Source organism: Pieris rapae, chromosome 2 (genome assembly GCF_905147795.1).
Source record: "Pieris rapae chromosome 2, ilPieRapa1.1, whole genome shotgun sequence".
NCBI lineage: Eukaryota > Metazoa > Arthropoda > Insecta > Lepidoptera > Pieridae > Pieris > Pieris rapae.
Genome location: NC_059510.1, coordinates 9021196 through 9264988, shown reverse-complemented (window position 1 = coordinate 9264988; position 243793 = coordinate 9021196). Strand labels below are relative to the sequence as shown.

Here is a 243793-nt window from a genome sequence, read left to right as displayed (position 1 = left end):
TCCCTTGTCGTTTCATCTTAACTAAAAAACATTGCCACTGCATTAGGGAGCGTCCAAGTATTACGTAACACAAACCCCCCCCCCCCCCCTCCAAACCAAGTTTCGTTGCCATGAGTCATTAAACCTAATAGTTGCCATTTATGTTGTGTAAAGTATCGGAAAGTCGAAAATAATATCACAAAAACGCATAATTCCATCCCCACCCCGCATCGTAACATTTCACCCCAAAAGACCCCCCCCCATATTAGTTACGTAATACCTGAATGCTCCCTTAAAAGGATTGAAAACACGCCTTTATCGTGAATAGGCCAGTTGACGTTTTAGTATAGTAGTAGTACTAAATGTACATCTGTAATGTGAACGACGAAATAAAATAAATTTATGTGTAAAATATTTTAATAATAATAATAATAATAATTTATTTATTGCACGAATATGGTATAAAATGTCAAGGTGGTACAATTGTCAGTTGCATATGTAGTCATCGAATTTTATGCCAAATATAACGCCTTTAAAAATAATCATAATAAAAGATAATACTAAAATATATCTCCATTCCTATAGCAATTCAATATAGTCAACTCGCCCATTTTAGATTAAACGTGAAAATAATGTTTTTAGAATATCGACAATATTAAGGTTGGGTGCCGATCACAATATTGGCAGGTCCTTCTTATACCATATTATAAAACGTTCAGTAAATGATTCGTTACCATGGTTACGGCGAAAGGCATGGTTACCATGGCAACACAATCTTTACTCCACGCATAATAGTTATTGGCAAATAATACAATTGTCTCTCAAAAAAGCAGTCGATTAAACCCAGCACTCATACGCTTTCAACTATCTCTGTTTTTATTAGGGAAAATAATAGAGACAGCAAGCTCTCCCGTCTTTGCGTCAATAGATTGCGGCAAGTCTCGTACACTAACACTTACAAAGCGTTGCAAAAATATTTGTTATAGTTCACAAAGTCCCAGGACTCAAGCGAAATGAACACTAAGCGTCGAATCTTTCGTCAGGTATCAAGTGTCAGGTTTGCATTGCGCGCGCAGAGTCGCACTTTCACACCGTTGGCTACCTGACACAACATTTAATTTTATAATTGTGTACGAAAAATAGATAAAGATGTGTGTATGTGTGTATGTGTGTTTGTGTGTCGTGTTGTGTGTGTTGAAGTATAAGTTAGAAACAATTTCTAGGTTATATGAACTATCTACTGGAACCACACATTTCAAAATGGTTTAAAAATTTAATAGTAATTTACAAGTAAAATATCATATTATATATTTCTGAATAATGTTTCAAGGCTTCAAGAAATAAATAAATTATCGCCTGCATTTGATTTTGGCTTGCAATAGGAAAATGTCGTTAAGCATTTTTTTTATCAATCAATCAATCAAAAAAGTTTAGATGCGACTTAAGGCATGCTTATGAATGTCAAAAACGTTTACAAAATTCGCGAAAGAGCAAAACTACGCCATCCTAAAATAAAACAACTCGAAAGCTCGCCTGATGTTAATTGATCCGCCGCCCATAGACTCTCACAATGCAATTGCGTTGCTGGTCTTATAAGTATTGCTATGATCTTTTCTTCAAGGACCCTAAATCAAATTGGTATGAAAATAGAGTCAAGTGTATCTGATCACCTGTGGTCCCTCGGGTGTGGTCTGGGATGGGGGTGTAACACAACACGTTGGTAATCTCGTCTCGCAAGTTGTCTTGCACGCTGCCTCGAACCAAGTTCCGCCGTTCCTTCCGGGGTTATGAACAGTTGGAGACCGGAAGCTGAAACGTCAAATTATACGTCTAAAATAAAAAGAAATAAAAGGCATAATTTTCAACAAATTTGCAGAGGGGGTAATTATTTACTAATTATTATAAATCACGACATGAATTTAAGCGATGGTGAAACATAATTGGTTTTTTTTCTGTCCTGTGTAGGCAGCATCGATCTACAATATAAAAATTATATTTTATGTAATAAAGAATTAAATTATTTACCATAAGATTTAAAATAAATACATTCTTAAAAACACATACCACTCTACCAAATAAAAAAATATGTTGATTGATTTTTCCCTTTTCTTCGGCTATATCTTTAGTATATTTGATTTTTTTTATAATATGTATTGGTTTTTTCAGATATTATAAAAAAAACATAACAGATCAATATAATATACATACTCTCGGCCGGATCCTCTACAGCCTGTTTGAGATCGGTAGCGGAGATGATCTCCTCGATCAGCGACTTAGGGTTCACACGGGTGTTCTCCACGCGACACGATACCGCATGCTGTAATTCACAATTTCATAGAAGTAAATTAAAGGTGATTTTTATTCCATTGCAATTTATAAAAAATAAATATAAAATTAATTATATTGTAAACTACTGAGTACTTAAGTAAAGAGTTTCAAATAATGTAGTATTTAATAAAATGAGAGAAAGCTTATTAATCCGTAAAGTATATCAATACAATAGACACATATATATATGATGTGTTTAAATTTATATAAATCTTCCGGCAACTACGGACACATTTCGTTTATTTTGTTTCTTCTTTCAATCTCATTAATAATAATGAGTAAATTTACATGAATTTTACACCTTATCGCCTTCATACAAAAACATAGATGCTGGGGAATTAATTGTATAATATATGGAAAGAAACTTAATGTTAACCTATATTTTTTTTTATTTCTAAAATTACCTGTGTATCGTCTTGTACGGGCGGCACGGCGACTCTTTTCCGTCTCTCGAGTGCGGCACGCGCCCTCTCTAACGAACCCGACTCAGACGCAGATGCGGTCAATGACCCCGAAGATGGATTTCTGCAATCCATCATTTTATTAGTTTCACTCAGTTGTATGCTTTACACGATATTTGGTCAACTATACATATATACATATTGTTATTCATATAACCAACGTTTATATAAAATAAGTTAAAATTCATTAAAATTGCAAATTACTTTTTTTTTACTTTATATACAATATAAAACAAATTTTCAAGTAGTATAAACTGAATTTTAGATTTGTATCTATTTGATATTTAGTTCTGAATAGTCAAACCGAGTTATATATCAACTCTCGCTAGAAATTACCGACTCCAACTTAAACACACAAAAATCGTAAATGATTAACTTTGACTGAGACTTGTACATATGTTATATATAGGATATAACAATTTGAAATTACGTAAAAACGATAAATTAGTAATCGTTAGTTTGTTTAAAAGCTTCTTAGTCCGTTCAACATCAATAAAAATAATTTATGCCTATCTTGCATTACTTTTAAAATTATAAAGTGCAATAAACTAAAACGACAAACAAAATTTTAATAAAGCATGACCACAGACTATCAAATAGTCTGTTAATCTATAGATCTATATATTTTCACAGATCAAAATAAATCAAATTAACCACTTGACGTATTTCAACTAATTTGACTTTTATGTTATTTAATTATAATGTCAATGGAATCTGATACCAGCGCCATTTCTCCGACATAGGAGAACAAAATATCGATAATAAATTATTAGATAAAAAATTATAAAATATATATTTAAATTAAATCGATGTTACATTTAAAGAACATTAAACTGAAAACATGCATCTAAAGCTCCAAAGGTGCACCGCTTAAGCAAAACACATGCAATTCCTTACAAAAATAACAGAATGTAAAACATATATGACCAATATAGAAAAATGTAAAAAGCACCTGAAATTAAAACGCAATATAGTGCAACATAATCACGAGACAACATCTATGAATACTGCGCTTCAACACTTTAATTTGTTTAAACAAATATAATCATAAGAGATTTAAGATTTTTTTATATCAAAACAAAAGAAAATCTATAAGTAAACGTAGAATCTTAGGGTTGGCTTAGATTAGAAACTAGCGCTATCCATTTGTATTTGACATACAGAGGTCATATGGCACTCCTATATGTGTCAGTCTTGATTCTGAATCTTACCTTAGTGAAATATCACATAAACTTATCGGGCACATCCCTAATAATCGCGTACAGACTGTGATCTCTACCCATAGTTATTGAATTTTTTTTTATTTTATCAAAACATGGACTAACATTTACAACAATATCAAAAAACCGCCCACAATCCAATCCAATTAATTAATAAATTAAGTATGCTAATTATAAATAATGTATTCAAGTTTATGTATTAAAGTGAAGAGCTAGTACTGAAGCGCAGTGTATATGTGTACTGACAATGTGGCAGATGGCCTGTGCTGCAGTGTGCAGGCACCGCACGACGCACACGCACGTCCCGCTTCCGCGCCGCACTCGCGTCTGCGTCCGCATTGGATACATACGTTAATAAATAATATGCACAACTAAATTTATATTACATTACTCTTATTTCTAAATTAAAGTCAGTACAGTTTCAATGTTATCATAATTCTGCAGCCTGCAATAAACAAATGTCACGTGTTATTTCATCCACTAATGAGTACTCCACTTAAATTACACAATCACAAATGAATTTGAAGACCATGAGAACATTCCTTGCATCCACGCGCGTCCAAACCCGAAGCGGTTAAGTGAAAGGGAAATATTAGAGAGAGATAGTAATATCCACAACCGTTTTGGGGGAAAGGGAGGGAGACGGGAGAGGAGAGGCAAGCACGCGGAACTCACCTTGCGCATACGGCGACACTGTGCCTTAGAAGTTCCACCTCTGACTTTGGGGTAGACGTCATCTGCTCATTTAGCGCCCGGTTGGAGACGCTCCTAAACCTATGCCTCACGTCTATCTTCTCCGTCAGATCCTCGGGCTCAGATGGAATGCAATAGAACTCATCTTCTATGCAACCGGAGAGCCTGTTTGCGACCAGAGAGTTCTTTCTATGCGCGAGAGGCGTTAGGAAGGGAAAGTTCGTGAACAGCTCCTCATTCTTTTTGTTCTTCTCTATTAAAGCTGGAATCGTGTTGAGCGACTTCTGTTTGAGAACTTGGAAGTTGGTGAGCGGTTCTACTACTGACGATATTATCGATGCAGCACGCCTCTTCTGATCGAAGTACGTGGGCATCGTGAATGAATCGTCGTGGATTGTGCTGTCTGGGGTTTTGTACTCTTCGCTAGGGGGGGAATGGATGACATGCCTCGGTATGACGTCAGGCTGTGCCGTGAGAGTCGCGTTGGGGGTGAGATAGGGATCGGAGATGTCAGAGGGAGGGGAGAGGTACAGGTCAGAGGTGTCAGTGAGGGTCCGTTCTATGACCAGCTTGGCGAGGCCCGCGTGCTTGCACCGCGGCACGTATACGGTGGTCGTCGTCCTCGTAGTTCGTTCCACGCGCACGCTGGGACGGGGGAGGGGGGACAAAATAAACATAATTTAAAAAAAAAGCTAATAAACAGGCTCGGATTAGTATCGTGCTCACTCTGTTAAACGAAGCTCGGACTGTACAGCGGAACTGTATACGTGTATACGTATATACGTATATACCACGACGACATTTCCACGCCCCTCGACCGTGAAACATCTCCAATCTCACAATCATGCTCTCTTAACCATTATACCTTTCAAATTTATCGAGTCATTAACAATATGACTAATAAGGTTTATCATTAAAAATTGAACCTTAAAATTGCAACCTAAAACCTGCTATTACCTATTGTGATGTGGTCTGTCAGGTGCGGAATCACCTTCGGAGCTTTGCCTCGAGTGAGCAGACGCAGCCGACACGGAACTCCCATACCCTGATGCCTGAAAAATTTAAGTAGCAAATTAAAAAAAAGGATATGAAATTTAAAAAGCTTTTTATATACAGTCAAAATCGTTTACGACGACATCGTTTAGAACAACATACCGGTTATATTGACCAAATGTAAACGTCCCGGCTGAATTCTATTGTATCAGGTTCTTAATAACGTCATCGGTTGTTATGACTATCGGTTTTTACGACCAGATATGAGGAGTCCCTTCGATGTCGTTATAACAGATTTTGACTGTATTTGTAATTACTTTTTAATAAAGTACTAATTAGTAGTCATAAAAAGGATTAAACTATTGGTATATCATTAGCACATTGTACACGATTACTAACATAAATTATTGCCTTTAAAAACATATCACTTTTATTATAAATTATGTAAATATATATAAATAAATAAATAGGATCCGTTTACCAGCATTACCTTGCTGCTCATGTCTCCCGAAGTGTTGGACGAGTTGCGAGAGTGTGTGTGCGGCTGTTGATGACATTCGGCGCATGATCCCGATACTACGGTTAAACCTGTAAAATATTGTTTCTTAATAAAAATAAAAACAGATATAAACGTAAATTAATAACACGAGAACTAAACACGACGTTTTGAGTGTTTTACTTGTATTAATTTGCGTAATTAAAAGTTTTTACATTTGAAATATACCAAATACACGTGATTAAATTTTTTTTTTCTTCTTTCGTATAAATATACGAAAGAAGAAAAAAAAACAATTCAACTGAATGAAAATTTTCAAATTACATATTTATATAGAATTTAAAATAATAAAACGTTTTTAAAATTTTTAAGGTAAATTGGTATAAACACATTCATATGGGGTTTTTATTACATACACATTTTACAAGCTATCAAGTCTATATCCCATTCAACTATTTTCAAAATAATAACAAAACAAAACAAACAAACAGTTTAAAAAAATGATTATAAAAGTAATTTTTAAATATCTGTAAATAAATAATTATATTTATTAGATAAGATTGTTTAGATTATTAATTTATATATTATGTGTCAACTGACGTTTAATTTAATTTGTTTTGTTAATCTGTGGAAAAGACGCTTGTTTTGTCTAGTGATAGTCATTACATTTTCTATTAATTTTGGGGATTAAAGTAATTTACTTCAATTAAAATAACAAATTCTAAATGTTGTTTCAAGAAATATATATTTCAGCAACACATATTATTTTAATATATTATTAAATAAATTATATTAATTAAATTACCAGGACAATCTGGAAGTGTTGTGGGCGGTTCCTCGTTATCAGGCGAAGGTAGATCGCACGATGGAAGGGATGATAACGGCTGATTGTGGCTACCCTCTGTAAGATAAAATTTAAATCAATTAAATTATACTCTTTGTTTTTTAACTTTTACCTATTTAGTTTTTTCTTATAAAAAATATAAAAACAGTCCTATCTATGGTTCATTTCAATCCAGATTGGTTATGCTGCTGTTTTCTAATAATAATAATAATTTATTTATTTTTCTCCCTTAAACATTAACAATAATAATTAATAATACAGTGACAGAATTGGGAGACTGGTGTCCAGACTAGGTAAGAACCTGTGATATGGATAACCAGGCTTCCATTCCATAGCAAGTCATATACATCAAATGGAAGTTTGTAAGGGAATGTGTATGTGAGTGTGTGTGTATTTGTGTGTGATAGTGGGGAAGGGTACGCATGCGTGTGTTAGTGAGTGTTAAAGGGTGTGTGTGGACATGACTAAGAACATATTATGTGAAAATTATTTTATTACATCTAGTAGAACTTCTGTTTGATCATAGTACAAAGTAAGTAAACATTTATGAACTGTTTGCTTTACACATTTTTTTGTTTTAGGATATTAATAAGTCTAAGATTTTTATTATTACTGTAAAAGACCTTAACAATTTAAAAATTAGGCCGAACAAAATCATCTAGATCATCTTTATCGCCCAATTTATATCCTGAAGAGTCGGTATACCTACCATAATTGTGCTTCTTAGTCAATGATCCGAAGCCCGAGCTGGCAGTTGACGAGGCGCAGTCATCGTCTGCCGTTGGCGCTGTATCCGCTCCGCTGTCCGGAGTCCCCGCCGATCTGCCTTCTGACACTTCTTGTTTGCTTTCAGGTCTAAAAAAATAAATAATAAATGTATAATAATAAAAATCATAGAGTGAGAGTCATCAAACCCTTTGTTCAATTTTGTAAGGCACATAATACCTAGAGATATAATTAAGAATTTATAACTAACAAAAGCCGTTTAACATTCTCGAGCTTATCACGTTAATTACTTCGTGAATTAAATAACAATACTATACTCATTCAGATAATTAGTTTTTTCATTAGATTAAATTCTAGAGGAAACTGTAATTGTTTTGGATGAAAAGCACATAGAGTGTAATCTGTACGATCTAGTGCAGTGATTCCCAAAGTGGTCTATATCGACACCTAGGGATCAAAGGAAAAAAAATTGAGGGTCCATGAAATGAAAATAGGGGTCCACGATAGTGGATCTTAACACATACACTGATAGTAGTTACATATTTACTTACATCATACTATCTTATAATATCGAAACATATAGGTACAGTATTTATAAAAGTGCCTTTGAAATAAAAATTTATTGTATATGTTTATAAAATTATGTAAGTTGTAGGATGTTGGTATTCGTTCTGTGGTCGCAATACATTTTGAACTAGTAAAAACAAGAAAAAAATTAATTCAATTAATAAATGTATAAATTAACATGCTTTTCCTTTAAGTTTTTAACACTAAACTTCACTACAGTGAGAAATTTACAGGAAATCAATATCAGGTATGTAGGGGGTCAACCCAACACGGAAAAACATGGCAAGGGGTACCTACAAAAATGTTTGGGGAACTCTGATCTCGTGACTTCATACGCTAGTTTAATATTAGTACTTACACTTTAAACAGAGGGTCTCCCGAAATCATATTCATCTTGATGCGTATCCTAAGAACAGAGTTATCCTGCCGCTGCCGGGACTTATTGTCGTAACCTTCTAGTAGACACCGCCGTGTCGTTTCTCCAGAACCCGCCAACTCTGCGAGGTTCATGTCGCAGAAGCCCAGCTTCTGGTATGAACGACCGCCTGAAACGAGAGGTGAACTAACGTTTACATTGTACTTGGCGACAGTAAAGATTTAATTTAAATTAAACATTAAATATAAATAAAAAACTTTTCAAATGTTAACGCACAATTAAAAGTATAAAAATTTTTTATAAGTAGTTTTTGGGTTAAAAAAATACCAAACCACTATTTTCTCTTTACATATGTTATACTTTTCGCATTTACAGGCTATAAACAGGCTTAAAAACTGGTGTAATTTTCATAGTTAACAACTTGTTACATAAAACTGACTTAACAAGAACAGTTAAAAACTTCGGGAAGCAAACTGCTTAACTTTTCTATAATACGCGAGAAACGAGTTCGCCTAGATTTTTAAACTCTCAATCTGAGCTTACTTTTATGTAACTTTTATCAAAAATCATTTAACACGATCTATTATAAGGCGCGCACTACCTTTATGATTTCCTATACATTCTTATTGAATTGAATTTAAAATAAATAACGTAATAGATAAATCCAGTCAAAGTCTGTACGTATCAAATATCTGTTTTGCCAGAGACTACAAATAGCTTTCAAATACGTAAACCTATAATGATATGAATTATTATATTTCTTCTGATGATTATTACTAAAGGCCGGCAATGCACTTGCAAGCATTCTGGCAATGTGTCCATGGGCGGCGGTATCACTTAATCACATCAGCCTTCTGCTGTTAAAAAAATTCGCCTATTACAAAAACTAAGTCGATCCTAATTATTTTAAAACTTTATATGGTTTTTAGTATGTTGTACTTTTAAACAAATATAATTTGGTTCCAAATTGACATAGATTACATATCGTAACTTTAATACCTTTACACTCTTTCCGTACAGAGACTCGTAGTTTAGCCGGCTCCAACACACCCGTGTTCGCATTTGCGTACATCTTGCATACGAACGAGAACGTTGAATTCCACCGAACTGCGTGCTCTCGGACCTCCTCTCTGAAAAGGGGCATAAAGCTTAATTAAAGTGTAATAGACACCTTTAAACAGCAAAAAATCCTAATAAAATTGTATTGCATACTGTGAATTTTAATAATAGATACCTAATATTTGGAGCATCATACCATAATTAGTTAAATTTTAAGGTGCTAATCGACTTTCACCAATACAAACATAAAACAAATGGTATTTTGATAATCGTCAGGTGGAAGGATCCTAGATAATGTTCAAACAAAAATCATAATAATTTCTTCCAGAAGTCTGAAGTAGCAACATCATTTATACAATAACAATTGATCGAGGTTATAACGGGAAACATAGCCTCGTGCGAATTGTACTATTTTGAGGGTACTTTACGAGGTAAACTAAGAGTGCAACAACCCAATGCATTCCGCAAAATGTATACATTTCATCTTTACTATCAATAAATGTTATTAACGGCGTATAAATTCGTACAGTTTATTTATAAAGTCTCTACCTACATACATGAGTAAATGATATATAACACAAATATACAAATAATGATTGGCTTTCTTTCGACACTTAATAACGTCGATAAATTCTTTACAAGCCTTTTGGTGTTTTGTGTCAATTGTAAAATAAACAATCGATATTTATAAAGAAATTCTATATTTATAGCATAATAAAAAAATAAGCCTGGTAATTTCAAACTTTATTTCTTCTCTTACATATGATAAAGCCCAGAAGTATGAAGATAGGAAACCCGCTATTATGCGATCTATGGCAAAGTTAATTTGACACTCGGCTTTGACTATATGCCACTTAAGTAGTAGTGCAGTAAGTAGAGATGCAGTTTATTTTTATAGTTCATTGTGCATTGTAGGTCAAGTGGCGTCGACATTTACTTGTCACTCGCGAAATGTCACTCATCTTTAAAAACGTCACGTGCTATATGATTATGTAGAGTTATTACACGTCAGTGCTTCTGTTACTTAGTCGGTGATGCCCGAGATCTTGGTTTTAATATGCAAAAGAGTAGTTGTTCCAAGTACAGAAGCATATGTATCAATTGCTTTCGAAATATGAATAATCGGAATAAGGTAGAATATGTCGTCCAGGGGGGCAATGGAAATAAAATTTTATGTGATGTTGAAACAAATAACAATTCGAAATGTTCCCTTAGTCAACGTCGTATCTATTTCCCTACTAAATAACATTTCTATTCTCTTCCCATATTTCCTTGATTGAGTAATATGAGAACGTCCGTAAAATACAATTGTATATTATGTATTTATTTCGTTATTTAAGTAAAAATAACTTGACTCTAACAAATCGTCATATTATTTCTTAACGATAAATGTGACTAATTCGAATTTCATTCTATTGTATTTTCAAAACATAAAAATAAAAACCGTTGTAAGAAAAACTTCGCTAATTTACTTTACTGTGGAGATATCTTTAAAGTAGGTTTTCAAGTCTAGTTCGTCTAGTCGTTAGTTTTGTTGGATATTAGATATTGTTAGTTAGCAAACTTATTAAGTTTCAGGAAGCCATAATCACGTACCAAGGAAAATTCAATCCGACCACTTCCGGTGTATAAATTGATTTTGCGTGCTAAAAATTACTATTGGTCAATTCCGATTAGATAAAACTAACATGACCTAAATAATTAGAATTATCAAGGCCTACATTATTGCATATCTTAGTTTCAACTGATTAAATATAAAACCCTAATAAAATATAAATCATAAAAAATCAAAATCATTTATAAAAGGTAACACAATGTATACGTATGAACGTCAATAAATAAATACAGATGAAACGCTAAATGCTTCTAATTTTACATTTACTATTTATATTATATATAATAACATACTTATACATTAATTTAATTTAAAACTGTTTTTCGTTTATAAATTAAGGTCAGTGAACACAGGCCTATGATATTAAAAATAAATGTATTTATCAAATACATACGAGATCAAATATCTTGCAATGTTATGTAAGTATTCGATTTGTTAACGAGTTATAATAATACAATTTTGTATGAAATCGATCTTTATTTTCTCAGCGGAAAGGGAAGCTAAGTAGCTAACGTTTCCAATGTCATTTGTTACGATTAACTTATATTACAGTATTACTACACATACGTTTATGAACATTCTAGAACCGCAGTTTCACTCGCGTAGACACCGATCTCGTGGTAGTAGAATATCTACTCAGTCGTATATAGATATTTTTGTTAACACAAGAGTTTTTACATATTTTGTCTAATGGTGAAACAATAATTGAAATCGGTCTCAAAGATTTTGTGTAAAAACACTACAAACATACAAATGTTTGCCCTTTATAATATTAGTATAGATGTATATATATACTTTAGCCTACCAAACTAACCTACCAAATAAATGTTTATATTTTTATCGACTGTCGTAACATGCGACTAAATGAGTCATTGGTTCTGTTTAAACAAAATACAAATCATTAATTCGCATTCGTACACCTTGCAACCACCATCACCGATGATAGTTACGCTTCCTTGCTCACCCTAAAGTCAAAAGCACGATATTAACTAAGGTGCCACGAGCCTGGTACTATTGTGTACCCTTCACGGATAAAATAATATTTCCCTCATAAAAAATATATTGTTTTGTTCAGCTGGGTTTGACTTCGATTTAACAAATATTCCAAGACATGCTAACTACATTCAACACCGTACGATAAAACATTTTATTACGGTTTTTATTGTCTATTTAATTTTAGTACTAGTATGTTCTTTTCTGATATTTAGTTTAAGATGCGTACATACACTGAAAGTCCATGTGTGCACAGCTGGGGATCGATCTGCCACTAGGCCAACAATGCGTGAAACATAAAAATTCACCCGCACATCTCCTCCATAATCTGTCCAAAACGCAAGAAAATAGTATTTAAAAAAGGCGTTTGCGTAAACGTGATTGAAACCGCGACAGCACGCGACCTCCCACGTGTCTCCAATCACAGCGATTACCGAGCCATTGTTTCTTTTATTAGGTTTTTAAATAAGTACATTTTTCTCATTAAATTTTGGCTTCTCTTTTAATTTTCCTTTAAAAGGCCCGAAATACAAACAATGTTTTTTTTTTAAGTATGAACCGCGGACTAACAACCTAATTTGTTTTCGTAATTACGAAGTTACTCCAGCTAAACAGTAAACATTATAAAAAATACAGTACTAAGGTTCACGTGTTATATTCCATATTGGAAGTTATCAGTTACCGTAAATATATAAGCATATAGCGGAGCTATTCAACATATTAAATTGAGCAAAAATTTTAATATCTCCACATAATAATAAACAAAGTTCTTCATACGTCTGCCGAGACATCTTTACCATTTGTACAGAATAAATGGCTGGATGCACTGAATTTAACAAAGGCTTTTCAAGCTCAGTTGGTCGTTGAAGAAAATATTATATCGCTGCATTGCTTCTATTCATACAACGCGACATTACTTTTCTATCCATTAAATTCTTCCGCAACCGTAATCAATGCGGCGTAATCAGTTCTTTTAAATTTAAAGGGCATTTTGTCTAGAACGAGCCCTTAAAAAAACACTTGTGGTTCGGGGTTCGACATTATGCAAACCCCGCTCTAATATATATTCCCTACAGTTTGCATGTAACTTGTCTGCGCATTAAAATGTTAGTAATTTTAGTTTTCCTTTTAACCACCAGGTGTCGCAAGACATACAAATATTGGACGAAGATGTTGTTCATTAGCTTTGTAATGGTACACCCACTAAACCTGTATTAGGTTAAATCCAATATGTTTTTGACAACGGAATCATATTTCGCGCTTAGTCTCGACACTGATTCTAAAACAAGCATGTGTGTGTCAGAAGCTTTATTGTTTTATCTAACAAAGCAAACGAGCAGGTGAACCTGATGTTAAGTATACTATAATATACGGCCGCCTCTGGCAATGTAGTCTACATTTCCAGAGGGCTTGCAAATGCGTTTCCGGCCTCTTAAGAATTAGTACGCTCTTTTCTTAAAGGACCCTAAGTCGAATTGGATCGGAAATGTTTAAAGCATTATGTGAATAAACAGTCAAATTTCTAGCGAAACAATAATTGTCTTTAGTTCAAATTTAGGTATAAACCCCAAACCGACGTTATAATGGGTTTGGTACTCCATGATCCAACAAAAGTTTCACAATTCAGACAAATCACATCGAAGAACGAAAGATCATTTTAAATTAGAATAGATAAACGAATAAACACACATCAAAGATCACAGATGTCGAAATGACGCTGCGAGACGGCGCGGCGCAAAAGATTCGGAAGCCTCGACACAATTTCTCGTTTATCGACGCACAACGCGATTTGTAACTTATTTATTTATCCATGTCCGTGGGTACACTGCGTCAATAGAATATATGATATAGGTTACTGTGAGAAAAATCAATATTACTCTTATTTATTTAGGAAGGAAGGTTGGTTAAAGGACGTTGGGAACTATACATATACTATATATACTACACGAGCTTTATAACGATTACAAACAATCAATATATTTTAAATTAATGTATGCCTATTATTATATGTATTCGTCGATATTTACGAGCCGAGTTTAACGTTAAATAAATTTAGTTAACTAAAAGGAATTTTTTGAATATAGTCAAAGATTAAGTAAGTAAGATACGGCGTATTTTGCAAAAATACAAAAATGTTCTCCTGGCTACATGTACAAGACATTAGGATTATTTTCTGCTGATTCAGAGAAAAAGGTCACAGTTGTAATTTATTATCGCTTAATCCATTGAAAGACATAAATAAAGAGATCTTTGAACATATACGTACAGAAGAGAAATACAAACACAATCGCTTTAATCAAAAATGGATTTAAGTTTTAAGTTGCACGAGCAGCACTGATTTTCAGTGGACTTCATTTTGTAGAAGTAGTCATTATAAAACTCTACATGTACGCAATTGCTTTTTGAAATTAAAATAACATGGTAACCCCAGTTAGCAACAATTCCAATATTAGAGATGTGAAGAGGCGTATGACCTAGACAATAAACCAGTACAATCCGGGACACGTCTGTTATAGTAAAAACCTAATAAATCACACCTGTCTCATATATCAGGTAATGGCCATAGCGATTTCTCAACCAATTTGTCAACGGATTCAATGTTTAGGACGACTCAATTTATGCACTTGAATGAAAATAACACTAAGTATTTTTATATTGTATTATTAGGAATTTAAAATTGAAATTTTAATTTTATAGCACAAGGGGCAAAATGACGGCTAACTGAGGCTAATGTAATGACACCGCCGCCCATGGACACTCTCAATGCCAGAGAGCCCCCTGTTCTATAAAAAAAAACTACCATACAGTTTTTAAGACTTATATAACATTTTATATTCTTTAAGAACAACGTAATAGTATATAATCATCCACAGCACAGGGATGTCCGCAGGATGAAGACTAGTGTCTATATGATTAGCTACTATTTTTTAAATAATATAAAAACTTATAAATTCGTAAATATAGCGATATGAATATGTTATTCAGGAACTTAATACTACAAGTAAATAAAAGATTATATTATAAAGCTGCCTTGATGAATGGAAGGCCCAGCTAATCAGGGCAAGGACAGTGGCTTGGGTGTCGGATGTCAGCAGATGGTACGCCATAAGGACAATTGTACGGGTTCTTTGGATTTTATGTATCTAGACGAGATTATTATATTCTAACTATACGAAATATACCATCTAAAATAAAGGAACTGATAATATATCCGTTTCAACATTGAGTTGATCAGTCCATTAATAAATTATCCAAAAGAGAAGCTATCGCGACTTCTTTCACATAAATATATATTTCATGAAATAACGAACGACAAATTAACATTTTATTCAGGTTTACATATTTTTTTAGTCAGGTGTGTTTACGTAAACACAATTATTGCATACGCAAGCTGTAGCTTTTCCAAAGAAAAGTAATTTTGTGGAACATTATAAATGTTTTCTTTTAGCCTATCTCCGTCCGGCTATATTATATTTAATTCTCCGTATTGTGATATTGTGTGAAATTAAAAAAATAACATTCTTTATCAACTACATTAAAATTATTAGAGATAATAAATTAATCTAATGTCCAGTCTTTTTATTGGTATCATTTAACATCAGGTGAGCTTCCTAACCGTTTGCCCCCTGTTATTAAAAAAAATATTCACTTGCCTAACAACCGCAATATACTATTCATTTCAACCAAAATAATGTTCAATATCACTTCGACCGCTGCCGTTTCCTTTCTTTTCAACATATCTTCTTTTTAACTTTAGTATACATATATGTAGATAACATATATCTTCAGTGCCTAAGTATATCGGAAGCAACTCGCTAACGCGCTCGGGATGCACTTTCGCTCCGTTGCATAACTTGCGTTACATACGATCATTTGTTAATAACAAATAAAGCAAATTATCATTAATTAACCACGTAAAGAATTTGTTGAATCTTCATATTAAACTATTGCATTAACAAGGACGGCCGCAAAGCATATAATTTTGCTTAAAATTAGTTGTAAACCTGAGTTAAACTGTAACTCAAAAATGTATCTTTATTCATATAGGTAAACAAGTACATTTATGCGAGTAAAGAGAAATTCAAATTATAAATTTACTTTTACGTTTATAAAACCTTTTTAGGCCTCACATTTATGTGTATTTTGTGCTCATTTCTTTTTTCTAATAGCCAAGTAGATGATCACCCTAACACATGACGTATGTATACCTTTTTACTAAGGCATGCCAGATTCCTGGCGTTGTTTTTGTTTACAGTGAGTGTTAAATGCGCATAAAGACAGAAAGTAAATTCGTGCATAGCCGGTATACCTACGTACCTACGTAATTCTCACACGCAGTGCCATTTTTAATAATGTATGTATAAAGCGATATTGCGAACTTTTTACGCGTCGAATAATCCGATTTTAATCATGTACTTAGTATGTCTAGGTTATCTGGAAACTGCTAGTACTACTAGAAATAAGTCGTTTAGTTCCATTTTTTGTCTTCAATATTTTATATTACATTTCTTCTACTTTGTGTTACTGTGATGTAAATAAATTGTGATTGTTATATTTTCTTACGTTGCGATAATAAAAGGAATGTATGTACCACTTCATCGTAATATACAAATATAGAATATACTACAATCTATACAAAATCGAAGATTCTTTGAGGCTATTTAAAATGCATATTCTATTTAAAGCATGTATTAAAGGTTAACTGTAGGCAAAAATAGCTCACCTTCGACATTAATTAGAGAGCATTAAGACTCAATTAAACCTACATTCAATCTTTAGCGGTAATGACGCGAAATTTGATCATCACACAGGGCTGCCGTTAGGCTTTTGAAAACATCATAGCAAATAAAATTTATTGCATCATATTTCTAGAAAATTATTATTTCTTGTTCCTGACTACCAGACTCCTACTCGTGCTTTTGTTTCATGTTCCTCACATCAACACTAACTATGCAAAAAACTCGGTTTTGTATCGACCACTATTTAAGCCTTGACTTGTTTAAGCTATGGCGGAATATAGTTAAAAGCAGTATTAAGAATATCCATAGCATCATGAGCATACCTTTTATGTAAATAGGAATATATTTAGGTAAATATGTATTCAATCTCTGGCTATATATCAGTGTAATTGTTTGTTATTATATGTAAGTTTTGTAAGCTGTAGGATTAAGAAATAAATACATAAATATTTTACTATTTTTTTAAATGGTCTCTCTACTGAGACATTATCTATCATAACGATCTAGCCAACTTAAAACTTAAGGGTAGTTAAGTCTAACCTGATTTAATAAAAAGGATATTTAACATGAGAAAGTGTAACCCTACTTACAGACTTTATTAAGGAGAAAACACATCTTGCGAAAGTTTGAACGCATTTAGTGAATAATGAGGCAAATTATGGGTACGAATTGTAGTTAGGATATGTTTGTTTTTTTAAATAATAATAAATAGAAAACCACCACTAAATTCTATAAGGTATGCTGAGCCATTCAGCTCAACTCAATGGTTCAAATGCTTAGATGAAGTTTTCCAAAAAGCCTTTCTTTGTATATACTAACTTTAATGGCAGTGTACTTCTGCAGTGCACAGAGAGCAAGTATATATGTAAGTTTATGTTTTAGTGAGTATGATAAAAATGGGTTGGTAACAATTGATATCTTGTATATAAATTAACAATATGCATATATTTTAATAGTCAGCCCTACAAAAATACCACCTTTAACATCTGCACATGTTTGCCAAATATGTACGGAGGCATCCCTTTCCCGTGGGCAGTGTGAGTCACTAGCATAAAGCCCATGTCCTCCCACAGAAGACATTTATCGATTGAATACAATAGATTTCTATTGTATAGATGTTTGGTTACACATAGACCTTTTTGTTTTACGTAAGGTCAAGGAATATAGGTCACGAATGTGACAACGCCATCGGCTTAATAACACACGTTACTCAAAATACGAGACAAAAGTTGTCAGTTAAAAGAAATACTAAAAATTAGTCTTTGGTAGAAATCGGCAGACCCTTGCAATCCCTTAGTCTTTAATGCAATGCTTAATTAACTTTCCCCCCTGTGGGGCATTGGTCCCACGTTGGCATATAATGCTTTAACGTATTTATAAGACTGTTTGTTTATGGACTTTAGTTGATTAACAATATTAGCATAAGCCCTAATATCAAATATATCGGATACATGTTGCTATAGTGCAGTTTTATTGTAGAGACATCCACGCACAGGCTCCTTTTATTTCAAGAAAAAATTACCCTAATCCTATGATTATCATATCACCTATGATTGTTAAAATTAATTTATTCCCAATAACACTGATAAATTATTACAAATTTTACCCTAAAAATATTTTTTTAAATTATTTTGTAAATTTCTCTTTTTAACGGTTTTTCTTTCTATAACGTATCGAATAATTAACGTTACAATATATATTTTAAATTGGATGTAAATCGCGCTTTATACCTATCATTCGTAGTAAAATATACAATATGTACATATATAATTGATTATTTTGGTAATTACAAGTACTTAACCGAACTATCGATATATGCGCTAAAAAACCAATCTAAAAAGATATCAAGGTTCAGCACGTGTACTTTTTCATTGATTCGCAATAAAAAGCTAAGCCATTATCGTTCACAACACGTAGTGATTACGGTCTGAAGGTCGCACTTCACACGATACATAAAGATGAGTTTAAATCAGGCTTTTGTTTAAACGATTCAGCTCTTGTATTTCTTCATTAAACACCGCTTACATAAATATATTTTACATAGTACTAGGCGTCATATGTTGGACGTTTGCTGTTTTAGCGGATACGACCGACCCAACACAGAGTTTGTGTTAGTAGTAGGTTGAGTCTTACAACCATTCAAAGCTCTCGAAATAAATAAATTTAATTTCTTCATTTAACTAAATTTATAATACCTTTATGTACTTTAACTAACCAGCTGTAAATAACTTATATAGGTTTTTGGTAATGCTATCAGTATTACAATAGTTTAGTATTGGTAGCAACTCATGACAGGACAGATGTATTTAGCAAGAAGAAAAACTATTTATAATTAGTTATAAAATAGTTTAAGTTTTAAGTTTTTTATTGGTATGTTTATATTATGTTTTTAGTTTATATTTCTATTGTATTAGTATTAAGTCACTGTTACAGTAAGGAAATAAATATTTAAAACCCTATAATTTAAAGATACACCCTTCTATTTAAACCCTATGTTAAAGTCATATAAAGATTCTAAAATACTACTACTAATTTGGTAGGAAGGTTTTCTTGACATATCATATTGACCTAAGTAGGAATAATTAGATTATGTATAATCCGTCAGTAATCGCATCGATAGTTGTCTATTTACATTACTTCCGTCTTGCTACCGCGGTAAGCGTACTAAGCTAACATTGGAGATTTCTTAGTGCGTAAAGGCTTTGATAAACTTAACTAGTACTTAGGTGTTCGTTCTTAAACAACGTGATGCGAAAATTGTTTTGACGCTAATCCCGACACTAAGAAACTCCAGTGTTGTGAGTGATTAGACTTGTTCTTTCGTGGTACATGTTAAAACGTTAAAAAAGTAATATTAAGGAATACACTTTTGCTTATATTTCTATAGTTTGATAATTGTATTGAAAAACTAATATTATATTAAAAGACTGACTTAAAACGATACTCTAAAACCTCCGTCTACATTGTTTATTTTATGCTTTTTCGTCTAAAGCCTTCTTCGTTCACATAAGTAACTAAAACAGATCTGTTTAAATAAATGACATATAGATTTTAAACATATTATATAAGGAATATAAGGTACAAGTTCTGGCATTTCTATTAAATATAGCATAACGAACCAATAAAAGAAAATTATACCTTCGCTGTCACGACAATCCGATCGTTACGATATCCTCGTCTCGCATATCCGGACTCCTCGATTGATGGCATTATAAGGTTATAGCCGAGCAATCAGCTTAACTATTGCAAAAAAATCTGCAACCAATACCCACAAGGTTGGAAAGCACGTTTTTTTTTTTGGTAACCCAAGTCAAATGCGCTATTATATGTAACTCTTGTTTTGATACTAAAATAACAGTTAAAAAATTTCAAAATTAGATCAATTTACCTTTTAGTAGAAACCGCACGATCAATTAACATAGTCATACATCACATTCCACATATGCGGAATGCAATAAGACGTTTCTTACTCTGGTATTTGACATGTTCCGGTGTCTCACAAAGGAAACACGCGCCCCCGGAAACGTATGTACCTTATACGTAATAAGGCCTGTTTAAAGCTATGATTACATGTACAAGCATTTCTTGATATAGTTAGAACTTCAAATCTACAGAGCTTCTTCTTGACGACGTCGGTTTTTCCACAACTTAGCGTTATTAAGGCAGTTCTTGCCGCGAACTACCACTATATGGAACCAACTACCAATTCGACCGAACCAATTCGACTTAGAATCCTTTACGAAAAGAGCGGATCAATTCTTAAAAGGCCGTCAATGCACTTGCGAGCCCTCTGGATTTAGATCCTCCGATTTCTATCTGATCAAATTATGCCAATCTGATAGGCAAGTAGGTGAAAAGCCTCCCGTGCCTGACGCATGTGAGGCATGGGAGGTCCTGGTTTCCTCGCGATAGTTTCCTTCACCGATCGAGAGAAATTACATTAAATGCGCACATAGAAAGAAAATCCATTGGTACACAGCCAGGGATGAATTCTTCGGGGATGAGAATCTGAAGACTGCAGCCATTACGCCAACACTCCTCCGTAATCACTCGACTCCATTTTTGTGTTTTAGTAGGTTTAAAAACAGGTCGTAAACTATTTTTTTGTTTTTAATACATATAATCGTTTAATATTTACCCTCTTACAACGGACCTTCTATTTTTTTAGCTTTCGATTCAGCTACTTTTAGCCAATAACACTGATAAATAATTACAAATTTTACCATAAAAAATACCATATTTGTTTTGATATTATTCTTAAAGTAAATATATTATTAAGGTTTATATAGAATAATTATCGTTACAATAGATTAAAAATATTTTATTAAGATGTAAATTGCGCTTTATACCTATCATTCGTAGTAAAATATACAAAATGTACATACTTATAATTATAATTGATTTATTGGTATTACTAACACGTTATAATATACAAATACTAAACTGAAGTTATATTAAATGTATATTAAAAACGTTAGTAGTAAACCTCCATAGACTTTAACGCCGAAGAAGCTTTTACTCATATATGCATTGAGACTACGGTAGAACAATCAGGAAATACCCGACGTAACGCTGGCACGACGCCGATGTGATCTCAACATTCAGTGACTTCACCCCACGTCACAGTCTTGCCAATGTCATTAACATATATACAAACGAACTTGCAATCTTTATTTATATCTCGAAGTCCAACGATGACACATATGGCATCATCGGTAAATTGGATATTACTGATACAAGGAAAACATGATTGCTATTAAATTTCTGGATCGGTTAAATACAACATATATATTACACCCTCCCTCTACGTAAATATTACATACTTTTGTTTGAAAAGTGAGTCGATTATTTTGCTATAAAACGTAACAGTTCGACATTCTCCTCTTTTATATTGACTTTTAAACTTACTTTTATAATATTGTTATTTTTATGGAACAGGGCAAACGGGCAGGAGAAATCTCCTGCCCGTTTGCCCTGTTAAGTGATTCCGATGTTCATTAACGTTCACGCTGCAAGAAGCAATGCGTAATGTTTGCAAATTTATTAAAAAAAGAATTTTTAAGCCTGAAGAAGAAACTACACTGTTCTCTAAAAAATTTACTATGAGTCTTATAGAAACCAATAACTTGTTGGCAGTGATGGCCAGTTTGACAGTGCAACTCTCACTTTGAGGTCAATGGATTTTCTTTCTATGCTATTACCGCTTGCTCGTACGATGAAGGCACCGTCAGGAAAACTTTAGGGCTTAGACAAAAAAACGATAACGATCGAGACGACGAACCCATACAGCAATGACGACTTTAGAAGCGTCAGCGATCATGCCACGTAGTGTGTGACGTCATCGTCGATAATCCGGTTTCTCGTCCTTGCATACGCCGTATCCTCATGTCAATGTGTTTAAAAATACACCTTGCCATGTGACTTGTTTGCAAATTGCCAGTATTTAATCTTTTTGAACAAGAACATTATTTAAAAGTTACATATTCCTTTATGGCCATATTTTTCTTGGCTTTTACATGTCTAATATAAAAATAATGTTTCAATATTTAAATTATTTTTATTTCAAATATTTTTATTAATAATAATTTGAATGCTCTCCATTTACAATAGTTAAAATGCATTATTGCAATTGCGGGTAAAATTATATTATCATACCAATTTTAATACTTAATGAAAAATCTAAAGAAAGGTGGTAAACGGACACACTTTTTAAGAATTGGTACACTCTTTTATTGAAGGACCCTAAGTCGAATTGGTTTGGAAATACTTCAGTAGGACTCTGGTTCCACATAGTGGTCGCGCCCAACAAAAACTGCCTCAAATAACGCTGATTTGTGGAACTACGGACGTAAATGTGATTCTGGTGGAATTTCGTATTCTGCTCCGACGTCCGATGATGAAACTCGTGGGTTATTTACAATTTAATGTTAACTCATTCTGCAATAACTATTTCCTCAGTTAACTTTATTAGCCTTACACCAAAATCGTTCGCTAATTAGAGCGAGCAATAAGGAAGCTTTGGCGTTTGCCATAACTATTAAACTGTGCACTTCTACATCCGTTATGTGTTCCTGGTAATCGTGAAACCAAAAATTGCAATATAATTTATTGTAAAATCAAACAAAACTGTTTATCATAATTAAGACCCGCGACGAGTACATAAACATAGGTAAACAAATATATACATAATATATTACAAACAACACTACTACTACTATTCTAACAAAATTATTAAATAAATTAGAAAATATCAATAAAAGTTGGTAGGTACATAATATATGTAGTCTGTCAATCTTCAATCTGCTTTGTTTTCATTTTTGTTGTTTAATATAACATAAACAAACTCGCAAAATAAAGTGCCTTAGGAGAAACTCGGGAATGTCGTTTTGACATTGATAAAAGTCAGTATGATAAAAATAAACTCGCCACACAACTGCGAGCTGTAAATAAAGTACCATAATATCTAAATTGTATCACAAGGACGTTTTATTTAAGAAACTTTGGAATGTTCTAGAGTTAAATTAATTCATTGACACGATACGAACGTGCCCAATCATCAAAATAGGCCTAATTCCGGAAATATATTATCAGAGTGATTTTAATTACAATACATCCGGTGGTTATTTTTACTTATCTATTTTTAAATTAAAACTCTGTGTATCTTTTGTATATTTAAAGAGTTTCGAAGAAACAGGCTGAAATATTATTGTGTACTTAGTGTTGCCTTGTAGTATATTAATCAAAGTAAAAATATTTAAATATTATTCAAATTCAAAATAATTTATTCATGTAGATAACATAATGTACACTTATGAACGTCAAAAAACAAATATACATTAAATGCTTCTCATTTTACATATACTGCCAGTTTTTAAATCAAGGGCGTAGAACGGAAGAGAAGAACTGGCAATAAACTCTCCGCCATTCTTTTTAATCGGCAAGTTTTTAACACAACGTTTGTAAGGAGCTGCAACCATTACACCATGTTCCTGGGAGATCTTGAGATCTTGAGTAATAAAGAGTTATAAGAATAATAAATTATTTATCCAAGTTTGTATTCCAAGTCACAAACATGTCTAAAATTTGAAAAAAATGTTTATTCTATTCAGACATGTCGGTTTATTTAATCCCATTTTAGGCGAATAAATACACGGCTTCAGCAGGTTATCAAAATATTTGCTTTAAACCTATCTAAAAGCATTCCAGTCTGGAATGTGAGCGTATATTTATGAGTATGAAATATAAATGCTATTTTTTAGTAATTCCTAACAACATAGGAACAGACGCGTGGGCGTCATGAATTTAAAAAGTCAAATGATCTGACCTCTAATATTCACGGACTCAATTTTGTTTCTAGAATTAATTACTAAAAAACTTAATAGAATATTATAGTTAAATTTAGGTATAAAATGAGAAAGCTTAAAATATAATAAAGACTTTTTTAGCAGAGAGAAAACATATTTACGCATTCGCTTGTTATGGGGCTAAGTTATGATCATTACGATATATATATATATATATCTGTTGTGCCTGTGTACACAAAATTGGTATAAAAAACCGCCATAGTTAGTATATTTTAACGACACGAAAACCTGAGATTTTGCGACACATTTACAACAGAAAGGCATATTCCTTCATTTTTATTTCTGATCTGCAAGTCGCCGTCTGTAAATTGATTTGAGCCTGCGACGTCTGGCCATTCACCTTACCCCTCCCCCTTAATAGAGATAGTACAATATTCTCATCACTTTCAATTACACAAATATAATTTTAAAATAATGCTATCAACGGAGGTAAGAGAAAACAAGGTACAACAATTTACAATAGATAGTCAATCAGATTATCCTAACCAATTTTAAAACGAAACTATAATGTTTTAATAATACCTAGAATTTTTTTCAGCTCAGCTGATTTTAAGTGATACCGCCCTACACTCAATGACAGAGCTCGCGAGTGCGTTGCCAGTTTCTGAAAATTCAATGGACGAAGTCCTGGAATTCAAAGAGGCGGCAATTAATAAAAACTGACTACAAAGTCTTGCCTGTCCTTTGTAAAAACAATTCTATTATTGTTATAAATTGATACGATTCTGAGAAAAAATTCTCAGCCAATTCAATAGTAACCGAGGACTTATTACTGAGAAAAATCATTTGTTTCAACTTACAAGACATTTCTGTAATCTTAACGAATGATCATAGTTATTAGTATTTTTATGCTTTCAAGACGACTTATTCAAACGTAAACTGAACTCGGTTTAACACTTTTTTCTATTAATTAACCTATAAAGAACTTGCTTATTAGTCTAAAATTCCTTAAATATAAATTCTATAAAAACCAAATGATTTCTAAATGGTAAACGTACTAACATAGCAGTGAACAAAGGGATTTTTTTATATTGGTAAACCTTCGGTACTATGTAGTGGTGTGGGACCATGTACATGTATTGTTGCTGAATTAAGAATATTTTCCGTTAGTAGAAAAAACAACTGCGAATCAACATTGACCACTAATTTGTAGGCTTTATATTTAATTATATTAAAAATATAACGGAATACATTAACCCAAGACTTCAACTGGGTTAGAATTAAACATTCTAAAACTAATTTACCTCAACACATAATGGTTATTACGAAAAGCGATTCGTTTATTTACAAACATTAAACCTGTTTCAATGTTTACCGGCCGATCACCGATTACGCTGGCGAAATAGTAATAATAGATATGCGCGAATACAACCAAACATTTGAATTACAGTATAAGATTTACAAATCTTAAGCATTTATTTAAGAACGGAGAAAGAGATTATTATCTACGAAGGTTTTAAGGATTGGTTATCCTGAACACTGATTCGTACCTCTAGAAGGTTTTTTAAGGCAGTCATAGCAGTCTATGGAGACCCATAATATTGGGTGCGTTACCGGCCTTTGTTTGAGATGGTATTTAATATGCCGCATTTACGTTCAACCGTAGTGAGCAGGGAAGTGGGCAGGACGAGTGTGTAAACGCGATACTTCGTCGTAAGTATCGCGTTTCCCTGCTCACTACGAATGTAAATGCGGCAATAAACACGATATAGTCACTGGTGCCTTAAAAGCTCTCACATATTTCAAAATATAAAATAACTACGCAGTGACGTATTAATAAATAACATACATAAAACGCAAATATTTTCTTAAATCACGATGGCAAAAAAAAGCGATAGGGTTCATAAGTTAGTTGTGATCGTGGGTTTGACTCCCAACAACGACAATGCTCAAACAGAAGACAACCAACCGAAAAAATATTGTTGAAATAATAATGTACCACAAATTTTATTAATACGTACAACTATAATTTTTTATACTACAAAATCTTGTAGTCCATAACCAGCCTTAAATGAAAATAGGACAGATAAACAGACATTTCGTCTGACGGGAAGCAATAGTTTACCTTTCTTACTATACATTCTTGGAAACTAAAAATCGCACGCGCACGTTTCATCACCTTTTGATATTTACGGGAACTGTTGAGTGAAATTCCGTAGCGAATCAATTACCTGAAACAAATAAGAAATATTAGAATTATTACCTGTTAATACAGTAGAGGATTATATTCAAGATAAGAATGCAAGAAAAGCTGGACCATAGGGCAATCATAGAACCATGACATAATCAATTGGTTGCTGATCTAATTTTACATATTTTTGTAATTTTTTGTTTTCTAATACTTACTACAAACTGTAATTATTTTATCTCACATATTGTTTTATTGGTTTTTTATTACTCTTCACTATAATATTCTATGATTTCGATATTTGTAAATATGTGAGGAACATGAATACTAACAATATTAAACCTATATAGTAGTTTTATTCTAGGAATACATTGTCTTGACATATAATTATTAAAATAATTTATACAAATATTGTAAATTCTATTTTTAAAGAGTAAGTGTGGAGGTTTCTTACCCATTTATCTTTCGGAAGGTGCAACTAGAATATTTTTTATATTACATTTTATAAAAGGTGTTCAAAGGTGCCATTTAAGGTGGTCTAAATTGGAAAAAATGATTTGATTTGAGTATTTTGAGTTAGTTTTTCTTTAGATTGTCTTGTAAAGATTTGTTTTTCTAAAATTCTTTTAAAATCTAAATGACTTAACAACTATGATTTACAGGTCTGTTTACTGAGGATTAATAAGGAGTTTAATATAACAGTTTTCGTTTAAATTTAGGCTTTTAATTAATAAATAAGTCTCTAAGTACTATACGCTAAAATGCCCACTTTAACTGTGCCCCTAACCTAAATAATGTTGTATAATAAACTATTAACATACTCTATCTATATGTGTTTAGCACGTGCCTGCTATACGTGCTCGAATTAACAATTACTTAGCCTTTGTGTTACGGGCCAATGGCACTGAATTACCTAGTAGTCCCAAAAGACTTTATTCATTTGTTTATTAAAATTCACACGTAACGTAATCCTATAAATATATAAAATTCTATGTATAAGTGCTACAGATACATACATACTTTTCGTAAACACATTTTATTAGTACAAGAATAATAATGCTATACTCAACGGCCCAGAAGGGATCGATTGAAATATTCTCGGTTCGTCCACGACCGTCTATGAGGGAAGTCTTAGTAGATAGACAATTTCAACTTATAGTTGATTTGTAAAATATTAATATTTCGTATACAAAATTGCAACATGACGTATATTTCTTTAAAACAGTAGAAATAGTATTACCATTAAGTACTTAAGTAGGTACTATAGGTGTGAATTACACAATTAGTACAAAGCTAGCGGTATAGCAAATGGTCTGCTCTCACGTCACAGCGGAAGGCATTGCATTCCGGCTCCAATGCGGAAATGGATCGTAGAGTCGCCGTGTGCACAACTAGTTACTAATACGTTGTACAAACATTACTATTAGGCCGACCGAAGCTTGCTGGCTTTATTATGGGCTACTTTCTTTGTATTTTTTTATTTTATAATATGGGGCTCGTTTGCGCCTGTGGGACGCCCAAAAAGGGCAGTCATTGCAGCACACAGACACCCAATTTTAGTGGGTGCATTGCCGGCCTTTTACGTTTTCTTACACTGTAAGGGTGAGTATTAAATGTGCACTTTATATTTAGGCTCAAACTTATAATCTGAGGCATGAGTCACTTAAGCCAACATCCATATATTGAAAAACCCCAGCTTAAATGTATCCCTCGTAAGTCAAAGATAAATTCGTAAACAAGTCCCGAAACGAAATTTAACGGAAATGCTTAAGCACACAAACGATGTGGCTTTTGATGTTAGCTAAGTATCTATATTTCATCATTATTAATGTTGTTTGAAAGAACGCGAACATAACGTGATTGAAGCGAACACTACAAAGAGCCTTCCGGTGATTTTGAATACAATGACTGTTAGGCTAAAAATTTATTATATTGAAAACAAACATAATACAATACAAATCTTTAATTGCGTTTTGCTTCTCATTTAAATAAGTTAGTCTACTCTTTATATATAAGAAATTACGAGACATTTTTTTTGTCTTCCTCTGCCCTACTTTAAAAATTCATTCCCTATAAAAAAGAGTACTGAAGGCCTATTGGCTACACTGCTACAGCATGCGACGCTCAACCATCAGGTCGTAGGCTCGATCCCCGTCTGTACACCAATGGACTTTCTTTCTATATTCTACGCATTCAACATTCGCTCGAACGGTGAAGGACAACATCGTGAGAAAACCGGCTTGCCTTAGACCCAAAAAGAGGAGGACATGCGTCAGACACAGAAGGCTGATCACCCACTTGCCTATTAGATAACACATGATCATGACACAGATATGATCGGAGGTTGTGACACCATTGATTTCATTTTTCCCCTAATAATAATAAGTGGTTCAAAACTCAAGATAGTTGACGTATCTATGGTCAAGCGCAGACATAAAAATAAAAGTTTATATGGAATTATTAAGCATACTTTGGAACACGGTTAACACAGAATTGCAATCCATTTTCAAATGTCGGCCTCATTTGCCTCACGTCGTTAAATTAAATATTTATGAAATTGTTATTTAAACATTGCAAAGTTTTCTTTCAAATACTTATTTAAATTTAATCGAACGAAAACCATTTAATCTAAAGTAACGAAGCTTATCGAAGTCATTAAGTTCTTTAATTTAGGCACATCCCGTTGATAATATCGAATAAATGTCATTCACCTCCACTATCTTTTAAATGTAACCCATAAGGTTTTTAGTCTCTTCCGATTCCAGTTCACGCCAGTAGATACCAGTGTCGCTTCACAAATCTTCAGTATAAGAGCCGCATATGTACCCGCAAATGCGACTATGACACTGAATTAAAAATACCATTTCAAAAATTTAGGCTTAGGTTTCCTACCTAGAATTCCTACCGAATTATAGGTCCATTACTTTACTGAGACAATCATGGCTAAGGAACATAATACTACAAAAGTAATAAAAAATTCGTTTGATACACAGATGTTGCAGCTTATTAATAACGTCTTAACATAATACAAAGTAATTATTTAAGTACAAAAGCAAGATTCAACCATTTCCCTAAACCCAGATAAGTCATTAAACTAGGTCAAGTTTACGCTCCTGCTGCACAGGAATTAATGAGTGCACTTTAACGTCTTGCATTGCGAATGTATTTTCATTTTCATACAATTTAAATCGCTGTATACACATACAGTTTGTAACGTCGCGTAATTAGCATTAAATTATTAGGTAAAAACATTTTAACAGGCTAAATAGCAATTACTCTGAATTATTATTTCGATATTCGAACCCAGGGCTTTTGCGTTTATAACCATGTGTGTTTTCAAGCGTACAATTAGCTCTCGAAGGTATTTTGAATAAAGTAAATGTTCTTTCTAATTGAATACAATAATTATAAACATTCAATTTTATTTATACATATTAAGCGGTTAGTAGGTTATACTAGGCACCTGTGGATGATGAAGTTGTTTTGGGTAGGCCTTGGCGTATATGCTAGGACCAAATCCAGGAGGTACTAGAGAAGGGAAAAGTTTAAAGTACTCGTAACCGACGAGCATACATGGTGAATGTCATTAAAGTGGATGAAGACGAGACAGGTTTTGTCAGGACCGTTGCAAGTGGAGATTTGTGGTGGTACGTCCGTCTTTGTCTATCCCTTCGGGAAAAAGCCTTTTAGGCAATCATCTTGAACAAATATCCTTGCCTGCGGAGAAGCGATTTTTAGGTATCGCTTGGAGAGCGACGTGTTGATCGCGTGGTTGGTAAATCATTTGACGTTTGTGTCCCGTGCTGCGATACGATGCGCAAAATTTTCCCCCACTCCTTTTTTAAATGCTTAACAAGTTTGCCGGTATCTGTACGAGAGGCAAACGGGCAGGAAATTCACCTGATGTTAACCGGCGCCCATTAACACTCGATGCACAGGGCTCGCGAGTGCGGTGCCAGCCTTTAAAGAATTAGTACTCTATTTCCTTGAAGGATACTGATTACAGATGCTGGTTCGACAGGTGAGGCGCGGCAAAAACTGCCTTAAAAAGCCGTGTTGCTATAAATATTTTTTAACTATAACGAACACGAGCCAAAAGTATTGGCGTAGTTCTTTGAAAAACAGAATTCCTCATTTCAATACCGTCAAATGCAGTAAACTATTGTTACTTATATAATCACACCGTAACCGGAGACACATTGTATATTTCAAACATTGTTTCATAAAATTAAAAATAAGAGCGTCACGAAAGACGTAAATATTATTATAATTTCTTTCTTTGTTGATCTATTATTAATTGCGATATAATGAAAGTTAATTGTCATGTTTACGTCAGTTTAATGATAGGTTAATTAATATATAATTAACACATGTTCTAACCTTGTAGTTACATCATAAATTCCATCGACAATTAGGCAAATTTAATAGTAGGAGTAAAACTTGGCAAAAAATTTAAAAAATTTGGCAATCATAAAGTACAATAATTCTTCTTTTCTATAGCGGAAAATATCATATTAGCATTATTATTATAAGCTACAGCGATAAAGGGATTCTATAGCCTCACAAATTCCTTAATATTTTTGAAACAGATAACGATTTGCCGGGGAATGTCGTTCGGAGGGCCGAGGGAGTGACGATAACCTAATGACTATGATAAACTTTGGCACCTGGAAGTGCTTACGTCAGGTAACTTTCATAGCTTAGTAAATGTGATACCATTGCCATTTACTGTATTAAAAATCGCAGAGTATACAAAATGCAATAGAAAAGATTTGAATAATAGATAAAAGATTTCATTTGATTTGAAGCCACCTAGATCACAGCAAATACCTAGAACCTCTTTTGAGGTCAATAAAACGTGTTTATGTTAGGTTTTTAACCGAACGCACTTAACAACACAATGGATCTGTTACGTTAAAGGAGACAGCGTGTCTCAAGACCACAGTGCATTAACCTCATTATCAGCAGTTACTCAATTACACACCTAATTGGGGCAACGTGTCATCGGGTGATGAATGCCCTTCCTCATTCTTTACTGTATATACTGTAATGATTTCAGATTTCAAAACTTTATAGGTTGACTATTGACATTATTTATTGATAACTTGTGTCAATCGCGAAGCTTCGATTCAAGTAAAATTAATTACGCTTTATAAAATTATCTATGACTTCCTTCAGTAAAATGAACAGTGTTGGCCTAGAGGCTTCAGTGTGCGGCTCTCATGCCTGAGGTCGTAGGTTCAACCCCCGGCTGTGCACCAATGGACTTCATTTCTATGTGCGTGCGTAACATTAGCTAGAACGGTGAAGGAAAACTTCGCGAGGAAACCGGCATACCTTAGACCCAAAAAGTCGACAGTATTGCGACTTGCCTAATAGATTGACAAATGATGATGAAACAGTTGCATACATGTGAGGCCCAGATTTAAACAGGGTGTATGTAGCGCCACTGATTTATTTTTTATTCATAGTATTTTTCTCGGAGTAATCAAATCTCAGCCACCAAACAAAACACGAAAATGACCATGCATGCAGGCATGACCATGGTGCCGAGGAAAAACTATTCAATTAATAATTAAAGTTTTTTTATACATTACAAATATTACATAAATGACTGTGGTGGAAATGATTGTCTTTGGTTATTACGATCTATATATAATAATAACCATAGATCGACATAAAAGTGTATTGTCTTATATTAAAGAGGTATCAAGCGCGATGCGGAAGACGTTACACAATCACACCGAGACCCAAGTGTCTAGACTCGATTCAGACTAGATTAAACTCTATTAAGATGGACAGCAATTGTATATTTATCTTACAACAATACATACATTATATCACAATTGCAATCTTTTGAATTACAAACAGTTATTCTTATTATTCATACAATCTTTTTGCCTACTTTATTTCAAATAAATTGAAATAGAGTAGATTTTAAAGAGTAGTTGTAAGTATAAGAACTCCAGAAACTGGTAGTTGCCCGAGTGCAACTGCAAAAAAATAAAAATAAAATCTGTGGCACTACAAATTCTTTAGGTATGAGCCTCAGACCGATGATCATCTTTCAATCCATTAGGATGGAACCTACCTACCTAAGGTAGGAACCTCCTCTGACTGACACACGCCGTCGACATTTTTGGCTTTTACTTTTCCTCACGATGTTTTTCCTACACCATTGGAGTATGTATATATTGGAATGTAAAATGTGCACATGGAAAAAAGTCTATTGGTGCACAGCCGGGGATCAAACCTGTGAACTCGGAGTTGAGATTTACACGCCGAAGCCACCATTCATTTATATTTATTTACCATTACCGCATTTGGTTATGGAAAACACATTATTATTTTTCTCATTAACAACTTCGCTAATTACATAATAAAATTGTGTGGTATTTCTATGTATTAAATTCCAAACTTAAAGTTTTTAACTTATTATACAGTCACCGTTAATACTAAAATAACTCCAACTCCAGAAAGAGTTCAAAACTACTATAATTTCGAAAATTGCAAGTTTTATAAAACTAATAATTTCACACGTAATCTTGAAGTTGTAAAATTTTGACTTCGGTATGTTTTTTTGAAGTTTCATATATTAATTGTACAATTCCGTGTTTTGTAAGACCGAAGTAATTTGATTAAACGTGACTAAAAGCGAAACCGTACCAGGAAGGTGAAGGACAAACCTTGGTGCTGTGCCAAGTGCACTTGATACTCGAAGCTAAACGATTTATTGTCTTCAATAAATATGAAACGATCACAATTATTTTTTATTTTTAGTTATTTAACTGGCGATCTTGAGAATGTTACTATTATTAAAACAATAAAAACTTCATAGTTTACAAAAGTACTTTTCATTGGGTTCAGACATAAACTAAAACATTGCCTCTTGGCAACTACTTGTCTACAGATCACGCAAAACATTGACGACTCAAAGCATCGTATCATGATATGTTGTGATTAACTTGGTTAAGCGACAAAAATGACTGTTTATTAAATTATATGTCCGTTCTTCAAAACAGGCTAATAAATCTTCAAACCGAGCACTTCCGGTAGGCTTTCAAGGGCAAAAGTCTAAAACATCAACATTGACGGAAAACCGTTGTTTACAATGGATAAAAAATAAACTAAGCTTATAATTTATCATTATGGTTTATTAGTACCCAGTTGGTTAGTACCCAAGTCAATTTACTAATACATCATTTATTGGTTAAGGCGGGTGTGTGTATTGTGTGAGTGTGTGTGAGGGTGTGTGTAATCTAGGGTGGGTATAATAATTTTTAATTTTCAATCTCCTCCACCCAGATCTTTATTGATATTAACAATTCATACATGCAAAATTACTTTAAAATCAATGATGTCCTATAGATAGATGCAAAAACAACAATATTGTTTATCGTTCTAGGAAGTGAAGGCCGGTGTGTGCGTTGCTCTGTCGTCAGCTTATTGTTTTTGTCTGTCTTCAATACTCGACTGCGTATTGACATTTGAATGCTAGTGAAGAAATATAAAATCTACAACTCGCTGTGCAAAAGCTAGAATCTCATTCCATATATCAACGTGGGCCACATGTGTCAGCAAGACAAGATAGTATTATAAAGTTGCATACGTTTCTTTCTACTCGGGTTTTAGTATCTAACGTAATCCAGTTATCCCACGTATACGTTACATCCTGGTAAGTGTAATTTGCGATAGAGCACGGTGCAATGGGAAGTGAGCAGTTATCCTCCCCCTGGGAATGCGGATACTTACTAGGGCTGGCATGTGCTTCTTTTAGTCAACACAGCGTTAAAGGGTAAATAGATAACCCAAGGTAAGTAAATAAAAGTTACCACTCCGGGATTTAATTAATAAATATTGTAATATTTATCTTCTATGTCAAAATATATATATTCACCTATTAAATGTAGGGTAAGATTTAGACAGGAGACTTATCACTAAATCGAATCAAAAGTAAAAATCTACTGGATTTGAAACATCGAATTGCGTTAACAATGCACATATTTACTAGTTTTATGCTATGTATAATTGTAATACATACTCGCTTAAAAACAAAACCGGGACGTGGGATATCCCATAAATTTCATTAAAAAACATGTTGTCAATCATATTAAGTATATTGCGTTATATTAAATTTAGATATCTGTCCACCCAATTTAGCCTCACAACAAAAATCCTCGGCAGTCAGGTGCGCATGAGCCCGTCTGGTCGTCATCTGCCAGCGGCCCGTTTCGCAGACACTTGATACGCAACATGTGGTTTACGTGAAACTGCGATAAACTAATGTATACAGATAAGTCTACATCGTTAGGTATTTTAATAGATTCCACAAGCGTTCGGTGATTTATGGAAAAAATTAAACGTTCTTTATGCTTTTGCGATTATGATTTAGCAAGATAATTTATTATTACGAGTAAGTTTTTTTTATACAACAGGGCAAGAGGCTCACCTGATGGTAAGTGATACCGCCGCCCACGGACACTCTCAATGCCAGAGGAAAAACAAAACGGGAACTTGTATAAAAACCATGATAGGAATTGAATCGGATGACGGCGATGACAATGGATCGTTGTATCACTGACGAGACAAGAAGCTTTAAGTTATTTTTTTCAAATATATTTTCTAATATACCTAAAATTAGAGTTTAAAGGGCAACCGCTCGCCCATGGACACAAACGCTGCCGCTGAAAGAATGCTCCCAAATTAAATATTAATATTAAAGCAATATTGGGTTTTAAATTGGTCCACATTTTAATAAATACACATGTCCATTCAACTATTCTATTAAATAAAAAAATAAGTATTAGAAATTCGATGGCAATATAAGAAGAATGCAGTCACACCGGTATCATTCAATTTACATATTGTTTGATTAGTAATCAGTTATTTAGCCTTACTATGAGACTCGATCAAGGTTCCAAAATTATGAACAATTTCCACTTGATATAGAAAACCTTGTAATGGTGGCACTGTAGGAATAAAACATTGAAATAAGTGAATACGAAGAAGAAAAAAATACGTGATCGAATCTCTTTTAATTATTACAATTCGGTTGAATAACCTTAAATTCACTTGTTTCGTGCTAGCAGTCTTAATTGAAACGTGATTATTTAATCACATATTAATTGAGTTAGGCGTTGCAGACAGTCAAAGTATTGATGTCACTTAGAAATTGTCGAAGTAAGAAGTGTTCTATGGATTTTGTGACTACTAGTTTGGTTTTTAATTACACAAAAATAAACTTAATCGTCTGTGTAACGTTCCCATACATTAGATAAACTTCATAATCTTAGAGAGTGAACAATGGAAATAAAATTTCACTTTTCGCGAGACCGCGTCCGTTCTTACTCAATACCTATAATTAATATAATTAATGCGCAAACGCTCGCGTGCTCATTACATGTAATATATATTTAAACATTTCTAATTTGTATAACTTTGTAAACGTCAGTACTGACAGATATTTAACGCAAGAATCGCTAAATGTCCAGTAAATGCTTACAGTTATAATAAACTGTATTACCACGTAAATTACTTCGGTCCCGATTTCTATACAAAATAAAGATTAGCTCGGCTGAAAACTGGCTGTATTTGCTATTGCTTACAAAATTGTTTTAAAATCATAAATAAGGTAAAGAAATTAGTAAAAGTGATGACACGGGTGATATCGAATCCCTATAATAGTGTCACAACTTAATACACACTATTAAAACAGACCAAAATTATCAGACATCTACATTCTACATATTACATCTTTGAAAACACACGTTTCTGAAAGCATCTATGAATATATGACAACTAAGTGACCATTTTTTTTTCTAAAAAAAGCCAACATATATCAAATATTTCCAATTGAAGAACTGTTTTCTTGGAAATTTAGTTGTCGTTTTAGTATTTTTCATTACTTATTATTTATGTTTCCTACCGGCTACCGTTAAAACCATTTCTGAACTTCCACAAATAGTGACTATCGAGACAAACGAAACAGCAATTCATGAATATATAACATAGAGTTGTGAATTTTTCTAAAAAGAGCGCTGTCATAAAAGCTTCTTAAATATAGGCTTATCAAAAACAGGCAATCACTATCTATAAGCCATGTTACCGGGATCTTTATGTAAGCCAAAGGCGGTATTTTAGTAAGTTGAGTTAAGTAAATTTCACCTAGACTCAAAGCACATAGTAATCAGAGCCGGCTCATTGGTCCGTGATGTTCGATGTCACTTTGATTTCTACGACTCACTACGGCACGGGCGACAGTTTCACGCCAATACTCCTTAATGTATTTTTAAATTTTATCTGTAGTATGTGAAAAACCTATGAAAAGTAAGTACTTACATAAACGAACATAATATCTATAAGCATATACTTACTTAAATTATATGTAACGTTAACAATAAAAAAATACTAACATATGTTTTTGTAACTGCAGTATAAATGATATATCGACAAGAGAATGAATATATATAGATATAAAGAGATTTTATATCTACCGCGAATTAAAAATGTGTTTACATTTTATTTACACAGATGTAAACTTACCAACGATTTGTAATTTCGAAGAGAATTTGACGTTAAATCGAGTGGAGGACGATATCGAGGAAATGTTATTAAATTAGTTAACATTCAAAAAAATATGTTCAAACTCCGAGAGTCTGTATCTCTCCTGTATTGTGTGGATTCACTTAAATAATTTATATTACAAACGTTACCCAAATTAAAACTGACACTTCGAAAAATAAACATTTTGAGAGCGAATAAAAAAAATTAAAGAACCGATAATAACAACGATCTAAATTAAAATATGCCTATAAAAACAATTGAAGGCGATGATAGAATTATCATAATGTTACTCACATATTGTAGCATTAAAATATTCACGATATGTGTTGTTATAAATAGCTCGGAAGTATCGTTGAGTCACGAATTACTTACGATAAATATGTTAAAAACAGCACAATACACAATCTTAAATATTTGGACATTTCCGAAAACGTATTTAAGTATGTATATGTAATTGTTATAGTAGTTTATTTAAAAAAGTTAAATACTTTTATTAGTACTATCCACGTTATGAAAGCTGAATTATTAAACATTTTGAAAAGTGAAACAGACTTACGATTACAAATCCGTAACGAAAGAAATCTTTAAAATTTATAGTTTATCTTTACATTATTACGTATAAATTTCTAAGTAGACAGACGTAAACTATAAATTAAAACTTATAAGAAAATTGTAATATTGTTCAAGTCAATAATTATTGTAAACGTTCAATCTCAATCGCGATCTTCGTACGTACGTGGGAACCAGGCGCGGGCGCATAGTTGCGTGTTTTTGCAGCGAAGCGAGAATCTATTCAATAATTAATTGTTCCCGGAAAGTGTGAAAGTCGTGCTGTCGGTAAACAAACACAACATCACCTCATTTGTAACAAAGTTAAGCTAATTATTTTTATACATGCGAGAAATTGTTGAACATTTATCGATGAAGACATGTTCCCCTAAGTAGCCTACGAATTAAAACTAACTTTAGTTTTGTAGAGCGACCCTATAATGCTGATTCGAATCCACTTAGAAATACTTAAAGTAAAGCACGCAGGCATTAAACGTCATTAATAAAATAAGTATATAATCAACTCATACAAATATATTGTTATTAAAATTTGTGTTTTCATACATGCAGCATGATGTCTGATAGCTTTGGTCTGTTTAAATAATATGTAAATTTTGACACAAATATATGTCGGAGATTCGATATCCCCCGTGTCATAACTTCTTTTCCTTATTTATGATTTAAAAGCACTGTTGCAAATATTTGTAAGCAATAGCAAATACAGCCAGTTTTAACCCGAGAGTTATCTTTATTTAGTATTGAAATCGGGACCAAAGTAATTTACCTGGTAATACAGTTTATTATAGCTGTAAGCATGTACTGGACATTAACGATCCTTACGTTAAATACGTGTCAGTACTGACGTGTAGAACTCATAGAACAATGATCAAAACAGAGAGCGGAAATGCTCATACATTTCCCTCATCCGCGGTCGTGTGATATTAGCTCTTGGGAATCCGATCTATTGTTTATTTGTTCGTACATATTTTTTATCGACGCGGAGGAATGACGGTACCGAGAACTCATAGGAAAATCGCAACCCTGAGTTTGTTACGTAGACAAAAAATATTGCTGACGAATAAGCCTCAGATTTCTGTATTATGATCATTTGGTTTCCCTAATAGGCAAGATCTTCTGTGTCTGACACACGCAGTTGATTTTTGTAGTCTATGGTATGCATGTGTTCTCACGATGTTTTCCTGCGCCATACGAGTGAAAATTCATTGGTACAGAACCAGGATGAACCTACGACCTCAGGGATGAAGATCGCACGCTGTAGATACCAGTTACCAGTGATTATCATATAATAATAATAATAATAATAATTTCCTAATAAAAATTTGCCTTTATTTCCAAAAAACTTTAAAATTTAGGGATGATAAAACGTCATTCAGTTAAGTTTTGGATTGTCCACTGTTGGACATAGGCCTCCTCCTTCCGGTTCCACTCGCGTCTATCGCGGGCCAGGCGCGGCATATTCATTTAACATATCTCTTATTTTTTTCAGTTATAATATTGTTATTCCTCTTTATCCCTGGTAGTGTTGGTATCTTTTCGACACTGGTTTTAATTCGATGTATAATATTATTATATTGTTCTTGGATATTCTTAGATATTTCAGTGTGTTGAACCGAAAAAATATTCTTAAGTGTTTCTTGTTCTAGTGGGTTCAGTCCTGATTGTCTGCCTTTAAATTGTTTTCTACTTTTAATTTTTGCTGAAATTTTCACTGTTGCCCGAACCATACGGTTGTCTGTTGGGTGGGTGGTATTAATTATATCTATATTTTCGACGGTATGATGATAGGGTCTTTTAATAATAAAAAAAGTCTATTTTTTTTTGTTTTTCTAAACAAAAGTCAATAAGTCGTTTGCATCGCTCGCTTCTCTTACCGTGTCCCCATAAACCCATAACCAACTTTCCATCTGGAGTAGCTCGGCCTATTTGTGCGTTAAAATCTCCAAGTACAATTGTGTATGACAGAGAACCTCTAAATCTACAATATTTGATTTCAACACCATTTTAACCATAAATCCTACACCATTTCTTCCACTTTCTTTTCGGTGTATAAAAAGATGTAGTCTTCGTATTCAATAATGTGTGTTCCCTCTTTTCTAATATCAGAGAGGCCAAGAATATACCACTTTTTGTTTTGCACACCATGTTCTAATTCCTCTTGACGGCCGTTGCCTATGAGCGACCTTACATTCATTGTACAAATTCATGTGCCTTGAATATGGCGAGAGTGTTTTTCTATTTTTTGGGTGGAGGGTGGTGGTCTACTGCCCCCACGGGGACCAGCCGTATTGGGGAAGATTGTTCTTATTATTTTATTTGTTTTCTGGGTACCAACACATGGTTGCTATGATCTTTTATCAGAGGAAGTAGGTTTAGAAAGAGAGTTCGATCTGGCCCTCATCACGTCAAAAGCACTTGTTCGATTAGTTTTAGACGAAAGAAGTGCCTGTTGTTTTTTTGGTTGAGCCATATGTTCAGCTTGTGGAGAAGCTGATAATTCTCTCTTCCTTTTGTCTGTGTTGGAAACATTTTCCTTGACTATAAGTTGGTCGTATTTTAAATATGCAATCTTGCCATTCTTTAGTTCTTCTATTAATTTTAGTTTCAATAATTTTCTTTTTTTTAACACTTCTTTGGAAAAGTCTTCAGAGATAAACAATTGCTTGAACTTTCTCTTATTTTTTAAGATTTCCTGTTTCTTCCAACTATTAACGAAGGATATTAAAATCGGCCTTGGTTTTCCTTCCTGTTTTGTCGGTTTTCCGATACGGTATATTTTATTTACCTCTGTTTTTTCGAGTGTTATATTTAAATCCGCCAGACATTGCCTTTGGACAGTCTGCAATAACTCGGTACTACTACATTCCTCCTCTTTCAAGTTAAAAATGACTAAATTGTTTTCCTTTTTTTCTCTTCTTAAATGTTCGACTTCGTTTTCTAAGGTTGCGACTTTTAATTTTAGGTTTTCATTTTCTGCTAAGATAGGTTTTAATTTCTCATCAATTCTATTTATTATTTTGTTAGTTAACGATTCTTCCAATTTTGTATTCTGTTCCTTCATTTCAATTCTCATTTTCTCAAACAACATTTGAAATTGGTCTTCCATTGTTGTTTAGTGGTAAAAAAATAAAAAAGTAAACTTCGCTTCGTAGGTATGAAAGCGACAGGATTCGATCCGGAAGCCTCAATGTGTACGATGTTCTCAACGACTCGTCGCAAGTGCCAACCGACTAATTACTTAGCTCGCAAATAAATCGTATATAACACATATGATATTGTGATTTATTTAAAACAGTGCTTAGGATTTTAGATTAAAGTACTGGATTTGCACAAAACACTTTTAAAAGTCACTTCACTACACTTCGTCAGTTTTTTGCAGCAATTGTCATTTTTAACCATGTAACTGAACGAGAAATATCCAACGCGGTATGGCGGATAGCAAATTGTTTGATCACGGCTAACTAACTACTGTTTAATGCACTGTATTTATTGTTCACATTTGCTGTGTAAATATGTTGCTTAAAATATCATAGTTCTCGTTTTTTAACCTTTTTTACGCACCGATTCTATTTTAATTTTAAATAATTATACAGAGCTAATGTTAACTGTGCCGCGGTACCCTCGCGGTATCATATACGGTAACTAAACATTATAATGTTTATACCAATGAAAATCAATGTCGGATTTACCAATTACGATAACGTAATCCCTTGTTATTATATATGTATAGTGAAATTATTTTTATCCCTCCCCTTATCAGGTCGTATCTCAATTACTTATATAAATATCAAGATAAATTTTCCTTGTTCATACATTATTATAAAACCTACTATTAACCGGGAAAATAGAAAGCGAAATTAGTTGTTTAGATATAGCAGTTGATTTGACCATCATTTTGATTAATTATCTTATATATAAAATTCTCGTGTCGCGGTGTTTGTGTTTAAACTCCTCCGAAACGGCTGTCCTGATTCTCATGAAATTATGTATGCATATTGGGTAGGTCTGAGAAACGGACAACATGTATTTTTCAACCCCCTAAATGTTACGGGTAATCCACCCCTATTTTTTTTTTCAATTTTAGATTTTTTTTTTAATTTCTTTATGATGATACAGCATTAAAAAATACATATAACCCTGAATTTTCAACCCTTTACAATCAACCTCTATTTTACCATCGCGTTTTTTATTTTTAATATTTTTTTTCTCAATTTAAAAAAAATATATAAAAAAGGTCTTGAAATTCAATTCAAATGTAGTCGCTTTTATTGTTCCGAACACTTATAGTAGATAATTATTTTTATTGACCTAAAAAAAATGTTTCCTACAAATAATATACATGGCAAAACAACGATTGCCGAGTCAGCTAAGTAGTTTATGTTTATAAATTCACAAATTACATATTGTTTTTATAAACAATATTATAACTTAAACATTTGTATTTTGTCGGAGATACCTCTCTTTTAACATTTCAGAAGCTGTAAATGTAACTCGGCTGTTAACGCTAAAATAACATTATCGCGACAGTAGAAGCGCGTGAGAACGACGAATGAACCTGTCTGAGTTCATAACTCAATTGCTTATGAAATTTCCCGTCTAAAGCTACGAATTCGGCAGTTCCATAGTCTTACTTGCAGAAACATCAGCTGTTTATTTGTACTGCATTTAATGAAATCTCATCGTTATTTATATAGCATTAAGATTCAAATTTAGAGTTTCTGTTCCGAGTTATGCAACACAACTCTTAATGACGTGTAATGTGAAATTGCACATTCGAGATAATTTACATACAAATTATCAATCAAGTACTTTTGCGTTACGGTATTATAGAAGCGGACAGGTGATGCATCTCTGACGTCAGTAGCTTATGCTAATCGCATGTTTGATACCAGATCAAAAATACACCTGCCTGCTTAGTTTGTCACGTTTGGTCAGCTCAAAATAGTTCTTTGATAAACGAAATTAATAAGAACCTCAGATTACCTGTTAAATTAAACTGTTGAACAAATTACATTTGTGTGATTAATAATAGGCCGGGTGAACAGTACAATTATTTGTATGTGTGAGGTTAGTACAAATTATTAATAAATACAACTTAAGAATCATATAAGTATTTATATATACTTTATACATGGAATTGTATTCGTTCCAAGTTATCATGATGGCAGCTTCGCCCACCGTAGCAATCTTGCCAATAAACTATATTAAGAAAATAATATTTATTATTTGATTATAATATATATATATAAGTATATATATAAGGTATAAAATTAATGTTTTAAAACACTGTGAATTCTCGTCTATTATCGACAGTAAATTATACATTAATTCAAGTTCTACTATCGATGAATCCATAATAGAACTTGAATTTATTTACTTTGTGGATATTTTTTTTGATAAACAATATTGTTTTATTTTTAACAAAATATTTTTCTATAATTATATGGCCACTAGTCTACACAAGCTACTTGCTATTTTTTTTTGATGTCGATTATAAGTATTCCTTAATATACCTTGGATTTTGCTACAAATATGGACCCTTTCCGCACTCCTCTACTGGTTTATTTAAGAAAGTCAAAACTATTAATGTCCTAAGCCTTGTATCTCTCTTCTTTATTATAGCAACCAGTTTATTTGTCGTTCTCTAAATTTAAAAATTTTGTGCTGTCATGTTTTGTTATATGTATAATATTTTTAGTAGTGAAACTTTTTGAGGATATGTCCAATATATTTATTTTATGTTTTACTTTCATTTAAGTATTATTTTAACTGTATATGTTTAGTTTCCTTACTAAAAAAATATTAAAAGTATGAAAGAATCTTACATGAAGCGTCTGAATTCCCAGTTGACTAAATCGATACATTTGCTCTTGTAAGAATCCTTCTTCTAAATCCTTTCACATACCCCATGTATGTGATACTGTCATCCAAGATTGTAATTCTGCGAGTAAATAACCTGCTATCTAGATGCGACCGAGTTCAATCAGGTTTGTTACAGAGGTCACGATTTTTCAACTTATAATCTTATGTAACAATTTTTATACCGCTTTCATAGCTTAGACGTTAAATCGCTTACTGGAAGGACTAAAACCTGTTTTGTTGTGGAAGTATCAAACGTCAAATCAAAATCAAAATGACTAGGTATGTGACGAATCATTTCAGCTAAAGATATTTATCATACGATAAATCGTTTTGAAAAAGCTCTGTAATTTAATAAGCTCAGTGGGCGAGTAATAATCTGTAATATTTGTAAAGCTTTTTTTAAAATTTAAAGTGACCCGAGAGGGATAAGGACAGAATATTGCTTGCTATTTAAATGTTATATAGTTGATGTTATATATAATGAATTCACTAATACAGATAAAAAAACAAAATCTACTGAGTCGAGTACGTAGTATAAGTAAAAAAACTCCAAGAAACGTCACCCGATTCAACGTCTAACTTTGAAAACCGTCGAATTCGATGCTTAGTTGACAACGCCATAAAATGTGCGGTACTTCATCGCTACAGAGTTTCCACTTTTAAACGTGAAATGTTGGTTTAAATTCAAGAAACGTCTCCCAAATTTAGTCTAAAATTCAGGTTACGTGATTCCCTCGGCATACCGGAGATTTGCATCGCTTTGTACGCAAGTTGATGTTTGATTATGATTCGTATAAAACGATAAGAACGTTATTTTTATGTATATAACTGTTGTAGGTAAGGATAAAATATACAACATATCGTCACTTTCCATACACAATATAAAAGGTCATAAAACTGGTTTTTTTTATAGAACAGGGGGCAAACGGGCCGCCCATGGACACTCTTGATGTTAGAGGGCTCTAGAGTGCGTTATCCGCTTTTAAGAATTTGTACCCTCTTTTCTTGAAGGACCCTAAGTCGAATTGGTTTTTGTTGTCATTGTCCTTTATAATCAATTTAATGTAAAATAAAATATTAAATCCTCATTAAATTATTTATTAAGTTCGTGTTTCAAGATATTATTAATATCGTTAACTGAAAGCGGGATAATTACCTACTTATTAAAGTTTACTCACTCCGTATTAAATACAAAAAAACACAATCCCGTATGATTTTAATGATACGGGAAAGAACACGTTTTCATTTACATTTGCCAAACAAGTTAAAATAATACATTTTTTGCAGTTCATACGTAAATTTTACATGTTTTGCCAACAATGTTAATAAATAAATACATAGCCAACTATGATGAAACAAAGATGGTGTACTTTTAAACCATAGACAGAGAGGTATTACTATTCTGATAGATACCGTATTCATAAATATACCTAATGATACATAAGGCTTACATTGTATTTTATGAATCTTCCCAGCTCACAAATCATTCTTCACTCTATAGCTCTTTGATAACATCCTTAAGATGAGGCAATGGTAATAAAATATTGGAAGGACAATCTGCCATTTTATTTTTAACCTGTATTTTCAAATGGTCGATTAATTTTATGGATTTTAATTATTTAAACTTTAAAATGGACTGAAGGGTAACATTAGATGAAGAAGAAAAAAGAATTCTTATATTGAAAATAAATAATCGAAAGCCATTTGTTGCGGTTGGCTTTGGAGCGCAGAACCAGTACTAACCTGCTTGAATAATCCACGAAATTTCCACCGTCGAGTCGCACCTTGGCGAACAGCACAGCAGACACAAACGGAACCTCCGTTAGTTCCTCGAGACAAATTTGGACACCAAACTTGTACCGCTTCTTCTTATTCAGGTAGGCCATGACGCCAACATCGGGCTTCACGAACCCGGCACTAACACTAAACACTATCACTACACACTATCACTTCACAAGCAAAGTGTCGGAGCGACTGAATGTTGCCAGCGCCCCTCCCAGACGCATCGCGGAGTCGTTAGCCTGCAAACGAGAAAAATCGTTATAAGATAACATTGGTTAATTGCTTATTGATTAGAGAATAGGGTTTTTAAATTTAAGGTTGCCAAACATTGAGGAAAACTAATTTCGTTTTATTAGCTAGCCTCCGCCTCTTCTCCTATCTCCTGTTACTGAGTAGGTTTTTATTATTTTACTAGTTATGTGTAAATTTTTGATAACAAAATCTAAATCTTTTTGCACGTGTTTGTATAATTTTCTTTCAGTTAAAGTGCATGTTGTTAATATGTATGTACAGAATATTAGTACATACATACTGCGCAAGATAAGATGCTTTTTACTATTTCTATGCATTAGTCATTATAAGTAAAACAAATACGAGTCGATTTAGTTGCGCAATGCGCGGGGGCACGCGAAGGCCGATCCCAATCACATAATGCCTGCAATTACAGATTTTACTCTCCCCACATCGCTTAATTGCATCCTTTTTGGCAGCCTTGTGCTCACTAAGCCCGTATTCTAGGACGTGAATCAAACAACCAGTTTCAAGATCTTGCTATCAATTATAATGAATTTTTTTGAACGCATTACTACAAGATTTCTTCGCTAAATTAGTAATATATTTTCCATGGATGCCATCCATCCATTTCCCAGGATGTTTGATATATCAGACCCATACCATATCAACATATATGGAACAAATCGCATTTTGGGGTAATATTTCATTGGGAAAAGTTTCTCGTATATTTGAATGTTGTTAACGAAAGGTTCACATTCTTAACATGGTTGTTTTAATTTCAATTCATTGTAGGCACAAAACGGGATTTTTTTTAATTTTAAAGACACAAAACCCTAAAAAGACACTATTTATTATTTAGTTAATATTTTTATGAATGTGCCGTATTGCACGAGTCACACAAAATCAAAAATTTCTTATACTTTTAAGACTTGCAAATTAATACCAAAAACATGATATCACATGGATTATTAAAAAATAAACATGAAAACGACAAATGTCGCGGTCAATTGACTTTTATGACTAATTTAAGAGATCTATAAACTCTAAGCACACCAATAATAAAACTTTATTGGAGATGTCATAACATTCTGCGTCACTTTCTGAATAATACTGATTCCAAATAGACAATATATCGTGTACTAGATAATATGTCTGTTACAATTTTCTTTAAAAAAATCCTAATTATGTTCAATATAGTATTTAAAAAAACTTTTATGAGCCAATATATATTATATATTTAATTACTGCAGTTTTTGCCAAGTGGCTTCAGCGTGCGGCACTGATGGACTTTTTATGTGCGAATTTAACACTCGCTTGTAACATGATGGACACATCCGGAATGCCTTATACCCAAAATGTCGACGGCGTGTGTCAGGCACAGAAGGCCTATTTGCTATTAGAATGAAAAAACAAATCTCTGTACAATCCTAGTGAGGAAAAAGAAAAACAACTAATACTCAGGCTTCAGTGCAACCAAATTTAAGTATCAAAATACCAAATCAAAATATTATTATACGTTCAGTTTAATGTTCAAGATTAAAATAATTTTATACCAGCTATTTTGCGTAATCTTCATACAGTATCATGTTTACATCAAATTATACAGATCTTAGGAGACTGATTGACCATGCCAAATTCGTCCGTGACCTGATCTCACAATAAGTAATTCGTTGTTTGAACTAAGTTCGTTGAAATCTTTAGGTCTATTATTAATGGAGCGTTGTATATAATTTTTACCAATCACTATTGCAACCAAAAAGAGGGTTTCTGAAGGCTGTTATAGCCGCGCACCACAATTATGTGGAATCAGCTGCTCTCTGAAGTATTTCCGAACCATTCGACTTAGAGCCCTTCAAGAAAAGCATCACCTCTTAAATGTGTGAGCCTCCTATCAGTTTGCCTCCCTAGGGTAAAAAATCGGCCTTCACCGGGGAAGGACCTTTACTTCGTACTTCACTCACTCCAGTGAGCTTCCGTCCTGCCACCCTTTCAGGCTGAGCTAAGCTTGCCAAAACAGCCCGCGCCCTCAAGGCCAACAGCGAGATTCCATTAAAAAAAAAAACAGTTTGCCTCCTGATTTTTTTATATTATATCTGTCATTAAATTCAAAATGAACCTGTCAGTATAAAATATTTTTCAGACGTTTCCGATTAAGCCACAAGCATCTTATTAATTTGTAATATTATGTAGGTACTATTAAATTCAGCCTGTTTAATTTCACTATAAACTCGACGTTCATTGCTACTATTTCTCAGGTAAGACCAAACATTGTCTGATAAAAAGCAGCCATCAGCGTAATATTTTACAGTTCGAGTTGGCTCGGGGCCAGGTGGCTTTAGGCAACGAGCTCGTTACTGAAACATGTTTCGCAAACTCCCTACTTAATTGTCAATTAATTAGGCTCTTGTAGTTAGAAAATCAACACGTATCACGTGTGAGACGTGGTCCGAAATAAGTTTAATATCTGTATTATATAAATCGTTTTTAACAAACAAACAAACAAAAATCATTTATTCATGTAGGTAACATAATATACACTTATGAACATAAATAAAAGAAAGATTTTCATAATTTAAAACACACATTTATTATAGAACTGTCTAACGAGTATCTTATCTATTAACAATTTTCCACTCGAAGTAACTCGATTGGCTTTTACATGAAAAACATAGGTTTTACGATATTCGTTGCGGTTAAAGACATTGAATATTAATTAAATGCACGTGTCAACTCTCGTGTTGCTTTTATTCCTTATCTTACCTTAGTAACCGTACATTAACAAGTTGATGCAAACATTGGAGAACCGTGAGACGGTAAAAAGAAATATTTTTTAACATCTACTTATATTAGATCGACGTCATTGATATACAGGAATCGTACTTGGCGCTAAGTCTCGACTCTGAGAGTAAGATTACGAGACGAAACCAGGGCCAGTCCTGTTAAAAATAGATTTTGAAATACGGAATAGTTAAAAAGTCTCCCATTATATGTATAATTCTCACCCTTATAACCAGTAAGTACTTTACTACTTGACTTGGATTTGAGAACATAATGAATTAATATATATATTAGATGCCCACAGATAACAATTAAAAATGGTTGTGGTTATGAGATACTAATTTTACGTATGTCTTTGTGTTTTATTAGCATTGGTACACATACTTATTATTAATCCTATCGCGATTTTACATAGTCATAATGAATTTTGATGTATACATGAAACTAAAACAACTAAGTTTAATAAGATTTAGACCTATAAACGATATTACATATAATTGAGTATGTTATTTCTACTTGCCGTATTGTGATGGCAGTGTTATTGACGAACAAGTATAAGATAATGATTAAGGTAAATTCTCAAGTGGTTAAATATAGAACACTTATAAAACATTATTGTTACGTTCGTATTCCGGGAAACCCGAACGAAGGAACTAACGTTTATTGGCAGCGTCATAGAGGGTAGAAATTAGAGCCAAATTTTGAAACTATATTACCACATGAATGACACACATTCACACTTTTAAAGAACAAAGAACCATCTACACTAACATTTAAGACCACTAACAAAGGCAAAGAAAGATATGTTCTAAGTTCTAAGTTTACTTAAAACTACGATACTCAAATATAACTCAAACTAAAATCATGGATTGTTAGTTCCAAAAATTGGCAGTCTCATTATTGTTAAAATCATTAAAACAAGCAAGGCAAGTGTAGCGATCGGCCTCGCATCACGTTTCGGCGATCATTGCATCACCTCAAGTACTCTAGTAAAACATACTTATGTTTTGCGCGTAGAACGAAATCAGCATAGACACCCAAATATCTTTCTTTAGCGCTGTATCCATCCCTAAACTTACAAATTAATCTCAATATGAATTAGAACCTAGAACTAGCATGTACCTTGTGCCTACTAAAAGCGTTATGTTTATTTTGACAATTAAGTCTATATTATATACACCATAAAATGTACGTTTAAGAATTATAAAACTGGCTTAAACAGAATTTTCGTAATGCTACATTCTCCGTATCGAAACAAACCAAATCAATCGTAGCAAGAACAATCAGTTTTACGGATGTTATGTGAAACTTGTTTTATCGGCAACCGCATAGTTATTCTTTTCATACAAATAATTTTACGATGTTTTCAGAACGTTTTATTCTTCTTAGTACACGCGGGTAGTAACTGAGATAAATTCAAATGTTTCAATCAATTCAGCAATCCACCACGATATAAATCAGTCCAATTACACTCTTTCGTCTATGTCTGTCAAATTGTAAAAGAGACAACGGGGTACATTAGGTAAGTGTTAGGGACTGATAAGTTTTAAACTATTGCATAGATTTTATCGCGGGCTTTAAGCGTAAATTTCGTAACGAAAATAAATCTAACACACGATGACGTAATATAGATGTGGCCAATAAGCATTAGAGCGGGACAGGTATGTGGACTCTGTTTCCACACTTAGACCCTCAATAGGTCTGTTGTACGTATAGTGCGGTACTGTGTCTTACATAGGTCTGGCGTGATCGGTGACGTACAGCAGGTGCGTTAGAGTAGGACAGAACGCATACTGCCTATTCACATCTCTCTAAAGAAGCGTAAGCGCGGCCGGTGCAGCCGGTACGCGTTGGAGTGAGACAGACTATATAGGCGTATTAGTGTGGTAGAGTGGTAAATGGAATTAATATCAAAGAAAAAAAAATACATTGATAAAAAATGCTATGCAAAAGCTTTACCGCAGCAGTCCCCGAGGTTTGGGGGTTCCTAATACTGTAGTAAACTATCGTCTATATCCCTTATAAAAGTATATTTGGACGTTTCATTGATTATACCATACATATATTAATGATAATACATATCACTAAAAGCCTCTTATTGTAATTATATTATATCTAGCATTAGCCCCTCATAAGCTTGGCAATTGACAAAGGCCTCCAACATTCGTCTATTTTCATTCCGTGCGGCGCGCCGCTATACATATCCCATCGTGTTTATGAATATGTCACTCCTTTACTTATGTGGTCTACCACGCTTTCAGTAACATGGTCATCATTTTGTCAGTTCTATTTCTCCTTACTGCCCAATACGCTTCAATTTCAGCTTCTCATCACTACGTGTGACCTATGCCCATTATTCTAAACTGTAAACAACTCTGAATATACTTCACGACCTTCAATTACCTAAACTACTAAATTTAACATAAAGATTCACAAAGGCTACACACAATCATCAAAACGCTTTTTCCCATTCCCAAAATGATTTAAAGCGTGACAAACAAAAACGCGATTTATCAAGCGACGGTCACGCCGCAACGGTTGATGACCGTGTTGCGTTTTAACAGACAAAAAATTGCGGTGAGATACGCTCGGTTGTTTCGTTATTAATGAGCCATTGCTTAAAAGGTTCCTTTGGTTTACGGAAATAATTAACGCGTTTAGAGATTTAATTAAAATTTAAACATAAAGCTGAGTGTATCGCTATTGCTCCGTGTGTGATTTAAAAATTTATAACTAAACAGATGAAATAAACAACACGATAGACCAAGCTTGATTATAGATCAGTGTACGTAGATGGAGCTTAGTATTTCGTTCCGGGTAACTCAATACGACAAACCATAGAGAGGTTTAGTCGAGTCTCTAATTAGGAGAACGAGCTTACTGGAGTCCTTAATACCTTTAACAGCTTCAGGAACGCATATTACCATATAAAGAGGTACATTCTAAGAGCTGATTTGTAGTGTAGGATACCAATCATTTCATTACATACTCAAGGTCAACCACGCTCGCTAGTTTTGGTAAAAACTTGCCTTAATTACCGTTTCCTCTATAAAGTCAAAATAGTTATTACATCGTTCGTTACTTTAAGTTTCAAGGTAACATAAAAATCTTATAATCAAAAAACAGAACACATTTTTATAGATATTATTAAAAAGCATTTCAGTGTTCGTAGAATATAATCTATTTGTTACTGAAAATCTCTCGGACGATTGTACGGACATCGGCCAATTATGGCAAATAATTATTTAATGTGAGCTTGACGCGGAGACAGTGAAGCTGGATAGAACCTACCTACTACGACCCTACAAACTAAGACCATCTGAGCCCCCCCCCCACACACCCTTAAGACGAGCCCTCGGGGTTCGCCAAGGCATTCGTCCCAAGGTCACGATAGAACCATTTTCTTTTAATTTACATACATTAAATATTGATTATCCGCAAGGCGATGGCATTTGTCAAGATTATTTTATTAATATTAAATATAGTATGAAATACTGAATAAAAAATTTATTAACAATATGCATAGTCTACAACAATATCACATTTCAGAAACACGTGCAAAGGAAAATAGGTATTAAAATATCGTTTTACTTAACTATTTTATTGTAATTTTATAGCTCTGTTAGTTGTTATGTTGATTGTAAGCTAGAATTACTTTATTTTGCACTGAACTCAACAAAATGTGTATAATATAACAAATATGTGTTTATTCATTATATGTATGTATCGAGGTAGACCTAATTATTTGTACACTGGTTCAGTTCACAAGAGTTGCTTACTACATAGTTAGTTATAAGATTAGGTATATCAATATTTTAATGTTTTTATGTAGGATAATCGGTGTAGGTACGTTTCTATCGCATTAGTAGTACCTATCTGTTAAGGTATAAAAATTATGTGGAAAAAAATAAGTAATAATGTGAAAATTCTGGAACCTTTAACTAAACAGTATCGGTTAGACAGTGTCCCACATAAATTAATATATAAATATACACGAATTGATATTTGTATATGTTACTATTTCAATTATTTGTGATATGCTAGAATTTATGCCACGATGGGGATAAAATAATATACCAATCGTTATTGTTACGTGTCGTTTCGACGGAAATGTAAAATGGTGGTCTGACTGCTAATAGCAATTCTTTCTTCACACCTCCGGGGTGGCTTAACATATAATATACATTTTATTTATTAAAATATCTTGACAGGTCAATCTGTCCAACGTCTATGAGAATCGAGTTTCCCACGAGATTCGTGAGTGTATCGGGGCCAGCTGCCCGATGTTTGTAACACATGTTGCCTCGACTGAGTGCAATGGTCTAATTCAGCCATGAAACTAGGCTTGAAATACGGGACACAGTAAATAACTAATTTGACGCTTCAACTATTATATATAAATATATAAATTATTCAGGGGCATATTGCTGTTACTGTGGAACACTACCCAAATCATATAAACCATCAATAAATATTTAATCAATTCCGAGGACATATTATTGTTTCTCTGGAACACTAAGAGAGTGAGAATTAACATTTGGACGAAAGAAACATGTGTCAACAAAAAAATCTAATATTTTCCCTAGTTTTTCAACTTGAGCAGTGTTGGCCTAGTGGCTCCAGCGTGCGACTCTCATACCTGAGGTCGTAGGTTCGATCCCCGGCTATGCACCAATGGACTTTCTTTCTATGTGCGCATTTATCATTTGCTCGAACGGTGAAGGAAAACATCGTGTATAGGCTTGCCTTAGACCCAAAAAGTCGACAGCGTGTGTCAAGAACAAGAGGCTGATCACCTACTTGCCTATTAGATTGACAAATTATCATATAAGAGGTTTATTTTATTTGTAATTTGGTATAGAATAGTATACATATAGTTATAGTATGCTGTAGGCAGCGGGTATTTGGATTAACTTTTAAGCTTGATAAATAAAAATGGCAAACCTATACAAACTATGAAATAACCGTCTTTCTTGTATCGAAACAAAACAAATTTATTTCTATCGAGTACCTAGGCATTGATAATTAGACCCAATCAATTTGACAAAACATTCAATTATAAAGTGTTTAATGAGTGATAATAAACCGTCCATTATCAGTCTATCGGTGCCATAAAACACTAGACGCTATCATAAGTGGCTTTTATGACGTCATTCGTGATATGCATAAGTGACAATCTTAATCAAACAGCGGAGATACTGGAAAATGCTTTTCCGCTATCTTTCTATTGCAATAAAATTAATATGCCCCTATTATGTTAATTGAAATGTGTAATTGAAATCTTTTTTTTAAATAGAACCCGGAAGTTAAGTAAATTTTTAAAGGCCGGATACACACTCGGGAACCCATCGAGTGCACATGGGCGACTGTATCACTTCACATCAGATTGTCGTCCTGTCCTTTTGCCTGTTGATCTATAAAAATAAAACAACACCACCGCCCATGGCCACCGCCCAGGAGGGTCGCCACTCGCAAGTGCATTGCCAGCCTTTCAAGAATCTTTACGCCCTGTTCTTGATTGATCGTCCAATTAATTCTGAAATACTTCGATAGACAGTATTCACATTGTGGTGATGTTTAGTAAAGTGTCTTAAAAACGTTAAATCTTTAACGTTTTATTATTTATGTTTCTATTAACTATTCATCTAGGCTTGCACTATACTATGACATGCAAACTTTACGCGAAAAGTTAAAAGTTAAAACCATCAACTTCGTCAGCTCATAGACTATAGAGGAAGATATGCAGTTTCATAATTGTAAATATTTTTTGTATATTCATTAGGCCGAGAATAACTTGTAAGTTACAAGTAATTCTCTAACCCAAAACAAATTGCTATTCTTTTAAATTTCGCATAATAATCCCTCAATCACCTTTCTAGCACCAACCCTTATTTTTAATAGCTACATCAGTACTGTTATAGTACTTATTTATATGGGAAAGCATTCACCGAGTTTTTTAGTAATAAAATGGTTAGAATAAAGCAGTTTTATTTCACCTCCACTTTATATATTTAGACCTAAACGTCTCAACAATTTTGTATTTTTAAGAGTACAAAAAACAATGAATGAACTAATCGTTGACCCGGACATACGTAATCTAGATCTTGCTTCTAAAGTCCATTTATCATATAAGCTTAACCGACCGTAATGATAAATTACTTAAATGGTATCTTTAAGATTTTAATTACAAAACAAATATTTTAAACAAAAGGTGCAAATAAATGCATGCACACATCGAGAATATCTGTTTGACGTAAGAGCACAGAGTACCGGAAATCCCCGCCGATTCTGAACCATAGGTAAGTAATCATTCCTAAAATTAATAATAATAATTTAGCCACGGACGAAGACGGTCGTAAAGCTACGAGTATATAGATAAAATAATATATACGTACATATATATATTTCAAATAGACCAAAACAATCAATATTGTTCGCTTCCTAGTGCCGACAGTGACGTCAGCTAATTCGCGTGTTGGGTCGACGACCGACAACTTGCTGACCAGTCCTCACAATTAATTGCTATAAACCATTCAAAGTTTTCTGATTATTCAGTAGATAAAATGGGACATCAATAAAATGCCTACTAAGCGGCATTAAAATTAAATAAGTAGTATTTTCTTTCCATTTCCATGCATTCTTCAATAATCCAAACAAATAGTTTATAATCGAAATAATCATTAAAAAACTTGATAATAGCTGAATTTGATCTTGAAACAAACCTATATACGATCCAATATAATCACCACATTAAATAAGAATAAAAATAATAAATACATCAGTAGATACATATTAAATTTTCGTTTGACATCTAGTTGTCCAGAGACGAGTTGACGATGAGTAGGGATGCCTACAGGTTCAAATTTAATGACGCGGATAAGTGATACCTGTCTATCTTATGTTCCATAATAAACGTATTTTATCCGCATCATGCATCACCGGCAGTTTGAGCAGTAGCGTAATTTAAATACAGAAGACAATCCAGGACAAGCTAGCTAGGATAGTTCATATTTTAGCTATCATGGTTTTTGATCGTGCTTTGTTACAAGACCCAGCTATAGGAATGTTGGAAATCGATATCATCTTAATATCGAGGTCATGCACGGCGCCTCACAGTTCAAACCGCATCCGAACTAGTTTCATCGACAACACTTGTATAACGGTCATACGATCAATTCACATGGTCGACGGCTTAGGTTTCGACTTTCGACACAGACATTTGTACTGTGTCTACTTTCGAAATATTGCTGCTTGGTCAAGTATTAAAAAGTAGAGGTTTTACTTAAATTTAGGCTGTACAATATTACCACGATGTATATATAAAACAACAAAATATTAAAACGGTATTGGTAACAGTTAGCTCTCACTATTACGGTTTTTACCCTAAAAGCGGTCATACAAAAATTAGACCATTAAAAAATAAATCTTACTTAAATTTTGTTTAAAACTTATACAAACTTAACTAAAACCAATATTAAGGAATGTATACTACTAACCAATTGTTATATGAATTAATAAACCTTTGATAATATAAAAAAACTCTCACTATAAGGGAAAGGTAATTTCCAGTATACAAATTCAATCTAACAAAAAACAGAATAGAGTAGAAATTCTATTTAAAGACACGCGAGGGACGATGTCCTCGCAATGCGTGTCAAGTCGCATTCGGACCAAGGACACGTGCCCTCCACTCCTGGGCAATAAAAACAGGTCCGTGGCGGTTCACATCGGTCGACCACTTGATCCAATGTCCTATAAATCTACTGTAATGGGCTTATTTGACGTATTTGTGGGCTATCCATTACTTGTCTTATTTGGGCCGTTTATAGGCCCGCACCGAAGTTTATATATATACATATATATGTATTATAGAAATTGCATTTGAAAATTTTTCTATAGTAAGTTGTTTCTATGTTCATTGTTCAGTAGTTTAAAATATTCGCAAAATGAGGGCTTTGCGTGAACAAATACGAGGGTTTAATTAAATGCGATTTGAATAACATTAAGATATCAAGAATACATAATTAAGAAGAATAATTAAGGTGGCAGATGTCACAATAAAAATAAATTAAGTGGAAATGGGCGTGGCTCATTGCTTGCAGAAAACTGGAATAAGAAAGAATTAAACTGGTGCCCAAGGTACAATAAACGCAAAAGAGGAAGACACTGTAGAAGGTGGATTAAGGAAACAGCAGGTGGTAGGTACATGGCATAGCGTGCCACACTGCAATCAGAAATGTCGGGATTTGAAGGAGGCCTTTACCAAGAAAAGGGAATATCTAGAAAGAAAGATATGATAGAAATTTAAATGGAGTATCAAATAAAAGGCAATTTTTTAAAGAATTAAGCTATCAAGTAATGCTTCTTATAATAACAAGTGTCATTGTATCTGTCACTGACATATAAAATCAATTTGTCAAATCAAGCAAAAGATATCAATGTAGTTTCGCTTGGCAAATTTGTTTTCAAGGAGTATTAGATACGTATAACCTCGTTTTAAGGATCACTTTACATTCGGAAAACATAAAATGTATCGCTGGCAGTGACTTTGACCATCCTGCATCTGAGCAAGGTCATATGCAAGGAGACTTCCTATACGATCACCTTCGACGTTCTTGGAAATTCAATACGATAGTGAACTAAGTTAATTGAGAAGACTGAATACAATCTTCAGTATCCAAAAATACATACAATTAGTTTATTAGTTCAGTTAATGTTTAAAGGTATCGCTTTAAATCACATAGTTTTTAAAATTATATTTATTACACAACAATCTTCCAGAAATACAAATAGCTATATCATCTAAAGCCTACACGTCCACTTTTCCTCTTTCCACTGTTCCACTTTGTGGAACCAGCTGCCCACTGAAGTATTTACGTAACAATTCGACTTATTCGATTCTTAAAAGGCCGGCAGCGTACTCGCGAGCCTTCTGGCATTGAGAGTGTCCATGAGCGGCGGTATCACTTTACATCAGGTGACCCTCCTGCCCGTGTGCCCCCTGTTCTATAAAAAAAACCCCAGTTGAAACTGTTCGCTTATTTACGAGAAAACATTTCAAATAATTGCAATGTTTTAACATCGAGTTCGTGCAAAGGATAATTAGTAGGAATTATAAAATTTCGATTTTTACAACTTAAGGAAAAGAACTTCATACACCTTAAGAAACCAGTACATGTCATTCATCGATTCAAAGAATTTAGTCCAAGGACTTTTTCATTTAATACGCAAATACTCTTACAATACGTATTTATTCGCGCCCTTCTTCGAATTACGCTATTATTGGCAGCGTTAACCTTAATAAGTTTTCATAGGTATTGTTAATTCAATAAAAAAAACTGGAAGTGCTATACGAATGCAAACGTAACACTGTTAGAATATCACAAAGCTATAACATTTATTCATAATAAGACCAATTTTAGTGTGACTTTCCACTGTAATAATAATAATAATAATTGTAATAAAAATATAAAAACAGGTGTGATGTTAAATCTGGGTCCGCGGGGTCTCACCGGACGAGTGCTGCTGGTGCCGTAAGGTTTTAGAGTATGTAGTATGGACAGACGATGAACCGGAACGAATGCATAGACCATTTTTCACTATAAAATGATAACTGACTGTTTTTTATTTGTTTGAAACTGTTTTAAAAATTAATCCGCCTAAACTTGCACAGAGCTGTGAGTACTTAATGGTAAAAAAACTACCACGAACTACTTTAAATTAAAACGACTCTCAAGTGTATTAAGTTTTTGACCCCTATATCGTCACGCTCGATGAAATCGCAAATTATTTTATATAATTAGCGATTTCATCCGCTCCAAATCCGATCATATTGCAAAGAACTTGACAAGTTTCGACCAAATTGCTTGCCATTACTGAGGACTATAAAAAATGGCACGAATATGCTTTTACCAATGATAATTGTATACTAATAAACGCGCCAAGATAATATTTTGCGTATTTTTTAGTTCTAGTTGTTTGTGATCCACACACCGAACTACGGAACTATTATATTTGTAATATTGAAATTAGTGTAAACTCCATATAACATCAGCAGATTTAACGACAAACTCTCTAAAGCGACGAAGTCAATTGACTTGAACACGTCTGAAATATACTTTTTCTTTTTCTAATTCTGAGTTTTCTTCTCTCCATTTAACGACACCTCTCTATAATGCCATAAAATGCACATTTCCTTCAATGTCGTGATATAGAGTTTACACTGTATTTCAATATGCATTTATTAGAATTCACACTTATCAGTTATGTGCATTAATTTATAACCAAACCTTGTTCAGAATGATTATAAAAAATACGAAGATAAGTTTAAACAAACAAGATTATCCAAGTATTGTGTGAACAGGAAACTTGAGCTAACCATGCCAAGTGCCAACAATCGATAAAATTGAAACATTGCAAACATGAACAATAAGAACATAAAGCCGCGAAACCCAAACATTAATAGTTTTTGAAAGTCGTCATCTTGTCAACAAGCTAGAACAATACCGTTAATGTTTGCGCGTAACATTTGCACAAGAGTACATAAACATGGCGATTGATACACTCCCTATTTGTCCACTATATGCAAGTTTCAGCGTGAAAGATTGCGCTATATACATCTGTGTATATTAGTATACTTTAGACATTTAGATCAGGTTACAACTGAGAGCTGTACAAGGAAATCAGTCTAAATTACGTAATATTGGAAGTTTTCTTATTGTGTTCCTCGCACAATTCGCTAAGAACAGCGTTAGAGAATTTCGAGAAAGCAATGGCCAATGAACTACCTCTAAATAACTTACAAACGTTTGGGTTCATTACACTTTGTTACAACATTGACACGTTGATTAAAAAGGGCAAATGAGAGTCGAAATAATATCAGCCATGAGAGAATAACAAGGACATTTTAATTATGCGCAAACTCTAAAGAAGTAGCAGAATCAAGACCTCTCAATGATGTCATACGATAGGATATTAAACGTGACAACTTTCACTAGAAGTAAAACGTTGAACACTTGACAAAAAAGAAATATAAAGGCCGGCAATGCATTTGGGAGCGTTTTGGCAATGTGGGGGCCCCGTTTGCCACCGTTACATAAAAAGGAAGTCAAATTTAATTAATAAACTCAATTGTAAAACCCAAAGGATAATGTATCAACAGGTAATGAAGACTGTAACATAAATCGTGATTTCAAGATGGTTAACCCTCATTATAAACATGGTGTATGTTACAAAAAGTGCCTTAAATTGAACCGTAAGCGAAATTCACTTTTCGCTTAACGCAGTCAGAATTTCTCAAATATATATCCAGACAAGTATTATTGTCACACAACTGGAGGTTATCAGTCGATAACAATGCAACAGTGAAGTGGATGAACTGATAAAAGATTGCACGACCCTGACCAGTTATGTACATTTATGTCAAGTTTCAACTTCAGGTTGTGACACTTTCAAAGTTATAGCTTCGTCTATATGCAAAATTTCTAACACGAAAACGGCAATTTTTAAGCGAATTAACATAATGTAAAGAAACGAAGAGGAAAAACAAATGCATGGTAATAAAAAACTACCATATTGAGCGGGACTTCCCTATATTGAGGCTGCCTGTAAATGTAACAGGCAAAGAAATATTCACATTTTATGTCAAATGAACTCATCCTTGTATAACAAAGAGATAACGAAGCATTCACGCCGCTTACGTCAGGTTCGTTAACGCTACCATTATGTGAATTTTTCACCAATTACAACTTATTAACTATGAATTCAACAATTGTCATTGTCAATGTGCTTCAAGGATTTATGTAATTTTTATTAATTTTTATCTTAGTCTAGACTTACGCAATACCAACGTAAATTTGTATCATACGAAATAGAAATGTTATTTAATTTGTTAATTGATAAAGAGATGTAGTACGTATTATTGTGGCGTAAATTTAGGATGACGTAAAGGCCTTGCGTGAATAATTGTAATACAGCTATACCTAAAATCAGTCATACTAACTACTAAATACGTAATTTAAACTAAAACTGAAATATGTATTAAAGAAAATATTTATAATAAACCAAATCGACCTGATAACATAAACCTATTAATACTGATGTAATAATAACTTTTCTATATGAAAAAAATTACAATATAAAGACATTTTAAGTCGATAATTGAAGTTATATCATGAAAAGTTTCCCTTGAACGTCAGTTTCGAAAACTTTGAAGATTTAAAGAATTTTGAATATACAAAAAATAATGCAACAGCACGAACAAACATTTTGTTGTAGTAAAATAAGTTCTTTTCAAATACATATACCATATAATATAGAAATTCCAAAACACAGCAATGCCTACTTTTCGCAATGAAATGTCGCATCACCTGCTTGTTTGTTAGAGATACCAGACACGAACTAAAATACGTAAAAAGTTAATACGTATCTATTTTTACAGTGTCTCTCTCGGCAACTAATAAATTAATTCGTCAATAACATTTTGAGAAAAACACTTTTTTACGGATTAAAGTTACTTATGTATTTAAACTTATAATTATTTAAACAATTTTTAATTTAAAATTATGTTTAAATTATCTAATCTAATCTTGAAATGTGTAATAGTTATGATAATAAAAGACAATACTAATAACATTTTAATTCAAACTTTACTTCGATAAAAATCGATCACTAGGTATCCTCACACAAAATTTTATCACAAAAGAGCATCTGCCATTACAACAGCTACAATAAACCAGTTGAACATGGTCAAGCAATCGATTAACATTATGTCAACGTAGGGCTCACCCTTGATGGTCGACCTTTAATTCCCCAATCAACCATTGACCTTGTGTACATTCTGAATACATAGGAGCCGTTACTAAAAGGTATTGCGATGTCAATTCATCTAACAAATTTATATGTTTGACCTAACAAACGTAGCTTACGAAATACTAGTAAACTAGTAAGTTTTGTTTCTTGTGTCTACAGAAAAAAAAAACACCTATTTTTTTATTAGTAAGTACCTATAATCATTGTTTAATATAACTCTTTAGATATAGGCAAATATTTTATTATAAACTTCGTATAAGATATCTGATAAATCTTATAAGTATATAAAATTCTCGTGTCGCGGTGTTTGTGGTTAAACTCCTCCGAAACGGCTTTTTCCGATTCTCATGAAATTTTGTGTGCATATTGGGTAGGTCTGAGAATCGGACAACATCTATTTTTCATCCCCCTAAATGTTAAGGGTAATCCACCCCTATATTTTTTTTTAATTTTAGTTAAAATTAAAAAAAAATATGATACAGCATTAGTAAATACATATAACCCTGAATTTTCAATCCTTTACAATTAAACCCTATTGTTTATTTGATATGATACTAGGGTAGCGTAGCAAAATGTTCCATGTTGGTGTGTACTAAAAGCTAGGCATTAAGGAGAAATGAAGTTCGCAGGGGCAGCTGGTAAATATATATGTACTTATAAGATTTCATCAAAATAATTTCCTCAAGCCCAATTTACAGCTGAAAACATGAACAATAAATACTAAGCCATGAAAAATAATTGCATAATACTTATGGTAATTACTATATTTTAAGTGAACATCATATGTTCATCGTAGTATTCTTCATTATAAGTAAAAGAATATTCTTTTATGCAAATATTTGTATATGTACTTATATTTGAAATGATAGTGTACTAAGATTAGTGACAATACAACAGCAATTAGTTGTTAGAAAACAATTTTTATTTATTATTATACATAATTTGAACAAGTACAAATCATGTATATGTATATATACATATATATATAAGTAAGAAAACCATAATAAAGTAACTTACTTCAACATTAAAATTAATTCTATACAAATAATAACAGTCGTGATGTTTTTGCAATACCCAGAAATTTTTTGGCTATCCAACTTTTCAAAAAGAAAATTAGATAGCACATCATAAAATCAGTATGAACTTTTTGTAATATATTATGCATAAATTATTATATCCTATCTGTATCCATTATTTTAACATCACAACTGACTCATTTATTTTATATAAAAGCTTTTCTCTCAATAAAAAGTAATTGTACTGGCAAAACATTCTAAAAAATTTCATTAAAATATTATTTCTTTTCATATAATTGTTTAAATGTGGGTTGGGTTTACAATTCAATACCTTGAATTTGATTATACTGAGTATGTACGAATCTAAGCGTCCAAAAAACTAATAATTATCTAGTTCGTAATAGTAATATATAATATATGATAGAGTTGACCATTAACAGTCTTAGAAAAACCTTGTCTTTTACCTATATTTTTCTTAACACATACAGAAACATACATTTGCCTTATGAAGTATAAACTCAAATTTAACTAGTTAGTTCAAATATTCTTGTGGTAAAACTTTAAACCACTTATTTACTGTATTGGTATAATTGTAATAATAAAGACTGATATAATCCTTTAAGTAAATGGAAAATAATTTCTGATACATTTTTGGTACAAACATAAATAACAACACGATTATTAAAAATTCGTTTCAAAAATTAGCACAGGATGCCTGACTGACATCTAAGTATATTAAAATGAAAATAATTCGACAAGGATGGTGTAAATTGATGAAGTTGATGGTAATACTTATTATTAATTCTATATCTGTTTCAAGCACCAAAAAATAACAATAACATGTATAAGTATTGTTCAAACATAGGTTTTTAAGCAATTTTACTTACCAAAAAACATTTTAATTAATTAAACGAATTCACAAACTGTTCTGTCCATAAATCGTCAACATTCACTATCCAGATTAGAAACCAATAATCACAAAACTACTACGAAAGTCACTAAGCAACAATTTGTCGTTGGTCAGGAAGAACGTTACTAAATAAGAACTAATTTTTAATAAATTTATTCTAGCCAACGACATAGCCTAACGTTCGGCCATTATTTGACGCCGAAAACTAGCGAAAGCTAACGTCAATTCTATCTTCGTCATGACAGTGACAACAGACCTCGTATCGTGTATTTTTTTTTTTATTTAGCCAGATACAAAGACAATTGGTACAATCTTGTAACCTAAATAGGGAATGTTGCTATTATTTAAAGTTGTGATTTAAAATAATAATTCAGAAGACAAATTAATATTTTAATAAGAAAGCTATGAAATAAATAATATATCGAGAATCTGATATATTATATTTTATTTGATATATACCACAGGTTTTATTAAATAAAGATTTGTTATAAGCGTCTTGTGAGCTTTTAAAATTCCTTTCCTAATTTTTGACGACATACATAATTTGTATTATTCATCCATGTTAAATACAGTAATAACATTTGTAACAATGAAGAATGTTTTTAATTTTCCTTGGAGCATCCGAAAAGTGATTATAGGCCTATCAGGATCTGATGACAAAAAGGGAAATAATAAATTAATGCTAGCAATACTGGGGAAATTGGAGTAAAACAATTTAATACTTTTTTTCTTTACAGTGCTTATTCTGTTTATGATAATATAAAATATAAAAAATTATCAAATTATAAGTTTTTAAAATATTACAGTGGCGAACGTGGGGTTCAAAATTTAGATGAAAACTCTAATTACTCGGTTTATGAGTTTATTAATTAATTATAGACTATTGGAACTTGAAATTAGTTCCAAATACTGAAGAGGAAGACGAGAAAGACGCAGTATTTTTGATAAACCTTTTCTCCTGCATCTGAATTTATCAATTTTGTTTTATGAACTGATTTTCAATTTTTATTACATGTTCACAAGATTTTTGCCGATATGATTGTGTATGTTTTGCACCTTGTTCATCAAGTATACTTTGATAAACATTGAAAACAATATTTCTGCCTTGCGATCGAAGAGCTTCGACGTTTTCACTACTTTTTAAAGGAAATTTGAAGCCAAACCAAAAACAATTTCTCGAAATTTGAGTCGACAAATGCAATTTTTTTTGTTGCCATATGAAAATCGCTAATTTTTTTACTGTTTTTTGACATCAGATTCTGATAAATCTGTGGGTAATATGTATACAGTTTTTTTTTAAATTTCGACATTAACAATCAACTATCAAGTTAAAATAATATAAACTCAGTTATTTTTTTAAGTGACTATTATTTATAATTTATAGATTTAAACTAGAATAATGGTTAAGATTAGCGATGCAGCTTCAGCTTTTAAAACTTTAAATGGCATTATTTGTGTTTACAAACCGCCTTGTGTCCCTGTGCGACAAATTAAACACGTTATTGTAACAAATTTATGTAAAGGTTAGTGTTTATCGAATCTATATATACTTCAAACAAAGTATATAAAGTAATTTCAAGTAAAACGATAAGCCATCTGAAATGGGTCTACAAGTGGTTTGTTAAACTTAATTCCATCTGTTTGATTTTATGGATGCCCTATATTTTAATGTAATGGATAATGGGTAGGGTTTTCTTTTAACATAATTTAGTTATATACAATTTAATTACTATTACTAAAAATCTAGATTAAACTACTGATGTTTGAATTCAATGATATGTTTAACTTAATAGTGTCTGGTGTCCTTATTATTAATCTTTCTTTATTTAATTGTAAATTATATTATAAATTCTAATCTGGCTTATTGCACTATTTTAACTAAAGTTCAATTGTGTTCATGTGTGTTGTGATGAAAATGGATAGATGAGTAGTTTAGTTTTCTTACAGTAGTATTAAACTCTTTTAGTTTTCAACAATAAAGGGATTAATGTCTATCTACAGTAAATACAAAATACTATTGTAGTTTGTGCATGTAGAACTTCTAATGAAATATTAGCAATTTTCTTATGTTTTTGTATAACCAGTTAGGTTTGAAAGGTTTTCATGGTGCTGCTATAACACAACATTTTACAGATCTAAATAAGCTTCCTGATCGACCACTGGAACAGCGTGTTGAAATCTTGGGGGAAACTAATAAATCCATGGAAGTAAGAATAGTACCAAACTATGCAGATGACCCTCTAGTTTGTGGACCGAGATATATACATGACGATTTTCGATGCAACTGGGCCACACATTTGGGTCTGTTTAGCAGTGGTATTCTCTGTAAGTTATTATAATGTGTACAAAGTTGATTATAGCTGTATTAAGATATTCATATTTAGTGACACAATTTTAGTTCTAGGATTAAATGAAGGTACAAAACTTTCATATCATATAAATATTGGACGTCCAACAAGAGCATATAAGATACATGGCCAGCTTGGCAAAGCTACAGATACTTACTTCTGGAATGGCAGAACAATGGAGCGAACAACATATTCTAATGTAACAAGAGAAAAGATGGATAAAGTTATTGCCCATATGCAGGCAGCCCACCAGAAAACAATGTATCAGTAAGGAAACAAAAATTCCTATTGCTTTTCTTAGCTTTATTATTAATGAATAAACTATTAGGTTTCATTCATGATAATTAATATAGAATTAAAAGTCAAACAAACAAACAAAAATCATTTATTGATATAGGTAACATAATGTACACTTATGAACGTCAAAAAAAAGAAATATTCATTAAATGATTCTAATTTTACATTTACTGTTAGTTCCTAGATCAAGGGCGTAGAACGGAAGAGAAGAACTGGCAATAAACTCTCCAAAGTGTATGCACTTATTAAATTAAAAATAATCTTTTTCTTACAGATTGTCGGGGTTACATATGGAATCACAGACAACTTATGACTTAGCAGCAAAAGGATTAATTCGTCCTGTTAATAGTAAGCTGCCAGTTATATATGGCTTAAAATGTGTCCATTTTGCACCGCCTGATTTTACATTAGGTAATGATCACAAGTTATGATTAATAAATCACTCTGGCAATAGTTTGTGTTTAAACAAGTTATTTATAACTAATTTTACTCAAATGATATACATATATATGACCAATGTATATATAGTGATTACCTGTGTCACATAACTAAAATATATGTATTTATTTGAAATTTTTGTTTTAGAAATACAATCAGTTAATGAGTATGAAAAGTATTTATGGACTATAATACATGATGTGGGAGTACAACTGAAATCATCAGCCTACTGTACGGGGGTTCAATGTATTAGACAGGGCAAGTTTAATTTGGAACATGCATTGTTAAGAAAACACTGGAAGCTACAGCACATTATAGACAATATGGATTTATGTCGGCGAATATTAGAGGAAAATGAACAAATGCTGTTACAAAGATCAACACACCTAATGTAGTTAAATAAGGACAAATACAAGAGACTGAAGATTAATTACACAAAAAATATCCTATATTCTGTATATTTATTTATAACACAGTGAGCCTTTAACTATAAAACTTATATTACCACTTAATTAATTTTAATTAGAAGAACTTGTCGGTGTATTAGCTTGTTTTTCCAACTGTTCAATTCTCTTGTGTCTAATCATATTAGACAGAATGCCATTAAACGAAGTTGTTTTTTTCTTTGCTGAACCCCGCAAAGTATCTTCTCCTTCACGGCGAACACGTAAATGTAGAGAACCCATTTCATCCATAAAATCAAAATCTGACTTCTCTTCTCTCACTGGGGAGACTTCCATAGTTTTTGGCTGATTTTCATTACTCACTGGAACTGGAGATAGGGCACGTCGGCCTGGACATCTCCATTCCAGGCTGATTGTTTCGTTCATTTCAATTGATTTGTATAGTTCTTCTAGCTCAGTGGGATCTGGCATCCAACTTTTCCCAATCACTATGCCGCTAGACAATATCTCGTCATCTGAGCAAGGATAATCCCAGTCGTCCCCTTGCATTTCAGTGCCCATTATCAATTTTTAATAATTAATACAATTCCTTTATATCGCCGAAACATTGTTTACTTTTCAGATATTTTTCGTAATCACCGAATACAGATAAATGATGAATAATAATCTCTAATCTCTATGACCTGGGTTACCACTTAATTAATGTTCAAATTATATTATGAAAAAGTAGATAATAATACATGTGAAATACGAAAAGTAGACATCGCTGTATGATGTAATAAAAAACAACAGCCTGTCGATTCTGTAACTCACTTTACGAATTCTCTCAGCGAATTCCGCTCTCAAATGACTCCTGAAGGTGTCAGGTTTAACTTAACAGAGCTTTAACTTCTTACGTCAACAAAATGAGGAGATAAAACAATATTTTCATATTATCACCCGACACCAGTTTTCATCTTTGCTAGTTTCGTCTCGTATAGTTTTAATCGATATAAATAAAATAATGGGTGGTAGTTACTTAAGTTTAATACAAGAATATTTGATCATATATTATGACATATCGTATTTTTTACAATAGTTAGGGCCTGTTTCACAATGTATGGATAAAGTACCAAATAGCTATGCAACACATAAATTATTATTCGAAAGATAAATGTTCCAAATAAGATTTAAGTGAATTTTCAACTTATTAATAAGGTTTTCCTTAGTTCTTGACTATTTTGTATTCTTTGGTTGTTTTTTGTAACTGTTAGTATTTATTTTTAAAGATTTATGATCCGAGAGTTGCTGACATGGTTTTTGCAATGTGGCCCATTACAATTATAATAACCGGATGGAACGGAATTAAGGAATGGAAAATAATCTATAAAATAAAAGATCAATTCTTATAGAGATAGATAACAAAGGAGTATAAGAAAAGATATTTCCATATAATTCATATTATCTAATTTTGTATATCACTACGTAAGATAAAAGCGGCTAAGTTTATATTTATGTGGGTCCATTGTTGAAAGTAAACAGGTTAGATGAAGGGAAAGGAATTTTTTATTCTGAATTTCATTTTAAGTAGCACCTCTGAATATTTCCCTTAAATTGACTCCAGTGATGAAAACTCCTACAAAATGTCAAAAACCCCTAAAGTTTTTATTGTACACTCAGTTTGAGAGGTAATTTCAAATATAAATTAGAAATATAAAAGAGCGTACCAATTCTTAAAAGGCCGGCAACGCACTCGCGAGCCCTCTGGCATTGAGTGTCCATGGGCGGCGGTATTACTTAACATCAGGTGAGCCTCCTGCCCGTTTGCCCCGTTCTATAAAAAAAAAAAAAAAAATACGATGAAGTAGTAAAAAGAGCTGTTGTAATTATGTGAATACATTTTACGTATTATAAATATACGATACGTATATATCTTAATCAATGACCGAATAATATGAATGATAATAACAATGAGATGAAATTATTCTTATTTTTTTACTTCTAACTTTTCTTTCTTCAAATTCAGTAATTCTTAACTTTTCTTGGCAGACATTTTCTGCGTTTTTGTGAATTTCTTGAATAAAGTACCACCTGAAAAACCTCAAACGTCTTGTTTCTCCCTAAATTTTGGTGGAAAATCCTCAAGTTGGCATTACTGTTTGTCCCCTGATTATCAAAGCTGAATCTTTCTCTTCTGAATTTAAGTCTCTCTCGTTTGCTCTATGTACTGTGATGAATGTTGGTTTCACCTGTGGACTTGATTTAGAATGCTTACATTATATAAGTACTTAATCTGTGTTGTGTGTTCGAACTTCGAACTGTTCGAAGACGAAACATTAAAGTTTAAACTCTGTAGCTTTGCAAAAAAAAACATGGGATTTGGAATAGTTTCTTCATCATCGGACAGTGATATAGAAAATGAGTCTACAATTGATGATAGGTATGTTCATAATATTAAAGATGTTTGTAATGAAACTTATAAATCTACATATATGATTTCATGCAAGTTAACTAATTTTGCTTATAGGTTAGGTAACTGTGAAGTATGTGGAGCAAATAAAGCTAAATATACATGTCCAAGATGTGAAGTGAAAACCTGTTGCTTGGACTGTGTAAGAATACACAAAGCTGAACTTGAATGCAATGGTATTAGGGATCGGACTAAATTTGTTAGAGTTAAAGACTTCACAAACACTGATTTGTTGAGTGACTACAGATTGTTAGAGGAATGTGCTCGATTTGTTTATTCTGTAAAAAAGGATGAAAAGAAGAAGTTCACTAGGATTGATAAAGACTTACCAATAGTAATTACTTTTTGTATATATGTTTTAAAATTTGTAGTGAAATTTAACTTGTTAATATTTAATAATTTAATGTTTTTAGCATCTTTATAAACTAAAATTAGCAGCCAGAAAAAGAGGCACAGTTTTACAGTATTTGGCAAGAAACTTTACAAAAAATGCAGTAAATACAACTAAATTAGATTTTAAGAAAAATATAATTTATTGGAGAGTTGAATGGATATTTCCAAGTACAGACGGGAACCCCCTTAAGTTCATAGATGAGAAGTGTGCAGAAAATAAAAAAATATCCGATTTGTTGGATAAATATTTGAACCCTAATGCGTTACCTTTCGAAGGCTCTAAATCATTGGGATTTTATAGGTCTGCTGGACTAAGTGGTGTAAAGGTTTTATTGAAGGGTAAATATATAAATTCAAATTGTACTTGTGCAAGTAAGTACAATTTAATAAAATTTATACTATTTCAGCTGAGAAAGTAAAGGGTTCACATAGAAAGTTTTTTGAACTTGATCAATCAGAATCCTTGTGTGAGAATTTATCAGGAAAGTGCATAATTGAATTTCCAATTGTATTTGTGGTACTTAAAGACCATGCTTACAATTTTGAAATTATTACACCAGGTAAGTTTACAATTTATGATTCTGATTTGTTAATGGCATGCTATATAATATGTACTCAACAACTACTTAACCTTATATACTTTCTCATGTTATCTAGACGTTTCACAGTAAAAAATGAAAGATTACTATCAACACCTTCAGCCATATTCTTAGTATACTTTGTCTTCCATGATAGAATAACTAATAAATTAAGAATTAACTGTTTGCTTTTGGTACTTGCTCAAATTTTCAGTAATATAGTTTTAGGTTAATCATACATGCTCCTTTCCAGAAGATGAATTTGACTATGAAAATAAAATTGAAGATAATCCAGCTATTCAGGAGAACTCTGTTTCTTCTGAGCCTCAAAGTAAGAGAAAAAGAATATTGCTGACTGAAAAAATTGCCCAGGAAAAGAAAAAAGAAATTGAGAAAGAAGTTAAGGAACATAGAAAGAAACAACCTAAGAATTTATTATTTACAACTGGTTACTCATCAGAGGAAAGCATTCATACTGACAGTGAAGACGAAAAGTCTTAAATAAATAAAATTTACATTATATCTTTGTCCACTACTTCCAATTTTACTTTTCTTTTTCACATTAAAAAAAAAGATCAGCAATCATATTTGACTCCAAAATAAACAAAAGAAGTGTTTTAAAAAATAACAAAAATGAAAGTGAAGTAATGCAAATGATAAAGTTGTTTATTACATCATTTCAATAGCAATCAGCTTACTTTCTGTTAAGATAAACAAATAATCATTAGTTGCATTAATACCTAACACTTCACCATACCTTTCAACATTAATAACAAATTGTTGGCCCACTTTTATATTCTTCATAGCTCCTTCTGTCCGTTTTCGCAGTTGGCACCCAACATTACTAGAACTCTTATAGATAAATACATGGCGTGTGGCTTCACAAACAACACCATATGAGAAGTTAGGACAACATGTAACAAATTTTCGATTTTGCTTAGATGATTGTATGTATCCAAAAGCCATCAGTGTTCCTTGATGTTTCACTGGCCATATATCTGTATTAATTAAGTGAGGGTACGGTTGCCAAATACAAGCATCAACATCGTGACGTAGGCATAGGGCTGGGACTCCTTCCGTTTCTAATTTAATATTAAACAGAAATTGGTGGACACTAAGAGGAACTCTATGTGTAATTGTGTGGTTACTAGCATCTAAGCGAACTGAAACAAATACTGAATTTAAAAGAACTCTTTCTCAATTTTGAAATTGTAAGATAAAACCATTATTCAGATTAACAATTTAAAATCAATATCATAAAATAATAAATGTTATATTTTAATCACCACATTCATCTGAATGATATATATTCAATTCAAGAAGTAGAAGAATGTTGTGAATACAAAATTTGAAAAAAGTTAAAAAAATGTATTGCTTACCTAAAACCGTATCTTCTTCAGAAGCTGCATCACATTCCTCTAATTCTTGTGTGGATAGGCCTTGCACAGTTCGGTCAGGAACTACTTCTGTTTCAGCACATAAATGCATCAGTCGTCTATGAGCCTCTTCAACTAAAGATGCATCCATAATTTGCTCTCCATTTTTGTCCCCTCCATCAATTAGCTCTTCCCACATCATATTATCTGATTTAGTAATAAGGACATCCACCTGTCCGTTTTGCTGAACATTCCACGTTGTCAACTCACTATCAATTTTACTTTTCAATTTCCCATTTACAAAGTCTTTTCCAGCATAAGTTATCTTTATACTTACAGGAGAGACATTTATAAGCAAGAGATTCTTATCAAAATTATTCTCTAATTGCAAAGTAATGGTTACATCATCAGGGGTTTGCAACCAAGTATAAATTATTTGCCTTGGTTGTTCTGTTTGGGTATCTACAATTTCTCTTTCTGAATCTAATGTAAATTTAAATGTGTTGTCTGAAGCTATATATATTGCTGAACAATTGCTTTCAATTGCAGAATAATGGACAATACCCTTACCTTGAATCTGCTTTAAAACTGACTGCTTCCAGCCTTGCCCATTATTCTCAAAAGTTATCCATGAGAGAATTGAATTGAATTGTTTATCATTTTGTTCTACAGACTGTAGTAAGCAATGTAATATTTCTTTACTTTCGTTTGCTTGAAATTTTGTGTCAACAATCACAAAGTATGTGCCGGATCCAATAGCTAAACAAGAAAAAGCTGTAGACCACATCTGTTTTTTAGTAGCAGGGTTATTGCGCAGACCTGTATCTACTATATGTAAGTATCCAGTACCATCGCTAATCACAGCTAAGGTAGAAGAAGCAAAATTTAAGCATAAATTAAAATGGCCAGACTTCCTTTCTTCATGAGCAGGTATATCATAAACTACACCTTGTTGGAATGTGTTTGATATGCTTTCAAACGATGTGTTTCGAACTTGTTGGTTTTTATCAATGTAGTAAAAGTTGAACGCATGATCCCAATAGTCGACTATTAAATGATTGTGTAGCGCAAAGAGTTTAGCATGTACATAGGAATATTGCACTTCACCTGGAAAAAGTCTATCTACATTTGAAGTAAGTTCTAAGACGTGTTGTGGTAGAGCGTTAAGATTTAACTTGTAGCCTTCAAATTCATGATCCAATAATCGTCGATTAGGGCGAAGTTCTACCAGTTTAGATGGCAGCATTTTTCCAGCAATTGATCGTTAACGAATATTCTATTAGTAATCTAACATCAACAATACAAAATTACAACCAAAGATAATAATGTAAATATTGTATTGAACAGTCGTATTAAGACAAATATACTGATTGTCGGAAGTGTCACCTTAAATTATACCGCTGCTTCTTTGAAGTTATACATAATCCCTTATCCCATCATTATATCATATTACAGACAAAAGTTACTAATAGTATCAAACGTATTACCTACAATAAATTGAAGATAGCTACAAATAATGTGGAACGATACGTTAAAATCTTATTTTTTTAATAATTTTATGGCCTGGTAACACGTTTAATATCTATATCAATATGATACAGATATTTATTTACAACTGTATAAGAATATAACCTAGTAATAGATACTAGATAGACATTTATCTGTGAATAGACATTAAACGTTATCATCAATTCATCACTTCCATTAAAATTCGTTTGGCGTCAGTGGGTCTCAAGCCCTATTAGTAATAAATATAAAATAAATCTTTTAAAAATTCTCCTGATTTACATTCTTTATTTTTCGTGAGAGTATAAATAATAACGCACTAGTTACTACTTTCTGAATTATTTTAACAAAACAATTAATGTCTTGTAATACCCAAAGTGACGAAATCATTTTTGATAATAGGCAAAATGTGGGTAGGTAGTTGCAATTTCACGGACGACATTAAGTTTTTTTAACTAATCGTCTAAAGCGCAACATCTTTCTATTATTGCAGAGCAATTGTACACATACATGAATGTTGATGAATTACTTTTCACTGCAGAATGTCATAACTGCAAATCTTGGAAATGTCGCACCGTTGGAATTTTAAAAAGTATCAATGGTCATTTTTATTTAAACGATGTAAGTTTAAAAATGCTTATAATGGCATCTTGTAAATAAATGAAAGAGTAACCTGAGCCTAGAATAGTCAATTTTCCGTATGGTATTTATTATATTAACCGTTCGTTTTATTTATAGTCGCCTGTGGCTACGATGGGTATTTTTTAAAGAATGACTGTGTACCATGGAATTTAGTCTTGAAACTGCTAATTTTGGTTTAACCACATAAAATCTAATTTTAAATTTTTTTATTTATAGATAAATGCAGAGACGAATCTGCAAGCACCAAAACTCTTAGTATCAATGTTGTATCAAAATGACACACCAAATAGTATATTACCAATGACTGTTCAGCTTTTTGGTATGATGCAGTGGATAGAAAAACCAGTTTTACTAGTTGAAGTAATACATGTAAGTCTATGTAAGGTATAAATATATTTGATATTAACTTCAGGTACCTTTACAAGGCTGGACGGTTTCTTAAACAGAGATTAGAAAATATCTTGAAAGAAAATTATAGGTAAAATTAAAGGTAATCAAATTACAGATTATGATTAATACAGAGATATGAGATGAAATAGTTGTGATTGTTATATGTGATTAGTTTATAGGTTATGCTTATGGAGCAAAGCATGGGTTATATTAAGGGTATGGGCTCATTGACATGCATATTTTAAATATATATGAAAGTCCTTTATGATCAATTTGTTTAACAGTGACATACAGACAACTCTGTTAAATTTATGACACCCTCTTTTTTGAGCTGCGGTTAATAATGTGTTTAATGAATTTTTGTTAAAAAATGTTTCAGGTAATAAATCCAAGAATGGCTGTAAACATAACAAATTCTCTTAGTTCTATAATAAATTATCAAACAAACAACAAACAATTTGTAACAAATAAATTTGAAGAATAAACTTTGTAATATGTAGTCGCATATGTTATTTATTGTTCAATCAAACTACCAGAAAAAGATGATTTGTTGTTTTAAGACCTAGTTTTCATTATCATATCTAGCTGATGACAGTATATTATGTAATACCTGCCTATATTATTATTTCCAAATAAAAAGGATAATATGTAACTCTAAAAACAACACATTTGAAAGAAGACATTTAATACTTCTTAAATAAATAATAATAGGTATAAACATTTACAACATTCCCTCACCACTTCATATAAAAATAATATATTGGCAATACATTTTAACATCAAGCTACATTATATTATTGCATTTTTGCACTGTGCTTGTTAATCTATTGCTAAATTAGTAATCCAATTAAGTATAGGTTATACTTAAATGTTACTTTACAGGAATTGTTGAAACATTCTAAAATAAATTGAAGTATATGCCATAAACAAATTGGATGGAGAATAATGAAAATTTATAGATATTGTGAATAATTAAATGATAGACATAATATTTAAGTGTTACATATTGTGGAATGCAATTTCTTGTAATAAGGATTAAAATGGTTTATCCAGTCACTTGTGAGAAGATTTTCAATAAAATATATTACAATATTCCACATCTACGCCAGTGACATTACTACATAATAATTTTGAATGGAAAGATTTATAAACGGCTTTTTAATATCTGTATACTTCCTTAAATAATTTGTTTAGAATTAATTAACCAGTTATAATTTGTTTCTTCATGGTAATTTTAAGGTTCAGTTACAATGTTTACAGTGTTTACAGTGCAAATGTTTTTTTCCAAGTAAAGAAAACTATAACTGGGCATGTCACTGACATACTTGATTCCGAGAATTATAAAAGGGTAAATAGTCTAAAGGATCCAGAAGTACAAGACAAACACCAGCAACACCACAGCACCAGCAGTGGCCTTCACTAACATAGATTTGGTGTTGAGGTATGTCGCATCTTTCTTATATTTTTGAGACATCATCGAGAGATTTTGTGTCTTTGTGTCTAGTTCTGAAATTGAAATAAATTGATAAGTATTTGTGTAGTAAATAAAATTACCTTTTAACTTAAGAGTCCAAAAACATTGCCAGAGGCGTAAAGGGGGTCGGCCCGCACCAGGTGTCTCCTTTTTTAGGGTAACACCCACCCGGTCTCTCAACTTTACGAACAATGTACAAAAAAAATTGCTAGCATAAAAGTTTCTTTTCTGGGATCCCTCACTAGCAGTAGCTCAGCTCTATGTAAATTCGGGGATTTCTGCAAGAGAGCCTGACGCTGCGTGGGGGATTCACCGTCCCATACTCGCTATCTTTTAATAAATGTCCTTTATCATATAAAATTTATTGCTTTTTACTTTGGATGGTGTGACACTACCAATTTCTGCACTGCGTGACATCACCGAATTCCGCACTGGGTGCCATCACCAAATGCCGCACTGGGTGCCACCCAAGATAGCTATGCCACTGCACATTGCGTTTAAAAAAACATTACACAATTTCCCTTTTTAATTGAATAGTGATATTTAATTAAGAATAGAAAGGGTTTATATTGATGAAAGTTTCTTAAGTAAATAGATTACCTGATAATATTGCTCCTCGCTGCAAGACATCATCAATGTTTTGCATCATAATTCTCTGTACATCTCCTAACTGACCACCAAGTTGAGAAGCTGCAGCACCCCCTGCTGCTCGCCGAGCTCGGGCTCCGCCTTCGGCGTATTGTTTACGTGTGCGCTGCATCCACGTATCGAACTCAATAAATGTGTAAGGACGGGTCACAGTGTTTACCTGAAGTGATTTTAAAATAATATGTTTGGATTTTGGCTAATGATTAAGTTTAAAAGTTGTTCAAATACAAAAGTGTTTTTAAAAAACTGTTTTAGACCAGAGATGTGGATAAAAATGGCTTGTTCATAAGTATAAGACTCACCACATAGTGAAAATACTAATATGATAACCTAGTAACTAATTGTAATTTAAATTATAAGAATGTGTTATTACTACTAACTAAATTATTATGAGAACCTAATTTAACTAAACACAAACCCTCTTTCCGTACTGTAAATGGAACTCTTGTGCAATTTCTTCTAAATAACTAAAGGCAAGACGCTTGCTGTAGTTTCTCTCACACAGCACAAGATAACAGATTTCATTCTCTATCAAATAGCTGAAATTAAAAAAGTTGTACAACACATGTAACATAACTAGTTATCCTGAAAAGTTAAAATGGAATGTAGAATTAAAGGTTATTATGAAGTTAAATACAAATTATTGTCATTATTTAGTATTATTAATATCAGTTTAGGCTTTACACACACATATTCAATTAACTACCAATTATTACAACTTAACAAAAAATAAATGTTATACATAACATTTGTGATGCAATGTTTATGAAAACAATATAACATGAAAAAAAAAACAATAAAAAAGCTGGAGACTCACTGAAATAGATAAGGCCCTGTTTCTATTGAGCAACGGGTGGGTGATTGTGGACTTAACTTTCTAAACAGCATTTTGGCCTGGTTCTGATACTCCAAAATATTACAGCCACTCTGCAAACCACCATATTACATGAATTAAGATTTAAGCATTCCCATATGGAGGCATTTTATCGTTTCAGAAATTTAATTTTGAATAAATTAAATTTCTGGAATTTCTAAGGGGCACAGGAATAGCAAATTAAATAAAAAGACGATAAAAGTAACGCAAAATTATGAAACCAAGAAAGTCTAATACCCTTACAACTACGAATTGAAATCTTATTCTGTGGAAATAAAGGTACTTTGATCTCTTCAGAAAGAAAATTCACCAGAAACAAACGTTTTTACACTAATGTCTACCTGGTCATCTTCTTGCATAGTTGCTGCTAGAGGTAAGCCATCGACCACCCGCGCTATCATTGTCATTAACACCATTTTGTCTTCCTAGTAAAAACAATTTATTGTTGCAGATATTTTCACTCTATCCTCTTTCTTTAATTTTTCTTTTCATTATTATTTTCTTAGAAATAAAAATTAGAACATATAATATTATACTGACAATCGAAAATTATGAAATTACACGTCAAGACAATCGTGCACAGAACATAATAATATTACAATAATAGACAACCCAAGTTAACGTCAACAGCCAACTACACGTCATTCTGGTCATGTGGAATAAAAAATTTAACTGAGATTTTCGATGCGTTCAAAAATGCGTTTTGGAAGTATTATATCTTTTAGTGATCTTTCACTCGCAACTTCGTTCTATTTCCGCTTATCGAGGCGTATTAGTATAATAAGACTTAAACTTCAGAAACTAGAGCCATTTAATAAATTTTCTCTTATTAATCTTCCAAGGGTTTTCCGTATTTCTAGGGCCTTTGTTTATAAAATTTCATAAAACTTTATGAAGCGTCTAGTCTAAGATTTATTTATTTATTTTCCTTATTTTTTTACAAGAACTTAATACTAATACAATAGAAAACTGAACTAAAAACATAACATAAACAAAGCAATTCTTGTAAATTCAGCCAGTGTGCAACTAAATACAACTGTCTCAGAAGAAAAAATATTTAGGGTGCGCAAGACACGCGTAAATGGTGCTTCTCTTACTTAGTTACGTCGTAGGCGCCCGAGTCACTGCCAACAATTGCGATCGCTTACCGCGCCGAGAGTGGTTATTTGGCACACGCAGCCCCAGTCTCTCCAACATATCCGCATTATATATCTTACCTCCAAGGACTTTAAAAATATAATGTGATGGTAAGGTCCCTCCTTCATCACAATTTTCATCACAATTTATTGAATCACAAACATTACAAACATTAACATACATGTAAAATTGAGGTAGCCCCAGTAAGTTAAATAATACTTGTGATGGAGCAACCTCGCAACTTCCCTTAAATTATAGATTACAATGTTTGGACCAAAACAACTGAAATATGACTTGACAAACTTAGTTACAAAATATATTATTTTTCTATTTATTTATTTTTGAATTAAAAACTAACTAAATTAAACAAATAATAACGCACGGTCTTTGCGTGCGTGCGTGTGAGTGCGTGCATGTGTGTTTGTGTGTGTGTGTGTGTGTTTGTGTGTTTGTGTGTGCGTGTGTGTGTGTGTGTGTGTGTGTGTGCGTGCGTGCGTGTGTGTGTGTGTGTGTGTGTGTTTATCTGATTCTCGTCAAAATTAATTCTGTTTCTTCATATGTGATAGTTTTCAACCACCCAGTTACGGTATTCTTACAATTATATAATGACATCGGATATATATTTAATTTCTGATTCAGTTTATTATAGATGTAGGCAGCCTGTGTAGTATATTGACGTTGAGCAGAAACTGTGTGCACGCGTGGGGCGTATGCTACAATATCTTTACGTCTCTTCTTTAGTTTACCTGGACTAAATGGAAGTGTTTTGTGCATACGTAGGGTGATATGCAAAATGTATAATTTTCTAACGCTCAATAAGCCACTATTTCTGTAAAGGTCATCGGTAGAGTATCTATATGGTTTGTAGTTCATTACTTTAATAAGGGCCCTTTGAGATCTCTCTAAATCTAAAAACTTAGTTTTAGTTGCTCCTCCCCATACGGGAATGCAGTATATTATAATAGATTGAGCCAGGGCTAGATAAACTTTATTAAGCAATGACGCGGGCATGACGTAGCGTAAGTTTTTAAATATCCAAATAAGTTTTCTAACCCGGGCCATAATTGTTTCGATGTGTAAGTGCCATGATAACCTTTGGTCCACTGTAACTCCAAGATATTTGGTAGAGTTGATACGTTCTATGGTCTGACAGCTACAATTCTGGGCAATCGGATCACCACACCTATGAATCCTAACTCCAAAGTCGTAACCCGGCTGAGATCTTTGATTCGCAGTAAAACATATAAAATTTGTTTTATTAACATTAAGTGAAAGTAAGTTGGTATTAAGCCAGCCAGCTACTTCAGCCAGACCTAGTTCAGCTGCGGATTTCACAGCCATCCAAGTCGCTCCCGTGTACACAATCGCGGTATCATCCGCGTATGAGTAGATCCGTCCGCCATTGCTCCGAATATTACAAAGGTCATTTATATATATCAGGAACAATGTCGGGCCAAGCACGCTTCCCTGCGGGACGCCATATTCCACGGTTTCTTCTTCACTTATCAAATTATTAATTTTAACTTGTTGTTTTCGACCTTGTAGATAACTTCTAAAAAGGGAGAGAGCTGTATCACGAATTCCTATGGCTTCCAGCCTGCGCAGAAGAATGGGAACGGAAACGGTATCAAATGCCTTTTTAAGGTCCAAGAATATTGTTACGCATTTAATACCTCTGTCTACATTATCAATTATGTCATTAGTAAGTGCAGACACGGCATCTTGTGTAGACAGGCCCTTCCTAAATCCGTACTGTGTGTTGGATAAAATTTTGAATTTATTTAAGTAATTGACCAGTCTATTGTTCAGTAACTTTTCTAATATTTTAGAGATACATGGCAGTACGGATATAGGACGGTAGTTATTGACGTCGTTCAGGTCCCCACTCTTATGCACAGGCGTGATCAACGATCTCTTAAATACGGCTGGAAATATTCCTGTTTTGAAGCAGGAATTAGCCAGCTGGCTAATGAGCGGGACAATAAAGTCTCTGGACATTTTCAAAAACTTTGTGGGTATACCATCCCAACCAGGTGCGCTCCCAGAATCGAGACCCATGAGTATAGCATCCACCTCACGAGGACTAGTCTCAAGAAGAACAAACGAAGACACCCGAGAACAAATGTCTGTAGTTGTTGGGTTACCGAAGTTAAGTAAAATGTTCTCAGCTAAAGTTGACCCTATTTTAACAAAGAATTGGTTGATACGGTTTAGTGAGTCAAGCGGATTCGGAGTAATATTCAGTAGACATGTATTTGAGGATTTGGGGGTTTTAAATTGAGTTACTTCATTAATTTTTATCCAAAGCTGTTTAGGATTTTTAACTGAGTTAGCTATTTGAGTTTTATGAAATTGTCGTTTAAGTTTTTTAATTAAGTTTGAACAGAAGTTACGAAAGCGTCTAAATGTTATTTTTAAGATTACGTTAAAAGGATTTTTCTTTAGTTTAAGTTGCATTTTATTGCGAAGTTTAATACAGCGTAGGGCTCCTAGTGATATCCAAGGTTTAAGAATTCGCTTGCTATTAGAGATTGTCTTAGTTTTAGTGTTACAAAGTAATATGGTTTTTATTTCATGGATAAATTTATTAGCCAAGGTCTCCGGATCATTGTAAATATTGAAAAATGACATGTCTGAGTTAAATAAGTCTTTACACGCGTTTTCAAAGTCAATAGAAGTTGAATACCTATGGCAGTTTCTAGTTACAGTTTTTTGTGCTAGGTTTAATACTACCATGGCATGGTCCGTGATAGTTGTAGTCAAGACAGCCACAAAAGCAGAGCTCTTAAGTTTATCGAATTTCAGAAAAACATGGTCGAGGCAGTTCGACTCTCTAGTAGGTAGACAGTGCCCGGGAAGCAGCCCATGTCCTGCCAGCATGTTTAAATAATTTAATCTATTGTGACGCTGTTGTAAGGATTCAGACTCTCTACCTATTAGGTTGATGTTTATATCCCCAGTTATTATAATATTTTTAGGTGTAGTAATAGTATCGAGATAACTATTTAGGGAAGTTATGAAATTATCTGCACAGGCGTGTGATGGGGAACGATATATACCTATAATAACGTATTCGGCGATAATTAGCTGTATAGCCGAGGCGTGCGAGAGTGAAACTTCTGTTACCCGACAGAGATGGTTGTTTTTTATGTATGCTACAACGCCATCATTTTGATTGAGCTGATTTGTAGTATGATATGAAGAGTAATTACGGAGGAGTGGTAAGCGTTTACTATTATTTAGTCTGCACTCTGTAAGGATCATTACATCCACATCATGATTCATTTGCTGTAAATTTACCTGAAGGTCGTCAAAATTACTGTAAATACTTCTAATATTTTGTGTCAAGACAGTGAAATTATTTTGCTCAACGTAGTTACTAAATTCTTCGATGTCAATTATTTTTGAGTTACTAATTTCTGTATTATCTAGTTCCCATAAGGTGTTTAAATGATTATCCATATTCAGTTACGCGTGCAGAATGGCGTAGCTTGCCCTTTACTCTATTGAATAATTGCATGTAAGTACCGTTGCAGGATAACGACGTTTTGAGAGTACATATAGTGCTATTGAGACAGTTAAACTTATTGTGTAAGAGTGTGTATGATTTTGTGTATGTGTGTTTAAGTGTGTATGTATGTCCGTAAAAAAGGGATTTTACACTGAATAATACTTTTAGATACCGTAGATTACAACTTTTTGAACTACTGTTACTTGGTTTATCAAAACAATGTAGGTTAATTATAAATGCTAAAACTTTAAGTATGAATAGACTAATAATTATTTTCTTAATACTAATACATGCACAAAAAATAAGCGATAAGAATAGTAAGAAATAAAAAGAAGTTTCACAGTATAGTCACGTTTCCTGTAGCAAAAGGTGTACCTGGGCTTCGCTGTTAATGAGGATAACCCGAGAATTTTCATCTTTCTTGACGAAGACTCGGCCATGTTTAGTCCAGCAGAATTTGTACTCTTTTGATTTTGTAAGGTCTCGGGCCAGGAAAAATAGTCGGGCTCCTTTTGATGTTAACTGTTCCGATATAAAGACAGGGGTTTCTTCATTTTTGGTAAATCCGAGATGTTTAGCCTGTATCTTTGTTTTATTTTTAATATTGTAGCTCTTGACTTTCAGAAGTAAATCCATTTTAAGAATCGATGAGGCTAGTTCGACAATTATGGGGGTGTTATTTACCCCAGACTTTCTACTCTGGATTCTGTAAATATCTTTTATGTCTTGCTGGCTCATATTAAAATTTACAGATTTTGAGAGACACAATACCATATTAATTAAGTCGTCTCTATTTTCGTTTCCGTTCTTTGGCACATTTTTAATTTCAATACATGTCTTCCGAGTTGTCCTTTGCAGATCCTCTATTTTATCTTCTAGGATATTAATATACTCCCTATCTTTCTTAGTCTGTACCTCTAGTGATTCTATCTTCTTCTGAAACTCTTCTTGTTGAGCAAACAAACGCGTGATTGATGTTTCTATGTTACTGTTAGTTAATTGCATTTCCTTGAGATTGTTATTAATTTCTCTAAGTTCTTGTTGCTGAGTCTTCGTAAATGACGCGAACAATTCTTTCATGTATAATTTAAATTGAGAAAAATCCGAAGGTTCAGCGGGTGAAGTATGCATTTCCTGTTCTCTTTCTACTCTGCACCTTTTATTGACCCTACTATTTCGCATGGAATTAAAATTCGGTGGTGTACTTTCAATACCTGCTTCATTTATGTTACTGTCAGATAACGACTTATTTAACTGTGTTGCGGACATTGTACCAGGGAATAATGCACAGCAAAGTAACCACTAATGCGTATCTTACAACGGGCCAATTAGTCACAAGGTAATTAGCGAAAGGGGTGTCGCTAATTAGGTAATTATCCAGTGGCGCTTGTGAAAGGTGGAGCTTAGCGGTGAGTGGTCGCCTTCAAGGTCACGTATGACCAATAGTTAATAATTAGGTGTGTTACCCGTACTTCTTGTTCGCTGCGCAGGCGCTGGTTTGTTGTCGCCGATCTCAGGTACCAGGGTGGCAGGATCGTTTCTCTGTCTACGTAGTCTTCACACGTTGGGTATCTTCACACGCCGGTTACCTCTTGTGATTTTATGCGCTCCTATTTTCTTCTTTGAATTTAGTGTTACCAAATTTATTATTTAATATTTAAATAAACTTTTACAAGGGGTCCACTACACGTCTACACCTATCGGCGGTCCGGGGGAAGAGGATCATTATCCTTACTGTAACTTTACTGCAACTTGTTATTCTACCATACCCAAATAACAACAAAGTAGGACAACAACCTCATGTAAATGTATTGTAAATACGCTCCATCATTATAGAATTTTTTTTCTTGTGGGGCCCAAATCATAGTGTAGCATTCCAAGTGGTTCCTAATAAGTTTGAAAACCTGCCATATGCCTGGCCAATCCCTAAATTCCTGTATGCTTTTCTACAAATTATTTATGTTTTACACCTAGGTCTTTTATATCTGCTACTCTTGGAATTGGCTGATTCTCAATATAATAATTCTAGAGAATTGGTTTCCGTGCTTTGCGAAAAGAAATAACAGCACATTTTGCAGAATTAAGCTGCTGTCGATTTTTCCTGCACCAATTTACTACCCTGCTGTAACAGTAGACAATCTGCCGTGCTATTAATCGGCCGAGAAAATTTAAGATCATCCGCGAACAGCAAACATTTTGCCTCTATTACTACTCTTGGTAGGTCATATTTTACCATTAAATAAATTCTAATGGTCCTAAATTACTCCCCTGTGTTACAGATGTCGCTCAGGTGTATTTGAATATATGGAAAAGTTACTGATTTATTTGAGAGTGATGGAGACATTCTGACCCTTTCTTCCAGTGAAACGTCACATTTTGTCTTTTTTTAAGGTTTGTAAGGGTACAAAAGTTAGTACCAACATTAATAAATATATTTTCATTTTCGTAGCCTCAAGGATCGATCCTTTTCTTATCTCTCAATCTTTCGGTATGTTGCGTATAAAAAGTTGATTTGAAATTTTAATCTTAATTAAGAAGTAGTAATGTTTAATAAAAGATTGTGATGTATTTTATTGTGGATATTTTATTAACATTATCATCATGCATCAAATTTATGTGCTAAATCATTTACACTTATAACTAACTATACATAGAAAAATAACTTAACTAGGGGGCAGAAATACATTATTTTGTTAAATTATACAACTAAAATTAAAATAAACGGACTTTAACCTAAAAGCAATTTAACACAAAAATCACTATCGCACATAACTCTCAGAATAAATTAAATTAATTTAGATTACTACGCCATCTAGTATCGAATGGCCCGCTCCTTAATTTTGATGCAAGACAAGAATTAAAATGAATACAAATTAGAAAAAACGAGACACAACACTCACGAGTTACGTATTAAATTTTGGACAATTATCAACGAATAACATTTATTTATTGAAACAGTAGACAAAAAGTTACCCATCGGTCATTTCCCCCTCCCCCTTATACTGAATTCACTAACCTTCTGATTGCTTCCACGCTAATTATTTTCACAATTTTCCACCTATCTAACAATGCCATTAGACACTAGCATGAAAATACATCTGATTAAAAATGTTACCTGTCTCTAATACATACACAAAATATTGTGACATTTGTTGCATTTTTAGACACCGCTGCATGAGAAATTGAATTTTTATCAACTTTTTTAATCATTAAGAATTTCATGCTAGTCCTGACTGATTGGGTCATGAGGGTGTGCGTTCATTATAATCTATATACAATCTCCATGTGCATCACTAAACCAGCGGCCATGTTGCACCTCTCAACGCCCTCTGCCGGTTCGACAATAGAAATAATTTAAAGGAAATATGATACTAGGACTAGTCTCCATTAAAATAATTTTAACAATATCTTTTTGAAGTGCCATTAATTTACATTGAAAGTTTTAAGTACATTAATTATTAGAAACTTTGATTCGTTAACAACATCAATTCGACTAAAATTATTTTATACGAGCATAATTTTAAATGTCGCTCTGACATTTTGCCTACTACCGGTAACTCTTCAACACTAGCCGAATTATAAATTCTGAGAGCGCTCCCTGCCATCGCCTGGTCCATTCATTACCTACTATTATATTTATTTATTATATAATTAAAAATTTTACAATAAAATTTGTAACCTATAGAACGAAATTTCCTAAAAAAGGAAAGACAATGTATCACGTTTGAATATGATCAGCGCAGTGGCATTATATTATTTTTAATGTAAATATTTGTAGATTCAAACTTACACTATTTGAATTTAAATAGAATTTGAAAAATGATTAAATAACGACTTTTACAGCGACTGCGCAGATCGGGTCCAAATGGCGTGAGACAAAATAAATAAGTTAACCTATATTATATTTACAAAAGCAAGAAAATAATTTCGATAGTCCTTTCGAGAATTTCGCCTAACTATGTCAAATACGAATAAAATGTCCACTTTTTACGTAAATATTAAATCGTAATCACAAGAAACGGGCACTGGATTTGTTCAAACCATTGAGATCCTTTACAATCAAAAGTACTGTTTACACTGGGTACGGGGCGGACAACAAAATATTAAGTAGAAGCTGTTTTATAGTATGAGTCTGCTTTCTGACGGTTCCACACTTTCACTTAGCACCCATTTTCTTTACGTTTCGTTTCATTAAGGCTTCGCTACCCTTATTTACTGGGGAACGAGCAGTCCTCGGCCTGTCCCATTTCATATATACTTAACTGCTAATAAATTATTGATATATGTTAACTTTAATAATATAGAAAATATCGCATAACAATCGGTAGTTGAGGAAAGGAGGCGAGGACTGCCCGTGTTCCAGCTCGGACGTACGTCACTTAACTTACCTCCCTCTATCCATAGACAAGTAAAACTATACAATATTGTACGTCTGTTACACAGGGCACCGCAATCAGATCCAATCCGGTGAAGGCAGCGTGCTTTTAAGTTACTTTCAGTTTGGGTGACACAATACGCTCATGTTACGACAACCGGATCAGATATGTTTGTGGCACTATAACCTGTCTGTGCATCATTTGATGTATCTCAACGCGTACTAGACTACAGCTTAACCGATCTCTATCTAAAAGTATTATGTTTCAATTACATTGGACCACAAATCGTAATTATTATTATTATTTATTCAGGTAACAAAAATGGGGTCTCGAACTAGCGCTGTGTTGTTTGTAACGGATTACTTGGATATGCGGTGAAATGCGATGTTCATTGATATGTCACAAAATAATTCGAGAGCCCCGTCCAACAGCTTACTAAAATAAATTTAAATAAAACAAATAATCTAGATCGTGTTCTAAAACAGCTTACAAGTAAACATTAATTTGTAATAATTAAGACAAATTAACGCACAAATCACTTAAACTATTCGTTACTAACAGAAAGTTGGCAGTAGGTTTCAGTACTTACATTCGTATAATTCACGTGGAATTTGTATAAACAACTAAATAATATCAATTGAAAAATTCGGTTTTGTCGGCGTCGGACCTTTTGTGGAAATCTGTCGGACAACCTTAAAACCAAAAATAACTGCGGAATGCACTTGATGAGTACTAGAATATAGTTTTTTAATTATCTGTGACATTAGACTTCCGTCTCTGTATTTCGTCAAGCTTTTGACACAGAGGTCGAAGATTTAGGTTACCTACATTTTTAATCAAGGTGCATTCGCAGTTATTAAGGTCGGGCTACAACAAAGGAACAACAGCTAGATATAGATATAGATTTACATAATCGATATAATAATATAGTGTGGTCTTTAGTTTGTAACAAGAACTTGCAATGGCTATAAAGCACCAAAGAAATACATAATTAACTTCTGAAGGAAAATATGTCAATTTCACTATAATATAAACATTTTGTTGCGTAAATATTTATTTAATAAAACTCTTATTTAGACTATATACTTATTGCATATTGTAAACTGTTTCGAATAAATTGTATAATCATATTAATATGTGTTTTGCGTAGTTTTGAGGTAGGAAGTTATGTCGGAGGCGACGATATACGTACAATATACAAACATCAATACAAACTTTAAAAATTCGTTTCAACATTTTACAAAATTCACTTCATACCATAAACATCTAGCAAATTTAAGTGTTCCTTTCTGAAATTCCCCTAAAAATAGATATATAAACGTTTGAGCAATTAATTTCGTCTCTTCAATGTAAATATTCAATACATATTCGATCTGGATAGAGTTAGAAGCGATCGTAATGCATAGAGAAATACATATAATTTACTAAGTGAAAATTTAAGAGCGAAAATAACTTGTAATGTCCGTTAGCAGAGATTCTTGCACTTACGCGAGCGAGCAATCTATCTCGACGATATCTTTGGGCACATCGACGAACTGATACACCAGCCTTTGCCCGTCGACCTTCGCGAGTATCCCGCGCTGGTAGTAGTAACGCAGGGCGCGGCCCATGGTCTCGTAGTTCATATCTGGCTTGTTCTTGTGGAGACCCCACAGCCGAGACACCGCCTTCGAGTCCACGAGTTTAAACACGCCTTTCTCGCGGTTCGTCCACTTGATGTACCGCGGGCAGTACTCCCTGTCCTGGAGGAGTTTCAAAAGGAACTCCCAAAGATAAGTTGTGGATCCCTCGCGGCTCTTGCGTTTGACTCCGGGCGTGGGTGGCCCATCGGGTCGTGGCCTCTTCTTGGGCTTGAGTTTATTGTGATGGTGGTGCCGCTGATAGTCCCCGAAGTCGAAGACGGAATAGGGGAGGTCATCATGAGGGAGGGGGGGCGGCGCTGGTGCGGCAAAGTGGTGCCCCCCTCCCCCGCCTCCATACCCGTAGCCGTAAGGGTCTCGCTCACCCACTGACACTGGAATTAAGGGAAACGATAATTAATAAAAGGTTTTTAATTTATTTATATTTATTATTTCGTATATTGATGTTCATGTACAGGAAAATACAATTTCGAAGCTCTAATAATAATTAGTCAACTTTCACATTGTATAGATTATTATCATAACTAAATATTAAAGATTTCTGGATCATGTAGTTTATTTCAATTTAAAAAGATATGTTTTATCTCCGAGTGGTAAACAGAATGTATCTAGAAAGGAAGTGCAGAGCGATATTGACTACCAATAAAATGTAATTATATAAAGTGGGTTAGTTATGACGCTCATTTGAAAGGAAGTACTTTATTTAATTATTTTGTAATAGCTGCGAAGTTAACTTTTTATAAGATTTGTTTTAATCTCTATGGATGTTTGTGTGGTGGAATATAATAATAGAAACAAATTAAATTTGTATTCCAATTTCAAATTTCCTTTTTTTTAAAGATGAGATTAGAAGAGGCCTAGTTCAAATTTCCAATATTTACTGTCACAGATTAAAAAGTACCTAACTTTTATTTTTAAATGATTAATATTTTAAATTTTATATTTCGGTGAATTTTATTTAATTTATTTAAATTACCTAAACCTATTTTCAGGATGTAATCACCGTATCAATGTTGATTAAAACTAAAATAACAAAACTAATTGATCTAGACTTCACACAGCGAGATGTCTAGCGAATGTTTAATAACAATCTATTGTAACAATACAATGTGTAGCGGAAATAATTTCATTTTGTTTCATTGTTTCGATCAATTCGATACAACTGAAAAATCTTACTCTAAACTAAAAAAAAGTATAATTGACATTATTTATAATTTTTAGAGTCTCCCTCGTTTTTCTTTCTAGAACTTTAAATGAGGTTTATTATAGTTAAGGCAGGCATGACGGCTAAACGTAATATGTAATTTTCGTTGTATAGATGTATCAAAAACATTAGCTTAGCTGAAACTTGGCTATACAATGCGTGTAATTTTGAAAGTGAAACTGTGACATGTATAGAGGAAAACGTGGCTCGGCTCGCCGGCTATTGGGGTCAAGGCGAGCGTTTGACGCAATCTAATACTCGCTATCTAACCGGCTAACGCTTATCACTCTTATTTTTCTACAATTTAACTTTATGATTGTCGGTAGCACCTTAAACACTGATTTTATTTAATAGATAACACGCAAACAGTTGTTGACAAACACTTACGAGCAACAAATAATATATAGTCAATCGAACAAAAACTACAGAGCTACAACATCTTTCCGTCTAACCGTCTTTGATTGCTAGAATGGCCATAAGAGCTGGTACAGACAGGCATGGGATGTACAATACGGGAGCCGTATAGTGTACAGTGAGTATTGGGTGTCCATTTTGGCCAAGACATTACCTGTTTGGTGTTAGCATTGGTTTGTATGGTAATTAATAATTGATACGCGGACAAAGTTTTGTTATTTTTTGGAAATTCTGAGAAGTTTGACAGTACATTCAGAATGAAACAATCGAACAAAATTTATCCGATGGGCGCTCAAATAGTAAGTTGTTTTACAACAGTTGTCTACCAAAAAATTCGGAGAAATATAATAAAACTCGAGCTCACACTTCCGACCTAAAAACATTTTCGTAGATGAAAATAAACGGACTACAGGAATACAAATATAATATCATGTTATAAAGTTATATTTCTGAATCGCGGAATAAAGACGATATAAATTTTCTATTTTCTAAGAAAAACACCCCAGAGATCGTTTATGAGTGAGTAAAAGCCGTTATTTTTGCCACGTGCTGTATTTGTCATATTTCTCCTAAATATAAATTATTTTAATTGTTATTGAAGAGTAGTTATGTAACACAAAGATATAGTATTTTTAGTATCCGCGTCGTAAACACGAGACGTCATACAAGCGTCCACAATCCGCCATATTCTTTCTAATATTATCTAAGTCGCACATTTTTGCGCGACTTATCATCGGTCATTCACCTCATTGACACGTGTGCGCGCTCATCAAATAACAATGGTGTATGCTTAATCTATGACTTTAATTCAAGTATTTGTTATCTATGACTATAGAAATAAAAAAATCTAACAGTGACAGTTCTCTAAATAATCGTAATTTAGTCAAACAGCCTAAAAACAATTGATATACGCTATCAGACGATCGACACGTAATATTTTATGAGTTATTTGGTATTCTAAAAAAACATTGAAAATGGTAACATTCAATTGAAACGAAGATATCTATATATAAGATATATTTTTTGTATTTTCACGATAAGGATAAAGTGTGGATCGTATTTATAATTTTACCTAATAATTGAGCTTTATTCTCAAAACAGAAAAAAATAGTAAATCGGTTTACGGCATGAAATTCAGAAATAACAAAACTAGGTTGCTCAGTAGCTTGCGTGTTAATTGCGAACGAATGAGTGAACTACTTACATAGTCAAGTTTTTCTAGGCGTCAGATGTACTATTTTACCAAAATAGAGCGATAGCCTACATTCCAGGTAACACTGGTCAATTATAGAACATACTGAGTAAGAGTATCTATTATAATAAAACAATATGATCCATTAACTAAATAAACTGTAGATACAAATATCGATTTTGTTGGCTAATGTGACAAAAAATATTTTATATTCTTGATGCTTAAGAGGTTGGTGAATTGTTGACTGTCTAAGCCGGAAAATAATAAATATATATCTAAATGTTATTAGTGTTTATCGGTAGAAAACAAGAAACGCTAACGGAGTGAGGCGTCTCATTGGCGGTTATTTACATTTTAATGAACCGTTTCCATGTACGCCATAAAATCCCTCTCGAGCCTGGGAAGAGTAACAAAAAAGTAAAAAGCGGAATATCAGGCTATATTTAGCCGAACACATCCTACTGGTTCTGCAGTATCAAGGTTGCGCATACGGGGTACTAGACAACCTTAGGGTTGACAGAAACCCATAAACAGGTAACAGGTACTCTTGCAAAACTGAATGCCAATATTTTTTATAGAATCCAATGAATTGATATAATTTTACTATCTGTTGATAAGATAAAAACAGATTACTAATACAACGTCCCGTCACAAGGGAGCTGGCGAGGATTTGAGACAATACTTTCTCGTATTTCGTAACGACAGGATTTAAAGTTTGGACCAATACGACAAAATTTTCTTAATGCACTAAGGTCGTGCGACTGATTCGACACAAGCGAAATTTGTCTATGCTTAAGTTATGTGTATTTGTTTTTTGGCACATGGCTATATAACAGTATTTGCGGACGTCTTCGTGTTTTCATTATCCACATGAGGCATAAAAAAACTGCATTTTTGATGAGTTATTTTCGCACGCAACCATAACGGTGATCGACAGCCCTACGCTTAGCTATCGAGAATGCTTCAAACTGGACTCTAAAACAATGCCTATTGGTTTTATTGCAGGATGCCTTAGCCTACGGGAACCGGTCCGGGGCTGGTAAGAAATAGGTTACCTACAGACCTCTTACAAACACGGCTCAGTAGCGGTTAGGATACATGATATTGGCATTATAGTAATAAATTGTCGTTGACTTGGTAAATTTGTTAAGTCATCATTTTTGCTAATTACTAAATATTTTAAGCCAGGTAAACGATTGAAAATGCTTCGTGCTTAAATAAAATAGAATAAGCTATATTCAATATAAATTTATGCTTCAAAATCATGGTATGGCCGACGTACAATTGTTATAGAACCGGGGCCACACAGACAGGAGATTCAGTACCTACGCTTTTTTTTGAAGGAGCCTAAATCGAACTGGTTCATAAATTCAGTGGGTACGTAGGTAACAAATTTCTAAACATGCGATTTCCGTATCAGTTATATCTTTGTATACATCAAAATTATCTTTTTCGCAAATTGTTATCGCTGTAAAAGTAACTAACTTTAGATAACTAGCGTGGTTCCTCGCAGCAACAGTATGTTGTTCGCAAAATTTTCTATATTTTTGCGTACGCTATCTTGGCGGAAGAGATAAAATTTGCACGGATTACGAAACATGTGATTATTAGAAAATATTGCCAGTGATAAAAAAACTTGATAACACGATACGTAGTCCAGAAATGAAGGCGAAAGTTGCTCCTGTATGGTATTTCAAATTTCGATTTACATTTCAGTATAAGAAAAAAATTTTTAAACAACTTCGTAAGCGTTTAAGCACTTTAAACATATTGTTCTAAAGGAAACGATGTCTGAAGCCATATTAAAATTCAGATAATGTCTGATTCTAGTTTATTGTCATGCAAAAACAATGCATTTTTATGCACTGATATCCTCCCATAGACAAGTCACAATGGTTATATAGAACGTTTTCCTGCGCGACCGGAAAGCGGTGTGCGTGTTTCTAAGAGTGCATACAGTGCCTATGTGTGCAGACGGAGGCAGGCAATGACCAGGAAATGACGCCGCCGGTTGACCTTCACACACACATAGGTACACACACACCACATCCCTCAACTCCCGCGCATCCCGAAGATTTCGCTCCGCGGTTTTATTCCGAGAAGCGAGCGTTTTATTACATTATAATTTGCTTGATACGTTTGAATTATGATACTTTTAATGTTTCTTAAGATATTTTTCGTTATTAATAACAGTGGTAAACATCTGATATTTATTATTCCAACGTTCTACATATTATAATTGTAAATAAAATACGGTTTTCTTTTATATAATACTGTAATAAACAGAACGAGCCATACGAGAGTTAAAATATGAAATTTTGTGTGGAAAACAGATTTAGCCCAAACAAAAGTTTTACTAGAGATATTGATTAGATCTTGTTGATGTAGGCCCGTGGGTCTTGTTAAAAGTTTTCTTTGAGAGGGAGATATTGAAAGTAACCCTTAAGCTGTGCTTTGTGTTAGCAAAATCAGTGTAAGTTTTATGATGTTGACTTTGGGGCCAATTTGTATGTATATACAGTCCGCGTTTCCATTCGAACAAAAAGTTTGAATCCTCCTTGAACCTAGATCCGATTACAAATAATCTATGAATTATTTTTATATTTGGGTTTATAGCTTTCTGTATCTGTTTCATGATCATTTGTCATATTTGATAATCAAAAACCAAATAAAGTAAATAAAACCGTAAAAATAATATTAAAATATACATGTCTATGTTTAAATCATATCAAATGGCTTTTTAACTATTTTAAAAACTGGTGTAAGTTAAAATCTTAAGATAGGATAATAGCACAGTTGAACTGTCATTTACATACAAAGGTCTATCCACATACACCGATCTGACCTACCATGAAGAGCTTGTATCGACAGATGGTTATTGCAATCCGTCGTTTGATTATTCGCACAATTTTATCAATATTTGGATTAATATGTCTATCTCAGATGTTTAAAAATGGATTGAGATATGTTATTGGGTTTGGGCGTAGGCCAACACTGCTGCACATGTCACTATATGATTGATGTGATTTAGTGATTAAAAAAATATTTATATTACATATAAAAAATGTAATTTATTATAATATATTGTACTAGTCTTTTATCCTTCCTTATGGGTTTTTATTTTCCGACTACTTTTTCCTATTATAAGGGAAAACCATACTGTTCTACCTTGTTTCTTTCTTGAGTTTATTATCAGCACCTTATTACTAATTCGTAGTTTTAAAACTGTTTATATTCTTAAAATTCAAGAGAATACATATCGATTTCTTCTCTTATGGTATGGAAATACCATAATATTTATGCATTTACATGAATGCGATTATTGCAAGTATAACGTCATTCTATTGTCAAATGACGTCATCTATAGATCGATCTATTGATTCACCGTGTTTCCTGTTCACTGTTGATTTAATTTATTTAATATATTGTTATTTCTCAAATGCAGATAAACATTAGTTCAACATTAATCCGTCAAATGTATGAAAATATGTTTTAAACACGGTCATTATTTTATATTTTTGTAATATTATTTATCTAATTTTGTATATTGTGGTATGCTTAAAGTGTATGACAGATGACTAATGCATTATTTATTATATTTAAAGAAAAGTTTAATTGAAATTACACACATAGGGCGCCTATTAAACTCTATTTAAAAATATATAACGCTCGATTTTGCATTGGAATAAGTATATAAATACTCGAAGAACTTCACCAAACTTTTGAAACAAAATTAATCTAAACGAGTATGGGAAGTATGTTTGAATGTATATCATTCCCGTTTTAACATTAATCATATCAGAATTACGCCATCCGTCATCTTAGTTGTTGTCAATTTTCAGCTTGAAAAGTCATTCTAAATTCAAAATGTTGAAACGACAGCGCGCGAAATACCAATTTTTCGTGTGTCACATTCGTCACTCATTATCTAAATAGGAAGTCGCTACTTATCTATGTCATTATTATCCAACGCAAATGCACAGAACGTGATAATATGAAACAGTTTTTATCTAATATTGAATTGTATGTACATTCTTGGTTTTCTCATGAACGATATTTTGCTGAATTTTAAACCGTCTTTCTCGTAAATATAGTGTCCGCAAAATTTATTAATAAAGTTTTATAGGTGTTGGAATTAGTTAAGATGTGTCCCATAAAATAAGATAAATTTTTATTTTATTCACTATGACGTCTTCTTTACGGGTGAATATTTATATATCAATCACTAGGTGGCGTTAAAACGTGACTATATTAATTAATGTTTTCGATTGTTATTAAATACATAAATGCAATTTGATAAAAATTAATTGCATAAGAAAAATTGTTTTCACAATATCCCGTAGCAATGAACTTATAAGAGATAACTTTCATTTAAGCGGGAACATGGCATAGGTGTCCACAGAACTGATAACCCCTGATAAAGCTATCGGCCTAAACTTTTATACTAAATGCAAATATAGGGATGTCAGTGAAAAGTTTAAGACTACTTGGTAAAAAATATTGATATGTGGCCGCTACTAACACGGTGTAAAAATGGCGTGTTTCATTAATTTTTTTTCCCCGTGAAAACGCCCTGTGTTTCGCAATAGAAACTTGATTTTAGACATAGACAGTGAACTTCTAAATTTGTAATAGGATGGCGTTATTTTAATGTAAAGAATGTTCTTAATTTAAAAACAAAATTCTAAATTCACAGATTCTAATTCCTTTTTTTTAATTTTTGTTTCCTATGTGTCACGTACCACCAGCCCTATGCAGCACTGGCCGGATGCACTTATCGAAGTGAGGCACGCTTGTTTGCGCTGTATTTAGGCCGCTCGATATTGTGGAAGGTCAGGATCGAGGCCAGGTTCAGGAAGATACAAGTGCCGGCTATTTTTCTACAATTGCGCAACTGATATTGACTCAATAAACAACAGCTTAATTAACATCTACTTTCATCTTAATTAAGAATATATAATTTAAAATGCAATAATATCATACTTTTAAGAGACAACAAATTTTGTAGATCTTACTATGCAAATGATTTCGCCGTGAAACAACCCTATTGAAAATGCTTCAATTATGAAAATGTTGTCCTATCAAATAGTACAAATTACTCATTCATGTTTAAACTAGTAAAAATACAAAAAGAAAAATAAAAAGTGTATTGTATAGTAATATGTGTGTAGTAATAAAAACAAGCGTATAATCGCAATTTTTCCGCTGCGACGTATCTTGTTTGTCGACTTCGGTTATCGAAAACTACTTTTATTGTCGATATGACCTCAACCTGCATATTGGGACGTCGAAGGTGATTTTGCCGAGTTCGTACACCCCGCTTACGTAAACACATGTAACTAGAAAATGTCACCTTTTAACGTACAGTAAATCGCCGAGGTCAGGCACAATACGTCAAGATGAGGTTATCATAAGTAGTTTCGGCTAAAGATTGTTACATAGTTTAAAGTTATTAGAACCCGACTGTGTTTACAACCAATTTTTGGTTTGACATATTGTTATTTCTCTACATTAATATATTCAGAAGATAACAATTTAAAATTTTAACAACTGTTATCATATTTCCTTCAAACTACCTACGAAATGTAGTGAAATATTGTAACAATATATTTAAAAACATGGAAATTCGTATAGACTGAATTGAAAGTGCAAGCGGGGGGATCGAAACGGGTGCGGGGGAGTTGTCTCAGGGTGCGGGAGGGGGGGTTGCAACTGTTTGCGCTGCGCTGTGGTCAATGACACGGCGACATTGCATCAACGCGCGAAGGTCATAGTTCCCCCCCGGCCCGCACTCCCCGCGCGTCCTAAACAACGAATTCCTGCACTTCCTTGCAAATCGCCATCTTGGATCAATCATGACGCTTTCGATTTGTTTCTTTATTAATGCTTAAGTTTTACTTAGAGTTGGTTTTATTAATATTTACTGGATGTAATGTTTAAATATGAGTTGGTGCTTCCTTTTGTGTGACTGATATAAATTATGACATATATAAATAATGAGCGTATTACTTTTTAACCGTTTATATACCTAATTTACCTAATTTAGACAACTATTTGTCGAATATATTCACAAAAATTCAAACCATGTATTTCGTAAGTAGTTTCGTTTCCTGGTGTTCACAGTAAGTACTACTAGGATATTATTTTTGCGGTCACTGTGCGGGAAGTTTCTCACTTAGATAAGATTTCTCTTCCAACAAAAATATAAAACGCAAAGGAAGAGGATTTTATTAGCAGTTTAAATATAGTAAATGGTAGCCAGCCGCTCAGATTGCGTGATGTTGGGCATTTTCGCCTTCCGTTCATCTTTATAGTGATTTCCTGTTGCAGTCCGGGATGCTTTGATTGGACGAATATTCTGGCAACTGACATTGTTCAATAGTATATAGTTTTAAACTATTACGTCATTCTTTTATGTTAACAACGAAAGCAATATTAATAAATACATTTAGATATGAAATTAACCATATGATGTCTTTTATCAATTATAAAAATGATTTAGTTTAAATCTTGATAGTTTTACTGTCATATATAAAAAGTAACTAGACAACTGACATACGGGAGCTGTAACAAGTTAGATATTCTTATAAGAAATAAGAGCTACATGAGAATGAAGAATCGCAATTAGATCGTTTTACGAGTTTCTAAGTTTTATTGCGGTTCAATTTAAATGCAACCGCTTATATTAAGGTACAATGAAAGTAGACTTAAAAAAAATCAATAAATATAAAAATGATGTCTAATGTTACGTTTTGTATGAATTAGGGTGCAAGAAGTCTGGTACACTTTGTTCATAGTATATTTGGAGGGTCAAGGTTCGATTTCCAGCAAGTTGCTCCAATCGGCCCTGACTCCGGAATCAGGCCGGAACGATACTACTAATTATCTACCAATTGATAACTGATTATGTTTCTATTTGTGTTGGTTTTATTCTTTGTTTGCGAGTTTTAGGGGGTTTATATGACATGTCAGAAAAGGACATGTTGTTTAAATAATGCTTGGTTTGGTTATGGTTTTAAAACGCTTTTACTGTTCTCCGTAAATTAATAATTTTATTGATATTTTCTATTTCATAAATGAATCACACTCTTATCTTAAGGAAAATACGTAAGTAATCATAGATAAATTACTTTTTCCTGTATCGAAAGTACTGTACTTGTATTCGTGTAATATTATTGTTATTTTTTATCTTTCTGTTGACGACATTTTAAATTAGTTATAACATTTTTCCTTCTAATTTTAACCGTCCCATTTTCCCACGGCCCAGGGCCAGTGGGATGTCGCTTTTGCAACGCCACTATACGCTGGAATTCTTCGGTTTGGCAGCGGACGGCGCGTAAACATATTGCGAAATATACATTTTAAACTGTTTTGTAGGGCTGTCAAATACATGAAAACATCTCATAAATCAAATGATACTTTAGTAAGTAGCTTTAATCTATTTTAATTTGAGTTAAATGAAAATGATGTAGAGTCGTAATTATACAGAGACAGATAATGTCATAAGAATTTGGCTGTTACCACGTTTTTTTTTAAATTTAGTACTTATTAAAAATAGTTTATTAGCAATGAAATATCAACAAGTTTAATAAATTACACCATGGCACTGACCGGTTTGTTAGGTTGATATTTCCTTAAGTTAAAAAAACAAGCATTATGAACTAGTTTCTGCCCGTGGCTTGCGTTTTTGGCATATTACGATCAATTCAATCTCTAAATTTTATTTTGGAGCAACCAACAAATATATCGCGACTTCAATCAAAACAAAATCAATCTATCAATATTATTTCCGATCGTTATTTCAAAAACCTAAATAGACACATATAACTAATTATATTTGAAAACAATATTTTCTATTGAAATTGTTAAACCGGATGTAATAAAACTGTGCATCCCTGTGCCGAGTGCAGCGGGTCGCGGGGCTGTGCGGACAAGGGGGGCGGAGGGGAATCTATTTATGCAGCGCTATGCGGCCTAACACTGACCTGGTTAGACACAATCACAAGGATAGCCACACTGCAATCCTTTTAATTCCCCTTACGGGATTCAACAAAACGATACATTCGTTCAGTTCATATCCAAGAACAGTCCTTGCTTTTAAAACTTTATTTTCTTTGAATTGCACCTATGAGCTTATAAGATATATTGAATATATTTTTAATATAAACTAGTTGTAGAAAAAGATATTAACAAGTGTGTACGTTCTCCGGAACAGAATATGTTGACCCAATTTCGTTCAACCCACTTACCCGGAAACCTCATACTTCTTTTACGATAGATATAAAATCGGTGGGGGCAGTCGAGGCGGCCTATATACGCGCTCCACTGGTTTCCTGCCTGTTTAAAATTATCCGCTCATTCCCGGCGAAGCGAATATGTCCTTCACGGCTCATAGCTCCCCTACACTCGCAATAACCACACTTCCCTGACTTCAATGCAGTTTCTAAGACGAACTGTTCTCAGCAAAAGCGGTTAGTATCACGTTGTTCTTCTTGAGTATCTAAATGGGCCAAACAAACTTATTTTCGCGTTTATATCATTGTATATAATATATTGTATTAATGCCGCTCGGCTATAAATCACTTCGTTTGAAGACACATGATTTATGATGCTTTCATTTTACTATTCTTTAGTAATATTTACAATTAAGTTAACATTTTTACGGTCGGTGGAAGCATTATGACTGAGATAATGATCTATGTCATGTAATCATTATATCATTATTGTAATGTCTTCATAAAACTCAAGATTTACTAGACGTTTTGGTTGTTATTACTGTATATTTCGGAAGGAAGATGGCGACTGCGGTGAGCGTTCATTGCGAAACAGCGCGGCGCGGGCGCAGAGCCGTGCGAAACGGCGCAAGGTGACGCACTACGTTTATATTGATGGTGGTTGTGATTCAGACGGAATCGTCCGTCCTATGCGGTTTTGCGATAGTGGTGTTACGTCTTCTATGTCACGTACACACTTGTTTATCCTCGTAAGAAAAGCAGGAAACCTTTAGGTCCGCAAGTCCATAGATCCCGAATTCGGCGGTCCTTTCGCTTTCAGCGGCGCGTGCGCAGCGACAAGGTCGCGGGCCGTTCAACTCGGATGCGACGCGAGTTGCGACACCGAAATATGTAATTGTAGAGGAGTCGAGGCGTTTGCCAGCGGTTGCTCGAAGTGGGTCGAGTTGCGCAAGCCCACCGCGCGACAGATGGCGCGACTGTCTTCCTTGTACGGCCAGAGATTAAACAAAGACAATATCGCAACACACGAATGTTAAAAATCGTCCACATAATTACGTGTTTCCTCAAATGTATATAAAGGAACAGTCCTGAAGAAGAACACACCCTTTACAATGAAAAGGAGTTAAAAACGAAATCCAATAAGAAACAAGGAAACGGCTTACGAAGAAGTGATGATGTAAGTTGCGAATGTCAATAATAACGCCTCAGTCCCCCAGCGATCAGCGCGGCGAAAATAGTCGCCAACTATTAATATGAGCGCTAGCTGCACTGCCCTTGAATCGGGACGATCACCTCGCGCACACTCCTGCGCGCCGCACACAGACACATTAGAAACGCACACGCGCTCACATTGCAGAATAGACGCAATGCAACGTTTATTTTAATTTCCATTTCGTTTGCTCATATGAATGCAGCGTACGCGCTGATAACAATACGTTTCGTTTCAGTTTGTTCGTGAAACATTCAGGTCAGAGAAAAACAACGCGTCATCGTTCTAGTATTATTTGTTTCCTTCTATTACGGGTTTTAAAAACTATTATATTTAAGACTACATAATATACGAGATCGTGTATACCTTGTTTAACAATATCAATTACTCGAGCGAAATATTTGATAAATGTATTAAAGTACTAACAGTATTATACATTAAGGTATTACTAAAAATAGTTTTAAGAATTGCCTGTTAAAAAATATTTGATATTTATCATTGAAAAATAACTTATTTTAAAAGTTCAAAAACACATGACGCAATATCAAATCTCTTGGTAACGTTAAATCGTTTGGTAACGAATTGAGCAACCGAGTCAAGGCTTTGATTAAACCCATCTTGATAAAAATCCAAAAGTATTGACTTAAAGCCCAAAAGATGGTCCATGAAATGACTATTTTTAAAACTAAATACAAATAGATATTCCATATCGTATTATGCTGTAATGTTCTATGTAATAATTATACTGTTGTGTACACATACTCGTATTTAATGCGGTAATTTATTGCTCTAAAAATAAAAATAAATGCGCTACACCTTTTTTAGGTCGGGGGCTCAGATTTCTGTTTCTGTTTCATTGTCATTTGTCAGTCTAATAGATTAGTGATCAGCTTCCTGTGCCTGACACACGCCATCAACTTTTGGTTAGACCCAGACAACAACCGGTTTCCTAACGATGTTTTCCTTCACCGTTTGAGCGAATTTTGAGTACGGATATCGACAGAAAGTCCATTGGTGCACAGCCGGGAACCCATCCTACGACCAGGGATGAGAGTCGCACGTTGAAGCCATTACTTTTACAATTTATTATAAGAAAAAGAATGAGTGTATCGATGTATTCACCACACTAATTGTTCGGCAAAATTCCGTCTAATTAAAATAAATGACGTACAGTACGGTTTCCGCCACATGAGCTCGTACAATCATGGCATACAATCAGGTTTCGACTGCCCAATCGCAGTAAGGTCGCTGGTTTCGCCAGCTGACAATGGCGCCGAGGTTTCGCAACCGTTTGCAACACAAAATTTCGTATGTGGTTACCGCAACGATTCACGCGGAGCTTCAGTTGGTCAATGTCTGAACTATCTGATCGCTATTGTTGCTTCTTGATTCTTGCGACTGCCTTGTGTAATGGAACGTGTGATTATAATGTTGTTTATGGAATGTTTTGGCGGTAACATTTGAAAGCCCGCGCTTATCGTGTGTTTTGCCTGCAATTGTCGTCAGATTTTCAATGTCTTTAAATACTACTAAAGAAGTACTAAAAAGGAAAATACAAAACATTTAGATATGTTTAATAAAAAATAATATTAAAAAAATATCTCCAATTTTTTAATATTACCACCATTACAAGCAAAAGCTATGTTTAATCACATGTTCAAGGAAGTTTAACAAAATATTCGTCTATCAACCTGTTTATGTAGATATTATAAATTATTATTCGCTCCTACGTTCGGTTTATGTTGACGATCTGCTTGTCGCATTTTATGGCAATTTTTGCGGTCAATGTAACTTTTATAGCTATTTTATTCTAAAACTTCCTTCAACTGATAGCACCAGCGAAACTAGTTTTGGGAAGAACATTACGAGTTTTATTTGCAATTTCTTGTTAAGTAAACGTTTTGATGTTAAGATAATTAAAAATAATTACGTAATACAGTAAGGAAATGCTGCCAGCGTTAAAGGTACACTGGCACAGGAATCGAAAGTTTTAATTTTCAATTTATTATTTTAATTATTTCTACGTAAGTATTCCTATAATAATATTGAAAATACTTTTATTTATGTGTCGGAAATAAACATTACGTCAACCATCATCCAATAAGGTATACTGGATGTGTCCATAGCAAAATGAATAAGTTATCGAATTAATTGAAGTAGGCTTAACGAGAAAATTGTTTATTATCTTTTATATATGCGTTTAAAGTTCCATCACTATATAGTTTCAACAAAAGGCTGACTAGCACTAGTACAAAAGATAAAAAAAAAAATAAACTGTATTCGAGATATAACATAATCAAGATTACATTAAGTCCATGTTATTATTTTTAACAGTAGAGTGAAGGCCTCCTCCAAAATTGTCCATTAGTCTCTCACCAACCAATCCCCTAGTAATAGACAACGTAAAAACCCACAGATAATAGACAGGAAAACGCACTAGCAAACATTGTAAATAGTCCCAGGGATCAACAAAGAACTCACTGATGGTATTTTAAATGCTACAATCGAAAGTGGTCACTTCGCATGCGTCGGCGACTCAGTACGCGATGCGCGTACGTTTTTTGCATCTTTATATTAGGAGCACTGACCTTGTGCAATGTCAAATAGTTGAGGACAGGCGCGCCAAGACGCGATAAACGACGGTGCATCGTTTTACCAACTGGTTCCGTAGGGAGGAAACAGTGTCGATGTTTTTAATTAGGAGAATTTTTATGGCCATTTCTAATAGTAGTGTAGACAAATACTCGCGAAAGAGTGTTGCAGATGGAAAACTAGTATTCATCCTTATTTTGCATTCTCGGTTTTCAACAAATGTATTGCTCACAACAATTTAGTCCTTTTCTAAATTTATTTTTTTTTATAATAAAAAATTGATTTATATCATCACACCTTTCTTCACAAGGGCCTACCCAGAGACCACGAATCACCTCATGCAACGATCCTGACATACCTCTCATATGCATGTTCTTCGGTTATAGGATACTTTCTGGATTTAGTCCGCGTATGTACAATGAGGCTTTCTGAGATCACCTTTTGATTTTTGATCACTTTTTTTTGTTACTAACGATAAAATTGCAATAATTATTTATTTACATAATCGAAACCGATTTTTCAAGATTATATTTATCGATAACATTTGAAAATATCGACAACACACAACATAAAAATTCCGTGACTGTTTTTCGTTTTGCGTCGTCCACAGGGACGTCCGGACGATTGTTTATAAAATTTCCTTAATACAGCTATATTTTTTATAATGAGATGGGTAATGCTATTTTTGTAATGTTTAAATAGTAATAGGTATTTTTTAAGTTCTATTGTTTATATAAATAGCTCATTTATATAATGGAGGATATTATTTCTGAATTACACTAACTTAGCCATTTTTTTATAGAACAGGGGGCAAACGGGCAGGAGACTCACCTGATGATAAGTGATACCGCCGCCGATTTATTTCCCAAGCTTTTGTCAAAAAAAACCGCCCGATTTTGGTGTTTCGTTTGACCATCCTAGGCAAGTTTAAATCGTATTATCAGGTTGTTTCTAATAAGAACAGCAGAACATATTCTGCTTATTCGAAAGCCAATTCCGCCGAAGCGATTAGGTAATTGTATTTTAAATAAGGTATATATCATAGTTCGCTTACAAGCTTTTAAAAACATCTTTATTCTTACATCATATACATAATATCAATTTTTTTTATAGTTTGTAAGATATTTCATTATAATTATATATATCTATTAAATGTAACACATTTAATTATATTAATATACAATTACAAACTAAAAATATATCTAATAACTAACCTTAAAATTTAATTATTAAAAAATATTATTAAAAGCTTTTAAATATATTTAAAATGTCGAGTACCAAATGATGTTTTCAATTTGACATAAAGAATTACCATTTAATGTAAAACATGGGTTGGCGATAGCGTAATTTGTGAGTTTTATTGAATCGTCGTGGCCAACTGGATGTCAGCCAGGCAACGCCGGAAGGATGTGACAGATTTCCAAAAAATACTATCTGATACTTCGGGGAACCATTTGTTGGTTGTAATTGGATAAGGATTTATCATTTTTGGCAATTGAACGTATATTTAATTAAATAAAATTTAATTATTAGTTTTAAATATTTGTATGAAATAGCTTATCTTGCAATGTATTTGTCTCACAATAACTAACATACTCACTTTTCAGAAAACATTTGTTTTTGTGTGTGTCACTATGACAGATGAAACTTAAAAAAAACACACAATTTTTTTAGTATTATCTAAAACCCTAATCTATTAAAATACATATCACAGACAGGTACAATAAATATCTAGATACAATGTGTGAAAGTAGTGCACTCTTCTAAATTGTGTCGCGGCATGCAAATCCCGGGAGCTGCGCAGGCGCAACCAAAGGTGACCTTCCGGGTGCGGCCGTTCACCGACGGTCACCTTATGAACAATCGCTTTGTACACCTTTTTTAATGTCAATGTCGACCGAATAATTAAGACGTTTATTAAATTTAATATTATTTAATTATGCAAATTTTTACGTAAACTTCGGCTTCATATTGAATTCCTTTAATAAACCTCATTATCTTGTTAGAAAAATTTCAGAAAGTAGTCCATTTAGGCCAATCAAAATCTTAGTACTTTGCAATACCTTATCGATTTAATATCAATTATTTCTTCATCTTCCTTAATTTAGATTACATATAAGCTTCGAATTGTCATCCTAGATGGTACATAATCCTGATAAAAGTACTCACCTGGAGGTCTAGGGTGTGCAACATGATGTTGAAGCGAACTGGTGATCTGATGCTGCTGGTAGAACGGCAGGAAGGGCGTGTGGAAGGGCGCTGGAGGTGGCGGTTGCAGACGCGCCTTTAACTCTTCAGCGGAACCCGCTCCTGATGAGGATGACTCCACGTCTGATACTCCACTGTCAGCTGGAGATGGTGGTAGCGAACCTAAAAATATTGCTTGCTTAGAACCATGTCTAGAGGAATTTATGCAAAATTTTAATCATTATAAGTGTTTACTTCTGCCGTAAACTGTAAACTTTATTAAACGTCTTTTTTATTATTTCTAGTGTTTCTAAACACCACCTTCCTGCCTGATGGGCTACACAGTACAAATTTTCTTCAAATTCCTTAGCATATAGTTACATTTAATATAGTTTTATTTTACATTTATTATTATTATTCTTTATTTCTAACACCTAATATATATAAACACTTATTTAAGTTACACAAACTTAATCTAATACATCATAAAAGCCGGTTTTGGTAATTAGCGTGCCCTATGCCACATATGCCTCTTTCAGCTGCTGATATTATTTTCTAATATTAGTTCTACTTGCCCAAGTTAGCACTTTCCTATTTTACATAACCCTCACTATTTGAAGAATAAACAAAGTAAAACAGTTGGGTTTTCTCAGAGATGTCTGCAATTCTATTTTGCATATTAATAAAAACCGTTAGCTATATAAATCTTAACATGCTTTATCTAACGTAAAAATATAACGGTCCTTGCATTAATTTGCGTAACCCTTAGATGGTCAGTGTGACCAGAAGATGCACTTGCATCCAACTTGTTTTGTGTGGGAATTTGCTGGTCAAACGGCATTGTTATGCAAAAGCTAGTGTAGTTTTAATTTAGCATTATGCAGATAGGTCGTTTAGGGGTGAAATAGGGTTGCAATCTCAATGCATTTTCGTGTTTACTTTGTTGTGTGTATGAATATGGATTTTTCAGTTATTCAATTATACTGAGAACATTTTAGTAAATGCTAATTTATGTTACTTATCTTTATAATGCTGAGGCAATCCAACTTCTTGACATAGGAATAAGACGCCTAAAGAGAACTTAACATTTTGAGTTAATAAACTTAGTGTAGTGAATAGTATCAAAATATTATAGAACATTAAGGCAATTTGTTAATAAACATTACCTTAGTGGAAGCTATTCCCTTGTTTTTTGAAAATTAAGTCCACACAATAGTACTACGCCATAATTATTATTTATGAAGTTTATTGTATTAATTTTTTAATAGTTCGGGGCTTAGACCTTTTATTCCTAATTTATTTGACAGGATCAAACGTTGAATATTAAATTACAGTTGTATAAAAAAAACACGCTTATTTTCTCATGGCCGTAAAACTTTGACGAGTAACCGTCGTATTTAAATAATATAATCATCGGCTAGGTCAAAGAAAGCGCATTCATTCGTTTCCTTGACCATTGAGTCTATGTTCGTATTGACCATTTGACCGGAGCTGCTGTCCACACCCTTTTCACCCATTGTTAACCCTTCAAAGCGCTATGGGAACCGGGAAGCGCCGTGGGTCAGTTTTGACCATTTCAAAAGAATAGTGTTGCACTATAATCAGTAGAATACGAGTTGTATTGTGTAGTGTTTTTAATCCTTCTGCTCGCAGTTGGCGACATTGATACAATTTTAAATGAATGAAAAACAGTGTTTACTATTTAATTCTGTTACGAGTATCAATTTGGATTTCACAGTGTGTTTTATGTACATTTTAATCATTTAATAGTTTGCATAGAGAACGTTATTTTTTGTAATATCGTCCCACGTTTGGAAATTTAGCGATATATGTTTAGTATAGGAAGATTTTTTGGAAGATAATTTTGAAAGTCCTTGATTAATAAAAATCCTTGAATCGACCCTTAACCGTGGGTAGAAATCCACTGTCCAGTCCACACACGAACGGCCAACGGCCGGAACGCGGAACCGGCCCATTGTGACAACCCTTTCATCTCCCGTATCAAAATAATAATAAATTAACTATAAATAATGATCGCCTGGGCCCCTTCTATCCGTCTACCGGTTAGAGAGGAATGCGGTCCTATTAGGAAAATATTACAATACAAGACAAAACAACCCTTCCTTAATCGGACGATCTTTATGGAGTGACCGCTGTCCATGGGCATTGTCCGACACGGCGTTAGACCATAATCCGTGCGAATGGAGACTTAGAATATTTTTTTGCATATGAATAATCATGCGGTGTACATAAGCTGTTACATAAACGTCTTTGTATGATCTCAGTCAGATGATTGTATATCCTTTACAATTATGAATTATTACTTGAATAAATTGAGCCGTTATTTAGTTTTATTTGCGTCCTGTATTCTGCAATTAATCAGGAATAACATAGATAGATAGTACCGGAGACCTCAGAGCTGGTGTTTTCCTTGCTCAACGAATAAGAATCGCAATACAGTGAGGAAATGCTGCCCGTAAAAGTATACAGCCACGGGGCCAAACTGTGTTTTTTTTTAAATTTTAACTATGTAGGTTAAAACAAATATTTATTTGATGGTTATGATAGCTTATAAGAAAAACAAAGAACGTCAAGCTCGTTAAGGGAAATTAAGATTATTTATGATTCTTTAGACTATAGGTATTTTTTGAAGTGATTTATTTTTAATAACTGCAAGAATTATTGTTTGCGATTAAATACAACAGTTACGATAATTGAATCGTTGTTTAACATATTTACGACTCACGTAATATTTTATTGTATCGTTAATTTTAATAGAGTCATGTTCAAGTAAACACACAGAGGTTACAGAATATACGAACTAAATACTATTTCATTGGTAAAACCAACCACAAATCACTAGTTGAATAATTCAACTATTGTAGTCCTATCTACAAATGATCCCTTCACCGCCTAACGTTCGCCTTTTGGATCTCCTTTATGGAAATTTCTGTGATCCCGCATATCAGGTCAAGATTGAAACTTTAGATTTAGAATATAACATTTAATTTCACAAAATCATACTCTAATTTTTAACCGCAGTAAGCCATTGAATAATTCATTCATTGCAAAATGTGTACAAGAGCCGACAATGGGTTGCGTTTGCTCACCCACGCGTGACATTCTAATTTCAAATTGTCAGTCGCTCCGGAAAGTAGTCGAGGCTAATTCAAAAGAAAAAAAGGATGGTTGTCAGAGAGATTATCGCCTATTATGAGGAGATGACGTGACAATTCATCGCAAGGTGTATAACCCATTTTTCCATAAAAACAGGGTTTTGCAAATGTGCGCGCGCAATATGTGCAAGCTGCGTTATTTGTTTGGATAGGATTGCATGTTTGGGCTCAGGACGCTGGCAGTGGATAAGGGTTGCCTTTGTAACCGCCGACATTTTCGGGTTAAATGTGTTCGTTTTTGCACAATATAGGTTCTGTGTAAAGCGATTATGTCGATTGATTCGCGTAACCCAGATTTGAACAACTTTTAAGTTAATTTAGTAGCGTAAGTAAGATCGGGCGATAACCGAGCATGTATGAGACTAGTTTTCATATGGCAAAGTTTAACATGTACTTAGATTATATTGCTTGGGTGTGTTTGGAGAAATAACGCAAGCTCTAATGAACGCGTTCGAGAATATAGGACAATGATAATTATTTCAGAATTACGTAACACCCGGTGACAAATAATTTGTAGAAATCAGACATTTCTCTAGTTCATATATATTCGTTAGTACTTCATATATACTTTTCATATCGTTATATTATGACAATATCGATATAGACAATGGTCCAATGTCGAAAGTAAACATACTTAAGTTTACCTAAATTAGAAATCCATTCAAAAGCGAGATGTTCTGTAAGTTTGATTCCCGTACATTATAAATGTATTATACGTTTCTCAGCCTGTTATTAACTTGTCCAATAATTTACTACTTTTACTATCGAATAGCAAGTATTTCAATAAGAAGATATTAAGCTATATTGCAATAAATCAAACTGTCATATCAGGACAATGTAAATAATTAACCCTTCGTTCCTAAATCCACCCGCGCTCGGGGTCGCAAGTGATTATGAAATTGCACATTTTGGGTAATGGACCATTGTCTGGACATCTGCGACCGACAGCCGTTAAAGGGTTAGAAGTGTCAAATAATATTTGCTGACGCCCTTGCATCCATTCCGATTATGTAAACATAGGGGATTATATAATAGTGTAAATAAATGTATGTACCTACATTGCGTGTTACATAAACTGTTTGCAGTCAGTTAATACACGAATTTGGAAGAAAACTTTATCTTAAAATTGTTTTTGTAATTATTTTCGGATCGTGAACAATAAATTAATTTTCAGATAATAAATTAGCTTCGACGTATTTTCCGTTTCTGTTTAATAATAAACAAAACTAAGGTAAGGAAATTTCAGAAACAAATTAGTTTTACTAATAACGAATATTTTTGTTCTCAACAGTAAAGCTCATATTTCAAAGCTCAGACGCGGCGTAGACGCGCGCACACAGACGCAAGTACGCAGTGTTGCGTGTGTGCGTAGGGGGGGGGGGAGGGCTGGGAGGGTCTCGGTCGTGACATTGCCAGGATCAGCTGAGGGTATCGATTTGACTTCCTCGTCGTTCTTTATGAATTTTTCATGCTACCAAGTTGTTGTGACGCCTTCTTCCTGCCGATTGAGGTCACGAATTTCGACAATGGGTTAAGTGTTTTACGTAATTATACGGTATTTTGTCATACAAAGTATTTTATGGATTCCAAGTAATGTTTACTCTGTAGAAATTAATACGTATCAACCTGTTTATTAAATTTAGGCGCAGAGTTGTATCATATTTTTTTATGAATACAAAAATAATGTTAACATGAAAAAATGTTATAAATACAGAAATAGGATTTAGATGACAACGGAAATTACAATACCTACTTATCCTACGAAAACGATATTTGTTGTATACTAAAGGTTGTCAGAACGTTCGTTGGACAATTTCCGCTGCAGCCGGAACTATTCAGCCCGGATATTTATTGAATATCCGTGGCTTTGGCTTCATAAAATTACTAAAAACTTCTTCTATAAGCGAGATCTCTCTTTATTAATTTGTATAAATTCATTTTTTCGTACACACCAATTCTGTTAAATTTTAAAATCAATCCTAGGAGTCATCTAGACCAAATCGGTTCGTAAAGTTCAGTACTTTATATGCCTCACACACGACCTCATACACTAATGTAATCACTTACCAGTATTGGGCGCGGTGTACAAGTGATGTCTGGGCGCGGAGGCAGGCGCCAAGAGTCCATGTAGTAGCGCCCGGCCCAGGGAGCCCCGGGCACCCAGTGTCAGACCCGTAGGCTCACCATCCACTGGAACAACATATATTGTAAGTATGGTACAAAATACACGTATAACGTTACCCTTATAGAAAACGAATTGAGCAAGATTTTCCTTAAGCACTCTTGTTGACTACAAGGAGCTTTCAAACGAACCCTCGGTAAATATTCTGTGTTCAAAGACATTGTATCTTGTCTTTAATTTTCGCTTAAAACTATTACGATCAAATGACGATGATGTATTGAGGTCTTACTCTATATTAACCACTCGCGTACAACAATATAATATAGCGAATGAACTGTTAATTGCTATGTAACAAATAAATGCACTGCAATAGTTGAAGAGAGTGACTGTGTCCGGTTACACTATCAGGGCGTAACTCCGACGATTAAGGAAATCGTCACACTTATAGAACTAAGAAAGCATGAGAGCAGAGTTGTTTTTTGAAATTATTTCAAAACGTTATTTGTATACAGAGCCCCATAGATTTCCAATTACTTCCCTGACATATGAAGCAAATTCAGTCAGCCTTATGTACCGTTAATGTGACGATATCTAGTTGTTACCGCCAAGCTAAAGTATATTAAGGTTAATCGTTATTTTATTAATTAACACATTATCGACATAGAAACAGCTTAGATAAAGCCCATATCGATTGAGACATTTCACCGATAACTGTTACGCTGGCTCGTATGTCGTAATAGACAATTCTGCAAGCGCTCGCAATTATTTTAACACATGCTTGGCGATAAGATATATTACTTACGCAAGATAGACGCTTTTAGCCTGATCCAGAGTATAATTATGACATGATTTTTTTACACAATGATTCGCGTTTTGACATTTGTGACAGAGGCCGTCGTTTTTTTTATGTCTAACTGATACCGGTTTTGAAAATATTTAGTTTAAGTGTTATGCACACATGGACCGAAACTGAATTGGTACAGACGGGAGTCGAACCAACGAGCTGACATACACGTAATCACTAGATTTCAACGTGCGTCATTGCTCTTTATAATATAAAATATTTTTAATGATTAAAAAATATTATAATCCCTCAATTGCTCAAAAGATATAAATTGTTGATATTATATATGCAGTTAGCACAAGAAGCCAAGACAAGTCATACATAACTTATTGAAGCCAAAAGCCGTTATATTTCAGTGGAACTGAAATTACAGTCTCTATGGAGCTGTCTGGGTAGTTAAGATGTCTGAACATCGTAGAGAACCCGGTATTACAGGTATTAGACGACTTATAATATTGATTTTGTGTTACAACTAAACATAAAATGTGTTGTGACTTTAAAACTAAAGAGTAGAAATTAAATAGTTTGGTGACATTCAAGGTCGTCTGTGATACGATATATTATGTCATATATAATGGAGGAAGCAGCATTGTAGTTTAAATTAATGGCATCTTAATTGGTTTAACGCTGCAGACATTTAAATATGTTCATCATTTTATTAATCACTGTGAGATGCAGGAGGATGTTAAATGAAAAGTCAATATCAGAGGGCTCGCGGGTGCGTTGCCGGCCTTTTATAAATTGATACAACGCTAATATAACGATCACGATAATTAACTATTTTTTTGATCGCAATACAGTTAGTTGTAACGTTTACTTAAGTTCTCATAAAAAACTAATGTATGTGTAATTACAATTTTGTATAAACAGAGGTAAATTTGCAATAATAATAAATTATTTACATCATAATGTTATATTGGTTACGAATGTTTTAATTAAAACAAAGAACCTTGAAAATATTCAGATGTCGGATCGATACAATAATGTATCATCTCCGCCAGACGCTTCCGTGCGGCGACCTTGCTCCCCCCACGGGACCCGGCGACCCCCAGTTGCCCCCGTGTCCCCCGGTACTAGGGAGATACCCCCACACCCACCTGTAGCACTGCGCATGTTGTGTGGGAGTGAGACGAACTATCCCTTTCGCTGTGGTCGAAGTGTCTAGACGTAAAAAGGGAAGGTGCAATAGTGCAGCCGGTTTTATGGCATCTGATGCGACCTGAACGACTATAGATCCTTGGTGGGGAGCAAAAAGGTCTGGTAAAGCTTTTAAGCTTTCGTCAATTAGTTCTTGAAACGAACAAATTCGCGAAGAAGTCTGATGAGAGAAATAAATAGGAATTAACTGGTAGGGCGATTCCCTTGTCCAGTTTTATTAACACTAAACACGAAAAGAAAGAGTAAGAACTAAAATTATATTTTTTTTTCATATGACCATGAATATATAGATAGTATATGACACTGTGTAATATAAGCTTTTTTTAGACTAGTAGGCAAACGTAGTGCTACCGCCGCCTATGGACACTATCAAAGTCAGAGGGCTCGATAGTACGTAACCGGCCTTTTAAGAATTGGTACGCTCTTTTCTTGAAGGGCCTTAAGTCGAATTGGTTCAATATGATTAAAGTTTTCCATCAGGTCTTTGTGTCCCGATAGCGTTTAAAAGATCAAACGCTGTATAATTTATCTTTAAAGATACTTTATACTTTCAAGAATTCTTAGTTAAGGCTCTGTTGTCGTGAACAGGCAATGTAACTTGGTGAACAAGTACTTGCTTTTCCATTTAATAAATATAGTATAAATTCATGAATATTCCCCGGTGGCAATGACATTTTTAATCTATACTTCTAAAATGAACAAGAAAATTTAGTTACATTTTATTTCCTATAGAGAGGCTTCAAAGACAAGTATTACACCCGTAGGTATAGTAGCTTCCTATGGGTTTTTTTAAACATTTTGGCATAAACGTACAGTAAATGCAGACATAGTTAATAATAATGTATTTAGCAAAAGTGTATGTGGCTCCCTTTGCGCACCATATTTTTTCTTGCAAGTAAAATAGCCTATGTATATCAGTGATAATGACGCATTCGAATGTTGAAAGAATTTTTAATATCGGTCCAGTAATTTTTGAACCAATCAAAAAACAAACATACATAAAAATATTTCCTCTTTATAATATTCGTATAGATAAAATACACTGTGAAAGTTCTCATTCGAATGAAGCTTGACATGAACTAACACGACATGTTAAAGTGTTGCAAGGCAAAGTTAGTTTTAATTTTATTTTATTAAAAGTTTCATCCATACTGTATGGGGTCTTTAACCCGACTTTTCCTTTCTGAGAAAAATATGAAACAAAATGCTAACGTTGTTTATGAAACTATAGGTGCATCGACCCAACATCGAAAGGACTGTGTCTGAATTATTCAGTATCCGGTGCCCCCCATTTCCACCCCCCACCCCTCTTGCCTTCCGGCACTGAAATGTGTTTTTGAAGGAAACTTACTGCGGATTACAATAGGGATTTTATTAATCAAGAAGAATTGACGGATAAAGTTGTACTATCAGAATATAAAAATAATATTATGATGATATTATTAATACACTTACATTTTCAGATTACCACGTAATTTTTAACTAAACTTTATTAACTAATATGTTAATCAAGCACACGTAACACAATAAATTAAAAACGTATGTATGAATAAATAGTTCTAATTTATTTAGTCATAATTAAACCTTCAAACTTCAACATAATTTACATTTAACAACACTATGCATAGGGTATTGTTCTGAGCCCCCCACTGGGCAGCCGCCCAAACCGCCCGAAAACGCTTTTACTTTTCAGTTGCATAAGTAAGTTTCCCCCTCCAGGGTGAATGCACGAAAAGGGGTGCTATTATATTAGTATTGTTGCTTTAGGTGCAACGTTCGCGTTACTGCAAGAAACTTTTTATATGCAAACGTCTGGCGTGTAGGACATATATATCTTTTATCTATTCGATAAACATGTATGGAAATTGAACGATGTGTTCTGTGTTTAAACATTTTTAAATTATAAGAGTCTATAGCGAGTTAATGTTGACAATGACGGCACATTTTGGCACAAAAACAGTGTATTTATAAAAGGGATTTAGTATAAAATTACGAAGGAATTAGTGCGCAGTCAGTGACAAAATTGGTTACAATATGTGAATACTTTTTAGCTTAAAACTTAAATATTTTTAAATTAAATTTGAAAGAATTTAGCTCGTGGTAGAGCAAACGTGAGTGAATATTTTGGGTAGGTATACATATTCAACTCCCAGATTTAGACATATAAATTATGTCTATTAAGACATAATTTACTATGAATGTCTACAATTTGATGAATTTACCTGTTTATATTCGCACTCTAATATGCCCTTTTTTAATTGTTTATTGTTGTTTACATATTGCTTTTATAAAGCAATATGTAAGAATTTTTTTTTTAAATATATATTGATTTAGATCAAGTGCTACTATAGTGACTTTATACATATATTATATAAAAAAAATCCTTATTTTAGTATTTAAAAAAACATACATCTTGTAAATACAGAAACTTATCAGTAACTCATTTTTGAGTATATGAAATAAGTAAAAAATATATAAATTCATTGTAGTCTTTTCAATGTCCATCTGAATCATTAAAGCGTGCAAAGGAAATTGCAGTCGGGGAAATTCCTTCAAGCGAATTTGCACTTTATGAAAATAATAAAAAGTTCAATTTGCAATAATCCGTTTCGGGAAATCTTGCGAGATGCTTGACGTCAGCCGTACATCCGGGAAGTCTTTAGCTATTTCAAACAACGACCAGTAGCAGACACCTCTTCATCTATATTTAGTAACTGTAAAGAGGTCTCCTTTAATTGGTTATTTGGTAATAATAATCGACGGCCAATACATGGAACTTGGGACATGTTTGAAGAGGCACATACCGAGCATATTCTATCTTAAGGGATTAATTACAATTTTATGTCATGTATAAGATTTTTTACATGTAAGTATACTGTTTACTCTTAACAAGGCTTGTTAATTTATCTCTATGCACACATAAGGAAGAATTTTAAAATCAAAGAATAAAATATATTTATAATTTAAATATAAAACTATTATAAATAAAACGGCGAAGCTTTCTAAATGTCTTTTGTTCGTATAAGCATGCAACTAAAAATATATTGTAAGTGCATTTTGTGACAATTGTCAAATGTTTACATTGACACCCACACACTTATGTAAAAATGACCAAATTAATCAAACGGATTCTTCGTCGGAGTCTTCATATTTATAAAGAATAATACCGTCTCTGATATCATTAAACGTACAAATACATATACAAATAAATATTCAACTCCCAAATTTATTATATTATTCAAATATGGCAACTTAAATTTGTTTAATAATGGCGTACCACCTTAAAATGTAGCATTAATTATTTACACACAAGGATATCCTTTCATTTACCCTGGCTGTAAACGTTTATAAAAATATATCTATCTCATGTAATATGTTATCTATGGAAGCTATGTGCATCAAAGATGGCGTCGGAAAAGCGCGGACACTTTCCCCCGCGCGGGAAACGAAAGAAAGTGGCGTTCAGAAATGGAAACCGATGCGATTACGCTGATAACACGTTTATCTTGCACTTTAATAACTGACTTGCATCGCTCGCAGTATGTTAGTGATATGTTTCATTAATTTCTGTTTAAAATTGAAATATTATTATCCTCTACTTCATCAATTGTTTTTATGGCATAAAGTGGAAACAAGTGACAATTATCTAAATGCAAACCAGACCAAACATTCATTTGTTATTATCATACGTTTGCTAATTACAGAGGATATAGCTGGTATTGGCGTGGCCATTTTTTTTATGTTACAGGAGACGGACAGGAGGCATTGATTAGGCTTAAACAGTACGCGGAGATAGAAGTAAAATCATGTTTGATATTTAAATTTTTTATATAATATAGGCGTACAAAAGTTATCGATTAAAATAAGCGGTGGCACTTGTTTATGTAAATGTGTTATGGCGAGTTACGCAACGTTGAGTCACGTCAGGAGAGGCCGTTTCGCGAGTACACACGAAATCTCAATCAATATTACAAAACGTGCTTAAGCTTGGAGCACGGGTGATCTTTCTTAACGGTTACATTCTACGCTAGGTACTATATGTATCTATGTAACCATCTTCAACTCTGTGGTAAAAAAATTGGCAAAATCACGAAAAACTTTATCTATAGTCTGCCATAATATTGTACTATACTGCTCGGAATTAATAAACACATTTAAACATCTTTGTATATAGGGAATCTCAATAAAATATAATGAAAGGTAACATTTGAAGTAAATTTCGCATATTGTGTAAAACTATCTGTTCCAATTTCAAAACAGTTTCGGACCGTGGAAGCTGTGGAAGCGCATTGAAATAGATCCGTTACCGGGCTATCGTGCGCATTATCTGGGTCAGTGAGCGAGCGAAGGGCGCGATGCGTCTCGTTCTTCGGCTCACTAGCTCATTTACTTACCGGTCACCGGCCATAAAGTCCGGAAATGTCGTCTATTTTGTCAAAGACTAAGGAATAAGAGGGGTATGAAACCGATTTCATTTTCTTATAAATCTTCAGTAATTGTAACGTTATTCAGGTTCGTTATAACCATATATGTATTTATAAATAACATATGAAGTTTCCTTCCAGGAAACACGTTATATAATAACTCAAAATTTCCTACTTTATTCCGCTAACGGTAAAAGCATCCTCATTTCATAACCAGAATTAGTCATCCCGAAAGTTTTGTTGCAAGTTTGTTTTTCGACCTTGATGCATGTACGTGCAGCCTCGACTAGACGCTAATACTACTCATGGTCGAACCTCAATATCATAAACAACCTTTTTTTACGTTCCAATCTAACTGGCCAGTCAGTTTGTCTCTGTCGTAAAAATGGGTCATGTCATTTTTACGCGCCAAACTGTCGTGTTCGATTCAACGATTGTAATTTCGAGAATAAAAGATGCGTAATATTTTGACGCGTTACAAAACGTTTGGTATCTTTAACCTATAGGCCGTCTAGGTTTGATTAGACGAAGAAATCTTTGTTTATCACAATGGTATTGCATTAATTCGATAAGCTACTAGATACGCTATCACGATTACGCACGATACTCGTAGGAAACAAAATAAGGACAAGGATATAGTCTTTATTTGTTTGTTGTCAAATTCCATACACGTGTAATGTTGCAACATACATTAACCAATTTCAAACCGTGGCCTAATTAGCATTATCTAAGATTTTCTATTGTTGTCTACTAATTCGGAAATCAGATTGTCTCCGCTAACGTTGAAAGAAATACTAATTAAGGAGCGACTATACTAGAAAATAGATTACTCCCGAAATAAACAGTTAGCATTAAAGCAGATGGTCTATACTGAATGTTTAGTCTATGTGAAAAATAGAATCAGAATTACACATGTCAATTGTCAAAGACAACAAAGTCTATCAGCCATGCTGGGTGCAGCGCGCGAAAGTGAGATTTTGCGCGAACGGTGCATCGGTTCCCTTGACCCGGTTGTGCCCCCCGCGCGTCTCGCCCCTCACTGTAAACATAGCGAACGTACCATCCCACGTAGTGTGGAAATTTTCAGTGTTCTATAATAGTTACGAAATCGATTTTTGGGTTAACCTACATATTACTAGTGACAATAGTGTTAACCAAACGAAAGGTCGGATACGCAATACTTTTATCACATTTATTGTGTAAATGTGAAAATCTAAACGCTATTTTCCACTACGTCACTTTAAAATTAAATTAAAAAAAATTCGGACTAAGATTTTGTAATCAAAAGAGCTCTATATTCTCAAATTCTTTTTTTAAATCTGATCGCGAATTATAAAACCTCAAGAGCGTGTGGAATAGTATTTCTCGTTAGGTAATTGAGGTCAGGGAGGACAAGACAAGCGGTATGTAAAAGCGGAAGTTAGTCAACAGGTGGGCGGTGCTAACGAAATCTTGTTTAAGCCTTACGGAAACGCTATTTTGTAAAAAAAAACATAATTAACGCAATCTTGAATCTTACTTAATACTCCAATTAAAAACACAGTCTCATATAACACCCTTTTTTGCATTGGATAAGACCAACAGCGTGACCTCATTTGCGGTGATGACAATATGAATCCTGTGGTATAAGAATGAATGAGTTTATTTTAAGCTTTCCATATTTTCCTGTTGATGTACGTCAATAATTGTGTAACTTTTTATCGTGTTATAACCGTCGTAACAATATTATAAGTTTTAAAACAAAGTTAATGAGTTTTTCGTAATGTTGTAATCTCTTATCAGCGCGCTCGATGCCTTGGAACCCACAGGGACGGCGACGCCCCCTGTCCCAAGAAAACCTAGTGAAAAGACGCGGAAAAAGGAGATGCTCAGAACCGAAGATGGTGGCACCTTGTGTCCTCTGGCCCCATCGAAAGGCCATGGGATAGCGTCAGTAATCTGTCAGACAATAAGGCTTGTAAGGTAAAAAGGCTGTAGATACAAACATAAGCCTGTTTAAATTTGAATTTTTAAGTTCACTGGAGATTCGACAATAACTATTTATATACAAAAACATGGTACACACCAAAAGGTATTTATGAGTTATGTGAAAACATAGAGCGGAAGTATTGACAGTGAGATGTCTGTTTGTTTGTTTGTTTCGTACGCGTGCGCGTCGCCGGTGCGCCGGTATTTCATAGTTTCCGGTAATTACTATCTAGAAATCTTAACTAAGTCCATTTTCTAACCAGTCACCTAAGCTCGCCAGAAATATTGTTGAAATGCTATATTGAATATTTTCATTGGCGTGACTTTAACCTGTCTTGGATGGCTGAATTTTATTTGTATGAGATATTTTACTTAGGCTAAGTATATTTTTATAAAAAGGTTATATTGGTTTTTTTTTCAAAGTATATAACGTTGTACTACTACGATAAAAATCTTGAGGTTAATCAGGAATATTTAATATAACGGTATAATTTATTAAAGCAAACAGGTAGCTGGTACAGATCTCACCGGATATTGCATTATATCAGTACAGGAAATCGTCTCGGTGCCCGAGTTTCTTACTGGTTTAATGTTAATTTCGTTTTACATATATTATTGCTTTGAGAAAAGTAACATTCAAAATAAGGTGTAAAAAATATTGTTCTTGCTTCAATCGCAATGGATTACAAATTACGACAGCCCATTGTGTCTGAGTCATTAGCGCGACTAAACGTCACTTCCGCACTTCCTCTCGCTTTGTTATATCATTTTTGCAGTTGGACAGACTTCAAAAAACAAGTTCGCAATCATACTTTTTCATTTGTTGTCTATTACATATTACTTCTAAATGTACTACTTAACGCATTTCTTTCATAGAGAAAACATATTTTTATGATAAAATTGTTTGAATAACGAACTAAATTTATTTGAATCATACCCATTTATAATCTATAGCATTTTTTAACAAAGCAACATTCAAGTTTCAAATAAAGCGGAATGTGAGGGCCTGAATGTGATTCTCAAATTTCAAATGGAAAATGTTTATTTCGGATAACTTTTAAAAGCCCTCTCATAACTAATTAATACCGAAACTCTTATTTGGGTCTAGATAGGGAATATTGAATTCTGACATTACCAATCCAAATTCAATTAAATTGATCAAAACGACTGACTTTCGAAGCCAGACGATCTAAAAACAACGTTAATTAGAAATTGGCTTTAACTGTTTGTGTAGAATTAAAAAAATATCATTTCAATATAATAAATTGGTAGTTGTTTTAAAAGAAATTTAACTGTTTTTCTTACTTTTGTTAAAATAGAATTTGCACTATTACGCCCACCTCTTTAAGAACAACTCCACTCTACCTGCTTTGTTGAAACAGTATATATTTTAGTAAAGTTAGTCTCAACAAAATGCCTTCAAGGTTATTTTTTCCGCGCCGCAAAACCTTCTGCTAACATTATTTTGATCTCATTTCATATTCTGTCCGAAGAGCAAGCTGTCTAGAGGCTGCCAGAGGTCGGACGTAGGACGAACCTTTGTGAGTTCTAAGGAATTCCCGCTTTATTTAATATTTATAGAATTTAGTGCTGCTGAATCGTTATGGCACTGTTACTAGGCACGTTTATTAAATTCATGTGTAAGCTTCACTGTAATAGTAATATTAAAATAGATATTTATCGCTGTTAATTTCTTGTAAAACTTAAAAGACCTTAACAAATCACCTATGACATGCGAGTGATTCTACAATCGGTCCTCCCTTCTTTACTGGTCGAATTTTTGGCGCTACAATCTCTTTAGGTCTTGGCCTCAGATTTCTGAATCTGTTATATGATCATTAAATCTAATAGGCAAGAAGGTGATCAGCCTCCAGTGACTGACACACGTCGTCGACTTTTTGGGTTTAAGACATGTCGGTTTCCGCACTATGTTTTCTTTCACCTTTCGAGCAAATGGTGAATACGCACATAGAAAGAAAGTCCATTGGTGCACAGCCGGGGCTCGAACCTACGAGCTCAGGTATGAGAGTCGCACGCTCAAGCCACTAGGCCAACACTGCTCAATATGAAAAGACCATTAAAAACTAGTTAATATGGGTCTTTACGTAAGTTTATGATAAAAAATTTAATCCCTCTTGCGGCGATGATCGTACAAAAACGGTAAAAAAACTCAAAACCTCAAATGCGGCTTCCGTAACACTACTCCCGATAAAAAACTTAACCCAATTTAAAACTACCTGCCTACATAACTGTTGGTTTTTTGCAAACCAACGGTACATTTGCAGATGTTTGCGCTTTTTGTGTTTTTTTTTTTCAATTTGCAACATTGTTTACAAATTTTGCACAATTTCTCCTCACATTTCGTCTTTTGTCACGGTGACATTCTTTTGTTTTTAAATGCACTTCTGGAAATTTAAAGGTTCTTTGATGATTTATCTCAGTGAATTGATGTCTGTCAAGCAAGCTTCGATAGATATGCCAAAATAAGGATTTTTGATTGCCTGGTTTTTTCTTAATGTTTTCAATATATTTTGTAATCATGAAGCAACACGGTTATCTAATTAGTATGATTGTACGAAACGACGTGCAGTTGTGAAACCGAACCTTGTTTGAAGGCCGGAGGTTGATTCGTACAGGCGAATCTGGTTCTAGAATTGATTCCGTGTAATGCGCCACGATTTATGGGCCCCAATTGGATATCAGTGATCATAAACGCCTTTGTTAAAGAATAACTCACATGCTCTCTACGTTACTATTCTCTGTGTATAAAGAAGTGATATATAATTTGTTAAGATATAATCTGTAGTATATATATATGATATACAACAGATTATGCATACATATTTGCTAGTATGTAGTGGGGATCTGTGCAAATCTCAAAATATACAGAAAATATTTTTGAAATGTAAATTTTAAAATGCTTTTACGTTATTGTGTACCTTATTAAGAAAAGATACTTATTTTAGGAGCCTTATTGAAGAGTATTGGCGAGGAGGATCATATGATAGCGGAAACATAAAATACCGAATATTTCAAGTTCAAGGTTGTATATTGCCATTTTAAACGACGCTTTTAACCGGCTTTTAAAGGATTCTATTATGTGTTTTTTAAACCAGCGACAATTGTTTCGAAAATTTCCACTTGTTGTGGTACCTCTACAGAAACTAGTTCAAATTAGTTACAGGTAAGTTTTTCTAATGACAAATGTCACATATATGTCTCAAATTAAAATCGATTAAATTATTTAAATATGCTGTAACAATAGTGTTATTTTCCCATTGTTTATCGAGGAAGTAATAAACCGCACGGATTACCAATTGGCGGTGTTTATGTTATTGTGTCTAAAAACGGATGCGTTGACGTCATTTGTCAAAAACGCATACGGCTGTCCCTTTCGAACGTCCAAATTGTACATATGTGAAAAGAGACAAACGCCAGCCAGGAAGCTATTTAAAAAAAGAACAACCCTTCCGCACCCTTCTCGAAATTAATTCCAAGACATCTTTAGTATCAACATATTTCATTCTAAAACCGATTTTATTACCATGTAATAGAGCTGAATTTGGTTATAAATTTAAAATTTTTTAGTTTCATTTTTTGTTTCTTAGAACAGGTAGTCGATTGTTTATGATGTGATTAACTAATGATGTCTTCTGGGTTCGCCTTGATAAAGATGTGACTATTAATCTATTGTCAAGTGTTAAATGTTCTCACTAATTGTGATGTTGGAGATAAAACTATTTATTAAATTGTTATCTGTAATGATTGCGTTTCACCTATATTTATGAACCTACCGACGTATGTAAAAGTTAAAATTCAGTATTTTTTAGGAAAAAACGGGAGAAACATTCACTTAACCTGGTGTTAAGTGATACACGCCACCCATGGGCACTCGATGTACTAAGCTAGCAGTTATATTAGTCCAGTAATACGTTTTCTGAGAAGAGGACTCATAAGTATAAAGTATCCAAATTTTGGAGTATTAGTAGTAGTAGTAGCTTTGCTCAAGCACAAGATTTATTGGAATTTATTTTTACGTCCAAAGGTATAGGCAGATAACATATTAGCGCACACATATATCTTAATTAGTCTTAAGCATTACAAAATATTAAATTCTTATATAGGTAGTGTAAACCCCCATTGTAATGGTCAACAGTATTTCAGGAAATAAACAATACTATTAATTAAATAACCACTATATTTTATCGGTAAAAACCCCGAAAGATAAACTATTGTATGTGTGACCTTTTGTTTCGGAGATGGACGTTTGTGAACCATTTTGTGTCTAGTACGTTTTAGATATAAATTAATAATGTATAAATAAAATTAAGTACAACTAATGAATAAAAGGTTTTACAGGAGTTATAGTTTGCGCAAAGTCTCTCTCATAGGTTAGAGTCGAGTCGGTCCCATTTAGTAAAGGTTTAAATAACTCACCATAGATCGAGGCTTAAACTCAAACTCAAACTCAATGGTTCATGACATAAGTCGTAAAATATTCAGACATTTAATTTCGTTTTTAGATGTTATTACAATAATTAACCTGTCATTACTTACGGTAATCAACGATGTTGACTATGACCTTATAGAATATTTATGTCGATAAACACGCGGAAAGCAAGTCATAATTATATGTATCAATTTCGTCTGATGTCATAGACAAGCGAGAACTTTAATTTATGCAAATATTTCCGAGAACAACGACCCGCGACCATCTTCGTTCCTTTAAATTTGTCTAGCAAAATGAACAATTCCTCTTACTCCTTCGTAAATTAAAGAATTCATTTATAAAACAAAGTTCGCGGAGGCAGCTAGTACACTCACTTATCGAATTTGACATATATTAGCGAATGTATATATGTATAGTGCTTCGTAAATCATGTATCCTTTTGAATATTATAATGCAGTATCAAATAGCACGTCTTTATTTACACATCCGTCCTCCGTCACGTTCCCGAATGTTAACATTCAATATGAGGTTTTTTAACAAAAAACCTCTTTTAAAACAACGGATATTGTTTAAACGACTTTGGGATAAATGAAATATTAAAAACTGTTATTATTAGTAATTTTTATATATTAATATCAATAATTTTACACATAGTCGAAATATATAGTAAGACGCTCTGAAATGTCGAATAAACAAAAGTCATCGAAGAACAATTATTTAGAATTGCTATACGTCTCGATATTTAAATTGTTATTTACTATTATTTAATATATATATCGAAGGAACTATGTTTTTGGAAATTTAAATAAAAAACCGTTATAAAGAATATGTGGCCTACTTCAAAGATCATCAAATTCCCATGTCCCAAAAGGTCGAAAATCAAGGTGCACACTAGGCCATTTAATCCACCTTTCACTTCCGCACGCAGGTACATTGATAACCAATATCCATCACAGCTGCGCATCCCTAGCTTTCTTCCTTGGGAATTTGAATTTATGGTGAAATGTGACCTACATCATTACAATAAAAAAATGTCAAACTGACATGTCTTGGTAGTCTTGTATCGTAAAAGATTGGCACCCAAAAGCCGGTAAATTTGGTAGTCCAAAACACCAATCCCCCCTTGCATTAAAGTGAAAAATCTACCTCATTTTACTAACCTTTGAAAATAAAAAAAAAACTTGTGTAACTGATATTAACGTTAATCTATTACATTATAAAAAAAATATGTTGCACTCGCGCAAACCAAAGACAATTTTAAGAGTCTAAATGTTAAGTGAAACCTGAAATCTATACCAAGGCGCTTGATTTATACTCTACCATCTCCATTGTTTACCTAGAGCGCAAAACATGACTCGTGCCAGTATTTGAGCGGTCAGCAAAACGAATGCAACACAATACTTAATAAAATAATTTACAATCAGCAGATCTCCTTACTCGGAAGTGAATCGGCCAGTGAACCCGCGCTAACGCGAAACTGACTAAGCCTTTTTAGCCACGTATCACATTATGTACCTACTTGTATCGTTTGTTTTATATTCCTACCTACTATACATTTATTTAATTTTTCCTTTAACTTCGATTATGTTCCGTAGGTAGAGAGACCTGTGACCTGACTGCCTGACCTACCTTAAAGATTTGAGCTCAACGAATTGCAATACAGCGAAGATTACCTTCCAGCATGAAACAGGAACTACTATTTAAACATTGTTTTAATTTTCTTAATTTTTAATCATTTTTATTAATACTATGTAGGTTAAACAATGTAAATACTGTATATTTGAATGTATACTAATAAATATATTCTTATCTTTTTTATATGTTTTGTTTTCAATTTATTAATAATTATTATTAGTATATAGGTTAAGAAAACTGTAAAATTGTAATACTATACCGTACATATTAGTTAAAGATAATTAAAACAAAATATTCTCTATACGCGAAAAATATTTTACATTAGCGTAAAGTAGATACTGTATTATCTGAGCATTTAAAAAATTCTTGAATGCGTCAACACAATTGATAATTTTCCTTCCTCCTTCCATCGTTTATTAATGCATAAACGCAATACTTAATAACATAAACTGCTTCTTATATGAAACGGATTTAAACACGTGTAACATTTTATTTATTTCGTGAGATACAGTCGTTGTTTCAATGTCAATTATTAAATACTATAATTTAACTTATTCGTCTTATGTTTTAAAACCTTTGAATTAACTGGTCTCCATATTATATAAAATACAAATAAACTGTCTAAAATATACAAAAAAAGTTTAGTCAAATTTCTTTGTTTTAAAAAATATCAATGTTTCGATAGTTATGCAGGTTCTTGCTTACTTGCTTGCTTATTAAGACACATAAGAATATCGACGGAGTTAGCAAGACTTGCTACTTTTACGCGCTATTCTTAATGGGCGGATAGTTAGACCCTATTTGCTATCGTTAATTTCTTTTAAAATCCCTCCTTATAAGACAAAATACACAAAATTGTTCCGTGTGCCTCGTATGAAGTCCAATTTTATCCAGTTTTATCGAACTATGACATCCATTATCAGGATATTGATCTTTTCCACCTCAAAAAAAGATGCCAAGAAGTACTTTAAGAAGCGGGAAGACTCTGATTTTGTTTAAGTATTACTTGTTTTTTTAAATGTTAAATTTCAGTTTACTTTAGTATTTTTAATGTATCTTTGTTCTGTTTTATATATATATTGGCTTTCTGTCTTAGTGTTTTGTCTTATAATATGTATAAGTATAAGCTCTTAGATTTCTTATAAATTAATAAAAACCAATATAAAATCTGTGGATCATAATTACTTTTTTAAAGCGATTTGTCATAGGAATTTTGTTGTATAATCAGTTGACGTTAGATGATGTGGCATAGATTATCTTAAAACGTCTACGAAATCAAATTTATTCTACCACAAACTACTTATTCACCCTTAAGACTGTCTCAGTGTTATCATTTCGTTAATCTGTAGAAATGTAACGTCTAAGTATTCTGTACTGTGGGCTAAACTATTTGGCCTAATTCAAAACCTATTCGTTATTTCTAGACGAATCGATAAAATAATTTAGCTGTGACAAGCTATATATTTTCCGCAATATGTCATCGACCCCGATATGTAACACACACATATACTTATATGGCGGATATGACTACATCGCTGCAATATATTTAATGCACTCAAATATCGTGTATCTTGCACATAGTATGTTTAATCAAACTTATTACTAAAAACGAATTACTGTATTCAACGTATTTATTATTTATTTAATAAAGACTTTACACAAAACGTCGTGACTGTTATACAATAAATTCCAAGTAAATAATTACATAATGTTCCTTATTAAATGATTTTATTTATACTGTATTTATTACGATTTTTTAATACTAAATGACAATATATAATTGGGATATTAATGAAATAATATGTGTACAGTAAAACATTATTATTTCAGTTTTCTCCGGTTGCAATAATTATAATCTGTGATAAATAAATGCGCCGTATGTAAAAAAAATCTATACAAAGCACGTGCATTGGACAGTTAAAATTTTGACTACAATTTAATATTAATGTTGTATTTGTATTGTACTATTTAAAAATATAAATGGCGTTTGTGTTATCAAATTAAGTTAAATTGTAACGTTACATTTCAACAATTGGAAATGACGTAAGAAAAGATATACAGTCAAAATATTCTTATAAATTACAAGACAGCTGAACTTGTACAAAATAAATTAGTCCAATTGCGGTGTTTAACTAAAATACTCATCTGACTCTTTTCATCACAGCGAAAACACAATTTGAAGAAAGAGACGAAAGGGTACTTTAGGTATGAGCGCACTGTTTTAGTTGTTTTAGGATTAAAGGTATTAATTATAATAATACATTGGCTTCAAAGAGCAAGTCAGCTTCGAAATTTAACGCCTTGTTAGTTAATGTATTACGGTCTTATTACTCACTCATTATGTATAATTATTATCTAATGAGCAACTTAGGTCTGATTTATTTATTAATACTTCGTTGAAACGAAAAAACTTAAATGATTTGGAATCGCTAACAAGCGATCTTCTCCAAATTTCTTTCCTTCTTCATAGTTTATGACTGATTTAACAATACAAAGGACAGTGATATTTTCATAGATTTGACGGTAATTTATATAAAACTAAAGTTTAAGTACCTAACCATTAGTCTTAAACGACCACGCTTTACTAAGCGTTATTCAAATTTACCTACTTCAAAAAAGTTGTATTGTACATATCCTAATCGGCTTTTGTGTAATCAGTTGAATAATATCACATTTCTTAACTGTTACATTGAAATATCATTGAAAAAAGAAACTTATCAGTCAGAGAGTAATTGCAATAAAATATTTCCTCATCTTTTTTAACTTCGCAAGTAACGTAGAGGTGATTGGATAATTGCACTTTTATCTCAATAACGTTATGTAAATGCTGATAACTGATAATTTGTTATGTGCGAATTTTAAATGACTAAATAATATAATATAATCTTATACGTCATATATCAATTATCCTATCTCGTATTAGATCAAATTGGCACAAATTCCATAAAATAAACAGAACTTATAATTTTACTTAGACATATTTGAACATAGATTTTCTTAAAGGTGCAAACGTTGCCTGTGTAACATAATATGAATAATGAAAACCCATAAGATCGTTTGACTTCGTTTGATTTGACGTGAAATGCCGTAGCACACAGCGTAGCGTCTACGAAAAAAGTAACATTCAAAGTCTACTATAGCTTTTCTTAACAGCCTTTTAATTTTTGACTATTTTATATCTGTTTTCTACACAGTCTTAATATTTCATTGTAAATTATGTGCGGGAATAATTTCGTTATTATCTAAAGTTAATTTTCGGTAAGTTTCGGTATGTTCTCTATTAGTTTTAGCAAAACATCTGTAAAAATACGTAATTTCCTGCTTTAAATATAGACACATAACTTATCGCAACATTCCACCGAATCGTTTGCAATTCCGTTCCGCAAACAAAATAATTACTCGAACATAAAACTTACTGTATCTCTTCATAAGTGATTTCTTGTACGCTTTGCCGGACATCGGATCGTCACCGGGGCTGAGGCGGCCGGCAGAGTCATCCGATTCTGTGCCGGAGTCTCGTCCGGCGGCCAAGTACTCCCGGGATTGCCTGAGGATCGCCTGGGCACGCACATAGTCTGTTGGATCCGCGAACGAATGTCTAGCGAACTCGCGAACTGTAATTTCCTTACGCGTATGAATTGTCAAGTCAAGAGGCGCATCATCAGAATCCGGGTAGGCTTTGCGGGCAGCGAGAGTTCGCGGTTCCGGCTCGCTCATTGCTCTCCGGTCGGGCGGTGGTGATCTTCGAGGATCGGGTCCGGCGCTTGCCGGCCGGCCTTCCACGGCCATCATCATTAATTATTCACACGAACACCATCACAGTTATGTCATAGAGCGTAATGTTCCACGGCGCGTCCGCTCGCAATCGCGTCGCGTTGCTGACTGATGTCCCAGTTTCCACGGTGAGTTCTACTGACTCGGTGAGCCCGCTCGGCCCGACTCGGCGCCAATCGGACACTTTCGTTTTCGATTGTGTACCTGTGTGAGTGTGCACACAGAGATCTACGCTCGTGTGGAGCTTTTCCACTTTCATTTGAGCTTTCCTTATTTTCCTCGTCGGGCAGGTTTTCACTGCTCGTCTATTAATTAGTTCTAGCAAGCTTGATTTTATTCAGCGACTCGGTTTTGTTTTTAATGATAGCGTATTCAGTGGAATTCAATATTTTGTATCTTTCCCTGTGACCCACTTAATATCTGAGTCAGTGTTGGCAGTGATTTAGCCGGACACATAATTCAAGTTATACAACTCGAAAATTGTATTCATTACACAATGCCATTAAATTAAATAGAGTTCATTTTATATCAGTGAGCTCTCATTATAGGTGCTCATTTGAGCTTCAATATCATTTTCGTCTTTTAAAATACTTTTAGAAACTATATAAATTAAATTATCGCTTCATTGGATGATTGGAAATATTTTTTATTCGAGAAAGATGAAGTTCAACCCTTCTGATAACACAAAGATAACTCTTATTTAATGAAACTCATCGCGTTAAAACAAAAAGAGACCTCTATACTAGTCCGGAAAGAACAATTAGAAGTTTTGCGTAATACAACCACGTAAACAAAGTTTTTTTTTATCTAACACTCGGGGCATTGACCGACTTTACAAATAATGTTGCGCGTGCGACGACCACGTGACACACTGACTCGGCCAACGTAAGCTGGTCTATACGCGTAGATCAAGTGTTAGCGACGCTCGTGCACTCTATGGGTCGAGTAATAGTGGTTACGACAGTAGGACCAATGTCAACTGTATTTGGATTTGATAATGGCGGCCCAAATCTCATGGTGTTTCTAGTGTACATAAATAGCACGTTTTTTATAAATACATGTTATCATTGACGTTGTTTGTTTGTCAATTAAGTTCTAGTAGCTGTGCCCTTAGGAACTAGAGCATGTTTAATGATATGTTACTTACTTAGGTTTAGAAACTGAGTAAGGCCTAGATAACTCGAAAAGTTAATCATTAAGTATCACTCCCGTATGTCATAAATGCATTTGATATAGGAGACTTGAAGGTAGACTTGTTATTTTAATACAATTGTCGTGCAGGTTGCAGGTTTAGTTTTCAAATGTATCTTAATTATTCTAAACCCCAAAAGTCACAAAGTTAAAGAAGAGTTTTTATTATTTTGTCGTTTGATTAGACTTTTTAAAATACATATTAATTACGACTGTAGCTACCTCACTCATTTTCGGCAAATTTTGGTCCATTTGCAGTTTATCATCCCATCAGAGATCTGAGGCAAGGGGAGAGCACCGGCTAACGCCCGAACCCAATAATTAATCCACAAATTTATATTAAATACAATCTGAGATCAGCTCGTGACAGTCGATCGATTTCCTATCTGCATCCCAATAACCAAATCCTACGAAGACAATTCATTTTTGGCGACGGATAGAATAAAATTTCTTCACTCTCTAAATTCATATTTTTATCAATAAGACACACTTTTATCAATATTTGGATTAGGATGATGCTTCTCAGATGGTCAAAAATGGATTGAGATAGGTTATTGGGTTTGGGCGTAAGCCTACATCATTAAGAAAGTTGACAGCCACTACAGGTAGGTAGGTACTACAGGTAGGTTAGGAGCAAGCTGCTGAACTTGTTATTAATTAATTAATAAAACATTAATTTTGCAAGTACATATGTGTTTTCAGTGTGATAAAATGTTTCCTCATTGCCAAACTATTAACAATCTAACACGACACTTGCCGGATAGTCCTTATCAAAAGGTTAACTCGGTCGGGCATCGAACTGACTGTTCATAATGATTATGTAACAATATCTTTTATTCATTGTGGAAATTTCCCTGAAAATTTATGAATTCTCCTTTTATGGATTTTGTGGCATATGAATATTCATTGACGTAAGGAAGCGGAACTGGTGCAAAATGTCGCTCAAACAATCATTAAAAATATAGTCTGATGTTAAGTGATACCGCTGCTAATAAAAACTCACATTTCCAACTGAAACTATTAAGGTCATGTTGAAACAAAGGAGGTTTAATAATTTGTAAAGTGACAGGACTAGCATTTATATAGTGTTTCTAAGAAAGAGGATTCTCCACAGATTACTTACTTAATCTATCATTTCCCTATTGTGTATTTTTGCGCGCGAAATATACACCTACATTGTTATTTGTTTTACATAATTTTCAAGTACATACTAAAGTCTATAGCGCCAATTAGTTACTCGTATTTACGGTTCCCGCAGAACCGAATACACATAGTTAAAAAATGGCAAAAGAAGCAAAATCGCCACTCACAATGACCGCAGATCTCAAAATAGAATAAAAATCGATCAAGTACTTAGATCATCAATCCTGGTTCCTTTGGCGCCGTCTGAGAGAGACGGAGATATGATCTAGATATAGGAATTAAAGGCATTCTTGTAATTTCATTATTTTTACTATTAGGTAAGCATTTATTTGATGTTTAGTGATCTAACAAATGGGAAAGTTACAAAACTTTATATTAATAGTTTTTGTTATTTTTAATGATTATTTAAAAATTATCTGAAGATGGTTTTGCCTCTTTATAACGGAATTGTTTGTCTGGAATGTTTTAAACAATAAAAAATATCGAGTGCAATAATTGCAAGATCATTTCCGAACTGATACGGGCAAGTGCAGTCGTTGTACGGTTTCAAGGACACGCTGCGCATACGCACACATGCATAACAGTAGGGGTTGCAACATAATAATAAGAATCAATATTTTTTACGAAATAGCGATTTTTAAGAACAATTGTTTGGTGAAAAAGTATTTACTTTAAAAGCTTCAACTTTTGAATAATATTATCATATGAACAATGTTTCGAAAAAAAACTGTAAAATAATTATAATTTTATTGTTAACCATTCGAAAAATTGGATATTTATTTGAAGCTAAAAATATGATATTAAATCAACACATCAAAATTTTAATGACAGTAAACTTGTTGTAGTTTAATTTAAAAATATACCTAATAACTAACCTTAAAATTTAATTATTAAAAAATATTATTAAAAGGAATTTTAGGCAAGGTTCTGAAGATACTGGCAGCGTTCCCCCTTTGAATAGCTAGACTAATTCTTTGTGCGAGGTAGCTGCCAGCTCTTCGTTCTCCTGTGATGTCGACTAACCTTTTTGATAATTCCATAAAAAGCCTTAACGCGCTAGGAGCCCACGGACCAAGGGTCTCGACGCCGAATGGGACAAAAGAGTCTATATGCAAATATACGGTTACGGTTAGAATTACTTTATAATATAGACTCTGAATATGATTTGATTGATGAAGATGAAGATCAAGGCTTTAGCTTTTTCAAATAAATATAAAAATATATATATATATTTAAAAATATATATAAAAATCATTTCTATAGAGGAACGTGCAATAATTTGAATAAAACTTGATGCAAGTTTTTATGACATCAATTTAATTTTGACAGCCCTAAAACCGCTCACACAAACACACACGTATTCCTGTAGTAATTGGCGACGATTAGTACGGTAAAGTTTTTTTATTAAAAATAGTTCGAACCTTGTTGGATTAGGTGCAACACTTTGCATTTAGTTCTCATGTAATAATATTCTTAAACCGGTTTTTTATTTTCCTAAAGAGCCTTTGCTCAATAGCTAAAATACGCATGTATTTGTAATGTAACTATGAACATTATAGTAAAAATTACGGTGCTCTTACCATACATTTTTATTTAAACTGAAATTATACTTAATCAACACACAGAATAATACAGACATTAACAAAATATGAGAGCGGTGTGGCCAGTGGCTTCAGCGTACAACTCTGCACAAAAGGACTTTCTTTCTATCTGTGTATTAAATATTCTCTCGAACGGTGAAGGAAAATATGGTGAGGAAACGGGCTTGCGTTGGACTCAAAATGTAGACAGGAGGCTGATCACTTCTTGGCCTATTAGATTGAAAAATGATCATGAAACAGATTCAGACCTAAAGAGTTGTAGCGCCACTGATTTATTTTAAAAAAAAACACGCGTTAATAACGTAACGTTATACGAAAAGATGGAGAAATGTGGCTACTTCTATTGGAAGGTTAAGTATTTTAAACAAATTTTAAAAACACTAAAGTATTTCCAAGCCATCCCGACTTAGGTTCTTTCAAGAAAAGAGCGTACCAATACTGAAACCGCCAACGCACTCGCGAGCTCTGGCATTGTGTATCACCTAACTTCAGAGAGCCTCCCGCCCGTTTGCCCACTGTTCCATTAATAAACAAACGAATTTTATAAGTGTAATGCGCGGTAGCAAACAATTCTGATTACTGAGTATTAATCTATTATTCTTATTCTCATTAGAAATATTTTCCAATTATGTAAGGGTATAATTTCTTACTCGAATAAAATATTTTTAATATTACTGTTTTAATCATAAATCCTTATTAATTTTTGGCAAAATCTTAGCAGCGATTGATAGATCTCGCTCTTTGATACGACAGATGACACTTGACATTGTCATATAAAAATGTCATTTTTTATATTCTTTTAAAAAAGAGATCCAAGAAAAATGAGGGAAGGAATATAAGAGATACATAAATATAAAAAAAATAAAATTATCATATAATCATCACGATTAACAGAGGCTAGTCCTTGTCTTTTCTAGAGCTTTCGCGTAAACTGCAGTTATAAGTGTTAATGAAAACAGAAATTTCTTCATCCGGTTTATACGATAATGAAAATAAATAGAAAACAAAGGCGTTGACAAGCATTAACAAGTGTTTGTATTGGGTTGCCTTGAGAGCCGAGTGCTGGGTCATTGTTGGACATTAGATATAGTATTTATTGATTAGACTAGACAAAACCATTTATTTCAATTGAAATATAACCTAAAAGGCCTTTATGGGTATTTAGCGCAGATTACACAAGACTTAAAATTAATTATTATATTAACGTTTCTTTATATTGGCATATTTTTCATAACCGTCTGAAAGCCTACATAACCTTAGATTTAGTTGGAAAATAATCTTCATATAAAATATCTATAAAGTAACAAACTCTATGGCATCTAGTATACATTTCTTAAGATTATAGCTGAACAAATTTAAAGTAGATAAAAGTTACAAAGTAATTGCTTTTTTATTTGTGTTACCAACTGCTATTTCTACCTTTCCATATACCAACGTCTAAACGTATATGGATACAATAGGCGTCGAAGTTTGCACGCAACAAAAACAGGCAAGCGGTAATCTCAGTAAATTTTCACTTGAGAGAAAAATATCGATAGTGAAAACAGTAAACAAACGCGGTACGGATAGCAAAAGTGACAATCATTTTTATAGGTAAGAGATAGATCTAAAGTATAGGAAATTTTGAATATTAAACATAGCGACCTTACTATTGTGTATATTTCTCCCTATATTGAATTAAAAATAGATATTTAAATTGTAAGTAGGTAGTAAACAGCTATATTTCTTGCTCTTACAGGTAATGAAATGTTTTATGAGAATCAATATAATATGCTATCCCTACATAAAGTGCGGTACAGTTTTTTGCGGCAGTCCGTCAGTGAAAATGAAAGTGGAAACTGCAATTATATTGTTTTATCGTGAAAAATGCCGTGCGAACTCCGGGGAAAAGCGCAATACTGTTGAATAATTACGCGATGAACAATATTGACGATTGTCATATGACAGCTGTTAGATTTGAAATAATAAATTGTATACATGATTTAGTTAATACACATTTATTCTTTTTTTCTTTTTTTCTATTGTATTGTTTTCTGTATATAACGTGCATAAATATGCTATAGGTACTTGTATGTTCTATGTTTTTAATATTTGTCTGTCTGCATATTATAAGTGTCCCAGTAAATAAATAGATGAGTCATAAAAAATCTCAAATTTCACTCAAAGGAGCAGTGTTTGCCTAATCATAGGTTCGATTTGCAGCTGTGCACCAATGGACTTTCTTTCCATGGCGCATTTAACATTCGCTTCAACAGTGAAGGAAACCATGAAAGGAAAACGGCCTTAGACCCAAAAAGCCGACTTGTGTCAGGCACAGGAGACGGATCACCTACTTGCCTATTAGATTGACTAATGATCATGAAACAGATGTCAGATCTGATTATAGAAGTCACAATGTAAGCACTATTTGACAGCCAGACGAGGCAAGCACTTCTAAACTAAACGCTAGTTTTACTAGTTTAATTAGTTCTGTGAATAAGGGATCACAATTACCTTATGTTATTAATGCTTTTGTGAGATTTTGTAACGCGTTCATCAATGTTATTAAATTGTTTGAAGTCGTTAAATAATTGGTGCTCGGTGCTGCTACCTAAGTCAACGGGTGATGATTTCGAAAAATCATTGTGCTGCATTTGGAATAAATCAATATAGTTGTTTGTTAATTTATTCAGATTTTTTTTACTACGTCACTAAAATTATAAATTTATACTCATATTGTGAAGTTGAAAAGGTTTTTGTGTTTTAATGACCGCGTAGGAGTTAGTAACGTTTTTCTTTATGCTGGACTAGTTGGAGCAGTAAAAGGACACAAGGACCATAAGCACAAAATAATTTAATTTAATTTATATAAATATTTGAGACCATTATTTGATGTATATGTAATTTACCGTGTTTAGGCTGTAAGCAAGGTCGGATTCTAGACTTATTACTAATTAACATCGTGTTCCTTTGTAGCGTATATGTTCGTTACATTAATTATAATTTGAATAAGACGAAAATTAATTATGTATATAATTACATTTTGATTTAGAGTGTACTGCCTACTTGTCTTCACTCACAAAATCATCATCTTCGTTGTTTTTTATAGACTTCAGAAACAAATGAATATACATTTATTGAATTGTAAATTAGACTATAAATAAATACTTTAAAATATATTAAAATGTCTAGACCGATGAGGTTGTCATGCCGTAAATGCCTTACAAAAATCGCACGTTTTGGTTTGCAGGCCCATCAAAAATTCTAAAAATCTAAAAGACTAATAAAATTATCTAGTTATAACGTCGATGACGTCACGCGGTAAATAGAACAAGCAAAAGGAAGGGGATCTCGATGCATGTCAAGTTTATCGGCGCGAGCTCAGCCACGCGGTTATGCAGTCAGACGACATTAGAGACAGTGATTTGTCTCAAGACTTACGCTATAAGTTTTAAGATGTTTATATTTTTAGATAAAAATTTAAGATTTAGTCTAAGATTCTAAAATGTATTGGTTTCTGCTGCATATGAATAATGAATTAAAAATAGTTATTGTTATATATTAATTATAAAGAAGTATTCTAAAGCCGTTAAGCAATTTGAAATTTAATCTGTGAAAAAGTCGTAAACATATGTCTGGTTGTCTCCAGATGCATCTTGAATTATTTTGCTGTGTGCTCAATGTCAAGTTTCCCTTCTATCTCGTGCAACTAGAATGCACTTTCTTCACTCACACATGCATAATGCAAGACACGGATAGACTGCACACATTTACAATAAACGAAAGTCTTAATGAACATCTACTATTGTCGCGGAAGTACTACTCTGAATCATGGGTAAACAAACAGTTTGTTCGTCGTTGGAACATATAAGAATAGAATATTTATATAAAGGAATGCTTTCCCATAGATCTGACCTCAGATCCCTTCTTGTTACAATCATACCTAGCATTTGTTTTCAATGACTATATATACCCGTCGGCATTTGGATTCTTTAGAAATAACTTTTTTATTGATTATTAAAACAAAATTGGCGTATACAGACGACTTTCACGCATTGAATCTAGAGTTAATATACAAAAACAGATACACTATAGATAAAGATATATGTAGTAGGATAAATGAAGTTTTGGCCCCTTTTGTCCGGGTAAATCGACCTAATTAATATATAATACGTATTTTCGAAGCTCATATCATCTTCTAACGGATATTAATCTTATATAACTTACAAAATTCTATTCCGCCAAAATAAATCTGCAAACCTGAAAAAGGAGAAAAATATTAAATTCCAAACTATATCGGTAACAAATAAACGCAATAAAATACACGATTTTTAAATATTTATAAACAAAATTACTAAGATAATACACTGGGGTATACGAAGTGGAAATGGGACATCAGAAAACGTCAATCGAACCGTCTTTATCATTTTGACAGCTAACCTCAAGTGCCTGCCAGAATCTGTCGAACTCAGGAAGTATACCAAGCGTGAGGGAAGTTCTTTGTCGGTGTAGGAAGTGTTGTCACAGTTTTTGCAATCGTAATAGAAGGTATATGTGATAAGTCCAAAAAGCAGTAGTATATCTTGTACGATTTTTGTTTACCATAGATTTGAATTCAAGATCATTATTAAATGTATTAAGTCAACCGAGTGCTCGTTTAACTAGGAAATAATTAATACTTTATTTGATGTGGGCGAACAAAATGGCAAAAAATTATATACATTAAACTTATATGCTTATATTACTTGCTATGGTTTCACCTAAGGCTCCTACGTTGACCGACCACGGTAATACTGCTCCCTTTTTTTTATTAAAAAAAAATGTGATTTATCGCGCTGTGTGAGAATTGACTGGAGCTCCGAAAGGCATCGAATCAGCCTACATTTAAACCCTGAGATCCCTTCAAACTCTAGATTTGAAGGCTCTTTTGTGATAACTTCAACCATCTTCTATTTTAGTTCTAGACAAAATGTAGTAAAATACAACCAGGGCATGTTTTCACATAAGAAAATGAATGATGCAAATCAAACAATAGTAATAGCTACAGTTATACAGACGATTATTTGTACATAAGTTACGGAGAAATTATGTAACCCCTACATACAGGGATGGCTCCAGACCATGATATTTCTCTTGGCAAAACTATTTAGAAATTTACACACATTTAGTATTCGAAAATCATATAAAAAATAGCATTAAATTGTAAATAAATAAATTATTATTATTATTATTGTTTTTTTATTTCTTTCACTGTTACTTTGAGTAAGTAAATTTTAACAAGAAGTGTGATAATATAACTAAATTAGATAATATAGAAGAAATATCAGCCTTTTGGAAAGATTTGCACATAGCTATTACTTCATTATCAACAATTTAGGACCACTCCTGGAGGAGGCTTTTACTCTAAAATAGGTCTACAAATACCACCACATACATAAGTCAGACCACAAACATAACTTAAACATTTAGAACTTTAACACAGCTAACACTCATATTAAGAAGTTTAACTTTGGGTGGATTCATTAATAAAGTTTTAATAGAAATAATTTCTTTTAACGCATTCATACTATAATAATATTGTAAGTCCGTCCCTGTGCTATATAGCCTTCGTATATAACGTCTAGTTCACATAATGTAATATAAACGCGACCCTTATCATACACACGCATTACTCACGGCACGCCCGGGCAGCTCCACATAAGTCTAGCGGTCTTGATTATTGTTAGGGATACCGCTTAATGAAAAACTTTACTCCCGTTTTCATAAGAGGCCGTGATTTCGCTCATTTTTGGGTAAATTGTATGTGTGATCGATTTTAATAGAAAAGAATTCCTTGTTCTTGTTATTTTTGATAAAACTAACTAACCTGAATTAGAAAAGGTTTTATGGTTACGATAACTAACGGTACGGTAGCTGAAAAGAGATCACTTTCTTTAATTTTTGTTTCCCATTAATAAAGCTTCGATTATCAGCTTTTTGTTTAGGAAGCAGACGGACTCGAGGCCACCGCCCATGGACACTCACATTTCCGAAAGGCTCAACAGTGCGTTGCCGGCTTTTTAAGAATGGATAGGCTCTTTTAATTTAAAACGAATTGGTTCGGAAATATTTCAGTGGGCAGCTCAGTTGCGGAACGATTGACGTCGAGGTGATACGGATATATAAGAAAGTGAAGGCATAAAGATATAATGCACTACATTTCATCATTTGAAGAATTTCATTGTCAACAAGAAGTATAAATTATGTTGTGTAAATGTGTCTTGTCTATTAAAATAAATATTCAGCTACCTATATGTGATATATTTTCAAAACGAAGTGTTGATTGTATGCCTACAAATTCTCGCCTAGAAATAACGAATGCCCAAAATATTACCCTGCCAGAAGGCTAGATTCAACACTGGTCACCCCAATCACGCAATGACTTGTCTATAAAAGCCTTTAATGAAGCATACAGATTTCAACTAAGCCTACAGGTGCTTTGTTGAAATTTCTAGGAATTGTTTTTATACATTAGGCAATGTTGGTGCTTACATTGGAAATTGTTTCAAAGATATGTTGAAAAATAAGATTTTACCATTAGCAAGAAAACATCTTTAAGTGAAATTGTTATATGAAATATTAAGAACCGCCAAAGGGCGACTTTTGTTGAATTTCAAACTGTCCAGTTATAAGGGTCTCTTGTCAGTCTCATTTGTGACATAGAACATAACTCAGATCAGATATTACGCAACAAATGTTACTGTCTACGCTATGCTACGTATACACAAATTAACTAACGCTTAACAAAAAAGAAGAAAGACTTCTGTCTTATAAATAGAAAACAATTCACTTAAATCAAAAAAAAATGACAGGTACATAGGTAGAAATTATAAAAATAAATATGGTGTCAAATTTTTTGTTCTCGGGCTCAGGTTCATGGTAATTTCTCAGTCTGTCAGTCTTCTTCATAGAACACCACACACCATACTCTGTCGTCATAGCAATTGTAAAATGACTTGTTATAAAGTAATAATTAATCTACATACAATTTACATAACGTTTATCTAGTATTATATACGCGTACACTCAGCTGTGAGTAGGGTGGGGGTGGTGTAGGGAGGGGGGTGAACAGCCCCGCGACCTTCAGACAGGGTGTCGGAAGCCCACGAATGTCTGCCGCTATGGCCTTATGGGGTTGAATATTGAAGGTCATTTTTATGTCTGAACGCGTCTTTGTTTATAGATTTAACGGTTCTGTGTTAAGTGGGACATGGCGATAGTGAAATGTAGACGTACATAACTATGAAGGATTATTGATCGGTTTTCTGTGCCTTCTAAACAACGTAGGGTTTTTGTTAATATATTGAATTTTAAATACGATAACTCTTAAAATAATACTACGGCGAGTGCCATATATGCCGTAAAATATAAATTGTTTTATTAGATAGTTTACACGATATTCAAGAAGTTTCATTGGATTATAGAGCATATTAGATCGAATAGAAATTATCTGTCAAGATTAATTGATTAATAGTATTGTCTTTTATTTACATAACTTTTACACATTTAAAGAAAAACACTTTTTTAACGGATTATAGTTATGTATTTGTATTTAAACTTATAATTATTTGTACATAATTTTAAATTTAAACCACGTGACCACGCACGCGAAACGTCGGTTTAAATTTAAAATTATGTACAAATAATTATAAGTTTAAATACAAATACATAACTATAATCCGTTAAAAAAGTGTTTTTCTTTAATTGATTAATGTTCCAATAGGAATATTTTTGAAGATGCCATAATTTTATACAAGAACAAATTGTAATACCTCAAAGACAGCCCTAAGCTAGCGAGATTGTTACAGTATAAGTAAGGCATACAATTAAATCAATTTAAAATTTATAACAGTTTATATTTAAAAAAAGGAATTCAAAGTATGTATGTTTTGCAGTGTGAATAAGAAAACAATACTATTTATATTTAAATTATGTTTACTCGGGGTTCGAAGCTTGAACTATGTAATACCGAGACTTTGTACTTGTGATGTATGTATGAACAAATTTTTAAGTGTATATTTATTAAACATTAGCAGGAAAATACTAATACGCAATATATTAATGACTTATGTAAATGCATACATAGCAACGCTTACTCTATAATATATTACACACTCACATTTACATCAATTATTATTCCTGGCTAATTCGCTCGACCAAGGACAAACCTAGCAAACCGGGAGACCTGGATAGACCTAACATTTACTTAATAATAATTTCAATTCTATAACATTATTATAAAGCTCATATTTTAATGACGGAATGGATTTAGGACTTTATAGAATTAAGCGTCTAACGCTTTGAAAGCGAAATTTCTACCTGTGTATATGTTACACGAAATACATCCTTACGTCACAGGAGTAAGAGTTACATCTCGAATGAAGTGATGTTATGCGCATGAGAGAGATAGACTTATGAGTTATTTTCATGCGTAAGAATAAGACGGGGATAGCTTGGTCCGTGACCTATCCTACTGACGAATGTCGAGTCCCCGGAACACCGCATTTTAACAAGTTGTCTAGACGCAGGCGTTTGTGTGCGTAATTTGACTGTGTGTGTACGCGATAAGACTTGAATTTGTATTTCGCTTAAATTTCGCATGTGTGCGTATAGCGTTGAGACGGGTGTATATGACAAATACATGTACGTTATCCTTGTGTGACTAGCAATTTTTATTGCTATTTTGATTGTGTGAGTGAATTTACATGTTTTGTTTTGACAATTTAAGCTTTGGTTAGTTCTTGATGAGAGGCTGTACGTTCTCAATAATCTAGACAGGCACGCCTTTGTAGTCTGTACTTAAGACAGCTTTTGATAACAGAATAGTTTTTAATGAAATATATTATTTATTCATTTTTTTAACATAAAATATTAGGTATAAATTTAACAAATTACTTTTGTGAAAATAAGTTTTGCACTTATCGGCTAATTAATAAAGTTTCCCGATTGTCTAGATGCAAGAAAAACTTACGTAAATAAATGACATATTTATAATTTGTATGTAAGAGAAATTTACCTGGGACCACCAGAAAAGGATAGACTGCGTTCAGGAACGTCCATCCTTAAAACTAGAATATATTATGATTATTAACAGGGTTACCCCCGTTAAACGTGTTATAGGTAATTTCCTAGCAAAATTTGCCCGTCATTATGCATCATACTTACGTGTATAACTTTATATTACAATTATGTAGTTATGTTTAATACATAATTTTTTCCGTTTTTACACGTATAATTTAGTAAATATTCGCACATAGTAATAGTTAATCGCTCTTAGCTTGAGAAGCTAGAACTTGAGTACAATTATGTAACAAAAAAGAAAAAAAACCTTTAGCGTTGGTCCATCCATCCATTCTCGGCTGTGCACCAATGGAATTTTCTTCTATGCGCGCATTTAACATTCGCTCGAACGGCGAAGGAAAATATCGTGAAAAAACCGGCTTGCTTCAGACCCAAAAATGCCGACAGCGTGTCAGACACAAGAAGCTGATCACCTACTTGCCGATTAATTTTAACAAATCATCATGCAACAGATACAGAAATCTGATTTCATACATAATAAAATGATATTTAGTTTAAAAAGAAAGTGCTGCGTCTTAGGCAGTTACTCTTGTCCATTTGACATCTTAACGACATAAGTTCCACGTATACTGAACACTTACACCTGTGTACCTAACTCATGCTGTAGACTTTTACGGTCTACGATATCCCGATTTTCTTCACGATGTTGTGCTCCGCGTGTTGCTGCGGGTACCGTACCCGTGAATATGGAAAGATGATGTTAAGTGCACAGCCGGGGATCGAACCTACTTCCTTAGGGATGAGCTGCATAGCTTTGCTCATTCGCAGCATCATTTATATGAATATTATTAGCTAGCTGCCTGTCCCGGCTTAAGAGGACTGGACATTTTTTTAAACAATTTAAATAATAATGAGCCTATATTACTTAGAGTAATGTAGCAATGTACTGATGAAAACCTCAAAATTAATTTAGTAGTACTTGAATTTATCAATTACAAAATTTTTCTCTTCATGGTTTTAGCATAGAATATATTAGAGTACTTCTAAACGAACGCATATAGGATTTTGTACAGTGAAAAGTCATTAATGTTCCCGGTGAATTAACGAAACCAAGCTTTTATCCAAAGTGTATGTGAAGCTGAATAGGAAGGTTGCGAGACCTAAATAAATATTAGGCCTAGCCAATGAAATATTCAGAGATGGGTGGAATTTGGGGCACTTACAAGCGGAACCTAACCTCACGAAAAAGCCGATAAAATAACACAGATCCATTCCGACCTCAACATTGAGTGAATTTTAGATATTTATAATATACCATCTGTGTTTATTTTTGAAGATGGTTTCTTTTTCTTGGTTCCTATTGAAGCAAGTTTCCAGAATCAAGCTTTGATCAAAACATTTTTGTATTTCTTTATTTAATCGATACCGGCCGGGAAACCTGATGAAGTTTTTTTAGTTCAGGTTCTATTTATTAAAAAAAACATTGGCGGTTTAAACAAAACAAAATTAAAGTATATTGAATATTAAATATAATGGAGTGGAGCATGACTTTGATAAGTTGAAATCTATAAATCAAATTGGGCGTAGGCTGTTGTTGACCTGAAGCCCAGATTAGTTCGATGCACTCTCGCCCGGACACAAGAGTCGTCTCGCAACCTTTACGTAAACATTATCACATACAGCCGTATATTTTGGCTCCTGAAAAGTTTTATGTATAATTTTAATTTTGTTTCATTTTAGTCATAATTCTTGTAGGTTTCTTTAACGTATTTATTATTCGTTATTACATGGATATTTATAAAAAGTCATGAATTTAAAAAGTTCTAAATGTGTTTTTCTAAATGTGGGATTTGATAACTAGTCTTGTTATTCAATAGATCAAATAAATAAAATATAAGATGACATTTGCATGCCTATTCATATGTGGCGGATTTTTGTAATTTATGTAACTTATTGTAAGACTAATTCTAGCAAATAAATGATTTGAATTTTGAATTTGAATGTGAGTATGACCATCTATGGTAATCAAGGTATTACAAAAACTCACAATATTTTTGATTCATTGTATTCTGTTAATTATTATAAAATATATTATAGCAGACATATACTCGACAGCCACACACATAACTTAAATCGACGCCCAAGCTTACTACATTATGTATCAAGCGGTAACGTCCCGATTAGTTCGTTGCACCGGCGTCCGGGACGTCCGCTAGACGGGCCAACCCGGGTGAAGCCGTTACCCTTGCTACGCGGCTACGAGCTACGGATACCGGGCTACGACGCCATGCTTTTCATCTCTCCCACTTATAATTTTAATATCTCAAGTGTTTTATCATAGGTATCACGTTAGAAATTGTAAAAATATTAAATATATATAATGTACAATAACAATGAAATCTATGTTAATAAATTGTTATAATACAGAATTGTTTATAACTTGAACAACATAAAATAATAAAACAAATAATAAATTTTAAACTAACCTTAAAATTTAATTATTAAAAAATATTATTAAAAGGAGTCCCTTTAGGCAAGGTTCCGAAGATACTGGCAGCGTTCCCCCTTTGAATAGCTAGACTAATTCTTTGTCCGAGGTAGCTGCCAGCTCTTCGTTCTCCTGTGATCTCGACTAAACTTTTTGATAATTGGACCCCACGGACCAAGGGTCTCGACACCGAATGGGACAAAATCATATTCAGAGAATAATTGACCTTTAAAATCTTTCTTTGTCTTAATGTAAAGGTTTAGGTCTCAGATTTCTGTATTTGTTTCATGATTAATTTTTAATCTAATAGGAAAGTATGTGATAAAATTTTTTGGGTCTAAGGCAAGCCGGTTTCCTCACGATGTTGTCCTTTACCATTCGAGCGAATATTTAATTCGCACATAGAAAGAAAGGTCATCGGTGTAGAGCTGGGAATCAAACCTACGACCTCAGAGATGAGAGTTGCACGCTGAAGCCACTAGGCCAACACTGCTCTAGTATATTTATGTTATTTACAATTTATGATAAACTATTTTTTTAATATCTACCAATACAGTATATATCTGGACTAGAATATGAAAATAACTCGCGTGAAACGTTTACAAATGAGTGCGTGCTTACGAGTGGAAAACTGTCGCTTAGAGCTTTAGAGGACGTCCTTTCGACACGGACATGTCCTTGGCAAGACCCCACGCTATATTTGTTCATGGACAATTCTCAGCAAAGCTTTTATTTGAATGTGCGATGGCAGACATACTTGTTTTTATCTTAATAATAGTTTTATCTTAAAATAATTAAACACGGGTTATTATTTTCACGTTGAAAAAATACTTTTCGGTAATTTAAAAACTAAATGTTACTTTTTTGTGCTGTATGTAACACAAAATATAAACAAGAACTGTGTTGATAATCTACATAATAATAAAAGCATTGAAATAAATAATATTGTTACGCATCACTTGAAATTTAATGAACAAGGCAATACAACAGAACCATTACACAAGAGTGCACAAACACGCCCGCCCACGGGCTCGTAGCCTCGTAGAGGTCGCTACAGCTACGAGGTGCTACGACCCCGCACAATGTCGTTGGTACATTCACTTTGCACAGTATTCGTTATATTGCCCGAAGTCCTGATATCAACCTTTTAGGCGTCAGGTTGTAGACATCCTAATTATTTGCGTCTAAATATTCAAATATTTTTTGTAACCTTGTGTGTTATTTTTGTAAGATACTTTTTTAATAAAATTCATTTATAAAATACCACCTTACCTTGTCTTTATTGTCCATATATTTAATTTTAACAACTTATCAAATATATAACGCTTACCTGAAACAAAAAAAAATTATTCATTAGATTTATTAAATATATTATATTAATGTATAGATATGCTATAAAGGAAGAGAATTTCACTCTTTTTACAATTAAAATATAGTAATATAATATTCTATTGAAATAAATAATATATTATCACATTGAAGGACGTAACTAGCACTGCAAACAAATAAGTCGTCAACCGCCCTTGTAAGGACGCCTCGCCCTACAGGCAAAGTTCCTGGCGCTTGAACCTCCTGTCTGAAGGCTGTTTAGGACGACTAAAATAGTTGGAAGCTCACAGGTTTACAGGTTTACTCTTAAACTATAGAATTGGGAGTAAATTCTCGGAATTAATATAATTTGTGTACAAAGTTATACTAACTCAAATTTGCGTTTACATAATTATTACTATACTTTTTATATTACCTATATACATTTTAAACTAAACTTTTTAAAGACCGCATTATTATTTGCTATCCTCAGAAACTATATATATTAAAATACTGTTTTTTTTTGTAATGTCTCCTATTACATAAAAAACCAAGCGAGACTCCTGGCAATATCTTGCCAGGAGTCTCGCAAGAGCGTTGCTGGCCTTTTAAGAATTGGTACGCTCTTTTCCTGAAGGGCCCTAAGTCACATTGGTTCGGAAATACTTCAGTGGGCAGCTGGTACCACATAGTGGTGGTGGGCAGCAAAAACTACCGTAAGAAACGTTAAGTTGTGGAACGACATAGGATGGTTTTAAATTCTGCCTAGACGTCCGATAATAAAACTCAGCTACAGGTACTAGTACGAACAATTGTTTCACGCCAGATGGCAAAATGTTTTTTAGTAACTATTTTAATGGATATCTAGTTATAATTCAATAGCAGAGATATTACCAGACTAGTCATCTAGTAATAGACAATTTTCCATTACGTTTGTTTCAGTTGGAGCGCAATTTCATACATTTCTCATAACGATTTATTTAGAGGAAAATGAGTCTGAAATATTACACGAAAGATATAAGTATGGAGTAATTCGGTGCAATAGCTGAGGGCAGAGTTTCGCCCTCCAGACGGTCACTGCCCCGCCGATAAGGCTTTTCGGGTTCAGTTTGTGCCCACACTTTATGTAAGTACCTGAGCTTCATGATCTATACTTATGTAGGTTTGAACATAAGCAATCTACTGAAATGTATGTTTAAATTTTATACGTTCCGCAGTTTTGTCTTTGTTATGCTACAATTATTCATTAATGTCTTGTGTGTACTTTCTAAGACGCGTCGTTACATAAACTCATAAACTTAATTTATGTAATGATATAACGCTATTCGTATTTAGATTTCGTTGGTAATTACAATTTAGCTTTTTAGTTAGCTGAAATGCGATTTACGATATGTGATTTCTTTCCAACGGTTTTCAGCGACTTATATTATTAATAATATACATGATAGAATACAAAGTTTGAAGTAATATAATTTACTTTTTAAATTTTTATTATTCTTTTTTTATAGAACAAGGGGCAAACGGGCAGGAGGCTCACCTGATGTTAAGTGATACCGCCGCCCAAGGACACTCTCGATGCTAGAGGGTATTAAAACGAGGTAGGAGTGATCAACCCAAACAATTCTTCCGAACGCTCACCGCGCTTTGTAGAAAACGAAAAGAGACACAATAGAGAAAGAGTGAGAATCAAGCCGACTAGTAATACATTAGAGGTTGACTTCACTGAATTTGGTCACTTTTGGGTCTCCTAGACACAGAGGCCCAGGCTTCGCAGTCGTTCAAACAATAATTAGTAAGTAAGAACATAATATAAATAATTCTCAGAAAGAAAGACTAATCAATTAAAAAATGTCCCAATTAACATCTAAATATATATATTAATAAAAATAGGAGGAGAAAAAATTTAATTTAAATCCATTGTTGCAGCATTATTTAATAAATATTATTCTTAGATATTTCAGGTCTTACTGAGAGTTCATGCAATGAAAATGTTTTGAATTAATGCAGTGGAATAACTACATTAACTGTTCACAACTAACCAGTTGTAGGTCACAGTCGCCCTCAGCTATTCTCGCTATTAATATTTGGCTTTGAAAAGTTTTACATTGGCTCTTCATAGTGAAATCCACTTTCCAATCCAGTGACTATAGGCCCTACATAATATTTTTAGGAAGAATATTCCTTGAGTAGTAGTTAATACTTTAAAACTATTTTTTTGTATATGCTTATTGGTATAGTTTCAAAATTATCGTATAGCTCTTTCAACAAATACAACAAGTTATTTTTAAGGCCAAATACGTACAATTTAACATAATAATACAGTATTCTATGAAAGAATTGAACGGCGCTTTGTGTTCGAATTATGATTTAAAAAACAAAAGAACGGCTATATGAATTTTGTTTCCGAATACTATTCATATTATATTTTTTCATAATACTAAATGGTTGGAAAAGGTTATACCTAATGCAAAGTAACAATAATATATCGATTAAGTACACAAACATTTTTAATATAATGTATTTTATTTTCATAGATATAGTTTAGGTTTAAAGATTTTTATTCTCATTAAAAACATACAAGTCACTTATTATTTATTTATTTTTTATTTAAAAAAAAAACTTATATGTCAATACAAAACATATTTAAAAACGTAGTACTGTCTAAACAGCGTACTACACGCTGTTATTGCATTAGAGCCCATCTACAAAAAAAACTTCGATGGCGTATTGGAAACTTTGGTACTGTTTCTCGTATCTTAGGGGGAAGCTGTTATAAAGACTCGTTCCAAAATAGGTTACATTTTTAAGCTCATATTAGGCTCTGATTTTAGGTATCCGTGTATGGTTCGTGTCATGTCAGCTACGTGTGGAATTGAAGTCAATTTTTTGTGATGTAATTTTTCATAAATGTATCCTGTGTGTGGTTTCTAGATTTTTTAAAAGATTTTTTGGATAACTAGAAACTCGAATATTCCAATCGTAACTTAATTTTCTAATGGAATATTAAGTCTATATAATACAAAAGTACTTTGTTCGCGTGTCATCAACCATCGTTTCTATTTGATATTAAATAAAACTATCACAAAATGGCTGTACAACGCTAGTTTTCCGTTCGACCCGTATGCAAGCCAGCCTTGAGTGAAACAAAAACGGCGTGACGTCACGATGCAGATTCGCGAGTTAGTCAATCGACCTCAGCCGGGCACCGAACCCGCGAACTGGGTCAATGCGGCACGCGACGTCCCAGCGTCAACTTACGGACTTGAATTTATTCGCTTTTGTAATTCACTTTATACTGCACTTGCTGATGACCGTGGCTTTGTGTGCAATAGGTTTTTAGTCACGAAAAACAATGTCAATTTTTTAATTAAATTTATAAGAGATATAATTGGGTGGTAGAACTAAAACTTACTGTAATTAGTTTATAAACAATTTGGTTTTAAGTGAAGTCGATAGACACTTTGTGTATAGATTAGAAAATTCCTTGGGGCTCTACAAACCATAAATCTTGACTATCCAACGACACTACAGATAGAAACAATCTGACAGATAAAAATATGTCCTATAATCTATATAAATACACTAGGGTATTATACAAAGGGTGTTTCGTGAGCGAGTAGCTGAAATGAATAAATTACTGAAACAGAGATGTTATCTTGTGGCGTGCACTGTAGGGCGGTGCATTCACCCTGCTCCTTTGTTTTATAATTCACGTAACTATCAAGTTATAGTACCCTAGTACTTTTAGCAGAATTAAATCGTTTTCTTGGACGTTTTATTTTATTATATAGAAAGCTTTTTAGTGTTATTTTCTGTTGATTAAAAAGTAGGACAACTGTATATTATTCTGTTTATTTTTTTAGTTTATTTATTGTATATTTTCCTTATATTGTTGTTAGGCCCTAGTGTGTATATTGTATTATCTATAGTCTAGTCCGAAGCTAGGAACAATTATATATAAAAACGTTAAATGTAATTAATAAACACTATTTTGTCTACTAAAATTTATAAAAAACGGTTCATCTGGTATCCAGATGTAAAGAACCAGATACCCAATAAACTATATAATAACAGTAATATATATTTGTTGTACCTTTAACACTTTATAAAGTCACTACTCTGCGCGCTATAGGCCGATTCGAAAGAGTTTCATGTTTTGTAACATAAAATTTTCCTTTTCGTCTGTTTCGCAATCAAGCTAAGTATGGCTATATACCCTAAATTTTTTACATAATTAGTACAAAAAATTATTGTCTAACCTCATTACAATTCTCGTTAATAACATTAACGAACAGTTAAATAATATTATTTATCTAAGATGGGAAGGAAGGAAATCAGTATAAGGCCGGAGCGACGACCGCGCGAGGCCGACCGATGCAAATACAACCTCAAGGTTCGTGGCCCACTTTGAGTGGCCACAGTTTACTCGCCTAGTGAAGTAACTTTTCTAGGATTATTCAAACTACACGGCTTTTAAATCAAAATTCCACTTAAGAATTAGGACTCCCAAGACATTGCTAAGACGTCGGAGAAGGAGCGAAAGCTCCAAGTGGACAATTGGCAAGGATTGCGTTTCGGGCAATAAGTCTCACTGTCGGTGGCAGCGGAGTAAGTTAGTAAGTGATTAGTCAGTCTTTTAAACGTTTATCGCCACTTTTGTGTTCTTGTGGGGTCTTGAAAAAAGTTTTTTTAATATCATTGAACGAGTGTTTTATTTAAAAAGGTTTTCTATTGTAGACAAACGAATGAAATAAAAGTAATGATATGTTACTGAATGTTCTAAGCACTGTAAAATACAGTAGATAACGCCAACCTTATCCCCTCTACATACAGCTCACAATCCCGTACGATAACTGATAAACTTGTTATTTCATCACACGGCTACAGTTGCTATGACTACTCTTAAATGTTTAGGGTTCGTTTGTATTTCTTGTAAAATGTATATATTATTTAGTAAATATATATAAATTTATTTGATATCTATGTATGGTTTAATATTTTATTTATTTATTAATTATTAATAATTTGTTGCAGTCATATATTACAATTAAAATAAATCAATAAAGGGATAAACTTTTCTAGCTATCACTTACAGTTAACCACTATATATATGAGAAACTATCTATACCATCTGGTATACCAGAATGTATAGATAGTATAGTATAGTATACTATACTATAGACATGCATATTTTTAATAATAAATAATAAACAGTGATTTTTTGTTTCTATAAAGTACGGAATCCCGCGCGTTAAATACCGATTCGGGATAGCCAAATTTTTTGTTGACGATAAATGTCTCCTTAAGAGAAGCCGATAAAAACCAACTAGCCATGAGTTTGTGCATTTCGTCTAATATGGCTGCGGTTTGGATCCTCGGGTTACAAGTACTAATGATCTGTTCATTCGTAGAATTTTAAAATTCTTTATTATACGCCAAATATTCTTTATAAAGCAGAGTTTTCTTAAGCTTTGAATGATTTAACTTACGACAGTAGTTTTACCAAAAGAGCGAAAAAAGCTTTAGTTCACAATAAGGACCTTAATATGTTCGGAATTCAAATATTAATCTAGATAAAACCTTGTAAATTTGTATATTGATGATATAACAGGAATTCATTATCAGATTTTCCAGTCTATTATATTTATTTATTAACATTTCGTTTCATTAAATAAAAAAAAAAGAAATAAATATAATAAGAAGGAGGGCAACTGGCGGCCTTATCGTTTTCGAGCGATTTCTTCCAGGCAACCACTATTATAGCTAGAATAAATTTAAAATAATAAAGGGTCTTTCCTCCAACTTTGATTTTGTTCCCTTAGGATCAGAGACTCTTAGGTCGTAGGGTTCAAATTCACAGGCGCTAATGAAAGATTTAAGTCGGCGTCTTGTAGCCAGCCTTAAGCCACGTTAAGCGACGAAATTACCGGCTCTAGGTACTTACAGACCAAACTTTTTAATTTATTTTTGTTTTCTTTTTATCAATTTTTAATTATTATTATTATTACTCAGGTTAAGAATATTCTGTAACTATAGGGTAATAAACAATATATAATACGCAGTGCGAAAGGGTTGATTGTACAAAACTATTAAGAAACAGAGAAATAAAGGATCACTTGAACCCCACAAGAGATAAGAAATTAGTAAAATGCTTTGACCACAGATCACTTTTAAATTTAATAAATCTATGGCAAGTGACAGATCTATTTAAAATCTAATATATACGTATCTATGGCAAGTGAACGTTACATAAGTGCATGCGCAGCGCACATGCCTGCATCCTGTCCCACTTCGGGAGGTAAACCACTTCTAGCGAACATTCATTTCATACGTTACACCTATACTTAATTTGTAGTTTAAAATCAACCTTACCAAAGCCTACATAAGATCATTACCATTCCATATATCCTATACAATAATACGTAAGAAGATAATAATGGAAAAGAGAGACGGATATTCGTCGCCCGGACTAGAAAGTCGCCAAGCCCATCAGAGCTACCTTTAAAAGGCCCTTTTTAGGAAATAAAAGACAATTCTCTGTTGTTTAGTGGCCACAGATCTGCCAGTTCAGGTGCTGGTATTAGGGATCCTATGTAAAAAACGACGGACGGACATGGCTATGATGCAATTTCTATAATGGTCGGACAAGGGAATTGCTGTAATTCAATTTCTTTTGGTCTTCGACATAGCATATAACATCACTTCATTCCTCTCAATAACCATTCGTTTCGGTAATTGCTTGAATGAGATGGAGAATAAATTTGTGTAGTGACGGGGAGCGGTGTCCCACGCGTCCTGGTTCCTTTATGGAATCAATTGTGGAGCCACTAGGCCCTTAATACAGTTATCTATACAAAATTATTCAAAAAAAAAAAATTTATAAGTACATCATTTAAAAAAATATAATTTCGTAAAGTTACAATACTTTCTCTGGGTTGGTTGGTTACTCGAGACTTTATGTCATACAAACACGCTAACGCCACGCCACCCATCTATTTAAATCGATTCTGTGTCGAGAACTAAAATCCAACCAAATTAAAGTGTTTAATAACAAATCGCACTGGAACTGTCCAATCCTTGTTCATATATTATTTATTTGTTATTAATTAATGTATTCTCAATACCTTGCCACTGAATACTTTCCTACCATACGTTTCGATTATAAAAAAATCAAATAACTAAAAATAACGACGTTGATATAAAGTTGCTTACCAAAGAGGATGTAAGAAAATAATTAGAGAAGGGGGAAGACTTTGACTGTACTTAGCAGCAGTAACAATTTATTTATTTTATTTAAAATATTATTAGTCGTTATTTTAATGTTTAATTTCAGTTTTTCTTTTTTGTCTATATATAAATGTACTTGTTTTCTGTTTAATGTTTTTAAACAATAGAATGCAGTAGGTTACATAAGCACTTACATTAGCAGAAGTGCGTTGCCGGCCTTTAAATTTTGCTTATTAATGTAATCTATCATGGCTTTTTATTTTGTCTAAGTTTTTTTCTTTTACAGTATGAGAAAGTGTAGCTGTTAGATTATTTATAACTAAATAAAAAGTCATACTTTATTTCTTAATAAAATATACGTAAGTTGAGTGGCATTTCCATCAAAAATCTGTCTAGTTGTTTATAAATATATAGTTACGAATGAGTAGATGTCTTAGCAAAAATCAAGCTAAAATCGTCTGATATCTGTCCAAAGAAGGAACTGTATATTTTAATTAAACGTTTGGTAAAAGTTTTCGCTGAATTAAAAGCGAATTTCCTTAATATTTAGCAACGTCACCTTGGCCAAACTATCTATTTAGTGGAGCCGGACACAGCATTGCGACATAAGCCTTGAACACATATGAACAAACATACCAACGCGCCGATTGTAGCTTCGAGAAACATGTGCATTTTGAAAGTAAAACACATGGTTCCAAACCTATCAACCAATTAAAGTGATCTTATCATTTTATTATTAAACTGCCTTGTTTAGGTTTTATTAAGAAATCAAGTAAATTGAAGCAAACTTATTCTAGACGACAGAATAATGAGATTTATCATTTCACAGTCGTATTTACCACAAAATTTAATAACCAAAACTACTGTAATCATTGCTTGCTTGGAAGAGAGCACTCTTAAGCGATAAGGCCGCCAGTTGCTCTCCTGTTTATGTAATTATATCAACTGTCTTATATTTCTGTATGCAACGAAGAGGTAAAACACCTCTTCTATTAACAAACTGAAGTTATCTAAGGACCAACGACAAACATAGATATGTGATTACTAAAAAGTATATAATGTTTTTTGGCTGAAGGGGAAAAATGTTTGCAACAGTGAATAAATAATATTCGTACAAGTTCGTAAAATTGTATTAAGGAGGTTATATATATTATTTTAATAAGAATATATATTATTATTTCGTATTAAAATTGCTATTTATATTCATAATAATAAGTAATCAGTGGCGCTACAACCTTTTACGCTTTACGCAACGCTTTAGGTCTTGGCCTCAGATTTCTGAATCTGTTTCATGATCATTTTTAAATCTAATAGGCAAGAAGGTGATCAGCCTCTAGTGCCTGACACACGTCGTCGACTTTTTGGGTCTAAGACATGTCGGTTTCCTTCACCGTTCGAGCAAATGTTTAATGCGCACATAGAAAGAAAGTCGATTGGTGCACAGCCGGGGATCGAGCCTACGATCTACGACCAGGTATGAGAGTCGCAGCTGAAGCCACTAGGCCAACACTGCTCTTATATTCATTATTTTGGTAAAAAGGAAATTATTATTGTTATTGGTAACTGTTTGACTGAAGATCACGAGTTCTTGCGAATCGACCCGGGGGAGATATAATTTGATATTCAAATGAAAATATTAATGTTACAAAGTTGGTGTTTTACGCTGTATTATTTAGCAGCTAAGAGAACCTGAGAAACTCACTAACACTAACATATTGTGCCAAATTAAAAAAAAACTACAGAAATTTTAATATAATATAATTAACGTGAGATATAGAAAACCTATTGCCCTGTATCGGGGACTCTTGAGATTGAATTCTCATTGATTTAAATCGAAGCTAACTGAATGATATTTTTTCCTCTAAATACTCTGAGAAATAAATGTTGCGGTAGGTTAGTGTCGCTATGCAAACAACGTACCACTTTGATTTCCATAACTTAACATTTTATACTGCATTTTTAATACGTTTTACTGAAACCTCGTAATAATAATATTAATAAGTGGTATCGCTAAATGAGTTTTCTAAATGATAAGAAACGAGATTCTAATCATTTTATAATTACTATCATTAATTTTTTCACAATTATCTAGCTATTGGGGGAAACATAGTCTCGGGGCGCAAGGACACAGCTTTTTTATTGCTTTTAAATATAGTGTCAGATAGGAAGCGGAGCCATGTTTATGTAGAATATACAGAAAATACGTATTTTTCATGTATATAATACACGGCTTCGGGGCCCTAACAAAAATCAAAACGAATAATTCTCCAAACAAATAAACGTTGACTATTAATATTTTCGCGTAAGCCATAGACAATATTAAATAAACATTATTTGTACGACAATATCACAGAGTAGTGCAGTTATCGTTATATAACGCAGATTTTCCGCGCAGCGGCCATGACACAGATACAGAGGCGCGCGCGCCAAGTGCAATGTTTTACTGCTCTATGCTCTGTGGGGTGACAATTTCTGTAGAACTCTATGGACATCTACGCATCTGTGTTTAACTGATAGTCTTATACTCATTAAATATTTACTTTTAATGAACTAAAATAGTTTTCCATTCGTAGTTTGTTATAGTGTAATAATGGAAATTAACATTGCTTTTATAACTTATGATTTTAAAAATCTACACAAAACTAGATTTTAGTAAGTGCATGTCGCAAAAAAGAATTACATTGTTCTATTGTCCCCAAAATTATAAATTTATAGTCCTACTACGCGTTGAATGAACCTGTTACCTCGACAGCTCTAAACACATCACCGAGGTCTCTGCAATTGCTGCGCCACTGCAACTTCATTTATCTACTCAACAGTTTATGATAGTCATAATTTCCAATAATTATATTAATACTTGTGGAATTAAGTGCCACTTTTCAAGGGATATATAATTAGGCTGGTTACAAAAGCATTATCCCCAAATTCATACAAAACTACATCAGTCTAACACTCTAAAGTACTCTTTTGTCACTTTCTGTTTTGTTGTGCTTGCCTTGTGATTAAAAAGGATAAATGAAGTGTCATAATTAGGGGTTGTTTTAGAAAGTTTTGGTAAATGATTATAAATAAACAAGGGTACAGCAAAAAACATTTAAACTTGGTGCCTGAAGTGCCCCGCCACTTTTCACGACAGATAATAATCGTCTTTAATTTGTTATTAATTGATTTGATGTCTTTTATGTCAGCGATAGGCTTTTCCTATTTATGTTATGTTACGAAATTATTATAAATAAAATAAGGGCACACAGTAGTAATAAAAAAATAGACATAAATTTCCGGCTTGATTTATCCTGAAAGATTTTTTATTGAAATGCTACACCATACATTTAAAATCGCAATAATTCATATTCTTAACAGGTAGACAAAAACAACGCGTTAGAATTTCTAAAAATTCATTAGCGTGAAATTTTATGTTTCTGTCGGGGCGGGGCTATTGGGCGGAACTATGACACGTGTCTATTGCTTTTGGGTTTAAGTTATTGATAGTCTATGGTTTACATTGGGTTCTGTTTATTACAGATTACAAATATAAAATGTTTATCAGGTTTTTAAGGGTTGTCTATTTTTAAACGTATGGCGTAAAGGCCTTGGTTCGATTTCTGGCAATTTGCTTCGTAGAAGGTTACTTAACTTCAATTAAAAATATTAATGTAATAAACGTAACGTCCGCCTAGTAAAAATATATAATTATTTTAAATTATGAACATTAAAAATATATACACATAATTTTCATGTTCACATTTCACATTATGTCGTTTATTTCGAATACATCTGTTAGTCTCAGCATGCTTAATATTAAATTACGGGACGTGCTTTATTAAGGAACCCTGATTTCAACTATTAATTAGACATGAGATCAGCTCGCAAGGGGAGTGTCAGGTTTACACCACTCATTGATATTTAAATTTATAGAGGGCAAAAGTTTACGTAAACAATTTATTTTTGACGAAAAAAAATTTGTTAGTCTGTGGTCTACTTTTTCGAGACACATTAGATTTATTGTTTATACAATTTTATACAAATATTAAGCGGCAACACTAAAATAACATACAAACAATTGAGAGTCATATAACAAAACGATAAATGTAAAGATGGCAACTATATTGGAACTACAGGAAAAGTCAACAAAATAATTTTATATTTTTTTCATTTGTAACGTAATAAGCTTTTTAATAATAATCTCGGTTTGGAATTCACAACCAAAATAGAGTTCCTGTGTCTTACGTGTAGACACAGTCAAGACCAGCGTTCTCCAAAATTTTTTGTGGGATGCCCACCTTTAATTTAATATTCACCCCCCCCCCATAATCAAAAAATTTAAAATACATATTTTTTAATATCAAATAAAATTGAATAGTTCACTTAAGAAACTCTTAACTCGGTCTCTTGCTAAATGACATGTTTATATGAAACATTAAGTCATTTTTCAAAACATATAATGAAAAACTTAAATTCAAATTCCAAATCGAGTTTAAAGTAGAATGTCAGTTGTTTCAGAGCGTCATCTGTTACTAGGAACCGGGGAAAGGCATTTAAGTATTGCAATGATAAAGGAACAAACAAAAAATTAAGTAAACTTTGCGCAGGAGAAATAATTACAAAAGGAAAAATAGTCATTCTTAGTACAGTTATATAATTAGGTGAACCTTCGAAAGTAATTTAAATTTGAGATATTGCGGAGTACAAATGTAGGTATTAACATATAGAGTATATGTAACCAGAGCACTGATTTAAGTACATTTAATAATTTCTATTCATGGATCCGTTAGGTCGGTCTCTATTACCATATCTGTGTTGAAGTTTTAAAGTGAGTACATACTATTTTTCATATAATTTTATAGAACAGGAGGTAAACGGGTTATGGACACTCAATAGATTGCGACCGCAATACTTGCCTTAAAAAGAATTGGTACGCTATTTTCTTGAACGATTCTAATTGATTTGGACAAACTTCAGTCCGTAGCGGAATCCACATAGTAGTGGGAAATTTCTTATTCGACGGCCGATGACGAAAATATTTCATGGATAACCTAATTTTTTTAATGGCTTGAGCAAACGCTTCTTAAATAAAAGACGGCATACGGTAGGCACAGAAGCCTAATTACCTACACATTAAGAAAAACAATAATCACGAAAGAGAGACAAGAGGCCAAGACCAGACGCAACCGGTCTTTTTTCTGTGTTAATCTATTCTTAAATCGCAATACGCGAGGATTATTAATATACACAAAAGATCTGGTTTTATAGGTATTGTACAAATGCCTTAATTTATCAATATTTTATTCACCATTTAACATTTAAATACTTGCGGACTATAATAATGCCAGTAGCTTTTTTATGAGGAGTATGTTTAGTCCTATCATAAGCAAAAAAAAATTATGAAATTATTTTTATTTTACAGATAAGGAAGCTTAGCCACTATTAGATAGAACAGAACATTAATGCCTTAATGAAAAATACTTTGAAGTATTTTCAAAGCCTTTCCATAGGCAAAAAAATAAATTATTATATTATATTTATTTTACAGATAAGGAAGATTTGTCGGTATTAGATACAATAAAACATTAATGCCTCTGGCTAATTTTCTGTTATAGACCACGCCTAACTAAGCCTGAAAATGTATGAAAGCGACGGATAATGCAAAATGCATGTCCATTGCGGCACTCGTTGAGATATCGAGACTCATTAATTGAACCTCCCGATTTATTTACCTAATTTTATTTCACTTATTTCCAATTAAAATCATTAGGTTATGTGCAGCCTACATTATCAATTACATATTGTATTTACAGCCTATAATTGAATACTGTACAGTGTAATGTACAGTAGTAAATATTTCCTTTTCTTTATGCGATAACAAATATTCATATTTTCTCGCTTAATAATGTTATAAATTCGTATTTAGATTTCTTGTTTTACATATCTATTCAAAAATTATAATGTTTACTCGATACTCGACTTACGAACAGGGAATAAATTATTGAAAGTAAATATATATTCATTAATTATTTCCCAGTTAGTCCCTATATACTATAATATCCCTATAATACTAATTTAATATGTTTAGGAAGAAGAAATACTCGGCTACGCTAGACAATTCTGTTCTCTGCTTCATTGTTCCGTAGAGCGTTATGTATCGGTATTACATCAGTACGACTAAAATCAAACGAATTAACATATTAATATTATATATAATAATAAAGTTTGGCAAATACGTGTGTGTGTGTGTTAAATTGCAAGCGAAAATGTTTAACATATCCCTAAAACGGAACACGATAACGTAAGGAATTAAGGCGCTTCTAAACCTGATACTTTGTGAATTGCATTTATTTTTTCAGACTTTTAATATGTCTACAAAACACATGCAAATTGCTAAAAATCTATGATACGTGTAGTTTTGCCCGTCTTTATGGATTTGGTTCATTTTCTTGAAGGGCCCAACTTAGACCGATCTTATATAATAAAACTTCTGAACAGATATGAGACATTTATATGGCTCGACGTTTCGAGTGTAACCTTTCGAGGGACTTGTGAGAGATTCCCATTTTCCAAACAATTTGTATCTAATTGTCACCAAAACAAATATTGATTACTTTAATACTTATTTACTTATTACTTACTTATTAATATATTGAATGTTTAAACAATGGATACAAAGTAACCAAAACTTTTCATGGTGAATATTGAGTTACTAAATATATTCATATTTGAAAATGTGTATGAATGTAAATTACTATTTTTATTAAAAAAAAAATCGGATTCGAGTGGTCGGCATACAGCACATTGGGTGCTGAATACTCGGATCCGAGTAAAGAGCACTTAATTTCTTAAAGCAACAACTAACAGGCATATGCCCACAATGTAGTGTAGTGCGTTGCGGGCCGATACGATGCGAAAAAATTTAGTTCTGCCTTAAACACGCACTATTTCACTGCACATGTGTGCATTGGACAGGATGTGTGCGTTTGTCATTGACACGGTTCGGGTTGTCGCACGCACTCAAGGAGCTAGATCATTCTTATCGTATACCTACTGCATAGACTGTACTTGATACAAAATAGGAGGGTAAATATTTTCTTTGTATATCTGGACATTCTGTAAAATATTTGTATGAAGTAATCCCGTAATGGGGAAGGGTAGCGTTTTAGTCATTATGATAGTTATATGTAATATTATTCAGTTTTCAGGGCCTACTGAGTGTTAAAACTTTGTATCTACTGTAAAAGTAAAAAAGCGGTTAAAAAAAAAGTAAAAAAGAGGTTACATTGACTAGAGAGACTATTACTTAATAAACTCAACTAACTAACAGGCTTATTATTCCAAATTTAAAAAATCACGTGAACAAGTGTTGAATAAAATTTTATTTTCCCAATAATCCCCGTAATGTTCTAGAAACAGCAGCTATGTATCGTACTAGGCGTGAATTTATTCGCAATAATTGCACCGAGTGAGCTTACAGAATACTAATCGAAACATCACGTGTAACTTACAACGTGACACGCACACACTAATAAAATTGACATATGTTTTGTTGGTCTAGATTTTACATGATAACAGTGTAAATAAGTTTTGGTATCAACAGTCTCTCTACTACGAACAGGAAACTCAAAATAGATCCAGTCCGAATTTATATCATTTTTAATAGAAATTGGCTATTGATATTATAGACAATTAAATATTATAATATGTCTTTAAAAGCGAAATAATTACCTATATACCACCATACTTTGATAGATGTTTTTATTTTACCACGCCTTTAAAATAAAAAAGGAGGCAGACGGGAGGCTCACCTTATATTAAATGATACCGCCCATGGACATTTGATAGAAGGCTCACAAGAGCGTTGCCGGCCTATTAAAAATTAATAAAAACTTATTACTTACTTAACGTATTCGTCTTTCAATGTTTCTTAGTTTATAATTATATTAAACTTTCTGTAGTAACACAAACATAGTGTTTACATAGTAAGAATAATAATTTAAATCGGATAAATAGTAAACAAAAATACATCTTCGTGTGGTCCCTGTGTGCAATAGAAAAAAATATATTAATTCATAAATTAATATACTAAATTAAAAAAAAAATTATATTTGTTCCTAACATTTGTATATAAAAGTATCATGTATTGTCCTTCTCCTATATAATGTACAAGTGTCAAATAGGAATGATAGATAACAATAAATCAACAACGATTTCAGTAGATCTCAAGGCGAGATGCGCGGATGTGACTTCAATGCGTTTGCGCATTAATGTTGCTCTATTTCCATAGCTAAGTAAATAAAATAAAAAAAACATATTGTGTATATCTATAGTTTTCAAATTAATTTGCGTCTTATCTAGAATTGCAGCAGTGTTGCCCTGGTGGCTTCATGGTGCGACTATCCCTGGTTCAATTCCAGGCTTTGGACTTTCTTTCTATTTGCGCATTTAATATTCGCTCGAACGACGAAGGAAAACATGGTGATGAAACCTGCTTGCCAATGTCGTTGATGATTATTATTTCCACTACCTTTACCGAATTGGATTTTGTACCAGCGCCATCTAAAGTTTACATATTTGCGTCATGATTAAGTTTAAAATTCTTTTAATCATACAGTCATTGTAAAAACCACGTTAAAGTAGAGCATCCCGCAAGCGTGTGCGGGTGGCGAGTGACATAACGCGAAAAGCGGGTCACGGCTGCGCAGGAGTTGCAACGATGCACTCATAGCCGGCTAAGTGTGTGTTGGACAACACTGGAATGACAAGTATATTTAAAAAACAATAAGCAGCTAGTAACACCGAACGACTATAGCTATATTTTCTTTGTTTTGGCGCGTTACTTTTTTAAAGGTTAATTTATTACAACGGTAACTTCAATTTATATTCCAATTATTTGCAAACGTGTGACAGCTTTTGATGCATGTAAATGCTAGAAACCAGACTTGACACTATTATCTCTCCTCATAGTCCAACATTTTTTAAGGGGGAACATTATTTATATCTAAAAACCATTTTGCAATTGAAAAACTGTGCACAGTACTACTATTATAATGTTTAAAGAACTTTATTTCTCATTACAAAACAGAAATATTTTATTTACATGAGAAACTTAATATTAATATGTACATATTATATACGAGCGAGATACACGTCGCCATTAGCCGTAACAATTTTAGTCAGCTATGTTCATTCTAACATGCATCTTTAATGCCTTTTTGAATTTGTCAAACACTCCAATATTGCGAATTTGAGATGGTAATTGGTTAAATAATTGCACACCCTCATAACTAATAGATTTCTTCAAATAATTTGTACGCGGCTTCGGTAAGATAAGCAAACTCGCTATAATAGATCAGTTTACCTCATAAAATAGTTCTATACCATCCAAATAAAAAATTAATCTGTTAAGTTGATAAATAAAAGTCGACAATTTAATTATAATTCTACCCCGTGTCTGTAATAGAAATAGTTATTTATTACAAAGAATTTATTTTGAAGTTGGCAACAAAATTATATAGAACACGCATCACATTAATTCTCAATATAGGATTCGATGGAGATTCCATAACTCAATCTAGACAATTTAGCAGAATAAGATAACCCAAATATAGGAATAATACAGGAAAGTGAGTCCTTATTTCCTGGAAACAGAAATCGATCAGAGCACTGTGTCAAGGCCGATGTAACCAATTTGACGTCATAGTTACTATTCGCTCTTGGTGAACTAATAACAACGAAGTATAGAAATATTTTTTTACTTCGACTCGAACTATTTTATGTCAGTCTTATTCAAAAAGAAAAAAAAAACTTAAAGTGCGTACAGTCTCTGTCTTTTTAGAATTTATCCACCAAAACCTATTGCAATAATCATAACGAACTGCATAATATAGTCTGTAGCCAAGATATACCTAAGGAAAGTTGTGGGACATTTTCACTTCCTGCTAAGACTGCGTCATAATATGCAGAATTTTCTTAGGGATATTTTCATACCTTCAATAAATACATGGGTTATTTTCATACCTTCAATAAATACAATGCAAAAGTTTCGTTTATTTTGAAAACATTTTAAATTGATTATGATTGTTTAAAAATTTAAATATATCTGAAGATCATGCGTGAAAGTTTATTACTTTCGTATATGTACAGTGATAATCCAATAAATCATAACTTGAAAATAATTATGTTATTCGTGACTACCGCTAGAAATTATCCATCGAAATAGTTATTAAATAAACTCGAAGATAACTTTCTCGTAAACGACAATATAACTAGGTAAAAGCGGGGAGCTGCGAAAGGAAAATCTCTACCACTTCCTCAAGCGGAAATTGAAAGTGGATTAACTGCAAGAGAAAACTGCAATAATATGATCGTCAGTTATGCACTTTTAGAGATCGGATGCACTGAACGTCATCTACGTTCAACCTAGGATATCGAGTAATTTGTTCAGCGCCATCTAGTAGAGATAGATCAAACTGAGTTATTTACTTATAAAGTTCCTAGTACTTTTACTAGATGGCTTAAATAAATTAATATTATTTTAATCAAGGGCGTATAGAACTTATACGTATGTCATCATACAAAGTTATTACACATATTATATTTATTAAATATATAATATATGTAATTACATAAAATCGGGATGGTGACAAAATATTAACATAAATTCATTATGTTCAATTAGTGGTCCACCTAAGTTCTGGAACCAGCTCATGGGGGTCATGACCCCCATGACCCCCTCCCTGGATCCGCCGTTGATTACTTCTTTTAGTGATCATAAAATCATTACTCTTTTAACATAAGCGGGTAGTTGCGGACCTCGTAATAATATAAAATTAATAAACAGCTGTTTTTTTAAATGTGTGAAGCTCACCTTTACCTCCACCTGCATCGTGCACTTGAGGTTTCCCACTTGGTACCCGCTGCATTGGCGACGCGCTTCCATAGTTCATACTCGTCCCGTTGTATTCTGAACCAATAGTTCCCGGTTCTTGTTTTATGCCACTAGATGTCGCTGCTAGTTTTTCAGCGAGTAGGGGATTTGCTGACGCGATATTATATCTGCCATTGTTAATGGTATTCGTCACAGCGCTATTAATGGCACTGGTCCCTGATCTTAGCAGCTGTTGTAGTCTTTGCTGACCATTATTTGGCAAGATAAGCTGGTTAGTTTGTTGATAATATGAGCCTTGTAATTGGCTCCCGGATGCTGGCGAAATGTTGTTGTTTTCTTCTTGCTGGAAACGAATATAGAAAAAAGTAAGCTAGGAAGTTGATGATATACTGTTATTCTATCTATTTTAATTTCACAGTAAAGTCAAAAATAACTCAGTACATACCAATCATAATTTTCTAGCTAAATATAGTAAGTATATCATCTGTATTATATTATATTCCCCATGTCTCCTGCTGATAGAGAACAAATCTTTGTTTTTAATTTATTTTATTATTCTTTATTACTCAAGATGTCATATGGAACACGGTGTAATGGTTGCAGCTCCTTACAAACATTGTGTAAAAAAAACTTCGCGATTAAAAAGAGTGGCGGAGAGTTAATTACCAGTTCTTCTCTTCCGTTCTACGATTTGAGAACTGGCAGTAAATGTAAAATTAGAATCATTTAATGTATATTTCTTTTTTTGACGCTCATAAGTGTACATTATGTTACCTATATGAATAAATGATTTTTGTTTGTTTGTTTGTTTGTATACTTACTATATTTAGCTACTCTGTCAGGGAATATTTTTTTACCTTAATCTCTATAGGTGGCACAGCGGAAGCAGTTGCATTTGTTAAATCGGTAAAAAACGTATCAAAATTGTCAAAAGCAGTTTCCCCCAGTTGTTTGAGGATGTCGTCAGGATCTGCGGCCTCTGACGAGTCAGCCTCTAAAGTTAGTCCTCCGACGAAGTTTGACAGCTCTGCCTGGGACAACTCGCCAAGAGATGTCGCCATTTGAATTTGCATTTGAGCTGTCGTTTGGCCGTTTGCTACCGCCTCCTGAAATGTTACAAAAAGTGTTGAGTTTCATCTACTACTCTAGGTGAAAACGTATCAGAATATCTTAAGATAAGCAAATCTAGAACATTCTTATATTTTAATAATTCGTATACAACGCAATTCCATAGTATACTGTATTTAATAAGCAGAATGATGAGTCCTAATTCTAGATAAGTGTAAAAGTGTTAGTAGAGAAATACAAAATATTTTTAGATTACAATACTTTAAGAAGCAAGTAATATAATGGTAATATAAAAATATGAATGCTGTAATACAATACAAAAACGAACAAATGTTGAAAAAAATTGTGGTTTATCTACGCGACAATAGATGTCGCTACTAGAGTATGTGCCTGGCGGTTTTGTTAACTAATATTCTTTTTATTTACTGGCACTATTATATGTGTTCTATTTTATACTGTTGCTACCTCAAATTCCACTATGACTGCTTTCCATACAGACTCCATTAGTAGTTCGTTAGTCAGTTAGAGAACTTCCGATAATCCGATATTCATAATGTAACGCATATATCATTTAAATAGGATAAAATTACCTGCAAACAATTGGAGAGATCGACCATTCTTCCCTCATTTTCCGCTGACCACCACTCGTCTTCAATAAATGGCATCGCCAGCGCCGGTCCCGACGGCGCATGCGTCCCCGCCACGTTGTCACACTAATAATACGCCAGTTGGCGCTATCACTAACACCACACTCACGTTCTAAACACTATTAACTAAAACTGTACAATCACAAAAAAGTTTATTCAAAATGTTTGGCAGTATCTTGGACGGACCGTACATTATTCGTTGTATACGTTAGAGGTGTAGGTACTCTGAGGAACACATAATGGTGTATTGTCGTAAAGTTCCACCACGGCCAGGTTACCTCACTCCCTGCAGCCCGCTTCTCTTCAGCAGTGACCTGGGAAAACCAGAAGGGTAGGCTCTCACGCATTTCACAAAGAAAAATATTTTACAGTCTAATGATAAAAAATGCTTTCGATATAGTCAATAAATTATTATGATTGATTCATAATAATAATTTATTAAGTCAAATTATTATCGTATGGAGAAATATAGGGTAGATGGCAATGAGTTCACCTGGCAACGTCCCGATGTATGTCGAACCTGCGTCGATGCGGCATAGAGGCGGCGCGCCACAGCTCGCCTTATTCTGCACACGCCGCTCTGAAAAAGGGATAAACAATAAATAGTATGCAAGGTTTACCACAATACAGTATGTTTTGTCTAACATATACAGTTGTGTAATATATGGTAACTACACTCAATTAAATTAAAAGTAAAATTTAAATTTGACTTGGCTTTGTGTGCTTAGTCTGCTGCACTCTAGATGGCGTTAGTATTATTTTTGCGCAATAATCTTAAATTCAAAGATTTCTAAGATTTTAGTTAAGTTTCCAATTATAACAATAATTCCTAGTTCAATCAATCTTTGCTATAAATAATTTGTGATGACAATACGCGGAAGAATTATCACTGTAAATTATAATTGAATGCACTAAGTTTTTACAAAAAGTTAACAATGTATCGTTACCTCTCACTTAACTGCAAAAACTGCTAGGTATATATTTTCAGCTTCCTAAAACTTTCTCTATTGAATTTAAAACTGATTAAACATTTTAACAATTTACTTGTCGTAATAATTATTAGTATATACATTGTTTGTATTAAGTGTATATATTATATTACCATAGAGATATTTTATGAACACTAAAATAATGAAATTGATAAATCTGCTCTTTTTTTATTAGGGCCTCTTTCTTTAATACTTTAAGCAATCCAGATTCTAGAACTTTGCTTCACAAAATTAAAAGTAAGTTCGTTTGTCAATGTGTATGATTTATATAATTTCTTGTTACGTGAGATTGTGGAAAGTGAAATGGAGATAATCTGAGATGGCGTGAGGCGAACGTTGACTTGTCCGCCATATTCTTGCGGTTGTCATGACAACGGAGGCGTGCGTACGCACAATGTTAATACTTTAAATTACGTAATTATTTCAGAATTTAGTTGTATCGATTAAGTATAAATTCTTTACTTTTCTTGTAAACAAATTAATAAGTTTATTTGATTGATATTTATTTTGTAAATATTAAGTAGTTATTATGTATGTTGTAGTTCCTTTAGAAATCGTAAATTTAACATTAAAGCCATAAATAATGCACAAAACCTTGAGTAGCAACTAGTTTACTTCCTGGTTCTGTATATTGCTATTACCTTGTAAATTATCACAACATTGGCAATGAGTTCAACGTTTCGATAAAATGCATAGTAATATTATATCAATAAGTTCCTACACAAATATTTAATGTTCAGTATTAGTTATCTCACATAGTATTATTTGACTTGATATATTACTAGATAATTATTGAATGTGATATAATGCCATCTAGTAGGAGAAACACGTAACAATCAAATTGGTCCGGTGTGGTTTAAAACTGGCAACACCTATATGAGTAAGCTGTCAACATTAAAATGGCAATTGTAAATTGTCAATGTCGCAATAATATGATACTTGTTTATTGAATTAACCATCTGTGTACTAGTGTTGTTTGCATTCTTTGTTTATAAAATAAGAAATGAAATATGTCAGGGTCGTCTTCAGATTCCGAAATAAGTGCATGTAGTTCTAAATTTGATCCCGTTAAAGCACTCTATTCTGACAAACTAAAGTTACCGGCTGCCGATGCACCGCTGTATGAAAACATTCAGCAGTTCGAAGATGCCGTGAAGAAACAAAACGATATTATTCCAGTAGGTCAGGGTCATCTTGTAAAATTGAGGGAAGAAGAGAAACTTAGAAAGAAATTAGAAGAAAAACAACAATTAGAAGAAAAAAATAAACAACGTTTTGCAAAATATGAAGGTAGGAATTTTGAGGTTATGTATTTGTTATGATTGAAAAATATGTCGTTATTTTTATAACATATTTCTATGACCCTTGCACGGGTGAATACAACTGTGTAAACTTTAATTGAACAGTAAAATATTATTCTACTTTTAATATCTACCTACAAATAGGTATTTATTTTGTTAAAGAAGTTTCTTATTTTTTTGTACTCATGGTAACATTCCTATTATTAAACAAGTTATTAATTAATTGATTATTATAATTTTGTGAAAGGTAATTAACAAAATATTCCAAGCAATCCAAATATTGGAATTTATAGTCTATATTTATATTGGGTTTAATATTGTATCAAACATGAATTGTTTTACAGGAAATCTTGAATATGAAAACCTGTTTCATGAATACAGACTAACTTTTTTTGTATCATATTATATTGAATAAAAAAAAATTGTATAAATATACATTGAAATTGTGAGTGTTTGATTAATGTTAGTAAGACTTGGCATATTTGCTGACACAAAGCATTTTTTACTTAATATTATGACATTTTGTTTCAATATGTTGAGTAAAGCATGGTTGCATTTCCTTACAATTTCCTTGTTTGCCAAAACTTGGCTAGTAAAAATAATAGAGAAGAGTTTCTTGACTGGCACACTCTACATTTTTTAATTGCAATTAGTTGTAATGTCAGTTTATATCTTTGTTAATTTTGTAAATTTTATGTGTATTAAAACTTAATTGTATATTTAAGATTACCAAAGGTAAATAATATGATTAAATTGTTTTTTAAATGTGTAGCAAAAAAATTATATACACTCAGTGTAAAATATAGTAATCACTTCTGTCCTATCATAAAGCATGATCGGAAATAAACTATGGTGGATTTATGTTTAGATGATTTGATATAAATTGAAATTAGTTTTTTGTAAGATGAAGTATGAATTATAATAAGATATAATATAATTCTTTAATTACTCAATAAATATATTGTGTTGCTTTTTTAATTAATCATTAAATTTACTGTGTTGCCAGTATGGAGTCTTGTAAACTCCAAATGGGAAAACATATTTTTCTGCACCCATTTAATTTTTTACCTAGAGTAGAATTATAGTTTCGCTGGTCATATGACAAAAAATTACACTGCGCCAGGATTGTTAAGCAGGAGACCAGGGTGTGTTAAGCGGGGTTACATTTCCATGTATGTAAAGTAACCTGGTATAACACTAACTTTATCAGGACTTAACAATATATATGCATACGACATACGTATATAAAAATTGTCTGGTAAGAAAAAACGAAAGCCTTGTTCTCGGAGGGCGAGTCGTTACAGTTGATAGGAGACAGTTAGTCTAATTAGAATACCGTATGTATCTTGCCCACGTGGACTAGGGTCATGACATGACCATTGAACTTTGTATGAAACAATGACGTCATAATCGTATACCTTACAGCTAGCTTATGACGGTAACAATGTGTGGTTCATATGTTTTAAATGTTTAGTTTAGCCACTGTTAGTAGAATAATGTCGTTTAATATTTAACAGGAATTCAAACTTATGATTGTCAAATAATTAATGTTATTTTTTGACGATTGCATGCTTTTGTTTGCATATTAATATTGATTATTTAAACCGTTTTTTAAATTAAAACACTTCATAAGAATGTTGGTAATATTATTTTTTACTTATAGTTTGCTTTCAAATGCGTTTATCACACTATATAGTCGTAAAATAGTAGGTTTAATTGTCTATGCACTTAGAGCGGACATGCGATCGCGTGTCAATTCGGATTATTTTCCCGCAAAATTGACAAAAATAGCGCGAAAGTGAGAGGTTTTAATAGGGCTGTTCATCAAAGTTACTGATGTGAATAAATGCGATAAAACGTAAGTTATTTACACTTGTGGCACCTGCTACAATTTACAGTGCAAATGAATACAGATCGAAAAATTTTACCATAAAAATAGTCACCATAATATAGAACTTTTTCATGAATTATGCAGGTTTTATAAAGACGTTTTTAAATCATTTTTATGTTTTGTATTCTAACCTCATGGGGATTGTACATGACTATTTCCTTTTATAGTGCGGACAACCCTAGTTAACGAAACGTGCAGCTGGCAACTATTCCTTACTATTTGTGCAATACAGACCTAATTCCAACTAGTTTAAACTTAAGATACTATCATTGTTTAATTAGTGACGTTGCGTTTGTCTACGATCGCTCCAGATAATATATCTTTATTTCTAAATTATGTTTAACGGCTTCAAACTCATGTAATAAACATAACATTGTTATTCTCTTAAACGTATTGGCATATTATAGATTAGTTATTTTATATTTTGACAGATGCGTTTCGTTTCACTAAACTCTATTATTTATTGGCGACTAAAATAAAACGACGCTTAACTTAACTTAACGTAGATTATAATTTATATAACTTATTGGCTATTTGAAAGTTTAAAATTAAAGTGTTTGACAGTACATATTGTATAAGACATAGTTTATATATGTATATATATAATGACAATAGCTATAAATAAATTATTGCCAGTTTCAAGTAAAAGCTTTCAACTAAACGCGAGAAAAAATAAAGAAACACATCAAATAACAAAGGGATAAGCTAGTTAAAACCATAATATTTACATGAATATTAAATCTAAATATTATTTGATATTTTTAGTAGGAAACGGAACAGTAGAACAGTAGTATTTGTAAGGAATTCAGAGAGGAGGTGCGGTCATTTTGGGAACAAGAAAAGAAAATATGGTCGAGGTCACCAATATCTACTCCACACTCATAAATATTACTGTCAATAACACGAATCCTTGCTAAATGATGAGGTACATGTCCTAAACGCATTCTGGAAATGATAGAAGTGACAATTTTAGAACTTTTAACATCAAAAAACCACGGTTTACTGGGGATCCTGGGTTGAATTTTAGCATAATACACATAGTTTTAAAAGTTTTATGGATTAAATTAACTTGTAAATAGTCATTTATTTAAAACACGTAATGTGTTACAAAATCGTTACAGATTAGCCAACGATGACGTGGCTGGCTCTACCTGTCTAATCCTAATACTGCCTTGGAGTTTATTTTTGATTGAAATTTATTAAATATATTTAATTTTGTAAGAATGATATTCACACGTAAGGTTTTGTATCCTTAAATACCAGTGGGCTGCGACATCAAACGACTGAACTTTTATTTTTTTAATATTTCGGCAAACAATATGGCCAAAATGGAAATGTAAACATATGGAAACAATATATATTGAGTAACATAACTCAATAATATAAAAAGAGGTGGAATTGTTCGTTACAAACACACAAATCATTAATCTTATACTTTTTAATTAGATGTATAATATCGCGATGTTTAACAAACGAAGCATTTTAAAAGGCATATCTTGTCTATATTGCTTCATAGTAATTGCAACTTAATAATTATATATGAGTAGCAATTACTAGATAAAAAATGTTGTAAGCACAATGTTATTTAACAAAAATTCACGATCATCAATCTAACTTTCATTATCAATCCTCGAGGCTCACATCACAACATCGTCAAGATAATATATTAAATTGCACCTAGGGCTGTGTATTACCGTTTTAATTATAAGTCTGCAAATAGCTTTTCTTGCTGAAAAAATAGGTAATAGAAATTTTGGCACTAAAAAGAAAAGTCCATCGATATTTATTACTCTTTAGTTAAGTTTTAAAAGTATTTACAATAATCTTAACCTACATAATAATTGTAAAAATAGTAGCTGATCTCGCTGTTCTGCTCTCTGAGGTAACTGATACTATCTACCAGGCTAACTATACTTTAAATTAGTGCTTGTACACTTCAACCCCGCAGCCCAAGAGTATCTACTCAAAAGGAAACAAAATCAAATTTGGAGGATTTGTTTTATTTAAAAGCCCGAATGTTAGGGGACATAACCAGAAACATACTTGAATATATGCACGATTTGAATATTGTCTGTATGGTAACTAGCGTGTCAAAGAACTTAATTAATAGTACAGATCTTCGGAAGAATATGGGTCTGTATCTGACGTGACAGCTGTATTTCAAACAAGTTTGGTTTCTTTTACCTAAGTCTTTTTAAATATCTTAATATGTATCTAATATAAATATCTTAAGATCTGACAGCCCTACTACGATCATAGTTGGTTCGCTAGACTTTCGCGTGCACACATTGCATAACCGCTTTCCAGTCGAGTGGGACGCATGCTGCCTTGCACCCTGGAGCATCGGTCGTTGACACTAGCTCATGTGCTCTACATAGAAAACATGCCTCGTAGTAGCATCTAGGATGCGTTAAATTAGGTCTCGGTAACATTTTTCTTAAGAGTAGGAAGTATGGAAATAATATATTTAAAGAGTAAAAAATTACAGTTGGTACTTGGCAGCGATAAATTCATATTTCTTAACTAAATGCAATTAACAAGACAGATTATTTTTTAAGATGAAGTGCTGTACAATATCAACAATTTTAATATTTATAGAAGAATAGGAACGCAGAGTGACGATACAAATGCTTTAAATAAATAATATTGCGATACAAAACATTGATTTTGGTAATTTAACACATCAGTAGCTAGAGTTATTACTAATAAACATGTCGTAAATATTAAACGCAAAGAAATATTTATTATGTTTTCCTACTTTCATTCAGCGTGATTTAAAACATCTATGCATATTGATTGGTTATATATGAGAAAAATAAGCATAAATATGTGCGGTTTTAATAAATTTACGTAATTATTGAAATAGTCGAACGTTAAAATTTAATTTATTACATATCTGTGAGTCAAATATCGTTAACTCACAACTCTGCGACCGCAATTTATAACCGAGATCGCGTCCGCGTCGTTCCATTTACCAAAACATAGCAAGTGTCAAAAAAAGTGAATCGGCACGTGTTACGTACGCGTAATAGGTACGAAACGGAACACAACCGGAAGTGATGCAACGAGCGCGTTTCGGCGCGCATCTGTGTAAACATGGCGCGCTTTTCTGAATGGCGTGATGGCTTCCCGCGCTCGGCGGGCGACGACCCCGCGCGCGGTCACCGCCCGGGGATAGTCGAGTGAAAGTAATTCGCGAACACCGCATGCTAGTCATGACGCCCTGGTACCTAGCCGCGAGAGTTGCATAGATTTATCGACGTAAGACTGCACACACCTAGGTTACGCTTGAGTTAACCCGTCTATTTAATGTTTACTTGTACGGGGTCACGTGCAGTGCTTTGACCTTGTTGAACGCAAAAATTTGGCAGCGTTGTTGTATACCAATAATAAATCATATTTTTAGAACCACGTTACTTCGTATTGTTATGTGGCTCGTGATTTAAACGTATCTAGAAAAGTAGAAAACATGACGGTGACAGGAATGAGTAATTAAATTTTTCCGGGCATTATTTTAATTTTTGCTCGTGGATTAATGAACTTAAGATAAACGTGTTATTATGTACACGTAGGTCTGGTTAGTTATGATATTGCTATTTTAATTAAGATAGACTTTAACGAGTGCAGTAACTACTTAATAGCGTAATATAATAATTATTGTAAACACGTTGCACATTATTCTACCCATAAAAAGCAAGATATTAAAAGGAATAAACAATTTTCATTTAAAAATATCTAATAGCAATCTCTGCATAAGCAATTTCGTTCGTAGCTCACACATTATTAGATTTTAAGCCCCGTTTTTTTTTCTTGTAAGCTAAAAAGTTTTCGAAATGACTATTGTCAACGAAATTCTCGTTTTAGACAACATAAATTAATTCTAAATAATTCTATCATTTGTTTCTCTGTGACTTCGTTAGTGTAGACCGAGCCTAAAGCACGTACATTGCTCCCGAACAATAAACTTCACCTGTGAAAATACGCAGTGAAAAACGCTACTGCGTCATGATTTGCTTAAAGAAGCAATGACTAATGTCTTATATTGTTATTAAGTTAGTGTCAGTCATTTCTTACGAAAAATCTTGTCTACGTTGCCTTTGCAAAATTTAAATAACGTAGATTTATTACAGTAATATACCAATTGTGAATAGTATATATGTGGGGTAAACAGAGAAATAAATGTGAAATTTTCTTTAAAAATACTATGATTACATAAGATGTATGTAGCATTAAGTTATATAATGGAACCTCCCACGGAGAAAGGACAAATGTCAAATAAACTTTCACAGGACCTTTGCGATGCTAATATTAATATATTTGACTTTTATCTAGGTTGATTTATTTTGCCATGTTTCTCATTGTCCATTTTTATACATAGTGTAAAGAATAATTCGTTCGGTTTAATGCGCCGAAAGACGAATTGCTTTGAATTTAAGTAAGTATTAGTGAACTTATTTATTTATAGGTTTGCCTTATATAACAGAGCTTTGATGATTTTTTTAAACTTGCCGTCTTCTCCGTTGGACAATTTTAATTTTTACTGTATAATATGATTATTTCCTTAACTTCTACCTGTATGTGGAATTGATTATTATACGAGTGTGTTCTATTAAGGCTTCAAAACGTGTGCTAAATTCTGTAACAGTTTGTCCCAAATGTCTAGAAATCTAAAATTTAATTAAATAAGGTATATTTCTAGTAAGGAATTAATCTAGGAGCATCAAAGAGTGTTTATTATTTTGATATATTCATTGATGCAACATAATATAATTGATATAATGTAGGTATCTAATAAAATAATCTTTAAAGAAGATTTTAATTACTTTTATTTATTATATAAGTTAAAAAGATGACATGGTTTATTACTGTCTTTACTTGTTTATATTACTGAATTACTTGACATTTTTTTTTTCTTTACAGCTCTGTTGCCGGCGAAAAGGGAAATGAGAGTAAGGAATGTGCTCACGCGCATAGAATATATAGAGGGACCACTCGCAGCGTTAAAAGACTGTGTTGAGCAGCGGGTGAGGGTTAAGGTGAGGACAATTTTTTCCACAGATATGACAAGGTTTTTATAATGAGTTTATGCCAAAGAGGTTATAGTTGAGAATTACCTGCCGTTACACTAAGCAAATAGAAATAGCTATTGTATAGCTAATGTCGTTGTCATTTCAAAAGTTTTAAAAATATGTTCTGCCAAATAGAATAATTGCAAATCTTGGTTTGACATTGCACCTGTTGACAACTGATGTAAATATTGAATTATTATTACTATGTTGGTAAATACTTTATTATCTAACTATGTATTATCATTAAATATATAAATCTACTAAACGTGTAGATATCACTGAACGTATATGATTTTTTTATGATTTTAGGGGCGCCCGAAATGGTTTAGATTCACAAATCAGCCCGGAAGTCGATACTTCCGCTAGTTTATATATAAAATATCTTTATTTTAAATTCAATGCAAATTTTAATAAATTCTAAAATATTTATCGTAATAATTGTATTTATACATATCTCGTGCTTTACTTTGCACCTATAATGTACATTGCCAATTGCAAATATTCTTCTGTATGTTCTGTATCTGTGATAATTGCTCGATATAAGTCAAAATATCTTGCATTGTAAATGAAACAGAAGGAAAACTTTAGCAGTTTGCATAGAGGAAGTTTTACTAGGTCACATTAAACGACTTCCACAAATTCATAGGGTCTACTGTGCATCTATTTCTGTAGCATCATTTCCGCGTTGGACGACGGCCAGTGCAACACAAAGGATCCATATTTAAAATTATGACAGCCTAAACGAGCGGTAATGTCTTTTAAGGGTGGTTTATTCGTGAGTTAATGCGTCATTTCGCACACATAAATAAAATCTTACATCTCGAAATTTTCAAATACTTTCCATTGTATTTTTGATTCCAGCGGAAACGACATGTTTGTATATTTATAGGACGTATGAAGGACGTAAGAATCATGCTGCATATTTTTTTATAATAAAAATAATAAATCAATGGCGCTACAACGATTTTAGGTGTAGGTCTCAGATTTCTGTTTCATGATCATTTGTATATAAAAGGCAAGTAGGTGATCAGCCTCCTGTGCCTAAAACACTCCGTCTTTTTCAGTTCTGAGGCAGGCTTTTCTTTTTGCTTTAACCCTCACATGTTTTTTCTTCTTCTAGCGAATGTTAATTACATTTTTATACGTTGTTATAAAATGTAATGTCATTCTTATTATATAGATTGTATTGTTAATGGTTTTATAAGTCATTAACTTGTATTTCTGGCAAAATATTTTACGAGCTGTTAATAAATCTGAATTTTTAAAGTGAAGGACCAAACATAAAATTGTTCTTATAGTTTGGGATATATCTGCATAATACTTTTCCTGAGGCGGTATCGCGACTTAACCTTTATATCCGAAGTCATAATATTTAAAGTAAGTCTATATCGGTGTTAGTCGAGGCGATCGGGTTGAGTCATAGAAAGTGGTTATAGGAAGAGCCTTGCCAATGCGCCTGCGTCATTACCACTCTATTCATGGAAATGCACTTTAATCTTGCGCAGATAAATGTTTTCATGACCTTACTATATATATGCATCAAATTAAAACAAACTAAATACTATAATTAATTATGTTTAATACAGTTATTACTTGTCTTAAATAGTAGGACGTCATTCATTTAAGATAACCTATTCTTTTTCTCTACAATTTTTTTTACTGATTTGGGTTACCTGGGAGATCGTGGAGACAAGACCGCTCGTTGCAACATATTTGTTTTAAGTTTATTGTTGATAATACAATTGTTAGATAATAAACATTTTCTGTACTGTAATTTATGCAAGTAGGCAATGCACTTGTGATCATTTTGGAAATGTGAGTAACCATGGGCGAGTTTGTTATATTTTAATCGGTTGCAATCAAAAGTCTCGATGACATGAATGCAGCGAGTTCATATAAGCTTATGTGCCTAAAAAAGTAAATTAAAAAAATGACTAATTATTCTCAAAGTGTATAAGTTTCGAACAACTTTTTTTATTTGTTGGTGAGTTCACTAAAGAAATATCACATTACTGGTTATGTTTAATCTAAATGGGTGCTTTTTATTAAACTACGTATTTAAACGTTTTATTAACTTTGACCTTGCTGCTATTTTATAATATTTTATTTTGTAAGTAATTGTTATTTGTTTTTTAAGTACCATCTTCACCTTGAATACTAATTGTATGATTACTTCAATGACTACGTTAGGAAACACATTGATAACTATTGTTATGTACAATTTTATTTTCAAAGAAGCTTTAACTTTATATAAAATATTCGAACTAGGTTCTATATTGGATATTGTAAGGTAGAAGAGAGCGGTACTGATGGTACATATACATTGACTGTACTGTACTAAAATAAATGTACGAAATATAAACGTTAAAAAAATACGTATATTAAAATGTGTTTTGGTAGATTTATTTTTAATTAAAAATTATATATATGTATATTAAAATTACAATTCTTAATCAAGTTCTTAGATAGAGTCGTCAACATGTCGTACATTGTTAGTAATAAAAGATAATTAGAAATGAAATTGGGCTATTGTTATGAATGTTAACAATTGTCTACCGATGAAAGTCTGTCCGATACGAAGAGAAAGGGCTACAATCAATGTGTTTAATTCAACCTGAAACCTGTTCCACAGTATATTGGGTATAGTGAGCGAACTAACGCGAATCTATAGAATTCAGGAGAAAAATATAAGAAGAATCATCATTTATCAATTGGCGCGCTTATAAAACTTTATGCGTTTTAACTGTTTTAAAAATGGAATTTGTATTGTACCGAATGAAAAACACAACATTTTTTTAAACCTACCCTCCAAAAATCCTAAAATGCATTTTGGATACCCGCAAAGTTTTTTACCGTTAGTTAGCTTAGTACATTAGAGTTATTTCAGAAACATTTTCTCTACTAAAAAGGTTTATTCTATGTGTTGTCGTTCAGTAGAAATCGTAAATCGTACTCCATTAGGCCGTATCCTACACCTCTGTTCTCGAACGTCCATTGTGATTTACACCCGCGATATGTGGCACTCGCTAACTTTATCGCCCTAAAACCTATAGTTATTTTAAGCTAAGCAAGCAAATTTCCTTCGAATTCATTTTGCACTGGCTGACTTAAAAGAAAAATGTTTTCGAATGAATCATTAATTACTCATAAATTGAAGCATTCTAAATGCGCTCTTTTATCTGAGTACTAATCCGTTTCTGGCAAATTATTCTGTGTTGAAAAGAAACCTTGTGCTTTAGATACTCGTTGCAATTAGACTATAGACATAGAGTTTATGAATAAATATCGTAAATTAAATGAAACTATTTAGGCGGATCGATTTGTATATACACGATTGTCAACTCAGCGTTCTGAATATAGCACATTTTTCGTTTATAAACTGCGTAAGCTAAAGACGGAAGAGTGCCAAGATAATTAATATCCAAATATTTTTAAACGTGACAAATAGCAGGCCCTTAATGTTATATTCAGTGTTGGTTCGATGAAGGCCGCCTGTCGCAGACGCCGTGTGTTACGCAGCATGCGTGCTGCGCGTGAGTACGGTCAGCAGAATTTGATTATATGTACGAATATAATATGTTATATATCAGTCCACAACTTTTTTTGTTGCCACTGAGCTACAAGGTTGCCTTATCTAATAATTAATATAGGCTTAAGGGCTTCCAATATCTACTTCGGTCGTTATAAGCTATATCATAGGGAGGCAAACGTGCATACGGGACGCAGCCCATGGACAATTTAGTGAGAGGAGCTGGCCTAAACTATTCCACACTAATCTAACATTAAATAAATCCAAATACAGTTCGATGCCGACTCTACTGGGACCTTGCTATGATGTCAGTTATCTCACGGTCATTTTCCCGCGCGTATGTGTGAGTATATTCATGTGTGCGTAAGGGCCGTAGGACGAATGGTACACGACACTTCCTATTGCTCTTAATCCGATTATCACTTTTGGTCTTTGGACCAGCTCACCTTGGCGCCCAATAGGTTTTCTATTAGCGTAACCCTGATAGGTTGTCTATTGATTTGTTGGTCACGATATGAATGTTCTATATTGTAAAAACGAGAGTTATGATATAATATATCGCTTGCCCCGGGGAACAAAGTCGTAAAGCACTATTACGACTGTTTAATTGTTATTAAAAACTAATATTTGCAATGCAAAACATATTGCTATAAAAACACGAGGATGTCTTTATTGTACAGAAATTATTTTGTGTACAATGTTAGTAATACTCGTTTACCAAATTTTACCTCCCCGCAAATCATCAACCATAAAAATAGTTTTAGTTTGGACTGTCAATAATGCGACAGTTTAAAAACAAATAAAGAGCTGTAATAATATATCCCTGTTTCACCACCGTCATAATAACCGCGAAAAAATTGGTAATAGATAAAGAAGAAAAATTGGTAATAGATAGAGAAATTACGTTCTAAACATTCGTCAAAATGTGCCGTCGTAATGTGCACACTGTCTCGTCTGTAATTATGTTGAAAACTAGTAAAACAATCGTAAACGCTTTTTCTCTACAGATTACATGAATTGCTGTAATATACATTCAGTTAATTTTGAACTATTTGCACTAAATACGTAATAACAATATTTAAATCGTCGCATATAAATAATAACCGTTCATACGATATATAACTTATGTATTTGGTATCCTAGTAATAATAGCATTACCGACTTTTATTTTTCCTAAACAAAATAAAATTTGACTTTTATGACTTTGTTTCCCAGGGCAAGCAATGTATGACTTTTTAATTGTTTTTTTTGTAATAAAAGCGGTCTGTCGTACTAGTATAAAGCAGCCTGCTAGTGTAAATTATTTTAATAATTACTAACTTTCTACATTCCCGGTTAGTGAAGCGAGGTATGCGACCTTGGCCAATATTTTGGTCCTCGTGTATCTATTTAACGAGTCGCGACACTTGTTTTTTACCCCAGTGTTTTTGTAGTTACAAACAAGGCCGCCTACATTCGTTTTTAAAACCTGGACTAGTCATAAGGCTTCTTTTTTAATATCGCTACGGAAACTTTTTGTTCGTTGTACCTTATAGTTAATTTTGGATTCGTCGTTAAAGTGATAATTGAAGTTAAAATTTATCAGTAAATATTTTAAATAACGAGTGTGGGTACTTACAGCTCAATAAAAGCTCTCGAACGTTCATTCAGGCAGGATTAATTCATTCCCGCCATCTCCTAGAATAAAGAAAAGATTATAAATATCTATGAAATATTATGATATGGATTGGATACTATGTAGTTATTTAAAAACACGAGCCTATTAAATAATTACCATTTAATTCGGTAGTGTTATCACTTGAGAGTTCAAATAAAAAATAGATTCCGGATAGTTTTCAGTCAAATTATCTACAAGGCTCCTCGATAAATAGTTTCAATAATCGTTTATAGTACTTTGTATGATGCATTCGGCCTCGCGGGTAAACAAACGCTAGATAGCGCTAGACAAAGACGAGGCGAGGTCATGAGCGTAGCCTTGTGCGAGTGCGCGCGCGCACGCTTCCGCCTCTCGGCCGCGCACGCCACAAACCAATCGCAGTTTTGTTGTCGACGCAGATGGTCGCGTTTTTAAATACGACTTTATTCTGTATCTAATATAACGCACACATAATCGATTAAATAAGCTGCGTACCCTGTATATAACTTTACTATATCGTAAATTAGTTCTATATAATATAATATATATATGTATAATAGCCTGCTTAAATATTTAATAATAATATACGTATTCTTATAACCTTTTTTAGCAATAACTTCCATAATATTTAAATAAATATAATTCAGACTAAACTAAAATAGGGATTCCTGCTTTGACTATGTACCCTTACACGTACTAATTAACATTGATATTCATAAGGAATAGCGTGTTCGAAGTTAGAATATAATCGAATAGTTATTATCAAGATACTAAATAGCCTTGATATATAATTGTTGTAAACACGTATTGTGGGTAGACTAAAATTTGTTTACAGTTAATATATGCAAAGTAATGCGGGTGATGAGTAACTATCGCGCGGGGATATTTAAATAATTATCATTTTACACACATCGTTACTTAAATAGAATATTTTAGTTTTTTAATTCTACATTTCATGGTATAGTAATTTTACATCTACTTTAGGTTTCGACAATATGTATTCCTATACGTTTAATGTATGTAAACATTAATTCAGCGTGACCTTTCAAGACATTAATACGAGATCATTTGGAGACGGAAATCTTAACCTATTCTCCAAAGAAGGCGATGTGCGATATAAAGCCGATCGTAAACTCTTCAACGCATGTAAATGTCAGATTGTAATGCAATTCCGACCTCGCTTTCGAACTACGGATATAAACAAAAGACTTGTTTTACGCAGCAAAGTTGCGTATCTGGCCGATACCACCTCTACTAATTATAATGGATAAAATCCTGTGTGAAAATCCTCCTTTTAAAGAGCACCAGGCACAAAACAAGACATGCTTCACAAGACTGACTGTCAACCTCCAGTAATGGAAAGGCACCAAAAGAAGACAGAGCAAAGACAGAAACATGTAAAAGGAATAATCGTTACAAACAAAACATGGACTTGGGTACCGTGTTACCATAGTTACCAATATCTACAACCAAATACATCTGAACAAAGCAACATTAGCTTTAGGCTTGACCGCAAAGATTTATTAAATTCGAATCTTCTTTCGAAAGTTACAAGTGTTTTATTTGTGATATAAAGGTTTTAACAATAGATTGTTACAAACAACAATCATTTCTTTACAATTAACAAAACAACGTCTATGGTTTCATATTAAAGTGATTCCTAATAAATTGTATATGATTTTATTACGCAAAACTAATAATTGTTGCAGTCCGTGTTGCATGACAGCGGTGGCCTCGTCATTTCTTCCTGCTATGTTTTCGTAAAAATCTTAATTGATTTATCGTTTCTTTTGTTTTGTTTCCTTTTTATTTATTCTTTATTTTTAATAACAAATAGAAATGTTTTCAAATTCCTTTCCCTTCATCCATATCCTGTTTACTTTCAACAATGGACCCACATATATATAAACTTTTAGCAGCTTTTATCTTAAGTAATGATATAAAAATAAGGTCATATGAATGTGTATATATCTAAATATCTTTTCTTACACTTCTTTTATATCTGTCTCTATAAGAATTGATCTTTTATTTTATAGCTTATTTTCCATTCCTGAATTCGGTTCCATCCGATAATTTTATTTTTTTACCCGTTTCCCTGTTTTGACATTGGGCCACAATGCACAAACGCGTTAGTGTATCATACGTTTAACTGTCTATTTTTTATATAACAGGGGCAAATATTCAGGAGGCTCATCTGATGTTAAGTAATACAGACTTCCATGGACACTCACATACTTTTTTCAAGGACTCTAAGTCGTAGTCTTCTTAGAGCTGTATGAACGTTGATTACAATTTATTGTGCCAAGTTATTTACTTATTCTTATATGATAATTCGAATGACCTTCCAATTAAATCGTGATAAATGTTTATTCGTAATTTGCCACGTTTAAAGTAACGCTTGTTAAAAATAAGAAAATCCTACAAAAATCGCTTCTGGTCGTGCAAAATAACAAGGACAATAGGAAATACAGTTAATTGGTTGCCTATGTTAAAATTAATTAATAGAATAATTACTGGAACTGATGTTAAATGGTTTTAGCGTCACGTTTTTAACGCGTATGTGGGTGTCCAAATTGGCTTAATATAATGAGTATAAATAACTTATGCTTGCCAACATAACTTATAATACAAGACAATACATTGGAATAATAAATATTAATAAATACATTCAAATAAATGGTTGAATTTGTCTTATATATCTGCAAGAAAACTTCTTCTAAAACTATTTATTAATAAAGAAACACATTTTTAGTTATTATGATACAACCTAGTTTTGTCAAAATTCGTAGTCGGCTTTGTGTCAATTTAAAATAGCCGCATAACTGCAAATTCATTTGTTGCGAACGACTGTCAAAAATTATAAAATTACGGCGGTAGGTAAAACCATACCACGATTTACCAGGTACATGGCGCCATCTATAAAGTTTCAGCAAAATAAGTTAACATTCCATCATCCATGTCATGGAATTTTGTAGGCATACGATCTATTTGTCAACTAGTTTTATCGTGACCATCAAAATTATGCCCAATGTCAGATAAGATCACGGTAATAATTCCAGATGGCCTCACGCACTGATATAAAGCGACATTGACCTTTACCCACTGCCTTAGGTCCGAGACCTTGTCTAGATTATTTTTTGGGCTGTTTCTTATCAGTTTTTATCTGTCAATAAAGGGCTCAACCTTGGTGTGAGGTCGTCCGACGATTCCGGCTCGTTTTTGGGACGATATGCACCATTGAAGTTTCCGTATTTTCCTTCCTGATTTCATTGCACAATGGAAAACAATTTAATTCGAAGGTTGTATGCATTTAATTGTATAATTACGTCGGCAGAATTATCAATATTCAATATTGAGACAAAAATGCTAAGTAATCAGGAAATCATTTGAGATGACCAATGTCGATAAATAATTTATTTGATACATCAGTTTTTGCGTTTCGTTTCCATTTTTTTAATACTAAAATCTTTTCTTAACAAGCCGGCCATTTCAATAATTAATATATAATAATAATCCAACGGCGCCACATCCTTATATGGGTATAGGCCTTAGAATGCATCCGTGTCTTTGATAATATGTTTTATAGACAACTAGGTCTATGGATCGCTGCCTTGTGCCTTACACATCGTAAATTTTTCGGTTTAAGACATGCCGGTTTTCTTACGATAGTTACCTTCACCGAAGAAGTAAGTTACGTAGCGCACAAAGGAAAATCCAAATACTCTCTTCCGTAATGCGGATATCCGGACTTTGGGTTGAAAATCGCACGCCTAAAACGCTTCTGATCCAGGTGCGTATACTATTTATACCGAAATAATTATATAACATTATTTAATTAAAAAAAGAATTATACAAGTGTAACACTATAAATGAAATACAGGGTGTACTCAATCGTGCCTGAATTTCATTCCCCTCAAGGAGCTTAATTTCTGAATCTATTTTAATGTTCTGAAATTGAGGTAAGTAGATTCCATCTTATCAAACTAAACGTTATGTTCGTATCTTATACGTAAACATATTACCACTGTTATGCATATAAATGTCTTAAAAGAAATGGAAAGTTGTGTTACAACATTTGCGACAATGAGCTTGCGTAAATCTAGATTCTAGGCTTTTAATATACTGCTTAATGCAATACTAGTTGCGAATAAGGTATTGGTAAGCCTTTAGTTTACCGTTTCGATACGATTTACTCAGCAAAGCCCTTTCGTCTTTACATAGTAGAAGGGAACGGTTGTAGCTGGTGTGTTTCAATATATAGTGTAATTGATTTTATTAATATGTTATGGGCTTACTTAGCCTATCAATCAGTATTCTTTGCCATCGCAACCTATCTCTGGCTACTTGCATCCAATTTCGGACACCTCATCTGATAACTGGGGGCTTTAAGTAATAACATCCCTCTAACGCAGCCTCGGTGTACTTGTACTTTTGAGTATGTTGAATTTTATAAATGAAACGACGATCGTATCGTTATATAATGTTCTTCATAGAAAATACGCAAAACAAAGTTGTCGCCAACAGGAGCAAAAATTCTATGCATGTAATTTTACATTAATATTTGTTTAATTAAATACATGAGAAAGCAAGCGTTTGACTTCTAACTTCTGTGCCAAAAGTTGTGTTTAATTATGATAAGTTAGCATAATCTGCTATTTAAATTAAATAACTTTAATATAAATTAGGCAATCGAGGCAAATAAAGAAACACAAGGACTGCTGCCTAAAAAACGATATAATCTGTGAACTGACCGTGAATGTTAAAAACAAAAGTGACCGAGAAAAAAAATGGCAAGCGCCCGTGACCGTGGTGAGCCGAAACTGAGAGTATCTGGAGCGCTTGCGCAATTCACTTTCACATGACTCGGCAGACATTACTTTCCATATTTGATTGCATATTGTAAAAGTTCGTTTGGATATTTTATGTATATGCTGGCGTTTCATTTCATCTTTGTATTCTTTTTTTTTATAGAACAAACGGGCAGGAGGCTCACCTGATGTAAAGTGATACTGCCGCCCATGGACACTCACAATGCCAGAGGGCTCGCGAGTGCGTTGCCGGCCTTTTAAGAATTGGTACGCTCTTTTCTTGAAGGACCCTAAGTCGAATTGGTTCGGAAATACTTCAGTCGGAAATAATTCCTCGCGCGACTGATGGAAAATCGTAGCAGATCTAAGCGATCTGTATATTTATTAGATGGAAACATTTATTTAGTACACGCTTGATAAATGACACAAATAATTATATACAAAATGTATTGTACAAAATAAAACTTATTTTATTACATTGTATTATATACCGTATCCGTTTTTTTTTAGTCTTCATCTTCACATAGAAAATCCATTGGTGTAGCCTTCGAACACACGATCTCAGGGTTGTAAAGCAAATATCACACAGTAAATTATTCAAATATATATAATGCACAGATGTTGACAGATAAAAACATTTTTGCTCGTCCGTCGCTATGAACTGTTGTTTTCCATTATAACGTGGATAGGGGAATTCCTGTGGGTGGATCCTGAGATGAAATCCATTAGCATTCAAGGTAATTCAAAATAGCTGGTATTACTCGAATGACGAATTTATTTAATTTCGTATATATATTGATCTACGTGCGGTTTTCCAGTCTTTCAACGGTTAATTAATGATAATTTTCTTTGTATGGTAAAAATGCGGAGATTGTTCCGAGCTGTTACCTAAATGCATATAAGGTTTAAGGTTTAATGCATAAGGTTTAGTTTTAATAAACTAAAAACAAAAGATAATTATATTAAGTAGTCTTAATATAATTACCTTTGGTTCTTTAAATATATCTTAAATATTTTTATTAACTAATATTAGTAATACTAATACGGTGAAATATCGTGAAAGCGACATCCCTTTATCCTAAAATCGACGTGAATTTTTCCACACATAACTAATCGCCTAATTGATGTCATATTAATAATGATATGATGATGATGAACCTTCATTGGACGGATTCATTCAAAACTGCTGAGAATGTAAAAGAGATGGCGCGTTTCGTTTGATTGTGATTGGTCAATAAAATCTCTAAACACGCGTAGACATGTTCGTCTCGTTCTCAACATTTTGAAAAAGTTTATTTGCTTTCTAATTTGTTTGTTAATATACTTGTAAATTAGAAGATCGCAGTCATGTAATTAAATAGTAATCAACTACCGCTGTTTCCGCGTACCACGCGTCACCATTCACTTTCACTTGTCGTGTTGAATTGTCCAGGTTAATCTAAAATCAGTTCTAAGATGATGGACTAAGGTCCTATTTCGTATACATTGATTTTTTTGTTGATATGTGGTCGTAATATGGCATTCGACAAGGTTTTAGACAGGTACAAATTTGACCTTGGTACCGTACCATCGTTTGCTTTCTATTACGGTCATTTGATTTTGGTGTCTATTTCTGTTCAAGGTTATTTTTTAGTGTTTTACTAATGTATATTAAAACCAACGTAAGGTTGGACTTTCAACCACAGCAGACATATATATACATATATTCTTACTAAGCAACAATCATGGTGTATACAGAATATATGTTGTTCCTATATGTGTTTAAATATAAAATGAGACTATAAATAATCAAAAAAGTGGTTTTGTTAGAATATGTATTTTGGAACACAGCAAATATTTTAGTTCCTAATTATGGATTTGTTAGTTTATTTAATTATTTCTATTCTTTCTGCACTAAATGTTGTAATTAATCTCAGAAGAAATTGTTTTCTCTAAATATTCCTTTTATTACAAAATCCACGTACATACTTATACTTGATAGACAAAATTATTTTCTAAAATTATCCATTAGCAAGTTAAACATGCAAATTAATGTCCAATTCGATCGTGTCATTACATAGTATCATAGTAAATGCAAAACATTTTCTGAACGGTCGAATCACGTTTTGCATATTTTGCGGACTTTCTCTTGGCACTTGCACTCGTAACGAACAGATTTACGATAAACCTAAGGAATTAACGTGTTGCAATTTTTATTGTGATGACTATTTGAGCTATAAGTCGATCGTATGGGTTAAATAATCCTATTGAATTGTTGGAAAATGGCCGAATGTGAAAATTAAGATTAGTTAACATTGATTCAAATTGAATCTGAGGCTAAACAATCAAAATTAATATTTTACTATAGTATTGTATCTTCAAATAAATATAAGTAATATTTTATTCATAAAATCTTTCATAGATCATGAAGAGAAAAGTTTTAATGTGACATGCACATACTGGAAAAATTTGAAACCATTTACCTAAAGTTATTAAGTGTAATTAAAACAATGATTTCTTTTACACTAGCACTCTCAATCTCCCATTCTATCCATCCAAACAAACAAACGTTTCAACCTTGTAAACCTGTATCTTTGTTTTCATCTCAGTTTTCTATTTTTCTTTATATAATATTTCTTTAGTTAGTTGCAATTCCATTTTACCGTTGGATGAGCGGAGTACCCTGATGTATAGTCTCCCTAGACAGTAGACAGACTAGTTCAGGGGCTCCAATACCTGCTAAAACAATGTATCGTGTGAACTTAGGAATTTTAAGTTGTGAATTTTTTAAAGGAAATTTTAATACTACTAATTTAAACAAGGGCTATTTAAATTTAAGCTCCATATCATATGCAGTTTTAATTCTACCGAAGCCCTTTCTATTCTTCAATTATTGTACTCTCGAATCTTAGAATATTATAACAAAGTTGTACATATTTTCCCGACTTGTCTATTTATACGTTTGAACCTTGAACATATTCCTCGTAGTCGACGAAGGGAATTTCAACAAAAATAACGCGTGATTAATTACATTTTAAACATCCAAATGACTCAAAAATTATATATAGATTATTGTAATAATTAGTTTCAAGCCATTACCTTGTGTTCTGTTCATGGCTGACCACTAACCTTCGATAATTATGAAATGAGCACCTTTTCCTTACCTCCTATGATTGTTATGCGTATCCATTTGTGAAGTAATTAAGTGTTGCCATGATGGAGCTCTATTTCGTTATTACTCGGGTTCGAGTCGTCGGATAAAGTATCCATAGAATCCATCTGGTACAATATATACTTCCTGATGCCTAAATGGTCGTGTAATATTGTGTGCCTAGGCTTGCCCGTATCTGCTGATAGGTCACTCTCTTATCTTCCTCTATCATGTGTCGCAATGGACTGATGTTATCTTAATTAGTCGCTGTTAAAGGATGTCCCACACGCAGATCATCATTGAGATCTACATCCACGCTTAAACTCGTTAAACCAATTGTAAATAGTGGCACTAGATAGGCTTCATTAAGAAATGGTAATCGCAGCCTATCACAGCTTTGTTGTTGAGTAAGAAAAATTTTCTCGCGTTACGTTCATTTTCACGTGTTACAAGAGATTTTTATTTCTTTTGGCAACAAGAGTTATAGACTCATTAGACAATACTACATTAGATTACCAAAGAGTTCTTAAATTCAAATTCAAAAAGTTTTCATTAGCAATGTTTCTAACTGGCCAGTTCTAAATATATTCAGTGTTACCCACGTATTGGAGAGACTGCCGGTTCCAAGCAAGAACCTTAACACACAACTTATAACAACTAGTCAATTTCTTGTAATTTTTAATTTGAAATTTCATTTGTTTGTTTTTTTGTGTTTTGTCTGTAAAGTGAATGAAATGTTCACTCGTGTCAATTTAGCGTCACCTATTAAGGCAGGAGTGCTTTTATAAATAAATAAATAAATAATAAACTTAGTTAGCGAAGCGCCACTCACGCGAGAAATATAATAGATACATATAATAAATAGAGTTTCTACTGACGCAGACCTATTTGTTTGTACCAGTGTACAAACAAATAGGTCTGCGTATGTTCATTACCTCTTAACATCATACGAGATCCTCTGACTGATTATTCATAAATAGGCATTTATTAATTTTCAGTTTATAAAAGCCAAATTTTAACAAAATCTAACCTTTTAGTTTAATAGAGTAACAGTCGGATTTCTATTTTCGTTCTATTAGACTATGTGTAATACACGCCTTTTCTATAAGTTAACACAGCAATTTATATGTAGAACGAAATTTATGAATGTTCTCTTAATTTGTAAACACTGTTTTTAAAAGCCCTGTATAAATATATTATTTTCAAGAGTGTTTTGTTTCTATTAACTTTGAACTTGTCTGTCATATGAAGGTTCTCACCTCGGGCATTGGTCTGCTTTATTATTCTTCCCAATCAAAAATAGATCTGAATCTATACAGTTGGCTCATAACACCAAGGCGAAGGGCGTTGGGCGCGATCCAGTTATCCACGTTACGCAAAATGATATAATGTGCCGGGAATATATAGGAACGTATACAGATGTATTTAAAATATTACTGTTAATACACAATATGGACATGAAAGAAAAGAAAGAAATTTATTAGACACAATAAACAGGAATATTTTGATTAAGTAAAGTGCACTGGCCCCTACACTATGATTCCCTGTATTGTGGGCAGCCAGTCTCTTTCTTTTCACATATAAACAGTATTTTACTTAATTATTTCTACATAACACATTTATATTTAAACTATTTTTGTACAACAAGCATATTTTCTGTATCACTATACGACAGGTTAATAAGATATTGTTTGAGATTTTTAATAAATGTATGTAATGTGATTTTTGAAATGTTAGTGATTGAATAGCGATATTTAATTAACTGTCTAGAGTATCAACTAACTCTCTGATTTAATTACTTTACTGTGATATATATATGCCAATTAGATGACACAAATAAAACCAGAAACGCTCAGTGTGTCAAGTGGTTCGCAATTACGATTACAAAATGTAATCTAGAGTGGATGCGCTAATCGATGCTGACCTTTGCAGATAAAACTGTCCTCTAATACAATAACAGAATAACATAGCTAATGTTTCCTCGTGGTAACTTGGAATTTATATATTCTCTCCATTTTATTGTAAGAAATATACTTCTTATGTTATCGCGATAATATGAGATATATGGATTTTTGATAAATATTACGGAATAAGTACAAATGCACCTTTAAGGCCGTTTTGTTAAAAGTATATTATATACTCTTCCGCGGCCTTACATAAATACCTGTGAATGACTACTTATTTTCTAGTAACACTGAGATATGAAATAGATCTTCGCTTTAAAATTTCTTTTAAAATACTTTATAGGAATATATCAAAGTTTACTTAATGAATCTAGCCTATATATTTGCTTTATTTTTTGGGTTCGTACCAGTGTTTGCCGTAGTATACTTGTATAACACTTAAGTATATCACCTTATATGATTGTAGCCGGTCTTGAAATAAACATTACGCTGATTCCCTTTGTCCCGTGGGCCTGCAGGAAGATTGAGTGCAATTTTACAATCACACAAGGCACAGATGATCTCAATTGTAAGCACCAGGTGAAGGGACGTCGCCCACGGCAGACAATCAAGGTCATTTTTATAAACTAGATCATGTCTTAAATTATGCCGGTATGTTGAAGGAAATTCCTTCGAGAATCTTCCGCTTAATGTATAAAACGTTTCTATTTTAATGTTCCTACGGTCAAAGCAAAGGAAATACTAGTAATAGTTATTATTTATATTGTTTTTATTAATTTTTGTCGCGACTTTGAATTGTAGCATATCGGCTTAGCTGTATGTGCTTTGAGCTGTTACTTGTTGGAACAAGGCAGTCAACTACTTGAAAATGTTAGTAACTCTAAAATAAATAACCCGTGTTCATTCGTCACTTTTATCTTGCATTAGGTCAGACGTGTGACGCGTTGTGACGTCAGCGTGTAGAGCAGTGCCCTCGACTCCGACCTTGCGAGAACAACTTTTCACCCGGAAGACTGAGCCATTTTTATCAACTCGTATTCGCTGCCCTACCAGGCCTCTGTGGTCTACCTTTAATACTTTTTATATCACATTGTTGTGTTTAATTTTCAATATATTATTGACTTGAAATGTTACTTATATTATGTGCTCAGCGAGTTTTCAAAACATGTACTTCCTTCTCAACAACAACTATTGGTCGAAAAATATTTAAATATATTTTTTTAATAAATTTATATTTTTTACTATTTATATTTTATTGAGTTAGTTTTTGCAATTCCTAAAGACTATAAATTTGCAATATCTGCATAAGCAAGGTATGTTAAAACATGGATTATTATAACATTTTAACCTAACATTAATACGACTACATAATTTATAAGTGTCATTTGCATAAAGCAATCTGTGGTAAGACTAACAGTCGAATTCGCTGACTGTCTAAATTCCGGGTTTATTATCTATCGTCATACTCTATAATCTATGGGAGAACTGATCTTCCTCAACTGTAGCGGTTCATTAGCGTTGTAGAAAAATATAAAACATGCAAGTCGAGTTAGACCTTGAAATTAATTGACTCTGTGTGAAGGTCTTTCGATAAATTCATGTGTTGATTAAATTATAGGTCAGTTTTTACAAACTAATATGTCCTTGATGTGTAAATTCGTTTTTCGTACACCTTGGCGGCAAACACGTGCTCTTTTGTCTATACATTTTATTGAACATATCAGGTACTGGTGTGACGGAGAAACTTAAAGAACGAATAATTAGCTGTGATTTATGCATAACACCGAAATATCGACATTCCATACAAATTTTCTTTAGGCTCTTTTAAAATAACCCCGTACCATCAGCGACTTATGAAATTTAATATATGACTGTACGATCAGAGATCTTTAGTCGGTGTTTCCTTCTTGTATAAATTGCTGAGAAATCAAATACATTGTTAAGTGTCTATCTCGAAGTTCTTTTTTGCTTAGCAAAAATTTCTGATTTTGTTATTGTATGCTTATTTTAGCTGGTATTTTTAAATATTTTTTGTGACATTTATGTTTACTTAAATTATCATACATTTAAGTGTGTGTGTGAGTTTGTAACATAGGCTAGTTTTATATATTATGTGGTAAACTTTAATAAATAAAATAATTGAAAGATACTCACCCACTGGTTAGAAGAGTGTTGCTTAATGGAAGTTTTGGTTACAGTTGAACACATTTGGTGTGAAGTTGACTTCGCCTGAAACAAACAAAATTACGTAAAGATTATCGTCCAACATATTAACGAAAAGGCAAAAAAAAACTTGTCGTATTTTCAAGTAGCATCAAGTGTCAAAACCAAAATTCGTTTATTCAGTTTAGATGCGTCTTAGGGCATGCTTATGAATGTCAAATCGCGAAGGAGTAAAACTACGCCATCCTTTCGCAAAATTACCAGGAGGCCTTGTTCTGAAAAGAACGGGCAAGTTTTACTCTCCCTCTATATTATAATAATTCAAAGGAAAATGTCTTTAACCACAACGTCATTAAAGTTACATACGTAAAAAATAAAATAAAAATGTGTTCTGTGATTTACTACATTGTATCGCAATGGTTAACTAAAAAACTTAGATTATAGAAAATTATTTGTATTTTTAAACCATTTAAACACAGTATACGTAGGCTTGCCTTAAAGAAAACCTTAGAATAATTAAAGAATTAATGGTGGGAGAAATGAGGTTAATACCGGCCGCGTCCAGTGTTCACCGCTTATGTCGAGTGTGGAACCACTTGACTTGAAGTGCATCTAAATGATTATCTTTATTCATGATAGCAATTGATTTAGGGTTATTTAAAGCGAATGATTAGTCTTTGTGTAAATACTTTGGTAGTGCGGAGGAAGTATTCCTTTAATGGCAGGAATTTCTATTTTATTTAGATGAACTGGGCATAGCATAAAGAGCTTTGTTAGCTAGCTTTTCAATACATTGAAGTTCAGATGAAAAAGCGGACAGCAGTTTTTACGTGTATTTTAATTTCTTCTACCTAGTTGAGTCTATTCCTCCCCACAAAGCAATTGTGTAATTTAAGTACTTCAGTTAAGCGATTAAAGTATTATTTAATATATAATTTTATATTATAAATTCCAGTAAGGGTGAGATTTTAAAAACGTTTACATAATTGCACGAACAGTTAGCTAAAGCGTGCGACTCTAAAGTAGTAGGTTTGATTCTCGGCTGTGCACTAGTGGACTTTTTATCTATGTGCATATTAAATTCGGTCTAACGGGGAAGGAAAACATCGTAAGGAAACCGGCTTGGCTTAAACCCAAAAATTTGACGGCGTGTCTTTACTTTGACAAATGATCATGAAACAAATACATAACTTGAGGACTAGATCTAAAAAATATTATTATATATTACTAGCAGACTCGGCTTAGCGTTGCTGTGGCTAAGGTTTTTGTTATATTACATAGTAGTAAACTATTCAAGGGAAATGGTAGGAGACCTTATGTGAAAGGTAGTTAGCTTATGTGAAACGTTGGCACTTTTAAAACAGCACCATCTGGTAGAATTGTATCAAATAATAAACAGATATTTGCAATAAAATAAAATTGCGACTATAATTAAAGATTTAAGCTATCCTATCTCTTAAGTTGGACCAGACTACTCACGGTGTGGTTTAATTTAAAATCGGTCTAGTAGTTTAGGAGTCTATCGCGGATAAACATCGTGACATGAGATTTATATATATTAACATTATTAATAAGGTAAATGCAAAAAGCATTTTTTGTCTTTATAATAAGTACCTTTATTGTCTTTGCTTCAGATAATAACAAGAAATGCCACTGGGATCAGAGGTTATCTCCAAGCAAACGTTATTGCCTTTGACAAGCAATGGAACCTAGCACTGACGGATGTCCTTGAGGTTTGGAAGAGAAAGGGACCCAGAAAGAGGAAAGTACCACCTGGACTGGGTAAGGAATTTCAACACTACTCTTGAAAAGGCTATTTCGATATTTGTTAGACAGACTTGCTCCACGAACAAATGCTCAGTTAAAGTAAATATTTTCTTCCTCAGGAACACCTGTAGGAAAGGGCATGGCTGCGGCCATTTCCCCGATCCCCGTGGTAACGGAGAAACCATTGGGAGGTGGTATTTGGGAATGCTCCAGGCATATTCCACAATTAATGGTGCGCGGGGAACATATCGTATTAATTAACATTGTTGAGAGATAGCCAATCTATGTTTAAATAGTAATTTTGTGTTAGAATTATCTAACCTTGATAACACAAAGTTAGGTTATACTTAAAGTGAAATAAATTTGTTTACATACTTGTTATTTAAGATTTAATCAGTACTCTCGGAAAATGTAATATACGAGCTAAATTACTGCATATTTGCTTTTTATTTTATTTTTTAAATATTATTTCCTAGATTTGAATCACCATTCACCACTGCTACAATATCTATTTATAGAGATTTCAAAAATAATTTCAAATTGATTAGAAACCTATTATAGAATTTACACATATTGTTATTTCTCTGTTATATATTGTCTTAAAATTCAAATTTCCGCCCTCGCATATTCCGCCTAAAGATTTTGTCGCTCCAGCCCATATGACGTACCTACTATGCATAATAAGTAGATTTTACGTGTCTATTATCATAATTAAATTACACTATTCATTGATTCGTACAAAAATAGTCTTATAATAATAACTCCAAAACTAGGTTTAGGCTACGTTCTTTTTGGGCCCAGGATCCCGTGGATGCAAAGGGCCCCCAGTCCCTACAGAAAACATTAGGCAATATTTTAAATTAAAAAAAAAAATCTGAAATTTTAAAATATTTAATCAAATTCCCCATCGCTTGTTTTCGGTGTGTATTTTTTCGCGTGAGCGTCTATAACGGGGTACTTGCCCGTAATAGCCTAGAGGACTAGAGTATAGAACATTCATGATCAGGACAACGAGGACAATACTATCGACTCCACTAATTTATGACCGTTTAGTGTCACGTGATTGACGTATAAACATAAATAGTTTTTAATTATGGGTTTTTTATATATTAATGATTATTTACAATATGTTGAAGGCTATATTTAAAATTCTTTAAAAGCACTTTATTTTTACTATCGAATAGCTTATCCTTTATAACATGAAGCAGATCTGAATATAAAATAGGTAATGGGTACATACGACTAGACAAGGCATTTAGTGAGAAAGTTGTGAAGTACAATCATATAGAAAAGTGCAAAATTTGTTTGTTTTACAGTTTTTATTCAAAAATGTATGAAATTGAAATCGTAATTGTTTTTAACACATTATAATATGGTTGTTATATGTATTTGTTTAAACGAGGTGTGAATTTTCTCTCCCACATTCGACGATTTTCTCAGTATTGTCGCGAGTTATGGCAACACTCATTGTGTATGAATGTTTTACAAAACTCAGAATATTTAAAATACGAATAAACATATTTGAAAATGTGCCAATTGTAATGATTTATTATTCTAGTAAAATACTAAATTTCAATATAAGTCTATATAGATACGAAAAACAGTACAAATATCCAAATCCCTGATATCTACAGTTCCTCTCGTAGAAATTAAAGAGTAAAAATGCATAGTTTGCTATTCATTTCTTGAACGTTTTATATTTTTTACCATTGGCTTAATAATTCTCGAACATATTTAAGAGTTTATGATAAACACAATATTTTAAAATTATTCCTGTTTTATAGCTGATAAAAATATTGAGGTATTGGTTATTTAAGATTTTTTGAGCTTAAATTGGCACCTTAGAAAATTATAGACTACGTTTAAGCATAATTGTGTGTTTATACATCAAGATACAAATTTAGCAACGAGTTAAATTGGTTTGACAACCTCTTTTTTTGCCTTATGAACCAAGTTAACTAGGTTCATGAGTTTCCACAACTATCCCTAAAACCCTGGAATTTAAGGCAGTTTTTAATAAATAAACTAAACAAACAAATAATTTGACTCCATACTTAAAGATTCACAGAACAGGCCACTTCTGTTTCACTACAACTACTTCTATTTAATTCGAATAATAGAGAATTATTTAATATTATTCAATATGAACTTTATTGGTATCGATTAGGTTTTAGATATTACAAATCGATTAGTTTGAAGTGTGAAGGGTGAGGGCTCCCAAACTCGTCAGGACGTTTACACCCACACTTATCAATCACCAGCTCTTTAAATATTAATGACCTGTTAGGTCAATACGCTTTCAACTCATTTACCATATTTTGGAAATGATTTTAAATATATAAAAAGTACTTAAAGGTTCAAGAGATTTTATTTAAAATGTATTCAATATTCATGGTATTGTTATTTTGAGTAACAATATTTATATTATAAATACTTAAGCTAAATAAAGATATATCAGTGACGCTGCAACCTTCTTAGGTCTGGGCTCCATGTGATCAGCCTCCTGTGCTTGACACTGGTAGACTTTGTGGGTCTAAGGCAAGCCTTAGCTTCCTCTCGATGTTTTCCTTCAGCGTTTGAGCGAATGTCAAATGCACATAATTTCCATTGGTGCATAGCCGGGGATCGAACCAGCCAACACTGATGTTGCAGCTGCTACCGAAAGGTAGTGTAGAATCGTTAGTTGAAAAGGTCACTTGGATTTAGTATTGTAGCAAATTTATCGCTTAGGTATATTGTTAATAATATATATTGCGGCTGAAAAAGCTAAAGTCTGCAAATACAGGGGTCTAGGCTCTGAATATGATTTTGTCCCATTCGGTGTCGAGACCCTTGGTCCGTGGGGTCCTAGCGCATTAAAGCTTTTTAGGGAATTATCAAAAAGGTTCGCCGACATCACAGGAGATCGAAGAGCTGGCAGCTACCTCGCACAAATAATTAGTCTAGCTATTCAAAGGGGGAACGCTGCTAGTATCTTCGGAACCTTGCCTAAAGGGACTCCTTTTAATAATATTTTTTAATAATTAAATTTTAAGGTTAGTTATTAGATATATTTTTATGTATTAGGTGATGTAGTTGGAATAAATGTTATTGTTAATAATTTAATGATAGCGACTAAGCTAATTTAGCGGTTGCTTCATAATAATCGGAGATGAAGGAGATTAGCGATCTCGAGGTATCGTGAAGTTGGTGCGGAGTGCAGGGTCGACGGACGACCGGCCGCGGTCATCGGGTGCGTCGCCCGAGAAAATGGGAAAACAATTGTTGCGAACAATGCCAGCATGTTTCCGCGTTAGATTAGCAAGTTTTCCCTTTGACATTTAATGGGAAAAATGGTAAGGTATGTAGAGAAATATGATTATTTAGACTAGTAGGCCTAAGCAATCAAGTCTAAGCGAGATAATTAAAATTGATAGAGTGGCGAAATGATTATATAAGCTTTTAAATATATTTATTTATTACGTATTGCGGTTACAAAAATTATATTCAACAAAGCAATTATACTGAAGACTTCGTGTAGCCGAAGATGGAATTCATAATATGTATATACAAAAAGCTTAAAATATTTACGAAAGGAAAACTCAACAAAGTTGTTAAACACGTAATACCCAATTAGGCTATGCTGTGTAATGGTGTGGAAGTGAGGGTATAGTATGTGATGGTGTGTATGTGGGTGTACTCATGATGTAGGTGATTTAACGCTATGGATATTCGAAATACTCTTGATTGATATCTAGATGTAAGTGCGACACTATTTATCATACCTTATGCAGTTTTTTTTAAATGTTAAATTTCAGTTTACTTTAGTTTTTTTTTAAATGTATCTAAGTCTATTTAATGCAATTGCTTGTTTTCTATTTCATATGCATATATTCAATCAATCAAAATTCGTTTAATTATGCGTCTTAGGGCATGCTGATGAATGTCAAAAACGTTTACAAAATTCGCGAATGAGCAAGACTACGCCATCCGTTCGTTGTATATCTATGTAATCTGTTTTGGCTTTCTGTATTGTCTTATAATATGTATAAGTATAAGCTGTTAGATTACTTATAATTAAATACATAAAGGATGTTGTCAATATTGTTTTGTATTGCGATCTCAATATGCGGCACAAACGTCGGTGATATTAATTACTTGCACACAAAAACATTGGGATCGGTATTTCTATTGGAAGAGCAGTGACCAAGAACAATTCGCGGTAATTAGCCGTATTAAGTAATAATGAAATACTAATAGCAATGAACTTTATATGAGGTCGAATTATATATGTACATATATATTATGAAATGATAATGTCCTTCTCTTGTTTATTCAAATAGAGCACAAAGTTCAAGATCGCTTCCGCGTAGCAAGGTAACAATTGATGTTATTGCTACTCACATATGACTGTACCAAGATTATTTAATATATAATAAAACTCCCAGAAAGTAATTAAAAATTTAAAGAAAAAAACAAGTATAAGTATTATAAAAGTAATTATAAAAAAAAAATACCAAAAACAACTAAAGAATTTGGAACTATCAATTTAAGTGTTTAAAAGGTCTTGGTAATCTTTTATATATATTGTATGATTTACTGTTCGTTTGTCTCAGTAAAAGTCGAGAATGACTAGATCGAATAGGATAATAATGGTCTTAAAAGTATTAGACAAAACGATCGTGGTCGTTCAGGTAAGGTTTAAACGGTGAGAAACAAAATTAATAAGTAAAAAACTAAGTAACAACTAGAATAGAATTTTCCTATTCTTATAGATATTTATGAAAATTCAGAAATTTATATTCCATAACTATAATATGAGATCTCTTCGGTCGGATTAAAAAAAATATTGAGTTCGACACAAATATAGTACTTACAAGTATATGATACGAAGTTCACCGGGTCATTTAATATTTAATAAATAATGTGAACATAGTATATCAATATGTGGTTTAGGATGACACAGATAGGCACACATCGACAGATCTGACCAGTTTAAAAAGGTTCCAAATTAATTTCTTTATAACCTAGAGTCTTGTGTTCCATTATTTGTTTTATATATTTTTCGTTTTGAAGGCCCACATTCTGCGTCGTTAAACCTGAATGATTTATTGTAACTGTATTTATTTATAGTATTAATTATAAATGCACTGATTTGATAAATAGATAAGTAGTTTTTATACATTAGTCTCGTTGTTATGTATTTACGATTATTTTAAACCACAAAGGTTGTACTGAATTTACAATTACCCACTGAAGCTTAATGAATCGATATTGCAACTTTCTCTAGTTCCGCTGTGAGTCAGCCGGGGGTGGTATCTGCTGGTATTAATAGGAGACGTTACGCAATGCCGGCCGATGCACCGCTCAGGCACGGTTGCACTGACAAATTTAAACTCTAGTTAAATCTTGCAATTTTTCAAATGTCGTATTATAGAATTTTGTTGTCATAAACAATTCTGAACTCGCATTTTAAAAGGCCAGCAAAACATTAAATATATCGTCTCGATATATCAATTAGTATATTTTCAGTTTAACGATTTTATACAGTTTATGTTTTTTTTAGGTTTAATTTACTCTATATGCAAGGAGATAAAAGTAATATAAAAGCTGGGTATTAATTATACTTATTCACAAGGCGTCGAGACATAAAGCCTGTCCGTGTAAGGCAAACCAGTCAGACACTTCCGTAATGTACATAATAAATGTACAATAATGTAATTTAAATTATGTGTAAAGCCTCCAATGTCGTCCACAATTCTTTTACGGCGTAACCTTGATTGTTTGAACTCTAAACATAACCTCCAAATGATATTGTAAATGCGTAGTAATGATTTTCAAATAATTACTTAGTAACAAGTCAAAAACAAGTTTAGTAGTAAAATATATATTAAAAGCAATACTTTGCAATAGTAAAAATTTAGAATCTATGTCAAATGAAGGTGCAACGTGTAACAGACGTGCATTCATTTTACAAAGAAAATATTCGTGTGACAGAATGTATGTGCTATTGATTTAGTTGTTTTAATTTACATTGGGAACTATAGATGCAGGTGCGTGTAAAATACACAATTGACATAAATCGACAAGCTAACCATCTCATTTTTAAATATAATTCGACGCTGAACAACGGTTAAGAATAGCCGCTAAACGCTGATTAGCGTGGTCACTGCCCGCGGCGCTTTACTCTTTTTGTATTCGTTATTGCATCTAACTTGGGACTGGCTTGACCCATTTACTGCAAATAGACGCAGCTCCGTCGCGCAGACACGTGTACGACTTTAAATTCCTACAACAGACAGAGTATCGGAGGTAAATCCGTAGCTTTTATGGGTAAAAGAACTTATGAGACTAAATTTAGGCTTATGTACTGAACACAGCAATGAAGATGACCAAAAAAATCTATAGGTAGATGTGCTTTTATTTACGATCCGCAATGTCAGTAGGTCAAAATGCATCCTAAATCTTTTCTAAAGACTACCTTTTGAAAATAGAACATTTATAAATAGTACTTATTGTGATTATTAGTATTCCCTAAGTGAGCAACTAAAATATCTACGATAAAAGGAATTTCAGTCCGATCACATGATATCTCTCAGTATAGAGAGATGTATTATTGCAGATGTATCTCTATGGTTAGTGTGACGTTTATAGTGTGATCTACCTTGTTTTAAAGTAGTTGCATAGGCGAAAAGGAATTGCTTTAGAATGACTGTTAATGACAAAAACCAACGATAGCAGCTGCGATTGTCTATACGTTTGTATCACAGATTTTGTTTTGGAAAGCACTGAGGGCTCAGTACTATTAATTGTTTAAAACATAGTAGGGACTCCAATATAATACATTAAACGCATAATATGCGTGCTCATCTGCGACGAATTTATTGTGCGTGTGTGCTATTATTATTATTTTCATACTTAAGTCAGGTTATTCTAAACAATTAATTATTAAGAGGCACTTTAAATACCTTTCATATATCTTAAGTCTCTACTTATATTGATTGTTATAGATTCAAGTGTGTTTGTCAAAATGTCACGTAGGCAGCCAGTAACCGACATATTCCAACTTTCTATAGGGGTTGTAAAGATTATATAAAATTAATATTAGGAACTAGTGACCCGCCCCAGCTTCGCACGGGTGCAATGCTGATGAAAAGCAGGTTTTTATTATGTATTCTTATTTCCGTCGCTGGAAAGCTCCGATAATATACGCGACATATACCATATAGACATATACCATCACGGACTTTTCTGTAGACCTTTTCAATGTGTACAATACTTAGTACATTATTTTGATAAAACTCGTAGGGTTCAGCCTGCGTTTGCAATGTAAGCGAAAAAAATGTAATTATTTACGACATCACATTAGAAACCTCAAAAATAACAGTACTTCTCCACTATTTATGGATTTTGGATGTTATTATACATATAAACCTTCCTCTTGAATCACTCTATCTATTAAAAAAATATCAAAATCCGTTGCGTAGTTTCAAAGATTTAAGCATACAAAGGGACATAGGGACAGAGAAAGCGACTTTGTTTTATACTATGTAGTGATAACAAATATAGAAAAACCAACCCAAAATATATATCCCCCTAGCCGACAGGTCGTGTTGACTGTTGTGTGACTTATTCCATTTACTTCAGAGACTTTAATTAAGACGTAATTTTATTAACGCGTAGGCAACAAAATCCATTTAGAAGTAAAAACGAAGCCCTTCAATTTAATGGACTGAGTGTTCGTTATAATTAATACTTAGCAACGTTCGGAGTTATAAGATTTATAATAATACAATTATAAGGAGTCAAATGTCAACAGAAATAAATGAATAGCGTCCATTTTAAAGTTTAATTTTGACATAATATTAATCTAGATTATAATTTGCATTGTTTACAAATTAAATTGCGTCTTATTTGCAACATGGTAAAAACATTTACTGTTTATTATATTTTTATAATTATAACGGTATTATGGGAATGGGTTTTGAATTATTGTATGTGTTCAATTACTAAAAATTAATTAGCATACATTGATAAAAAAAAACAAAGTGACCTGGCAATAACCTGATGAAATCTTAATTAACTATTAAATCAAATCGGCTACTAAAATGTCGAAACTATAAAAATGGTCGTTGACGATGATAGATTATCACACTGCTATTAGCTGCTTTTGGCGGTAAATAGAGCACGACTTTGTCTATGACATTGAATATTTGATATTTAATGGACTATATCTTACAATATTTTAATATTCACACATATTCAGATTCAAAAATATTATGGTGATTTCAAAAATACATTAACTTTAGTATTAGTATCAGTAAAGTAATCGTAATATTTTACAAAGTTATAAACGAAATACAAAAGTCAATAAGTAAAATTTCACTCGAGACAAATTGTGCATCGTGCAGTAGTTTCAATCTTTTTAATTCATTTAGAAATGGAAAGTATTAAAGCTAACAATAGCTTTAGGTAGAAAACCCTAAATGCGTGCGCGCGCGCACTTTCGCGCACGTTTCCTGATCGATAGAGACACGACATCGTCATTACATTTTTTTCGCAAATCACTTTCCGCGTTCTGCATAATGTCATTATTTTACACTTACGTTAATTATTTTTTGAATTGAATGTCTTTCAAGCTTTCTTTTTTTTTCAAGACACATTTAACTTATTAATTATAATCGCTATAACGGTCTGGTGCCTGGCTCGTCATTGCTAAAATTATTTTAATCTATATTGTTAGGTATATTTCGTTCGTAACAAATATACATACAATACATCGATAAATTTCCCAACCGTGTTAATGATCTCTGAGACAGGTAGCAACCCTACCGCAGCGCCCAAGTTGCATGCGGCCGCGCAGTGAAAGTGCTTTCGCGCGCTTGCCCCGGTCACTCACCCCGAGCGAGACGCCGCAGTACGTAAGAAAGGGATGAATGCATTTCTCTCAGGAGTCGTGAAAAGCAGAAAGTGCACAAGGAAATCGGCAGTAAACTGAGATTTTTATGGCGCAATAAAATATTTATTGTTTAACTTTAACTATTGTTGAAGCTTTTCCGATTTTCCTATTGGTCGACTAATATAACCTAGGCGGAGGCGTTTTCTTTAACTGACGAAGAAGCTGTATGTAAAAGCTAGATCGTTATACTTGATGAGAGATTATTATTATTCGTTATATAAAACCCGCTGCAAATAGCTTATATACTTTTTAAAAGGGAAAAATGTTATGGTAGCTAAAAGGTATATTATTCTAGCTTAAGTGATTTATATGATAACACCAGGTTACATTAAAATACTTAATGTTTATACAATAAAAAAATCGTATGTTTAAATATGCGATATTATATATTTCTTTCTCTAATCGTTAACAATGTTGTTAAAGGAAAACTCAATGCAGTAATTCCCCGGGATCCCAGAACCTCGTTGCCTAGCAACCGCGTTTGCCTCACTCCACCTCCCACCATCACTATCAACCTACACCCCCTCACGAAAAGAAATAACATAAATTTCATTCCGGAAAATTGTATTTTGATATATCGCGTGGGAAAAATAGGGGATATTTTGTTTTAAATTTTGTCTAGTGGCATTATTTAGTCGGAGTAGAATATTACTTGCATACTTAGGGGATATGGTAAAAAATACTTTTAATAAAATTAATACGATAAAAATGTTGTTATTAATTTGTACATTTCACCAATTATCAAGAATATATAAAGTAACTTTATCAATTTACATCTAAAAAGAGGTAGACTGAAAATTACTTTTTCTAAGATTTCAAATTATAGAACTAAATAATTTGTAAAGTTGTTGTATGAAAAGCAGCATCAAAAATCCGTAATAATAGAATTTTCAAATATCTAACTATAAGTCCATTCACGTAGGTGTTTCAAGGATTTCACCCCTCACGCCCACCAGAGGGAAACACGTGTATCAATGAAACATCTGTATTTCTAGGGATTGTATTTAACACGTTTATATTAAATTTGTATGCCATCGACCCATAGAGGATTCCTATCTACGTATACTAACATAAAAATATTATGTCATTAATGATTGGAAAATCCTACAACTATAATTTCTTTCTTTCACATCTTTGTATTAAAAACACTTTTGTTACAGATAATCTTGCGTCATATTTAGTTTTTCCTTATACTTGTAATATTGTTATCCGTAAATATCTAATTGCAATGATAAACTTTTTGCTTAATTATATAAACTAACCTTTAAAATTCAGTTACTAAGGTTGGAAAACATTAAAGGTTAAAACTAATACATATATTCATGTGTTATGTAGGAAATCTAAAGTGAAGGTATTACTCGTGTGTATTATTCAACTAGTCGTAATAGATCACATATTCATGACTGCACACTTTCAATGACACTGTAGCATGAACAGAAAGTGATATTAAGATAGAATTACATCTTTTTTTAAATAAAAGTTTTCTTTATTTAATTTAAAATCAGTTTTATAGGCAAACAAGTTTTAATCTTATACTAATATTAGACTAAGGGTAGAAAGCAATGTAAACTGAAGAAGGCCTTTGCCACGTCGATTAGCTGGATATTTAAGTTTGCTTTAAATTATAAATAATTACTTATAATTAATTATGGACAAAATATATTCAGAAGCTGGAATATATAATTATTTTAATGTAAGAATAATTCAACCTGTATACAGCCTTGAATTTTTAGTTTTAAACCCTGTATTACTACGGAAGCCTAATATAAAACCTGATGAGATGTTTTTCATACACTTTACAGCATAAAAACACAACCACGTGACTTATTAGTTAGGGCGGGGAAGGGAGATGCGTACTACAGATCGATAGGGCGGCGCCCTACTACGTACAAGCCCGTACCTTCCACTGATGTGAACCATTAATGGAATATTACGTAACTTTATGTTTATACAGCAGGTTTATAAAATGCTTACTAGAAAGCCTACTAATCTATATAAACAAGGATGATTTATTCTAGTGTTTTATTTAAAAATTCTCTCTGCGTCAGAAATATGTTTCGCTACAAATAATTTAATAATATAATTAGTCGAAGTACTACTACTTCTACTACTTACTAAGCGAGCAGTGTTAGTCAGTGGCTTCAGTGTGCGAGTCTGATCCATCAGAGCGTAGATTCGATTCTCGGCTATGCACCTATAGACTTTCTGTCTTTATGCGCATTTAATATTCACTAGTACGTTGAAGCAAAACAAAGTGAGGAAACCGGCTTGCCTTAGACCCAAAAAGGTGAAGGCGTGTTTCTGCCCAACAGACTGATCACTACTTGCCTATTATATTGACAAATGATCATGAAACAGATACTGAGGCCCAGACCTAAAAAGTTTGTAGCGCCACTGATTTATTTAGTTTTATGAACAATTACGTAACTTACGTGATTTTTAGTTAAATATGTCTTTGTTAAATGTATTTGGATAAATACATTTATACATAAAAAGAGTGGCGGAAAGTTTATTGTTTATTTAAATGTAAAATTAGAATCATTTAATATGTATTTCTTCTTTGACGTTCATAAGTGTACATTGTGTTACCTATAATATGAATAAATGATTTTTGACTTTGACTTGAACTGGAAGCTTGAAACTAAACTATGAAAATCATGAACTCTGGTAATTTCTTTGATGTTAATTATATCCGTGTATTATGTAATCGGTATAACAATACCCCGAGTAATCCCTTGTTCGTATTGTAGCCCGAGGCATCGTTCACTTCTGACGTAGCGCTACGCCGTAGCACAAATACGTCATGTTTCCGACCATTTCGTAGTAGTTTGGGAATTAGCTGTTCCCGTTCTAATTATGTTTTTATATGAAATAGCTTTCTATAAAAACCAGCCCTATTTATAAGCTGTATTAAGTCGAAGCTTTGGTTTCAGTATGATTATAACTGTAATTATTTAATCAAATATCTGGAAACTGTCAGGTATATTTGTTTTTTATTGGGAAATCAATCAGTATGAATTGTGCAGATTAATATTAGAGAGAGAAAACTCTAAATATTTATGATCAATAAAATACAGCGACACGTAACGTTGACGTAATGTGATATAATTTTTCTACGACATCGTAATGAAAACGTCGTGACTCCGCTTCGTTAATCTTAGAGAATTTTCTCGTGAAATTAACATTTAATAAACAGCCTTACATAATTTGACAGCAAGAGCAGGGTTGCCAGTCAGTGAAATTATTATATTGTTACTGTTATAATTGTAAAAGCGTATATATTTTTTCTATTAAAATGAATTAGCTACATTTATTGGTGTAAAATAATATCAGTGGTAAATTAATAAATTATAATTTTAGTTTAGTACATACCTTATATTTCGTTATGTAGCTATAACCAATTATATTATTACGGACTCACAGCCCTACTTCTAACAGAATAAATTGGAATATTGAATACTTTCTATAGAATTAATAATTTTAATTTATTAACAGGTGAAATCTAAAAAAATATTAATGAATATAAATATCTTACAAATTAGTCGACAAAATTTATTTAAACACGATCAAGATTAAATGATGTACCGCTGTTTTTGTAGGTATTTTAAATTCAGAATCTGATAAATTCCAGATAAAGAGAGAACAGACTTTGTTTTTATGACCACAGATTACAAACCTTATCCACCTAATCGGTCATTATAAAATGGCCACAGATGTAATCCATTTACAAAAATGTTGAATTCGGTTTGAGATAATCAATATAAAAGTTACAAATAAACATGTATACTTGTCTTAACAGTGAATGTCTAAGATTTTTAGAACACGTATAAATAAACTAATAATTGATCGTGACACGTTCCAAGGTGGGCAGGAAGGTCTCGCAAAGGATACGCAGTTACATCACATGTTGCGATAGAAAATTCGAGATTTATTAACTTGAACGAAAACAAACTATTTACATTTTCGTCAATACATGTAAAAGAGGTTAATGGCGCATTATACAAAAGCCCTGGTTTCACTTCCCGGTGATAAAGATAATTCTTTTTATAGATTAAACACATGCTTATAAAATAAGTAATACATAGTTTAAGCAAAACTATCATTTGAAACGTAAGAGTATACAAATATGCGGCTGAAGCCTTTCATTATTTACTTCAAGGTTCGTTCCTAAATCGAGTCTTTTTCATCAGATTTTCACAAGATTTTCTTCTCTGTCATTAACTAGTAATATAGACGTCAATAATAAATTGAGTTTATTATTGACGTATAGCATTACCAATGCATCGTATACTGGTATTTTAAACAATGCGTTCTCGATTCGTGTATATTAAATCTTCCTAAATACAGAACACGAAACATTCGATGCAATTATTTTTAAACGAACGAGCGACCTCCGTGGCAGAATGTAGTGCCAATGTCACTGTATCTGGGTCTATGTCAGCCGCTCGGCCTTACTCCGACTAGCGGCCTCAGCTTGCCTTATTACGGCCTTATATGGATCTTTTGGCTGCCCGCGGGATTCGGTGAAGATAACCTAAATTATTTGAACAAATATTGTAAGTATGCAGGAAGAAAGTGATAACTTTTAATCTGTGGTAATATTTTTGCGCAAAATCCAAACCAGATGACGTCATGATTCAAATTTCGGTGTTCTTATTTTGAAATATTTCCCGTCATCCGTTTATATTTGAATTATTTTGGTATTGTATCTAACCTTGATGTTCGTCATTATTATCTAAAATAAAGTGTTTAATGATACCTTAAGTACTTGTCCTAAGTAGCTTATAGTGATTATGTTAAAACTATAGATACATATTTGTAAAACACAAAATGTACGGACATATAAACCCTAGAGCAAAAAAAAGTATGTACCCCTCAGTTAGAGATTAGAGCAAATACACTATTTTGTTTGTAATTTGGAGATTATATAGTTTTACACCGGAAATATACCTTAATCAGAATAAGAACGTTTCATGCCAAAGTGAAATTTCAATCGTCACAAAAATCGATATAATATCGCACAGCACTAGTCGTATGATGGCGGCATTGAGAGTAACCTTGCTTCCGTCCCGCTCGCACGTGTCATAACTAATACATCCGTCTCTTTCCAGCGAGCACTACCGGATTCCTACGACCAATTATTTAAGCGTAGATCTTGCAATTGAAACAATTTGGTGTGGGGTTTTTAAATGCCTAGTTAAATGGTCATTTACAATTTTGCAATGAACTTTTTATTACTTAAATTGACTCTAAGGATCTAAAACGCAAAAGGCCTCCGCAATGCGGCTTATTTTATTAGGTATTAATCACCTCTTGCTATCATTTATATTTCCGGCGTATGATTGTGGTTATATATTTGTGTTTTTATTTATTTTACATAAATAAATAAACATCTTACAAATCTATATAGAAATTAGGCATGAACACTCTACAATTAACACCGTACAACTTACAAGATATCTTCGAAACATTGTTAACATTAAACGCAAAAAATATGATGAATGAAAATAGAGTCTTACTCACTATTTATCTATTTGTTAGATAGATTCTCTATTTTCAATTGAATAAAAAGTGAAAATATATATTTTTAAAAAAACATAAAAAAATATAATGTATATAAAAAAAAACATATGTGCAATTCACACATTGTAGAAGTGAAACCTTCAAAAACAAAGTTTTTATAATTAATCAAATATAAATTAATCATTTTCCACTATCTAAATGTGTGTGTTCTTTAAAAACAGTATATTTTAATGATACATTTTAATTTATAAGTTTAATATAAATCTTTAATTTGGCAAAAACTAAAACAGCGAAAGTTTGAAATTCGATCAAATGAAAAAGCGGCAGTAAAGAGAGGCTGTATAATGCCTCCTATCTCATTTTCTCCCACGTTAAATCTTATGAATTGATGTTTCTGTCTCTCTTTACCGCTGCATCCGGTTTGAAATCACGACGATTCTAAAGAAGTTTATCTATCTCATTTTCTCCCACGTTAAATCATATGAATTAATGTTTCTGTCTCTTTTTACTGTCGCTTTTCCGTTGCACCCGGTTTGAAATCACAACGATTCTAAAGAAGTTTCACTTCAAAAAATATATATAATTTATTCAGTAAATAGTAAGTCATCCAGTCACCAATATAATCATAAAATATTCAATTATTTAAATCTATATAAATACAATACAACAAGGAATTACTACTAGCGTTAAAAGTACACTGCGTACAGGCACCAATCTTTTTAAATTAAATTAAATTTTTAATGATGAAGGTAAGAATATTGTAAATACTGTATATTTATGTGTTGAATTAATAGCAAAATATGTTGCTAAGGTCAAAACCCAAAGACACCTGGACCGAGTGATTTTTAAAAATTATTCCTTAACTCTGAAGAACGTTTTATGGAAACTGAATTTTAAGATGGTCTAAAAGCGAGAATACATTAAAGCATACGTTTTTTAAAATAAAAACACACTCTTAGGACTTATGTTTACTAAATATACGGTCATTAATAAATATGAATTGATTACTCTATCAAATATCAAAGTCAAAATGCATACAGAAAAAATCCTCCGATCGTGTGCGTCTGTATAAACACGATAAAGACATACCCAACGAACGGAGATTATACATATTGAAAAGGTTTTAGTAAAAAAAATTTTATAGAACTGGGGACAAACGGGCAGGAGGCTCACCTGACGTTAAGTGATACCGCCGCTCATGGACACTCTCAATGCCAGAGGGCTCGCGAGTGCGTTGCCGGCCTTTTAAGAATTGGTACGCTCTTTTCTTGAAGGACCCTAAGTCGAATTATGGTTTTGTGTCAATTTAAATATGATTATGATTGATTGAACAGTGTTGGCCTAGTGGCATCATCCTTGAGGTAGGTTCGATCCCCGAATGAATGCCAATGGACTTTCGAAATTCGCTCGAACAGTTAACGAAAACATCGTGAGGATGACGCCATGCCAAAAAGACGAAGGTACTTGTCTTTTAGATAGACAAGTTATCATGGACCTTAGAACCACAGATTTTTTTAAAATTAAATAAAACGATTATTGTTGAACAAAATAGAAATCCACTCGAGCGCATCTGTTGGCTGAAGCTAGTCACAAATAAAACACAGTTCATCACGTGTAGAGAATTTACAGAAATAATGATGAGTTTAATATTCGCGTGATCCCATTTCAAATGTAGGTTGTATTGTGCAACTATTGTTATAAATTCTGCCACAGCAAAATTGATCATTTCGTAATTGGCCTGAATTTCAATTTAAATGAATCAGCGGGCTAAACTTGCTAATAATGGTCGTATACTTTTAAGGAACCGCTGTTGAATACGTCTTATTCTTACCGACAGTTGAGTAACATAAATTTATGTTTAGATACCTGAGGAATAATCAAAATCGTAATGGTTGTAGTTTCTTACAAATTCCTTGTGAACTAAGACTTGGTGATTGAAAAGATTGGTGGAGTAACTTGGCAGTTCTCGCCTCCTCTACGTTCCCTTGATTTGGGAACTAATAGCAAATTGTAAATCTTCCTTAAAAAAAAAAACAACCTTCTGTGGGTGACACATGCTGTTGAATTTTTGTGTCTGCGCCGGTTCAGTCACGATGTTTTCCTTCACTCGTACAAGACAGAATGGCCATTGGTACACAACACGGATCCGAACTTGTTTTAATGTTTAATTTTTCTTAAAAACCAATTTAAATGAATCTTATCTGTTTTACGTTTATTTTTAACACTTTACGTTTATTTTACATTATACGATGTAAACCATGACTATATTAATGGCGATATAGTTGAGAGGCTACTTGACCCTCTTTTCTTTGAAATCTGAGGTGGCATATGGGCATCCCCTGCCCCCAAAAGTTGCAGGGGTATGTGGGACTCGACCCAAAGCTTCGAATAGTTCCGACAAAACAAAAAAACCTATAGCCGTGTTACATAGGCTCCGGGGTCGCTGTCGCATTCTATCAGGACCTCAACGGCATCTTACAGTCAAAAACCTCCGGTGCAGTGCACACTATAGAGGAGGTAGGAGATGGGCATATCTTCTCTTATTTACTCCCCGTCTGCTTCCTCTAAGATTGGAGCTAAAGCGCTCCCGTTCTGCTGTCTCCGTCTGTAACATTACTTGCCCACAGAAGGTTACTGTATTGGATGCCTGATGCTACTTGTCCTAATAACGGTTTGTAAAACATAAAAATTTTTGCTCTCAAAAACCTTCCCATATTTATTTAAAACAAGCAACATTTTGACTTACTTTACCTTCTGAGATGCTCTTGTAAAATCTTTTACGGCACAAAAGTAACCTTACGTAGAACAACAACTACAACCGTCTACAAGCGTAGCTAACCTAATCATATTTATGCTACGAACAATGAAATTGGTGCAATACAAATATCGTGCTAATAATAATAATGATAATTTATTTAAACAATCATAAGTCCATATGGTTAATACAGTATTGTAGCTTTGGACATTAACCGTATAGAAAGGAACAAGGGAAATAAGAAGATGCCCCAAAAAAGCGGAGAAAACAAATAGAAACGGTAGCAGGAAGCGAATGGAAAAAGAAATACGGAGTCGTTAAAAAAGTTGGATAAAGGAAAATAAGATAAAAATAATGTATATAATTTTTTGTCATGATTGGAACTTAAACTGGCTGTTATTATTAATATTATCTTACATCTAACGTAGCTATTATTAGCTAAAAGCTATAAAGTACAGATAATCATAAAATTAGAAATACACTGCACACGTCACCGCTACTACACACTTTCTTTTACCTTGTAGGCAACACATTCCCTAACAATTTGTTTAAGTAAACACATACATTTTCTGATCTACACATAGTCTTTCGCGAAAGTATTATTAGACAAACGGAGCAAAGGACTGCTATTACTAAAATGAAGCATATTTTAATTCGGATTTGTTTCAAAACAAACCACGAAGGATATGCCTAATTACGTACGTTATTGAATTACAAGTGCATGAATAAGCTTTACGTATGCGGCAACCTTCGGACGAATTTGGGTATCCTCGTGCTCAACCAGCGTAATGTGGTCTCCTTGTTTCCCCGCGTGTACCGCGACATGTATGTAAGGTGGGACCGATAGTACTATCACATAGGTCACGATGGTTTGGTCCCGCGCTGACCTTGGCCTAGTGAGATAGTACCGCCCCTCAGATAACTTGATATCGACTTCCTAATATACTTTGCTATCCTGGTACTACACGGCTTCTTGAGCAGTACTAATGTATTGATTGATTTTCCTGGTTGGGAAATTAAAACGCCTTTATTAATTAAATTTTTAAATCTCTAACGACAGATTTAAAAAAATATCTACATTTTGAAAGTATCCAACTTTATGTTGACTGTGTCTTGAATAACAAATTAATGTATGTCCCTGACCTATTTACAGTCCGTATGCTACCAGTTAATTAAATACTTAATTGTACAATTGTGTACGCTGACATTTGATTTAACATATTTATTAAAGATTAATTAATACCCCAGCAAAATACATACATATTTCAACTCGTATATATTGTCTTGTTAAGAATTTTGGTTAACGTTTCAAACATCACCAAACTTCTGTCTAAATTTTTATATTAAAAGAATTGTTTGTGACTATTGGATAGTGTTTTATTTTTTCCCCTATAACCCAATCAGACAAATCTACAATTTCTATCTTTGTCTAGAACAGTTTGTATAAAGCCTTAGTTTCGGGCAACAATTGTTCTGCATCTTTATCTAGTTATAACTTCTCGTAAATCAACCTTGATCTCTACCTATTACTGAAAATACTGCATTCAAAACACCCAACTTATTGTCTTGCAGACAACGGGCCTGCGAATCAGCAACCCTATTCAATTGTAATAAAGTCGATATTCTTTTATTTAAATTATTTTATAAACCTTGAAGAATGGCCTTGTGTCTATCTGGCGTCCGCTCTTTCCGCCTTCGCCGAATCAATTTGAACGTTATTTTTATAAGCTGTTTTAACTTTAGTAATTTTTATCTGTGTGACTTTTTGTCTCTGTCTTATTCTAGATTCCACTTTCAAGTTGTAGATAAGATTGATTTTTTGCAATTATTTATTTTTTATTGCTACTATTTGATTACTTATAGATGGAATTGACTTAGGACATCCTCTATATATCAATGTATGGAGATTCACAAATGCACGTCAACTATGACCCATATACCAAAATAGTATCTATAAAAAAAGGGTACATCGAATTTCGTTGAACACACACGCGTAATCGCTGAATGTATGTCATGATCAGTGGGTTAAGTTTAAATTGAATCGAGGGCCGCCCGTGTGCAGGTACCGAAGGTTACCGCTGTTTACCCGTGGTACATTACTCATTTCAATGCAGACAATGCTTATTATCATAGACAAATCTACACCTGACATCGACAATTCTTATTCTTGTCCGTTGACGTAGCTACTGGGGTACAAGTTGGGTTTTAAACAAAGGAAATGTAATTATAACTTCATTAATGCAATTAATTATTAAAATATATTATCCAGATCTAGCTAGATATCATAAACATTACAACTTCAACTGCCTTCCTCATCTTTCGTGTTGAAAGCTTAAGTAATGTTAGTTGATTAAAATGTTAAATATAAAAACCTATAATTATAAACCTCTTTACTCTACGTGCGGCCAGACAGATGTAAATAAAATCGTATTTTTAAATTAAACTTTTTATTATATTATTTTGGAAGGAAAATCGATTTACTTGATATCTCATTACCCTTCATGAACATCTGCAACGGCAGAAGCAACAGGTGCCTTTTCGGCCTTCAAATTGAACATTGTTATTACATACGGCACTTTCGTAGAAAAGGTTTTTTAACCGGAGAAAGCAAAGATAAAAATTGTATATTCTCAATCATCCATAGTTTTGAACTAAATTTACGAACCTTTCATTTAACAATAGTAAAGGGTTTAAAATATTTTACGACATAATTCGTTCGCGCCATAAAAATTGACGTTTTAACTGTCAACCCTTTAATACAAAAACCGATTTCTATTGTTTTTCGTTAACAAAATATTTAAAAAGTGTTTCTTATTTAACAAGATAATTTCTAAAAAAAGCTATAAATTATTTTCGAATGCTCGAATATTTGTAAATGACTTCAGTGTTTTAAGCTATTTTGTTTCTATTTTTAATATATGTATATTTTAAAATTTAAGTGTAGATTAGCAAGCCGAAGGACACACATCTCCTATGACTGTTTTTATTTAACTTTAAAGCATGCATTAAAAATATATGTACCGTAGCCTACAGCCATAAATTAATTCGGCCCCGAAATAAATATAGTACAAGTGTGACAAAAATACACATCGTATCTGGGAGTCCTAAAACCACGTGCAAATTTGGGTCAATTGAAAAATTTATCGTAGTGTATTATTATTTTTAACAAATTTACTCGCATATTCTCTAAGAATGCTATCGTGTCATGTCCATATGTAAAAATAATATAAATTGCCTTCGTAAATATAAATTTATCATTTTAATACTTAATAGAATAGACAAAGCATCTTTACGTTCGACTATATAAAATTAATTAAATTGGCTTAAGGAAAGTGAAAAGATAGCAGACGACAATAATTATTATTTTTTTTATTGTAGTTCGTTTCTTGGCGTTATCTATAGTCGTTTTATTCGCGGGCTCTATTATTTTCATAAAATGCGTGTATATTTGAATTTATAAATTAAATAATATTGTTCCAATGTCGAACGTATTAATTTTTTTAGTTACATTGTCTATATTTTATTTAATAAGGTCGACAAACAAATATATACCTAATATCTGTCTAATTTTTATACAAAAATTTTCCACAACGAGTAATATAAAATTATTTCTTGAGTTGCAATCATTATATCGTCATTTTTCTTAAAAACAATAAAGATATATTATTAACTTTTTATATCGAATCAGCCAGTAATATTTTGCGTACGAATATATTACCGTAGTCTGTGGCGCATTTTTCGCGCGAACGCGTAATAATGGCGCATCATCGCAAAAACTGTGTCAAGGAGACTCGTATTGGAGAAAAATTCGCAAACCTTGAAGCCGCTAGATTAGAATTAGGACTGTCCGACTTGTTTATTTTATTACGTGGGTGTTGCTATTTTTTTTCTATCACTTGATATTTAAAAGATTATTTCAACTTACTAAATTTACCTAGGCATATCATTTTCAAATTAATGTGTTTTTTTTCTCGGGGATTTAATTTGTTAAAGTAAAAAAAGAAATGTATTTTCTAATATAATATGTAATACAAGATCCGGGAGCAAAGTTTAATACATCATTGTGTACACGTAAATAAGAAAATAGATAACTTTCATTGATAGTGAACAAAAATAAATTATTTGGTTCGAACAGGTCGATGGCCTGTTATTTAGACAGTTGCCATTATACTTTGAAATAATTAAAATTTAAACGTTCAGTTCTATGTTTATTTCTATACTTTTATAAAAAGAAATTAAAATGTCAATCATAATTGGTTTTTGCTGTTAAGAGTTTATTATGCTCCTTTTTTAATGTCATAAATTAGGCATACTTTTAAAATTAAAATTGTAATTTTGAATTCATCTATATAAAACGAGTATAGTCTTTTTAAACTATGACAGTTGATCAACTTTCATAAACTCCAGATTGCCATGCGTTGAGCTATTTTTAACTGGGCAACAGTTTAGATTTTAGGCGCGAAATTAAGAGAGCAATGAACTTAAATCTACTCTCGCGGTTAGTATTCTACCTTTAATATTTTTACCTTTAACAATTTCAGTGATTCTGATGCAGACATAACTATAATATTTGCGATATTTGAAGATGAGACATGACTCATTCTTATGAATACCAAACCCTACAAGTGAAACCAATAATGTGATTTTTAAAATTGTGTAAAATGGTGCCTGAAAGTCACACATTTTAGACAAGTTAGTTCGTTTACTTCAGAAATATTATTCGTTCTATTAGAGCATATAAATAAGGAGAGGTAAAATATTTGTGCATTTGAAAATGGCTGCATTTATTGCCATTGAAAACCTGTCAAGAAAGCGAAAAGTTTTACTTTTAGCATTAAAACAAACCATGACTATGACAAAAACAAATACAAAAAGTCAATACAACGTAACAGAACTTTCACTGCACTATCGCAATTTATTATGAGCTATACGACTATGTTGAGTCAGCGATTTTCTAATATACAAATTATTTTCTATAAGAGGCAATCGCATAAGTTATTAAAATGGACATATGAGATAGTATAGTAAAGATAGTATCTTTATTTGAATAAATCTTTTAGAAATTCATTGAATAACACAAGATTTCATAATATTTCGTCAACATCAAACCGGAAATGTCTATAATATAGTATGTCACTGCCAAAATGACAATTTACATCTGAATCCTAGCAATTATAACAGATTTGCTTCAAAACTAGAAATGATATTGCATAATTTTAAACTTATTTATTACGCAGTGGTAATAAGCAATTCAGTCATATAACAAAGCATAATTTAAAAAAGTTAGTGTTAATGTACATACATATCTAAATTAATTTTATAATAGATTTTATTCATAGCTACACACTATATTAAGCTATCCAATTAATCTATCGTGTTTAACAAGTACTCAATATACCTCTCCTTATCGCACAGTACATATCGGATAGGGACAGAAGGGCTCTGACAAACGATAAGATCAAGGTTAGATGATAACTTATCGTCCCTTTATTTCCGCGATTCCTAATCCTTTACCTATTTTACGATTCATACCTTAAATAAAAAATAAATTTTTTTATGACTATGGCCTATTTATTTTATATTCGTATAAAAAAATAATTAAAATAAGAATGTATGGTCCTGTTAGAAATTTCCTAACCATATTTTGCCCTGGACTCTACTATTAGACCGCTAGATGAATTTGGCAATCGCTACACTGTTAAATGAATTAATGTTATTATTATTAAAGATCAAAATTAACTACTTATTGACAAAAAATGGATAAAACAAATCCCTGTATAAGGTATATAACTTAACTATGTAAGCCCAATTACGCCTTTGATATCAATTGGTAGAAGAATAAAAAAAACTAAAGCCAAAAGCACTTACACAAACCTGCGCAATACTAGTATTAAATGACAAGGTTACTTAAACTGGAATCTTACTCATCAGATTATGACTACTCTTTTTAACTGTCATAACTCAATTTGGTTTAACTGAATTACAGTTCTTAAAAAGAACGAGAAAAGCTAGCAACTTTCCCTGTGTTCAAGCTTGTATGTCTGATTTGGACAGCCAAACTTTGACTAGGTTTTGGATAACTTCTATAGAAATTAACTGGAGTAATTTATTACGTTTTTAACTACTTCCAGATGGAACTGATCTACTGGATAAGATCGCAACATGAATTGTTTAAGTTGGTGCTTTTAAAATGTCTCGTTTGCTTTAACGACAAAACCTTCGGATACTGAACTTATATAGACAAATTATTTTTATAATTATGCGTATTTTTAATAATCATTGTTTTCCCCAAGTAACACACAACAATTCATCCTGCTTATTTAATATATTTTTTTCAAAAACCTGTTTCATATTCATACATACAGTTTAGAGACAACAGCAAAGCCTGACACTCTTCAACACATTAAAAACAAATGAGTGCTTTAGCTAAAACAAAATTATTGATTATGAGTACAAACATGTATTTTTCATTATGAGAATGTTGCCTGCTAATGCTATAGAAATCTAGTAAACATGGAAATTTTTAATCAGAAACACGTACTTAGTTTTCGTGGACGTTACAAATAGTATACGACTTATTTTCAAAATGTGTGCAACAATAATTGTGTAACAAAGGTATTGAATTACGAAATGCCTGATTTGTTCTAGAACTTTTCAGCTGTTGCAACAACTTACAGGCTCTTAGGTACTTGGCAGCTAGAGTTGCATTACAATATATAACTTTATATCCTTCTTAAACACATATATAAGCAAATATAATTTAAACACAATTCCGAACAAAAAAGAAATTTTTATTATATTATTTCACACTTCAAGAAAATTGGAAAAAAATATAATCGATTTTTTCTTTTTGGTCGAGTCATCACTGACTTATTACTCATATCTCATTACATACTGTATCATCAGGAGCCTTGGATTTTATTACCATTAATGAAGGTAATGGCCTTCCACTGAGGTCCTAGGATTTACTTCAAGGTCAACATAAAAACGAGTAAAAAAGTCAACCCGTATTCAAATCCACGAAATTTAAACCACAGATATTACCTTCAGTAATCTTTAATTTAAAGAAAAACTCTTTTGAATCAACATATGAATTACAAATATTATAATGCGCAATTTATAATATCGTTACCATCAATGTAGTCACACAATTTTATTTGTTATTGTATAAAATTTGCAGTTCACTTATAAACGAGAAATCGTAAAAATAAGAATGAAAGTGAAAATTACGCCAAGAGAACTGGAGAAAGTAATTTTTAAGCAACCGACTCTATGTTGATTTCATGACGTATCAAATTTTTCTATTTATATTTACAATAACATTTTTTAAATTTATATAAATTATTTTAATTAATCCGTCGTAACTCACCTCATCCAAAACGCAATCCAATATCACTGTACCGTAAAGCACACAATACAATAAATAAAAATAAATCATCCAAATAAGTTTGAAATCGCACAGCACTTCTGTCACGTATGATGCATCAGCCACAAAATGTCACTTGGTACTAAGACGTGCGCGCTCCGCGCCGGCCCACGAGTCACTGAACTGAAGGACCACTGGCCACCGCGCCCCCGTACCTCGACACTATTTTTATTGTGACGTGAACTTATCGAAGCCATGAATTTTTGTGAATCGGGTCATACGCGAGATAAATTTATAACCTTGATATATATTTTTGAAAAACATAGAGAGGTTTATTTCAAAGTTTCAGTCACCTTACTCGACGCTATACAACGCTGGAGGCGAAAACAAAACTTATTCCAAAAGAAATTGCTGGGCCGCCTAGGATGCGTCCTTTCTACGAAGCGATTGAAATTGTCTGTGCTATGAAAGTACAATCGTCCTTTTCTAAAATGAAATAAAATTGGTGAGCAGAAAGAAGCAGTTAAATAATTGTTAATATAACTAGTTTTTTTTTATGTAACACGGGAAAGGGCTGGAGGCTCAACTGATCAGTGATACCTACCGCCGCCCATGGACACTCACATTGCCAGAAGGCTGTCAAGTGTTTGCCGGCCCTTTAAAGAATTAAGTACAGACAAAATCGGTGTCCATTGCAGCTAAATTTAATTTATATTCATTAATATATGCTAAATCACTATTCAGTATCTTGTATCCTGAAGATATTATTGCTAATGAAAACCTACTCCAAAACATTAATTAAGGATAAAGCTATGACGTAAAAAATCGACACAATTGAAAGTTCGATCCATAAATAATAAATCCGACATATTTGAGGCATTTATTCTTTTGATTTTCCTTGTCAAATAATTTATTCTAAAAATATGTACGCCAACTAGGACTCCGAAGGCGTTTGTGGGACGACTTATGTATTTTTTTTTTCATTTTATAGAAAGTATGTATGAAAACCATGTAATTAATCACTTTATTATAAAGAAATAGGCAGTTATCCAGACTATATCTATACCATATTAGATAGCCAGTAACAAAGTAACGAAATCAGGAGCCCTAAATTATGTATACATATTCAATAAAAAATAGACCTGGTTTTCTCCTTGGTGCAAATTGTAGTTATACAACTTGGTATAGGCAAAGAGTAATATCACGATGCAACGGAGTTGCTGGACCTAGGTAAGGACAGTCTGCGAGAGCGGCCATCTCTCTCTCTCTCTCTCTCTCTTACGGTTAGCAGCTCATGTCTGAGTGTCGTGGAAGGAAACACGTGGAACAGCACATGATAATGATGATTTAAATGATGGACAGCCATTTTTGCCGGACTTTGCGGAAGGAGTAGCCTACACTTTAAACAGTTGGAGGTCGTCTCTGGTCTCCGGTTCGCAAAAGAAAAGGTTTACTATTTTTTAGCATATTAGTTGCATGTGTGAAAAATGTTATTTAAATGTCACAACATTCATGTATAGCTTGGTTTTACTTTCATTTTCACGTTAAACGTATTAATGCTCTTCATGAGCTCTACGTAACATAATTTTTTTTTGTGTAGCCTTCTTAATATTGAAAAGGGTCTTCTAAATGTTTCTTTTATTAATATCAAGTAGATTGTTAGTGTATTATATCTCAATAATAATAATCTATTGGCACAAACAAAAATATGAAAAAAAATTAACGGGGACGGGGCGTTCAGATCTATAAAACAAAAGGTAAGAGATAATACGGTCTTTCCCCATCGGGTGCGCACAGCGAGTTGAGTCTATGCCTCCACGCGCGCTGCAGCCCCCATCAAGTTGGCGGTCATATTGACTGCCCCCGTACAGCCCTGTATCAGCAGGGCAACCAACACACCACCCGAAGGGGACATATGCCCCGAACGGGCCTAAACATCCCCCTCGCGAGGGAGGATGTAGCATTAGCAACGATGAGTTTTCATAATACGGCAAAAAGTTTTTTTTTCCCGTTTTGCTAATTGTATAATAATAATTTTAAATGAAATGAAAAATTAGTTAGTAAAACGTTAAGTCCCCTTATCCTAAGACAACTACCACAACAGCAGCATGGTTTTACGAAAAATCGGTCAACTGTCAGCAACCTGACTGTTTTTACCGAGTATATATTAAAGGGAATGGACGAAGGAGAACAAGTAGATGCTATTTATACGGACTTCGAAAAAGCTTTCGATCGGGTCGATCATGTCATTCTCCTCCATAAGTTATTAGCGCTAGGAATTCGTGGAGATCTATACAGGTGGATCAAATCATATGTAACCAATAGAAGGCAGGCGGTAGTTACGGGGGGGCATAAGAGCACATTTATAAATGTGACATCTGGTGTACCTCAAGGGTCCATACTGGGTCCGTTGTTATTCAACGCTTATCTATATGATATAAAAAGTTGTTTCAAGTATTCACAATTTCTCATGTTTGCAGACGACAAAAAAATATTTCTAAAAATAAAATCTATGGATAACTGTGTTCAGCTTCAGCAGGATCTTAGTAGATTGGAAAACTATTACAGTAAAAATAAACTTTCTTTGAATATTGGAAAATGTAGTAAAATTACTTTTACTCGCAAACATAAGAAAATACAATTTTGTTATAAATTAAGAGATACAACAATTAAAGAAGTGAATTTAGTTAGAGACTTGGGGATACTAATAGATGATAAAATGTGTTTCTCTAATCATATAGATAATATGACAGAAAAAGCATATAAACAACTTGGCTTCGTCAAACGTGTATGCAAATCTTTCAATAACATAAATTGTATAAAATGTCTATACTTTGCTTTTGTTAGGAGTACACTAGAATATGCAAGCACTGTTTGGTCCCCCAGTTACAAGAAATACATTGAAGCAATAGAAAACATTCAAAAAAAGTTCCTTAAGTTTTTAAGTTTTAAGGATTTCCAAAAGTTTAGTAGCTACTTGGATTCCTGCAAGTACTTTGGTATTGAATCCCTTGAATGTAGACGTAAACAATGCGACCTTATATTTTTACATGCTATTTGCAATGGTTTTATTGACTGCCCTGACTTGTTATCGCTTTTACTATTTAAGACCCCTTCATCACCCAATACAAGGCAAATCCAATTATTCGGGATTCCTCGTTCTAAGACCAACTATTTACGAAACTCGGTTATGTATCGCATATCTACAGATTACAACATAAATTACCAGCAAATCGATATATTTAATGTGACTAAAAAATTCTTAAAAAAATATTTTAAAAAATTCAGGTAATTTTTACCAATAATGGCTTTGTTTGTTGTTTCATGTTGAATATATGTTTTGATTTACCGATCTCGATTCTGTGCTTTGTAAAACTGTTATGTTATGTTTCTGTTTATATGTGTATTCCGTTTTGGCTTTTGTGTGTAATGTAATTGTTTGGTTATTGTTTAATGTATTAGCTGTAGGAATACTTAAATAAATAAAATAAAATAAAATAAAATAATTTTAATAATAGCTTTTTATAAAATCGTACTGGCGTATATATTCTGTAAATAACTATTAAAACATTACAACATGTTATAATAAAAAAGATATAATTAGATCTTGCCCAAAAAACTCGTAAAGTTAAGTACGTTCAAATGTTATTAAAATATTTAACAAAGACTTTGTTGTTCTTTATTGCCCACTTCGTACTAGTTTTAAAACAAAGAACAGATAGTAGACATGTTCATTATTAAGACGGAAGATTCATATATGTAAGAAAATTTTATAACGACTGTGAAAAGTGAAATACTTTTTTGCTTTCTTCTAAATTGTTAAATTCTCGCACAAGCCTAACACGATATTTGCCGATGATTACCGAACATGGGCGATGTCTCGCGGCCGCCAGCGAGGCCGCAGAACGTCACTCAAGGTAATTTTTCCCGCCAAACTGCGTCAGTGACATTGTATTGTGTTGCCACTTAATTAACACAATCTGGAGATAAGATACCTTTGATGATGGTAACATTACTTATGTTATCCCGGATCATGATTTACTATTTTTAATGAACATAGGCGGCGCGGTTATTGTCAGTAAATAATAAAAAATATCAACCAGAGATTACGATATCACAGATGATTAGTGCTAACTACAAATAATAAGTGCGGGAAATACTATTAGACTCTATATAAAATCATTCACGTTTTGTATTAAAGTTTTAAAAGTTCAGCAATTTGAAACCTCGTCTTTCAGTATTTTATAAAGTCGTGTAAAAATAGGAAATTAAACATTTTTGCGTCAGCCTTTGCTGATTTATTTTTATAATTTACATTGTTACTAGCGTACCCGACAGATGCGCTATTTGCCGGGCTGATCTGCGCATCTGGCTTATCCAAGGCTCCACCCAAATGCATACAAAAAAATCATTCAAATCGGTCCAGATCCTAAGACAAGTTCAGTGACATACACGTACAGTATAATTATATATATATGTAAGCTATTCTATCGTTTAAGTTAGATCAAACTGCACGCGGTTTGCAAATTTTATTGAAATCGGTTAAGTGGGTTAGGAGTCCATAGCAGACAAACAATGTGACACGTAATTTATATATAATAAGATTTAAGAACACAACAAGTAACCAGTAGTACAAAGCCGAGACCTTACATGTTGACCTCATACCGAGGTCCTGTAAAAGTAAGAGTTCACATGAGGAAGTGAACCTTTTTGAACTTTACCGATTTTATAATTAAAAATTGTGTATTTAAAAAAAAATCAATAAGGCCATTTGGTAAACTTCCGCCAGCTTTAATTGAGATATTGTAAAATTTTCCACTTAATAATTTTGTTTTTTATTCATTCTTTTTTCTATATATTCTTTGTTTACTGTTTTAATTACTTAGCTAATTTATTAATTGTTACAATGATTGAAACAGGTTTGTACTGGTAAAGTTTTATTCATTGTATTAACTAAAAATTCTGTGAGAGCTTAAATAGAACGAACTGTATGGAAAAATTAGGGGCTAAAAACCTCTTTTAGAAAGCAAATTGACAACCAACTGAGCTGCATCGCTAATTCATACGGTTGGAATAAAATCCAATTTAATTTACACATGTATTATTATTTCTTTTCACTCTCGGAATTATTTTCATCAGGAGTTTTTAGGTCATGGTACGAAACAATTTTTGAATTTAGAAACCTAGTGGCTAAAAATTTCTAACTTGGTCATTTTTAAGAATAGAAAAGAAATATCTCTCATTTGACGAGCGTCATACGCTTATACATGCAGCGATAATTCAAATCTTAATTTATTCATAAAACGCCTTCTGAAACTCACCCACGAAAATCGCAACTGTTACCTAAAATTGAAATATGTGTGAAAATCAATAAGGTCATATTAGGCATATGTGGTCAGTAAGGTCACAATGACCTAGAGCTGTGTTATCGCGAACGTGAATTTGTGTGCGAAAAGTGACGAAAGTTTACTGACTCGAGCGTTCTAGGAGGTCCCTCGGAGGTCGCGGAGGAGGTCACAACCATTGCCAATTTAAAGGTCAAGCTTCCGTGCTCACTTCGATTCGGGTAATGTGTGTTTTAAGGTACAATACTTGAACCTATAGATTTAAGTCAACAATAAACAAGAAACTAAACAACTATAACTTAAATCATTTTAACTAATTAGCTAAGTCGTAGTTACATATATTTTAGATTTATATATTTATTAACCTACGACAAGATTTAATGACGGAGCTTTCTGAGAATGGCTGCTAATGAATCCTGACTATCTTCAAAGCTAGTACTTCAATTATGGTACGTTAGCCACAGAACGTAACCAATGCTAGCTTTCTTTGACAAATGTGATGAGGTACCATGTGATGCTTACGACTTAGGGTCCTTCAAGAAAAGAGCGTACCAATTCTTGATAAATATTATGATCTTTTAGATTGTTTGATAACAGTAACTGAGTTTTACCGAGGCTGTAATTAAACCTGCAAATACCAGGCCTGTTGGTAATTCATGGCGATGATATTATGTAGGTAGATTTGTTAATGCATACTTCACGCAAATATTCTTTTGCAGTATGATTACTGTGTGATATTTTTCGTTAGTACATAAACATAGTCACGACTTTTTATTTTCTGAAACATTTTTATTACTTAAATGTTTTTTTATAGTAAATTAGGTTTTTAAAATTTTTTCTCAAAAAAGACAAAAATGTCACTTACATGGGAATAATAACCAAGATAAACATTATAGTCATTCTTAAAATAATCACAATAAAAAGACGTACATGCAATACACTTAAAAGTAACCAAAGAAATATGAATTAAAAGGAATTTTAATTCATATTATTTATATTATTTTTCTAACATATTCATTTATCTTCGATTTCAATAATTTCAAATAAGTAATATTTTTTAGATTTGTGGATATTTTATTATACAGTTATGCGCCTTCGTAGATAAACATTTCTAAAAAGAAGTTAAATATTTTTTTTATTTAAATTTTCTAACGAGTACTTTTGTTACGTTATATTACGTAACAAAAGTACTCGTTAAATCTCGTAAAAATTGAAATTATTTTATTTAAATATTACATAAGTTGTCATTTATAAGTGTTCAAGTAAATTTTCCCATAAAAGTAACAATAATTGAACCACAACTCATAAATGTCCGTAAACTCACACCATAACCGCACGATAACTTCTCATACAACTTTCTTATGTAACCCTGGTAGTTGCTTCTAGAAAAGTTACCTAAATCAAGTATACTTCTTACTTGTCATGCTTGCTTGGTAGTTCTATTATTTGAGTGATTCGAATGCATCATACAATCTATCTATGTCTATATGTAATTAAAATTTATACTAATATCAAGATCTCTCTGGATTTACAAAACTTTTTTTCCCCTTTATTTGTGAGTGTGACTATATATTAAGCCAGTTAAGAGAAATAACAGTCGAACGAAAGTGTCGCTTTCGTATCAATGAAGAAAATTTGGTAATTTTTATGTTTTACGGGTCAAGGTTTACCTGGACGTATCGGGAGAGTTGTTGCAATCACCTGCAGCTGTATTACATACTATTACATGTATGCAGGCGGACGCAAAAAAAATGACTGTCAAATACTATGACCAATTAAAATAGAATTCCAGTTTAAACAGCTTTATTAAATGTGCTTTAAAATATAGCGATATAAGAGATTTATAGAATTTAATATATAAAAGATAAATAATATACCTAAAGTTTTCAAGAAAACACCAGCAACCTTCATTAAATTTTGCATTCGAAACTTAATAATCGAGATTAAACAATTAAATTCTGTCACTTATGGCGTTAAGGTGATCCGGCAATATTTCCTGTATGCTTTATTTTTATACGAATAAAATGTCTACAAACAGTTCAATGGACGCATGGCCCTCAAAGGAAGGTAAGTCGGTATATGCTTTTGCAATTCCGAAAACAATATTAGTCACCTTTTTCAGAAGTTATTTTTCCGGAACTGCTTTATCGACACGTAAACAAAGTTATGAAGTAAAGTTTTCTCGGATTCCTGTCAAAACTTGTCAAATGTCAAAAACGTATAGGATTTGCCATACGATATGACTGCCTTATCGTAGTTAAAATTGATCCAAGTTTAAAGACTTCCATATAACACGCCTAACTAGCCCTAAGATTTAGAACCGAGACTTAACACTAATTATAGCTTCCGAACGTCAAAACGTATATAACATTTGACACGCAGTAGTTATACTTATTACGTCTCGACTCTGGCGTATATTATTGCGAAGGCTTTCGATTTGGAATTTTTTTATGAAATGCAGTATATTAACTGTATTATATATAGAAAAAAATAGAAAATGAAATGATCAGGAGGTCAACGGCTTAGTCGCTTTTGAGTGATATCTTTTTGGCAACTATTCTAAAGAAAAAATAAATTTGGTTATTTGCAAGAATTTCAAATCTACACAATATAATAACTTAAAGAAAAAAAGGAGCAACTCAAACAATGTACACATTCTAAATTATGTGCAAGAGAGATTTATAGGTAAATAGAGTGTGTTTGTGTCTGAATTATTAATATCTATTCTGTAATCTAAGATAAATAAATAAGAGGTAAGATTGAATAAAATGGATAGAGGGATTGGATTGGAAAATTTGGAGGATGCCTTTACCCTGTCGAGACGGAGTTCGAGTTCTACTGTTACGTAAATATTAAAAAGGCTATTTTCATTTGTTTATTTAATTTTATTTATTCTGTAACATATAACAACTATAATATTTTATATTTAATTAGTATTAAATCGTCGTGGTTCATGTAAAATCCTCCCTCGCGAGGGGGATGGTTAGCCCCGTTCGGGACAACTGGTGGTGGGCAATACTGGTCTGGATCGTCGATCCTATATATAAGGAGTATTTCCGAACCAATTCGACTTACAGTCCTTTACAAAGGAGCGTAAGTATTCTTAAAAGGCTGGCAACGTTGAAAGCATTCTGGCAATGCCGGCAATATCACTTAATAGGTATCCTGCCCGTTTACGCCAGTATATAAAAAAGAGATTTCATCAATCAGTGTAACTGTCATAGCACTTCCTAGCCACAACTTAAATGTTATATGCGATTGTTCTATCTGCAGTCTGCAACGCATTGTTACATAAGAGTGAAAGTGAGCCGCACCATCTAAGCACCAAACCATTGTTTTTGCCTGCAACATTCATTATTGGCCATTGCCTGTTGTTTTGCAAAACTTTAAGATTCTTATACGTTCATTTTAATACATTAAGATGTTAATTGGTTCGGACAGAAAGTTTTTGAAAAGTTGTTATGGGCAAGTATTGTTTTTGGAGATCGAATTCATCAGTGGAAAGGAAGGAGAAGATGGCCCCTAATAAAAAGGCGGTAAGATGCTTTAGCAGGAAGCAAATGGAGAAAGTAAGCCATGGATAGAGATATTTACAAAAACCTGGAAGCTTTTACCCGTGGAGGGGTAGAAGATAGAAGGAAGATAGACAAAAATTTTTTTCACAAATCTAAATTGTCCATTTCTAAATATTGGAAATAAACTGGCTTTATTATTATAATATACCGGACGCGCTTCCGATGTAGATAAATTTTCTATGATAAAAATCTATCGTTTAAGTTTTCGTATACTATGATTTCTTTGTTTTCCCTGAAAACCCCAGGACTAGTTTTATGACCAGTAAACGACTTAAACATTTTTAAGGCTTACACTCGGAAATTACATATTTAAAAAAATATTTTACTATTTCTGTTAGAAAATGTGTTGTATGTTTTGATATAGTTAAATATTTGATTTAGTAGGTACCTCTGCAGCTAGAAACCCCCCGTTATTGTATTACCATATTATCTGTATAATATCTTCCTACCTAAACTTTTATAGTGAAAGTCTACTTTTTCCGTTTGCACCAATAGCTGTTATTTTTATTTAAATGACATATGAAATAATTGTATAAGCATTCATACATCTATACGGCCACTCGGCTTCTCTCAAATCAATCATCAAATATTGTTAATTTCCTTGTGTTCACGAACAATAGAAAACTTCAACACCTTGGAAAATCTTAAAAAGTACAAACGAAACACACACTTCTGCGTGGTTACGTAACACAGAGTGCATTCACTCCGGGCGGAGGGGGGTGAAGCGAGAGAGAGCGCGGGGCGGGGGTGCAGGAGAAATGCACTGACATAACCGCGGATTAATTTAATTGCAAGATTGTGTGATGTACGTCAGAATCGTAATAGATTAACTAGAAATCAGCAATAGGCTTCATGAGATGAAGTGAAGATTTGAGAGCTTCATAGATCCAATGTATTTAAAAAGTATTTACCCGTTAGACCTTTTCTTTGTTGTCAGATTTCTGTATCTGTTATGTAATCATTTGCTTTTTTCCGATAGGCAAATAGGTAATCATCTTTCTGTTCACACGCCGTCGACTTTTCACGATGTTTCCTTCCCAAGCAAGAGTTAAAAGCGCACATAGATATAAATTCCATTGATGCCGGGGATCGAACCTAAGACTTCAGGGATCATAGTCACATGCTGAAGCTAGTACCACAGCTGTACATGCGTAAAAAATCCAATAATACTGAAAAGGGCCTAAAAAGAACATGTTACAGCAGTAGTTGAAATGTCTACTAGGTTATACTCATTAGGTGATTAACCGACCACTATGTGATTTTAAGTACCTAATACAAAAAAATCATACAAGGGATCTGTTCTATGACAATTTCTTAATGAAAAAAACAAATAGGCTAAGTAATTGAAGAATTTGTAAGATATCTATCATATATCAACTTCGATTTGGTTTCATTTAGAATCTCAGTGGAGACTCTTGGCCTTAGAAGTGGTGTTCAAGTGCATAGACGCTAATTAAAGATTTATGTTGGCACCTGGTAAATAATACTGGTGACCCCAAAACTGCTGCTTCTTTGAAAATGCAGTGCGGTGCAGTGAGGAAATGCGTTAGCGTTAAAGGCACTGCCACAGGGTCCAAGCAGTATTTTTTATTTATTTATTTATTTATTTTTATAGAACCGGGGGCAAACGGGCAGGAGGCTCACCTGATGTTAAGTGATACCGCCGCCCATGGACACTCTCAATGCCAGAGGGTTCGCGAGTGCGTTGCCGACCTTTTCAGAATTGGTACGCTCTTTTCTTGAAGGACCCTAAGTCGAATTGGTTCGGAAATGCTTCAGTCGGCAGCTGGTTCCACAAAGTTTAAATTTTCTGATAATAATTTTTAATTATTACTACTGTATAGGTTTAGTAAATTTTAAAAACTATATATATATATACGTGCGTTGGAAATAAATATATCCTATATGTACCTATATAGAAAATTTTTTTTTGATTGCTTTTTACTTTGAAAAAAATTTTTTATTTTTATTTTTTTTCAGATGTAACAGCCTTTCTATGCACGATTGCGTTGCACATTAAAATTTTATACGGATATTTTTTTATTGTGTCCCGAGGTAAGACTTCCCAAGTTGTGTCTATGTCCCTGGTAATCATAAACAACAAAGGATAGTATTAGCACATAATTAGAGGCATAGATCAAAGCGAGCGACGCCACAGGCGTTGCATTATTTATGGAGGCACGGAAGCGCACCGCTGGTCACACTAATATTAATAATGCCTAGGTATTTGTTTAAATTATTAAACAATTTTTATTAAAAGTATCAAAATATGTTATAAATTGTCATTTTTACAGGATTACAAGTAAATACACTTCAGCTATTTATTTGAAAATAAACAATAGAGTTCGATACTTTGCGGGGCAATTGCTGTTTTTAAGGTTTTAAAGAACATTTCGAACTTTCCATAAATAATAAATGTTCAAAGTTGGACCTATACTCAACTTATCAAATCTTAAAAACTAAAATTGTAATATTTCAATTGTATTTTTCTGTAATATTTATGGTCAATTTAATACTGTGAACATAAATGTTATTTTAGAATAGATATACTGATAGAAAGATTATACCGTAGAACATGCATTATATATGTTATGATATTATTATAACAAGACCTAGATCATTTCATACATATTTTAAATGTTATCTGAGCTTTGGAGGAAAAACGACTCTATCAAATGCAAAAACTAGACAACATCATGGGCATCCGTAATTGTTACCGGGATATAACTTGGCAAGACATTGATGTTGAGAAATCGCTTTTAAAACTTAAAATTTACCAGCGCAATTCTCTCCACCACACAGTCTTGCCAAGCGCCTATACCTCTCTGTTTGATTTAACACGTTAGATTTAATATGGCGTGCAGAGTCTAGTAGTGGCAGATGACATTACATTTAAATGTGTGATATGTACTTGGTCTTTACGTAGAGTAATCGTCGTCAGGACATTGAAAATAAAAAAAAATACACGTTGTTCAAATTAGTTTATTTTATATATATTATTTTTATGAAAGCAAACATAAAACATTTTAAACAAGGACAATCAAACTATTATGAAAAAAAAAAAGAAACACACGTGTGAAAATTACACTAGAACTTAAGAAATCAGGCGCACCGTTAACCAGATTCTTCTGAATTATATTTTCGTATCAGCATAGGTGAAGTGGCCGGGTGAGCTATACCCACCTATACTTCCAACCTACCAATCGTATCTTAAAGGCTTTCGTGATCGCTTACAATATCTGGGCTACAAGAATTTGAATTTTAACCTTTTATGAATTTACTTTCTTGAATGAATTTACACTCTTTTCTTGAAGGGCCCTAAGTCGAATTGGTTCGGGAATACCACAGCATTAAAATCAGGCTTTGTATTTTTAATTTAGCGGGATCTTCATGGGTAGGAGAAAGATCTCGTGGGGATCTGGAAAGATTACTCACCTCTAGCAAACATCCTGCAATGTTTCATTATCTAGATTGATACACATGTGTTTAAAGTACAGTTGTGTATAAAAAAAATTTGCAGCAAAATATCATTAGCTGAGTTTGCTAATTTCTTGTTGTCTTTGTAATTGACAGAGCAAGGTTTTAACATAATTAACAAAAATAAGGTGAAATTCACTAAGTTTTGACTTTATTTTTGATTAAAATCTCTCTGGAACTTTGACACATCGCACCGACAGTTCGTTTTTGAATAATTTTTCTATAAATAATTTCTTTTAATGATTTTGAAAAGAACCGCTTTAATACTACATAATATTTTCTAAATAATTTTAACAGCCGCCTGTTCCTCAGAAATCACACGATTTAATAATGAAAACCGTAAAAGTTATCAGTTGTATTATCGCGATCGTAGACATGAAAGTTATAATTAATAATATGTTTATAAAATAAATATTCAACAAATAACAGTGCGTGATGAAATAATCATATTTCTCAATTTTATAGGTAACCAATAAAAAACACCTTACAGAAATCATGAAAGCACAATGATCTAAAGCTTTCAGAGTGAGTTGAAAAATTGCGCCTGTGTGCGACTGCCAGTGCGCACAGACACAATACACTTTCACTGGGCGAACTATTCCTAAGCTCGCTTCACACTGCTCTAAAACCAACACTTTCTTTTATTTTTTTATACCTAGTATATTTGTAGCACATCAGACTTTTAGGACTTAGTTATTTTAAGGCTCAATTTAAATATGTATTGTCAATATTCTGACAGTTTTAACCCTTCAGTTAATAGGTGTGAAGTTTAAAAATAGATAATTATAATGCGCACAGTTAGTAGCATGATTATCATGAAAAAGATCCAAATATCTACACTTTATGTTTTATCTACTCTATGCTTCTATGTACCGGCATGAAGAATAGGTACCCGTTCTGGTAGGACTAAACTTTTTAAATTGATATTTTTTGTTTTAATTAAATAATAGTATCTAGTACAGGTGACTAAGTCATTCATTGCTAGTTGAATATCATTAAAAGTTGATCTTTCATTTAAGCTTAAAAATTAGCATTTGTTCAAATGGCTCTTAAGAAATACGTAAGAGAAATACTAGAGATGTAAAAATGTTAAATAGAGTTCCTAGATAAGTCCATTGTGAACAACGCATCTATTAGGAGCGCATTGTGTGCGTGTGTGTGTGTCTAATGCATCGGCACAATTTATATCACATAGAGCTGCCTATCTAATATTCTTCTAATACATTTAATTTCTTAGTCATTACTATTTTATATGTACACGTCTGTAAAATTTAATTAGATAAATAGCTTTATTTAAAAATCTTTATAAAGTATATATTATTTAAAAATTGGTAAGGTTGGCGTAGTTTACAAATATTTTTTCAAATTTGGTTACGTCCTTACACTTAAAATGCATTTAATAGGTCTATTTTAAACACGTGACTGACGAAATGAGAGTAATTTATTAAACGGCTTGAAAAGCACGTTTTTTTTATTAGTAAAAAATACTAATAAAAAGAACGTGTTAATCTGCAATGTTGACTAACTGATATTTCAATTATCGAACAATTTCAGCACATCGATTAGAAGGAACAATTTATTTTTACACTTGTATTCTTATTTTATATTATTATAAGCATTTTTATTTAATAAAACAACAAATTTATAATAGCTAAAATAGTCCATTACATTTTCTGCGCAAAATATAATTTGGAATCCTCACTTAGGATGGTATTGACTGGTTAAGTACGACTTTTCAATCGAAATCATAAAGCGAATCGAACCGAAAGCCAAAACAGAACTCTCTTCGGGAGTAAGGGAATTTAATTATAAATCTTCTACCGTTTTGTATAATATATTACGTATTACAATGTTGGCTATATGTATATAACAATTGTTTTTTGTTGAATATAATTTATATTAGCTGTAACACGAAATAAATAATTAAGATACGATTAGTCACGTACATAAGTAACACATATTCCAAGTGAAATGGTCTATTACATAATCAGGTCATTGACACTGTGAATATAATTGTCTAATCACGTTATCTTATCTTTGTGACATCTGATGAGACTCTTCCACACCAGTGTCTTACCGCTGCTACATTAAAATACCCTTTTCAATATTAAGTATTAGGCACAATTGGAGATCGAAATTGCTATTGAAGTTATGTGGCAAGTATACATGATGCAATGGGATTGTTACTAGTAGAAATATAGTTTGTATAACTGGTATAGTTGATAGTAAAAATGCACTTTTCTATATCAAATTAACATAGTAAGAAGGCGGCCATGATTGGCTGCCTAAAGCAACAGATAATTTCAGACTTAGAGAAACTCGGCAAAGACAATTTTTTTATTAAATGTTCCCTTTTTACTATGTCAGATTACACCCATAAACAATCAAGAAATTTTGTTACGTTAAGTTAATAAAAAAATTAAGTTTAATAAAATGATGAATCATATATAAAATTTTACGTTAAGATATCCCCAAAATTGGTTTGATTCATATAATTGAACATCAAACGGCGGTCAGCATTCAAAAATTTATCAGGCAATTTAATCCGTCTGATTTACTAGCACCGCGAACATTGCCGGTAGCCATCGTTATTATGAGTTATTTTTAAAGCATTTGATGAATGTGAATCCAATTTTGGGCGGGTTCACAACTCCATATGATGTCGATGCGTGCGGCGGTGGGGCGGGGGGGCTGCGTTGCAAAGACGTTCGTTGCTCTCGCGCAGGGCAATGACTCTTTCACCGCGGCTTTCGCGATAACATACTTTGTTGATTTAGACAGAGATGCACGTATACTATATGCCAGTGTTAGAGAGGAACAGGCGATAGAAAAAATGTTAATTTACGAAACTAGATTAGGTGTATCGAAAATAATTGTTTGATAAAAAGTGTAAGGTCATCTATCACTCATATTGAAGCCGATGATTGAGAACAACTTTGATTTTTGAAACAAATTCTGAAAATGAAATTAGCAAAGTTTACGTATATATTTTGGTTTATATCAGTAGATCAAAGACAATAGCAATCTTAAAATTTACGTTAGTCACTGTCGATTTTTATGCAACAACTTCAACAATAAATAAATAGCAAATCAAAATGACGAAACAATAGTTGTCTTTGACGCAAATACTACACATTTAAAAACAACTTATTTTGCGGATATAAAAATGAATTTGTATTATTTATATAACTCGACTTTTCAAATGCTTTACAGCAGACATGGCCAGCGATCTTGCAAACTCGTGGTGTTGGCGACTCATAAATAGAAATATAAATATATTATAAGTTAGGTTTGAAAATTGTAACTCTATAAATAGAAATTAAGTGCGAGTGTTAAGAGTTATAAGTTAGACAAAATATGTATACAGATTTAAGTGAGAAATATGGTTCAGTTATGAATGTAAATATATTAAATAAATAAATAGAATACTTCGCCGAATAAAAGGGTCACAGCTCTCGACGCGGTATACCGGCGCAAATGTATGTAAGCGTAGCTCTCGTCGCGGTATACTTGCGTAGTACTTAAGCTCGGCGCGGGCGAGTCTCGGGGCAGTCTCAGTTCAGACAGTGGCAGTCTCAGTTCAGACAGTGGCAGTCGCGGTTCAGACTTGACACGGTGCACACGCGCAGTCGCGGTTCAGACTTGACACGGTGCACACGGGCAGTCTCGGTTCAGACGTGACACGGTGCAGACGCGCGTAGAGACTCGGGCTCTTTCCTCTATCCCGTGACAACGAGCTGTGATCCAAGAATAATCGGCGAAGCAAGAAACAAGAACAAGCCGCAGTTTCATTTCAAGACAACACCTACAATTACGCACTAGCAGGGGTGCGTGGGTCGAGGCGGTACCAGCGTTACGTCGAGCCGTCTTGACAAACGAGTACGCAGTCAAACCCCACCGGTATACAAAGCCGCACCGAGGTTACTTAGGTTACCGCACGGGTGTTATCAAACGAACACGATTTAAACGTATTATACCGTGCGGGCCTGAGTATATCTGCGAGTGTCGACGGTGGTGATTGGCTAACCCAATTCAATAGTGGTCCTTCGAGCCGGATCCTGCAACGGTTGTCATCAAGAAGTGAATATTGCGAGAAGAAAATGCCAATCACAAGATCACAGAATGGGATGCAGCGAGGGGAATCGACGTTGACTGTTACCTCCGCCACTAGGTCCGAAGTTCGGACCACAGGCGAAGAGAAAACGATCGAGCAGTCCACGTCGACGAGCGCAGCCAGCCACTCAGAGCAAGCATTGACTCTGACACCAGCGGGTTATACCCGGCGGGCCGCATCGAGAACCGTATCAAAAGCCAGCTCAAGAAGACTAGCCGAGGCCAGAGAAGAGTTGGCTCGCTGCGAACTGCGGGAAGCGCAGGCAGCAGCACGCCTGGCTAGATTACGATTAGAAGCGGAAACGGAAGAGGAAGACTCCGTTATAGAAGACGTCAACGATGACCATGAAGAAAAGGTAGCAAACTGGATACGCTCATCGGCACAAAAGCCAGAAGAAATAGAAACAAAGAGCGACATCCGAGCAATAGCCAACGCAATAAAGGAAGTCATGACGAACCATGTAGCGCCGCAACCGAAATACATTCAAGAGCTGCCAATATTTGAAGGGGACAGCTCCGAATGGACGGCGTTCCGAGTTGTATACGAAGATACATCTCCCATGTTCTCGAACGTTCAGAACATGGCGCGGCTGCGTAAGGCGATTAAAGGCACGGCGAGAGAGAGTATTAAGAGCCTCTTGTACTCAGAAGCGACGCCAGAAGAAGTAATTAACGCTTTACGCCGAAGATTTGGTAGACCCGACGCATTGGTGCTAGCCGAACTAGAGAAATTAAAGGCACTTCCTGGAACAACAGAAAATCCCAGAGACATATGCGTATTTGCTAGCCAAATAAACAACAGCGTGGCCGCCATAAAAGGATTGAAGAAACCGCAATACCTGTACTCACCGGAAATCATGAAAATTATCATTGAGAAAATGCCTGCGATTCTGAGGTTCAGATGGTACGACTACACGGCTGCGAGGGAAGAGGAATCGTTCTCAGATATTCAAACAATAAGCGACTTCCTCAATTTAGAAGCGGATAAATGCGGCGCATTCGCGGTACTCAAAGACAGCAAAAGTGTACGACCGAGCGCAACGATAAGAAGACCGGTGAAGCAAACGACTTTTAATATTGCTGAAAAGAGTAGACCAGAAGAAATCAAGTGCCCTGTTTGTGAAGGCAACCATAAGCTCAAAGACTGCCAAAGATTTCTGAATGCAGCAGTCAACGATAGATGGGAAATGGTTAAGAGGCTTAAGGTTTGCTTCAAGTGCCTCGTTGGAAAGCATCGGAAAGAAACATGCCGAAGACCACCGTGCAAGTTGTGCCAGAGATGGCACCACAGCTTATTACATGTGACATCGGAGAGCGAACAATGTCATAAAGAGGCAGCGACCGAGACAGCGACGGTCCATACAATTAGTACTCCAAAAGCTATTTTAAAGATGCTTAAGGTGGAGATCTACGGACCGACTGGGAGCAGACAAGTACTGGCGCTGCTAGATGAAGGCTCAACGGTGACACTGCTCGACGAAAATGTGGCTGCTAGCATCGGTATTAAGGGTCCTCGCGAAACCTTAAACATAGAAACTATCGGCGGAGGACAAATGAAAAATCACGAATCAATGATTGTAGATATCAAAGTGAAAGGGATAAGACAATGCGAGAAGAGCACACTTAAGCGGGCAAGGACTATCAAAGAGCTGAAATTAACCCCACAACTCCTCGATAAAACCCGACTTAAAAAGTGTCATCACTTGCGGGGTTTACTGCAAGACGTGTGCTACGAAGCTGAGGCGCCGAAGCTGCTCATTGGCCAAGACAATTGGGAACATATTGTCTCATTACAAATACGACGTGGAAAGCCAGGGCAGCCGGTGGCATCAAGAACTAAGTTAGGATGGGTTATCCATGGCTACGATAGCAACGGCGTGTCTCCGATCAATTATGTAAACACATGCGCACATGCAAGAGTCGTTGAAGACAAAATAAATCAGCCGGTGAGAGAATATCTTATTATTGAGTCTTTGGGGATTCAGCCGAAGAAGCCTTCAACTGATATAGAACAGCGCGCACTAGAAATATTGGAAAGAAATAGTCAACAATTGGAAGATGACAGATCCGAGGTCGGACTATTGTGGAAAAGGAAAGACCTACAACTTCCAAACAATTTCTCAGCGGCCTTCAACAGATTTCAAGGAGTAGAAAAAGATCTGCGTGAGGACGCTAAGTTTAAAAATGAATATAGCACGCAAATAAATCTTTTGAAAAGCAACTACGCTGAAGAAGTAACAGCCGACTGCACATCGAACAAAAAATGGTACCTGCCTCACTTCCCAGTGAAGAAAAAGCTAAGAATTGTGTTCGACGGTGCAGCCAATGACAACAGAGTGAGCCTCAACGACATTCTGCTGTCCGGACCGGACTTCAGAACCGGTCTACAGTCAATATTACGAGTGTCACTGCGAGTACGTCAAGAACTCGTATCGATAGCGTCCGATAAAAAAGAAATGTTTCTGCGGGTGAATATATGCGAAGAAGACAGAAATAGTCTCAGGTTCCTTTGGCAAAAAGACAAGAAAGCGCTAGTGAAGGATAACAGAATGTTATCAGTGATTTTAGGAGCTGCGTCACCTTGCGCCGCGATTTATATGAAAAACAAAAACGCAAAGGCTTTTGTACATAAAAATATAGCAGCGGCACAAGCAATAGAGCAATATCGCTATATGGATGACTATTTGCAAAGTTTTCACTATGTCGACGATAACCAACGAGTTATACAGCCAGTGAACTTGATCCACATGAAGACGCACTTTGAGTTACGAGGATGGGCGTCGAACAAAAGAGTGATCATTGAAGACGACACCGAAGCTCGGAAAAGCTACCTAGAGCATATCGGTAGAATAAAAGACAAACGGCTGCCGCGATGTATGTCACTATTCTGCACTGAGGGGGAGCTGCATACTGTCGCAGACGCGAGTGAGACAGCGTATGCAGCCGCAACTGGAAGTAATGGAAAATACTTAGTAAACCTCGTTGATGTCAAGTCGAGAGTAAAGTCTCGGAAATCAATATCTACGCCGAGACTTGTTGAAATGCAAGCAACCTTGTTGAGGACAGAACACATAGACAATTCTAGACCAATCACGAACCTAGCTGACAATTCGAAAAAGGAGACGCTAAAACCAAACTACATTCTCATTGGACGATCCAGTGGAGCTGCGCGCATACTACATTTTCCTGATGCAAAGCTGGTGGGCAGAAAAGATTTGAAGTCCGTCCAACGACTCTCTGATCACTTTCGGAAGAGATCGCTACGGGAGTACTTGCCCAAACTACTGCCCAGGAAAACGAATAAACTAATGTAAATACAGAAAGGCGAGCAGCTGCAACCAGGCGACGTGGTTTTTATCGTAAAACGCACGCTACCACGATGCACTTGGCCGAGGGGAAACATCGAAACTACATACCCCGGGCCCGACGGAATAACCAGAATCGTGGACGTCGCAACCAAAGGGGGAGTGTTACGAAGACCATCGTCGAGGATCCTGATCTTGGTGCCTGCGGAGTCGCCGTGCAGGAACGACGGTGCTACGCACGAGGGGGAGAATGTTGGCGACTCATAAATAGAAATATAAATATATTATAAGTTAGGTTTGAAAATTGTAACTCTATAAATAGAAATTAAGTGCGAGTGTTAAGAGTTATAAGTTAGACAAAATATGTATACAGATTTAAGTGAGAAATATGGTTCAGTTATGAATGTAAATATATTAAATAAATAAATAGAATACTTCGCCGAATAAAAGGGTCACAGCTCTCGACGCGGTATACCGGCGCAAATGTATGTAAGCGTAGCTCTCGTCGCGGTATACTTGCGTAGTACTTAAGCTCGGCGCGGGCGAGTCTCGGGGCAGTCTCAGTTCAGACAGTGGCAGTCTCAGTTCAGACAGTGGCAGTCGCGGTTCAGACTTGACACGGTGCACACGCGCAGTCGCGGTTCAGACTTGACACGGTGCACACGGGCAGTCTCGGTTCAGACGTGACACGGTGCAGACGCGCGTAGAGACTCGGGCTCTTTCCTCTATCCCGTGACAACGAGCTGTGATCCAAGAATAATCGGCGAAGCAAGAAACAAGAACAAGCCGCAGTTTCATTTCAAGACAACACCTACAATTACGCACTAGCAGGGGTGCGTGGGTCGAGGCGGTACCAGCGTTACGTCGAGCCGTCTTGACAAACGAGTACGCAGTCAAACCCCACCGGTATACAAAGCCGCACCGAGGTTACTTAGGTTACCGCACGGGTGTTATCAAACGAACACGATTTAAACGTATTATACCGTGCGGGCCTGAGTATATCTGCGAGTGTCGACGGTGGTGATTGGCTAACCCAATTCAATACGTGGATTAAATACAGATAACGCAAATATTTTTGCAAATGACAATTTAGCATTTTCATTATTAAATTTGTAATAATTTAGCCGAAAAAACAACTGACGAGTGGGAGAAAGAGACAAAAAACTACTGAAAAGGCAGGCTACGCTACTTACGCAATAACTTTATTTCCATTGTAAAAGGTTTCTCGTTCGTGTATTTTACAAAAAGCACTTTATACAAATTTTCTTATAGACATCCTAGTATCAATTCCAAAGATTAGTTTAGAAGATCTAGATTTCTGAATTAATTCATTTTCCACATCGCGATGCTGTCAACATTGACATGACTTAATAAAGCGGGTCAAAAGAAATTTATGAAACATGACGGAAAGTTTGAAATCGCCTAGAATAATTGAAATGGCGCCACTTTTTTGAAATTATCATAATATTATCATTGATCGAGGCTTCATTTCGAAGGATTTGGTGAATTTAAACGAATGTTTAGTAAAATTTGTGGTAGCAATACGAAAACTCAAAAAACTCTTAGCGATGGAGTTTGGGGTCTGATAGTAAAGAAATATTAAAAGAATGCGAAAAAAACACACAGTAATACAGAATTATTTATTGTTATTATTATCAAGCAAGATTAAAAAATAACACAAAATTATATAAAATTCAACCCAGACTGGATTCAATAAAATTGTTTGTAAATAAATCTTAATATAAGGCAATGACAAGAAATACCTCAAGAAAACACAATTATCCATTTTTATTATAACAATAATTGTAATGGTATTCGTGTTTAAGATTAACGTAATTATCTGAACGCATGCAAAGCGTAAGAACCCGAGTGAACAACCTGGCTTTCACCCGCGCGACTTCACGTGACAGAAAGTGACAGTTTGTGACGCGTGCTGCACTTGTGACGTCACGCGGCTGCATTACAAATCTTTTTGGTCTTATGGTGACGCACTTAGCTAGACATTACTACTATTATAATACTACAGACTACGTTACTTTAGAAGGCGTTACACTACATTAGTCACCCCGTTGCAGGTGCAAAAGTTTTGGGACCTCGTTTTTATCAATTAGAACCTTGGTAGCTCCAGATACCGTAGCCCAGTGACCCAGGGGCCCAGCCCAGACTAGACTAGTGATTCCCAAAGTGGTCTATATCGACCCCTAGGGGTCTAACGCGAAAAAAAATTTTGGGGGTCCATGAAATAAAAAATGGGGGTCCACAATAGTGAATCTCAACACATACACAGATAGTACCTATAATACTTACTACTTACATCATACTATCTTATAATATCAAAACATATACGTATACATTATTTATAAAAGTACCAATGAAGTAAAAAAATTATTATATATGTTAATAAAATTGTGTAAGTTGTAGGATGTTGGTTTTCGCTTTGTGGTCGCAATACATTTTGAACTTGTAAAAACAAAAAAAAAATCAATTAATAAATGTATAAATTAAAATGTGTTTTTACTTTAAGTTTGTGTGTTACAAACTTAAACTTTACTACAGTTAGAAATTTACAGGAAATCAATATCAGGTAAGTAGTGTGTCTACCCAACACGGAAAAACATGGCAAGGGGTCTACGACAAAAAAAAAGTTTGGGAAACTCTGCTCTAGACTATAGATGGTAAGGTAATGGTATACACTAGATTATGTTATAAATAAATAAATAAATAAATTTTATCGTTGATTTAAATATAATTTATTTATTTTTATATTGTAACTTAACGCCGTTTTTGAGTGTTCTTTAGTTTTGTCGAAACAATTAAAACACTTATCAATTTCATCATGTTAACACGTTATTAATTATTGGTATAAATCTTATTTTGAAAATAATAATGTGCCTTTGTTTTATTTCTACGTGTTATGATTTCAATATAGACATTTATTATAGTTCTTTAATAATATGTTACACTTAAGCTTAAAACTAATAAAAAGGTAATCGCCGAAACTGAAGCCTTTTTTTCTATTATCGCTCTCAAAAGCAACGACAGAATAAGAATACCTATATATAAAAAGGAATCCCTATTTCCATTGGTCACGGCATTACGCGTGAATGGCTGGACCGATTTCGATAATCCTTTATTGTTGTATTTGTTATTATCAAGAGAAGGTTCGTATGAAAGAAAAAAATAAGAGAATTGCGCAGAAATTTAGACAATTTAAGAATACTTAACCACTATATTAAGTAATCCTGACTGTTTTTTCGATAGCAACTTTTTTTCAGGACAACGTCGGTCGGGTCCGTTAGTTTTAATTAATTAAATCAAATTCTATTAAAAAATATATATATATTTCCTACGAACTTTTCAGCCCACCTAATAGATGTCGAGACAACTATTGGGCTAATAATACAATATACAGCTTATTATCCATATATACATTATCGCACGATTAAATTTAATTACATTTATGTATCATATAACGCTAAATGAAACAATAGGGAGGTCAGGGATTTTCATTGTTTTATTTTTAAATTGTTTTTCATTTATAAGCCAAGGCCAAGTGAACCCTCGATTATTTGTGAACAATAATAATAGGGAATAGAAATGTTTTTAGACATTAAACATACGTTTATTCGACAAAAAACCCTCGCAAGTCGTCCATGAAGGTCAGAATGATAACTAAATTAGGTAGGCCTTGTGTATCTTAACTTTATTGACTACACGCCACTCTAACAAGAGTTGGATAATTTTTTATAAGAAAGGAGTTTCGTTCAAAGTTTAGTCTAAATTCATAAAAGTTGCTTTCCAGTTTCGAGATATTGGCACATTAAATTTTATGAAAAGGAGGTTGCATTTGGACATGACAGCTGACAGGGCGGTAAATCAAAGTGCGCAAAGATGGCGGCGATGAGTAGTTGTTGCGTAAATATGCAAACGTAAGTTCGCCCGGTGTATTATTTATTGATTGTTGAAAAACAATGGCGGGCGCTTGTAGCTGCTAGTGAGTCAGTGTGTCAAGGGCACGCTGGCCTAGTTACACAGCTCCGCGCGCCGAAATTCGCGGGCTTGCTAACCTCATTGAGTAGGGAGGGGCTAGCTAGCTCTTGACGGTTTTTCGATAACTAATTTTAATAATTTAGTATTTGACATATTGTATCTGATTTAACAATCATAATTACGTATAATAAGAAAATGTGTAACGAAATTGATGAATAAATAAAAAAAATCAAATCTATTTCAAAGTAAATATAACTTATCGTATTTGATAATTATTTTTTACTTATAGTCAGAAAAAATATGTTAAGCGTGACCTTGTTGGTAAATTCCTAGCGTTTATCATTAAACATATATTTGAAATAAAATATTTTTATCTAGGTAAATTTTATTACTTAAATTAACCTTTCTGAGTTCTAATCATAAGTCATCGATAGTTTGTATGTAGCCCGAGCAACATCACTAGCGTATCTTAAAGAGCATTAGGCTATGTTACGTAAAGCAAGTTTAAGGCTGTATCATACACTTGCCGGACAGAGTATGCCAACTCATATGCTACGCAAGGTTTTTATCATTGCAACCTTTTTATTGGCTGGCTAGAGCTGCCCACGGCATCATTTGCGCCTTTCATGTAAGCGCTCTTAGTTGCTAAGCAACGTTAACATCGAATGTTTTTTAACTCAACTCAAAATATAGCCTCGAAAATCGAGATTCAAATTTAATTCATGAATACAGGCAATTCACATAAGTTACAAAACTTGTGCTCTTGAAGACTGTATGCAGTTCTAGTAATAAATTTCAGTACTAAGGCACCATTTTAAAGAGATATTTTAAACCAACAATTTGCTATTTGTTGACGAGTTCTCAAATGTTATTTTGACTCAAAAGATAGCGCATTCTGTTATCTCGACACAAAGGCACAAAGAAAACCCTGAGTTTTCACGTCTGAAGGTCAGTTTGTTTCTGTACAATAATTACTCATTTTTAATTAATAAATGGGTTGTCTGACTCCATAAACATGAGATTGTTGTCTTAAAAGCCACGATATGCTATAATTAGCTAAACCTATGCCCGCCAGCTTTCTATTTTTCAACATTTCCTTCGAAAATAATTAGAAACATTTTAAGATTATATTGAATTTAAAATGGGAAGTACTCCATTTTTTGTTTCTCTTTATTATTTTTCAATTTGACGTTTAAATATATTATTTTGAAGAATCTAAAACTTGAAAATTATAATCATAATGTGAAAGTTTTTCTATATCATCAATTATGACAAGGCAGCAGCAAGGCCTTTTACATGAATATGTTACAAATCATTTTAGTCAGTTATACAAGTTGTTTCAACCAACAATACAAGTGACATAGCCGTGGGGCAATCCACTCCCGCGATATTGGTATTTTAGTGGCAGTGTTTCATTGAGATTCGTGTACAAGTTTGAGGCCTTGTCTCAATGTCATCTAGTACCACGAATTATGTATCACGTACAGATATTAATATTTATTATTCATCACACAACATTTGTTAAGTTCAGCGCCATCTGTCGTGGAATAGTTGACCAACTCGTTGATTTTGTTACTATAGCTTCTGAATTATTGAATTAACAGAGCAATATGGACGATTTTGAAGATAAGATTCCCGTCCTCTGTGTGGGTCCTAAAGGATCTGGAAAAACAACTTTATTAAAGAAATTACAGGACGCCGAAGGAATAGATTACACCTACAGTCCAGTACCAACGATAGGAACAAATATTTACGATCTGCATTACTTCAATAGACATGGAAAAAAACAGGTGGTAACTATAAGAGAGGTAGGCGGTGAAATGTCACAGCTTTGGAGTAATTATCTTGAAGGAATCGTAAAGGTGGGCAACCTTTCTTAGAGGTCATTTGTACATCACACAAATATTTAAATATACCTTTCACTAAAGTATACAATACAATCTCGTCTGCATTTCTAGTGATGTTAATTTTTACATAATTGAAATAAATATTTAAGACAAAAAGTATATATATTAATAGGTTTTCATAGGTTACTGTTGTATTTCGGCAAGTATATCCAGTAGCAGAGCGTAACGCACTTGTAAGACTCTTGGTTCATAGATTGACATTGGCGGTGGTTCACTTAAATATAAATATAAGCAATCCGCCTTCTCGTGCACGATCAAAAAATATCTAATAAATAAAAACCAACAAAAATATAATTAACTCTATCATCTCACAGGTAATATTTGTAGTGGATACATCGAACTTATGCCAAATCTCTGCAGCAGCCGTGATGTTGTACACTCTTCTCGCTGAACCAAAATTACAGCGAGCGAAGGTTTGCTTATGGAACTATATTGTAACTCAAAACCATAAAGTAACCAAAACATCTTTTATAATTATTTATTAATGTTTCCTTATGGCTTACTGCCTTCATTATTTTCAAGCTACACGTATATAGTTTCTCGTAATGTTGTATTT

General features: G+C 33.3%; 8 protein-coding genes and 1 long non-coding RNA gene across 19 annotated transcripts in view; 5 read left to right on the top strand and 4 right to left on the bottom strand.

Moving 5' to 3' along the window:
* Positions 1–475: 475 nt before the first annotated feature.
* LOC110991810 (protein FAM102A) lies at positions 476–63321 on the bottom strand. 6 transcript variants are annotated; one of them, XM_022257327.2, is made up of 13 exons: positions 63081–63321; positions 45317–45594; positions 9683–9813; positions 8666–8852; positions 7724–7869; positions 6976–7071; positions 6156–6262; positions 5639–5733; positions 4664–5326; positions 2712–2832; positions 2188–2296; positions 1650–1788; positions 476–1077 (listed from the first exon to the last, which is right to left on the bottom strand). In XM_022257327.2, exons 2-13 carry the CDS (start codon positions 45457–45459, stop codon positions 1026–1028), a joined length of 1989 nt encoding a protein of 662 aa, XP_022113019.2. In that variant the 5' UTR covers positions 45460–45594; positions 63081–63321; the 3' UTR covers positions 476–1025. The 6 variants fall into 6 exon arrangements, with proteins under 6 accessions (XP_022113019.2, XP_022113021.2, XP_045487910.1 ...); XM_022257329.2 differs by having other exon boundaries at positions 476–1081; positions 63081–63320; XM_045631954.1 differs by lacking the exon at positions 4664–5326 and adding an exon at positions 4235–4315 and having other exon boundaries at positions 63081–63320.
* Positions 63322–64416: 1095 nt separating this feature from the next.
* On the top strand, positions 64417–66637 carry LOC110991842 (mitochondrial mRNA pseudouridine synthase Trub2). 2 transcript variants are annotated; one of them, XM_022257373.2, is made up of 5 exons: positions 64417–64626; positions 65237–65428; positions 65502–65718; positions 66023–66159; positions 66334–66637. In XM_022257373.2, the coding sequence occupies exons 1-5, from the start codon at positions 64503–64505 to the stop codon at positions 66579–66581; spliced, it is 918 nt and encodes a 305-aa protein (XP_022113065.2). In that variant the 5' UTR covers positions 64417–64502; the 3' UTR covers positions 66582–66637. The 2 variants fall into 2 exon arrangements, with proteins under 2 accessions (XP_022113065.2, XP_022113066.2); XM_022257374.2 differs by lacking the exon at positions 64417–64626 and adding an exon at positions 64683–64787.
* Positions 66638–68824: 2187 nt separating this feature from the next.
* LOC110991818 (box C/D snoRNA protein 1) lies at positions 68825–70552 on the top strand. The gene is made up of 5 exons (XM_022257341.2): positions 68825–69009; positions 69097–69373; positions 69453–69771; positions 69840–69992; positions 70264–70552. Exons 1-5 carry the CDS (start codon positions 68837–68839, stop codon positions 70509–70511), a joined length of 1170 nt encoding a protein of 389 aa, XP_022113033.2. The 5' UTR covers positions 68825–68836; the 3' UTR covers positions 70512–70552.
* Positions 70553–70658: 106 nt separating this feature from the next.
* On the bottom strand, positions 70659–72926 carry LOC110991817 (nudC domain-containing protein 1). Its single transcript, XM_045631702.1, has 3 exons — positions 72773–72926; positions 71390–72680; positions 70659–71173 (listed from the first exon to the last, which is right to left on the bottom strand). Exons 2-3 carry the CDS (start codon positions 72630–72632, stop codon positions 70680–70682), a joined length of 1737 nt encoding a protein of 578 aa, XP_045487658.1. The 5' UTR covers positions 72633–72680; positions 72773–72926; the 3' UTR covers positions 70659–70679.
* Positions 72927–73059: 133 nt separating this feature from the next.
* On the top strand, positions 73060–74423 carry LOC110991828. Its single transcript, XR_006750748.1, has 4 exons — positions 73060–73305; positions 73386–73513; positions 73751–73903; positions 74304–74423. It is a non-coding gene; the product is annotated as an uncharacterized LOC110991828 (long non-coding RNA).
* A 169-nt stretch (positions 74424–74592) lies between these two features.
* Positions 74593–77530, bottom strand: LOC110991827 (vesicle-trafficking protein SEC22b-B). The gene is made up of 6 exons (XM_022257351.2): positions 77461–77530; positions 77262–77345; positions 76864–76973; positions 76465–76585; positions 75999–76206; positions 74593–75430 (listed from the first exon to the last, which is right to left on the bottom strand). The coding sequence occupies exons 2-6, from the start codon at positions 77334–77336 to the stop codon at positions 75282–75284; spliced, it is 663 nt and encodes a 220-aa protein (XP_022113043.1). The 5' UTR covers positions 77337–77345; positions 77461–77530; the 3' UTR covers positions 74593–75281.
* A 6602-nt stretch (positions 77531–84132) lies between these two features.
* Positions 84133–217690, bottom strand: LOC110991795 (ecdysone-induced protein 74EF). 5 transcript variants are annotated; one of them, XM_022257291.2, is made up of 11 exons: positions 217529–217690; positions 191168–191242; positions 179154–179212; positions 165250–165336; positions 164700–165070; positions 163899–164147; positions 163021–163384; positions 136310–136342; positions 109861–109983; positions 104600–104800; positions 84133–87958 (listed from the first exon to the last, which is right to left on the bottom strand). In XM_022257291.2, the coding sequence occupies exons 5-11, from the start codon at positions 164772–164774 to the stop codon at positions 87429–87431; spliced, it is 1575 nt and encodes a 524-aa protein (XP_022112983.1). In that variant the 5' UTR covers positions 164775–165070; positions 165250–165336; positions 179154–179212; positions 191168–191242; positions 217529–217690; the 3' UTR covers positions 84133–87428. The 5 variants fall into 5 exon arrangements, with proteins under 5 accessions (XP_022112983.1, XP_022112984.1, XP_022112985.1 ...); XM_022257292.2 differs by having other exon boundaries at positions 163027–163384; XM_022257293.2 differs by lacking the exon at positions 136310–136342.
* On the top strand, positions 166675–193379 carry LOC110991796 (U7 snRNA-associated Sm-like protein LSm11). The gene is made up of 4 exons (XM_022257295.2): positions 166675–167035; positions 173858–173973; positions 192811–192958; positions 193063–193379. The coding sequence occupies exons 1-4, from the start codon at positions 166756–166758 to the stop codon at positions 193218–193220; spliced, it is 702 nt and encodes a 233-aa protein (XP_022112987.2). The 5' UTR covers positions 166675–166755; the 3' UTR covers positions 193221–193379.
* A 24938-nt stretch (positions 217691–242628) lies between the features above and the next one.
* LOC110991856 (ADP-ribosylation factor-like protein 16) overlaps positions 242629–243793 on the top strand; it is a 1373-nt gene continuing 208 nt past the window's right edge. The window contains exons 1-2 of the mRNA XM_022257397.2: positions 242629–243192; positions 243552–243650. Coding sequence (XP_022113089.2) covers positions 242941–243192; positions 243552–243650 — 351 coding nt within the window. The 5' untranslated portion in view covers positions 242629–242940. The remainder of the gene's footprint in view (positions 243193–243551; positions 243651–243793) is intronic.

Excerpts from the sequence above, each read along its gene's own strand:
- LOC110991810 (XM_022257327.2), bottom strand. The coding sequence starts at position 45,459 with ATGGCCTACCTGAATAAGAAGAAGCGGTACAAGTTTGGTGTCCAAATT. Across the intron at positions 5,327-5,638 it reads GACAGACCACATCACAATAG|CGTGCGCGTGGAACGAACTA; the intron begins GTAATAGCAGGT and ends CCCCCGTCCCAG. Across the intron at positions 1,789-2,187 it reads TGTAGAGGATCCGGCCGAGA|CTTCCGGTCTCCAACTGTTC; the intron begins GTATGTATATTA and ends TTGACGTTTCAG.
- LOC110991842 (XM_022257373.2), top strand. The coding sequence starts at position 64,503 with ATGGTTAAGATTAGCGATGCAGCTTCAGCTTTTAAAACTTTAAATGGC. Across the intron at positions 64,627-65,236 it reads TGTAACAAATTTATGTAAAG|ATCTAAATAAGCTTCCTGAT; the intron begins GTTAGTGTTTAT and ends AACATTTTACAG. Across the intron at positions 66,160-66,333 it reads ACCGCCTGATTTTACATTAG|AAATACAATCAGTTAATGAG; the intron begins GTAATGATCACA and ends TTTTTGTTTTAG.
- LOC110991818 (XM_022257341.2), top strand. The coding sequence starts at position 68,837 with ATGCTTACATTATATAAGTACTTAATCTGTGTTGTGTGTTCGAACTTC. Across the intron at positions 69,010-69,096 it reads GAGTCTACAATTGATGATAG|GTTAGGTAACTGTGAAGTAT; the intron begins GTATGTTCATAA and ends TTTTGCTTATAG. Across the intron at positions 69,993-70,263 it reads TTTTGAAATTATTACACCAG|AAGATGAATTTGACTATGAA; the intron begins GTAAGTTTACAA and ends GCTCCTTTCCAG.
- LOC110991817 (XM_045631702.1), bottom strand. The coding sequence starts at position 72,632 with ATGCTGCCATCTAAACTGGTAGAACTTCGCCCTAATCGACGATTATTG. Across the intron at positions 71,174-71,389 it reads TGAAGAAGATACGGTTTTAG|TTCGCTTAGATGCTAGTAAC; the intron begins GTAAGCAATACA and ends TATTTGTTTCAG.
- LOC110991827 (XM_022257351.2), bottom strand. The coding sequence starts at position 77,336 with ATGGTGTTAATGACAATGATAGCGCGGGTGGTCGATGGCTTACCTCTA. Across the intron at positions 76,586-76,863 it reads ACAGGGCCTTATCTATTTCA|CTATTTGATAGAGAATGAAA; the intron begins GTGAGTCTCCAG and ends TTTTAATTTCAG. Across the intron at positions 75,431-75,998 it reads GCGAGGAGCAATATTATCAG|AACTAGACACAAAGACACAA; the intron begins GTAATCTATTTA and ends TTTCAATTTCAG.
- LOC110991795 (XM_022257291.2), bottom strand. The coding sequence starts at position 164,774 with ATGCCATTTATTGAAGACGAGTGGTGGTCAGCGGAAAATGAGGGAAGA. Across the intron at positions 164,148-164,699 it reads ATCTCTCCAATTGTTTGCAG|GAGGCGGTAGCAAACGGCCA; the intron begins GTAATTTTATCC and ends GTAACATTTCAG. Across the intron at positions 87,959-104,599 it reads TGCACACCCTAGACCTCCAG|TGTCAGTGGGTGAGCGAGAC; the intron begins GTGAGTACTTTT and ends CCTTAATTCCAG.
- LOC110991796 (XM_022257295.2), top strand. The coding sequence starts at position 166,756 with ATGTCAGGGTCGTCTTCAGATTCCGAAATAAGTGCATGTAGTTCTAAA. Across the intron at positions 167,036-173,857 it reads ACGTTTTGCAAAATATGAAG|CTCTGTTGCCGGCGAAAAGG; the intron begins GTAGGAATTTTG and ends TTTTCTTTACAG. Across the intron at positions 173,974-192,810 it reads AGCAGCGGGTGAGGGTTAAG|ATAATAACAAGAAATGCCAC; the intron begins GTGAGGACAATT and ends TCTTTGCTTCAG.